Raw genomic sequence first — 284,454 nt, 5'->3', positions numbered from 1 at the left:
CCAGGCATGACACCCGGGGTGGACCCCACACCCCACATCCCCCTTGCTACCAATCATGGAGACAAACCATCGCCATCATGGCTAGGAGTCCTTGTTAAAGCGTAAGAGCCTTGGCAGTAAAAAGTGAAAACCACTATTAAACAACACACACACACACACACACACACACACACACACAGCCTTTGTCTAGAGCTCAAAAAGTAAGCCAGAAGTCCTGACTCATCTTCTCATTTTCATTTTGTCCACCCAGTTCACCCATCACATCCAATTTCTCACACTAGATTGGCATGCATCACGTATGTTCAGCCAACCACGTGGGGGAGTGCTGCGATGGTCTGTGTTTGCATGTGTTCTGGCATGTTCGGTATGTCACATGATGCTCCAAAGTCGTAGGTGGAGGCCAATGAATCAGGTTAGGTGCTCAATCAGATTAGGTGCTGAATCACAGTTCCTGACTGTGCTGAGTCACACGCAGTCAGCCCCATTCTTTCCATGATGCAGAATTATCCACACTAATCCTGGAGGTGGAGCAGGGACCACCTTAGCAACAAGGGACCACTCCTACACCTGAGTCACCTTGTTGCATTGTGGAGTTGCCAATTTTTCCTATGGTTTTTGCTGCACCTCTAAAAAAACTGTTTCATTTACAGGCATTAGCAGAAGACAAACTTTTCTCTTTATACTACAAAAAGCTCCACTAGGCAGCTTCTGCAGATAAAGCTGTTCCTAAATCAGAACTATACCTTTCCAACATTATCTCCCTCCCTCCTTTTTATCACTTAAATTCAGAATGAGCAGGGGAGCAGCTGAGGAGAGTTGATTCCTGGATTTTCAGAAGCTGTCACAGTTTCTAATTTGATCCCAGAATGTCCTGCTTTTTCTTGGGACATCCCTATTTTCATCGGAGAAATGGTGGAGAGTATGGAGTTATGCAACCCGCAAGCCAAGGAGATAAGTAACTAGGCAGAAAACCAGGCAGAGGGCCTTCGCAGTAATGACACCCGCCCTGTGGAACACCCTCCCATCAGATGTCAAGGAAATAAACAACTATCTAACTTTTAGAAGACATCTGAAGGCAGCCCTGTTTAGGGAAGTTTTTAATGTTTGATGTTTTATTGTGTTTTTAATATTCTGTTGGGAGCTGCTCAGATTGGCTGGAGAAACCTAGCCAGATGGGCGGGGTATATATAATAAAATAATAAAATAGTAATACAACCTTTAGAAGATATCTGAAGGCAGTCCTGTATAGGGAAGTATTTTTTCAATGTTTAATGTTTTATTATGTTTTTTATATAGGTTGGATGCCACCCAGAGTTACTGTGGCAACTCAGTCAGATGGGCAGGGTATATCAATATCATCATCATCATTAAATAAGATATCCATATTTTCATCTGAGAAATGTTGGAGGGTATGCTATAGCTGAAATACCAGTTTCTGGAAGCTGCAGTGTGGAGAGAGTGTGTTTTTGTGCTCGAATCCTGCTTGCAAGTTGGCCACTGTGAGAAAAGGATGCTGGACAAGACTGGCCATAGGCCTAATCCAGCAGGTTCTTATGTTCTTATCAGAAGCCCCTGCCACAAATGGAAGCAGACTGTGATGGCCTGGGACTCGGGTTCGGATTCGGAGCCAGAGGAGTCTCAGTCCGCACTGAATCCTTTGCCCATCTGAACCTATTCTGGGGCCTGATTCTAAAGAGCTCCAGTCTGCACAGGTTCCCCTGCAACAAGCACCAGCTGGGCCAAGTCAAGTGCCTGAGCTAGCCCTGGCTCCAGATGTGGGGATTACCTCGTTGCCTCCAGCTGGGCAATCACTTACAGCTGCTCCACTACCAGTTGAGTCAGGGGAGACTGAGGTGGCCTCTGGGCCTAGTAACCCACCAACATCTCCCAAGCTGCAGAGACTGAGGTCTGAGAGAAGGAGAGACCTGAGTACTCGCAGGAGGAGTGCTTGCCTTCGGGCAAGACATGGAGGTGAGTCACCGGGGGACCAGGACCAGCCGTTACCCCGACAGAGATAAAAGGCTGCTGGACCCCGCCCCAGGTTGCGGGAGCAATGTTGCTGTTTGCCAGAACCTGCCTGTGATCCTGTGCCTGACCTTGCCTGGTTTCCTGCCTCGTGTCCTACCTTGGCCCTGTCGGACTGACTCCTCGCGGAACCCTTGGATTTGGGACCGGACCTGGATCGCGTTACACGGGTTACCACCGGGCCCAGCACACAGACCTTCCAACCACCCCCCTCTCCCAATGCTGTACCACTCAAGGAAATCTGGGTAGCCTTACGACAGCATCTTCTGTAACCTCTGCAAGAGCGGTGCTTTCTCCAGGTCCCGCTCACTGCCCAGACTTGCCCACAATTATCTTCCCCTGCCTCGAAGCCCTGGGCTAACAGCATCAAAAGATATCCCACAACTGGCTCTTCAGGTTTCCCCGATGGAGACACCTTCCCAATAACCGGCCTTAAAATGCTGAGGAAGGGAAGTGATGGGCCTTGGGCCTGGAGAGGAAACATGAAGAAAGGAGGGCGGAGGGCGGGGTGGAGTGGAGATGCTTTGGGCCATCATCGAAATACTGAGCAACGCAGCTTAGAGGAGGTGTGTCTCATGGGGGAGCCTGAGACGCCCCGCCCAAGCTGTCTGCTCATATTTAATGTCTTAGCTTCATCTTTCAGACATTGACGGCAGCAAGACGCACCCAGCACAGGTGGGGAAGAGTTGAGGCCTGGAGGACTTACCGAGCAGAGCAATGGGCACTCACTTTCTCCTCCATGCATCTGTCTTTCTAGTGGCGGTGACGTTCTTCATGAAAGGTAGGGGTGATAGAAGACTCATTCGTTTGGCTGCGACAACAGGATCATGCCAACATGGAACCCCATAGAATCTGGGGTGGGCCTGGATGGGTGGCAATGCTGTAGAATGGGGGGCCCGGGATGATGAAGTCAGGTAGGGTCTCTCTTGTAGGATCTGTGAAAAGTATATGTTTCATCATGATCTCTGTGGAGGGAAACAGGAATTGAAAATGTCAATAGCAGAGTGTCTGGCATGAGAAGGAGAAAGAGCCTATCGCCTGTATTATGGAAGATGCGATTGAGGGACATGAATGTGCATTGCCTGCATTTGTACATCACATACGCCTATTTACATGCCTAAATCCTAGCAGAGGACTAAAGAAACCCTCCAGATTTCAGCTGAATAATCATATGACTCAGTTGATTCATTGATAAACACTGCATCAATAATATAAAAAGCCTGAGGGAATCAGGCCAATGGCCCATGTAGTCTAGCATCCTGGCCTCAGTGGCCACCCAGATACTTGTGAGAAACTGGCAAGCAGAAACTGAGCAGTTGCCCCTCCAGTAGCTTCCTGAAACTGGTAATCAGAGGAGGCAGCTAATAGTAATCATGGTATAGCATGTAGTAATCATGGCAATCTAAAGATAAAGCACACCTTGTGTTTAGATAACGCATACATGCGACACTGAAAGCTTTATCTTAGACGACGCATTTCCTGTTTAGGAAGATAATGCCTCCAGTAATGGCGGGGGGTGCAGGGAAGCACAGATCTGGGACTTTTTTCAGAGCAGGAGTGATGATGGCACCTGTCACCTGAGTACCAGAGTAACCTAGGGACTTTCCTTGCTCCAACAAGTGAATGAGGCGATAACAAGGCTTTCAAGTTGTTTGTGACAGATTAGAACAGAGGAAGTCAGAGAACGAGATTCAAACAGATATTTCTTTTATTTTCTGTGGGGTTCTTAAATCGTGCTAGCAGTTTCATTGCTTTGAGCATGAGCTAAACACTTCATTGCAGCTGAATAGAGGTCTTTTGTGGACGCTTATTGTGTTTTACAAGTCAAACCTATGTAGTCTTACTCTGTGAAGACTATGCATAATAATCCACTGGACATTATGCTGTTGCTGTGTATGCAACATGCACACACACATCTATACCAACCTATCTGTCATGGATCAAGACCTGCATCAGGGAAGGACTGTGGCTTAGTGGTAGAGCATCTGTTTTGCATGCAGGAGGTTCCTGGGTTCATTTTATGGCATCTCCAAGTAGGTCTGGGAGAGAAAATCTGGAGGGATGCTGCCAGCCTGTGTGGACAATGCTGAGCTAAATGGACCAATGGTCCCACTCTGTATAAAGCTTCTCTGCTCCATTTTTTTTACTCTGTCATGAAAACTTGATGAGAATAATAAGGTTGTTGCACTTCATCATTTAACACTACACCACTGAAGGACACACAAGATGGAGCTTGCAGCCCACAGCCACATTAACACAATTTACTTGTTAAAATAAAAGCATGTGGCCTTATGAACTGGGAGCACCTTTTTAACCTCTCAAAATGTTAGCCACCAATGAGTCTAACCACCTCACAGGAGAACTTGTATCCTTAATTATGGCTCTGGTCTGGGCCATAATTACCCTTGGCAAGTCTTATGCAACCTTTTCTTGATGTAGGAGAAGTTGTTGTCTGCTCTCAAGGATGGTATGTAAGTGGCTACTGAAGTTTGACTTGGTAGACCTGGGTTCAGATCTCTCCTAGCTCTTAAGCTTGTTGTGAGGCATTAGGCCAAGGGCAGGGAACCAGTCCCTTGCCCTCAAATGTTTTGGGACTCCCAGCTCCCATCAGCCTCAGCCATCTCAGTCAATCTCAGGGATGATGGGAGATAGAGTTCAACAACATCCACAAGTTCCTCGCCTTATCACAATTTCTCTGCCTAACCGACCTCACAGGGTTGCTGTGAGGATAAACTGGGAGGATTGCCTCATGTCTGTCACCATGAGCTTCTTAAAAGAAGGGTGGAACGTAAGGCTGGTAATTAAACAGCCCTGACCGAGGGCACAATATGGAGACGATTGGCTTAGGTTTCTTTTCCCAACCCATCACAAAGGCCCATCGGGGCTGGTTGTGAATCCATCCAAGGGTTTCATTTTATCCTCATCACATCTTTGGGAACGCCAAGAGGTGTGGCGAAAGCAGGAAGCCATGAAACAAGCGCAGACTTGTTCCAGTGTACGGTCTGAAGGCACCTAAGGCCACCACCTTGCTGGAACTATGCAGGTCTGCCTCTGGTCAGGGCCTGGATGGGAGCATAGCTGTCAACTTTCCCCCTTTCTTACGGGGAATCCTATTCAGAATAAGGAAACTTCCCTTTTAAAAAGAGAAACGTTGACAGCTATGGATAGGAGTCTGCCTCAGAAACAACATGTCTGCCACTTTGGGTTCCATGATGGAAGAAAAGCAGGATACAAATGAAAGGGAGGAAATACGTGAGCTTATCAGGCTGGACCTAACAATCCTAAAAGGGCGCTGAACATCTGTAGTGTCCATCCATGTGTGAGGAGAATTTTACCACAAAACATCTGGAGGAGCGAAAGCCTGCCAAGATTCTCCTCACCTCATGGGCAGACAGCAGAAGCTACAGCTCCCAACAAGGCATTGCACTACCTCTGTCTCTGCCCTATTCCCCTCCTTTTCCTCCCCTCCCCTGCTTTTGCCATCACAAAAGAACCAATGCTGCTTCTTCCCTCCCTCAAGAAGGGCCATGGGGGTCCTTCCACAGTGTGAGGCATTCTGGGCAAGGTGGCTGGGAGCCATTTTGTGCCCTTCCAATGTTTACATGGTACTTGAGGCTTTCCCCCTCCCTATGTTTAAAGAGTGTTTATAGCGACCATTGAAAAAAACCACAATGGCAGCACAGACACTGGTGGAGGGCAGGGGCACCAGTGCCCGGAAGTCAATGATGCAAGCAATTGGGAGGTCCTGGGGTGGGGTGCCAGTTCAGATACAGTGGTACGCTTCAGGTTACAGACGCTTCAGGTTACAGACTCCGCTAACCCAGAAATAGTACCTCAGGTTAAGAACTTTGCTTCAGGATGTGAACAACAAATGCACGGTGGTGGCGTGGTGGCAGTGGGAGGCCCCATTAGCTAAAGTGGTACCTCAGGTTAAGAACAGTTTCAGGTTAAGAATGGACCTCCAGAATGAATTAAGTTCTTAACCCGAGGTACCACTGTACTTGCCACCCGAGGCAACTGTTGCAGCTTCCCTCATGAAAGGACCTGCCCTGCCCCTCAATAAGTTACAGCTTGGCCATTTGTATTGAGTGCCACACAGAGAGAGACAGCTGAGGACAGCTTTCAGCTTAGGCCACTCATGGTCAAACCCAGCCTGTCCTCTTCTGTTTAAATGTCAAAGAGAAAAAGTCAAGGTCAAGAAGGAAGTCTATAATTACGCCTGTGGCCTGTTTGAATAGATTATTTGTAAATAAAAAATGAAAGCAGCATTTTTATTGATAGTTCCAGGGGTTTTGTCCCCAAGAGGCGGACTTGTAAAAGGAACCTTCCATGGGCCACACAGAGTTTGCATGTCTACAGACTCACTGTTGCCAGCTGCTGTGGCTTCTCTACCTCCTCACTGCTGCCAACTGTTTGCTTGCCAAGTAGAGCCAATGAGCCGCCAGGCAGTGGCAACTGCATCCCTTCTTCCTCACCCCTTGCTTGCTCTTGACCTCTGGGCCTGAGTGAGAGGCAGGTGACAAATCAGGTCACTATGGTGAGGAGGAAGAGGAGGAGGAGGGAGTCCAGAAGCATTTTGCCAGTGGCCTTCCTGCTGCAATGTGGGTTCTCAGCAGCTGCCCAATCTCACTGGCATTAAATGGGGCCAAACATGTATTTATCTGTTGCATTTATACCCCACCTTTCCTCCAAGGAGCTCCAGGTAGCATACATAGTTTTCTCCTCACAACAACCCTGTGGGGGTAGGCTAGGGTGGGAGGGAGTGATTGGCCCAAGGTCACCCAGTGAGCTTCATGGCTGAGGGGGGATTGGAACTCTGTTCTCTGAAGCCCCAGCACAACACTCTAACCACTTCTCTGCACTGGCTCTTCACTATCCATTACAAAGAAACCTGTCTGCATGCTCTCCCCCGGGGGCTTCCTACCTGGTGTCTAATCTGATGAGTTTCAGGCGCCAGCCTAAGAGTTTTATTTGACTGGGCATTTAATGAGCAGAAAGTTTGGTGTTGCCATTTGAGGCTAACTGTTTCTTCTCGCTCAATTTTTAATTTATTTGTTGTTTTACTAAGGGTCAATATCATTTGACTGATAGTTGATTTTGCTTGTTGTAAACAAAACCTGCTTCAGAAGGGGGAGTTTTTGCATGGAGAAGCAGTAAGAGGAGGAGTTGCTTAACCCACTCTTCCTCCAGCTCTTCTTCTTCTTCTTCTTCTTCTTCTTCTTCTTCTTCTTCTTCTTCTCCCCCCCCCCTCAAAAAAAAAGGGTGTCCCACAAAACTGGAAAGCTGCATGTTTAGCCTGGCTTTCAGAGAGAGAGGAAAACAGTGGCTTTTGCTCTCAGGGCTTAATTTGCCTCTGGGAGAATTACAGTGGTGGATTATTCAAGTCTCACTGGTATTATGCTTTGCAACACACACCCAGCTGCCCAGTAAACCAGGAGCTGGGGAATTTTTCCCAGCCCAACAGCTGCATTCCCTTCCAGGCAACCTTCTAGCCACATGCCAGGATGGGCGGGTCTGCAAGAAGCAGAAGTGGGCAGAGCAACAAATGATAATTTAACCTTTGGGCAGTGGACCAGTTTCTGCGGATGCTCTCAGCACATGCCTCTTTGTCCTCCATCCAGGCAACCAAAGAGTTCAAAAGCACCTTCCGGCCAGGCAAAAACACTAAAGGAGGATTCAAAGCCACAGCCAGTGAGGAGTGTCTCCTGAGGGGATAGTTGCAATTGGTTGGAGCTGTCAGTTTGGGAATGTGCCCCTTCAAAGACAAGCTACCCCATATTCATACCCTCCAACATTTCTCCTATGATAATAGAAAAAAATAACTGAATACACACACACACACACACACACACACACACACACACAATATCAGATTTCTTCTAAAGGTTGTATCTCCTTGGTTTGAGGGACTCATAACTCCATACCCTCCAAAAATTTTCTGATAAAAATAGGGATGTCTTAAGGAAAAGCGGGACATTCCAGGATCAAATTAGAAACCGGGGTGGCTTCTATAAATCTCAGATTGTCCCTGGAAAATGGGGATACTTGGAAGGCCTGCATATTTCATATCCTTCCAGAAGGCCTGGAGGTTTGGAGGAGCAGCCGTGGCTGCCATGGGGAGAACAGAGAGTGCAGTGGAACTTGTGACTGAAAGCTATCCGGGCAGGCCCTGGGGTGCTCTTACACAGCTGGGAGCGTCTCTATTAATATTAGCCCCACCCTAGGGTGGGGTCTTCTCAGAACCGGAGCAGACACGGCCCTGCAGGAAGAGGGATGGAGGAAAGACAAGGAAGAAGGAGCTGGGAGAAGGGAGTGGATAGGGAAGATGAGTGCAATGCAATGCAGGCAGGATCAATTTGCTGGTGGTCTTTGCAGGGTGGGCATGGTCAGGCAGAGCCGAGACTGACAAAGGGGCAAAAGCACAGGAGAATGAGGCATAAAGTGAAATGACACTTAAAAAAAAAAAAACCCTCCTCAGATTTTAGGTTGAGGAAGTATGCACACAAAGGCAGCACAGTGACACACTTTTGCGGGCCTGAGCATGTGCCTGACCTGGCAGACTGCTGGCGCCACCCATGACGTGGAACCGAAATCTGCACTTTGCTCAGCTGCACATTCCTTGCCTGGTGTTAGTGCCCTGTCCAGAGAGAGGGGTGGGGGGGAGAAAAGGAAAGTCCACACAGGGCACAAAGGTCAGCACAGGCTTGGTTTGTTTATCGGCCATTTTCCTTTCCCAGGGAAGTTTTTAATGTGTGACATTTTAGTGTTTTTTGGTTTCTATGGAAGCCGCCCAGAGTGGCTGGGTAAACCCAGCCAGATGGGCGGGGTACAAATAATAAATTATTATTATAATAATAATAATATTCCCAGGGAACTGTTGTTCCGCCGAAAGGCTTAGGGCAGGGCAAGCTGACCTGGGGCCCTCCTAGTGCCCCAGTTCCCATCAGCCCCAGCCGTCAACTCAGTGGGCAGGGATGGGGGGAATCGTAGTCCAAAACATCGGGATGACATTTGGCTACCTCTGAGCTAGCAGTATCAGAGAATCCTCTAGCAGAATTCTCAACATGGTTGCAGCTTGGTAAACAAACAGAGCTGCTATGCAGAAAATAATTCCCGATCTCTGTTTATTATCAGAGCCAATAAACTCAGTTTCCAGAGGCAGCTCATGAGAAGAAACCACAGAATAAACAAAAGAATGAGTACAATTTGTTATGCTGCCTCTTTATCATATTAGTGCATGTTCATCACTGCCCTAGCCTTCCCTGTGACACAGGGTGCTGCAGAAATCAAGTTGTTGTTGTTGTTCCTCACATGAGATAAAGCAAAGCAAAACAGTTCCAAGGGCAACATGTCTGCTCACAGGTAAATCCCATTGAGTACAATGGACCTTACCCCTGGGCCAGTGGGTATAGCAGGGAATACAGGAAATGTTGCTGGACTCCAACTCCCATCAGCCCCAGCCAGAATGGCCAGTGATCAGGGATGATGGCAGCTGTAGTCCAGCAACATCTGGAAGGCCACAGGTTCCTCATCCCTGGAGTATTGGATTGTGCCTTCCAATATATAAAATGAACAAAAGCAGCACAGGTTGTCAAAACCCTCACCAACGAAACAAAATAAGATATTTAAAACCATCTGCAAACCGTGCTAGATGAAATTCTCTATGATTAAAAAAAAAAAATCCATTAAGATTATTGTCAGTCCCCCTTTGGCCTCCCTATTACTGTCACTGGAATTTGCCCACTGGGAGAGACACGAGCTAGTTTATTTGTTCCGTAAAGTGGTAAGATGTTCCCTGTCCTGTACCACTTCAGACTGCAGAGGGCAGTGTGGTATGCTGAGGTTTGCAAGTTTGAAATCGACTCTTCCAGGACACAGAAAACAAGGCGTCAGGGAGAAAGGTTCAGGCTGGTGCCTTTTGGGCACATTGCGACCCAGTCACAGCAACAATGAAGTCCTGTTCCACCATGTGTGCATGTTCTAAGATGGCAGAGTTGCGCAGAGGACTGTGCTGCATGCTTCCCCACCCCCACCCCAAATGCTTTGTATCAGATCTTAAAAGCTCGGCTCCAGATGTTCCTTCAATCATTTGTATCAGTGTCCAATTCTGTTTGGTATTAAAACAGGAACAGATCGATTAATTATACACTTGGAGCTGTACTTTCCTCACTTCTTTATTACACAGAACTAATAAATAATAAATAATATTAGGGACAGTGGGTGGCACTGTGGTCTAAACCACAGAGCCTAGGGATCAGAAGGTCGCTGGTTCGAATCCCCACAACGGGGTGAGCTCTCGTTGTTCAGTCCCAGCTCCTGCCCACCTAGCAGGTCTAAAGCATGTCAAAGTGCAAGTAGATAAATAGGTACCGCTCCGGCGGGAAGGTAAACTGTGTTTCCGTGCACTGCTCTGGTTCGCCAGAAGTGGCTTAGTCATGCTTGGCCACATGACCAGACAAACGCCGGCTCCCTTGGCCTATAGAGCAAGATGAGCGCGCAACCCCAGAGTTGTTCATGACTGGACCTACGGGTCAGGGGTACCTTTACCTAATAAATAATATTGCTAAAGTACATAGTACGTCTTACAACTTACAACGTTTTGGGAGTACTTGAGTTTTATAGCTAGCCATATATCTGATCTGTTTCAGAGATTCTTGCCAAATGTCTTCCGGCAGAACATATGAAAGTTGTCAGATGTCAGCGTAAAGGGTCCCGCTCTTTTAACACCAGTCATTCTGCAAATTGTAAAAACATGTTTTTGTAGTGTGGGAAACCGATATCAACAGAGCTGGAGGTGTGTTTTTTAATATTAAAAAAATTAAGCATTACATTGGCCAAAGGAGGGATCGTTTTGTGCTTTTGCAATGTTATCTCACAACCATCTCTTTCATCAAACATCATTTCTTCAGAAATGCTTGATATCAATTACCGTATTTTTCGCTCTATAACACGCACCAGACCATAACACGCACGTAGTTTTTAGAGGAGGAAAACAAGAAAAAAAATATTCTAAACGAAATAGTGGATATATGATTTTTGTGGTTCATGCTGTGGCCACAGACATGTGATCTGACAGTGAGTTTGGAGTAGCCCAATGCAAAAATCCTGAGGATCCATGTGGATCCATGCTTTGTAACCACGGAGGAGGGAAGGAAGGGGAACCATGGATCCTCTGCTCACGACTGCAGCAAATTCCCCCTGCCACCCGAAGGCATTCGCTCCATAACATGCACAGACATTTCCCCTTGCTTTCTAGGAGGAAAAAAGTGAGTGTTATGGTGCAAAAAATGCGGTATTTTTGTTGTGGGGGCAGTAATGCCTCTGAATACAACTTGCTGGAAACCATAGGAGAAGGAGAGTGCTGTGTTTCTTGGGTCCTGCATGTGGTAGGCCACTGTGAAAACAGGATGCTGGACTTGATGGGCCAATGACCTGGGCCAATCTTGTTTTCCATTGAGAAAATCAAATGACACCTTTTTTTTTTTTTTTGCTTGTTAATCCTCTCAGTCTAAGAGACATACTAGTTCTGCTACAGGAGAATTGTAAATCTACTTTTCTTTTTGTGCATCTTCCCCCTCCCTGCCCTCTCCTTTACAGATGCCCTGGCACTGGAGTGCCACAGCTGCGTCGACTTGGGCGATGGTGGATGCAATGCAGAGAATATGAAGAAAGTGGAGTGCCCGGCATCTACCCACGTCTGCGTGGAAACGGTGGCAGCTGTGGAATGGAGTGAGTAGGCAGCCCATCATCTTCAGTCTCTAAACCAGGGTCGGGGAAATTTGTGACCTTCCTGCTGTTGGACCTCAGATCCCATCAACCCCAACAGCATGGCGATGGTCAAGGATGATATCTCTATCTTCCACAAAAGGAGAAGCGCCAGAAAAGTTCTGCACTCCAGTCCCTTTCCTCTGTTCCAAGTTGGACAGGAGGTGCTGGTTGTAATTGCTCCATGCTCAAAGGAACCGAGCTATTTCACACCTTCCAGGGAGAAGCTGTTGGAGTGAAATCTGAACTACTAACTACTGGCTCAGATTTGAGTAATTGGTTCAGCTGGACACCCAAGGTTGCAGAGTCCTGCCTTTTGCTCCCTTGAAATGTGCAGTTTAGCCCTCTGAGTAGATCAGCCTTTGGGAAGTGCCTCTTTGTTGTCTCCCTGTATAACCTCTGCTTGTCCCGTTTGCAGGCCATGGGAAGTTCTCGGTTGGTGAAAAAGGCTGTGGGTTGGGCATGCCAGGTACCAACGACAAAGCAGTAGATGTGCATGGCATTCTGGCCTTCTCTCAGCTGCACCAGTGCAACAGCAGCCACTGCAACACCAAACTGGACATCAAAAACCTGGAGCTGGAACCCATCGGTGAGAATCTGAGCCCCATGCAGGAATGAAGGTCCTCCTTTGGATGAGAAATGGAGCTTATACCTTCTCATCCTGTTGGGACAAGGAGTTGAGTCAGAATACTGTTGTGAGTTTGGGGAGGGGAGGTTAGGCAGTGGCGTAGGAAGGGAGGTGCGGTGGGTGCGGACCGCCCTTGGTGTCATCACTGAGGGGGTGACAAAATGGCTATGAGCTATGTGAGTCTGTGGCATTTTTAGCTGTCAGGTTAATTCAGAGAAGCAGTCAGCCCAAAATGAATGCAGAACAGAACAACAAACTATATTGCAGGACAGTGGCGTAGCGTGGGGGGGTGCAGGGGGGGCCGGCCACACCGGGGGTGCAAATCCACGGGTTAGGGGGCGCAAATCCACAGGTTAGGGGGCGCAAATTACTTGCCTTGCCCCGGGTGCTGACAACCCACGCTACACCACTGTTGCTGGAATCAAGAGCAAAGACACTGGGTGCCACACCACAGGGGGCAGCATTTACTGTGGGGCCTGCAGCGTGCCCAAGCCACGGATCTCTCGTGGGAGTGACACAGTGGCTCGGGCACCTGCAGGCTCCACGCTGCCCAAAATGGCAGCATGGGGCTTGCATCCACTCGCCTCCTCTCCCTCAGCCACCCTGCAGCTGGGGGCGGGGCGGGCAGTGGCGAGGCTCGATGCAGTGTGCCCTGCCTCAGCTCGCCCCACCCAATGGGTGGCTTGCCCCGCCCCCGGGCAGAGGGCACATGCAACACTATGGGCACCTGAGCGGCTAACTACACCGCTGGGGTTAGGCTGTATGCCTGATTCCTGATTCCTGGATCCAGCAAGGATTCAATTGTTGGAATAGCTAGGCCAGCGCTGGCTGGAGCAGATGGGAGTTGTAGTCCCAGGTTGGCAAAGTTTGATTTACAGTATGCAGCCAGGTGTTTCATCCATGCTAGTGCCTGTTGCTTTTAAAATATATGTATATGCATCCTTGGTTGCTTCTAGGTAACGAGAGTGCCAGGGTTGCGAATGGCGTGGAATGTTACAGCTGTTACGGCAATGAGTGTTCACTGGACAACTCTACCACAGTCAAATGTTATGACTCTTTCCGGGGCTGTTTCCATGGAAATGTCACAATGAAAGCAGGTAAGGGCTCCGTCGGGGATCTAATCTAGCTATCATTGAATCTGGGTCCTTTGTGCATTTGCATGGGCCTGGTGAAATTTGGCAGGTCAGATGCTGGAGCTTTGATCGATCAATCTCTTTGTGACAGTCAAGGACCAGCAGTATTCAAAAATGAAACTATAAAAATAGTACCTAACAAAACAAAACGGGACAATAACAATACAATTACTAGGAACTGCATCATGTAATAGAACACTAGGCATCAAAAGCAAAATTATGACTTTGCTAGAATTAGTCCCTGGCAAGTTTTACATGCAGCCGTACAATATCTAGCCACCCTGGAAGGAGTGGGTGCATTATTCCTATCTGAAATGAGTTTTTAAAAAGGGATAAAATGCATCTAGTAGCCTGGGAGTTTCTGTAAGAGGGTTTCCATAAAACTCTCAAGTGCTGGAGTTTCTTACCTGTAAGCAATCTTCTTGATTTTGCTGGTTTAAGGGGTATGTTGTACCCCAGAGCAAGGGAGGACTTGACTGATGCCTCTTGTTTTTGGGGTGAGAGAAAAACACTGGAGTAAGAGGGTCAGACCTCATGATGTGTTTGACACTGGACTGGATAGATTTGGGCTGAATCAAGCATGTGCAAAAGAGATCAGTTATCCCTCTTCATGCTGCCATTATTTTTATTTATTTATTGAGGTTCTATGCCACCCTTCATCTACGGAAAACAGGGTGGTTTACAATATTAAAAAAACTCCCAAAATGAATAACATAGTAACATAGCAATCTTTTCCAGGCAACTTCTCACTGACCAGGCCCCTCAAGGGCTGTGTCCAAGATGAGGACTGCACCAAGGTCACGAAAGGTAGCCCAGCTATCACCGTCATGGGTTCCTGTTGCTCTGGAAGCCTCTGCAATGTTGACCTCTCCAACAAAACTTACTTCGCTCCCAAGATCCCACGACTTGCAGTCATGCCCGGGCAAGGTACCAACGCCACTGTGGCTGCCACCACTGCCACCACCACCACCACAACTTTCGCATACACTCGCAACAGCGCGCCAGCCCCTTCCACGGTTGGCAAGCCAATCCGTTCCGTTGCTGTGAGCCCACCTTCAAGTAGTCGTGACGACCATGATCATGACCATGACCACGACCATGACCACGACCATGACCACGACCACGACCATGATCATGACCACAGTGAGAGCCCAGTGAAAGATGGGAACAGAGACACTGCTGTGAAAGTTGAAGGGCGTCAGAGCCAACATCCTACAAAGGGGGATGCTGCAGGCTTGGGGGGGTCAGTCTTCCTGTCCTTGTTGCTGGCTGGGTTGCTCCTTTGAATGAAAGGAGAAGAGATGGTGTTCAACCTCCTTCCTTTCCCCCTTGCTGTTTCAGTCCTGCCCAAATACATTTGGCCCTTGTCTTTTCATACAACTTCCCCCACTCGAATTAGGCTTCTGCCTACACATGCTTTGAAACCACCAGTTTTGCAGTTCACATGGTAAATGCTTTTGCATAACACACTTTGCTTATTGGAAGCATGCCCTTATTTGCACACTTCTCCTTCGTATTTTTTTTAACCTTGCTTTCCTGGCAGACGCCTTGTAGCACATGACTTGGGGTAGCTGGAACTTGCAGCCATTTTACAAGGCAAAGTTCTTCTGTGTTATGCTTAATGTGTATCCTAAGACAGTTCTGCACTGAGAAAGCAAAGTCGAGTTCCATTTGTGTGCGAGCCTTTTCGTGGGCTCATGACATTGTGTTTGGTGCCAATACAATGGCAGCCATTTTGTACCCATCTTTCTCGATGGTGTTTACCTTGAGTCATTCTTTAGCTCGCCAAATAAGTTTTCTCTCATGGTCAAGGGGCACTGCTCTCTCCTATGCTCCACCTGTATCAGTCTACAGTATCAGATTGTTTTCAGAGGGCTGTATTATCTCATATGGGCTTTGGGGGCTGACAGAGGGCTGCTAAGCTGGCCTCCAGTGTCCAGACAAATGCAAGTCTTAAGGCAAGATAGTCTGATGGACTGCCAGATTTCCTTGGAATCCATGAAGATAATTTGCCTTTTCCAGAGTGTGATATGAATAGTTCCTGGAGGTCTATATATAACCATTCTAGGGCTGGGCGATATATCAATATATAACCCAAAACCGGCTTGAAGTCCATATCATGATATCAGCTTCATAGTTTTTGATCTGGCAATATATTGCAAATCATGGTGTGTGTGTTATGCAAAAATCGCAATGGGGGGGGGGACCGTGAAGCCAGCCAACGCCTCTACATAGCTCCATCCTTATTTCAGACATTGGGATATATCCGTATATCGCAATGTCTACTTGGTGATGTATTGCAATGTTGAAAACCAGATATCGCCCAGCCCTAAACCATGATGAACTCTTCCAACTTTTAGCATTTGAGCATCAGTTGGGCTAGGAACCAGCCAGAGTGACTGCTTCCTTCCTCTCCCAATTCTGTGCATTGCTGAGTAACAATGCATCCCCATTCGCTCTCATGCATATGTTCTCCCTATCTCTAGTGAAGGCCACCAAGTTGGATGGCTTCCAAAGAGAATTGGACAACTTCATGGAGGGTAAGGTCATGTTCTACCTCCAGTGTTGGCCACTGTGAGAATAGGGTGCTGGAGTAGATGGACCTTTAGCCTGATCCTGCAGGGCTCTTCTTATGTTCAGCTAGATGCTATGGAAATCTTTCATAGTAGCAGTAATAATTTAGATCAAAGGGCCACTGTTTCCATTTCCTTTCCCTCCCAGTATTTTATCTTTTTAGCATTTGACAGAGGTCAGAAAAAATATGTTTTGGGTTAACAACAAAAACACAAAGCTATGAAAAAGACTGAGCTGTTGATATGGGACCCAGCGATTTAGCTATTATTATTATTAATGCTGGATTTCAAAATACATCTGCAATCCTGGATGCAGAGAGGATTGAGTCCAGTTTAGGGCTGAAACAATAAAGCTGCCTTTGCCAACCTGGTGCCCTCTAGATGTTTGGGGTAGAAATTCCCATGAGCCTCAGCCAGCACATATAATCCAAGCTGAAGGGCAACAAGTTGTCAAAGGTTGAGATAAATAAATGGCAAGATTTCAAAATTAGGAGCTCTTTCCCTTGGGGGTTTGATCCTGAAATATGACAAGTTCACAAATCATAATCTGAAATATATTGAGTTCAGCTTTTCACCTGTTCAAGGGAAACTTTCCTGGTTCAATTAATGACGCTAATCTAAATTTTGCTAAAGTGAAGTCAGGTGCTGTCAAATACTGACGGCGACCGAATTGAGTGCTGCTGCTACTTGTGTGGATATAAATTGAAATGATGAGGATAACAATGCAGAATTTTCAGAAACTCATACTATTAAATATTTTCACATCCAGAGAATATACATCATCTTTGGGGCAAGATTCCTGCATTGCAGGGGGTGGAGTAGATGACTCTTGGCGTCTAGTCCAACTCAACGATTTTATGATTTGCAGAGGGTCATTGTGAGGTGCTGAGGGGGAAAGTCCATTTAACTCCAGTTGTTGGATTCAAACATGAACCAACAAAAAACACATTTAAACCCAGACCAAGTCAGTGCAGCACCAGATCAATGGATCAGACCATCAGTTGCATTTGGAGAAGATTCAGATAGTTGCCTCACCCCCAACCTCACCTCACTCACATACACATACAGTAGCCCTTAATTTAGGAATTGTCTCTGCTAAAATGTTTGAGGCTCTCTTCCGGAACACTGTTTTATGCCATATTGCCATGGGAAACATATCAGATTTCCAGCAGTTCTTTAAAATGTAGCCAGTTTCATAGCTATAAGTCAGGGCTGGGGGACCTGTGACCTTCCAGGTGTTGTGGAGTTCCAACTCCCATCAGCCTCAGCCAGCACGGCTGGTGGTCAGAGGTGATGGGTGTTGTAGTCCGCCAACATCTGGACAGCCAAACGCTACCCAGCCCTGCTCCAAGTGGTAGGAAAGGTTGCTGCTCCTTTCTCCCACATGTAGAAAGCTTTTTATGTTTTTGTGGTGTTTTTTAATATATATAAATATTATTGCAAGTCTCACATTGTGTATTTGAAGGGTAGATTATAAACATAAATAGTAAATAGATAAATGCAGAGTAAGCCCATTAAGGGTGGTAGACCACACCCTCCAACATTTCATCAATGAAAACAGGGATGTCCTATTCCATAATAATAATTATGCTATTTATATACCAACCATTAGACTGGGTTGCTCCAGGCACTCTGGGCAGCTTCCAACATATATAAAAACATAATAAAACATTAAACTTTAAAAAGGACCTCCCCTATATAGGGCTGCCTTCAGATGGCTCGGAGGGCGGATAACATCATACCTTCCAAAATTTCTCTGATGAAAATAGGGAAACATGGGACATTCTGGGATCAAATCAGAAACTGGGATGGCTTCTGTAAATGCAGGATTGTCCCTGGAAAACAGGAACAATTGGAGGGTCTGGACTGGAAGGAATGTAGGCACACGGCACATCAGAAAGTTCTCTCAAGAAAACACCACAGAAATGGAAGAGAGAGGCACCAAACTGGGGCCAGGCAAGACACACAAGATGGTGGGAAAGCTGTGACTTTTGGACACTAGTTCCCATCAGCCCCAGCCAACATGGCCAATGCTCAAGGGTGATGGGAATTGGAGTCGAACAACAGCTGGGGGTCCAGAGGTTTCCCACTCCTACTGTTCTGTTTGCTATAAAGCCCTCAGACTCTTAAGATAACTTTCCTAAGGACTCCCAAGCTGCCTCTTCAAAAAGGGCTGCTCACATCCAAGAGAAATATTGTACTGAATAAGTATTTTAACCATAAGCTCCTGGATGATACTTTTTAAATAATACTTTCAACAGGTCATATCCGCCACTTGTTGAATCTCTCTGACAACCCTTTGCTGTATAACACAGTCCTTCCTGATCTCAGTTTCTTGGGATCCTCAGGGATCTAGACATGTAAATGAATCAGCAGCTTGTCTTCTATTGCAATTAGTTTCTGATTCCTCTCTTGTCAAGGCTGGGAATATCAAGGGAAGCATGAGCTGGAGAAGGTGGAACAAATAAAGATATTGCACTTTGGCTGATGGAAGTCTGCAGTCTACCATTTTTTTAAAAAATAAATTAAATGTGTGGGGAGCTGGGAGACCCATATCAAGCTACAAGGAAGGGCTGCCACTTGTGGCAGACTGAAGGCAGATCAGGTTGAGGGAGCAATTTTGGAAAGGAGCTGGGTAGAATCAACATCAGACTTCAAGGAAGGCCTGCACAGGCCACGGGGTGCTCACCTGTGCCCTAAAGAGTGGTTTTCACATGATGGGCTGGTGAAATGATGTTGAGAAGCTTGTTTGTATTGTTGCATGCACCCCAATCTCTGAGTGGTTAGAGACTCCAGGGGGGACCAGAACAAACCCAGGGTTTCCATGGAATGAAGGTCCATGGAGACTGTGATGCTTTTATACATACACACATACATACATACATACATACATACATACATACATACATACAGCCTGAGCATAGAATAGAGGGGAATCACAGTAGATCTTGGCTCCCCATGACTATACATTCCCAAGGAGATCTCCAAGCCACAACTGTGGGTCCAGGACTGAGGAAGACAAGCTTATGTGTCTCCAGCTTCCAACAACAGCTCAAACTCTCACACAGTGCCTCCCATCCTATTGTTCTCCATCCTAGGACGATGTGACAGGTGAGGTGGGAAAAGGCCCAGCCATTTGTCTCTATGGCAACAGGGCAACGCTTTTGGTCATGTAAATGGTGGTACTTAACTAGCCAGTTAGGGCCTTTATCTTACAGCTGGTTGGACTGGTTCAGTAGGTTTCCTCATAGATTCTAAACTCGCAGATACATGATCACAGGTTTCGAAGAAACTCATGGGAAGAAACTCCACCCGGAAATCTTATAACAATGTTATATGTCTTTCCTGACCTCTATGCTGTCAAGGACAATATACACACTCATTTTATACTGTAAGAGAGGTTAAGGTGATTGACAGAGAGAAGCCCAAGATATTATTATTACAGTGGTACCTCGGGTTACATACGCTTCAGGTTACATACGCTTCAGGTTACAGACTCCGCTAACCCAGAAATATTACCTCGGGTTAAGAACTTTGCTTCAGGATGAGAACAGAAATCATGCAGTGGTGGCGCAGCGGCAGCAGGAGGCCCCATTAACTAAAGTGGTGCTTCAGGTTAAAAACAGTTTCAGGTTAAGAACGGACCTCCAGACCGAATTAAGTTCTTAACCCAAGGTACCACTATATTATTATTGCCTTATTGGGAATTTGAATCTCGATTTCTGTGGTCATAGTCAGATACTCTAACCACGACACCACATTGGCTCAAAAGCTTATCAGGAACAGCCTAGTAAGAGGATCAGTGCTGGTGGGAAGTCACCTCTGAAAGTGCTCCTCATGACTTTTACCTGAAATGAACAGAAAGAGGGGAGTGCTGATTATGTTCTAGAACAGGGTGAGGAATCTTATGCCCAGGGCCTGGCCTCGATCTGGCCCAGGCTTCGTCCCCTCCTCAGCCACACCTCTTCACCAGCCCTGGAAGGTTGTCCAGAATGGAATAGAATGGAATGGCTTGAAAAAACTTCCCCACCATGATCGAAAAGGTGTTGTCAGTTCTCTCCTGAAACACACCAAAGCTTCAGGATGGGGGGGGGGCGGGTGGTTGAACAGTTCCTTGGCAAACGGCGCAATGCTGGATCCATTCCCTTGAGGTAGAAATTGCTGATATCCAGTCCCGGTGCAAACCTGCCTCCCCCACTCACGTTTCAGTTTCAAACCTTTTGCTTTTAATGTGGCCTGTGGTTGACAGATCCCTGCTGCGTCCTCACACTTCACACAAGCCAGCAGAGCTGAATAGAGAAGACTATTCAAACCACTTCCTGATCAAGTTTCAGGTCTCGACATGAGTTTAACTAGTATATGTATATAAATAAACAAAGAGACACAAACACAATCATCAAAAAAAGAAAAGTTTAGCTAGATCTCAGGTGCTGGGTGCTTTTTCAAAAGGGGTAGAAGCACACAGTGCTTTTTCTGGGGGGACGCAGGGGGATGCATACCCCTAAACATTTTGTGAATCTAAGTCTGGCCTCACTGAGGGGAAATATTTCAATATGAGTAGGAAAATGAGAAAACACAGGAAGCATACTTTTTTTTTTTTTTTAGCAAGCAGCTGATGTGGAAATGGGAACTGGTCGTTTTTTCCCATTGGATCAAGAGTAGCTTGGGGATGATTTGGAGCTGGCAGAGAGGAAAGGCTTAAAATAATGCCCCACCCACTTGTAATTCTCACACCAATCTCCTGGTGCGGGTTGGGGAAAAAGGAAACAAATAAAATTGACAGATTTGCCCATCCTTAGTTGTGGCACACATGTGTGGTGTCCTCCATTAACAGTTTCTACAGTTTGCAGGTGTGCCCATGGTCCACAAAGGGTTGGCAACCCCAGTGTGTCCCATTAGTGCTTCTAAAGTAAGGACCAGCAATTTCATTTTATTTACTATGCTTATATCTTCCTTTCCTTCCACCATGGAACTCAAGTTAACATAGACAGAGTTCCTGGCTGGTCTCCCAACCAGGCACTGATCAGACACCGGACCAGCTTACCTTGACCAAGGGTTGCTGCATTAAGGTCCCCAAAGACCCCACCTTGGTCACCAGTGGGATGGAACCTCCTCACTGGGAGGTGCCACCAGATCCCTCAATAGCCCAGTTTAATGACAGAAGGAGGGTATGGGTACATAAAAAGATCCATTCTCTACCATTCTACTCCCCACAGTAGCCAATGAGGTGCCTCCAGGGAGTCCACAAAAATAGCCCCCACCCCACCACATATTGTATCTGAAGTTAGAGGCTCCAATGAGCTCTCAAGGCTAATCATGAATCTGTCTAATCCCTTGAAAACTAATGGAACTAGTCACCATTGCATCTTGTGGCAGGGAGTTCCATAGGTTAAAGCCCACAAGACTCCTGCCTTCCTCATGGCGAAGGCTCCACAATCCCCTGATCATTTCATTTGCTCTTTTCAGCACCTTTCCAGCTTGGGACGGGGTGTTCCCAACAGTGCCCGCTATTCCAAATTTGGTCACAACAACCTTTCATTGGGTCAAATGCCGGTAAAGACAAACTAAACAAATCCCAGGGTGATTCTTCACAGGACAAGTGACCAGTGATTTATATGACTTTTACAAGGATTAAGGTGAGCAGGAGTTATTGGCAAGATTCAAATCCCAGAACAATCCCAGGCTCACATTAAGCCAGGAATGGAGATCAGCTAACATATTGGCTGCAATATCAAAAGAGCACTCAGCTAAGTAAGGGGGAAAAACAGGGTAAATACGAAAAGGGGGTAAAAATGAATGACATGCCCACAGCGTACCTGGAAACTGTGCCAGGGCCAACCATTCAGAGACTGTGCTGCTGCTGCTGCCGCCCAAATGCTGTCCACCAATGGAGGGAGCCCATGAGCTTACAATGACAGAGAAACACACCCGGCACACAACCCTTTATCAGAGGAGAGAGGATCCTATGATCCTCCAGGTGTTGTTGGACTCCAAGTCCCATCAGCCAATCGGGGATGATGGGAGTTGGAGTCGAACAAGATCTGGAGGGCCACAGGTTTCCACCCCAAAAAATAATATGGTGCATCACATCATCCCTCATGACATAGCCAACAATGCCCCTAGTACTGCCTGTCCCCAACTATCCCTAAAGCAGGGACTGGCAGAAAAAGGCAACCAAAATCCATTAATTTATGTGATATTTTTGTCATTATTCCACTGCATTAATTGTATGATTCCAGTTACCACAATCTGGTTCATCTGGGAAAGAAGCAAAGCATTGGAGCTGATTGACTGTATGGGACTGGCAGAAATGACTGGCAGAATTCGTGACCAGGGAGAAGAGTCGGCAGAAGAAGACTGGAAAAAATTTAAGGACTATCTACAAAAATATTGTAAAATTAAGGAATCTTGAATGATGTTGGATTGAACTTAAGGGGTTTCAAGTTGTAATTATGATAAAATGACTTTCTTTTTGTAAGTAAGAATTTAAAGCTACAACAATTTAAGAGGTTGAGATAAGGATTTGCTGTATAAACAACTCAAACTGGGTATACAAGAAGGGGAGGTACGAGGAGGTCGGGGAAATAAGTTACAAGAAAATAAGTTGCGAAATTTATGTGTTTTTAATATTTTTATGTTTGTTTTTTTCTTTTTGTTTGTTAAAAATTAGAAACTTTAATAAATATCTTTTTTAAAAAAAAAGAAGAAGCAAAGCATTGGAGGCTCTCTGATTGGCTTGATTTATGTATGACACCGGTTGTTAGAGGGCTGTCAGGAGGGCCCTGCTGGATCAGACCAAACGCCCATCTAGGTCAGCATCCTGGTCTCAGGGGCCAGCCTGTGGGAAAGGCCTGCAAGCAGGAGCTGAGCGAATTCCTCCCATTCTTTCATTTTATGGTAGTAGGACACCTCCTAGTTTAGGTGGAAAAGTTATAAAAGGAGAGCAGCGAAATGCGGGAAGAGTGTAATGAAGTCTAACAAAGCATACCCTCCAACATTTCTCCGATGAAAATAGGGATGCCCCAGGAAAAGGAGGAGATCCTGGGATCAAATCAGAAACTGTGACAGCTTTTCTAAATCCGGGAATCATTGGAGACAACTCCTAGGGGCTGTGGGGGCTTTGACACCCCCCCCCAAAGTAGATAGGTAAAGGTAAAGGGACCCCTGACCATTAGGTCCAGTCGTGACAGACTCTGGGGCTGCGGCGCTCATCTTGCTTTATTTTTTTTTAATATAATTTTTATTAGTTTTACAAGAATTTTTTATAAACACATACAAACAAACAAACAAACATGTATAATTTCATATCCTTTTTTTCATAAACCTTACTTCGTCGACTTCCCCAAGCCTCCCCTTTCTGCATCCTAATTTCCAAAATTATTTCAGCAAATCCTAAAACTTAATTTCATCAGATTTATCCCTTATTCTTTTCTTTTACTTAATCTTTTTCAGCTGTAAACCCATTTTTCCCCCTCAAATCTCGACATTTTAGCACTCATTAATTTTGCAATATTTCTTAAGGTACACTTTAAATTTTTTCCAATCTTCTTCCGCCGTCTCTTTCCCCTGATCACGGATTCTGCCAGTCATTTCGGCCAGTCCCATATAGTCTATCACCTTCGTCTGCCATTCTTCCAGAGTGGGTAGATCATGCGTCTTCCAATGCTTTGCGATGAGTATTCTTGCTGCTGTAGTAGCATACATAAAAAAAGTTCTATCTTTCTTTGGCACCAATTGGCCGACAATGCGCAAGAGAAAGGCCTCTGGTTTCTTGGGAAAAGTGCATTTAAGCACCTTTTTCATTTCATTATATATCATTTCCCAGAAAGCCTTAATCTTCGGGCACGTCCACCAAAGGTGATAGAAAGTACCTTCAGATTCTTTACATTTCCAACACTTATTGTCAGGCAAATGATAGATTTTTGCTAGCTTGGCTGGGGTCATGTACCACCTGTAAATCATTTTCATAATATTTTCTCTTAAGGCATGACATGCCGTAAATTTTATACTGGTGGTCCACAACTGCTCCCAGTCAGCAAACACAATATTATGACCAATGTCCTGTGCCCACTTAATCATAGCTGATTTAACCGTTTCATCTTGTGTATTCCATTTCAGCAACAAGTTGTACATTCTAGACAAATTCTTAGCATTGGGTTCTAACAATTCTGTTTCTAATTTCGATTTCTCCACCTGGAAGCCAATTTTCCTGTCTTGTTTGTAAACCTCCATTATTTGATAATAATGGAGCCAGTCTCGTACTTTAGTCTTCAATTTCTCATGGCTCTGTAGTTTCAATTTGTCACCCTCTTGTTCCAGAATTTCCCAATACTTTGGCCAATTGGCCTCCATATTGAGTTTTTTCACAGCTTTGGCCTCCAATGGTGACAACCATCTAGGAGTTTTGTTTTCCAGCAAATCTTTATATCTGATCCAGACATTATATAATGCTTTTCTAACAATGCGGTTTTTGAAAGCTTTATGTACTTTAACCTTGTCATACCATAGATATGCATGCCATCCAAATACATTATTAAAACCTTCTAAGTCCAAGATATCTTGCTTTATTGGCCGAGGAAGCCGGCGTACAGCTTCCGGGTCATGTGGCCAGCATGACTAAGCCACTTCTGGCGAACCAGAACAGCGCACAAAAACGCCGTTTACCTTCCCGCCAGAGCGGTACCTATTTATCTACTTGCACTGGCGTGCTTTCGAACTGCTAGGTGGGTAGGAGCTGGGACCAAACAATGGGAGCTCACCCCGTCCCGGGGATTCGAACCGCCGACCTTCTGATTGGCAAGCCCTAGGTTCTGTGGTTTAACCCACAGCGCCACCCGCATACCGCAAGTTGATAGGTATTCCCATTCAAATACTGTGTGCACACTGTGTCATGTGATCAATTATGTGGGGCAGGACTTACCTGCCCCCCCCCCACACACAATATTTTATTCAGGTTGGCACACCTGCCAGGAATGTCCTTGGAAAATAGGGAAACTTGGAACAACTGACAAAGTTCTGGCTTTTCCCATGAAAACCTTATTGTATAAGGTTTTCTTGTTGTTGTTGTTGTTTTGAAGTATCAAATTCTTCTTCTTCTTTAAGGCTGTGTGTGAATGTGCCCCTGCCTTTCTGGTGCCCTAAGCACTTGCTTAGCCTGCCTATTGGGTACCCCAACACGGGCTGCAGTCAGAACTGGTGGTGCCAATCACTTTGGCCACTGCTGAGATAGATGCGCCCTTGGCCTGATTGGGTAAAAGGAATCTTCCCATGTCCCTGTACTAACTGGGGTAGAAAGAGGAAGGAAGAGAAAAGGCCAGCAAAACAGAACAAAGCATGATGGGGCGGGGGGAGTTGCAATGCTGCCTTGGCTTGATCTAGAAGTGCTTCTCCATCCTATTTATAGGGATGTGTGTGGGCTGGCTGTTGTTACTCAAGCTCAAACTACACATGACTTCAGCAGGACTTCCAGTCATGTGCTGGGATTTTTCTTCTTCCCCCTAGTCTCTCTCTGTCTTTCTATCTCTTACTTGAAGCCGTCGCCTAGGCTGCAATCATGATTGAGAGACTAATCTGGGGATGAGGGTTGATAGAGAGGCATCTCAACCCTCTCCCTTCTGCCTCTTTTCTATCTCTGGCTGCTACACGGGGAGAACGATAATGGGTACCAGTCAGTTTCTCCCATTGACTCAAGAGTAGCTTAGGGGTGGTTTGGTGCTGGCAGAGAGAAAAGGGTTAAAACACCACCACCATCAACAGCACTTGTGGGTACCTTGCCTGAGATAAGAAAACGCTGATGGGGAGAAAAGGGAGGGGAATCTGATATGAATAATCTCATGTGTAGTTTGAGATTAATCGTCTCAGTAGGGATGAGGTGGAAAGGGCAATATTTATATCTTATGTCTCCCAGAGCAGAGCCCTGGCATTAGGAAAAGGTCCTAGGGTTAAGCCTTTGCCATAACAAAAGCCATTCTGTTCCTGTGAAAAGTCTACACCCAAGCAAGGAGAGAGAGTGTGTGAGAGCTAGGCAACATCCCTTGGTCACCATCCCCGTCACTCTCCAATTTGTAGAGGGCAAAGGTCAAGAAGGGCTGTAGGTTGGCTGAAGACCATCTGCTCTGCATGTACATCTCAGGTTCAGTCTTCAGAAATTTCAGGTATGCATGGGTGACTCCAACCATTTCTGTTTCTCTCAGTTTCTCATTTCCCCCATCTTAAGTCCAGTTCTCCACATTTCCACCTCAGATTGTGGCAACTCCAAAAAGGGGACTTTACAGTGATGGCTCCCTGCTTATGAAATGCTCTCTCCAGGGAGACACGCTTGGCTCCATCACTTCCAACTTTGAGTCACCAGGCAAAAACATTTCTATTCAGCCAAACATTTGGATAATTTTAGATAGTGCAGCCTCCTTTAATGGGTTGCATGTGTTAAATCGGCTTTTATGTACATGAATATTCTGAGATTATAGTTGTTTTAATTTTTGTATTGTTTACTGTTTGTAAAAAGAGAAAGAGACTAATAAGTGTAATAAATCAAAATCTATGACTTGGGCGGGCTCCCCCTTTTTATCAATTTACTCTTATGGGTGTAGGTTTTTCATGTGAGCAGAAAGCTCATGTAGGACTGAAGCCAGCAACCAAACCCACATGTCTGACTGACACCCCCCCCCCATCTCTGTTCTCCATTAGTAGAAAGAGCTGAGCAGTCTCCTTGCTATTTTGGGATGGGGCAGCCAAGGGAGGATGTCACGCTGAGTTCACAGCATCTCTCTGTGAGGCGCAACTGTAGGGTAGCTAGGAGCTTTCGTCTCAGGACATGAAAAAGGAAGTAACTACGGAACCGCTTCCTGGATGGTGAAGGTTTCACAGAGTGAGATGGAGCAACCAGACTTCCTTTTTCTTTACCTGGAAAGTTTGCGGAACCACAGAAAAAGATAGCAAAAATATGTTGGTATTGCATGAGTAGGGTATGAGAGGTAACCTTCCAGAAAAAAACCCAACCCTCAATCTTGGGATCAAGTTACAGGTAGGTAGCCGTGTTGGTCTGCCGTAGTCGAAACAAACAAACAATAATTCCTTCCAGTAGCACCTAAGAGACCAACTAAGTTTGTTATTGGTATGCGCTATCTGAAGAACTGTGCATGCACATGAAAGCTCATACCAGTAACAAACTTAGTGCTACTTAAGGTGCTACTGGAAGGATATTTTTATTTATTTATCTTGGGATCAAGCTTTGCATGCACACCAGTCTGGGGTTAATTCAAGCCAATGCTTGACCCTATGACCTGTTTTCCAGGCCAACAAAAGCCCTGTCCAATGAGAGTACTCCTGAGGACAAGCGGAGTGACTTTCTGTCTTCGCTGGCTGCCTCCAACCTGCCCCATCACTTCTGTGATGAGGGGCAAAGGATCTGCAGGTGAACTTAAACCCAGAGCGCTTCTTGCTTAGGTGTTTCATTTCCTACTGAGCTAGGAACACTGTGAGCCTAGAAGTGTGTATGAGAAAGAGCAATGCATGCTGGGAATCTTCTCTCCACAGGGCTGCCCTAGAGCAGGGCATGCTGGGAATTATCTTACTTAGCTCTGGCAGAGCAATACATTTTGGGTTCTCTCTCTGTACAAGTTCCAATGATCAGGCAGCCATTACCACTGCCTTCCGGTGAGGTGGAGCCATTTACAAATATTACCTGCTGCTGCCAAGTACCAGCAGTTTTGACCCCATTTTACTGCCCTGCTCTTTCCCCCTGCCAAGATGCACAAGCTGATGTTGTTTGGATGCCCACCAAATGAGACATCTCATTTCTTCTTGAGCATCTCTCTAAAGACCTGAGAGAACTTTCAGAGAGCGCCGCCACCTCCTTCCTTCCACATCACTGGAGGTTGTTTTGAGTTTCCAGGTCTGGTATTTATTGTCTATTCTGACTGGCAGCAGTCCCACACGGTCTCAGAAAGAGAAGGGTCTTTTCCAACAGCTACTATCTGATCCCTCCAACTGAAGGCAGAGCTGTCCTTAGGCAGAGGGAGGTGGCTGCCTCAGGTGGCAACTGTAAAGGGGCTGGGCAACAGAAGCAAAGCCTTGAAGGAGAGGGCTGTCACTCAGTCTGCCCAGCAACCTTCTAAACTAGCCTGTTGCCTTCAGGCACAATGAAGGATGTTTCCTCATTGCCAGTATTGAAGAAGTATTTAACTGTCAGTCGAGCCAGTTTCTGTACGTAAAAGTTGTTGTGCCCTTTCCTCGGGCAGCTAAATGTCTTGGGCTAGCCCTTTGGAGATTTTATCTCCAAAGTTTTAAAAGGCACATGCCTTTGTAGTTTGATGCTTTGCTCTGGATCATGAACAATAGGTTAAAAGGTAAGTAAAGGACCCCTGGATGGTTAAGTCCAGTCAAAAGCAACTATGGGGTTGCAGCGCTCATCTCACTTACAGGCCGAGGGAGCCGGCATTTGTCCACAGACAGCTTTCCGGGTCATGTGGCCAGCATGACTAAGCCACTTCTGGTGCAATGGGACACCGTGACAGAAACAAGAGCCCACAGAAACACCTTTTAGCTTCCCGTCGCAAAGGTACCTATTTATCTACTTGCACTGGCATGCTTTCAAACTGCTAGATTGGCAGGAGCTGGGACAGAGCAATGGGAACTCACCCTGTCATGGGGATTCAAACTGCCAACCTTCCGATTGGCAAGCCCAAGAGGCTCAGTGGTTTAGACCACAGTGCCACCCACATCCTCATGAACAATACAATCAAGGTGAATCACATATTCATGGCAAGTCTGCCTGTCAGTCACAAACACCTGCAAACACATGCCATTCAGCTCTAGCTCCAAAAGTTGGCATTTCATGGGAATGCTGGGCGGGGGACCTCTGAGTAATCTTGTTTTAATTTGCTTGTGGCGAAACATCCTAAAAGTAAACAGCTGCAGTTTTTTTGGGATCAGCCCTCTATGCAATGACACTTTATTATAAACAGTGAGAGACCCTAGGAAAGCTTTCTCTTCTGCACTAGCTGTCTTCCCCCTTCCCTTCCATAACAGCTGGATGGGGCTCCGAACTTTGCTCAGGCAGCTGCACCAAAGCTTTCCTAGCTTTAAATATCACCCTTATTTATCATTGCATTTACCGTATTTTTCACTCTATAAGACGCACCAGACCACAAGACGCACCTAGTTTTTGGAGGAGGAAAACAAGAAGAAAAATATTCTGAATCTCAGAAGCCAGAACGGCAAGAGGGATCGCTGCGCAGTGAAAGCAGCAATCCCTCTTGCTGTTCTGGCTTCTGGGATAGCTGCACATCCTGCATTCTCTCCATAAGACGCACACATGTTTCCCCTTACTTTTTAGGAGGGAAAAAGTGAGTCTTACAGAGCCAAAAATACGGGATATCCCACCAGGAGCTCAAAGTCACATGCACAGTTCTCCCTCCCTACTCTTTTTTTCCCTACACAACAACCCTGAGAGAGGTAGGTTAGGCTGAGAGACTGTGACAGGCCCAAGGTCTTCCAGTGAGCTTCATGCCACACTGAGGTGTCAGGGACTGTTCCCATGTCCTTCCATGTGCAAAATGTGTCGTGTGTTGTTCTAAGACCCCTTATTCCCCTCACAGAGCTACAATTTCCAGAGTGGTTTAATAGTCAATCCCTCTTTCCAGGGAACTCTAGCTCCATGAGGGTAATAGGACTCTCCTTATGACTCTCAGCACCATTAACAAATCACAGCTCCCAGAATTCTTTGGGGGGAAGCCCTGGCTGCTTAAAAGTGGTATCATAGTGCTTTATATGGATTGTGTGAATATGACCTTAGGCAATCTCCATTACCGTTTACTCCAGCTCCAGTGTGTTGCTGATTGTAATAATAAAACTAAGGTCTTATATATATAATAAATGTTCATAAATGTACCAACCAAGCACGTACATAGATCAGCACAGGAAGACCAACCTGAAACCATTTTGACTCCCAAACTGACCAAATGTTTTCTCTGCAAGGAGGGAGGGGGTCAGGGAGCCTTCCCATTGTCTCAGGAATTGGGAAATCACTATCTCAAAGGAATGGGCAGACTACCAGGAAAGGCAATCAGATAAGGCATTATCAGATAACCTGACAGACAGGAAAAACAACAACATTCAAATGTCTGTTGTAGACCACCATTTCTGTGATGTAGGTATGATGTTTTTGGGGGGTGGCCTTGAGCTCCAGGGCCGGGAATTTAAAATGTCCATATAAGGGCAAGCACACCTTTTTTCTGGGTCCTCCTCCCTTCCTGCGTGTGTGTGGGGGGGTACCCTGTTGCAACAGATCAATAAAGATCAGGCTTACTAGCTGCTTTGCTTCTCAATATTCTCTGGTTGGCCTCTGTTATTTTCTCCAACCAATGGAGAACCTACAAAGGACTCTATACGGGCTCTTGTGTCCCCCATAAGAAAATAAGGGCAGATTTTTGTTTATTACACTGGTGATGATGTCTGAACACACATGGCATTGACCCCAACCCATGTGCATCCTGTAGTTTGCTTAGAAATACTCTATATCACAGAATCATTGAGTTGGAAGGGACCCTGAGGATCATCTAAGTCTAACCCCCTGCAATGCAGGGATATGCAGTTGTCGCATACGGATGATCGAACCAGCAACCTTGGCGTTATAAGCACCACGCTCTAACCAACTGAGCTATCCAGGCTGACTCGTGTCTGATGTGTTTTCCCTCACACCAGCTTCCATCTGATTTGAAAATGTCAGCCACAGTTAAGCTAAGGTGTGAACATTTGAAACAGCCAATGAACAAGCGCCAAGGACAACTTCAATGAAGGAAGTTTAGCTCAGCAAAACAAATTAGGTAATGCACAGTGAGTGAAGACATCCTTGACTTTCTCTCCGGTGCATATTTTGTTGTTCTTTAGTCGTTTAGTCGTCTCCGACTCTTTGTGACCCCATGGACCAGAGCACGCCAGGCACTTCTGTCCTCTACTGCCTCCCACAGTTTGGCCAAACTCATGCTGGTAGCTTCAAGAACACTATCCAACCATCTCATCCTCTGTCATCCCCTTCTCCTTGTGCCCTCCATCTTTCCCAACATCAGGGTCTTTTCCAGGGAGTCTTCTCTTCTCATGAGGTGGCCAAAGTATTGGAGCCTCAGCTTCACGATCTGTCCTTCCAGTGAGCACTCAGGGCTGATTTCCTTCAGAATGGAGAGGTTTGATCTTCTTGCAGTCCATGGGACTCTCAAGAGTCTCCTCCAGCACCATAATTCAAAAGCATCAATTCTTCGGCGATCAGCCTTCTTTATGGTCCAGCTCTCACATCCATACATCACTACTGGGAAAACCATAGCTTTTACTATACGGACCTTTGTTGGCACTCCGGTGCATATAGCAACATTAAAAATAGTGTTACGGAAAAATCTGGGTGCGTGGCTGCACTACCACCCAGCTCGTCGGACCGAGTCCGCGGGTCCTTGCGGAGAAGGAAGGAGCTCAGCCGGACACAGGAGCAAAATACGAAGATCCGAGTTTATTGCGCAACAGGTTCAAAATGGCATTGAACCCCGAGAATGGGGTGACATAGGCTTTTAAAAGTTCCCTCCATAACCCAGAATACAGTGCAGGAAACGTCATGAATACATTATGGGAAGGTCATGTTTCGCGAATTACATCATGAATATATTTTGCACGTCATGAATAGATTAGGGAAAGGTGGGGTTACATTCATTAACATTTCAGATGAGGGAGGGGGAATATGCAGAGCAAGAAATGTACATAGATAAACATTTATTGAGTACCGGTGGTGTCAGGACAATGGGCTAGAGATATGCATCGTCTGCCACTTCGTATTGCCCGGAGGAAGGGTTTGGCGAAACGATCTGACAGGATTAAGAAGTTCCTGTGTACGTGACCTGCCGCTTCGGGGATTATGGAAGTAGGGGTAGCATCATGGAGTCCAAGGGGAGCTGAGTTGAATGACACCAAGAGTGAAGAAATCGGAGCTACGGTTGATTTTATATCAATTTTCAAAGTTTCCAATGCTTTCCAGCCTATTCCGTAGTATGAATCAAAAGCGGAAACAGAATGGATACATTTTAGCAAGAATGGATACATTGTAACAGGATTTTGACAGTTTTACGAGGTCCCTGGTTTCAGATCCATTGTTCTCGCAGTGGGGGGCCGTCAACAGCTTGTCAGGGGTGAAATGAGGCGTGCAGGAGCTCCCTGAGCTAGCTCCTGCAGGACGAATGCATGGCTGTGATTGGCCAAAGCGCGGCCATAGGAATCAGCGGAGAAACAGGAACACCAGGTCTACTCGTTCTAAGTATGGAGCGCAGATAGGCATAGCAAGAGATAGGGATATATACATGAGCTTATTTCGCTCGTAGAAAAAAGGGGGTTTCACTGGGGTTTGGGAGAAGTGTGGTGCTTATGCAACGGTGAGGGGGCTGTGGGTGGTTGTGTGGTGGGCACCCTCGAGGTCATCGCCTCGGATGTTCCTGGAAAGAGGGGAGGAGAGGAGGCCCCCCCCCATTCCGTTCCGTATCAATAGAAACTGGTGGGGCTAGAGTAGCTCTACCAGCGAATAACTATAAGTCTAAAAATTAAATACGCAATCATGGAATTTATTTGATACTTACCAAAAGGGTGAAGGGAAGTCAAAGGCTTGGCAGAGCCTAAAATAGTATGATTTTCTTTTTTATGATTTGTATGTTTATTTCTTGTTTATATAATATGGGGAATGGGAATTATAATTTAGGTAAATGTGTTTATTTTTGTATTTGTTTGTTTTCTACAAATTCTGAATAAAAATTTAATGAGAAAAAAAATAGAAACTCAAAAGGCAGTGAGGGGAAACAGAGAGTTATGTTTTAAGTTACAAATGTGTACATAGCCTCAGACTGCAAGCAGACCTCATGGCTCTAACATGCAGCCTAATCTTCAGCTATTACAGCAACAGGAAAGAGGAGCTGCTATCTAGTTTGACTGCCTATTCAATTTAGCTGCATTATCAGTCAAACTAGATAGCGGCTTCAGTTTCCTGTGAGAGCTGTCAAAGGAGGTGTTTGTTTGTTTTTAGGGTTGTCCTTATCTGTGTTGCATTACATCTGACAGTTTATACCTGTAAATCTGTAATGCTTGAAACAACAATGTGTTTGTGACACGCTCCTTGAAATAAATTTTAAAATTGAAATGTTAAAATGTTAAAATAAAAATAATAAGCACTCTAGCAGAGAGCCCAAGTCCGCTCTCTCCGATGCATTCATTATGTAATGGAACAGCAGCATGACCTCTTCCACGAAGTATCCCTAACAGTGGCTAAGGCTGAACAACCTCTGAACGGACAAAGGGGCTGCTGAATCAATGGGACATGCCAAACATTACTAACACAGAGACACTCATGTCCTGGTTGTTCATATGGTGTACGTTGCATTTGTTGAATCTACAACTGCCGCCTTGTGTTGGCACCATTGTTTTAGTAAAATTACCATGTGTTTCTTTGGCCCCATCTGCCCAACACACTGAAAACAGTGTCATAAAGAGTCATAGCTTCTCCTCAAAGAATCCTGGGAACTGTAATTTATTCTGGGAAGTATTATTATTATTATTATTATTATTATTATTATTATTATTATTATTATTAATATCCAGCCCATCTCACCGGGCCTCCCCAGCCACATTGGGCAGCTTCCAACAGGATATTAAACACACAATAAAACATCAAACATTTAAAACTTCCCTAATCAGGGCTGCCTTCAAATGCCTTCTAAAAGTCAGACAGTTGTTTATTTCCTTGACATCTGATGGGAGGGTGTTCCACAAAGTGGGCACCACTGCTGAGAAGGCCCTCTGCCTTGTTCCCTGTAGCTTCACTTCTCGCAGGGAGGGAACTGCCAGAAGGCCCTCGGAGCTGGACCTCAGTGTCCAGGCTGAACGATGGGGGTGGAGACTCTCCTTCAGATATACTGGTGTTGAGAGTTGCTAGGAAGCTCCTATTCAGAAAGCTGCAACCCCCAATGTTTTCCAGGGAACTGTTAAACTGTTCTGAGAACTGTAGCTCTGTGAGGGAAATAAAGTCTCCTAACATCTGTCAGCACCCTTAAGAAACTCCAGAACCCAAAATTCTTTGAGGGAAGCTAGGACTGTTTAGAATGATGCTGCTTTTAATGTATAGTGCAGAGGGGGGTTGTATTATTTCTTTCAGACAGCTTTACTTCCTTGGAGGCCTGATTGCCATAGAATCGTAGAGTTGAAAGGAACCCCAAGGGTCATCTAGTACAACCCCCTGCAAGTTTCCTTACAGGATAAGTGCAATGCAGACACATTCAGCAACATTTGCTATGTGGATGGGTGCTTACGGGGAGGGGTGAGCTAAAATGAAACATGCAAGAATTGTCTCTATATGTGTGATATCTGGAGGGTCAGACCTTCCCCAGCCCCGTAACTAAGAGCAGCTAGGGGGAAATTTAGCATAAATCTTTTTTGTTTTGTTTTTTTTAAAAACCGATTACAGAATAAATCAGGCAAATGTGCTTTCATTCAAGTTGCAGAATCCAGCTTTTCCTCGTTGCAGAAGGAAAAAGCCACACGAAATAAATAAGGCAAATGTGCTTGCATTCCGGTTGCAGAATTCAGCTGTTTCTTGTAGCAGAACTTGGTTGAACTTTTGCAAAGAGTGCACATCCAGCCCTGCCCACTGTCGACACTGCAAATCCGCTCTCTACTACAGAAGGAACAGCTCACTCCTGAGAGAAAGAATTCCTCTTCAAGACAAGCATCGGGTGAAATCTCTGTCTCCCATGAATCATTACACCCTGCAGCTTTAGGAGAGCAATTGGATTTTTTCTGTCTTTTTATTGATGCCTCGCCTTGCTTCCACAGAACTCTTCATTAGAGGGCTTCCTGCCTTTCCTGTTGCTTCAATTGGCCGCTGTTATCTCGGTCTACAAGCAGAGCTTCCCAAACACACACCAGCCTCTGTGTTCCCCCCTCTTCCACGCAAAATGAAGTAAACATATCACCGAGTTCCCCTTTTCATCAGGAGCTAATCTTTGTCTTGGCGAGAGACCAAGGTCTTAGCCAGGCGAGGAAGACAAGCAGCAACCAAGAAGTCTCCAGTTTCATGCACAAGGACACCAACAAAGGACCCTAGAAGATCAGAGTCCTGCAACCTCTGACAGGTAAGGGTTGGGTCCAAGATGCTTCATCTCCTTGGACATTGTCCTGCTAGAGCTTACCTTTTCAAATCAGATGGAAGCTGGTGTGAGGGAAAACACATCACAATGGTCTTTCTCGCCTCTGTTCCAGTTGCTTTGGTCTTTTGAAGCAAGGTAAATGTGCTTTTATCGTCCATCTGGCAAGATTGTTTCTTCCCTGCATAGATTGCGCTTCTGTTGTGGTCTGTGGCCACCAACATTGTGCTCTGTCTGCATTGTGGTTTGCATCGCAATGTGTGTCATAATGGCATCCCAATGTGATTTAGGTGTGTGGCCTCAGTGGCGTGCTTAGAATGGAGTGTTTGCCTCTCACTTTCCCTGTATGAGGTTCATACTTTTGTGTAGAGAAAGCTCAGCTGAGTGGAGGCAGCAACAAGGTCCGGGGTTCCAATCCTGCCATTCCCAATTAAAAACAACCTCATATGGCAGAACTGGGAAGGATCTGTGCCAGAGACAGTGGGGAGCAATAAGCTGAATGAACACCATACATTTAAAGCACCGCACCACCAAAGAATCCTGGGAATTGTAGTGTTTGAAGGGTGCTGAGAATTCCAGCTCTGTCAGGGTTAAACTACAGCTTCCAGGGCTATAGGGGAGGTGTTTTAAATGTACTTTAAATGTATGATGTGTATGCAGCCTATGTCAATCAAAGCAGATGGCTATTTCCCACTACTCTAGTAACAGAGGCACTCCCTTTTTCTGGGAAAAGAAAGATACCATTTGGCAAGGTGAGACAGCCACTTCAGGTGGCAGATTTTTTCCTCCACTTTTCTTCCTGAGGCCCCTCCCTCCCAGTCAGTTCCCCCTGTTATCATGAGTTCTCCACATTTCCACATCGGTATGTGATTCAAACAAAAAAATTGTAAAAATCCAACAGCATTTTAGTGTGAATTTCTCTCAATAGATCCTTTTCCCCCCTAACAAAGTCATTTTGCCTACTATAATGGATTTTGGTATTTGGTGTTCACTGATCTCTGCATTTGCACACACACCCTTATTCTAGCGTATGCATTTCTGTACGCATTACTTGCCTGAAAAACTGCATTGCAAAATTCAGATAAATTTCAAAGGATGGTAGTGTTTGGGTTTGTATGTTGTTTATGAAAATGCAGATTGGTAGACTCATCTTGAAATGTGACCTGAATTGGTTTTCTGGGTGAGGACGTAAGTTCAGTTCACATTTATAGGCAAATCGTATCAAATTTGCACATTCCGAAACAATACGAAAAACAAAATGCAGCTCTCCTTCTAGATATGCACTTATATGAATTTTGCAATGCAGTTTTTCAGCCAAGTAATGTGTACAGAAATCACCCGCTCTAGATCGCACAGCTAATTCTCCCCTGGTCTCCTCACTGGCCCAAATAGGGCTAATTTAGCCAAGTAGCCCTGGTGATCATCTAATGTTTATTGGATGAATTTTCCCCCTAAATTGATTTTTGAATTCTGAATTTATTGTTATTCACGTTTTATACTGTATTTTATGCTGTTTTTTGTTGCATCAATTAAGTGTTTTAAATTTGTTGTTAGCCGCTCTGAGCCCGGTTTTCTGAACTGGGAAGGGCGGGGTATAAATAAATAAATTTATTATTATTATTATTATTATTATTATTATTATTATTATTATTATTATTTTCATCCAACTTCCTTTTCTGGTCTCTGGGGTTTGCTGCTTTTTGGAGTATCAGACTGCATACAATCCCTGGGAAATGCAGAAGCCCTTTAGATGATAGACGGCAGGGGAGGGGAGACCTTCCTCCTTCTTGCCGTGATTTGTTCCTGCTCCTCAAAGTGCTTACCTAATGCAGAGAGGGGTTGAGGAATTGGCAAGTGGCGGGGGGGGGCAATTTTGAGAAATGAATCTGAGGCATGGGCTGCATTTTGATTGGCTTTCATAGCTTGACAGGCAGGCTTACTCCCAAGTCAATCCGGCTTGAATGCGTGAAGAGTTCACTCAGCATTCGTTTGCAAGGATAATTTTTTCTTTCTTTCTGCTTCTCTCTTCTTTTTCCATCATTTTTTTAAAATAATAAAAAACCCATTTTTAAAAAGTCTCTTCCTCAAGTCACCTACAGCAGGGGCAGCTAATCTGTGGCCCTGCAGATATTGCTGGGGCACAAGTCCTCTCCTTTCGAGGTTCACATACCTGCCTCAGGAACACCTGACTTCCCATTTCTCTCTCTTTTCAAAGGTTCCATCATGGACGTCAACGCCACTGCCCTGTGGCCTACCAGTGTCTCCTTGCAGCTGCCTTCCAAAGCTAGAAGCGAAGAGAGCAAAATAATGGACGCGATCCAGATCTTCTTCTACAGCGTGGTTTTCCTGCTTGGCTCCCTCGGCAACGGGACCGTGATCTGGATCACAGCGCGCCAGGTCTTACGTACTGTCAATTGTGTTTGGTTCTTCCACCTAGCCCTGGCCGACTTTCTGTTCTCGGTCAGCCGGATAGTGCCACTGCTGAAGAACGCCTTCTACGAGGGGTGGCCCTTTGGGAGCTTCCTGTGCCAAGCCAACAGCTTCATCAAGTACCTCAACATGTTCTGCAGTGTCTTCCTCCTGGCTGCTATCAGCTTGGACCGAGCAGTTTCCGTGTCCTACCCGGTGTGGTTCAAAAACCACCGGGGGCCCCGCATGGCGTGGCTTGCTGCTGCTGGGGCCTGGTTTGTGGCTACTGCCGCAAGTCTTCCTTTCTATCTTTACCGAAGAGTGGTAGCAGAGAACGGTAGCACCAAGTGTTCCCTCGCCCTGGGGGACCAGGTTTCAGTGAAGTGGGCCCTGTATCTTCTGAGGTTGGTCTGTGGGTTCCTGGCTCCCTTTGCCATCATTGTGGTCTGCTACGGGATCATCACGGTGAAATTGAGGAAGCGACAGACCACCTTTCGCTCCAACAAACCCTTCAAAGTCATCTTGGCTATTGTGGTCACCTTCTTTCTCTGCTGGGCACCGTACCACATATTCCTCATACTCAAGCTGGTGGGAGTGAAGGGTCAAGGGATGTCCATTGGCCTTCCGCTCACGTCCTCTCTGGCCTACCTCAACAGCTGTGCCAACCCCATCCTTTACTTCTTCCTGGGCCTGGACTTCCGCAGGAAGCTCAGCCGTTTCAACTTGGTTGGGGCTTTCAGGAGAACTTTGCTCGAAGAGAGTGGCTACTCCTTCAGAAGGCCTAGCAGATACCAGAAGGAAGCTGCTTCATCCGTCACTGAGCCGGTCCAATCAACTGTGGTTGATAGAGTGCTGTGAGCAAATTCAAGGTTCTGGAGACTTGTTGGCTTGTGAGGTCCATGTGTCATCGTTTGCTGAAACAGTATTAATCCATCACATTCCTTACCAAATCAAATTTTGGACTGCCCGTCTCTGCCCCCCAAATTGCGGAGTAGAATGAAATTTCACCTTGTGGTACACAGCAATGTTTTCTGAACATTTTCAACTGGGAATAGTGGGTGTAAGGTTCATGGCAGATCCATTTCTTTATCCAGGTCAGGTTTTTCATTATGCCCCGGACTAAGCACAGATAAGTCCACCCCAGGATTTATACTAGACTGACAGGGCAAGGGCAGTTCTGGAAAGAAGAATGAGAGTGCACCCTGGGGCAAGGAAGGAACTCTAGAATAAATCCCTATACCTACTAAGCTTAGTCTGAATGCTGATTCTTACAGTCTCAGGTCTCTGAACATAACTTGTGTGTGTGGTTGTTTGTGGTCTTTTGCCCTATCATTGGGTCTGAAAGCAAATGTAGAGTCACTTGAGGGACAGAGTTCTGCTTTTGAGAACCAGGCTCTGGAAATGGATCGAGGACAATTTTCCAAAGTTCAGCTTAGCAAAGCTGGAAAACCAAGACCCTTAAAAACCTAGAGAGAATGTTTGAATGATATTGCAGACTCCCCCCCCCTTCCCTGAGCAATGAGACTATCCAGGGAACCAGGGCTTCCAGGGTTTAGGTGAGTCAGCATTGGAGACTTAGAGTGTCTTTGCAATAGATGCCTGCAACAACAGCCCTGCAGAATCAAAAAAGTTGGAAGACCTGCTCTGGTTGACAGAAGCACGTGTGGTCTGAAGCTGCGCAGGGCGGTGTCTACCCACCCCTGAAGGATGCTTAGAACTTCTGCTGGCATCTGGGTTTTTTGAACAGCACCTCGCTCCTCTTCTCTCCTCCGTGCCATGTTGCTAAGCAGGTTTAAAGCACAGTTGCTTCAGAGGGGGGTGATTTAAAAAATGCACCTGTGATGGTGCAAAAATATATTAAATACAGTCATCAAACAGGCTTCCTAATCCTGGGATTGTAGAAGTTGCTCAAAAGAGACACACCTCTCCCGAGGATTAAGCGATGGCTTTGCTCAACGTTTCCTAGCGCACAAAACAACTTATTCATCCAGCTTCCCCAGCCCAAATAGGAGACAGGCAGTCTTAATCATGAAGGCTCTGTTTCTGAGCTGTTTTGTTGTAGGCGCTGCTGTCTCAAGGAGAGTCCTGCTGGGTCACATCTACTCCAGCATATTGTTCTCACAGTAGCCAGCCTGCAACAAGGATGCAAGGGCAGTATAACCTGGCTGTCATATAATATAACCACCATGTCTGGAAACCTATTTGACAGTCCTAATCGCCTAATTAAGCTACCCAGCTGGTGTCTGGGTACCCACCACACCTTGCGTCAGAAAATTCCATATTTTAACTATGTGCTATATATGAAGGAGCTTCCTTTAGTCTGTTCTGAATCTCCCAACATTCAGCTTCATTGGACAGGCCTGGGTTCAAGTCACACAGCAATGGGTTACTGGAGAGAAAAACCTAGTCGAGTGACCAGGGCCACCTTCACACCAAGCCAGATGATACCACCTTAAACAGTCATGGCTTCCCCCAAAGAATTATGGGAGCTGGAAATTGCTAAGGGTGCTGAGAGTTGCTAGGAGGAACCTAGTCCCCTCTCAGAATTACCAATCCTCAAGCGTGGCTTAACATTCAATCCCACTTCACAGGGAACTCTTGGGATCGAAGTTCTGTGAGAAGAGACTCGGGTACCTTAACAAACTACAGCTCCCATAATGCTTTGGGGAGTTCATAACTGCTTAAAGTTGTATCATGGTGCTTTAGCTTGGTGTGAATGCAGCCTAGGACTAAACCAGGCATAGGCAAACTCGGCCCTCCAGACGTTTTGGGACTACAATTCCCATTATCCCTGACCACTGGTCCTGCTAGCTAGGGTTCATGGGAGTTGTAGGCCAAAAACATCTGGAGGGCCGAGTTTGCCTATGCCTGGACTAAACCATCCCCATTTCTCGGCACTATATGTAGGTGGTGACATTTTATGTGCTGGGTATATGCATTTCACTGAATATTCTTCAGAGGTGGACGAAAATTCTTCGACAGTTCAGGGAAAAGACATTTTCCACCTCCCCCATCTTTCAGAATGTTGAAGGAAGCTCTTTTGCTGGCTCATATTGGGGGATGAAGGGAGTTGTGATCGAAGAGAGGGCAGGAAAGAGAAGGGGCAAAGTCCGTTGAGCAAAAGCAAATTGCCTATAAACGAGGCTGTTTGGGGTCAGTTAAAGATGTGACTGAGCCAAAGGGGGGTTGCAGGTCCTCTGTGTGGTGCTATGCAAGGGCCAACAATCAGCTGTTTGTCAGGGCTTGCGACATGCTATCTGTGGACCTTGCAAACAGTGACAATCAGCTGATTGCTGAGGCTTGCACAGTGACATGTGGCCTTTCACAAGCTGCATCATCATCCGCATGGGCAGGAAAAAGGCATCACTGAGACACCTGGCAATTGACAGGTATGAGAGGAGCCATGGGAGGCAGAGACACTCACAGGAATGTGGGAAGCTGCCTTATAAATTGCTTTGAGGTTCTTTTTCAAGAGGCATACTACTTTTATGAAATAAATGAATACTGAATGAGGTCGTTGGTCCATCCATCTCAGTACTGCTGCCACTCCAACACTTAGGTAGGCGTTTCTCTCACTCCTACCTGGAGATTGGACCTTGAACATGCAAAGTTGATGCTCTGCCACTGAGCTACGCTCCTTCCTCAGCTGCTGCTGCTGCTGCTCCTTCTTGTCACTGTGCTTGGAGAAAGCAGCTGACCAGGCACCAGAAAAGATTGAAGAGGAGCAAAACTAGCAGCCCACTGTTGGGAAGTGGGCCTGGGCAGGTGTCTCATGATTCACTTGTGCATGGCAGATATGTAGTCATGGGAACAACTGGATATTCCATATAAAGTAAAGGTAAAGGGACCCCTGACCATTAGGTCCAGTCATGACCGACTCTGGGGTTGCGGCGCTCATCTTGCTTTATTGGCTGAGGGAGCCGGCGTACAGCTTCCGGGTCATGTGGCCAGCATGACTAAGCCGCTTATGGCAAACCAGAGCAGCACACGGAAACGCCGTTTACCTTTCCGCCAGAGTGGTACCTATTTATCTACTTGCACTTTGACGTGCTTTTGAACTGCTAGGTTGGCAGGAGCAGGGACTGAGCAATGGGAGCTCACCCTGTCGCGGGGATTCAAACCACCAACCTTCTAATCGGCAAGTCCTAGGCCCTGTGGTTTAATCCACAGTGCCTAGTGGGTACTAAAATAGGCTCTAGCTAGTGCCTGGTGTACTTCCAGGCAGATGCAGGAGAAGAGCAGGATTCGACACAGAGAAGTTTGCAGGGAGAGGGATGCTGGGCAACTTAATTATCACGAGTGAAACCTTCTTACTGCAGGAGGGAATAATTTGAGTGACATTCCGATCTGTTTCCACTTTAAAGGTTGACACAATAAATAGCCCACAGTTTTATACATGGTTGCCCCTTTAAGCAGTGTCCCAGGTATTCCAACAAAAGAAAGAAAGACCAAAGCACACAATAAATACTAGGAGGTCTATACAGCGTGGGCAAGATGCCTTGCTTTTCCGCATAGGGGGTGCAGCAGAGTTTTACCCCCCAAAAACACATGTTAAGAACCTCTTCCACAATCCAGTCAAACCCACGTGAATGCAGTGTGACAAAAACACTACTGGCGAGGGGTGGAAATGCCACATGGTTGAGCGAGTCTAAACAAGTAGCAATGATGGAAATAAGATGTACTCCTAAGGGTTACAACCAGGACCAAATCTCAGCTGGTTGGGGCTAGAGCAAGCCATGACTTCTACAAAACCAGCAGGAGTCTACTTGTGACTCATGGAACGTCCAGCCAACTCATAAAATCCACATGAAGTCCAGATGATTCGCTTTGTTCGGCAGATGTCCAGGAGCTACAAGTTCCAGAGAAGTTGGTTTTTATCCTTCGGAATGGAAGTCACTTTTATTTATAGAAGAGTTTCCATCTGCCAAGACATCGCCCTAAGTCTTTTCTGATAGAGGGGATACTCAGAACTCTCTTTTGAGCTGGTCCATTAAAAAACAAACATCAGTATTCAGGCAATTTGTATGAACAAAACCAGGCATGGCCAACCATTCTTATTGACTGATTACCCTGTTATAAGGTACTTGGATTCCACCCTGTTGTTCCAAAGATCAGACAGGCCGTACGGCCTTCTGACCAAACATGAAAACACTTGGCCTCTCCCGTCTTGCCATCAGTCTCTGTCCTGGGGAGGAGCCATATTTTACAGCAGAGGAGTCCTCCTTGGAAAGAAGTGCCAGGCCCCATAGTCAAGCATGGGGAGCCACGTGTCCACAGCAATCGAGGCCCATCAGTAGCGAACGTTCTCCTCTGCCGCTGTGACAATCGCATCCATCCAGATACGCATCGCCTCCGGGCTGGGCGCCACCATGCAGAAAAGGCGGTCATAAGTCTTGACACAGAAGGTCATCTTGGGGCTGGGGCTCTGGCAGAGAGGAGAGTCGAAAGAACAATGGAAACACAAAACTTTCTCATGGTGCGCTTTTTAGAAATCCAACCCTTCCTCCTCCAAGGACCTCATGGCAGGGCACGTGGTGCTCTTTCAACACCTCCCCCCCTGCTTTCTTTTTATCCTTATTGCCATTTTGTGGGGTGGCTGTAGGTTCAGTAACAGCAGAGCTGCTTTGCAAAGCAACCACATCTCAATGGTTGGAGCAGGTGCTTTGCACAAACCCAATTTCTGCAGACTCCATGAAAAAATGGATCTAATATATTTGCATTTTTTAATATCATTCACTCTTTAAGTCATACTAGGCATGCTGCCTCATAATACAATTTGAAGACTGGTAGTGCAAACCCTCCTCTTTCTTTTATTTCTGTTAGCAGTTTGTACTTTATCCTTGGTTTTTTGCCCTGCCGTATAAATCTTGCCAAATCTCTCTGCCATTCTTTAAAGCAATCTAGTCCACTTATTATTGGGATTGTTTGAAAAAGAAACAACATTTTCAGTAGCACAGTCATCTTTATTGCAGCTATCCTTCCCCACAGTGATAAATTTAGCCTACTCTAGATTACACTGGTGTAGCTAAGGGGCAAGGAACTGAAAGCAGCTCACCTAGCCTCTCTTATTTCACCCCGGGATTCTCCCTAGGTCACCCACACCCCCCATTTGCCCAGCTTCACACTGTCCTTGGGTGGTTTTTGCTTAGCTGGAATGTGTCCATTTGTTTGTTTATTATCCTACCCAAAGGAACCCAGGAACTCTTCCCAGTTTACAAACCCTTCACCCCCAGATCTACACTCCTCAATGACCCCTGCTCCATGGCTTCCTGGCGTGCTTTTGTGTGGCTGGAATGGTGTCCTTGAATTGTGTCTTTAAATGGTGATATTTGGCTGCCGTTTGCCTGGATGGAGAGATGCCACCTGCTACAGTATGCAAAGGTTAAGGGTCACACCTGTGGCTCCACCCACTCCCCCCCCGGTCCTGCCCAATGCTGGCATGTGGGCCCCAGAATTTTGCCCGTGATGGAACTTAGTAACATAAGAATCTGCAGCCCACGTGATCCAGCGTCCTATTCTCACAGGGGCCAGCCAGAGTCCCCCAAGCACAAAAACACTCTCCCCTCTGCTGTTTCCAGAAGAGTTACTGCCTCCAAATGGCTATTAAAGCCACTGATAGCCCTCTCCTCCACGAATTTGTCTCATCCCCTTTTAAAACCATAGGAGCTGGTGGCTATCGCTGCTTCCTGTGGCAGCTAGTTCCAACTATGCTCTGCATCAGGGGATTTCACGGTGAAGAGAGTTTTAAGGGGTGGTCTGTGCTTTTTGGTACCTTGAAAGCACTGCGGAGGTGGTCGTAGTATACCTCTTCGATGGCCTGGAAGTAAATGACACCCTTAAGCTTGGTCTCCTCTTTGTCTGCAATGAGAAAGAAGCAGAGGGGCACATTAGGAAGCTGAGAGCAGCAGGAGAAATACCAAACAGAGGACAGGCATGAATTTCTCAGGCACATCACATTGACCCCTCCACATTGACCCCAACACAAGCATAGAGGCATTCTCTAAGGGAATCTCAGACATTCCAGGATTGAGTGACAGCTGCAATTCCTTGGGGAAAATAGTACTGGGTTGCAGACTGCAAAACTTTAATTTCTTCATTTTTATTTTTTTATTTTAAAGAGAGAGTTTCTAGTCCTTATGTGAAACAAGTGAATTGCTATGGCTTAAGAGAGGAAGCCTGGTGAAATTCAAGAGCCTGAGAGGGAGATGAATATGCTTTCCAGTATATTTCATTTTTGTTAGCAACTTGCTTTCCCCATGGATGATGATTTTCATTTTTTATACTTATATGCAAATTCTCACACGCAAATAAGAAATATGCAAACAGACTTGATTTGTATGTTCTACACATACCAGCGGTTTGAGCTTCAATCAGCCTGGGGAGATTAATGTTGTGTACAGACTTTCGAGATCAAAGGAAGGTGCTTTGTTGCAATAAATGGATGCTTCTGCCACCCCACCCCACGACACAAATTGTGCAGGATCTGGATCAGTGCTGTGGCAGAGTCAAAGGGATAATGCCCACCCCAAGGTCCTGATCCAGATTGGAGCCATGCACTGTCAATTTCTGAAAGAAGAAAAGGCTGCTCATATGACTAACACCACATACAGTTTGGCGCTAAGTCTGCCCATTGAGCCTTAAACTTGCTGAACTGGCTGGCAACAGCTCTCTTTCCTATTTCTGCTGCATGAGACCCCTTTGACTGGAAATGCAAGGGAGAAATTAAACCAGGGACCTTCTGCAGGCAGAGCAACTGTACTCCAACAGTACATAGCTTTCAGAACTGGGGGAGCCAAGAGCCATTCCAAGCAGCAGGTTCTGATAACAGGTGAGCACCCCCCACCCAAGTAGCTAATCAGGGCATAAGCAGGCTCACCCCATCCTCTAAAAGGTGCCAGTCTTTTAAATCTCTGCATTCAAATGAAATAAAGGTAAAGGTACCCCTGACCGTTAGGTCCAATAGCGGACGACTCTGGGGTTGCACGCTCATCTCGCTCTATAGGCTGAGGGAGCCGGCATTTGTCCCCAGACAGCTTCCGGGTCATGTGGCCAGCATGACTGAGCCACTTCTGGCAAACCAGAGCGGCACACGGAAACGCCGTTTACCTTCCCGCCAGAGTGGTACCTATTTATCTATTTGCACTTTGACATGCTTTCGAACTGCTAGGTTGGCAAGAGCAGGGACCGAACAACGGGAGCTCACCCCATTGCGGGGATTCGAACCGCTGACCTTCCAATCAGCAAACCCTAGGCTTTAGACCACAGCGCCACCCGCGTCCCATTGCAAATGAAATAAATACATCCAGTTTTATTTTTGCTTTTCATTTCTCCAGAGAACATTTATTTCAAGTTGGACAGCTCTGTAAATGCAGCATAAGACTCTTAATGTCAGGGTCATGGGTTCAAGTCCCACATTAGGCAAAAGATTCCTGTATTGCAGGGGGCAGACTAGATGAACCCTCATGGCCCCTTCCAGCTCTACAATTCTGACTCTATGGACATTTTTGCATGCACTTCATGCATGCTTGGGAGTTTTGCTCCCAGGTGAGAAAGCCTTTCTTCCACCCCACCCCCAAGCCATAAAAAATGGGAGCAACCTCCCAGGACCAGCCTGTTGGATCAGGCCACTGTGAGAACAGGATGCTGATCCAGGTGGGATTCTGGCGTGATCCAGCAGCGCTTCCCTTGCATTTTGTACATGGCGGTCGGTCGTGGACTCTCCTTCTCACCTGCATAGTAGGCCAGGACACGTTTCTGACGGTCAAAGGTGAACCAGCGCTTCTTCCAGGTCTTGATCCTGCCACCCATCTTGACCAGGTAGCCTTTGCAGGACTTGTTGGTCACCCGCACCTGGGAGCAGGTGTCCACGCTGTGCCCCGATGCCTCCAGGTGTTTGCGCAGGTCGAATGTGGCTGGTTTTTGCTCCTGGATCTCAGCTGGGTTAGGATCCTGCAGGACAGCAAGCATGGCAAGGGTTAAATTTGGAAGTGGGTTTTTTTTGGGGGGGGGTGCCTTCGGAGCAGCCTATACTCTGCGACTGCACCATGTAAGCACAAGAAGCCAAACCGGGCACAGAATTCAGTTTCCTAAGGTTCCCGGCTTTATGCTTTCGCCAAAGCAAGTTTCTAGTCCTTATGGAGGCAAAGAGAAGCTTGAAATGCATGTGAGCAAAGGTTGACTGTAAGTATCTGATTTGGTCACTGCGGGAAACCGGCTAGACGGACTTTTGGCAGAGCTGTTCTTGCAATCTTATAATGAAGCCTCACGTTCTCAGGCTAGTGGGTGGGAGCTGAGCAGAATTTGTATTTGAAGCTTGACTGCCTTGTAGAAAACATCTCTCCCCACTTCCTATATGCAAACGGCGTTTCTGGTGCGGAATGGGGATGTTGCTTTGGGTATGAAATTCTGGCCTTAAGTGAAACATTACAGATATATCCACCAGCTTTCTTTTGGAGTTAGCCTACCTGACCTAGCATTGCCTACCTTGATTGGCAGCACCTTTCAAAGCAGAGATACATACTTAACAACGAGCGAGCCTAAGAAGAGCGTGGCTGCCGGATCAGGGCCATCTAGGCCAGCATCCTGCTCTCACAACAGCCAACCAGATGCCTGTGACAGACCCGGAAGCTGGACCAAAGGAAAAGAGCACTCTCCCCTCTAGCATCTGGTGGTTCCCTCGCTGCGAGAAGCCAAGTTACAGGGAACCAGGCAGAGGGCCTTCTCAGTAGTGGCACCCGCCCTGCAGAACGCCCTCCCATCAGATGTCAAAGAGAAAAACAACTACCAGACGTTTAGAAGACATCTGAAGGCAGCCCTCTTTACGGAAGCTTTTAATGTTTAACAGACCATTGTATTTTAATATTTTGTTGGAAGCCACCCAGAGTCGCTGTGGAAACCCAGCCAGATGGGTAGGGTATAAATAAATTATTATTATTATTATTATTATTATTATCATCATCATCATCATTATTATTTTCAGAAGCATTATTGCCTCCAACCAGGGAGGCAGAGCACAGCCATCATGGCTAGCAGCCACTGATAGCCTTCTCCTTCAAGAATTTGTATAATTCTCTTTTAAAGCCATCCAAGTTGTTGGTCATTACTGCCTCCTGTGGAAGAGAGTTCCCCAGGTTAACTATGTGCTGCATGAAGAAGTACTTTTGTTTATCTCTCTATAATAAAATTCAAACTGTAATACAATAAAAGAAACAAAGGGAGCAATATAATTACTATCGTTAATTCTTATTATTTATTGATTTACATACCACTTACATGCCAAATGCCTTCAAAGTGATATTTAACTACATAACCATTAGAAGACGTCTGGAGACAACCTTGCGTAGGGAAGCATTCTATAGTTTTATTATGATTTTATGTATGTTGGAAGCCACCCAGAGTGGCTGGGGCAACTATTATTATTATTATTATTATTATTATTATTATTATTATTATACTATAAAATCAATAAATAATTAAAATACACAGTCATAGTTCCATCGGGGCATTAAAACATCCTTAATTAAAATATCCCTGCTTCTGGCATCTTCAGGCAGGACTGGGAAACAGACTCTCATCTAAACCTCTGGACAGGAGCTACTTAAATAAAAAGCCAATTAAGATATTTTTAAAAAATAAAATAAAGCGTCTGCCACAGAAACATTGATTTCACAGAATTCAAATTGCAATCCCATGATATACAATGTAAGAAATGAAAGAAGCAATAGTGAAAAATCAATATCAGCGTTTAATGAGGGCATGCCACGGACCACTTGAAGGATGCTTGTGGGTCACTCATGGTCCACGGACCACAGTTTGGGAACCCCTGACGTAAACTAAGGCTATCCATGGCTACGACCCCATGATCTCTATTTGCTAACTCCAGCTCGGCTCTGAATACCAGCTGCAAAGCAGCAAGAATGAAAGTGTGTTATTTACACTCCTGTCCTCCTTGTGAGTTTCCCATAAGCGCCTGATTGGGCACTGAAGGAAACAGAATGCCAAAGAGCAGATCAGCCTTTGGTTTGACCCAGCTCTTAGGAAGAAGCACGGGCTTGCTCACATGTTCACAGAAGCTACCTCCTCTGATCAAAAAGCTGAATTGTTGTGCGGCAATCATACAGAGTGCAATGAGATTGAGTGTTTGCGGGAGGGAGGCTTGATTAATTTCATTGTACACAGGTTGTACATTGACAATAAAGGTATTATTATTCTTGAATCATTTCCCCATCCCCCTGATGTGTAGGATAGCTGTCTGGAATGCACTCTGTGCATGCTCAAAGTCCTTCCCAGTTTACAAAATGCATACCAGAAGCAAATTTGCAACAGGCTCCAGGCTTAGTCCTGGCAAAGCCCGTTTGAGCTCAAGCCACCTTCCCGCTGGGATCCAAAGACGAAAGGGATTGTAAAAGCTCGTTTTGATTTTGCAGAAGTTCTCCTACCTTGGTGGACGGGGGCACCTCCATGCGTTTTGCCTCCCCAGCTGCTTTCTTGGCCTCCTGCAAGGGAAGAGGGTTGAGCGGGCGATAGGCAGCGAAGCGCCAGCAGCCACAGGCATACCCCAAAAAAGACAAACATCACACGGGCACATGCACACAACCCCAAACCGCAAAAGATAAAAACCAAACGGACTCCCAGACTCCTCCCCTCACGCTCTCTCTCTGTGAAGACCAGGCGAGCAGAGAGCTGACATAGTGAAACCTGCAACTTCCTTGTCCTTGGAGGCACATGGCAGGCAACTGAGGTTACTCTGATTTATGTTCGCTTCCCCCCACTGCCTGCCCACCGGCTAGACCTCACTACTGACAAGATGTTGTCGTGTTCCGTCTCAAGAAAAGAAAAGGGAGTTGAGCAGAGCAATGATGCTGTTAGTTAATGTTAGATTCTGGACTTGACGGTCTATCGCCAAGGCTTCCTGCAGCTGTTACTGGGGAGTTTTGTGTTATGTTTGTTTTGTTTTCATGGCACAATATATTTATAGTCCTATTCTTCTTCTTTTTTAATGTGCTGCAAGTTGCATGGAGCCCTTCCAGTAACAAGTGGCTAAGAGGCCTATTCATTAGCTAATGAATAGCAACCAATATGCAACTCCTAGTTATTTTTTAAACAATGCTTTGACATTCCTGCGTTCCAGGGGGTTGGGCTAGATGACCCTTGGCAGTCCCTTCCAACTCTGCAATTCTATGATTTTCTCTACATTGAAACGAATAGCAGAGAAAGCATTACGTCATTAATTATGTTAAATTTGTAAAGTTGCATAGCTTAGCATAAATAATTCCTCAGATTACATGAAACAGCAGGCTATGAGAGCAGCATTTGGCGCAAACCGAACTGCAGCAGAACAGAAATGGCGCCTCTTGCGACAGAGACAGGTCAGAAGGAAAACTGCTACCTTCAACACCCATGAGCACACCCAAATATAGTGGTAGTCAGGCAGTCTGAATCCCCCTGAGCCTCATGGCTAAGTGAGGATTTGAACCCTGATCTCCCCAACCCTGGCCTGACGTTCTGCCACTGTACAACTCTGAATTGCATTTAGGTGCTTTAGCATTTATGGCCTCATATGCAAAGAGTATATGGGTGATATTGTGCAGCGGAACCCCATAATGCTGCTAGTAGGGGGAGTCAGGTCCATTAGATTTCCTGGACCTGGGAATGCATGTCAGTTCATTAACTGCCTTGGCCCCTACCAAATTCTGTCTCACCCCCAAGCTCTTTTTACATCAGAGAAAAATGCAGGCGATGCACATAATGTTTAGCTTGGTCCTCATGCTCTTACACTTTGGGGAATGTGTGTCTGTGTTTGTGTTTGTGTTTGTGTTGGGAGAACTGGAGAGACTTGTGGTATGTATACATGGGTGACATCTTCCCACCCACCCCAAATACCAGGGATTATTCTGAAACCAGAGGAAGCCCAACAATCTTGGCCTGGAATTTGTTGATCTGACTTCTTACCCTTTCCTGCAGCAGCCGCTCTCTCTCGGCCATGGCCTCCCGCACCCTCCGTTCCATCTCGGCCAACTGGGTGACACAGTTCCCAAGGCTGTCGGGAGACATTTCTGGTTAGTGACGGTGGAAGTGAACAAGCATATATGTCAGGGTGTCAGCCTGTGCCTGTAGTTCAGGACTGGCTGACATGCTTAGTCCCTCCAGATGTCGCTAGACCACAATTCCGATGAGCCCTAGAGAGCACTGCCAATGTTGTAGCTGTAGTCAGAAACATCTGGAGGGGACCACATTGGCTGCCCTGCGGTGGTGCATCAACATCTGGAGGGCCACACACAGTTCTAAGTATTTCAAGAAACACAGCGCCTCTCTCCACCTCTCTCTCTTCCACAGGAGGGAAAGTGGGAGATCTCATGAGTCCTGCTGGATCTGGTCAAAGGACCGTCTAATCCAGCATTCTGTCCTCACAGTGAGCAACCAAAGGAGAAACCCAGAAGCAGGACATGAGTGTGACAGCTCTTTCCCCTCCTGCGATTCTCAACAATTGGTATTAGAGGCATACTGCCTCAAAGGATGGAGGGAAGAACATATTAACTGATCAAGCCAAGTAGACTTGCTAAGATGTGTAAGACTGAATCAGATTAAGTGTTGGAGATGCAATGAGGTTAAGGGTACGTTCTTTCATATGTGTTGGACCTGTAAAAGGGTAAAAGAGGATTGGGAAATAATTCATAATTAATTGAAAAAAAATGTTGAAAAGCACTTTTCCAAAAAAAACAACAACAACCCCAGTGTCCTTTGCATTGGGGATAATTCAGATGGAATTTCCCAGGTGTCCAAAAAAGTTGTTTATGTATGCCACCACTGCAGCCCATATTTTGTCAGCCCCCAAGTGGAAAACGAGCGAGGTCCCAACTAAAGAAGAATGGCAACTTAAACTGATGGAATATGCACAGCTTGCAGACCTAATAAATAGAATAAGAGAACAAAAAGAATGTACGTTTAAAGAAGATTGGAAAATGCTTATTGAATATATTGGGGGGGGGGAATTGTATACACTTGAAAATGTTGGCAGCAGGACTTCCAGTCAGCGCCGTCGATTAATGGCGGATTTCCCTCTGAGCTCCGGAGGGAGTCTGCTCCACAGGTTCGGGTCTGGCCGCTACGGCGAAGCGGGGACCCTCAAAAATCACAGGCGCGGAAGCCTGTGAGCAGGAGACTCGGCGGGCACCTTTGCGCCCCCCAAAACCGAGAAGGAGCCTTTTTAAAGGCTCCGGAATGGCAGCGGGTGTGTGGCGCGGTGCTGAGAGTCGTTACCCAAGTCCGTGGAGCGAAGCCGCATCGCCATTGTCAGAGAGCGCTGATTCTTTCCTGAAATTTGGACTCAAAGTATCTACCCGTGAGTAGGATTAAAGATTTGTTTGGATTCGGAGCAAATATTAAAGCAATTTGGCCGGAAACGGGAAAGGCATAAAAAAGGAAGTCTGCCTTTCTGGACTGCAGAAAGATCAAAAGCAAAGAGAGTACAAAGCTGTAACTTGAGAAGGATAAATTTTGAAACGAGTAATTTGAACATTAGAACTGAAACCCCCCTCTGGCATGCAGGAGCAGAGGGGGAGGAATGTGTATTTTATAAACCTGCATGAGAAGGAACTTTGAAAAATTTATCTGCTGTCTTAAACCCTGGGAACGGACTGCCTTGACAGGGAAGCCAAATAGAGAGCTGTCACTTTGTTAAAGGAAATCTTTTTGAACTGATACTTAATTCAACTCTGTGAAAGATACAGAATTACTGGACTGTTATAACTTTGGAATAACTTTGGGAATTGCTACAGTAGCCTTCTTTGAGGCATTGGGGATTTTTAAAAGAGACATCTTGTTGCTAAAATTTTGGAGATTTCTCCCCCTAGAGGATTTTGTTGTAACAGTAGCAAATTGGACCTTAATAGCTAAGCCACTGGAAACTTCCACTTAAAAACAATCTACAGGTGTGGGAACGACCTTGGCTGAGTGTGAGAGTGTTATGGCAGATGATAGAACTACTAGATCCGGTAAACATTACAAGATGGACACTTCACACCAGCGAAGGGCTTCGGTTTCAGGCACAGTAACAGCTGCAGCTGGGCAGACTAAATCAAAAGCTATGTCATCTGACGCAGTGGCACAAGCTCTTTGCAAAATAAATGAATCCTTGGAATTTTTGACAAAACAGGGGGCTGAAACAATTAAACAAGGTGCGGAAACTAGTAAACAAGTGGCTGAGATTTCAGCAAAACTTGATTTGAACACGAAAAGCATCAATGAACTGGGCAAGAAGGTAAATTCAAACACACAGTCTATTGAAAGTCTTTTAGAAGAATCGGCCACAACTCGAAAGATTGCAGAGGAAGCTAAGGATATTGCAACTGCTACTCAGGAAAAGATACCACCAGTCTATAAAAAATTAGAAGACCACGAGTTGGCTTTGTCTATGCTTGAATTGCAAAGAAAAGAGAGAAACTTGAGGATTAGAGCGGTTCCTGAAAGTGAGAAGGACAACTTGGTGGACTTTCTTACAAAAGAATTTTCGGACTTTTGGCAACAGGAGTTAGAGAAGGAAGAATTTAAGATAGTGGCTGCTTTTAGACTTGGCATAAGACAAAACAGAAAGAAGCCAAGGGACTGTTTGATAACCTTAAGATCAAAAGAAGAAAGAGATAAAATATTGAACCTGCGTTATCAAAGAACCTTGGAAATTGAAAATTCCTTTGTGGAGATCTTCAAAGATATTCTGAAGAATATTTTGGACGTAAGATCCAATTATAAAGATCTGGTGGACCTACTGAGAAGGAATAAAATACCTTTCAGGTGGGAATTCCCTCAAGGTCTATCCTTCAAGTACAAAGGAAGGAAAATAAGAATAAAAACAGTGAACGATAAAGACAAGTTTTTGAGAGACAACGAAGAAGATCTTCAGAAAGAAGTGGTGAAAATTGGCTTCCAGGTGGAAAAATCCAAATTAGAGAAAGAACTGTTAGAGCCCAATACTAAGAACTTGTCAAGAATGTATAACTTGCTGTTGAAATGGAATACACAAGATGAAACAGTGAAATCAGCTATGATAAAGTGGGCACAAGATATTGGTCATAACATTATGTTTGCTGACTGGGAACAGTTGTGGACCACCGGTATGAAATTCACGGCATGTAATGCCTTAAAGGAAAATATTATGAAAATGATTTATAGGTGGTACATGACCCCAGTCAAGCTTGCAAAAATAAACCACTTGTCTGATAATAAATGTTGGAAATGTAAAGAAACTGAAGGTACTTTCTTTCACCTTTGGTGGACGTGCCCAAAGATTAAGGACTTCTGGGAAATGATATATAATGAAATGAAAAAGGTACTTAAATGTACCTTCTCTAAGTAACCAGAGGCCTTTCTCTTGGGCATTGTTGGCCAATTGGTGTCAAAGAAAGATAGAACATTTTTTATGTATGCTACAACAGCAGCAAGAATACTCATAGCAAAGTATTGGAAGACACAAGATCTACCCACTCTGGAAGAATGGCAGATGAAGGTGATAGACTACATGGGACTGGCTGAAATGACTGGCAGAATCCGAGACCAGAGGAAAGAGACGGCGGAAGAAGATTGGAAGAAATTTAAAATCTATCTTAAGAAATACTGTAAAATTAATGAGTGTTAAAATGTTATGATTATAGAAAGTAAATGGATTACAGCTGTAAAGATTAAGTTAAAAGAAAAGAAAAGAATACAACTAGATATAATTAAGGGTGAGGATTTGCTGAATTAAATTTGAAACTGGAATGCAGAAAGGGGAGGTATGAGGAGGTCGGTGAAGTAAGTTTTAAGAAAATAAGGTTTTGAAATTATACTTGTTTGTTTATTTTTGTGTTTGTTTGTGTGTATTTTATACTTTGTGAAAACTTAATAAATATATTTAAAAAAAGAAAAGAAAATGTTGGCAGCATTAAGATAAATTCTACAGTTTAAATATGGATGTAATAATGGAATACTGAAAGGTTAGGTTTATGTAAAATATGCAGGGATTTATGTTATGCAAAATGAACCATAGAAAAAGAAGAAAGGAAGTAATTGATATTTTAAGGTTGTTTAAATGAATATTCTAAATTGTAAAACAGAAAATTTAATAAAAAATATTTTTAAAAAAGAACATAGCCGCTGACATTCTCCACAAATTTATTCAATCCTCTTTTAAAGCCATCTAAGTCTGGGGCCATCACTGCCTCATGTGGACTCCCATGGTTTAATGTACTAATGGAATGGCGCCTACCGAGTGGAGAAGGCCGGCATGCCAAGGAAAATGCAGCTGTCAACTGGGGAGGTGTTTGTTGGGACAGGCTGAGATTAAGAAAAAACGGATGTGCTCACCTATAGGCTCCTTGGCTGGACCCTCCTAGCTGCCCCACAGCTCCTTGGCCGGCCAGCAGCTGGTAGAGGGGGTTGTTGAGTCGTGAATATTGCAGGTTTGGGCTACCTAGGTAGGGCCTGTTGCCCCCACCTGAGAGCTGTGCTGCCAGCATGCTGGGATCCAGAGCACCTGGAGGGAGAGAGGGGGAAATCCAAGGAAAGTGATTGCTTCAGCATCTCCCAAAAGACACAGGGCACATGGTCCTCATCAGAAGACAGTGAAACGGACCGTTGGTCCTCTAGCTCAGTACACTGATTGGCAACGACTTGAACCTGGGAAATTCTGCATGCAGGGTGGATGCTCTCTCTCTCTGAGCTATGGCCCAATAACCCCCCCAACCCCTCCCCCTCTGGAAATCCTAATTTTGGATATAATTGGCAACAACATAGGGTTCAAATCCCCACCCAGCCAGGATGCTCCCTGGAGAGCCTTGGACCAGTCACTATCTCTCAACCTGACCTACCTCACAGGGTTGTTGTGAGGTTAAAATGAGAGGGGAGAACCATGCACACACCACATTGAGCTGCTTGGAGGAACAGTGGAGTATAAATGTACTAAACAAATAACAGGTCCATTTGTTTTCCTGCCGCACCATTTAGATCAAAGAGACCGAGTTCCTGTAAAACATCTTATTTCAAACCTCTTGGTTCACTGCTTAGTTGTGGTTTGTCTGTTTTTTTGCCAGCCACCATGAAGTTCAAACCATGCCATCAGCGAAAGAATGGCTGACGAAAGGCTAAGAGTTGCCTCCCCCTGGAAAAATTGTGGCTTTAGGTTGTTTTGGACTACAATTCCCATCATCCCTGCCAAGGGTCATGCTGGCTGGGGCTGATGGGAGTTGTATTCTAAAATGCCTAGAGGGCACCAGGTTGGGGAAAGCTGTCTTAGAGATTGCAGAGATGGGTTTACCACTGGCTCATACTTTTTGGAGGCGAAAGGGGCTTTTCGCATCAATGGGTAAGGTGAATAGCATTCACTGTTTACTGGAATGGGTGTTGTACTTTTCGTTTCACTGGATAGAAGTCAGTTTTTGTGCTAAAGTGATAACAACAACCTCTGCAAGCAAAATGTCATGTATATGAACCTTACCCACCCACCTCCAAAAATAGTATTCCTTGAATTTTCCCCTTTTCCTTGTCTCATGCTTTCTGCCCACTCCAAATAACTGGTTGCTAGCTCATTTCATATTCATGTTTAAAGCTGTAATTGACTTAGGCCCCAAATACCTGAAAGACCACCTCCTTCTTTGATTGTTGTAACCCACCCTAGAACCTTAGGGTGGAGGGTAGGTAATTAATAATAATAATCCATACCATGCATGGAGAGGGGGCGCTGTGCAGTCCTGGCCGTGAGGCGTTCTCCTCTCCTACGGGGGAGACTTGCGGTCCTCTGCAATCCAATTGATCCCTGGACAGAGAAAGCAGGAAGGTAAGAATTAGGGTCAAAGCTCGCACTCCACTTCTCCCCTCATGCTTTGAAAAGAGCCAGGTTTTCGCTTGTTTGTTTGTTTGTTCGTCTGTCTGTCTGTCTAGTAATTTCTTAGGCAACTTTATGAGAATTACATCCAGTAAAATCCATCACACGTAAGCAACAGCACTTACCTCTTGAGCACCAAAAATAGAGGGAATGACTCAACAACATGGAAGAAGGGTCTATTAGCCACGCTGGCTATCTAGAACCTCACAAGTGGCATCTAACTTCACTTGTTCCTTCAATGCAAGGATTTGGAGCAAAATATACATCAGGAGGCTTGGTTTGGTCAGAATCGAGTATACACTTCCAGAGTTAATGCTAAAGACATCACTTCTGGTAAATGAGCCACCACAGCTGCTAGAAGGCTGCCCACATACTACCTGAAACCAAGGGGACACATTGGGTGCCAGATGGGAAATATATTGGCATTATTTTCAGCTCTCCTACCCCACTGGGTGCCCTTGCTCCAAATCCTTTACAGTGTGCAGGGGCTTCCACAGCAGCTAAACCAATGTTTACAAATTGTTTCCCCAAGGCAGGGCCTTCAAAAATCACTGCTTTGAAAAGAACCCCTTGTTTCTATTTTTCTCCTTGTTTGGTTAATGATTCCTTGCCAGAGAGAGGTGCTGGAACTTAGTGTGTGAAGTACCCCCATAGAATGATCCATTAAAACCCCAGGGGACAGCTTTGCAGTGAAGATGCCTTCAGGTTTTGACTCCACCTACCCTGATTGGCCACTGGATTCCTCTGGCCAGGGAGAGAGTTTCCTGTGCCGGCTGAGACTCGCAACAAGAGCTCCTCAGGGCCTGAGCAATAGCATACTCCTGAATTATGGGTTATTTGTTGATCCTAGCTTGCTCCTCGCACCTGACTCTGGTTCGCCCTCTGGCTGCGACTTGCTCTTTGGTCGTGACTGACTGACTGTGATCTCATGGCTCCTGGTTCACCTCCTCCTGCTTTGTAAGGCTCAGCCCCAATATTCCCCTAGCAAAGGGCAATCTCATATTCCTAAGTCTCTGTCCTTTTGCCCCATGAGTCACTGCCATGTCTACTAGCCACGATCACTATGCACTACCCCCACAGTAGGAGACAGTAATGTTTCTGAACATCAGCAGCTGGAAACCACAGGAGGGGAGAGTGCTTTTGTGCTCGGTTCCTGTTTGCAGGTTTTGTTCCACTGCAAGAACAGGAAGCTGGGCTGGATCCAGCCTGATCCAGCAGGTTCTACTTGTGTTCTTATGCCATCTTTGTTCCAGAATCTACCTTGCAGTGGTGGCTGGTGCCCATTGGAACTGGTAGGGCAGGAGGCCAACAGGAAGCGGAACCACAGCCAGAGTCAGAAGGCAGGCATGTGAGGACTGGATGAGGGCAGGCTGATGTTGCTGAATGTGTCCCATTTGCCCTAACAGACCACCCTCCACTGCAGCAGTTAAACCATCTGATATCTGCTGCCTCCACTGCTGGTCCATGCTCCCACACCACCCTGAAAGGATGCAGATGCCCCAGCCTCTCCCATCAAAGACAATGCAGATCCAAAGGACCTATAGCAAACATCTCACATAACCTGGTGCCCTATGGAATGTTTGGGAGTTGTAGTCTGCTAACATCCAGAGGGCGCTAGGTTGGGTGGGGTGGGGGAAGCACAGCTGCAGAATCATGTCTGTACATATAAAAGGAAGATAAGACACTGAAAATCAACACAGACCAACAGGACAAGACAGACCTTGACAGAACTGCGGACGGAGAAGACACAGGAGGAGGAGTCTGATTGGTCGGAACCCAACACAATGACCTTCCGGTCCGTCTTTTGGGTGAAAGTGAGCTGCAGGGAGAGACAGGCGCAGATAAAAGGATGGAAGTGGTGTTTCTCTCCCCCCCCCAAAAAAAATCACACCCCTGAAATACTAAATCAATCCTCTGTTGCTTTTATCACCAGAACCAATCAAAAAGGTGTGAGATTTTTCAGCACAGTCCCAGCAAGCTTTTCACATGTGGTCTGGCAGCATACACAGTAGCTTACATGCTTCCCCTGCCCTCCTCCCCTGCAAGGTTGGAGAGGCTGAGTTGACTCGCACAAATTTAACCTGGTTAAACTTCCCTAAACAGGGCTGCCTTCAGATGTCTTCTAAAAGTCAGGTAGTTGTTTATCTCTTTGACATCTGATGGGAGGGCATTCCACAGGGCGGGCGCCACTACCCAGAAGGCCCTCTGCCTGGTTCCCTGTAACCTCACTTCTCGCAGGGAGGGAACCACCAGAAGACCCTCAGCGCTGGACCTCCTCAGTGTCCGGGATGGACAATGGAGACGCTCCTTCAGGTATACTGGGTGAGGCCGTTTAGGGCTTTAAAGGTCAGCACCAACACTTTGAATTGTGCTCAGAAACGTACTGGGAGCCAATGTAGGTCTTTCAGGACTGGTGTTATCTGGTCTCGGCAGCCACTCCCAGTCACCAGTCTAGCTGCCACATTCTGGATTAGTTGTAGTTTCTGGGTCACCTCTAGCCCTTGAATATAGGTTTTGCTTGGTGCCCACACAACAGACTCCATTGTGTATTCCTGTTTAACAGGGATTTACCATTTCTGCAGAAAATCAGATCAGCACATGGAAATGGTGAGTCCAGATTGAACAGGGAATAAGAATATAAGGATGGCATTTTGGGGAGTACTAAAAAAAATGAGCATGCTGGAGCTCACCAAGTCTTAAATTTCAGAAGGCTGCCCCCCTCTCCATGACACTTGTGTTTGGTTCAAGCACTAAAGGGGCTAACTAGGAGTGGCACCTTCTCTCTTGCCCTGGTTTCTCTGTTGCATGCAACAGGCAGAAATTCAACAGGCACAGCCTCCCTTAGATTTGCACCATTCATTTATTCAAGTTATTTATACGCCACTCCTTTCAAAATGTTTTCAGATTGTTTTAAATACATTTTATTTTATTCTATTTTATTCTATTCTATTTTACGCTGCATTGTTTTACTGCATGGTTACTTGCAGCCCTGGGCTTCTTTGAGAATGTCAGGTGCACAGATAGATAATGAATAAATAAGTAACTTTGAATAAATAATAATATTCATCCCGGAGTAGTTTAAAGAGAGCAACAACTACCAGGCTTTTAGAAGACATCTGAAGGCAGCCCTGTTTCACGAATCTTTTAATGTTTGATGTATTATAGTATTTTAATATTCTTTTGGAAGCCGCCCAGAGTGGCTGGGGAGGCCCAGCCAGATGGGCGGGGTATAAATAATAAATTGTTGTTGTTATTATTATTATTATTATTATTATTATTATTATTATGCAATCTAAAACACAGCAATAATAAAAACGTAAGATCAGATCAATTAAAAGAAATACATTAACACAATGCACAGATTAAAGCAGGAATTAAAACAGCTATGCAAATACTTCAATGGCAATGTTTTAAAATGTGAGATCGCTAGGCTGGAGGAATGTTGAATTTCTGCCTGTTATACAGCAGCAACAAAAACACACACACAATCCTGGTTGATGGGAAACTTGGGTCACTCTCATACTGTCACTAATTTGCAGGTGGGATCCCATCACCAGTCGCACTATTAAAATAGATCTGGAGCTCTTGTAAAACAAACCCTTTTCCAAAAACAACTGGACTTTTTACAGTAAGGAAAATGATGAAGAAATGCACCAGAATAACATTTGCTCAAGGTAATGTTGCAAAACATCCCTGTAAAATAAATCAGAACAAATGCTCAAGAAACCCTATAACCTCCCCACAAAACTTTATGCACACAAATCAGGATGACAACTCAATAAGCAGGCCATCTGGAAGCGGATTTGGTCTTGGATGGACACTGGTGGATGGAGAGACAAAAGGGAGCACCTGAAAAGGCTTACCTGAGTGACACCCTGCTTACTTTCAGAGGAGTCCTCTCCCCCATCCTCCGAATACTCCGGGTCCATGTCCATTAGGCGATTTTTCTCCTACACCGAGAACGACAAGTCATATATAAGGGTCTGGTGACTTCTGTTTCAGTGTATTTGAAGAAGTGTGCATGCACACAAAAGCTCATACAATAACAAACTTAGTTGGTCTCTAAGGTGCTACTGGATGGAATTTTTTTATTTTGTTTCGACAACAAGTCAGTTTTGTAGACAGGCAAAGTCCAGTTGCAAATGTTGCTTCAGGTCAGCTTGACCCATAAACGGATCTGGTGCCGCATTCATTTCCCCTCCTCCCACCACCCCACGTCTTCCTACTGTCTGTTCACCCACAAAGAATAGGTACTCTTCAACTGTCCCAGTAAAACTGGAATACCCCCAAAATTTTGTGTGAGAACACAGCACTTGTTTTGGGTGCCATAATCTTGCAACGCTTTTGGGGGGCCGTGATCTCACTCAGCACCCCAAAATATGCAGGAGGACAGCCCTGGAAAAACTGTGTCTTTCAGGGACCCAATCTCATGCACGTAACGTGACTTCACATAGACACACACCCTGGTTTTTCACCTTGACGTGTTGGAAGGTATGAGAATAGCTTCACGGTGTATTTAGTGCCCTCCCTCCTCACAATAAAACCCCTGGTCTCTTCCATTGCCATTGGGTCTAGCGCCACCTGCTGTTGGGTTTCCTTGTCTTCTGCCCCACTGAGTCCCAATGGGAACCAGCCACCACTGAAGCCTAGGAGCCAAAACCTCTGGTTTGCATGCCCAGTAAGAAGCTTAGTGGCAGGGAACTGAAAGCAAGACTTTGCATTAGTTGTTATCGTTGGGCATGAGAAGTGGACTGGTGTGGGAGAACAGGGAACCTGGGATCCTGGGTGTTTTCCTGGCTTTCAGCCAGAAATTCCTTGCTGCACCAAGATTCCTGGGAATTCCTTACTGCGTTGAGATTCCTGACGGCCTCGCCTTTCTCTTGCGCAAATCGCTGGCTCTCGCCCACCATTTGCTCCTGTGTCAAACGGGCCTGCCCTTCCAGCCTCTGCACCGTCCTCTGGATACGGGGGAGAGAACCTGGTTAGAATCCTCAGACTTCAGGCCAACACAGAGCTCTATTGCACCTAGGATAATTATACACAGGGAGCCCCTCTTGTGTCGTGGTCAGGTGCAGTAGAAGCAAAAACACAACCCCAAGGTTATTGACTAATTAAATAACGCTTAGCTGATGACTCATCTGCTTTTTCACAGATTTAACTATCACGTGTGCAGAATACCCCAAGCTAAACATGGATCTTTTTTAGAAAACAAATGGTGGACAGGTGAATTGCGTGCCCACCTACAGTTTAACAATGCTCCTTTATTGAAAGGAAGGGCCATCTTCTTTTTCATCCTTTATTTTATACATATCACAGCAGGAAAAGAAAGACAAATAACACCCTTCAAAAATATACTTAAGAGCCTCTAAGTCTTGATCACTCTGATTAAAAGTTGGCACCACTAGTTCAAAGGTGACTCCTGCATCAATTGAGCAACTAAAATTTCAGTTGGTTGATCTACTCATTGGACCAGATTTAAGTGTGCAGTCAAAAGAAAACAAAAGGAAAACAGAAGTACCAGATCCGTTTGTCGTTGCCTTGGCAAAGCAGCCTGGAGCACACAAAAAACCACCCATGCTACTTTTTAAAGAATAAATGTGTAAGAAATAAATGCTGCGCACATGAAAATGGCAGGATAGGAATGTCCCTCCTCATCCTGAAAAGAAAAACACTACAGCACTGTCAGGGCCCCAGGTCAGAGAAGGCTACTACAGAGTGAGACAAACCCTGGAACTGTATTTATGGGTCATCAGGACTGCCACTTACCTTCCTTTGGTTGATGCTGTTCTGCAGCTGAGTGATTTCTTGGGCCAGAGCCTGGCAGATGGCCTCCTTCTCCTCTTCCAACCGGCTTTCCCGCTCCAATTGCTGGAACTCCAGATCTTCATAGCATCTCAGGGCTCCATCTAGCATCTCAGAGGTCTGGATAGAGAACCAGAGTCAAGATAGACTTCTGGGTCCCATCGCTTATTGCCAGAAGGACCCAGTGGTCAGGGAACTTATGCTACCTGCCAGATTCCCACAATTTGCAAGCCAGTAGAAGTTTCTTCCTGGCTTGGATTTTTTTAGGCCTGCATTGTGGAGTCCACCCTTCCCCAACCTCCTGGTGCCTTCCAGATGTTTTGGACCACAACTCCCACCCAACCCAGCTGTGGTATTGGGGGCTGATAGCAATTCAAAGCCCCCTAATTAGGGGAGCCTGTCCTAGATTTCACCACTTGAGATCGTAGGTTGGGAGAAACCACATTTTTAAATGCACATGGCACAGAGAACCCTATTAGAAACATGCAAACACAAGGAGCTGCTGCCTTATGCATCAAGCTCAGCACGACCCACACTGACTGGCAGCAGCTCCCCAAGGCAGGAGGTGTCTCCCAACTGTACCTGGAGACACCGGGGGCTGAACCCGTGATCTTTTGCACGCATGTGTTCTGCCAGTGAACCACTGCCCTTCCTTAAAAGTCTAGGCTACAGCCCTTCTCTCCCTGATGCCTATCTTCCTATAAGCAGAGTGTTTGATGCATGCCTTCAAATCGCACCATCTGCCCCACTTGCAATCTGAAGTGGTAGCAACCAAAGAGAGAAATCACATGATCTGACCTGCTTTTCGCACGCCGCCATACCAGACCTGCTTCTGGCAGCTCCTTGCTGCACACTCACCTCCTGAAGCTGCTTCTGCATCCGTTCCCGCATGGATTCAGGCTGGTTGTCCAGGTGGATCTGTGATTCAGCGTGCTGCCGCTGCAGCTCCTCTACCTTGTGACGCTCTCTTTGCAGCCGCACCTTCTCCTGCCGAAAAAGAGGGCAGGGAGAGCATTACTACATCTCCATGGGCAGCAAATATCCAGCCGCTTTTGCTCCACCTAGCAAGTTAACAGATTAGGCGTTCCTTTCCCAACTGTGATCGGCGCTGCGATAAGTGCCGCTTGGGAGGCCAAGTTCTCACTGATGAAATAAAGGCGAAGTCCAGGCTGCAACACTTCAGAGTGCAGGCAGGAGTGCAGTTCAGGGTAGGGTCACCTGGATTCAGTCTACCCATCACTTTTGCCAGCATGGGAAGTTTGGAAACTGCCTTGTGCTAAGTCAGACACATTGGTCCATCACATTGGTGACACCACCCAGCAGTGGTTTTCCAGGTGTCCTCCCAGTCCTACCTGAAGATGCTGGAATTCGAACCTGAGACCTTCTGCATACAAAGCAGATGCTTTACCGCTGAGCTATGGCCCTTCCTCTTCTCCCACTGGGGAATGGAAAGATATATCTAGTTGCTAAGTAATCGACATTTTCCTCCTTCCCTGTGTTCTCTTCCTTCTTGTTGTGCTGTTATTCCTCACTGTTTCAGGCACTTTGACCTCCCAGCCCATCACCAAGGTGTTGTGCTCTGCTAGGAGCAGACTTTGGACATCAAGGTGAAGATTTAGCGCCCTCCTGTGTCTCAGCTACCCGTTAAGTTCCTTGCACTATTTAATTACAGGTACTTTTGAAGATTTCGGAAGGACAGCTTTTTACGCATATATATTCCTGGCGACAGCTTGTTGTTGTTATGCAGAAGTCCTGTGATGTGGGCTACTTGATGACAGCATTATGTTTTTATTTATATAGGAAGAAAATATCTATTGCACCTGTCATCATAAATGATCTCAGGGCAGGACGCAACCATTTGCCATTTCTCCCCCCTACCACACACACAAAAAGCTGAGAGACCTAAGACAAGCAGGGAGACAATGGGGGTGGCATCTGCATTGCAGATGACCCCTGGGTTCCCTTCCTACTTTAAATTCTCTGAGTCTAGGACAAGAAAAAACATAAGTAGGAATATAGACAGCTGCCTTACACTGGTTTTTCTAGCCCAGTATTGTCTTGTATTGTATTGTATTGATCGGCAGTGGCTCTCTAGGCTTTCAGGCAGGAGTTTTGCCAGCCCTACCTGGAGATGCCAGGAATTGAACCCGGGACCTTGTGCATGTAAGGCAAATGTTCTACCAATGGGCTACAGTCCTTCCTCCATTCTGTGTGTAGGTGTGGTGGGGTTTTGTTTTCGTTTGGCCAAACACTGCTTTTCTGTCTCCTTAAGCTTTGCTTTATTATATAACACTAAAAGGCCAAAGTGGAGAATAACAAAAGAGATGATGAGAAAGCCTTTGAATTTCAGTTTCAATCTCAAAATACAAAGAGCCTCGTGGCACTTTAAAGGCCAACAAATTTATTATGGCATAAGCTTTCCTGGACGACAGTGCACTTCATCAGACGTATAAACTGTTACCTTGAGTGGAAGGTATATATATCCATAACGTGTGTGTGTGTGTGTGTGTGTGTGTGTGTGTGTGTTTTAAAGGGAATGTGCACTGAGAGGTTAATGTGCATAGCAACTGGCCATTGTGCACATTCACCAGGCCTCATGGGGAATGTGTATATAATCTTTCCAAGAAGAGGCAGTAATGTACATTTCCCATCAACAGACATACTCGCCAACTGCCCTTGGGGAATGTGCATATGCCAACTACATTTTGCACATTCTCTGGTCAGAGGTGTGCAATTGGTCTGCTGCCCAGGCTGCTTCTGGACCACTGCTTGATCTTACATGACTCACAACATATCCTCCCACTGATCAGCAGAGCAGTAAGAAGGACAGGAGGCTCCAGATACAGATTAATTTTTTTTCTGCAGTCCATCCTGCACCACCTTTTTTCACCTGTTCACCAATCAACTGAGCAGCAGAAGGGGGGTTGCAGGGAGATGAAGAATGCAAAACTTCCCTTACCTTCCCACAGTCCTGATGGACCTTCACACCATCACACAGGAGGGAAGATTCATCCAACTGGAAGAGTTACCAAGCAGGGAAAACAGAGCTGGCAGAGAAAGGGTGTGATTCTACCCATCCTACCTGTGCCATTCATCATCAGGTCAGGATGATGCTATCTGGGCAACCACACATGATCTGACTTTCAATGCTGTTTACACTCGCAAAAGTTTCAGGGAGGTCACACTGTTTCGCTTCCAATCGGTGCATATCCTGCAACTTTCTACTAAAATCACATAACAAATCTTCCTGCATTGCATGGGGCAGGTTGGGCTAGATGACCCTTGGGGTCCCTTCCAACTCTGCAACCCTATGTCCTGGCTGATTTTTGCCCCACTTTTGTTGCACTTCCATCCTTCCGGACAGCAATCATGCAGATGCATCCAAGGAGCAGCTCTGAATAAATGAAAGCGTGTTGCAAAACACACCCGCCAGCCTGAAGAGGCCCCTGGAGGCTGACGAGAGAAAGACTTAAGAGAGGAGGGCCTCACCTTCTCTCTTTCGGCGTGGCACCTGCGCTCTGTCTCCACGAGGCGCTTCTGCAGCTCCAGCAGCCGCTCCTCTTCCCTTCTCAGCTCCTGCCTCTCCTCCTTCAGTTCTCCTTGCAGCAATGCTCCTTCTAGGTCCATCTGCTGGGGAAGGGGGCCATGTCAGAGGCGAGGTGCCCAAACATCCTGACTGGCGGCCGGCCAACCTCTACACAACCACCAGGGGGCAGACGGGCAAGCGGAATCATGGGATAAGAGCAATCGAGGAATGCAGGGGAAGTTCTAACTTCCAGGCTCCCCTGATCTGATCTGACCATTAGAGAACGCTCCTGAGAGCACCTTGGGAACTAAACACCGTGCGGCGAGGGATGCCCCGTTCTGTAGAACCAGCAGGTCCTGCTCTCTATGTATCTGTGACGTGCCTCAAGCATTTCCCCACCTGCCTGGGTGTGGCGCCTCCACCATACCGGTTTTACAGGTGCCAATTGTCACCCATCAGACACCCCTTTCCTCGCGAAACAGGGAGGGGATTGTAGGAGACTGAGGCGTACCTCAATGTTCACCTCCTTCTTCCGGTGGTGCAGCTCCTTGATCCGATTCTCAAGAGCCGAGATCTTGCTCACAGCATGAGTTGGCCGCAGCTGCTTCTCCTTCGTGCTGCAGCCAATTCTTCCTGTTTGGGGACTCTCGTACTGGGAAGGGAAACATGATATATAAATCAGGGTTTGCGTGTGCACGTGCAGGCTGCGCTCACACAAACAAAACCCTGTGGGTGGTTCTGAACCCCTTGCCGTAAGAGCTTAAGAAGAGCCTATATCTAGCTGCTGAAGATGTGTCAGCTAAAACATACATTTGTACAATGTCCTACTTTGAAAAAAGTCTGGCAGGAGGTAATAGAGCCAATCAACATGACTGTATGGAGCAATCTTAAAATTGCAGAGGAAAAATATCCTTTTGAATTATATACGCAACACGTGGAATCTACGTGCCCTTACTACGGCAAGAAGACTGGTCTTGATGAACTGGAATAAATTAAAATGCAGCTCCCTTTAATGATTGGATTGAAGATATGTACAAACTTGCTGCACAGGAGCAAGTTGTGTACAAACAGAGATTTGCCATGGACAAATTTAATGATATTTGTTATAAATGCCATATTAGATGAAGGTCTGGTTAACTACAGTAACAACCCCCCCTTTTTTGTAATGTACCTAATATCTTTTGTTTGTTGTTGTTCTGTTTTGTTTCCTACATGGTTACTATTTCTTGTTTCTTCTTTTTGTGTTTTCTTTTTCTTTGAGCACTTGTAAGTTTGTACTTTTTTATTTTTCAGTAAAGAATATGAAATAAATAAAGAACTTAAGAAGAAGTTGGGAAGCCTGCAATCGGGATCTGAGCACAACAGCATCTTTCCCTTCCTGTGTTTCCCAGCAACTGGTATTCAAAGCACTGCTGCTGCGTCTAACCATGGACTTCCTTTTCACTGGAGGTACCAGGTGCAAATCAAAAGAGTGATCATCTTTGTTCAAATGAGGTGCTCCAGCACTGAGCTACGGTGTGTCCCAATAACTGTGTCAAAAGGTGTGGCTGAGTTTCCCTACCAGGGTTGCAAAACTGAAACTGAAAATTTCAGCTTGGAAGGCAAGAGATTAACACTAGTCCCTTCGGGAGAGGAGAGATTTTGTTCTTTCTGAACTCTTCCTCCCAGCCCTGCTCCCATCCTTTACCCCTTTGTCCAATTGGTACTTAACTAAGAGCTATGAAGACCTAAGCGCACCTGAAAACCAAAACTTCTGTCTTGGGAATCCTTCCAGTGACTACATACAGCCGTACCTTGGTTCTCGAACACCTTGAGACTCGAATGTTTTGGTTCCCAAAGGCCGCAAACCCAAACGTGAGTGTTCCAGTTTGCAAACATTTTTTGGAAGCCAAACATCCAATGCGGTTTCCGTGACTTCCGACTGAGTGCAGAAAGTTCCTTGGTTTTCAAACGTTTTTGGAATTTGAACAGACCTCCGGAACGGATTCCGTTCGAGAACCAAGGTACGACTATAGTAGGAAACTAAGAGGAGGTGTTGACCATTCTCCACACAGATGAGCTTCATAGAGGGAGGAGGAAAAACCTGCTCACTTCCCTCTCTATAGCAACGCCCAGGTTAATGGTTTTAGGCACCAGTGGCAAAAGGGCTTGTGGTTAGCTGCCACATAAGAACTTACAAGAGTCCTGCTGGATCTGGCCAAGTGCCCACCAAGTCCAGCATTCTGTCCTCACAGCAGCCATGCAAAGCTGATGCTCTACCATTGAGCTCCCAAACTATATAACTCTAATGCTCAAAAATTTGCACTGGCAGCCCCAATCTCTGCCCAAACACTGAGTCTTCTGGGTCACTGTTTGTGGCCCCTATGGCTTGGATGCATGGTTTGTATTCATTGGGAGCTGTGCAGTTAATATTGTGGGCCCAACTCCCTTCTAGTTGGGGTTAGCAGGCCTCATCCCTGTTGATCTTCCAGTGTCTACTGAAGACTCCTCCCCCCCCCCATTAGCTGAAGTCTGATTGAGTCATTTTAGCAAAAGGCGAAATATTTGTACGATCTGAAGAGAAACCAGAGTATCTGATTGTGTGGTTTTAACTCCCTTTTCTGTAATGCATTTCTTGTGCACCGCCTAGAGATGATTGCACTTCTCTACCCGTTGTTTGATTAAAAGAAAAACCTTGGGAGCTGCCTTGTCCCAAGGAGGACCATTGGTCCGTCTATAGCTCAGTATTGTCAACAATGACTGGCAGCAGCTGTCCAAGGTTTTGGGCAGGGCACATTCCCAGCCCTGCCTGGGGATATCAGGGATTGAACCTGGGACCTTCCACTTGCAAAGCATATGGGGCTGGCGAGCAGAGAAAGCAGAGGAGGCAGCCCCTAGCAAAAACATATGCATATTTACTCCTGTCATTTCTGTTAAAAACACCCTTCTCCCACTTGATGAAGGAAAAGGCTCAAAAGCCAATTAAGCCTCAGATGAGAAACAAGACCCTAGACATTTGCTGCCACTCACCCCATTCTGGGCACTCTCTGTGCTGCTGGCTTCATCCTCCTCCATCCCGTCACTGGAGTTTCCGCCTGGACTGGAGCCGCCTTCCAAAGAAAGGGCATCTTCTATGCTACACTGAGCTGGGGACCCCTCCTTGTCTGGTGACTGGCACTTGGGCATATCCTCCAGGCGATCCTTCTCCGATTTGGTTGAAAAGGGGCACAGTTCCGCTTGGCTCAGCACCCCCATGGCATCCGAGTTCTGGAGCACCATTGCTCAACAAGGCATGATATCCGCTGCGAGGATAAACGATAATAACAAAGACCCCTTGTTATTTAGTCACCAGCATCGTCTATTTCTTTACTGACTTGTGATTCTGTTTGGGAATCATTTCCCGTGGTTTCGTAGCAGGAAAGAGGCACGCTAAAAATAATCCCGAATGCGAAAAGCAATGGAGAAACAGTTCCATGTATATAAAAAGAACAACTCGAAACGCTTTCATGCATGAAAACAATTTCAAATCCAACACAGATACAGACAGGGATAAAGATCTCCGCTTGAAATGATCTTCAGCAGGTGCCAGAAAGACCACAGAGGTGGTTTTTGCTTGATATATAACTGCCAAAGGATTGGTGTCACCAAGGGCTGCATTTAATGTAGAGCGGGTGGCGCTGTGGGTAAAAGCCTCAGCGCCTAGGGCTTGCCGATCGAAAGGTCGGCGGTTCGAATCCCCGCGGCGGGGTGCGCTCCCGCTGCTCGGTCCCAGCACCTGCCAACCTAGCAGTTCGAAAGCACCTCTGGGTGCAAGTAGATAAATAGGTACCGCTTACCAGCGGGAAGGTAAACGGCGTTCCGTGTGCTGCGCTGGCTCGCCAGATGCAGCTTTGTCACGCTGGCCACGTGACCCGGAAGTGTCTCCGGACAGCGCTGGCCCCCGGCCCATAGATGTGAGATGGGCGCACAAACCCCAGAGTCTGTCAAGACTGGCCCGTTCGGGCAGGGGTACCTTTACCTTTACCTTAAGATGCGCTTTGCATGAGCAGAACGATTTCTACTGCATGGTAGGGGCGGTGTTCCTGTCCTGAGTTTTCCCCCAAGCCCAAAGCCCAAAGCGGATTCGGCAACAGTGAGGGGGTGCCTTTTGTTGCAGTGTGGTTTTAGCTTGCTTTGTTCATTCTTTTTGGTATTTTTTTTAATAAAGCATTATCTGTCATTTAGTACATTCTTGACCCCAAAGGTGTGGTACAAATATTTTAAGTCATGAATAGATAAAAACAGGTGTAATGCCCTGAACGTCTGAAACACACCCCATGAATGCTAAGTATTTTTCCCCTCCCTGTCTTACGCAAAGGTAGAAGGCCAGCCCTGTTTATTGCAACTCATTACCATAATTTGGGGCCAAGCCCTCAGGGACTTCATATGTCAAAGTCAGCATCCCATAATGGACTACCTGCAATTCATTCTTTTTAGGGGAAAGAAGAAGAAAAGCTTACCAGGAGCCTGGAAGCGGAAAGGAAAGGAAATTCCCATTGCACCAAAGGCCAAGGGAATCCCAACTGCTTCTCAGCCTGCTGTCGCCTTTCCTTTGCCCGAGATAATCTAGTGGCAGGGCTGGGCATCATTTTACCTTGAATGCACCAATGCCAAATTGCCCCTAAGGGGCCCAGCATGCACATGTGATGCCACATGTCACCTGTGACTGGAGTTAGTGGTTTCTAACAGACATGTTATAATAAGAAAAATAATTTATTATTTATACCCTGCCCATCTGGCTGGCCTGCCACTCTGGGCAGGTCTCAATCGAGTGTTAAAAACAACACAGCATTAAATATTAAAAACTTCCCTAAACAGATGTCTTTTAATTCAGATGTCTTTTAAAAATAGGATAGCTGCTTATTTCCTTGACATATGATGGGAGGGCGTTCCACAGCGTGGGTGCCACTACTGAGAAGACCCTCTGTCTGGTTCCCTGTAACCTCACTTCTCACAATGAGAGAACCGGCAGAAGGCCCTTGGAGCTGGACCTCAGTGTCCGGGCAGAACGATGGGGGTGGAGACACTCCTTCAGGTATACAGGACTGAGGCCGTTTAGGGCTTTACAGGTCAGCACCAACACTTTGAATTGTGCTCAGAAACGTACTGGGAGCCAATACAGATCTCTCAGGACCGGTGTTATGTGGTCCCGGCAGCCACTCCCAGTCACCAGTCTACCTGCTGCATTCTGGATTAATTGCAGTTTCCGGGTCACCTTCAAAGGTGGCCCCATGTAGAGCACATTACAGTAGTCTAAGCGGGAGATAACTAGAGCATGCACCACTCTGGTGAGACAGTCCGTGGGCAGGTAGTGTCTCAGCCTGCATACCAGGTGGAGTTGGTAGACAGCTGCCCTGGACACAGAATTAACCTGCGCGTCCATGGACAGCTGTGAGTCCAAAATGACTCCCAGGCTGCGCACCTGGTCCTTCAGGGGCACGGTTACCCCATTCAGGACCAGGGAATCCTCCACACCTGCCCGCCTCCTCTCCCCCAGAAACAGTACTTCTGTCTTGTCAGGATTTAGCCTCAATCTGTTAGCCGCCCTCCATCCTCCAACCGCCTCCAGACACTCACACAGGACCTTCACCGCCTTCACTGGTTCTGATTTGAAAGAGACGTAGAAATGGGTATCATTCGCATACTGGTGGACACCCAGCCCAAATCCCCTGATGATCTTTCCCAGCAGCTTCATATAGATATTAAAAAGCATGGGGGAGAGGACGGAACCCTGAAGCACCCCACAAGTGAGAGCCCAGGGGTCTGAACACTCATCCCCCATCACCACTTTCTGGAAGCAGGGTCACTGAGGGATGTGGTTTGAGGAAAGGAGGTGTGGCCTAGATTGAGCTGCGGGGGCCATAGAGAGAGTCCTGCAGGGCCACATTTGCACCCCAGATTATGGGACACCCTATCCCTGACGGGTATATTGTGCTCATGTTCGCAGGGCAGCACATTACACACCACATTGGCGACAGGACTGGCTTAAGATATTTCATTGCCTGAGGCAGAAAATGCAATTAATTCTGTTCGTTAGAGTATATTAAATATTTCTAGATTTGCATCCATACATAAACAGCAGCACGCACACATTCCATGCAAATCTGCATCCTCTTTTGGCCTCTTCTTTGGTGACGCCTTTCCGATTTTTTGGTGACACATGAGCAGCCGCTTTCGTTGAAAAGAGTGGCTGGGAAAGGGTCACGGCCTCAGACTTCTCAGGAGCTGCTGTTGCCAGTCAGAGTAGTCAGCATTGGGCCAGACAGTCTGGCCTAGTCTGAAGCAGCTTGCTGTGTAATAGCAGAGGAACTCTGGTTGCCCAAGTCTTCATTGGTGTGAAAATAACAAAGATGTTTCCTCTGCAAGATGTGTGGGGTTGGGGGAGGGGGGGGAAGGTATGAACCTCTTAGATAACTGTAGACCCTCCAAGTGTCCCTATTTTCCAGGGACAGTCCTGGATTTACAGAAGCCATTCTGGTTTCTGATTTGATCCCGGAATGTCCCACTTTCACTTAGGATGTCCCTATTTTCATCAGAGGGTATGGAGTTATGAGACCCCCAAGCTAAGGAGATAAGTAACGATACAACCTTTAGAAGACACCTGAAGGCAGCCCTATATAGGGAAGTTTTTTAAATGTTTAATGTTTCATTATGGTTTTATCTAAAAGGGACGCGGGTGGCGCTGTGGGTAAAACCTCAGTGCCTAGGACTTGCTGATTGCAAGGTCGGCGGTTCGAATCCCTGTGGCGGGGTGAGCTCCCGTCGTTCGGTCCCAGCTCCTGCCCACTTAGCAGTTCGAAAGCACCCCTAAGTGCAAGTAGATAAATAGGTACCACTTTCTAGTGGGTAGGTAAACGGCATTTCCGTGTGCGGTGCTGGTGCTGGCTTGCCAGATGCCACTTAGTCATGCTGGCCATGTGACCTGGAAGTGTCTCCGGACAGCGCTGGCTCCCGGCCTCTTGAGCGAGATGAGCGCACAACCCTAGACTTGGACACGACTGGCCCGTATGGGCAGGGGTACCTTTACATTTACCTTTTATGGTTTTATATATGTTGGAAGCCACCCAGAGTGCCTAGGCCAACCCAGTCATATGGACGGGGTATAATGATGATGACAACCAGTGCTTTTTTCTTTAAAAATGTTTAAGGGTACTCTCATTTTCCTACTCATATTGAAATACCGTCCCTCAATGAGGCCAAACTTAGATTCACAAAATGTTTAGGTGTATGAGTCCCCTCAGAAAAAAGCGGTGGTGGTGATGATGATGATTGAATAGGACGTCCATATTTTCATCAGAGAAATGTTGGCGGGTATGCAACTGATGACCTAATAGCAACATCAAGTTTGCTTTAAATGTCTGGTGAGAGAATTTAAGACAGGCATCCCCAAACTCGGCCCTCCAGATGTTTTGGGACTACAATTCCCATCATCCCTGACCACTGGGCCTGCTAGCTAGGGATGATGGGAGCTGTAGTCCCAAAACATCTGGAGGGCCAAGTTTTGGGGATGCCTGAAGAGTCGGGCTGCTGGATAAGGCCGCAGACCCATCCAGTCCAGCATCCTGTTCTCACAACAGCCAACCAGATGCCCACAAGAAGCCCCCCAGCACAGCTGCATCCTCCTTCAAATGCCCAGTGCCACATTCAGTGGAGGTGGAGAGCATTTCCATTGTGGCTGGTAGTCATCCAATAGCTTTCTCCTCCATGAATTTGTCCGGTCCCCTTTGAAAGCCTTCCAAGCTGGGAGCTGTTGCTACCTCAAGTAGGAATGCGGAGGCAGAGACCCACCACTTCAGCAGCCCGCTTATCTCTCCTAGTTCTCCCTCCCAGCTTGTTTTCGTCTTCGCTAAGAGACGCTTTCACATCGGACCAAAATAACAGCAAGGTCAGGTTTTTCCACAGAAGCGGGTAAGATGCCAATGAAAAGGAACTGAACACAGCCAGGAGGTCTGCTGAGGCAGCACAAGGGCTTGCCGACAGCCAGAGCGTGCCTTCAGAGACGCTTCGTTTCTCATCGCTCCAGCTCACAAATGAAGAAGGGCACCGTGGAAGAACATCTCCTTTGCATGCAGAAAATCCTGGGTTCAGTCACCCAGGAGACCGGCAGTGGGGAAGGGCAAGGAGGTCAACAGCAGATGGAGACAGGACCAATAATAAGCAGAGCCAACTAACTGTAGATTGACCCCAGCTCTCCTGCCTGCTGAGTTCTGCAAAAGCAACACTGAGGTTAAGGAGGAAGAAGCTGAAAGACAAAGCCACCCCTTGGACTGGTTGTAAATAAGAAGGCAGGTGGATGAGGCAGAATGAGACTGGTGAGGAAGAGCTCCATTTGTCCTAATGGACGAGGCTCCCTTGCTACGCTACCTGAGGGAAACTTCTATTTTTCAGGAAGTTAGTTGCAAGGCTGGCTGCATATCCTGTGACCACACAGCAAACAAGTTCCGTGGTCCTTAACAGCTACAGGTCTCTTCCCAGCCTTTGGAATGACACGTCTTTCTGCTTGCATTTGGTCAGAGAGGGCCTGAAAGCGGGATTTGAGCTGGAGTTTGGGAAATTGGGAATAATCTTGGGCCAGGCCTGCAGCCGTTACACCCCACCCCCTCACCCCAAAAACCTGCTGCAGAGTTAATGATTGTGCTATCTGTATTATTATTATTATTATTATTATTATTATTATTATTATCATCATCATCATCATCATTATTTGTATTCATCTGAAAATCACACGGTGGTTCACTGCATGGAAATACAACATGAGAACACAAGATACATAATACATAATAAAACAAAAATCCAATAATCCCCACCTCTCACAAACTCATTAAAAAAGAATGCCTGGTTGAAGAGAAATGTTTTTGCCTGGTGCCTAAAGATATGGAACAAAGAAGCCTGCAGCCTGTTTCCAATACACTCTGCCTGGGTTGATATTAAAAGGGCACCACAGCTTTGCTCAGGCATTTTAAAGTGTGTGATGTGGATTTTAATATTATATTCTGAAAACGGGATTTCATCTGGAGCTCACTAGATCTCAGCTCTGGCACCTCTCAGGTGGGCACTACAGTGGTACCTCTACTTATGGTCACCTCCGGTTAAGTATCCTTCGGGATACGTATACGGCAAACCCAGAAGTATTTTTCCAGGTTTCGCCCTGCACGCATGCACAGAAGCGATCCCTCCGGTTGCGGAAACCTTGGGATCTGAATGGAGGTCTGGAACGGATCCCACCTGCAACCAGAAGTCCACTGTACTGCCATTCTAGGAGAACAAGGGGAAAGTTCATGGTGAGCTCCGGCACCTCTTTTTCTAGAAAAATAGCATGGGGATTTTAGCTGGGCAAAACTGAGATTAAGGCAGAGGAGGCAGACAGGCAGAGCCAGGTGGGTGAGAGCTGGCGGAGGGCACAGTCTTAGCAGACTAGTCCATACATATGTAGCAAGCTGCTAACCCTTCCCAAACATGCCTCCTCCACGGCTTCTTTTATATGGTAAGAAACGTAAATTGTTTTATGTAAGTTCTTCTGTCAGCAATCTCGCTCAGTGCCTCACCCACAATTAGGTGGGGCCCGCCTTATTAAGTCCTGTTTTTCCAGAAGGAAGAAGTGGAATCAAACAGAGAGGAAGGAGACTGGACTCGGCAGAAACTACATGAAAATGGGGCAGAAGCCTGGAGTTGCCTCCAACATTAGTCATACTCAGAGAAGACCCATTGGAATCAATGGGCATGGCCAATTTAGCTCCAGTAATTTTTTAGCAGCTCCGCTTAATTGAATACAATCCCTGGGTGCCAGAAACCCTTGCAGGGTATTCACACATTACAATCTGTTCACCTTGATACATAAATAGTTATTGCTATTAATAATAATAATTATTATTTATTTATAGTTTTCTAAACCACCATCTCAATATGATTTACATACGAGACAATTAAAAGTACTTAGAAACACTGGTTTAATTGAGATCCGTGCATTGTAAGGGTTTGGGCTGGATGACTGTCGGGATTCCTTCAATTCTACGATTCTATTAAATACATTTAAAACAAGACTACAGCCCTAACAAATGGGCAATCATGGTAAGGACCCATTTATCCAGTTGAGAAAGCCTGTCTTAGCAAAACTGTTTTAATAGTTTCTGGAAAGTGCAGATAGCAGCCACCTGTTGTATCTCAGCAGGAACGCTGTACAGGGGAACATTCGTTTTTGAACATAATCCATTCCGGAAGAACTTTCGACTTTCGAAACGTTTGAAAACCAAGGATCAAAGGACTGTTGGCAAATTCAATTGAAAAAAATTGAGAAACGCGCCTTGGAAGCCGTTCAACTTCCAAAGCATGTTCGAAAAAGGAAGCATTCAATTCCGGGATTTTGACGTTTGGCTTCTAAAATGTTTGACAGCCAAGACGTTTGAAAACCGAGGTCCCACTGTACCACAGAACAGGGGCAGCCACAGTAAAAGCCCTGCTCTGAGTCACTGTGGAGCGGCCTTGCAATTTCCAATTTGCAGGGTGTATAAGGCAGTCTTTCAAGCAACCTGGTCCTGAGCTGAATAGGAACTTGTATGTCAGCTGAACTAGACACACTTGTACAGTTTTCCACATGTGTTCCTCCACATGCTCCTTCTTAGCTCATCTTTCTCCTCCCTCTCTTTCCTCAGTGGCAAGATACCACAACTCTAAAGCTGCAACAGTATCCTTTGCATGTGACTATGGCTCAGAAGCATCTTTGGCCAACTCTGATTCGATCTACATGCTGACAGAGCGTTTTGTTATGAAGGATTAAAACTGGCCTCGTGTTGTTTGCATGCGTGGCAAAGGTATAAATCCCTCTGCTTAAGAAACAAGGGGAGGAGGTGTTTGTAGGTGAATGTTTAATCTGTGCCAATGGCTTGAGTATAATTATTATTATGGGATATTGATTTATCCTTTTCTTCACCTCGTTTTTCCGAACAAAGGGCCCTCAAGGCAGCTTAGAAAGGTAGCAACATCATACATACTGTAAACCCGTTTACAAAAGCACAGACACCAAAATGAAAACAAAGAACGTTTGGCAATGCAGGCTATGTGCACGCCATAAGTTCAAATTGCATTTAAGGCACATTTTTCCATCCGAGTAACCTGGGAGATGAAGTTTGTCAAGGCTGCTGGGAATTACAGTTCTTTGAGGTGGAGCTACAGTTCCCAGGCTTCTTGGCGGAGGGGGAATGTGCTTTAAATGTGCAGTGTTGTGCGCAGCCTCAGATAAGGTGGGTTGGCAACTAAACAGGAGGGGGGAAACCAGATTATCTTGCTCCTGAGCCTTGAGTGGCAGGTTGAATTGCAGAAAGAAGGCAAGGCTTTCACAGGATGAAGATTTAGCATTATCGCCTGCTAATGCCTGCAAATTAAGGCTGCAATTCCAACCCCAGTTACCTGGGAGTAATTCAGTTGGTCTTACTTCTGAGTTTACAAACAATTGCCGCCTTACTGCCTCTAGGCTGTCTGAAGCAGCAAATGACTTGCGTACGGACAGTGCAGAGAAAATAAAAGTAATGAGGCATCTGTCGGGACAGCAAAAATTACACATCAATAAATAAGGAATACTGTCAGGATGGTGCTGTAAACTGCTGAAGAAGGCACAGGAGCAGGGCTCAGTTGGAAATCTGGCAATTCTAAGTGTTCTGGTGCAAAAGAGCTTGTGCTAAGCTCTCAAAACCCAGAGGAGGAGTAATAATAATTTTTAAAGATTTGTTTGTTCATAGTCCATAAGGAAATTGCTTTGCAGACTCTTTAAGAAGAGAAAAGGGGTCCATAACAAAAACAGAGCCCTTATCCTGCTAGGTTTCTGCCTCATATCTGACAAAGAAGAAGCCTAGAGACAGACCCTCTAGGTCAGCGTTTCCCAAACTTGGGTCTCCAGCTGTTTTTGGACTACAATTCCCATCATCCCTGACCACTGATCTTGCTAACTAGGGATGATGGTAGTCCAAAAACAGCTGGAGACCCGAGTTTGGGAAATACTGCTGTAGGTGAATATCTCAAAATCTAGAAGGGTTCAAATAAAAAAAGAAAGAAATCCTAACAAATACTCTTAAAACACACACAAACACACACTCTTCGTCATAACTGCAATAAAAACTGCTTCGCCCCCTTCCCTCTCCAACCCATTTTCCTTTCGTCTCTTATCTTTCATATGGCAAGCTTGTGAGCAGGCACCATGTTATTTTAAGCAGTCACATGCAACCCATTCTGGAAGGCTTTTAAAACTGAAGAGCAGGTTTAAAATAAAATAATAATAATAATACTCTAAATAAATAAACATAACCCAAAAGGGGCCTTTAAATCTCACTGGAATTTGGCTCATTGCCTTCTCCTGGAGTCTTAAATGGCATCCCTTGGACTCCCTTAGCCCTTGGAAGAAGGAAAACCCACCATCCAACTTCCCAGTTTATTCTGCCAAACCCGCAGAGAACGAGTGTTACGTGTGCTTGCTTTTGCTTTGGCTGTTGCTCGACAGAAGGCAGCTTGGTCAATTAATCATGCGTCTTGTTGAATGGGGTCCTCACTCATTAAATCTGCATGCATTTGCATATCAACTAACACAGCCGTCCGGATTTTCCTTTTTTTAACACATCCCAGTTTACCAGCGGTGCATCCATCTATCTGTGTGTCACGGCACATCAAGCGTCAGAAAGAATTTCCTTCTGTGTAAGAGAGAAACTTGCCTGCAATGCATGGAAGTGTGGAACTAAAAGGGACCTGTCTGTGGTGTTCTCATTGGCATCTGGCTGGTGACTGTGAAAATAGGTTGCTGGACTAAATGGGCCACTGACCTGATCCAGCAAACTCTTCTTACGTTCTTTTGTAGGTCCAACTAGGGAGATCCTAGCTGATTAAGAACATAAGAATAGCCCTGGCTTGGGTGGCCAATGGCCCCTGTATCTAGCTTCCTCTTCTCACAGCGGCTACTCAGATGCCTGTACCAAACCCTCAAGCAGGACTTGAGCACAACAGCATCTCTCCCCTCTTGTGGTTTCCAGCAGCTAGCATTGAGAAGCACGACTGCCTTCGGTTGTGGAGGCATAGCACCGTCATCGTGGCTAGCAGCCACTGATAAGCCTTCTCTTCCATGAATCCATCTAATCTTCTTTCAGGCCATAAGAGCAATTTCCATGTTTAATTGTGCACCATGTGCTTTTGCCATTGCAAGGCCCCCCACTCCTGGGGAAAATGGGACATTGCTTTCTCCCACTTGCCATTTCTAGCAATTGGCATTCAGTGCCATGTTGCAGAGGTGGGTCAGAGCCGATGACCGCATTCCGAGACCCTCCAAGCATCCCTATTTTACAGGGACATTCCCGGATTTACAGAAGCCATCCTGGTTTCTGTTTGATTCTGGAATGTCCCGCTTTTCCTTAGAATATCCCTGTTTTCATCAGAGAAAAGCTGGAGGGTATGGAGTTATGAGACCCTCCCAAGTCCAGGAGATAACTAACTATACAACCTTTAGAAGACAGCTGAAGGCAGCCCTGCTATAGGGAGGTTTTCCGATGTTTAATATTTTATTATGTTTTTATATATGTTGGAAGCCGCCCAGAGTGGCTAGGGCAACCCAGTCAGATGAGCAGGGTATAAAATAATAAAGTTGTTGTTGTTGTTGAATAGGACGTCCCTATTTTCATCGGAGAAATGTTGGAGGCTGTGCATTCCCCTTGTAGGGGGTTGCATGTCAACCGTGGACAGGGCCAAAGCCAGTGGAGGCAGGGGTACCCCTTTTGCCATGATGTAGTTACTTTACTTTTCCCCCAACTGCACCAAGTGCCTGCTCCTGCTCTGTCGGTGGTATCACCTTCTCTAGGCAGTCTTTTAATCCAAAAGGTAGTTTTGCTATTGAGCTGACCACTTGCAAAGAAGCTTCCAAAATCAGACTGAGGGCCATATAACATTTGGGCATGGGCTGCCCACGCCTGCCATAAACTAACAGTGGAGCACAACATAAGGGTTTGGCTGCACTGACCTGATTTTTGCTGTGTATTTAAAGTACATCCCCCCACCCCATTAAAGAATCCTGGAAACTGTAGTTTGTTGTGGGTGCTGGGAATTATAGCACTGCAGAGAGTACACTACAGCTCCCAGGACTCTCTGCCAAGTGCAGGAAGTGGTGCAAGCAGTGCAGGGGTCAGCAAACTTTTTCAGCAGGGAGGCAGTCCACTGTCCCTCAGACCTAGTGGGGGGCTGGACTATATTTTGGGGGAGGGAAATGAACGAATTCCTATGCCCCACAAATAACCCAGAGATGCATTTTAAATAAAAGCACACATTCTACTCATATAAAAACACGCTGATTCCCGGACCATCTGCAGGCCAGATTTAGAAGGCGATTGGGCCGGATCCAGCCTTAGTTTGCCTACCCATGGTATAGTGTGTACACTGCACCAGACAAGCAGGAAAGATCCTATTCTGGTTCACGTCCAACCCCACTTCCTTATGGCGCAACACCGGTGACCTTTTCCCTGTACCTGGCACGCTCTTGATCTTCAACCCCTCCAAAATTAACCCCTTTCCGCACCACCCAAGTGATACCAACACACACCAGGTCCTAAGGTTTCCGGGAAAAGCACTCCCACTTGCTTCTAAAAACAATCCCTTTCCACAACCCATATTTTGAGACCCTTCTTGCGTACCATAGAACTGACACTCTTAACCTCTGCACACACACACACACCCCAATTCCTATATGGAATTCCCCCCCCCATAGTGTTTGCAAATCCCACAAACAATCCGTGCACCAATGGAAAGTTTTATCACAGTTCAAAAAGAAAGAAAAAAGTTGGCTTCCACCAGCTTCCCACCATTTCAGATTCTTTCAGTCTGTCCTGAAAGTCATTTTAGCCTTTATTTTATAAGATTCCAAACATTGGGGGGGGGGTAAAGCCCCCTATTGCTTGCCCTTTCCTGCCCCTCTCCCCAAATTTAAACTTGACTGCAGGGGAGCAGGAAAAATGCCCCCCATTTGGAGAGAAAACAAACCCAGAAAAACGACAATAATAAGCACATTTGCTCCCTATTCCTCCCCTCCCCGGGGGGGAGCCACAACCTTCCCCACTAATCCAAGGTCAACACTTCTTGACACTCACTTTCCTCTGGGCCTTGTCACTCCGGGGGTGTAGGGAGGGGGGAGCTGTCCCAAAGCAAAACCTTCAGTTTCTTGGGGTGGAGGGCAGGGGCAGGGGGTGACCCCGGCGCCTGGGTCTTCAGTCGATCCCAGGAGAGACCACAGATAAGTGAAAAACAAACTCCCAAATTTGAGGGCGCCTCCAGTCCAAGCAGATGTTGTCCCTTGTGATCCCAGATAGGGAAAAATGATGGTGGCGATGATGATGATGGGTGTCTCTCCCAGGTTGTCCTAATGTCCTTCCTGGTTCCCTGAGTGTCCCTCCCTTGCTCCGCCCCCATCCTGGATCGTTCCCTTGCCTATGTCACCCAGCTCCTGGCTTCCTCTCTGCACCACCCTGGCTCCTTGCTTAACTCTAACAGCTAGCTGTCTGTCACTCACCTGGATTGACGGGGAGGCTTTCCCCCGGTGCTCTCGGGCTATTGGACAGAGAGGACCCCCTCCGGCTCCAAGGCGCGCGCGGGCGCGCAGACCCCTCGTGCGCTGAACTGCCGGAACGGCTTCTTCTGCTGACTTTCCGCTTGCAATGTCGAGCCTGCAAGCGGTTCGCGCTCCTGCCTTCCTGGTGTTCAAACAAGTTTAACAACCCTGCTCGCTGGCTTTGGTTTTTGCTTTGGAAAAACAAAAGCTGTGACATCAGAGGCCGAAAGAAACGGGGCGGTGGGGGGGGCACACGGTCTGCAGGAAACCAGCTTTGAGATAGTGAAACCAGGAAAATCCCACGAGTGCAGAAGTTTGAAGCTTTCCCAGCTGAGAACAGCTGTCCCTTTTATTATTACTAATGTCAGTGGGGTTTTTTTTCTGGGAGAAATGGTGGGGGAACTCACCAGAAATTACGGTAGTTAGTTTGCTTGCTTGTTTGCTTGTTTGTTTGTTGTGGGGGGGGCACACACCCCCATTGTGGCTACATGTAAGATGTGATTAATAAACTCAAGCAGACAATGATCTGGATTAGAAATGGCGCAACTTTATTGTTAACAGATAGAGGTGGGTTTTTGGTTCAGGCATTGGGTTCCAGCCTCAACAGACAAAAGATAATTATTATTTAAATTTTAAAAGGTAAGGGAACTCAGTTCCCCTGAGTTCTGCTAAAAGCAACAACTCATGACTATTATTATTAACAGCAGCGGAACTTTAATAAAATCTACCATTCTTTTGTTCCTTCCCAGCTGTGCCAAAACCTTTTTATTTCTTGGGTGTTTTCTTTTTTATATATGATCGGTTTTTAATTAAAAGTTTCAGAATACAATAAAAGCAAAACAGAGAGTAAGAATTGGAAAGAAAGAGCATGGAAAAGAAAATGAAGAAGAACAAGAACAAGAAGAAAAGTAAAATACAAAACCCTCTATGAAGATTGTATCTTTAATCTTCATCCACACAAAGGGAGGCAGGCCATCCCAGCTCACATCTGGGCACTTCCCTCCTCTTACCACAGCCTCCCACCCTGGAAGATCCTCTCTGCCCTGCTTCTCACATTCTGATTCTATAACTTGTTTGGCAGGCAGACGTTCAGCAGGTGAAGCTTCTCTTGTAGTGCAGGTGGAACATGTCATTGGTATGTCCAAGCCTCGCAGGTTTATCTCCAGGATCTCCAGCACAAAGATTTAGCAGCAGTTGTCCGTTAATAAACTGCTTGGCAGGAAGACGTTCAACAGGTTAAGCGGGTTTGTTTTGTTTTTGCAGGAAGAGACTGTAGTTCAGTGGCAGTGCGAGTCTTTTGTAGGCCCAGGTCTCCCAAATTCAATCCCTGGCATTTCCAGTTTAAAGATCATTACTTCATAGAGTTGAGGGTTAGATTGCAGGGACAGATGATGTAATGCACTCTGGACGTTGATAGACTCCCAACTCCCATCAGCCCCAGCCAGGATGGTCAATAATCAGGGGTAACGGGAGTTGTAGTCCAACAAAAGTCTGGAGGGCACTGGGTTGGGTGGGTTGGAGAGTTCCCAGCTGTCTGCTAGAGGCAGAGACCAACAGTCTGCCTGACGCTATGGCAGCTTCATAAGTTCAAAACCTTTGAAGTACCTCTCAGTCTCGCCATTCCCTTCGCTCCACAGTGGTTAATTTCCTAATGAGACAGATGCCAATTATGCCAGGGCAGAAGGTGGTTTGAAAGCAACACCCTCTCATTTACTCACCTGTCCCTCCCCTTCAGATTGCTGCTGGCAGTTTTGCACAGTGATGCACCGGGGAAAGGCACTCTGTCTGTGCTCAGAGACATGTTTTCAGTCATTATGTCTTACTGATCATTTACACCCATGAAAGCCTGCTTTGGTGTGATGCTAGCACAGTCCTTAAAATACACAACAACTCATAACCAGCGTAGTGTAGCAGACTGAGTGTTGGACTAGGACCTGGGAGACCAGGGTTCAAATTCCAGCTCAGACATGAAACTCACTGGGTGACTATGGCCCAGGCACTTTTGTCTCTCAGCTTAACCTACTTCACAGGCTTGTGGGGAGGATAAAAGCAGGTCTCTTTTTCAGCTAGAACTCGCCGGAACTCGGTTCCCGCACCTCTCAGGTAGGTGCTATTGCCATTCTAAAAGAACAAAGAAAGTGTTCGTAGTGAATTCTGGCATCCCTTTTTCTAGAAAAATAGCACCGGAACCCAGTCTGCCGTCTTGAGCTCCATGGAGGAAAGGCAGGGATGCAAATGTAATAAACAAGCAAGCAAACGTTTTGGAGAGGCAGTGTGGTGTAGTGGTTAGAGTGTGACCTTGAGCCAGTCACAATGTCTCAGCCTAACCTTCCTCATTGGGCTGTTGCAAGGATATAGCAGGAGGGGAGAAAGAGCTTTGTTCATCACCTTGAGCTCCTTGGAGGAAAGGTGGCATATAAATGCATTAATAAAAAGAACATTAAAAATTCATCCTGATTTCTTTGCAAGGCGATTGGACAATGTGGTCTGTTTAATGAGCTGGCTGGTTTGTTTGCAAATGGCAGAACCACGCATAGCCCATCTAATTCAGCCAGTGTAAGCAGGACTTTCCCCCTCTGTGCTTCCTGGCAACTAGTATTGAGAAGCATTACAGCCTCCCACTGTTTGAAAACCTTGCCTGGACTCTACCACTTCAGATTAGATCATATGGCGGGGGAGTGGCATGTTGGAATTGCTCATCCATGGGGTGGAGGGCAGAAAATATATGTAGAAAACTTGCATGCTGTTAGGCTTGTCCTTGACATTTTGGTTTTCCAGATGGACGAGTTATTGGTTGTTGTTTTTTTAAAAAAAGAGAGAATAATAATTTAAAAAATGAGGGAGTATTCAAATATGCAACTCCCCGCCCCCCAAAGTAGCACAGTCCAGGAAGTACTGAACCACTTGATTCTGTTGATGGCAGAATTGGTAGCTTATTGGCTGAGTCTTGCAGCCTGTGGGAAATCGAGTTGTTAAACCTCAGGAGCCATAAATGTCTGTCAGTTTCCGGAAGTGGGTTTTGCTTGTGTGTACATTTTCAAGCTGTCTTTCTTTCATTATATAACTCTTCTGCCAGAAGCTATATAGGCTGAAATAATATTTGTTCTTAGGCTTGGCACTTGGAAAGATTGACATGCAAGGATGGGAAATCTGCAGTCCTCCATACATTTGCTGGACTACAGCTCCCATCATCCCTGGCCATTGGCCATGATGCCTGGGGGCTGATGGGAATGGGAGTCCAGCAGCTGCTGTAGGGTAACAGGTTCCCCTATTCTGGGGGAGAGGACAAAGCAGAGTTTATTGGCACCCCGCATTTAAAGCGCTATGTTCCACTTAAAACAGTCACGGGTTTTCCTCAAATAATTCTGGCAGCTGTCGTTTGTAAAGGCTGCTGAGACTTCTTCGGAGGCTCCTATATTCCCCTTGCAGAGCTACAATTCCCAGAGTGCTTTAACAATGAATCCCTCTTTCCAGGAAATCTGCTAACTGTACCTCTGTCTGGGGAGTAGGGACCTTTAGAGCAAATCTGTGGACAGTGATGCAGGTAGCTTAGTGGTAGAGTGCATGTTTTTGCACACAGAAGGTCCCATGTTTGATCCCTGGCATCTCCAGTTAGATGGATTCAGTAAAAACAGGGAACAAAGGCACTGTGGCTCTCCAGATCTTAGAATCAGAATTGTAGAATTGGAAGGGACCCCAAGGGTCATCTAGATTCTAGCCCAACTCCCTGCAATGCAGGAATCTCAGCTAAAGCATCCATGACAGATGGCCATCCAACCTCTGCCTAAAAACCCCTGAACCTCAGAGTTCTGTAGTGATTTCATGCTCTTTACTGCAGCTTATAAAACAGTGATTGAATAGCCCCCGAACCTCAGGCTTTTATATACATTATTTACACAATGAGTCCCGTACGATTGGCTGATTCTGCTTCCCTCCTGGAGCCTGACTGGTCTTTTCCTGCAAGCCAATCAGTTGTTGCATTCTAGGATCCTACTTGCCTATTGTTCTAGGATCCAAGCTTAGTACATAACAGCCTCCAAGGAAGGAGAGTCCACCACCTCCCGAGGGAGACTGTTCCACTGCTGAACAGATCTTACCTGTCAGAGCTGCTACCAGGTCCCAGCTCACATAGGACCACGCCACACAGCGTCCACTTTAAAAGAGTCTTTATTGAGTTACAGGTTTCATTTCCGAACTGCAGCGTGCAGCTCTACACCTTCTGCCCTAGGTCGGCGAAGACCCATCTGAGTCCCCGCCTCTTGCACACCAGCTTAATACCCTAGCCTTGCTCCACCTCCTTCGCCTCTCCCTACGTCTCTGGGTCCTTCTGCCCCCCTGGGACTCCTCCCTTCTACTCTCCTCTGACGCTGACCCCCCTGATCCTTCCGCTTCCTTTCGGCGGGCTTTGGGACCTGGCTCACTCTCCGGGCTGCTTACTGCTCCAGCTTCCGCTGCATTTGAACTTGGCGCGCGCGCCCAACTCTCTACTTTCCTCTTGACCGTTGCCTCGCTCTCTGAGGAGGGCGTGACCACCCCTGACTCGTGCCCTCCCTCCTGCTGACGGCCTCCGGAACCCGATGCCTGGCTGCCTTCCTCCCTGCTGCTCTCAGTCTTGAGCGTGGGTCCCGACTTCCAGCTGCTGCTCTCTGAATCTCCTCTGTTCCCTTCCTCCTGGGGTGTCCCCCCGGATCCCCCCCTTGCTCTGCTCACTGGGGCTCCCTTTTGGGAGTCCTCTGACTCACTGCTTAGGCTTGGAGATCTCGGGTCGTCATCATCACTCATTCTCCCTTCGGCTTCCTCCCCCTCGCTCTCTGTTTCCACCCTTCTCTGCGTCTCTGCTTCTGAACCCCTGACATTACCTGTTAGATCTTGTTGGACTGCAGCTTTCATTATCCCTTACTTTTGGTCATGCACACTGAAGCTGATGGGAATTGGGACTCCAGAGACACCTGCAGAGTCACAGGTTCCCCAACCGTGTGGTACAGGCAGGTGATGAGAAAGACCTCTATTGAAGAGTCACTGCCTGTCAGTGTGTTAGGCAGTCCTGGACCAGATGAACAAGTCATCTGACTTAGTGCTTCCTGTGTTCTTTGCAGACTCATTGGGATAATATCAGAGTCTTGTTTGTTGTCCTTTCATGTTCGGTTATCTTTGTTCTCACAGCACGGTCCACAGCTAAAACCAAAACACTGGCTGGTCAGAAAAACAGATCTGGGGCCTAAGGGCCATCGCACCTGAGAAAATGTCAATAAAAGCAGGTCTTCTGCTGATACAGAGAGATCACCCTGTGGGACACACACAAACACACAAAGAGGGAGAGCACTCCGCCCTGTCTGCCTCCAACCCAGAAATAATACCTGAACAAAAACAGCCACTCCCCTCTGTCACAACAATGGATTGCACCTCTCCGAGAAGCACGATGTCTTTGCAGACAGAGAAATCCTTCCGGCAGAGATGGAATGCTGGGTGGCACTCCCAGCAGTCAGGGAAACCGGAATTGTCACAGCACCCGTGAATAGCTCTAGGTCCCTGTGTTGTTTTGGGGAGCATGTTGGTGCTTGCAAACTGTGCTGCGGGGAACCCTAGAGAGGTTCCTTAGAGTTTTATCTGATAGTTCCTCAGTCACTGGGTGGGACATGGCAAACAATCTTCTCTGGAAAAGCATTCACATGCCCCCCAACACCCACCCTATTAGCCAGCATAACGTAGAGGTTAGGGCATCAAGCTAGGAATGAAGAGGTGTGAGAAACAGCAAGCCAGCCCATGCAAATTGTTTAATGGAGGGAGGGGAGGCGCTTCACACAGCAGTTTAGCAAACTGCTCTGTCAAGTGTCTCCTCCTTTAAAGGGGGCAGGGCTACAGATGAAAGGGGAGGGGCTTGGGGAAAGTTGTGGGGAGAGAGGCAAGGGGTAGGTGGGGTGTAAAGGGGGGTAAGTGGGGCAGACAGCAATGGGGTAAATGCAGTTATCGAGCAGGAGTAGAAGCCCCAAGTTATTAAAAAGAAATATGATGGGTTGTTTGCATTTTTTAACGCTTTTTCTGCTTGTGTGTTGTAGCGTTTCTGTACTGACTCTTCCCTCAGTGGTTCCTTAAGCTCTTCATTGCCCACTCCTCCAAAAATTTCTAGCTGTAATACAGTGGTACCTCAGGTTACATACGCTTCAGGTTACATACGCTTCAGGTTACAGACTCCGCTAACCCAGAAATAGTGCTTCAGGTTAAGAACTTTGCTTCAGGGTGAGAACAGAAATCGTGCTCTGGCGGCACGGCGGCAGCAGGAGGAAGAACAGTTTCAGGTTAAGAATGGACCTCCGGAATGAATTAAGTACTTAACCCGAGGTACCACTGTAATAATAATAATAATTTCTTTCTTTCTTATACCCCACCCATCTGGCTGGGTTTCCCCAGCCACTCTGCGTGGCTCCCAACAGAACTAATGAAAAAACATCAGCCATTAAAAACTTCCCTGAACAGGGCTGCCTTCAGATGTCTTCTAAAAGTCAGATAGTTGTTTGTTTCCTTGACATCTGATGGGAGGGTGTTCCACACGGCGGGCACCACTACCGATAAGGCCCTCTGCCTAGTTCCCTGTAACCTCAATTCTCGCAGTGAGGGAACCGCCAGAAGGCCCTCAGAGCTGGACCTCAATGTCTGGACTGAATGATGGGGGGTGGAGACGCTCCTTCAGGTATACAGGACCGAGGCCGTTTAAGGCTTTAAAGGTGAGCACCAACACTTTGAATTGTGCTTGGAAACGTACTCGGAGCCAATGTAGGTTTCTCAGGACCGGTGTTATATGGTCTCGGCGACCACTCCCAGTCACCAGTCTAGCTGCCACATTCTGGATTAATTGCAGTTTCTGGGTCACTTTCAAAGGTAGCCCCACGTAGAGTACATTGCAGTAAGTGTGCTGGTGAACAGGATCAGCCAGGACATGAAAACAAGTGCTCAAAATGACAACAGGTACATGCAGGCGGAGACTTGCTTCCTTTTCCTCTCCATCCCACCCAAAAGCCTCACTGTGGGTTATCTCAACTCCACCATTTCCTGTCTCCTTGGAATATTTTGTCAGGAAGTTTGAATTTTAATTCCCTGCTGGGGCTGACCCCCAAAGAGCGGATCAGCCCAGACATTCCCTGCCCTTCTAAACTAACTCTGTCCCCAGCCATGGTGCATTACAGTCAATGTTTCTCAAACTACTCTTCCTTGGGTCATCCCTGTGGTCCCTCCTTACCCGGGAAGTCCCAGGATATAATAATTCCATCTGAAGATGGTGAGAGCAGTTTGACAATGGGACTCATTAGCTACAGGGCTGATGGGCTCTCCCTTGCTGGAAGCCTACAGATACAGGGAGGGCAGCCATCCATTGTGGGTTCCCTAGCTCAGGATCTCGTACATCGAGCATGGAAATTCTAAGAGAGAGAAGAATAACAGAGACCTCATTGTAGGAGTTTACTATAGATCCCCAAGCCAAACGGAGGACATAGATGATGCCTTCCTGGAACAGATGGCCCAGCATGCAAAAGGAAGGGAGATAGTAGTAATGGGGGACTTCAATTACCCAGATATTTGTTGGATGTCAAACTCAGCCAAGAGCTTAAGGTCAAACAGATTCCTCACTGGCCTTGCAGACAACTTCATTGTCCAGAAAGTGGGAGAAGCAACAAGAGGAACAGCCATTTTAGATCTGGTCCTAACCAATGTTGATAATAATAATAATAATAATAATAATAATAATAATAATAATAAATTATTATTTGTACCCCACCCATCTGGCTGGGTTTCCCCAGCCACTCTGGGCGGCTTCCAACAAAGATTAAAAATACACTAAAATGTCACATATTAAAAACTTCCCTGAACAGGGCTGCCTTCAGATGTCTTCTGAATGTCAGGAAGTTGTTTATCGCTTTGACATCTGATGGGAGGGCGCCACTACCGAGAAGGCCCTCTGCCTGGTTCCCTGTAACTTGGCTCTCACAGTGAGGGAACCGCCAGAAGGCCCTCGGAGCTGGACCTCAGTGTCCGGGCCGAACAATGGGGGTGGAGACGCTCCTTCAGATAAACTGGTTGACCTGGTTAGTGGGGTAGAAGTGGAAGGATCATTAGGCGCAAGTGATCATGCTCTTCTGAAGTTTACTATACAGTGGAAAGGAGCAGCCAAGCATACTAGGACTCAATTTCTTGACTTTAAGAAAGCCGACTTCATAAAACTTAGGGAAGTGCTGGGTGAGATCCCATGGACAGTAATATTAAAAGGAAAGGGAGTTCATGATGGCTGGGAGTTTGTTAAGAGGGAGATAGTAAAAACACAACTTCAGGCAATACCAATGAGACGGAAACATGGAAGGTGCCTAAAGAAGCCAGGGTGGCTATCTAAAGAACTTTTAACTGAGTTAAGATTAAAAAAGGATGTGTACAAAAAATGGGAAAGGGGGGAAACCACCAAAGAGGAATTCAAACAAATAGCCAGCACATGTAGACACAAAGCCAGAAAAGCTAAAGCACAGAATGAACTCAGGCTTGCTAGAGAGGTTAAAAGCAACAAAAAAAGGATTTTATGGGTATGTCCGTAGCAAAAGAAAGAACAAAGAAACAGTGGGGTCACTCAGAGGAGAAGATGGTGAAATGCAAACAGGGGACACAGAAAGGGCTGAACTACTCAATGCCTTCTTTGCCTCAGTCTTCTCCGATAAAGAAAACAATGCCCGACCTGAAGAATTTGGAGCAAATGATTCAGCAGAGGAAACACAGCCCAGAATAACTAAGGAGATACTACAAGAATACTTGGCTAGTTTAGATGTATTCAAGTCTCCAGGGCCAGATGAACTGCATCCAAGAGTATTAAAAGAACTGGCAGATGTGATCTCAGAACCACTGGCAGTTATCTTTGAGAATTCCTGGAGAACAGGCGAAGTCCCGGCAGACTGGAGGAAGGCAAATGATGTCCCTATTTTCAAAAGGGGGGAAAGAGAGGACCCAAATAATTATCGCCCAGTCAGTCTGACATCAATACCAGGGAAGGTTCTGGAGCAGATCATTAAGCAAACAGTCTGTGAGCACCTAGAAAGGAATGCTGTGATCACCAATAGTCAGCATGGATTTCTGAAAAATAAGTCATGTCAGACTAACCTGATCTCGTTTTTTGACAGAATTACAAGCCTGGTAGATGAAGGGAACGCAGTGGATGTAGCCTACCTTGATTTCAGCAAGGCATTTGACAAGGTGCCCCATGATATTCTTATAAAGAAGCTGGTAAAATGCGGTCTTGACTATGCTACCACTCAGTGGATTTGTAACTGGCTGACTGACCGAATCCAAAGGGTGCTCATCAATGGTTCCTCTTCATCCTGGAGAAGAGTGACTAGTGGGGTGCCACAGGGTTCTGTCTTGGGCCCAGTCTTATTCAACATCTTTATCAACGACTTGGATGATGGACTCAAGGGCATCCTGATCAAATTTGCAGATGACACCAAACTGGGAGGGGTGGCTAACACCCCAGAGGACAGGATCACACTTCAAAACGACCTTGACAGATTAGAGAACTGGGCCAAAACAAACAAGATGAACTTTAACAGGGAGAAATGTAAAGTATTGCACTTGGGCAAAAAAAAATGAGAGGCACAAATACAAGATGGGGGACACCTGGCTTGAGAGCAGTACATATGAAAAGGATCTAGGAGTCTTGGTTGACCACAAACTTGACATGAGCCAACAGTGTGACACGGCAGCTAAAAAAGCCAATGCAATTCTGGGCTGCATCAATAGGAGTATAGCATCTAGATAAAGGGAAGTAATAGTGCCACTGTATTCTGCTCTGGTCAGACCTCACCTGGAGTACTGTGTCCAGTTCTGGGCACCACAGTTCAAGAAGGACACTGACAAACTGGAACGTGTCCAGAGGAGGGCAACCCAAATGGTCAAAGGCCTGGAAACGATGCCTTATGAGGAACGGCTAAGGGAGCTGGGCATGTTTAGCCTGGAGAAGAGGAGGTTAAGGGGTGATATGATAGCCATGTTCAAATATATAAAAGGATGTCACATAGAGGAGGGAGAAACGTTGTTTTCTGCTGCTCCAGAGAAGCGGACACGGAGCAATGGATCCAAACTACAAGAAAGAAGATTCCACCTAAACATTAGGAAGAACTTCCTGACAGTAAGAGCTGTTCGACAGTGGAATTTGCTGCCAAGGAGTGTGGTGGAGTCTCCTACTTTGGAGGTCTTTAAGCAGAGGCTTGACAACCATATGTCAGGAGTGCTCTGATGGTGTTTCCTGCTTGGCAGGGGGTTGGACTCGATGGCCCTTGTGGTCTATTCCAACTCTATGATTCTATGATTCTATGAAATTGGACCAGAGAGTCTACAAGATCTCCTCCAAGCCCATGACTCTGTGATTCATGTAACATTGGCAGCTGCATTTATTAATAATATCAATATTTTATTAAGATAGTTTCAGTTTTAGAAAATAAAGTGGCGAAAGAAAAAAGGAAAAAGAGGGAGAAAAAAGTGAAAAAAGAAATGTACTGTATGAAGCAATAACTATAATCAGTTGCATTTCCATAGAGAATTATATAGATAGATGAATAATATTAGTGTCCTAATACACATATGATTATTAATAATCTAGTATATTCTGTATAAACATATTCCAAATGTCAATATATTTATCCGGAAAAGCCTATAAGCGGGCTGCATGGATGTTACTGACCCAGAGATGCAAAGTCCCTACCAAATATACAAGAGATAAAGTCCCTACTAGAGAAGAATGGCAGATGAAACTAATGGACTATGCTGAAATGGCTAAAATGACCGGAAGAGTTAGAAATCAGGAAGACCAAAATTTTAATAAGGAATGAGGAAAATTTATGACTTATCTTAAATACCATTGTAAATGGATAAAATTGTTAGTAGGATTGGAATCTCACTTGTAGTTTAAGGTTGAATTCAGGACATAATGGAAGAGGCAAAGGATTTGGAGTATCATAAAAGACACAGGAGGAAATGTTTAATAATAGGACCCACAAAGGGGAGGATGGGAGTCCAGGAGATTCCTTGGAATCTTGTTTTTATGATTTATGTTTGATATACCTCTGTAAAATTTCAATTTGAAAAACCAAATAAATAAATTTTCAGAAAAGTCTATAAGTCTATAAGCGATCCATTTACATGGTGCAGGTGTTGTCATGCCGTCAGTTCATTGATTAATGGGGATCAAATATTTATTCTTCCAATTCATCAATACCAGTCTCTTGGCCACAGTTTGGGCATGTCTTATACTGAGTCAGACTGTTGGGTCCATCTAGTGATGCCTACAGTGACTGGCAGCAACTCTGCAGGGTTCCAGGCTGGGACTCTCTCCCAGTCCTGCTTCCAAGATGCCATCGGGGATTGAGCCCAGGATCTCCGAATGCAAAGCAGATGCCTTTCTGCTGAGCGACGGCCCTTTCCCAATTCCTGGAAGTCCTGGAGGCAACACGGCAATCAGGGTCGTGACCCTGCTGCTCCTGTTCACCCATCTCAGTGGCAATGTGACTCACAGTCTGCAGAGCCCTGAGCCGCCCTTCGACTGAATGTTTGTGAGCCGATTGCCAATACGATACCCAGTAATGCTTTCAAATGCTTACCGCACCCCAGAAAGTTCACCGAGGGCATGATGGTGACATGTGTCTCCTGCGATCTCTCTCCACAAAGCATGAGAAAGAGGAAAATGTCTGGTCTTCTGTGGTATACTACCTCTGAACATAGAAGCTCCATTCCTAGCTGAAATATACTCAGAGTCAAGAGTGGATTTCATGCTCTTTATTCAGCTCATAGTGGTGGTGAGGAATGGAAGTTCCCCCACAATATCTGCTTTATATACATTATTTACACAATAGGCTGCACGTGATTGGCTAATTCTGGGATTCTCCTGTAGGCCAATCAGGTTGTGGATTCACTTCCACCTGGAGCGGGATTGGGTGGCTCCTGTGGACCAATCATACTGCTGCATTGTTCTAGGACCAATCAGACTGCTGAATTTTGGATCCTATTGTTCTAGGACCAATCAGACTGCTGCATTTTGGATCCTATTCAACTCAGTACATAACACTAGCCATCACAGTAAAAGGACTGCTGGAGGGGGAGAGAGAGCTAAATTTCTCTAACCTGGGGGTAGAGGAACTGTGGCCCTCCAGACTATCAACTAGCCATGATGAACATGTTCCACAGTGTCAGAAGTATTATGCCTCGCCATACCAGTTGCAGGGACTCACCGATGGGCAGAGTGCTGTTGCTCTCAAGTTCAGCCTGCAGGCTTCCCACAGGCACCTGGTTGGCCAAGGTGAGAACAGGATCCTGGACCAGGTGGGCCATTGGCCTGATCCAGCAAGTCCATCTTATATTCTTACGTTGTTGGACTTCATCAGCTGCAGGCAGCATAACTATTCCTTTAAAGCAGTAGCATGCCTTTTCAAACAGTCATGGCTTCCCCCAAAGAATCCTGGGTTGATGTACAGACCCCCCAACTGACTCTATTTTCCAGGGACAGTCCTGGACTTAGAAGAAGCCATTCCGGTTTCTGATTCGATCGCAGAAGAACGTCCTGCTTTTCCTTAAAGGTCAAGGGACCCCTGACCATTAGGTCCAGTCGTGGCCGACTCTGGGGTTGCGGCGCTCATCTCACTTTATTGGCCGAGGGAGCTGGTGTACAGCTTCCAGGTCATGTGGCCAGCATGACTAAGCCGCTTCTGGCAAACCAGAGGAGTGCACGGAAACGGCATTCACCTTCCCCCTGGAGCAGCACCTATTTATCTACTTGCACTTTGATGTGCTTTCGAACTGCTAGGTTGGCAGGAGCTGGGATCGAGCAGCGGGAGCTCACCCTGTCGTGGGGATTCGAACCGCTGACCTTCTGATTGGCAAGTCCTAGGCTCTGTGGTTTAACCCACACTGCCACCCGCTTCCCTTTTTTTCCTTAGGACGTCCCTATTTTCATTGGACAAAAGTGGGAGGGTATAGAGTTATCCTGTGTAGGGAAGGCTTTTTAAATGTTTAATGATGTTTTCATATGTGTTGGAAGCCACCCAGAGTGGCTGGGACTACCTAGGGTGGGGTAAAATTGTTGTTGTTGTTAAATAGGACGTCCCTATTTTCACTGGAGAAATGTTGGAGGGTATGGATTTAGTTTGTTAAGGATGCTGCGAGTTGGTAGGAGGCCCCTATTCTCCTCACACAGCAGCATTTCCCAGAATTCCCTGGGAAGACAGATGAACTGTTAAACCACTCAGATTTCTTTAGCTTCAGCAACAAACAAATCCAGTGATGGAGAGCCTGTGGCGCTCCGGATGTCATTGGACTCCAACTCCCATCAGCCCCAGCCAGCATGGCAATGGCCCATAGTCCCAGGGTTGATGGGGGTTGTAGTCCAACATTAACTGGGGGGGTGGGGTGAGTGGGTGGGCACAGATTCCTCATCCCTGTCCCAGGCCAACTGGTGCAGATCAAAGGTGGGAACCTTCATCCCAGGTTCTCGTTCCAGCCCCTGGGGAAATGAGACCCTGAAACAATTTCGCAAGGCATTGCAGGATCTCACTGCCTGGGCTGTGGGAAAAAACCAAAACATAACAGAAAACTCGCGTCCTTCTCAAGCCAGCTACGCTGAGTTGATGGCAGATCGAAACATGCCAGATCTTGCCTGGTTTTGCTCTTGTTTCGCTGCCTTTTGGTTTCCCTAGGGAAATGGCTGGGAAACTCGGGCCTGTCTAGGGAAAGTTGTGCAGGTGGGGAAGAAGGCGGGGAGAGAATCAGCTTCCCACCAGCTTCTAATATATATATATTTATATAAAACCAGGCAAGGAGGCAAGGAGAACAGCCCACTCGCTTTCAGTACTCAGACAAACAAATTGCCACCAATCACAAAAGCAAACCTTGTTGATTTTATCTTCAGTTCCTTCATCACTTCCCCTGCACTTAATCTGGGTTTTGAGCATAAGAACATAAAAGCCTTCTGGATGAGGCCAATGACCCACCTAAACTAGCATAAATTTCCAGTGTGGCCAGCCTGTGGGAATCCCACGAGCAGGATTCAAGCACAATAGCCCTCTCATTTAACTGGTATTTTAGAAGCATAGCTGCCCCCCATTGTGGATGCAGAACATAGCCATCATAGACAAGACAGGCACTGTTTACAATTGCATTCTAATGGATTATTGTATATTGCTTTTTTGATATAAGTTGTTTATTTTAAAGTTATGTTTTTATTATGGCTTTTTTGTATTGGATCAGATTGTGATTAGGTGTGTGATCTTTGCTGTCTACAGTGGTACCTGGGGTTACATACGCTTCAGGTTACAGACTCCGCTAACCCAGAAATAGTACCTTGAGTTAAGAACTTTGCTTCTTAGCTAAAGTGGTGCTTCAGGTTAAGAACAGTTTCAGGTTAAGAACGGACCTCCGTAATGAATTAAGTACTTAACCTGAGGTACCACTGTATTTTGTTGTTTCTCTGACTTGAAAAACGCCTTGTGTATAGTAATATAGAAAGGTGGTGGTATACAATTTAAAAGTGAAATGAAACGTAATCTTCCATGCATTTGTCCAAACCTCCTTTAACAGCCATCCGAGTTGGTGGTCATCTCTGCCTGTCCTCCCATGGGAATGAATGGGAGCCATGCTGGCAGGACACACTTCTCTGCATGTTCAAAACAATCCATTTATGAGATACAATCGGGACATCCGTCGGCATGCAGAAACACAACTCTCCCCAATTGCCCCATGGGTGACAACGCTGGGTGTTCCTGTTGGAATTATGGAGGGAGAAGCTGGCAGACAAATTCGTCTCCACGGCCAAAGTGGTAAAGTGGAGAGGGAAATACTGTAAAGTTAGAGAACAGAAAAAGCACTCCAAAGGATGCCGCGCTGTTTAAAGGGAGCACAGTGGGTGCACAGTGCAAAACCTTGCTCAGATGTAAATCTCACACTGTTTAATGGAGCTTTGTTTGGGGTATGGATGAGTGAAATATACTCAGAGTCGCAAAGTGATTTCATGCTCTTTATTCAGCTCATAGTGGTGAGGAGGAATGAATGAAAGTCCCCTCACAGTATCTGCTTTATATACATTATTTACACAATGGGCTGCACATGATTGGCTAATTCCGGAATTCTACTGTAAGCCAATCAGGTTGTGGATTCACTTCTATCTGGAGCAGGATTGGGTGGTTCCTGCCAACCAATCAAACTGCTGCATTGTTCCAGGACCAATCAGACTGCTGCATTCTGAATCCTATTGTTCTAGGACTAATCAGACTGCAGCAATTTGGATCCTATTGTTCTAGGACCAATCAGACTGCTTCAGTTTGGATCCTATTGTTCTCAGTACATAACAGTGGTGTGGAATAGGGTTTGCATTTTCATGTGAGATGGCCTAATTCTTCACTGTAACACACCCGTCCTTCGAAAATTGCAGTTCTCAGAATTTTGTGATGCTGTTCTCCAACCAAGAACCACAGTGTATAAAGATGCATACATTGGGGGGAAGAGTGCAGAAAAATGCACGTGCTAATGAACAGAAAACATGAATTGGGGGAGATTGCTTGATTGAACAAATGGGCAAAATTGCTTGCAAAAATGTGAATATTGGGATGAATGCGCAGTTTACCTTTCACAGAGCTACAATGCCCAGCAGCCTTAACCAGCTTAATTCCTAGGATTCTTTTAAGGAAGCCATGTGCTTGAAATGTTTGGTGTATATGTGACCAGGGCTGGTTTATTAAAGTACAACCGATCCCTTTAAAAAATGACAGTCCATTTCTTTATTATGGTCTATTCTATGACTGATATTCAGAAAGAAACTTTGTATAAATATATAAAATAAAACCAAACCAAACAAAGCAGATACCCAGCAAAATAAACGGATTGGTAATTGTATTGCCGGGCATAGAGAGCAAAATTGTGAATTTGCTAAAACTATTCCCTGGTAATATTTGTACCACAATATTTAGCAGTCCTGGAAGATGTTGACGTGTTCTGATTTGAAACAAGTAAGCAAACACAGAAAGTATCCGATCAGCCTGGGAATCTCTGTAGAAAGGGTTAGATAAAAATGTTACATACATCACAGCAAAAATAGAAATTTGTAAGAATTCTGCCTCTCCAGATTGACAGAGACATTTATGTTGACAATAGGGGATTTTTTGGAAACTCCCCTCCAGAACTAATAATGGAAGAATATTTAAATACACTAGAGTAAACACAATAAAAAAACAACAACCCAGACTTTTTGTGATTTGGAAAGTAATGAGGAAATGCACTGATGAGTGTGGAATGACCAAATGTTTCATGGGAAGATATGTAAACACGCCACAAGCAAACCCAAACGAATGAACATTGTCACAAAACTGCCCTGTAATCTATTGAGCATTTGTTCTGACATAGTCTACTCACTGTGTAAGCTTTGTGCAAACAAATCAGGATGGGTGCTGAGTAAACAGGTCAGTGGTGGAACTGACTTGTTCCACCTCTAGAAACTGGAGGTGCCTGGAAACTGGAGAAGTTTCTTTAGGTCTTAGCTGGGCTGGCCTCTAAGTGCAATTCCGGCTATTATATCAATGATGTGGCACCTAGGAATATGGATTATTTCCCCTAGCCCTGCCCACATCTGTCATGCAGGAAACTAAGCCTGTTTTGCTTTGTATTCTTGCATTCTGGCATGTTCTTGGACTCGGCCCCAGAACCTCTTTTCCATGGCAGGAACCACCATTAAACGCATGAAGTAAAGAACATTGTGTTTCTGAGCATACACAGAGTGTGACCCCCCCCCCTTACTACTGAGTAACCAAGAGCCCCTGAATGGTTAAATATCAGGGGATTAAGGGATTCACGGAAGAGATTGGAACTCGCAGGCAGGCTTGGGCTGGGCCTCATTACATCACCATTTAAATTCTTAACAGCAGCTGTTGACTTAATGCTCCTCTCTTAACCAACAAGATATCTGGAGAGAGAGAATGGTTTAGCAGTGGTGGAGTGTCAGTGGCCCTCCAGATGTGACTAGACTCCAACTCCCATCATTCCTGGTTATTGGCTCTGCTGGCTGGAGCTGATGCGAGTTGGAGTCCATGCAGTTCTGTTGCTTGAAGCTACAGCAGCAGCATAGATGGGACTTTTACTCTCTCTGGTGAGCCCCTGAGCAGTCCAGCAACCACATCACTCTGTACAGCTGGAAGATCAAGGGGCAAAGTATCCAGCTGCTGATAACAGGAACTAAGGGCAGTGGGGCACCCTGGGACACAGGAGGGTGCGGGGAGAACAGAGCAGAATCAGATCCAGTCAAAACACCGCAACTTTAGGGTTCATTAGGTCAGGCCTGGTTGTACAGGACAGTCTGCAACAGGGCTGGGAGGACTTGAGGGATAGGAATAATAGAATTGTAGAGTTGGAAGAAACCTGTGGATCTAGTCCAACCCCCTGAAATGCAGGAATATGCAGCTAGCCTGTATAAAGATTGAACCCACAACCTTGGCATTATCAGCACCACAGTCTAACCAGCTGAGTAACTGGATACTACTTTGTTGTTTTGTTGTTGGTTTCTTGTTTGTTTTACTAGTGCCCAGAATGGGTTTATTTTACCCAGTTTTTGTTCTATTGCCGTCTTGTGCTTCCCTCCAACACCTTGGTCCTTGGAATCACTTTAGATCAAAGCCATGGAAAGCTAGTTGTGATGCTTTTGGGGAGCTCATCCTGCTGAGAGGGGCCCAGGATCTCTGCCACAATGACCTGCTCAAACCGTTTAGGTGCCCCGAGAGAGAGAACTCTGAACACAACATAGTGAAAAAGTTAGAAGGTCTCCCTCTGTGCCCCACCCCTTTAAACACTTCAAACACAACATCTAGCAGCAAGCAATACGTTTCACATTCTATCCACAACTTCTGGAAAACCCCAAGGCTGCAAGGAAACCCAAGCTGGAAAACCCCAAACAGCACAATAGCATTTTAAAATGAAACAGTCAAGCCAGGGTCAAGTTGTGATCTGGCAGCTTTCCACCCCAACAGTTCCTTTCAAGAGCCCCAAACACAGAGATGCTACAGCTGCTACATCCCCTCCTCTGCTTGTTCATCCTCTGGTTCCCTTAACCCAGGCTTCCTCAACCTCGGCCCTCCAGATGTTTTGAGACTACAATTCCCATCAACCCTGACCACTGGTCCTGCGAGCCAGGGATCATGGGAGTTGTAGGCCAAAAACACCTGGAGGGCCGAGGTTGAGGAAGCCTGCCTTAACCCACCCACCCACTTCCCCTGCATACTGGGACCGCAGCAAGGTGTTTGATCCAGACATTGATGCTTTTTTGTAGATTTTCTGTTTCTGGAAGCTCCCAAGTCAATATTTGAGAAAGGAAAGGAACAATATTCATGCAAAACTCAGTCCCGGATGAGGAAGCAAAGAGTGCACATTCCCAGAACCATGTCTCCACTCGTATTTGTAGACAATCACCTGCCCCCATAGCAATTTCATCTTTAAAATGCTAAATAAATAAATAACTAAAATCAATCAACAGAAGATCCAAGAAATGCCCTGCAAAGTGTGGTTTGGGCCTTTCAGACAAGCTAACTGTTATTGTTAACAGTTGCTGGCAAGTCACCCCAGTGAGCAAACAGTACTATCTAGTGGTTAGAACTTGCAACTACAAGCCAGCACAAGTCTCTGAGCTTGTAATGGCCAAAGATTATTATTTCAGCCCCTTCAGTATGAACAAGGGTGCATCAAAAAAAGAGAGGTCTCTTCTTCCAAGGAGCTTACAGTTACAACAGAGATGGCCACCAACTTGGGTCAGCTTTAAGAGGGTTGAATAAATTCATGGAGGACTATGAATGCCCACTAGCGATGATAGCTATTGCTGTGCCAGTTGGAGGCAATAATGCTTTTGAACACCACTTGCTGGGAACCACAGGAGGGGAGAGGGCTCTTGTGTTTGCAGGTTTCCCAGAGGCATCTGGTTGGCCAGTGTGAGAAGATGTTGGACTAGGTGAGCTGCCGGCCTGATTTAAATTATTGGACAATGATTCCCATCCCTCTCCGCCAACATGACCAATGGTCAGGGATGATGGGAGTTGTAGGCCACATCCACTGGAAGAAGCAAAGATCACCAGTGTCGAAGCAATGATTCTTCAACACCAACTTTGTTGGACTGGTCAGGTTGTTTGGATGCCTGATTATTGTCTTCTAAAGAAACTACTCTATTTTGAACTTTAAGAAGAAGAAGAAGAAGAGTTTGGATTTGATATCCCGCCTTTCACTCCCCTTCAGGAGTCTCAAAGCGGCTAACATTCTCCTTTCCCTTCCTCCCCCACAACAAACACTCTGTGAGGTGAGTGGGGCTGAGAGACTTCACAGAAGTGTGACTGGCCCAAGGTCACCCAGCAGCTGCATGTGGAGGAGCGGAGACACGAACCCGGTTTCCCAGATTACGTGACTACCGCTCTTAACCACTACACCACACTGGCTCAAATGGCTTAAAATGGAAAGCGCATTGCTGGTGGTTAACAAAAGAGGTTCAAAGATGCTCAAACTCAGGATGAAAGGGAGAAATGCGCTAAGAGGTAGGCTCGCTTGGCAAACCCTCACCGTGGTCAACTCCCGCCCGGAAACCAATGTCCCCATTGTGGAAGGATGTGTGGATTCTGAATTGGCCTCCACAGGCACTTACGGACTCACTGTTAAAACCGTGTTCATGGAAGACAATCTTACTTGGCTACGAGTGATTGCCAAAGAAGAAGTAGTAATTAAATTGTGTAGTGTAGTGCTTAGAGTGCAGGATTAAGGACTCTTGAGATCAGGGCTCAAATCCCTACTTCAGTACATGATTGCCAATGGGGTGATCTTGGGCCAGTCACTGTCTATCAGGCGAACAGAGTTGTTGTGAGTGTAAAACAAAAAGCGGGGCAGGAAGTGCTTATGCCACCATGAGGTTTTTGGAGGAAAGGTGAGATAGAAATGTGATGATGATAATAATAAATTAAAGCACACTGATTCCACCAAATGCTTCTGGGAAGTGTAGCTTAACTGTCCCAGAACTACAATTCCCAGCACCATTTGCAAACTACAACTCCCAGGTTTCCTGTGTGTTTTAAATGCATGGGGTGGATGTGACCATTGGCTAACACCATCCGCAAGGACAAGATTTCCCATTGCTGCTCCAGAAAAATCCTATTCAGAAGTGAAGCCGACTAACAACAAATGCATTTTATTTTTTCTCAGCAACAAGAGTTTCTCAGACACAAAACCTGAGTTTTCAGAACATTCACAGTGCAAGGGACTCTGTCTTCTGGCAAGGAATTTCGAGGCCCAGCAGAAATCTTGACACAGTGCATACTTGGAAAACAAAAACATCACGTGGGTCCTGGTTGAGCTGGGAATGTCCAGCCAGTGCAAATCAACAAAGAAAAGTGGGCCACTGAGGTCATGGAGCTGGAATTAAGAGGTTGATGATCACAATAGGCAGGATGATCAGGAACCAAACCAAGTTAGGGTTTATCTGAAGACACACACATCTTTCCAAATAAATCACTGTCATCTTCCTTCAGAGTGTAATAAGGAGATTGTTTGTACGCCATGAAACCATCCCATTGCTGCAAGGGATGCCTTAGGTCATCTTTGGGAAGTCAGAAGGTGCATCTAGGCAGCTACATCTTGGACCCCACACTTGAGGTTAGCAGGAACCGCGAAATCTGCAGGAGATGAGGGGTAACAGAAAGATTATTTCCCCTGAGTTCCTATAGGAATCACCCTCCCTCTGTGCCTGGGCACAGAACCCAAGAAGTCATGGCTGTCCACCCCTCAGACCAACCACCAAGCACGCCGGGAGCCCAGCCTAATTCTGGTTTACTCTGAAGCAAGTCCTACAGAGAGCAACATAACTTGCTCTCAAGTTAAAGTGCCAAAGGAATTGAGCCAGACAAAACTTATGGGCCTTCAGATTCTGAGGGTCTCCAACACCCATCACACCCAACAGAAGAAGAAGAAGAAGAGTTTGGATTTGATATCCCGCCTTTCACTCCCCTTCAGGAGTCTCAAAGCGGCTAACATTCTCCTTTCCCTTCCTCCCCCACAACAAACACTCTGTGAGGTGAGTGGGGCTGAGAGACTTCACAGAAGTGTGACTGGCCCAAGGTCACCCAGCAGCTGCATGTGGAGGAGCGGAGACGCGAACCCGGTTACCCAGATTACGTGACTACCGCTCTTAACCACTACACCACACTGGCTCAGGGCACAGTCAGGGATGATGTGAGTTGCAACCCAGCCAGTGTGGTACAGTGGTTAGAATGCCAGACAAAGACATGGGAGACCAGGGTTCAACTCCCCACTTTTCCAGGAAGATCGCCAGGTGACCTTGGGGGCCAGTCGCAGCCTCTCAGCCTCGCCTATGTCACAGGGTTGTTGTGTGGGTTAATTGAGGAGGGGGAGAACCACGTATACCCCTTTGAGGAAAAAGGTGGGATATAAATGCAAACAAACGCACATCTGGAGGGACACCATACTCAATTCTATATATACTCTGTTTCCTCATACGTAAGTCCAACTGTGTTCTATGAGACTTACGCCCTAGGAAGTGTTTGGAGGGTGTTATGTACTGAGAACAATAGGATCCAAACTGAAGCAGTCTGATTGGTCCTAGAACAATAGGATCCAAATTGCAGCAGTCTGATTAGTCCTAGAACAATAGGATTCAGAATGCAGCAGTCTGATTGGTCCTGGAACAATGCAGCAGTTTGATTGGTTGGCAGGAACCACCCAATCCTGCTCCAGATAGAAGTGAATCCACAACCTGATTGGCTTACAGTAGAATTCCGGAATTAGCCAATCATGTGCAGCCCATTGTGTAAATAATGTATATAAAGCAGATACTGTGAGGGGACTTTCATTCATTCCTCCTCACCACTATGAGCTGAATAAAGAGCATGAAATCACTTTGCGACTCTGAGTATATTTCACTGGCGACGAGGATGGGATCCCGCTGAGCTGACTGCCACACACAGCACCGCAGCACCGCCACCTGCCGCACTGCTGCCTCGCACCGTGTATCCAGGCTTCAGCTCCGGGACACAAGGAACTCAGAATGGCAGCCAACAGCAGCTTCTCGCCATTCAACCCAGCATCTGGAGACTGGGAAGCGTACGCCTCCCGTTTCACCTTCCTCCTAGAAGCCAAAGGGGTCACCGACGAAGAAGATGCCAAGAAGAGGGCGATATTCTTCAGCGTCTGCGGAGAGGAGACGTTTGAAATCGCCCGGGCTCTCCTTGCGCCTGAAGACGTCGCTACTGTTCCATACAAAACAATAATGGAACAGCTGAAGGGGCACTTTTCGCCGCAGCCCTCAGTGGTGGCTCGTCGAAATGCCTTCTACGCAAAGCGACAAGCCCCTGGGGAAACCATAACTGGGTTTGTGACCTCTCTCCGCCAAGCCGCCCGGTTCTGCAACTTCTCAGAGCTGGAGAACATGCTTCGTGACCGTCTCGTCGGTGGCCTGAAGGATGAGAAGCTGCAACGACGCCTCTACGCTAAGAAGGACCTAACGTTCCACGTCGCTCTGGAGGAGGCCCTGGCAACGGAAGCTGCCGAGAGGTCGACGCAAGAGGCACGGCCGAGCCTGCCATCCCAACCGAGGGTCCACCATGAAGACCTCACCGACGACTCAGGATCTGACAGGGAGGAGGTGCACCGAGTACAGCAGCGCACTCAAGCAGCGCACAGACCACAGCTGCCTCGACGAGAAGGAGGAAACTGCGCAAGCTGCGGGGAGAGTCACAAGAGGAGGACCTGCCGTTTCCGCAACGCAGAGTGCAGGCAGTGCAGAAAATCGGGACACATCGCCCGGGTGTGTCGGGCTCGGCCCACCCGACACCAGGCATCAGATGACCAACCCAAGAGCCCCAGGTCCCGGGGCCCAACGCACCAAGGCAACTCGACGGAGCTCACGGACTGCCAGGTATACCAGTTGCCCCACCCCAACGTAGAGAAAATTTATGTAGAGGTACAGATAGAGGGGGCCCCATGCCGCATGGAGCTTGACACGGGTTCAACTCTATCCATAATCTCGGCAAAGACCTTAAGGAAACTGTGTCCTACTGGGGGTCCCAAACTCAGGCCGGCCCCATTCACCCTACGGGACTTCCAGAAACGTAAGGTCCCCACAATGGGGGTGGGGACCTTCAGGGTGCAATACCGAGGGCGGACGCGACAACTGGACTTGCTTGTGGTCAAGGGCCCCTACATTAGCTTACTGGGATTGGCATGGTTTGGACCACTGGGGCTAGCTGTCACCGGGGTGAACCACACTAGCTTACAAGTGGACGTGGACGCCATATGCAAGGAATTTCCAGGGGTTTTCGACGGAAAATTGGGACAGTATACGGGCCCCCCCATTGCGCTACAGCTTGACCCCGCAGTACGACCGGTCAGGCTCAAGGCCCGCCGGGTCCCGTTCGCCTTGAAACCCCGTATAGACGAGGAATTGGACCGACTCGTGGAGCAAGGAGTGCTGGAGCCGGTGCCTAATGCCCCCTGGGAAACGCCAATCGTCACACCCGTCAAGCCTAATGGTTCGGTCCGCATCTGCGCAGACTACAAATGTACCATAAACAAGGCCCTCACGGCCCACGCATACCCAGTGCCAGTGGTCAGCCATGTCCTTGCCACCCTGGCTGGGTCGAAAATTTTTGGCAAGCTGGACTTGGCCCAAGCATATCAACAGCTGCCAGTAGATGAGGCCACAGCAGAGGCACAGACGATTGTGACGCACAGAGGAGCGTTCAGGGTAAAGCGGCTGCAATTCGGGGTCAGCGTGGCACCAGGCATATTCCAGAATCTAATGGACTCTCTCCTTAAAGGGATTCCTGGCGTCACCCCCTTCTTCGATGATGTGTTGATTGCCGGGCCCACACCAGAGGAGTTTGAGGACCGCCTCCGCACCGTTCTGCACCGTTTCCAGACGGCGGGTCTCAAGGTGAAGCGAGAAAAATGTCTACTAGGAGTGCCTCAGGTGGACTTTCTGGGATTTATGGTGGACGCAGAAGGGGTCCACCCGACGGGGGACAAGGTACGGGCCATTTGTGATGCCCCAGCGCCCAAGAGCAAGACTGAACTTCAGGCCTTCTTGGGACTATTGAACTTTTACCATTCCTTCCTTCCCCACAAGGCGGCGGTAGCGGAGCCCCTACACAGACTCCTGGACAAGCGGGCCCCTTGGGTGTGGGGCCAGCGCCAGGAGGCTGCATTCCAGGCAGTCAAGGACTTGCTTGTCTCAAACTCTGTCTTGGCACACTTCGACGAGAGGCTGCCAGTGGTGCTAGCATGCGATGCCTCACCCTATGGCATTGGCGCTGTCCTGGGGCACCAACTCCCGGATGGAAGAGAGGTACCGGTGGCGTACTTTTCCCAGACACTCAACGCAACCGAGCGGAACTACTCGCAAATTGACAAGGAGGGTCTGGCAATCGTGAAGGGAGTAAAAAAATTCCATGATTTCTTGTACGGGCGGCCCTTCACCGTGGTGACTGACCACAAGCCGTTGCTTGGCTTGTTTGCCCCCGAAAAGCAGACCCCCCAAGTGCTGTCTCCTCGCGTCCTCAGGTGGTCAATTTTCCTTGCCAGCTACCAGTATGCACTGATTCACCGCCCGGGGAAGGCAATGGGCCATGCGGACGCCCTCAGCAGGCTACCACTACCGGAAACAGGCCCTGACCCAGCACCTGCACAAGAGGTTATGAGCCTGGAGCTGCTTCCTGACCGCCCCATTCAGGCACAAGAAGTTGCACACCATTCCAAGAAAGATAGGGTCATCTCCCGGGTCCTGGACTGGGTGTGGAGGGGATGGCCCAGCAGCAGCCCCGGGCCAGAATTCGCCGGCTACACAACCCGCAAACATGAACTGTCGGCCCACAAGGGGTGCCTGTTATGGGGAAGCAGAGTCGTTGTTCCCCAGCCCCTCCGCAAAAGGGTCCTCACAGCCCTACACGAGACACACCCAGGGGTAGTAAGAATGAAGGCCCTTGCCAGGAGTTATGTGTGGTGGCCGGGGATCGATGGAGAGATAGAGGCTTGGGTCAAACACTGCCAGGCCTGCCAAGAATCCCGCCCAGATCCCCCAAGGGCCCCAGTCCAGTCCTGGGAGTCCGCCCGAGCACCATGGTCACGCCTGCATGTGGATTTCGCTGGCCCCTTTCAGGGGAAAACATTCTTCATAGTGGTGGACTCCTACACCAAATGGCTGGAGGTCGCACTGGTACCGTCCACTTCCACGTCCGCAGCCATCCGGGTACTACGCAGGCTGTTTGCAACCCACGGGCTCCCTGACACTCTCGTCTCAGACAACGGGACTGCATTTACGTCAGGAGAATTCCAAACCTTCACAGCACAGAACGCCATCCGCCACATCCGTTCAGCGCCGTTCCACCCTGCCACCAATGGCCAAGCAGAACGCATGGTGCGGACCACCAAGGACACCCTCCGCCGCATGACGCAAGGGGACTGGGAGTACCGCCTTGCCACATTCCTTCTAGCACAGCACAGCACCCCCAGCTCAACGACTGGCCGGAGCCCCGCTGAACTACTAATGGGTCGGCGCCTTGCAATCAGATTGGACCGCCTTCACCCCGATAGAGCTCAGGATGAGGTAGTCGTGGGGGAAGCCAGGAACCCCCGGACCTTCGAGGCCCAGGACCCAGTGTACGCAAAGAATTTTGGGGCAGGCCCGGCATGGGTACCCGCCACAGTCACCAGGGTCACTGGCCCAGTGTCGTACGAGGTGCTAACGGATGGGGGGCAATGCTGGCGCCGCCACTGCGACCAGATACGGCGACGATTCCCGGGAGAAAACCAGGAGGAGGAAAGGTCAGAGGAGTCCCAAGGGAACAGAGGGGCAGTGAGGCCCATAGAGCAGGAGGGGCCAGCAGGAGAGGCAGAATCAGTAAATACAGAGAGGACCCGTGAGGCCGAAAGGACACCGGAACCAGAACCACGACTGAGCGAGCCGGTTGCGCCAGACCAAACAGCCCCATCACAGCCAGCATCCTTGGAACACGAGCCAGAACCTGGAGCCCGGACCAGGGAACACCACAGGCCGCAACGCACACGTAGGCCGCCGGCATACCTTGAGGACTATGAATGCGACCTCCCGGGCAGGACTGGAACTTAGAGGGGAGGGGTGTTATGTACTGAGAACAATAGGATCCAAACTGAAGCAGTCTGATTGGTCCTAGAACAATAGGATCCAAATTGCAGCAGTCTGATTAGTCCTAGAACAATAGGATTCAGAATGCAGCAGTCTGATTGGTCCTGGAACAATGCAGCAGTTTGATTGGTTGGCAGGAACCACCCAATCCTGCTCCAGATAGAAGTGAATCCACAACCTGATTGGCTTACAGTAGAATTCCGGAATTAGCCAATCATGTGCAGCCCATTGTGTAAATAATGTATATAAAGCAGATACTGTGAGGGGACTTTCATTCATTCCTCCTCACCACTATGAGCTGAATAAAGAGCATGAAATCACTTTGCGACTCTGAGTATATTTCAGAGGGATTGTGCTTTAAGATGTCTAACACAAGAAAAGCCAGTCCCTTGGATATTCCTTAAGGGAAGTGCTGTGGCTCAGATTCCATCTTTGGCATCTCTAGGCAAGGCTGAGAGTGTTACTCCTGCCTTAAATCCCGAAAAGCTGCAGTTGGCCAGTGTAGACAATGCTCAGCTAGGTGGAACAACCATCTGGCTCAAGATAGGGCAAGCTACCTACATTTCTTGGTCCAGCAAGCGGAGGAGGCTAGGAAAACGAGATAATTTTCTGCACCGTTTCCAAACCACAGTCCCCAGGATCCTTCTGAGGAAGACACAATTGCGGAGCAGATACTGGCTTGCAGCTGAGAGAAGGCAGCCTCCAGATAAATGCTGCTGTGCTGTACCAGAAACCAGCCTCACCTATTTGTTTTGGCTTGGGCAGATTCAGGTTGTTCATCAGTTCAACGAAGGCCTCTCGGGGCAAGGTGAGGCGAGGATTCAGGGTCTTTTCTTCCTCTACTGTGGACACTGTCTGGCCTGCAAGGGAGGAGGAGATGCATCAAGGGGGGCCAGGACAGAAAAAAGAGTCTTGCGGCACCCAAAAGGCTCACATAGATTTATCAAGGCAAAGTTATTTGGGCCTACCAATGTGGGAATTATCTTCCTCAGTTGGCAGGCGGATATTTGTTCAAATGCCTGAACAGAGCTACTGCCTCTCACATTTCATGACCCCTTGACTCCACTTTTACAAATGTTTCCTTCTACACCTATGTTTATGTGTCCCTGTGAGTATACTGTAACTTTTTGACTTTCCCCCTCAACCCCGCCCCCCAATGATTTCCTGCATCATAAAGGGATAAACTTTATGGTGCCTGCAGCAAAAGGAAAGACAAACCACAATCTCGATTTATGACAGCCAATAAGAAGTGATGTGCATTGTACAATGTACAAAACATTGTACAAGTAATTTGCAAGCTCTATTTTTTTCCTGTATTATAATAAATGCTATGGATATTACATGACACATTATAGTTACATATGCAAAAAATTGACATTTATTTCGGGGAGACCTGTTTTCAAAAGATTTGGAAATGAAAGTTCATTCTTTTTGTTTTTAACCAAAGGTTCATCTAACTACACAACAGGAACATGAGGTTGTAAAAAAGTTGAAGCCCTAATGTGTATATTCATTCTCTCTCTCTCTCTGTGTGTGTGTGTATGTCAGGTGTGCACACCCCGCCCCGATCTGAGAAACACCCAGATCAACCTGAGCCCAAATCAAGTCAGGGTGTGGGGTTAATGTATAAATAGGGTTCTTTTAAAACCCTAATTAAGCATACATGTCAGGGGTTCAGGAGCAGAGGCAAGGGCAAGGGAGGAAACAGAGAGCGAGGGGGAGGAGGCAGAAGAAAGGATGAGTGATGACGACGACCCGAGATCTCCGAGTCTTTCCAGTGAATCGGAAGATTCACAGAAAGGAGCACCAGTGGCCAGGGCAAGGGGGGAGCCTAGGGGGACACCCCAGGAGGAAAGGGCCAGAGGGAGCTCAGAGGGGAGCAGTTGGAAATCGGGACCAGCGTCACCAACAGAGAGCAGGGGAGAGGAAGGGAGTCACAACAGGAGGGAGGGCACGAGTCAGGAGTGGCCACACCTCCATCAGGGAGCGAAGAAACGGTCAGACGGAAAGTGGAAGGTTGGGCGCGCGCGCCAAGTTCAAATGCACAGGAAGGTGGCGCAGTAAGCAGCCCGGAAAGGGAGCCAGGTCCTAAAGCCCGGCGCAAGGAGACAGAAGGGTCCGGGGGGTCAGCGTCAGAAGAGTCCCAGAAGGAAGAGACCCCGGGGGGCAGAGGGACCCAGAGAAGAACAGTCAGGCGGAAAAGGTGGAGTAAGGCTAGGATATTAAGTTGGTGTACAGGAGGCGGGGACCCAGACAGAGCTTCGCCGATCTAACCATAAGACGTAGAGTTGCACGCAGCAGCTTGAGAATGGGAACTGTAACTCAATAAAGACTTTTACTAAATGATCGCTGGCTAGCGTGATCCTCTGTGAGCTAGGATCGGGGAGCAACTCTGACAATACAGTTAACCCTAAATAAGCATATGGCCTACCCTCACTTCCGACTGCACTGAAGAGAGGAGGGTTCAGTTCTGCTGAGTGCTGCTTCGCTCTCATGTACGAAACACACTAGTGAAGCAGTCCTTAGTCTGGAGACGTTTATTTAAAGAAGCCTTCCTATGAGTTGATTCCAGCCATGCACACTGTGAACCATAGAACAATCTGCCTTCCTTTCTATCTATATACTGCTCAGTTGCATTTAATGTTTTAAATCCTCGTACATAACTTTTTTTGGGGTATGAAGTGGTTGATAAAATTTCATTCAAAAAACCAACACCACAATACTCTGTGCATCTGTTGAAGGGGGTCTTCAGTTTCTAGCACAGTAAATCTATCGGTCTCTAAGAGAACCACAAGGCACTGTGTTGATTGCAACAGAGATATTTAAGGATATTTAAGGAAAATGAGGAACTGAGCGAGGAACTGCATTGTCATCCAGTGTCCGTTGTACCACAGTGCTGCCCGCCCCCCAGCAGCAAATCTGAGACCCCAACTTACCGGTATAGTCATGGGCAGGGTAGATTAGGCAGTGGCCAGGGAGTGTGAAGATTTTTTCGTGGACCGACTGATACAGGGTCTCTGGGTTGCCTTGGATAAGACAGAGAGTCTTACTGAGCTAAGTTTCCTTCAACATCAGCTATTTTTGCCAACCTGATTCTCTAGGACAGCTGCTTTAGACAAGGGTCTTCAACACATTCCTCCCATTTGTTCAGCGAACACACAGTTAGGCAGGGGGACGGAGAAGCACTATGCATATGGGCCCTGCCTCCAACAGTATGCCCTCTGGCCATGCCCCTGACACCTATGCGTTAAGCATTAGTGCAAAGAAAGCATCTATGGAGCATATACTGGGGCACCGGCTGCCCACCCTGTTTACCTATTTGCCCACTGACCTTTCCCCATTTCTGACCAACCACCTTTACACCCACCCCCTTGTCACCCATTTTTAACAGTGGGAGGGGGGCCTTTAGAGGAGCTGACTAAAACACTCTGTGAAGCACCTCCCCCTCTGTTAAATGTCTGCCATCAGTGCTGCTTCCTCGCTCTCCTGCCTGCTGTTTGTCATGCAGTTGGTGTGGCTACCTGAACTGCACAGCGTGACGACAGCATTAGATTTTTATGTATATAGGAAGAAATGTGTAGTATATAGGAAGAAATGTGTAAGGCTCTTTCATGCATCCGGAACCCTAGGCAATCTGCATTTCTGGATGCATGGAAGTTGCATAAAAGCCTATTTCACATTAATGGGATGTGTGTGGACATTAGGGGGTGACCAGTGAGGTCCACTCCGGGCATTAAGTGTTCATTTGAAGTGGGGAGGAAGAAAACACATATACCCCCTTACAGGCTTGTTTTTTTGCAGAGGTGGCTGCACATTTCTACACAACAGTTTGTTGTCAATCTTATCCACAACACTCACATGGTGTTGTCTTCATTGAAACACCATCCCATATTTTTCCCCTTCAAAGAGACTTGCTCCGGAGAGCTACAATAAACAGAGTGGTCTAACAATCAATCCCTTTTCCTCAGGGACTCTGGGAATTGTAGCTCTGTGTGAGAGAAGCAAAGGGCTCCCAAAAATTCTCAGCACCTTTAACAAACTACTGCTCCCAGAATTCTATGGGGAAAACCATGGCTGTTTAAAGTGGTACCATGGTACTTCACATGTATGGTCTGAATGTGGCCAGGGAGAAATACAGTGCTATTGTAGGTAGACACATTCAGATTAAGGCAAAAAAATAAATAAATGGGTATAATTTGTCAAATGGAACACGACAGCCCATGTCTCCCCATAAATCTTGAAGCTACCCTCTAATACTGATGGTAGCCATTAAGACTGACCCAGATCTCATAGCTCCCTCCCCCTTGCAACAGATCAGAGTCCACCCTGATATGACCACCCTCCCTGGTTATAACTGGATCCACAAGGCCTCTGTACCTTGCTGGAAGTCTGTCCGTCCACAGCCCCGGATCAGCAAGGCATCACCAGTGAAAGCCATGCCTTTGTCATTCAGCACATACGTCAGGCATCCGTCTGTGTGCCCAGGGGTGGAACGAGCTTCCAGGGCCTGCAACAACAGCAGGGTGACATGCCATGAGATTCAAGCCTTGGAACTGCCAGTGTGATATAGTGCTTAGAGTGGGAGACCAGGGTTCAAATCCGCACTCAGCTGTGAAACTCGCTGAGCGGCTTTGAGCCAGCTGCAGTCTCTCAGCCTAACCAACATCGCAGGGTTGTTGTGGGGGTTAAATGAGGCGGGGGAGAGCCGTGTGTACACCACCTTAGAATCATAGAATCATAGAATCATAGAGTTGGAAGAGACCACAAGGGCCATCGAGTCCAACCCCCTGCCAAGCAGGAAACACCATCAGAGCACTCCTGACATATGGTTGTCAAGCCTCTGCTTAAAGACCTCCAAAGTAGGAGACTCCACCACACTCCTTGGCAGCAAATTCCACTGTCGAACAGCTCTTACTGTCAGGAAGTTCTTCCTAATGTTTAGGTGGAATCTTCTTTCTTGTAGTTTGGATCCATTGCTCCGTGTCCGCTTCTCTGGAGCAGCAGAAAACAACCTTTCTCCCTCCGCTATGTGACATCCTTTTATATATTTGAACATGGCTATCATATCACCCCTTAACCTCCTCTTCTCCAGGCTAAACATGCCCAGTTCCCTTAGCCGTTCCTCATAAGGCATCGTTTCCAGGCCTTTGACCATTTTGGTTGCCCTCCTCTGGACACGTTCCAGTTTGTCAGTGTCCTTCTTGAATTGTGGTGCCCAGAACTGGACACAGTACTCCAGGTGTGGTCTGACCAGAGCAGAATACAGTGGCACTATTACTTCCCTTGATCTAGATGCTATACTCCTATTGATGCAGCCCAGAATTGCATTGGCTTTTTTAGCTGCCGCGTCACACTGTTGGCTCATGTCAAGTTTGTGGTCAACCAAGACTCCTAGATCCTTTTCACATGTACTGCTCTCAAGCCAGGTGTCACCCATCTTGTATGTGTGCCTCTCATTTTTTTTGCCCAAGTGCAATACTTTACATTTCTCCCTGTTAAAATTCATCTTGTTTATTTTTGCCCAGTTCTCTAATCTGTCAAGGTCGTTTTGAAGTGTGATCCTGTCCTCTGGGGTGTTAGCCACCCCTCCCAGTTTGGTGTCATCTGCAAATTTGATCAGGATGCCCTTGAGTCCATCATCCAAGTCGTTGATAAAGATGTTGAATAAGACCGGGCCCAAGACAGAACCCTGTGGCACCCCACTAGTCACTCTTCTCCAGGATGAAGAGGAACCATTGATGAGCACCCTTTGGGTTCGGTCAGTCAGCCAGTTACAAATCCACTGAGTGGTAGCATAGTCAAGACCGCATTTTACCAGCTTCTTTACAAGAATATCATGGGGCACCTTGTCAAATGCCTTGCTGAAATCAAGGTAGGCTACATCCACTGCGTTCCCTTCATCTACCAGGCTTGTAATTCTGTCAAAAAACGAGATCAGGTTAGTCTGACATGACTTATTTTTCAGAAATCCATGCTGACTATTGGTGATCACAGCATTCCTTTCTAGGTGCTCACAGACTGTTTGCTTAATGATCTGCTCCAGAATCTTCCCTGCTATTGATGTCAGACTGACTGGGCGGTAATTATTTGGGTCCTCTCTTTTCCCCTTTTTGAAAATAGGGACAACATTTGCCCTCCTCCAGTCTGCCGGGACTTCGCCTGTTCTCCAGGAATTCTCAAAGATGACTGCCAGTGGTTCTGAGATCACATCTGCCAGTTCTTTTAATACTCTTGGATGCAGTTCATCTGGCCCTGGAGACTTGAATACATCTAAACTAGCCAAATATTCTTGTACTATCTCCTTAGTTATTCTGGGCTGTGTTTCCTTTGCTGAATCATTTGCTCCAAATTCTTCAGGTCGGGCATTGTTTTCTTTATCGGAGAAGACTGAGGCAAAGAAGGCATTGAGTAGTTGAGCCCTTTCTGTGTCCCCTGTTTGCATTTCACCATCTTCTCCTCTGAGTGACCCCATTGTTTCTTTGTTCTTCCTTTTGCTACGAACATACCCATAAAAGCCTTTTTTGTTGCTTTTAACCTCTCTAGCAAGCCTGAGTTCATTCTGTGCTTTAGTTTTTCTGACTTTGTGTCTACACGTGCTGGCTATTTGTTTGAATTCCTCTTTGGTGGTTTCCCCCCTTTTCCATTTTTTGTACACATCCTTTTTTAATCTTAATTCAGTTAAAAGTTCTTTAGATAGCCACCCTGGCTTCTTTAGGCACCTTCCATGTTTCCGTCTCATTGGTATTGCCTGACGTTGTGCTTTTAGTATCTCCCTCTTAACAAACTCCCAGCCATCATGAACTCCCTTTCCTTTTAGTATTGTTGTCCATGGGATCTCACCCAGCACTTCCCTAAGTTTTATGAAGTCGGCTTTCTTAAAGTCAAGAAATTGAGTCCTAGTATGCTTGGCTGCTCCTTTCCGCTGTATAGTAAACTTCAGAAGAGCATGATCACTCGCGCCTAATGATCCTTCCACTTCTACCCCACTAATCAGGTCATCAACATTGGTTAGGACCAGATCTAAAATGGCGGTTCCTCTTGTTGCTTCTCCCACTTTCTGGACAATGAAGTTGTCTGCAAGGCCAGTGAGGAATCTGTTTGACCTTATGCTCTTGGCTGAGTTTGACGTCCAACAAATATCCGGGTAATTGAAGTCCCCCATTACTACTATCTCCCTTCCTTTTGCATGCTTGGCCATCTGTTCCAGGAAGGCATCATCTATGTCCTCCGTTTGGCTTGGGGATCTATAGTAAACTCCCACAATGAGGTCTCTGTTATTCTTCTCTCCCTTAATTTTGATCCAAATGCTCTCACTTTGGCTTTGAGGATCTAAATCTTGGATCTCTTCACAGGTATACACATCCCTGACATATAACGCCACTCCTCCTCCTTTCTTGTCTGGTCTGTTTCTCTGAAATAGATTGTATCCCCCCATTATTACATTCCAATCGTGGGACTTATCCCACCAGGTTTCAGTGATGCCTATTATGTCATATTTAGTTTGCTGTACCAAGAGCTCAAGCTCATCTTGTTTATTTCCCATGCTTTGCGCATTAGTGTACAGACATTGAAGTCCATTAATCATTCCCCCGTGTCTCTTATTTAAGGATTTTTTCCTCCCACCACTAGGTCCGCGTGCTGTTTGCTCCATTTGGTCTATGACCTTGACCTTGAGCTCCCTGGAGGAAAAGGTGGGGTGTAAAATCAATCAAACAAACAAACAAACTCACAAAATCCCCAAATTTGAGGGTGTGCCCTTCCTGGATTAAGAGGTCAGCAGAGGCACCACTATGTTTGGAGATGACACTCCGGCAGCCTGGGAGAAGCTTCTTCAGCAATCCGGTGCCTGTGATGTGGTCTGCATGGCAGTGAGTGTTGACTGAGAAAGAGGAAAAGAAGCTTGGGGTTATTATTGCAAGACACAAAAATCAAAGCATTTAACAAAGAAGTGGGGAGCCTGTGCCCTGCCTCAGATGTCATTGGGACTCCAACTCCCCGTTGGTCTCAGCCAACATTGCCAACATTGAGGGATGATGGGATTGGTCCTCTAAATGTTTCTGGAGAACCACAGATCTAACGCCACAGTCAGGCCAGGCCGTTTTGCCACCTCAGGTGCCAAAATGCCTTGGGCCAGTGTGGGTTACCATCTCCTTCCTGATTCAAAGGTACGATTCTATTATTCTACTCTTCCGCTACCTAGTGGTAGAAAGTGGAATATGCCATTTCTTTTCTGTTCCATTTTAACCTAGCAATACCCATGAAGGCCAGGTTTTACTAACCTGCTCTTGGGAGCTGGAAAAAAAATCCACTTTTATTTTTGCAATTTCATTATATGTACAGTCGTACCTCAGAAGTCGAACAGAATCTGTTGCGGAAGTCTGTTTGACTTCTGAAAGTTTGGAAACTGAAACGCGGCTTCTGATTGGCTGTAGGAAGCTCCTGCAGCCAATCGGAAGCCGCGGAAGGCCCACAGGACGTTCGGCTTCCAAAAGAACGTTCAAAAACCGGAACACTCACTTCCGGTTTTCGTTTGTTTAACAAGCTGGAACGCTCGACTCCCAAGGCAATTGGGAGCCGAGGTTTGACTGTATTAAAAATTAGTTTTTATTAAAGATGTTATTGTCTTAAAAAACAAATAAACAAGTACATATAGCATCTCTATATTCATTTTCACGCTTTTCACACTTTTTCACACTTCAGTTACATTCCATACAAGATCCTATTCTCATAGATGTTGTACGGTTGAGGGGGGAAAGAAGGAAGGGAGAGAGGGAGGGACGGAGTGAGGAGGGAATAATAAGGTTTTGTTCTACTTCAAAAAAAGGGGGAAAAATTTAAGTGATTTACAGCAATGTACACACACATGCAATAAAAACCAAGTAAAAAATTAAAACCACAGATCATTCACTAACCATTACAGGGGATGCTTTCTTAATTGTCTGCATAAGCCTAGCAGCATAGCTGAGTTTTCATCAAACATTTAAAGGTGGAAAAAGAGGATGCTGTGCTGAATCTCTCTCGGAGGAGCATCCCATGGCACTGGGCCAAGCCATGTTTTCACACTGATGTCAAATGAGGGTGACCATCATGGCGGGTGACCAGCAATGCTCCTACAGGTGATCTGAGTGATGAGGCTGAACCGTAAGGGTCCAGGTGGTACCTAGATTAGCCAGGAACTAAGTTGCTCAGGGCTCTGTAAACAAATGCAAGGACTCTGAACCTGTGGGCTTCCTTGGGAGCATGTTACACTACTCCAACTGCCTTGATCCATCCAGGACTGAAGAAAAACCTCCTCCTCTCACCTGCATATACCAAATTCAGACCAAGCTGCTTCACCAGGGTCGAATCCCTCTTGGCTGTCTCCAGAACTGGGTCTATCAGAACTGCCTCCTTGGTCTTCAAATCTGCCAGCAAGTAGGTATATGTGGAACTCTCTGATTCAAAGAGCTGGGGAGGGGAATGCAGAGATATATCTGGTTAGTCCATGAAAGGTGATAGGTGGGAGCGTCTGAGGATCCCTTTCCCCAAAGCAGCCCCCTCCTCCAGTGGCCCTTGTGCTTAGGAAGAAAAGGACCCCTGCCCCTAATAACAGCAACAACCGGGGTATGGGTGCGCAGTCACATGGAGAGGAAGCTGGAGGTCATAAGCCAAAGGCAACATGAAGTGCATCAGCGCATAGGCCAGAGTGCCTCCACACCAGGCCTAGTGGCTAAAGCAGGAAGCGGGCTTCTAATCCCTCGCCCTGGGGAATCTCTTGATTTATATTCTTTCCAAATTAACGTCCACAAATATACTCCCGCTACAGAAAAATATTTTACGTGCCTTTGTATGTAAGGAGTTGGATCTTTTAGCGTTGGTTCTTTTATGCTCTGGGTCTATTTTATTTTCTTTATTTCGCAACATTTATATATACAACTTGATTGTAAGACTAAACTAAACCGCAAAGCGGTTTACAAAAGGAAAAACAAACAAACAATGAAATAAACCAGTTTAAAACAACTATTTAAAAGATTTGAAAAAAATATTTACAATCAATGATAAACTAAAATCCAGATTAAAACACCCACCAAGCTTTGCCTAAGCAAGCATGTTTTTAGCAGGAGCTGTAAAGAATACAGTGAAGGCGCCTGCCTGGTGTCAGGGTAGTATTAGGGAGGTGCCTTCGTTGTACTGCTTTAAAAAGGTAAAGGTAAAGGGACCCCTGACCATTAGGTCCAGTCGTGACCGACTCTGGGGTTGCGGCGCTCATCTCGCTTTATTGGCCGAGGGAGCCGGCATACAGCTTCCGGGTCATGTGGCCAGCATGACTAAGCTGCTTCTGGCTAACCAGAGCAGCGCACGAAAATGCCGTTTACCTTCCCGCTGGAGCGGTACCTAATTTATCTACTTGCACTTTGATGTGCTTTCGAACTGCTAGGTTGGTAGGAGCAGAGCCTGAGCAACGGGAGCTCACCCCGTCGCAGGGATTCAAACTGCCAACCTTCTGATCGGCAGGTCCTAGGCTTTGTGGTTTAACCCACAGTGCCACCCGCTTTAGGCACTAAAAACAAACAAACAAATCTTTTGTTTTGGCCAGCCTATCCAGACATGTGATTTTTATTCCATATACTTGCTTTAAAACAAAAACAAACAAAAAAATCTCTTCTGGTCTTTCTGCAGTTTTAAGAAGTTACATACATACACCCATTTAAATTTTTTGACTGCGTCTGACTTTCTTATTAAATATTTGCACCATTTTATGTAAGCTGCTTAAAGATTCTTCCTTCTTTCTTAGATTAAATAGTCTATAAATTGTGTTAACCGACTAAATAAAAATACCCACATTACATTTGGTATTGTATTATTTAGGAAAGTTGCTTGCCTGCCCATTCTCTATGCATTGAGACACCTCATGATGTATTGCAGCCAAATTCTGCACGACGGCACCTGAGATGAGGGAGCTGGTTTTTGACTATGCTTGAATATGCCATTTTGAATCAAGATGTTGGACCGAAATTCTCAAAGGTGTGCTGCTTTCTTTGAGTTCTTACAATCCCAGAGATGCACTGGGTTTGAGGCTCTTCATATAAAATGAAGAAATGGCCATGTTCTTTTAAATGTGCCTAACTGCTCCCTGCTCCCACATCGCTCAAGTGTAACAGTTTTCCACTTTTGCCCAATTTGGCTACTCTCCAGATCTTAGCAAGGCTTTCCTCCAATGGCACAGTACTTTATATTCCTACCACTGACTTCTCTATCGGTATTCTTGATGCAGGTCATAAGTTCCAGACCTACTCACAGAAGAACTTGCTTCCTAACATTGCTTATATCCAAGCAGGCTGGACCCAGGGGTCAAGAAGGTGCAGTTAATCATCAAACCGATTACAGCCCCAAGAATCTAGCAGACACACCAGTACTGTGTTCCATTTAGAACATGGCTTGCTTGTTTTATCATTCTGAAAGTTTTAAAAGTCTGCATAACTATAGATAAAGTTCAATCTGAAATTAAGATAAGATGTTGGTATCTCTGGTATCTTTTACAGCATGGATGCATGTTCTGTATTATTTTATTGGTATTAGTGTTACAAGGCCTTCAGCTAGAACAATAAAATAATTGTGTATTATGTTGTTGTAAACCAACCTGGGACCTTATGAGGAAGGGCAGGTAAAAAAATTAAAAAGGAGGGGAGAATCAGGGATTTGGAGTCCAGCTTTGCTGTTGTTTTAAAAAATGTCAAGATGGTCAACAATACAAGTGAGAGAATAATATGATAACCTAAAAAAGGGACCATACACATCAAAAAAATTAATTTATGGTAATTATTTCAAGTGAAATATATAACAATTGCGTTTAAGAAAGCACAGTAAATTGAAAGACAATGAATTACAACTTAGCAAAATAAATGATAAGTAAATAAACATTTGTATTATACCTGATTATGCAGGATTCTATCCAATGCTAGTCCAGTCTGGACTCTGCATTTAAAGCAGAATAGCACTATAGACAGTACTGGCTTCCCAGTCCTGGGAGCTATAGCTTGTTAAGGGTGCTGAGAGTATTTGGGAGACTCCCGTTCCTCTCCCAGAGCTCTGGTTTCGAACTTGGTTTAACAATCAGTCCCTCTTCCTTTGGGAGCTCTGAGAGTTGCAACTCTGTTAGGGAAATAGGGAGGTCTCCCAGCGATTCTCATGACCCTTAACAAACTACAGCTCCCATTATTCTGTTGAAGGAAACTGTGACTGTGGTATCATGGTGATTTAACTGAGTCTTACTTCAATGTGGTACACACAGCCCTGTCTCCCAATATCCCTCAGCATCTGAAACCTTGACTGCGGCCGAAGCTGGCCCTAAAATTAAGCACATATATTTTGGGTGCAGAGGGAAGAAAGAGAAAACTAGGATGCATTCCTATATGCTGTTACTTATTTATTATGGGAAGCCTCTTATGACCTTGGGCCGCTCACTGCCTCTCAGCCACGAGTGCCAACTTGAATCTTTGGCAATCACTCGTAGCTGAGTAAGATTGTCTTCCATAAACATGGTTTTAATAGTGAGTCCGTAAGTGACTGTCGAGGCCAATTCTGGATCCACACGTCCTTCTACAGTGGGGCATAGGTTTCCGGGTGGGTGTTGATCACAGTGTGGATTTGCCAAGTGTGCCTTCCCTAAGCACGTTTCTCCCTTGCGTCATGAGTTTGAGCATCTTCAAAGCCCATGACATCTTTGGTAAAGGCTGTTCTCCAAGTGGAGTGCTCGCAGGCCAGTGTTTCCCAGTTGTCAGTGTTTATACTACATTTTTAAAGATTTGCCTTGAGAAAGTCTTTAAACCTCTTGTTGACCACTGGCATTACACTTTCCATTTTTAAGTTCAGAATAGAGTAGCTGCCAACTTGAATGAAATATGGGTGGCAGGTAAGGCCCACCCAACATAATCTATCATAAGGCATGCATATTATTTGAATGGCAATGCTTATCAACTTTCGGGGGGGGGGCTGGAGTCCTCAAATATTTTATTGGGAGGGTCAAGGGGACCTCGGTCCCTAGGAGATGGCTTGTATGCGCTCGCCTCGGCCTAACAGGGTTGCTGTGAGGGTTATATGGGGAAGAGGAGAATGATGCACACCACTTGGAAGAAAAGATTGCCTGCAAATGTACAGTGGTACCTCAGGTTATATACACTTCAGGTTACAGACCCCGCTAACCCAGAAATAGTACCTCGGGTTAAGAACTTTGCTTCAGGATGAGAACAGAAACCGTGCTCCGGCGGCAGCGGGAGGCCCCATTAGCTAAAGTGGTGCTTCAGGTTAAGAACAGTTTCAGGTTAAGAACAGACCTCCGGAATGAATTAAGTACTTAACCCGAGGTACCACTGTACTTCTTGTTGTTAGCTTTGAAAAGCAGGGTAGATGTTACTCAGAAGGAAGCTCTGTGGAACTCAACTGACTTTGAAGCCTAGGTGCCCAGGAACAAGTGGCGAAAAGGAAGATAAGGCATCCAGGAAATGGAACACAAAATCCCAGCTCCTCTGCCTCCACAATGTAGCAGCCAAGAGAAACATGCATGCATGCTGATCCCATAACAACAAACAGCACCCCCTTGGAAGTACTCTAGGCTTCCAGTAATCTGGAACAGCAAACAAAAATCCAGCAAGTGGAGCTTTTCAGCAGAGCTTTCCAGCTGCATACAGGCTGTGCATTCAAAGTGCACTGCCCCCTCCCTTTCCTTAAAAGAAAGAACGAACCCTGGGAACTGTAGTTTGGCCCTCACAGAGCTGCACTTCCAAGGACCCTTAACACAACTACACTTCCCAGAATCCGTACGTGTGTGTTTATGTGCTTTAAACGTAAGGAGAGGGCAGCTTCGCAACTATAAAAGTTCTGCTTGCCTTGCAGTCGTGCACAGAGGCAGAGGAGCCCTATGGGATGGGAAACGTTGGCAACCTACAGAAGCACAAACACACACGCATCCAAACCAACAGTACTGCCAAATAAATTCAATGGAAGGTTGCTGCTGCTGCTATTGTTTCAAGAGCGGGGTAGAAGGGTCCCGATCCTGCCTGCCACCCTTCGGGGTGGAGGACGGGGCGCCTCGGATCAGCTCACCTGTCGGAAGAGCAGCCCCTGGCGCTGCGCGGTGCGGACGCAGTAGCATCGCCGGGGAAGGCTGGCCCGGGCCGGAGCGGCGCCCAGGACCCGCAGAGCAGCCGCGGCTGCAGCAGGGCATCTGCGGGACAGAGACATCGGGCGCGCCACACTTGGTGGAAATGAAAGGAGAGGAGCGACGCCCTTTAAAAGTTCAGAGGCTGGGTCAGGAGCGGCGGCGGAAAAGTGGGCGGGCTGCGAGCCTCCTTAAAGCGCCACGCAGCGGCAGGAGCCCTCTCCTTGTTTTGGCTTTTCCTGCCAACTGACGAACCTTTTTTATGAATGCAGGAGCAAGAGCTGGCGTGCCAAAAAGTCCTGTTTAGTGCTACTGTAATCACAAGATTTACTGGCAACAAACTCTTAACCTGGGCTTTGGTCCCAAGGGCAAAGCACAGAACCCTTGCCACAAGTCGCGATAAGAGCTAGAGAGCCAACTTGCCCAGATAAACACATTCTAGGAATGAGAGTTCTTATGGACTCCACCAGATTGACTCCACCAGATGATTGATTGCTCAGATAATACATTCCAGAGAAACCCATTTGGCGGAGTTCACCCCCTTCAACACACATTCATGCACACAGTCTATTCATGCACACATGGGTAAGAATGAAGAACCTTCAGCGTTTTGCCTTGCAGTATATTATATCTTCCTTTGGCTAGGATTTATTCAATCCTCTTCCTACCTGAGGTTCCTACCTTTCCCACCTTCTGCAGTCACTGATCAGTACTGTCTTAGGGACTGGCCACTGTGAAGTATTTAATTGAATCAGAGCACCAGGCTAAGATGAATGCTATTTGCATGTGTGTGATTATTTGCAAAGGTGTATGTTTAAGTCCCTGGCTGGCTGGGACATCACTAGCACTGCACTTTGCAGCATGCATTACCATCCTCTAAGCAAATTAAAATAAATTAAAAAATAAGGTTTTTAAAAGGGGGGGGGGGGGAAGCCAGGAGATCCGGGGCCCAGTGCAAAAAATCTGGGACTTGGGCCTCCCACCCCTGAAATGCAATGCACCTGTTCCAGCAGCATAACTATAGCTAAGACTATATATGCTTCCACTCACAAAGTAGGGTAGTCTAATCCACATTCAAAAAGTGGTTATATCATTCATATCAATGAACTACCATCACTATAACACTTTTAAAATCAAAGGTAGGCAAAGGCACCTGGCTAGCTCAAAGTAGAGCTGAACCGGCAGGTGTAAAGTCTACGTGCAGGGAGGTTCTCGTAAACAAGAAGCCTGCAACGATTACATGCTATCGTTCTTTGTGCAAAGGGCAGCCTCGTTTTTCTGTTTTACAACGCTAAAATGTGTGTACTTAAGCTACATGGATATTATTGCAGTTTGCTGTGTGACTTGGGGGACGCTGTGCGAGCACTAGAGGGTAGGGCATGTTTGTGTGTAAAAGGTGAGGCAGTGGGATTTGTTGGTGCAATACAATATGGAGGGACATGGATATACATAGCCAGAGCACACAGTCGAGGTGTATATATCCATTATCGTTAGGGTGGGGAGCTGGAAATCTTTAACTAGTGCAATTACGCTTCAATTTCAATGTTTTACATTGCCGTTTTCTATAGCCCAAAGGGCAAGAGATGTACAGTATTCTTGCATGAGATGGGGAAATACATTTTAATTTATTTTATTTTATTTTTTGCATTGTGTGGGTGGGTACTTTTGATACAGAGAGAGAATGGGGAAAGAGGTTTTACCCGCAACACAGCAGATCATGGTAGAAAAAGTGGTCTCTTATTGGGCTTCCTTCCTTATTTATTCCATTCATATCCCACTTTTGTATCCAAGGAGTTCAAGGGGCATACATGGCTCTCCGCCTCCCTCCTCATTTAATCCTCACAACTACCCTTTGAGGTAGGTTAGGGTGAGAGGAAGTGACTGGCCCGAGGTCACCCAGTGAACTTTGTGGCCGAGTGAGAATTTGAACCCCCTTCTCCTAGGTCCTTTTTGGACCAACTAAGCACTACACCACCACTGACTTACACACAGCCTTCTTTTTTTGCAGATAGAAATGCCCCTATTCTTTACTTACTTATTAAAAAGGCTGCAAACTGACATTCCCTGTTTTATCTAGGGGGCGGGGCAGGGATGTCTGTATAGGAGGCAGAACAGGTTCTGGCAAATTTCAGCACCAAGTCTAAATGCCTAGCTTTCATCCCTAGTAAAAACGGCCTTGATCTAATGTGAGAATATTCTGGAACACAAAGAGATTTTCCAAAGGCGATTGTATATAATAATGCTCACACATCCATCCATCCTAATACAGCATCAGTAAATAGCTCCCACCCTTTTAAAACGTTGACCCGCTCCTGGAGTATGACTAACCCTAGCTTGAAACACAGACATTAACGAGGGGAAAGAGCTGCTGCTCAGTGACTGAGCAACTGCTTTGCATGCAAAAGGTCCCGGGGTTCAATCTCTAGGCTGGGTTGGGGGGAAAACCCTAGTCTGAAATCCTAGATGGCTTGCTGCCAAGGCAGTGTGGACAATACTGAGCTAGCTGGACCAGTGAAAAGCAGCTTAGATGTTTGCCTGCCAGGAAAATGCTGCATTTACTACACGTCCAGAAGGCTTTTCTACCCTGGACAGCATAGAACTCAGAACAGCAGCTCATTGGCCAAAAAAATTAAAAAAAATAAAAAAGGCGATTAGGTTTGTCCGTCTCCAGCCACCGTTAAACGTCGTTTATCCGCGCTCCTCTGTGGGCGAAACCATTCGGCGGAGGGGTGAATATGAAATCATCCCTGGATGTGGTTCTGCCCGGGCGTGCTCATTTTGCCAGCAAGGCTTGCTCAGTTGATTCTGCTGCAGGTAGTTCCTCTTCTGTTCCGTATAGATTGCTTCTGGTTTTTGTATAATCGCGCTTCCTTTGACTGCTTGTGATTTAGACTTTTTAAAAAAATATATTTTTATTTTCGCATTTTCCCGTCTGTTTGCGCGCGCGCGCACTTCTAGGCAGCGCGGAGTTTTGCATTTCAATGTACGGTTCTTTCCAAAACTAAACCAAATTGAAGAGCTCCTTGCTACTCCCGTTGCCTGTGCTTCCTCAGCTTCATTCGCCTACTGTGCATTCTACGAAGCAGCTTAATAATAATAATAATAATAATAATAATAATAATAATAAATTTATTACTTGCATGCCCAAAGCATAAAAATCTATGTGTAAAAGAAAAGCGGGAGAATAATACAGTTCTTTAGAAGTTTTTTTTTAAGCCAATGCAAGAAACACTCTTAAAATTGCACCCACCCCCTTGATGCAATATGAGCTTCCAAAGTGGGTCTCTCTGAAACTTTGGCTTCTTGATACTTGAAATCCTGTCTGTTTTTAAGGGTCCTGGGACATCATGGCCTAAAGGCATCTTGTTCCAACAGTCTCGGCTCAAGTTACGCAGGTTCTGGTCTGGTCAGTGTCCAGATCATGAGGAATGTTTGGGAAACGTCTCCCCTGGACTTCCATGGAAGAAAGGCGGGGTAGAGGTGTAATAACATTTCCTTCCTTCCAACACCACCTTGCCTTAAAGTCTGTATCCGTCTGCAGGGCTGCAGCCTTAATAGTAAGCAATAATAATGCAGAGAAAAGGTGGGCTCCTCTCTTCCCTGAAAATTAGCACCACCGTCCCTGTCTTTCTCGAGTTAAGGAGCAGGCATTAAAGGAGTAAAATTCTGCAGCCCCAGGGCAGACTTAAGGACCAGCTTCCTCTCTTTAGGAACAGAGGCTGTAAAATTAAACACCCACGCAGCCTTCTCATATCCAGGTTCGTTCTCAAGGCAAGTACATTGCTGAATTCAATGAGCTTCCTACTTTCTTGGAAGGAAGGAAGCCACGTTGAAATCAATGGGCCCTTAAGCGCAACCTGGCCGGCAGTGCCACATCATGGAGGAACTGAAGCCACACACATTTCCATCCTGAAGGAGATGCGTGTAAGAGGTTAAGCCCAGAGTCTCCCTACTGCTAGGTAAGCCTGGTTAGGATATAAAAAAAATCCTTGCATGCATGCACACGAAAGCTCACACCAATAACAAACTTAGCTGGTCTCCAAGGTGCTACTGGAAGGAATTTTTTTATTTTGTTTTGACTATGGCAGACCAACAGGGCTACCTACCATAACTGTCAATGTTTCCCTTTTTTTAAGGGAAATTCCCTTATTCCGAATAGGATTCCTCACAAGAAAAGGAAAAAGTTGACAGCTATGCTACCTACCTGTAACAGGTTAGGACATGGCCTTGAACGGAGAGGTGGTGGTGCATCATTCTATAGTGCTGGAGTCCTAAGGACATTTATTGGGCAGTAAGATCTAGCGGGTCTTCTTTCCGAAATAAGTCTGCATGGAAGCACCTGGCCACATGTATATAATTGCTTAAGCTATAAGTGGCCCTGAACTCAGCGGGGCTTACTTCCAAGTAGCCCTACTGCATAGGCTGGTAGCAGCATCCTCTGACGTCCAGAGGGGTTTTGTTATGTATATTTATTTAGTAGGTCTTAACTAACCAGTAACCATGCATGCGTAAGATTTTGCAAGAGTTTGCTTTCAAGTAAACATTGCTAACAAGAGCATTTTTTAAAATAATAATAATAATAATACTTATCCAGCTCCCCACTCACCTTCGCCCAGCTCAGAGCAGACCCATTGGAATGAATTATTTCTGTTCTAAACAGAATTTAGTTGCATGCACGATGGTGGGGGTCTAGGTCTGCAAATCGAAGAGCTCCCAGGGACGGCCGTTTCCGTCATCGCGACCTCATCACGTTTATTAAATCCACACCCCCCCCCCTTCCCCAACACACACATACCCCTACTTTGCAAAATAAATAAATAAATACCGGGGAAGGCGCGGATTGGCCGAGGAAGCTGCGAGTAAGGAAAGACCCCTCCTCGCCAGCCAGTCAGCCGGATTGGTGCTGCTGCTGCGCCCGCCCGTCGCTGGGGACCGGCCTGGGAAGGGATGCGGTGGGGCGCACGACCTGGCCCCCCGCGGGGACAGCATGACCCGGCGCGATCGGCTCATGAAGGGGAGACCCCAGAGGCAGCCTGAGGCCGGGGGAGGCTCCCGGGCCGGTGAGTGGCGTCTGGGGGGAGCGAGGGGGCGGGCGGGCAGCAGGAGGAAGGCCCAGCTGCTCAGCTGCATACATAGATGCGGTGAAAAGGCGAGGGATGCCCAGCGGTGGGGTGCCAGAAAATGGGGAGTCCCCGCTAGATTCGTATTTGATGGCGCTTTTGCATTTGCTCCAGGCCTTGGTGCGTCAGGGTGAAGAAGGGGGCAGTTTTTATTTTCCTCTCCGCCCCTCCCCCCAAAAAAAGACTAAACCGGTTTGAAAGCACACACCCCAATATGGTGTGAAGCCGGGTGCATTGCACCAAATCCAGATTTCCCTCGGTGGTAATACGAATCACATTTGAAGCTCCTGGTCTCCTGTCCACTGACTGGTTTTGGGGAAGGAGGGCCAGCTGTAAGGGAAGGGGGCTGCCCCATAGCAGCAAGAGCTGTTGTCTGTGTTACTGGGAAGTAAGTGCCACTCTGCTTCATGGGGCTTACTCCCAGGTAAGTGTGCAGAGGATGGCTGCCTTGGTTGCATTTTTTAAAAGAAAATTGCTTTGATGAGAACATTGTGGTTCGTGGCTGGTGCAAACTCTACATCCTGAACACCCTTTTCTTAAGGAACTAGGTCAGGGGCTCACGCTCAAATGATTTGGGCCCAGCACCAAACAACTCCGTTCCACCACAATCCTATGTGTGCTTACTCAAAAGTAACACCCACGGTGTCCAGTGGTGCTTGCATGTGGATAAGTGTGTCTGGGATTTCAGACTGCGAAACTGAACTTCCCTGGAAAGCCAACAGCTTGCTCTTTAAACATACTGTATATATAAGCTATTTATATATAATAGTTTATATAAGCTGTTTTGCTTGTAATTGTTGCATATACAAACATTTGCCTTGCTAGGTCCTGAGGCATCACTCCCCCATCTAAAAATAAAAAGGACTGTGCTTGAAAGAGGTACCTGCCCAAGTCAGAGCTCTTCTGAAGCGACTTACTCAACTGAGTAAACATGCAGTGATGTGATTTCTGTGAATTACTGTTGTTATTATTATTATTAGTAGTAATTGAATTTCTATCCCGCCCTTCACCCGGGGATTGTGTGGCAGTTTACAATATAAAAACACAAAAAATGCGCAACAGAACAAACAAAACATAAGTCCCTTTTTGCAAGGAGCTCTGGGAACTGTAGTGCTGTGAGGGGAATGCATTGCCAACAACTCTGAGCAACCTGAACAAACTACATTTCCCAGAATTCCTTGGGGGAAAGCCATGACTGTGTGAAGGGGCATCTCGGTGCTTTAAATGTGTGGACGTGGGCTCAATTTGTTGCTGGCCTCCCGACTGTCTCCAGCGCCAGCCAACACGGCCAATGGTCTGTTTCCGGCAGATATTGTTTCTGCAGCTTCCTGCCATCAGGGAGCTACTGGAAGGGAGGATATTGGGGTCTGGTCCTCTTTTGCATAGGGCACTATCTGTTCTGAAAGCTTTTCCCTGTAATACTTGGTTTGCAAATGCTGTTAGTTTTCTTTCTCCTCTCTGCCTTATCCACCAACTCCTCCTCTCTGGCCTGTATTCCAAGCGAGTTTCCATAGCAACTCCACACTTAGGCCAAGAGCAGAATCGAGCAGTAATTGGATCCCAGGGCCTTTCGGGAGACATGAAACCATGAGGGAACCCTGCGATTGAAGTACCATTAGTTAACACAGTTCTGATCCATACGCTGCCCGCCTGACCCTGGCAAAACCGAGGCCAAGCCTGTAAATGAGGGTGCAGGAATAACCAGCCCGTTTGCCCACGCATCCTCATAAAGGTTGTGTGAGGCTTGGAAACGGGGGGAAAGGCCTATTTGCACAGATCTGGCCTCCCTAGTCACCTTGAGCTGCTTCTCGCTCGCCATAGGCGACCAGGCATGGGGGTGTTTACAAGCCTGTGAGGGGACTGGATTTCTGCATTTTATTTTATTTTTTAAATTAAACGTCATTGTGAGTGATGGGAGCGGGGTGGCGATACATTTTCCCGTTGCTATATATTTCCCTGTTAAATCTCTATCTACGATGCATTGCTTCATTAAGATGAATTAGCAACATAATGAATGGGATGCCAGTGTTATATCGAGTCCAGTTGGCAGCTTCCAAGGCATGCTGAAATGAGTGTATTAACAGATTTTCATTTGAAAAGAGCAGTGTGTGCGATTGAGCTATGTGTAAGTATTTCGATAAGAAATAATCTGGAAGAAACTCTAAATTGGTTTGATTGTAACATTCTCCCATGCTGAGCGTGCTTTGTTGTGTTTCCCCCACCCCCGACAATCAAATATGTCAGTTCAAATTTAATTTATCATTGTTATTTATTAAATTTGTATACCTCCCTATACCCGTAGATCTCAGGGTAGTTACCATTCTCTCCCCCCCCCTCCACTAAATACAAGCTATTAGGGGGGAAAACACTTTTGAGCTACTTATACAACATGCAAAATGAACATAGGGTGCATATTTTTAGAAATGTTGACTAAATGTAAGTCAGGCGTGCTCAATCGAATCCCAATCGCTTTGGGGCATCAGGACATAAAATGTCCCCGAAAGCCCACATCACTGTCAGGAGAGCGAGCGAGCAGTTTTTATTCGATTTGCAGTGCCAGGGGGTCGCTGGCAGTTGTTTAATTTTTTTCGTCCCTGCCCTCTTTTCCCCAGTCAAAATCCCCATTACCACTGCTACTGGTATTAAAAAATGCATTCCTTTATTCTACCCTCCATTCCTTTCAAACAGGGCTAATAACTTCTGGAGGCAAAATCTCCAGTGAGGGTGGGAGCCTTCAGCTCTGCTCCTCCAATCAAAATCGGAGCCACTTAAGTTGGTTTTTGAATTTTTTTATTTATTTAGGGAATCTAACGACTCCTGTTTTGCACACAGATGCCTTGTGCCTAGGGCCAAGTGTCCAGCGGCAGCACCAGGAATCTCTTACTGGGTGCCAAATCAAGGTTCTTAGTGAGGAAATAAATATATAAATACATTTTTTGTGTTTTGTTTTGTTTCAAAAAGCCCCACCAAGTTCCTAGTCCTTAGGCCTAGATAAGTAGGCTTGAAAGTGCACGACCAATCTCCCAGGCCAGAGAGTGAGTGGCTCTGTAGGATTTCTAGCAGCCAAGGACAAGGTTTCAGTCTCCCTCTGCCCCCCACAATGAGCAGAAACGGAACGAACAATGTAAAAGGAACATCTGACTGGATGTAAGGCAGTTTCCTGTGTTCTGTCTTGCGCTTCTCAGAACATTGATTCCCAAGTTTCTCTTTATATATTCTATCTTCACGATGGATGACCGTGCCATGGTGATAAAACCATTTCCCTCTGTTTGTGCAGGTTACATTCTCGCCCGACCAAGCCTTGTCCTGATGCTGGAAAGGGGGGAACAGCCTTGCATGAGCAACAGCAAGATCAGCGTGGGCACCAACCCTCTGAGCAGCAGTGTTGCGGGTAAGGGGGTGTATGGAAAGCCAACCTGGAGCATCCTGACCTGATCTCCTAGGACTTAAGTCATGTGCGCACCATAAATCTAAAGCCCTGTGATAACGCTTTAAACAGCTATGGCTTTCCCTCCAAAAGGAAATGAATGAAGTTGAGACACTTGGATTTAAAAGAAATATTGTTTAGCAGAAAGTGGAGAAGATGGGTGTTAACCATGGAAGGATGCCTTAAATAAATATTTTAATGTAACTGGAAGATGGAAAATGGGAATTTTTTTCTTTTTCTTTATTACTTCTTTTTTCTTTCGTTTTCTCTCTTTTCCCTGCTTCTTTCTTTTTCTTTTCTTCTTTGGTGTTTTCTGTTTGGAAATTTTATTAGGGTCCAGGGATTGTACACTCTTGAGGGTTGTAGATTGTTGATGGAGGGGCCCTGGGTGGGAGGCCGGGAAATATTGGTTGACAGGGAGGATAAAGATCCCAGGTGAGAGCTGGGAGGGCCTACGACCATCTGCAGTAAGGGTTAAGAACTACTTTTCAGAGAAGACTTTGTATGCTATTACAGTGATACCTTGGTCCTCGAACTTAATACATTCTGGGAGTCCGTTCGACTCCCAAAATGGTTCAAAAACCAAGGCATGGCTTCTGACTGGCTGCAGAAGCTTCCTGCACTCAATTGGACACCGCGTAAGCTGTGTCGCATGTTTGGCTTCCGAAAAACGTTTGCAAACCGGAACACTTACTTCCGGGTTTGCGGCGTTTGGGAGCCAAAATGTGCAAGTACCAAGGCGTTCGAGAACTAAGGTATGGCTGTATTACATTTTGTAGCTGTTTTTGTTTTTTATTTACCTTAGCGTTTTTCCTTTACCCTGGTAGCTTAGTGTTTCTCTTATTGTGTCATGAAAAAAACTTCAATAAAAGTATTAACAACAACAACTAGAGCTCCCCCCCCCCCGGCAAAGAATCCTGGGAATTATAGCTTGTTCAGGGTGCTGAGAGTTCTTAGGAGGTCTCGTTCCCTTCCAAGAGCTACAGTTCCTAGAGGGAATTAGCGATCAGTTCTCTTCCACAGGGAACTACAGGGATTGTGCTGACTTTGGGAGGTGAGTGGCAGCAGGGTGCATCAGTCCCCATTTAGTGAGTGGACTGATGAGAAGTTTAGAGAGGTGGGGCAGAGAAATGGCTAGGAGATGTGGGAATGGTCCCCTGGTTGATGAAGATGCCCAACTTCTGACACTCCTTTCCCCTCCCTTTCCAGACTCGCAGGCCCTGAAAGAGAACGCCAAGTCACCTTCGCCCGCGGCTCTGTCTTTGCCACCCGCCACGGAGTCACCCAAGCCTGCCCGGCCCCGCCGCCCCCGCCCCCCGGCCGTGCTGCCCTCCGAGCGCCCCTACCAGTGCAAAGACTGCGGCAAGCGCTTCGTGTACCGCTCCAAGCTGGCTACGCACCAGTGGACCCATTGCGCCGAGCGCCCGTACAAATGCCCCGACTGCCCCAAGAGTTTCAGCTACCCGTCCAAGCTGGCGGCCCACCGCCGCACACACACCGGCGAGCGGCCCTACCCCTGCACGCTCTGCCCCAAGCGCTTCGGACACCGCTCCAAGCTGGCCGCCCACCAGTGGATCCACACGCCCGAGCGCCCCTACAAATGCGCCGACTGCCCCAAGAGCTTCTGCTACCCTTCCAAGCTGGCCGCCCACCGCCGCACGCACACGGGGCAGCGGCCCTACCCCTGCAACCGCTGTGGGAAGAGCTTCTGCTACCCGTCCAAGCTGGCCGCCCACCAGCAGATCCACGCGGCTGCTGCGGCGGGGCGGCCCTACCCGTGCATGCGCTGCAGCAAGAGCTTCCGGCAGCTGCGCAACCTCACGCTCCACCAGCGGGTACACGAGGACGGAGAAGTGGGGGATGACTTGTCCCAAAGCAAAGGCCACAGCAACGGAGAGAGGCCGTAGAGCGGAGATCTGAAGCGACTGGACAACGTGGGGGTGCGGGGAGGAAATTGGCTAACTTCGATGCTTGGTGGGTGCGGGGGGGGGGGATCATTGTAAATAACGGCAAGGGAGAGGGGGTTTGGGGTTTACACAGATGCGCTTTGAGGACCCATAGCAGCTCAGCTCTTTTGTTGCGGGTCTTGCCGCTGTTTCCCCCCCTACAGTGCCAAGTCGATGTGCGTGTACTCTCCGCCTCCCCATAGCCCAAGCTGTGTATACCATGCTGAAAAAAAAGCCAAAGTGTGTGTGGTCAGAGAACCCCGGTTCAGCCCTCAGAAACGGCATATTCTGCAACCTAACTTGTGCATTGCTGAGATGTGCGCCTAGGAGGGGCAGAGCGCCACAGCCTGCAACCTCAGCACCCCACTGATTCTGCAAAACAAGCCCAGCCACCTTTGAATCCCAATTTCACAAGAAGCTTGCATAAATTCATAGAAAATGGATGGATATGCACAAATCTTCCGGAGAGCAGAATTCTGCCATTGTTTTGTACGATCTCCGACCATTGCCCAGGCTGTCTCTTGTCTGTGTTCAGTTGGCGCATGCTTACATTGGAATGCAGAGATCAGCATCTTCACAGTCCTAGGCTTTGCTGAGTTAGGCCTGTCAAACTTGGCATTTTCTGGGTTGTACAACATCTGCCTCCTGTGGCTTATCAAACCCTGTTTGTGCCTCCGGCCTGTGGCTAAAGAAAAGGGGCAGTTTCAACAACATGGCATGCCACGCACACACTGGTGTCACACAGTGTGTGCAATAGAAGTTGCCAGTCTTTATGAAGGCACAGACAAGTCTGAAAATGTGGTTGTGGCATCTGCAAAATTGCCAGGGGTAGCTTAAGCCGAAATGCCAAGAATCCATGAATTTTTTGGGGTGTGCTCGCACACTACATTCTGTACAGTGGTGGGCCTTCCCAGCAAGTAGCAGTAGAATAATTTTGCAAATGTTATGTGTTGTGTTCATCTGCCATTTTTAAATTTTTGCTTCAGTTGGCATGGAATCTTACCTCTGAGCCAGCTGCTGTAAAAACTGGTGGCTCTGGGCTTCTGTCCCTGATCGCATCAAAATATGTCCCTAGCCATTTACAACATGTACTGAAAACTGCTTAAGCACACAGATTTCTAGTGCTGGATTTGGATGGCTGGATTCCCCCCCCCACCCTCCATCACTTGGTTTACACAACTTTTACTGCCCAGTTCCTTTCGCTTCTTCCGTGTGACCCTTTCACCACATGCCTAGAGAGGCAGTCCCACAAACCTGCCTTCCTTTGTTACGCCTCCCCCCTCCACAAATTCCCCACTTTTGGGGGTTACTGTCTTGCCTCTTGGTTCAAATGTTGGATTTCTAAGACACAGTGTGTTCCAATCTCCCACTTTTTAGACACATGTCCACCTTTCCACCCCCCCCCCCTTTCTTGGATGGATGAATTCTACACACACACTCCTTGTCCTTGTACCCTTTGCCAAAGCATCTTTTGCCTTCTCACCCCACCCCAAAGGCATTTGTTCAGATTGTTGCAAGGGAGGCGGGGAGGGGGTGTTGATTGATCCATGGTATGTTTGTAGTTGATACTAAAAAAAATGGGACTCCCCTGGGAGCCTGGAGTTTTTTTGTCTTATTTTTCTTGGAAAAAAATAATAAAACCTATAAAAGTTTAGTTAACCGGGTTAAGTTGAGCTTGGCGCATATGACAAATGCAGAATTTTGGGGAGCAACGCAGTAAACAGGTGTAGCATCATTGGCCAAAAGAGGGATGTGCCCACTTTCAAAGCATTTTGATACGAGAAACAGGTAGCTAGATTAAATTGGATGTCCATTAGAGCCAAAAAGGCAGTTACTTAACTGTTGTTGCTGGTACAGATCAAAGCACTTGTGCCTAAATATTCCAGTTTTTGTAAGCGTTTTAAAAAAGCACAGATCCAAGTCAGATATTTCTTCCACACATTAAGTTAGACAGAGGAAGGTGGAGGGAGACAAATAGTAATGTCAATCCTAGGGGTAATTGCCTTGGCTTGAACTTTTAAATGGTTTATACAAATAGTTTGTGGGTTTCTAAGTAATGCAATTATGTCAGAAAGAAGAGAAGCATTTGGGGCTGTATGAGCAGGACAGAAGGAAGGCAGGGAATGGAGACCTCAGGGGGAAGGAGCCAGTCGTTTTACTGTGTGTTCAAGCAATTCCACACCACCCTCAATTGCCACATTATGAGCCGAAACTGCCGCTATGAGCATCAAGAGCCTTTTTAAAAGCTTAAATGCATGACTTCCTGTCCAGAACTGTTGAGACCCTGTTAGAAATCATCATGTGAATATTCTGACACCTGTTTCTTCTGAGTAAGATTTTAGGAGGTTGTTACAATCTCTCTGTTCTGTGGCACAGAAGAGCAGCTCGAGACAGATTTTATTTTCATTTCATTTATTTTTTATTTAAAAAAAACCCCCACAACAAACCAGATTGGAGGGGGAAAGAAGACATGAATACATCCCTGGAGGAGATTCGTCACAACTTTTGGAACCTCATGCAAACTGTAATGAACCATAGGTATAATTCATTTTTTTAAACCAAGAAGCCCTTAATCTTGGGACATGTGAGCTGTGATGCAAACTTGATACAGTTTAAATGCTACGCCTCCCCCACCCCCATAGCAACCCTGAACGTGGCAGATTTTAGAAGGGGTGTGTGTGAATTCTCATTGCACTCCCAAAGCTAGTTCCCCTCTGGTGAGTAGTCAAGATAGCTTATTAAAAAAACGCCATTGCCCTTTACTGTCACCTGAAAGCCATCACCAGCTTCTTGGGAATCATAGCTGAGCAAACACTCCAGAGCATCCCATGCTTTTCAACAATTTCTGGCTAACACTATAATGCCCCCTACCTGGGGACAAGCTAATCCTCCCTGCCAAAGAGACATTGGAGTAAACAGGAGGCCAACATGGTACTGCCATCTTTTGTTGTTATAGCTCCTATCAATGCTATCCGTTGGTCATGCTGATTGAAGCACCTCATTGGTAGGCTTCTGCTTCTTACCCACGCCTGTGATCTCTGGGCTTCCACATAGTAGAAGCTAGAGGAAAATGGAAGGTGGTAGCTGACTTCCCATTTAAGCATCAAAGCTAAGGGTTCAAGTGGAGAACCTCTGTATTGGAGATGTTATATACACTGGGGCCAAAGAGTAGAGTCCATAGAAATGGGCCATTTGCAGCCCTTTCCTGAAGCTGGGAAGCTCCTGTGAGCAATCAGCTTATTTACTGTAGTTTATCCATGAACGTAAGGACAGAGAAGAGTTGCTGGCTTGATCCCCAGCACTGAGGGCAGCACCAATGATGTGGGGGAAGAGATGGGCTGTAAAAACGAGGTAGATTATTCAAGGCCTCTCAGTCCAGTTCACAGCCAGGGAAAAGCAGGAAGGAACATGCAATTTTGGGGGGGTCTGGGGCTGAACACCACTCCCCCCCCCGAAAAAAGCTCACCAGGAAGCTGAACTAAAGGGTGGGTTTTTCTGCTGTTTCCCTTCCAGCGAAATCTGAAAAGAGTTCTTTGCCCAGGGTAAAAAGTAAAGAGTGGAACTGACAACTCCCTGCTGAAATGAATCAAATTATAAGACAATTCACTCCAGCTGCTTTTTTTGCTTCCTATAAGAGAAATCTGAGGCTTGGGCCATAAGAGCTGCAATATAAAACTTAGTATGATTTTAACAGTCATAGTTTCTCCCAATAGCAACCCTGAACACTGTTTAAAGCGGTTGTGTGTGAGAACGCTTAGCATTAAAACATCTCTGTACCTGGGCCAAGCATGCCACTTAGGATTCTATGCTCGGTCACCGTAGGGCATCTACTCCAAATACCACATGCTTATAACGGAGCTGTGTAAGACAGCGCAAGTACACTGAGCTTAAAAACGAATGTGAACTCAGGGACTGGATATTACCCTGCGGGCCTCATTTGAACATGATTTTCCAGAGGTGGTCGTAGAAATGCAGGTGAGCAGAATGTCAACCAACATGGTAATGCACACTTGTGAGTGGTTAATTCCTGAATTCTAAAAACGGGCTTGGATTTGCCCCATGGTCAGGCCAGCATACCACTGATTGTTCATACGCTCAGGTTTGCTGAATCTGCAGATGGAGGAACAAATTTCGTCTGCAAAAAATGGAAGCTTGTGATGGGGTGGCCTTAGTCACAAAATGAAAAGGGGTCAAGGAGCAGGAGGCAAACATCAACTCCTGTAAAACTGGGAGCAAGGCAGAGCTTGTATAGAGGGACAGGTGCCTCCGTTCTAAGGACCACGTTTGTGTCAGAATATCCACCTTGAAATGACCAGTGTCCTCAGGTATATACATATAAAGATAGAGAGATAGAGTAAAGTTAACTGACTGGCAAGAACACACAGAGCCTCCTAGGAAGTGATGGGGGGGGGGAGGGAAAAAGAGAGAAAGAAAAAGAAGGAAATGAGAACCAGGGTCAGGAGAGGGTCCCAAAAAATAAAAGGATTGTTTGGAGGATGCATCTTGCTTTCCCAGTTGCACCCTTGCCCCTTATTAGTCCAAACTAAGTTCCCACTCCACTTATTAAGCCCTTGAGAGAGTTGACACTAGACCCAACCCAGAGCAGCTCACCACTGCCACTGTGCACCATGGAGGCTTTCTACACTGATTTCTCCAGACCAGCTTGAGTTATTTCTGAAAATAAAATCGTGTCCCATGTGAGCTGGGGTAGCTACTGCTGGAGCAAGCAATAGTAGAAAAAAAGGCCCTCAAAATCCCAGCTGCGTCTGTGTGTGAGTGTAGAAACAGGGCTGCTGGACAAGGCCCTTGAGAGGAAGGAACGTCCCAGTGGAAAACGAGAGAGAGAGAGCATGGTGTCAAGTGGCCCCAAGGGGAAGGAGAGCTGTTTGCTCCAGAGGGAGTATACAGGACCCACAGGGACATGCCTGCAGGGAGGAGACCGGCCTACACTCGTGGTACCACAACATAGGGCTGGTGGGGGATCAGCTTCTGCCGCTGGTTGCAGATGTAGATCCAGCGGGGGCGCACGAAGGAGAGGTTGGCATTCTCGTTCAGAGCCTGCAACAGAAAGGAGAAAACGCTGGCACTTGGAAGTCCCTGGCCCCGCCCCAAAAGGTGGAGCCAGTCCATCCTGACATGATGCCTACCTGTTGTGAACTAGCATAAGCATTTAAATGAGGTTGCCCCGGTTCACATTTTATCTTGGTCACAAAGTGAGAGACAGCGGGGTGCTGTGGTTAGAACCAGGTTTCCCCACTCCTGTCTGACACTCTAATCCCCTACTGAAGCAGAGCTTGCTGGTTACTTTGGGCTAGTCACAGATGGGCAGGGTATAAGTAAGATTAAAACAACACCAACAAACACCAACAAGGAGTATTATTCTTCAACCTCAGCCCCCACCTCTACAGCAATGTAACATTAAACATGTGGGACTACCTTACTGGGTCATCATAAGGATGCTGAAAAGCTCTTGAAGCATTTCGAAAGCATAAAATGCTAAAAAGTGCTACTATGATCCTCTGTTTCTGCCACAGTTGCCTTTTGAACCGGCCTCCTGTGTTTATCTCCATCCGTTATCTACGGGGCCATCTGAAAAGTGTGTCATGGCTTACGGAGGATGGGGCTAGACCAGTGCAGTCCTACACAGCTGGCAGGATGAGCTCACCTCCTCAAACGTGTCGTCCCACTCTTGAGCTGTGATCACATAATTCACTCGCTCATTCATATAGTCCTCCACTTGCCTGCAAGCAGAAGAGAAGCATTCCCCTCACAATAATTTACAGCCACCTTTTCCTCCTCCCCTAAGAGCAGAAAGAAGTGATCTTGAAATACACTTGAGATTGCAGAATTGGCACAAATGGCTGGTTCGCATGACATACTAAGCCAACCTGGCTCACCATCCAGATGTTTTGGTGAGTTGGCTGAAGGGAGTTGTGGTCCAAAACCTCTGGGGCGGGGGGTGCCAGGTTGGCAAAGGTTGTACTAAGCCAAACTTGAACATATGGGTTCCTAGGGAGGACCTTGCACCCACTTGGCTCCTTCTCCCTGGTCACCTTTGCTGCCACACCAGACTAGGCAAGGTTTGGCTTAGCATGGCCTCTGAACCAGGACTTGTGGCTAAACTCTCCCTCAATTAGCCACAAGCTGTAGCCAAGGTTTGCTCTAAATCCGACATCTCATGGGCGTCCTCTCACCAAAAAAGGAAAAGGAAAGAGGTAGATTGTATCCAGACCCACAGAAATTAATGGATATGACTAACTCAATTTCAATGGGTCTACTCTGAGCAGTATTTTTAAATGGGTTGATAAGTTTGTGTGCAAGTATACTGTGCTAAATGTTACAGTATATTGTTTGAATTGTGCTTTTTAAAATTTAGCCAGCCCTGACAAAATGAGTATGATATATTCAAAGGATGTTAGGCATGAAGGAGTGGACAGTCAAAACTCTACATAGTTTCTGGTTTCTCTCTTCCTAGAGAAGCATCCTTACAGAAAAATATGGAATTGTGTTTCAAAATTTGGCTGATAAACTCAGCTTACACTCTTTTGGGGGCTACCTCTGATGACAGCATGCATTCAGCACGCCACTTGGGCCACAGCAGGCACCTACTGCAATGCCACCGCAGCAAAACTCACCCGTTAAAAGCCACAATGTACCGGTTCAAGAGGCGTCGCTCTTGAGAAGGGAATTCGCCATAAAGGAAGAAGTGTTTGCCCACAAATAAATCTGGCAAAGACAGAGAAGAAGCCGAATGAAGACTTGAAACCCCAAACTCGCCCCATAAATGAACCACATAATTTCCAAGCATTATGTCTATTGATGCAGTTCAAGACTAGAGGGTTGCATCTAATTAATTGATTTCAATGGGTCTACTCTGAGTATACTAACATTGGATGCAAACCAGGAACTCTCAGGTCCTAGTCTCATCTATACCAGCAAGGGAAGAAACAGCATGGTTGCATCTCATCTCCTGACTTCATTTTCCCAGTCTCTCCTTGCCTTTAGAAGTCATGAGGCCTCCTTAGCAGAGAAGGGAGAAAGCTGGGGCTGCCCACCAGTAACTTGCTACTAAAAAACTTATAATTAAATAATTTGCACTAAATAAGTCTCAATATATCTCCGAGATACTGGCGGCGGTGGGTGGGGGGGATAATCCACAGCTTTAAAAAGCTACCACTCTGGTGAAAAGAAAAGGTAATCTTTAATATTTTCTTCTTCACTTCCTTTTATAGGAATACTCAAAAGTGTAAGAAGAGCCCTGCTGGATCAGGGTAAGTCAAGCACCCTGTTCCCAAAGTGTGCTGCCCAGATGCCTGTGGGAAACCCACAAAGCACAGGACCAAAGCGTGGGAAAACTCTCCCCTCTTGTAGTTTCTAGCAACTGGTATTCAGAAGCATTTCTGCCTTTGACTGGGGTTAGTGGCCACTGATAGTCTTCTCCTCCACAAATTGGTCCAATTCTTTTTAAAGCCATCCAAGCTGGTGGCCTCCTGTGGCTGCGAGTTCCATAGTTTTAACTACGCACTGCATAAAGAGGAAACAAAATAGCTGCAAAAGTCTTTCACTCTCAGCCCCAATGAATAATTCATCTCCGTGGGTTAAACAACAAAAGCTAAGCTCACAGTCCTGACATACCTGGTAGCTCTGGGATGGGCTGATCTGGTTCCTCTTTTTCTTCGACATCCGTATTCTCATCTGTGGAGCCACCGTACGGATCGTCATCTGGCTCCGGGAACGCCCTCCGCCCCCCTTGTTGCTTTTTGCGGTGCTCCTCTTCCACTCTAAAGCCGAGGGCAAATGGGAATATGTTGGCACAAAGGACCTGATATCCCCGCTCTACATTCAGCGTCATGCTCCTAGTCCTCAAGGACAAAACTGCACACTGGCCATTACAATCGAAGGCTTAGAAATCAGGGAACATCTGCACAAAGGACTTCCACTGATGGGGTAGAGCCTCTCCCCTTTACACCACAGCTTCAAGTCCTGTTCCACCAATCTCTAACCATCTTCTCTTATATTTGCTTACCCGCTGGCATCACAGGTACCCAGCCACTATTCCAACCCCTTGAAAACACAAAATCCTTATTCCATCCTTGAAGGCACGGCTTACAAAAGAACCATTCACTTGACCAACCTCCTCAGCTCATCATCGGTGTCACCAGAGCCCTCATCTCCATTGTCTCGAGTACCTGAGGGTAGAGGAGAGAGAAAATTAGTACAAAGGGCCACTACTGTGCCATTACATTTGAATTCCTTCGTAGCTGCCAGGAATACAGGGTTTCTTTACAGCATTGCACAAAAACCTGAAAGACGGGTGAGCAAGTGGCAATGGGAAACAAAGAATCAGAGGCTCAGTGGCTCAGGAAGGGAACACTCAAAAGGCCTGCTGGGGTCCAGAGATAAGACCCGCAGCTTGCACAGCTCATTGGTGCTGATAACGCCTAGGTTGCGGTTTGATCTCTGGATGGAACAACTAAATGTCCCTGCATTGCCTTGCAGTGTGTTGGGCTCAGTTTGGCAGATATGGGAAGAGGTGACCCTTCAGCTGTCTGGGCCCAAAGTAATTAGGGATTTATATGCTCAAGTCAGTACCTTGAATCGGGCCTGGTATAAAATGGTTTATAAAACTGCCTAGTAACTTGAGCTTCATGTAGTGGAATTTATCAGCAGAAGGTTCAAGATTGCTCCTTTAATCATAATCATTTCATGGATTTCATTACCCATGGGTGTGAGGGTGGGGAGGGTGGCCATCACATTTGTGCCCCATTTGTGAGCTTTCCAAGAGGCACCTCTCTGGCTGCTGGTGGAAATAGGATGCTCAACGAGAAGGACCTTTAGCCTGACCCTGCAAGGTGGTTCTTACAGGAAGATGAAGCAGGAGGGGGAGTCTGAAAGTGAGCTCTCTTGCTCCAACATACAGATAGAACCAGGGCTTCTCAGACCTACCTCTGGGATCCTCGTCGCTGCTGGATGCTCCAGAGTCGGCTGCTGGGGCCTGCGAGTTGTTATGGATGCCAGTGTTCCGAGAGGTAGTGGGCTCCTCTTCTTCTTCAGAGGATGCCCTCTTTGGTGCCCTGGGTACAGCTTTGGGGCTGGCAAGGGTCTTGGGCTTGTGGTTGGAGCTGGGCACATCAGCTCTCTGTCAAATAAAAGCAGTGCTCACGTCAGAGCAGTTCTCCCCTTCAATCTCATGAAGGAGAGGATGCCTCTAAGATGGCACCTGCAATCTTATCCTTTAGTAAAAAGGTATACAGCACAGAGAATTTTAAACCAGGGAACATTGTCTTCTCAGTTAATTTAAAAAACCTTTTGAACAACAGAAACAACTGACCTGCTTCAACTCAAAGTAACCAACACCACACTTGGGGGGGGGGGTTATTCTCTAAAGCAGTGCCACAGTTCAGTTTTGTTTCAAAAACCACATAAGGTGTCGTCGTCCCCCCGCCCGCCCCCCCCCGTATGTTAACACTGGCAGGGACACACCCAAATACCCTTCTAAAGGCAAAAAATCAAGAGACTTCCGGGGATATATTTTTTGTCTGATGCAGACAGAAAATTGTAAATGTAAAGTGGCTCAAATATCAGGATACTGTTTACTACCATGCAGGTAATATCCTAGGCAGATGGCAGTGTAGTGGGTTTACTTCTGTGTAAATTATGCAATGAGAAGTAAACACAGGGTTTGATTCCCCCCCCCTTTCATTGGAAGAACCTTATAGGAAGAACCCTACTTTTCAATCAGAATGTTTATGCAGACATACAGCCCTGATCTATTAGTGCCAGTGGGGCGACAGCAACTCCTCTCAGGACAAAAGAAGTCTGCCAGAGCTGTGCCTACTCCATATGAACCGAGGTGCTCTATTACCTGCGGATGTGCAAGGGGTTTGTGGTGTCGGGCAGGGGTGTCTTCGTCGCTCTCCTCCTCCTTCTCACTGCTGGAAGATTCTGGGCTTACCATCAGGTAGCTGGCAAAAGGAACACACCCGTTGCAAACCCAGATGTAGCTGAAACCAAACCTTCCATCCCAAAGCAGTGGGGAGAGGGAGACTTTCTCGATTTTGTTGGACTCCAAATCCCATCAGCCGCAGCTACCAGTGGATGACAGGAGACTCGAGTTTTACCACCGCAGGTTCCCCATCTCTGCAATGCTGCAAGGATCCTTGACAGAGTGGCCCTTTAGGCTCAGCCCCCACCCGCCAACTCACCGCTTGCAGGGAAGGCACCGCTTTGTGCGGTAACAGTCCAGGATCCACTCCTTGCGCACAATCGTGCCCCCGAGCCCTTTCACTTGGCTGTACTTGGGCGTGTTGGCAAAGGCACAGCTGGAAGAGAAGAGAGCACAGCAGGGCACTCAGGGCACAGCAACATGTTTCTCGCTACTAACCAGTGCTAAGAGCAGAAGAACTGGCAGAAAGCACAACTGGTCGCTTCAAAAGGCAGATTGTTGTGGTGGAAATTGGAATTAGTTCTAATGCACTCAGCTGCAACTTCAACCCTTGAGCAGACCTGCACAGGATCAGGCTGTACATTTACATAGTTCCCTGTTGGTTAGCAGCCCTAGTTTACTGGAGCTACCCTGCAACTGCCTATAGCAGCCAGCATTAACCTGATGCCTGGAGATGTGTTGGACAGCAACTCCCATCACTCCCAGCCATGGCTGTGAGGCCTGGAGGCTGATGGGAGTTGTAGTAAAAAACATATAGGTTACCAGGTTGATGAAGGCTGCTATCTAGCATCTTTACCATGTGCACAGAAGGTAGAGTAATACTTTTATTAAAAAAAATCTGGGATTAATATTATTGTGCTACTTATTTTAATGGGCCTGTGTTAAAAATCACATGTGCAATGCTGATTTGCAAATTGTTTAGCTTGTTGCTATTGCATTTTTATGGTAAGATCCCTAAGCTTCCTTTTGTAGGCTATATTAAAAAAGGCGACAGCCTGTGAGAATTATAAGCAGCAGCAACAGCAGCATCAGCAGCAGAGGAACTCTCTCCTGCTACCCCATTTCCAAGACCTGGCAAAACCTGATCTTTTTTGGGGAGATGAGGTACAGGGAAAGAAGTAGTTGCACGTTTTTATGTACTTCTCGTACCAAAGACTTGTTATGTTTCTGGTAAAGCAGCAAGTCGACAAGATACAAACTAATGTCTGGTTGAAGCCTTTGGGACTGTACAGTCTTAAAAACCTAGGGGTTGGGTAGAGAGAAACAAAGTTTCAGAAGGCACAGGGAGATCCAGTGGTTTGCAGGACACCTACATGAGGTGAGTGCTGTCAGGGGTCCAGTCTGGCCGGTACTTTGCACCCATCTCTAGGGCTTTGTCCCGCAGCTCAGAGCGGAATGGATTCTGGAAGCCGCTCAACACGAACACAGTTCCCTGCAGGAGACGCTGGAAAGACACGTTTGCTGTCCCCTCTGAAGACTGAGTTTGCGGAGGCTTTTTGGAAGGTGGCGTCTTTGGGGAAGGAAGTGCTGAAGGAGAAGCTGGTAAAGGGGGAAAAAGAGCAAATCAAAGTCATTGAGGAGGAGGAGGAGGAGGAGGGGATGCACAGATCTGTAGCTATCCTTCCGTACGAATCAATCAAAATGTGATGCTGGACAAGCTGTGTCCTAATCCCTGTGCAAAGAGTTGCTGGAAGTGGGTGATTCTGCATGAATATTGAACTAGGAGCAGCACATGACATCCTGCTATCTCAACATTCTTTTTTTAAGGAACTAAGTTTCTAGTCCTCATGGCTGTGAAAGCATATGGGCAACAGCTGGTATTGCTGGATGTCAGAAAAGCATTTGGGAGGGGGTGGGGAACGAAAAGGGATTTCCAGCAGTTAAGAACTTCAGTCTCTTCCATAGTATCAAGATCATCTGCAGAGGTCAATGTGCCCTCAAGGTGTGTGGTTGTCAGGGACCAGCCATGTAAAACCTTGATAGAACTATCTTCCAAAAGCCTGAACAAATAGAAAAATCCTTAACATTTCTCAAGAATGCAGCTAAAAAGGCAGACTATCTGATTTCTGTAGGGAGGGACTTCCATAGCTGGAATACTACCACTAAGAACAAGCATGGGTATATTAAAGACTCAGGATACAACCCCATGCACACTTAATAAGAAGCAATGTGGAAGGATTTAACTGCTGAGTAAATGTGTTAAGATCTGCACTGCAAAGTTACTTATCAATGCAAGCAACTTACAGTAACCCCAAGTTTAACCTCCAACTTCTCCCAGCGTACAAGAGGACTCCCAAGGCCCATTTTCAAAATGCAGCCCCCGCATACACACCTTTGAGTTTCTTGGAGGCTGGCTGTGCAGGGCGGGGAGTATCGGGGTGGGGTTTATTGGCTGCAGATGAGAGACCAGAATTTTCCTTGCTGAATTCAAACTTCCTCTTGACCGGCGTGGGCTCCTGTGAGCAGAAGGAAACATGCAGTGCAAAACTATGCAGGCCTGCTAAAAGGTAAGATGCCCGGAGGCCACGGGGACTTACTCATGGTGTAAGAAGGCAACCTGTGGCTTTCCACATGTTGTTGGGTTCGCAACTCCCATTAACCTCAGGCAGAATGACCAGTGGCCAGGGATGATGAGAGGAGTAGTCTAACAACCACATAGAGAGGAAATGCAGTGGATCATGGGATGGGACAAACCTACAGTAAATATTTGTATACTTCAGGGGTTGACTTGCTCCTGGTTTGTTTGTTTTTAAATTACATTAGGAAAACAACAAACCTATGGTTATGTGAAACATACTCAATAAACACACAAGATGTAACCGGCTGTACTTTTAAATAAATAAGGTATACTTCATTGTATCGAATAGTAGATTTCAACGGAAGTCTCATAAAATTCAACGGAAAAAGCAAAAGACCCAGTGGATCAGTTCATTCTCTAGTCTGTTCATGCATAAGGTCCACACGTCTATAAGTGTCTATTCCACCTGTCTGTTCATAGAGTCCAATAATCCACATGAAGGGTTGTTACAGTTCCACTGGGTCTTCTGCTTTTTCCGTTGAACTTTGTGAGACTTCTGTTGAAATCTACTATTTGATACAATGAAGAATACCTTATTTATGTAAAAGTACAGCCAGGAGTAGCTAAGCATTTTCAGACAGATGGTTGCACTGACCCACCCATGGCAAACCGTCTGGCAACAGGGCAACGTGTAAAAGTGAGCTTGGCTAATCCTCCATCCAAGCACACATATTGGCGGCCTTAAAATGGGGTCATAAAAAAACTTCTGGCATCACAGCTGGGGACATGCAGGAGATGCCAGTAAAAACAATATTGGTTTTTGATGGATAAATTTGAGGGTACCCAAAAATAAAACAAAAAGCCTTTTTGGCATCACAATAAGCAATCTATGGGAGCAGACAGTAATAAGTTTTTAAAACATTTTCATTTTTAAAAATGGGGAAAATTGGAATCGTGGAGGAGAATTAAAAAACCCTCTTGGAGGGTCTGTACACAGCTCTTAGCCTTAAGTCTTAGTGTCTCAACTGCTGTGTAGGGGATAATAATAATAATATCAGTTTTCCTTAAAGCAAGGATGGGGAGCCTGTTGCCCACCTCATGTTCCTGAACTCCAACTCCCATCCAACCATGTTGGCTGAAGGTGAGGGAAGCTGTAGTCTGACAAACATTCCCCACATCTGCTTTAAAGGGTTGCTGTAAAGATTACAACTAGATAATGAATGTGAAGCAGTTTGAACACACAAAAGTACTATAGAACTATTAATCAGAGCATAGGTAGTTAAAACAATAAAGGAACAACTGGCAGTGCTACTTTAGGCTAACACGCAAGGATAAAGTTTGGCACCCAACTATTCACCCAGAAATCAGATTTTAACCTTGGGAGAGGCTTTGGTGGTGGGTTTTTCGGCGGCTGATGGCGAAGGATCGGGGGAACTGGACACGCTGGTTTGCAACGAGGCAGCGGCGTAACTGGGTGAGGGCTGGTTGTTCTGAGAGGCTGCAACAACAGTAATGAATAATCATTCTCAATGTGTTATGAAATGCAGTGCTGATGCTATGAAGTGTGCAGGGCAGAAGAGCCAATTTGGGTTTTCTGTTTGTTAAGGAATGCTTTTTCAGGGATGGCACGAAAAACCTTTTGTCGTCACAGCATTACAGTGGGAGCACACAGAACTTTGCATGTGAATGTCTCCGGTTCAACCCAGAGCCAACAGAAAAGCCACCTCTCTGCCCCACCGACACAAACTCGCTTAACTCTCCTTGCTAATGGCTATTAGTAACAATGGTAAATGGAACCTCTATGTTCGGTGGCAGTATAACAAGAACAACAACAACAATAATAATAATAATGATACCCCACCCATCTTCTAAAAGTCAGATAGTTGTTTATTTCCTTGACATCTGATGGGAGGGTGTTCCACAGGGTGGGTGCCACTACCGAGAAGACCCTCTGCCTGGTTCCCTGTTACCTCACTTCTCACACTGAGGGAACCACCAGAAGGCCCTCAGCACTGAACAATGGGGGTGGAGACGCTCCTTGAGGTAGACTGGGCCGAGGCCGTTTAGGGCTTTCAGATACCATTCAATACGAGATCCCAAGGAGCAATGGTGAGAGAGTGCTGTAGCTTTCATGCCCTTCTTGCGAGCATCTCAAAGGCAGCTGGTTGGCCACTGAGGGAAACAGAAAACTGGATGCAATGGACCCATGGCTTGACCTAGTAACCCTCATTATTAGCCAGCTGGAAGCAATATACCAAGCGTAGGGCCTCTCAGGTCTGTGGCCTTCTCTGGCCTCAGAACCCTCCCCTGGCCACCAAGTCATTTCCCCAGACCGCACCCCTCACTGACCCTGAGTAGTTTTGAGCAATTGACCTCTGATAATGTGTATTCCTTATCTAGATGGAGGCTAGAGAGGAGTGTGTGCAGAAACTAGCCTACTGTACAAAGATAAGACTTATACTCTGGGCCCCATCCTCTTTTGCACCTCTGCCCCCATAATGGCATATGGGCCTCGAACATCTGCCCAGAAGGGAAACGCATCCCTTGAGTTGGAAATCATTCCCCACCTATGCTGTAGGTACTGTGGCTACCTTTAGGTGGAGAGACGAGGGGTTTGCTGGCACGGCTGAAGAAAAGTGCGCCGGGCTTCAGGGAGTCGTTCTCGTCTTCCTTGACCTTGAACTGCCCCAGCTTGGTGAGCTTCTGAATACACAGAGCAGGAAGGAGAGAGCAAGGGTTTCAAATCAGCCAAGGAATGGCAGCAAAAGAGCGGACAACATTCCGGTCATTGGAGCACTTACTGGCGAAGCGGTTTTGGAATGAACCTCGTCATTTTCTGGAGGAGAGTGGAATCTCACAAAGGAGAGGCCGTAAGTCAAGGACTAAGAAGGAAAGCAAGAAACTCAAGTAAAGGCGTCAGGTTTATCAATCAGGCAGTCCCAAGCACTTGTCGGCCCCTCCTCCCAGGCGGCACCTCTCTCTTATCATCATCACACACTCCTCAGAGTCCAAAGGCATCTCAGTTAACAGAACCTGCTTACTGGTATGTTAGGCATACATCAGACTGACACCACCTACCAGGAATTGCTCCCCTTGTAAACAATCACCCTGATAAACAGTTGATACTATATTTTTCATGCCAAGAATATGCACAACTCTGGAGTTTACATGTTCTTTTGCTGGAGGTTAGCTCAGTTAATGCTGTTACGCACTTACTTGGAAGTAAGTTCCACAACTCATTGGAATTTCAGAGTAAACATAAATAGGAATTTGCTCAAAATAATATCCCTATACAAGAATTTAGTTATTTCCATCCCACATTAATGTTCTCTGATTTCACCTCATCTCTAGATGGGGAACCCATAGTTTAACTACCTAAAGCAGTTAAAAATTTGCATCCTCTGTTCACCAGAATGGTAGAGATGCTAGCCATCAGCCTTTTCATGCTGCTGTTGCTGTTATGATTTTTGGCATTTGTACAGCGCTCCATAAAATAAATGTTCTTTGGGCAATTACGACAACCATTTCTATTGCAGAATGCAAAGTACTTTACCCTTTTCTCAGCTTCAAACCACTGCTGTAATACCAGCCAGAATGAAACCCATTTCACAGATGGGCAATGGAGAGAGATGGTAACTAACCCATGACTGGCTAGCACAGCCTTCAAGAACCTGGTATTCTCCAGGCATTTCATACTTTATGTCCTGTCAGCTCCGGTCAACATGGCTGTGCTGGCTAGAACTGATGAGGGCATGTTGTCATCCTAAGTAGCTGGAGAGTATCAGGCTAATGAAGGCAAGCCTAGTAAGTTTCTTACCGAACTGAGAAACGAATGCAGGAACTCAAGCCTGACACTTATATCCTGTATCATTTGTACTTCCACACAAACCTTGGTATAGGGCTGGGTACAGATGATTTTCACCCGGTCCCACTTTCTCTCAGCTGTGGCCTTCACAAGCTTATCTGGTCCAAACATACGAACCCTGTTGAGGTTGGTGCCGCTCTTGCTCTCCGAGGGGGACATGAAGGAGGATGTGACCAGCAGCACCTGAGATGAGAGGGAAAGGACTGGGGTGGAGGTCAGGGTGCACTGCCGGCTTAAAGGGATTACATTTTAGCCTCTAGCTTGACAGATGCCAGCCTAATGGGATTAAAATATGGGTTCACAGAGGTAGGAGGTGGTGGTGGTGGGGAACTAGAGAGGAACATTGAGTCATATTTATGGCTTCTGATGAAAACTGCCAAATGCACAATATACAGGGTGCTCCTCTTTACTCACATGCCGCTCCATGTCTCTATGGCACTTTCTTTGACTTGTCTAGCATTGTTTTGCATGTGGCTGCATTCAAGTGGCAGCTAGCCTATGCTGCTGGACTGCCACTCATGTGTGACTCTGGTCCCCACTCCCACTATCTCTAAGTTTGGCCTTTCTTTAACTAGGTTTAAGTACCACTTCCAGCCTCTGTGACATGGACCCCCATTAATAGACTGCTTCAACCCCACAGACTAGTAAAACAGTGGTGGTGGTGGGGGGGAATGTTCTACAGTAAATGAGACAGCCCAAACAAATTGCAAGGAGGACACAACTCTGATCCTGCAAAGCCCCAAACCACCAGCCTTTTGTTTAAAAACAGCTTGCTTTCAGGTCGGATGCGGAACGAGGCCCTTCCACAGTCTCTCTCACACACAGGCATTTGCTCACCTCATAGTTCTGCTCACTGGAGGAGGCAGAGCTGCCAGCCAATACTTCAACAAATGCGGAGCCTTCATTGCCAATGTCGATGCTGTGAATCTGCTCCTCTTTCTCAAACTGTGGGGAGACATGACAGCCTCAGCCAAGGGTTAGGGAACACCCAGAAATGTTGTCTTTCAGCCCAAGCTTCTAAAGTTTCTGACAAATTGAACACAGTGTCTCATTCATGCACGATTGCCGATATGTATGTATGCATGCACATACACTCACCTCATACGAAATCAAATATTATATCAGCCTTCCCCAACCCGGTGCCCTTCGGATGTTTTGGGATTGCAACTCCCATTAATTTCAGCCAGCAGAGCTGTGCTAGCTAGGGCTGATGGGAGTTGTAGTCCAAAGCATCTGGAAGACACAGGGTTGGGGGGAGGCTGTCTTATACCAGAGAACTGTCTACTCTAACTGGCAGTGACTCTCTAAGCTCTCACACAGAATCCTTCCCTTCCCAGCCCTGGTGCCCAAGATCCTTCTAACCACAGAGAATAGGGATTGAACTTGGAACCTTCAGCATGCAAACAATGTGCCCTACCAAAGGGCTATGGCTTTCTCACTGAAGGCCTGTCACACTTCCTATTTTTGTTGTGGGAAATATGGCAGTAGGGGTGTCAACCACTGGTGGTCACAATGCACAGCTGCTGGGCTGCATTCCAACTGCAAGTGATCCACCAAGCTATGACATAAAGATGAGATGCTAATCTGTTGCCTGGTTTTGAAGTTGACCTCTCAAGAGGTCATGCTTGCATGACTTCCCAAAACAGGGCTTCTACTCCCCCCCCCACCAAAGGGACAGATGGGTGGCAAAAGCAGCTCAATGGGAAGTGTGGACATGAGGACCTGGCAACCCACTGAGCACACCCAAGCCAACATAGTACCATTTTTGAAGCAATGCAACCACAGTAAGCCAAATGCCAATAGCAAACCTAAGTCAAGTTGCAACTAAACACACGCATGAGGTTTGTTATTTGCCAATGCTACAAATATTGCCAGTTCCCACAGTACGTTTCCTCCTCCACAGCCACTAATAATAATAATACCTTTATTGTCAATATTCAACCTGTGTACAATGAAATTAACCGAGCCTCCCCCACCCACAAACACTCAATCTCATTGCACTCTCTGTGCTTGTCGCACAACACACCAACCCCGAAAGTCAGTTGCACTATATTATTTTCCGTTCAACAGCCCATGGATAGAAACTGTTTTTTAGCTTGCTGGTACGACTGATTATACTTCTATATCTCCTGCCCGAGGGTAGAAGATTAAAGAGGTGCTGACCAGGGTGTGAATCATCCATGAGAATTTTTCTTACTCTCCTAAGGCAACAATCCCTTGCAATGTCATCTAGTAGGCTCAGGGGACAGGCCCATGATATCATGTGCTGTGTTTACCACCCTCTGTAAATACTTTTTGTCCGTGGCTGTCAAGCCAACGTACCACACTGTGATACAATATGAGAGGACACTTTCTATTGTGGACCGGTAGAAGGAGGTCATCAATTGTTGTTTAACATTGTTCTTTCACAAGACCCTGAGGAAGTGGGCCTTCCTAACCACCCGAGTTATATTGTTTTTCCAAGTGAGGTCTTCACTAAGGTAAACTCCCAGGAATTTAAAGGAAGAGACTCTCTCCACACAATGCCCCCTGATATAGAATCATAGAATCATAGAGTTGGAAGAGACCACAAGGGCCATCGAGTCCAACCCCCTGCCAAGCAGGAAACACCATCAGAGCACTCCTGACATATTGTTGTCAAGCCTCTGCTTAAAGACCTCCAAAGTAGGAGACTCCACCACACTCCTTGGCAGCAAATTCCACTGTCGAACAGCTCTTACTGTCAGGAAGTTCTTCCTAATGTTTAGGTGGAATCTTCTTTCTTGTAGTTTGGATCCATTGCTCCGTGTCCGCTTCTCCGGAGCAGCAGAAAACAACCTTTCTCCCTCCTCTATGTGACATCCTTTTATATATTTGAACATGGCTATCATATCACCCCTTAACCTCCTCTTCTCCAGGCTAAACATGCCCAGCTCCCTTAGCCGTTCCTCATAAGGCATCGTTTCCAGGCCTTTGACCATTTTGGTTGCCCTCCTCTGGACACGTTCCAGTTTGTCAGTGTCCTTCTTGAATTGTGGTGCCCAGAACTGGACACAGTACTCCAGGTGTGGTCTGACCAGAGCAGAATACAGTGGCACTATTACTTCCCTTGATCTAGATGCTATACTCCTATTGATGCAGCCCAGAATTGCATTGGCTTTTTTAGCTGCCGCGTCACACTGTTGGCTCATGTCAAGTTTGTGGTCAACCAAGACTCCTAGATCCTTTTCACATGTACTGCTCTCAAGCCAGGTGTCACCCATCTTGTATTTGTGCCTCTCATTTTTTTTGCCCAAGTGCAATACTTTACATTTCTCCCTGTTAAAATTCATCTTGTTTATTTTTGCCCAGTTCTCTAATCTGTCAAGGTCGTTTTGAAGTGTGATCCTGTCCTCTGGGGTGTTAGCCACCCCTCCCAGTTTGGTGTCATCTGCAAATTTGATCAGGATGCCCTTGAGTCCATCATCCAAGTCGTTGATAAAGATGTTAAATAAGACCGGGCCCAAGACAGAACCCTGTGGCACCCCACTAGTCACTCTTCTCCAGGATGAAGAGGAACCATTGATGAGCACCCTTTGGGTTCGGTCAGTCAGCCAGTTACAAATCCACTGAGTGGTAGCATAGTCAAGACCACATTTTACCAGCTTCTTTACAAGAATATCATGGGGCACCTTGTCAAATGCCTTGCTGAAATCAAGGTAGGCTACATCCACTGCGTTCCCTTCATCTACCAGGCTTGTAATTCTGTCAAAAAACGAGATCAGGTTAGTCTGACATGACTTATTATTCAGAAATCCATGCTGACTATTGGTGATCACAGCATTCCTTTCTAGGTGCTCACAGACTGTTTGCTTAATGATCTGCTCCAGAATCTTCCCTGCTATTGATGTCAGACTGACTGGGCGGTAATTATTTGGGTCCTCTCTTTTCCCCTTTTTGAAAATAGGGACAACATTTGCCCTCCTCCAGTCTGCCGGGACTTCGCCTGTTCTCCAGGAATTCTCAAAGATGACTGCCAGTGGTTCTGAGATCACATCTGCCAGTTCTTTTAATACTCTTGGATGCAGTTCATCTGGCCCTGGAGACTTGAATACATCTAAACTAGCCAAATATTCTTGTACTATCTCCTTAGTTATTCTGGGCTGTGTTTCCTTTGCTGAATCATTTGCTCCAAATTCTTCAGGTCGGGCATTGTTTTCTTTATCGGAGAAGACTGAGGCAAAGAAGGGATTGAGTAGTTCAGCCCTTTCTGTGTCCCCTGTTTGCATTTCACCATCTTCTCCTCTGAGTGACCCCACTGTTTCTTTGTTCTTCCTTTTGCTACAAACATACCCATAAAAGCCTTTTTTGTTGCTTTTAACCTCTCTAGCAAGCCTGAGTTCATTCTGTGCTTTAGCTTTTCTGACTTTGTGTCTACACGTGCTGGCTATTTGTTTGAATTCCTCTTTGGTGGTTTCCCCCCTTTTCCATTTTTTGTACACATCCTTTTTTTAATCTTAATTCAGTTAAAAGTTCTTTAGATAGCCACCCTGGCTTCTTTAGGCACCTTCCATGTTTCCGTCTCATTGGTATTGCCTGACGTTGTGCTTTTAGTATCTCCCTCTTAACAAACTCCCAGCCATTATGAACTCCCTTTCCTTTTAGTATTGTTGTCCATGGGATCTCACCCAGCACTTCCCTAAGTTTTATGAAGTCGGCTTTCTTAAAGTCAAGAAATTGAGTCCTAGTATGCTTGGCTGCTCCTTTCCGCTGTATAGTAAACTTCAGAAGAGCATGATCACTCGCGCCTAATGATCCTTCCACTTCTACCCCACTAACCAGGTCATCAACATTGGTTAGGACCAGATCTAAAATGGCTGTTCCTCTTGTTGCTTCTCCCACTTTCTGGACAATGAAGTTGTCTGCAAGGCCAGTGAGAAATCTGTTTGACCTTATGCTCTTGGCTGAGTTTGACGTCCAACAAATATCCGGGTAATTGAAGTCCCCCATTACTACTATCTCCCTTCCTTTTGCATGCTTGCATGATATACAACGTGGCTAGTTCCCCTCTCTTCCTCCGAAAGTCCAACACCATCTCCTTTGTCTTGCTAATATTTAGGTGCAAGTTATTCTCTAGGCACCATGTAGATACTTTGCCTGCAATCACTTGGAGACACAATAGCATAAATCAGGGTGTATGAACATATTTCCACCAGCAAGCTCCATCACCATGCCGACATCCTGTCCAGCTGTCACTCTCTACAAAATCAAGACAGCTGTTATCTAAGCCTACAACCTGATTCAGTTTAGCTTCCTTCCAAGTAAGGTATTTGCGTAGCTAAGAAAGAAGTTCAGCTGTTTAAGTATGCAAGAAACTAATTGTGCAAGCCAATCCCAGGTATTTTAGCCCCAAAGAAATTGCATCACACGCTTCTTGCCCCGTTTACACTCCTAACAATCCTACAAAGTGCAGGTGGGGGAGTCGAGGCAGATTTCAAATGCTCAGGTTAACAAAAACTCACCTGTAGTATGGCAGAGATGTGCTTCTCCCCAGCCTGTGCGGCCTTCCACTTGCGATAGGTGTCGGCCTTAAGCAGGTTCTCAGCACAGTGCGTCTGGGGCGAGAAGAGAGATGAGATGAGAAGGGTAAAAAAGAAGGGGCAGGAAAGAATCTCTCATCTAGAGCAGGAATGACTTGCCCACATCATCCGCACTGTGATTTCTTCAGCTGCACACACACCATACATTTAAAACACAATCCGCTCCTCTCACTCCCAAGAATCCTACAAACTGTATAGTCTGCCCCATAAAAAGCTACAATTTGCAGGACCAACTACAGTTCCCAGGACCCTTGGATGTCCATATGTGTGCTTTAAAATGTATGGTGTGTACACAGCTGTTCTCCCCATCACTCCCCACCCCCTATACTGGAACTGTAGTTTGCCTCACACAGAGCTACAATTCCCAGCACCCTGCACAAGCAACAGTTCCCAGGACTCTTGGGTCTGCGCTTTAAATGTATGGTGTGTTGTCCTCTCCACCACTCCCCACCCTATCACTTCACCCTACATATGGCCTCACTCAAAAATCTCCTCTGGTCTCCTATCCCTTAATTTATCACCCACCTCTCTCCCCGCCCTCCAGAATGGGCTCTTCCAGGCTCCACCAATCAAAACCCAACTCCTCCCGACCACCCCCATCCTAGATATGAATGGTTGCGCCCAACCGCCGAGAGGAAATAACGGAACCTCCCTCCCCTCCCTCGGCCACGGAGCGTCCTTTTTAGAAAGGCGGCCTCGCCCTCACCGGGTCGGAGCTGCTGGCAGACACCACATGTCGGATTGCGATCTCCGGCATCTCCCCGCCACTTTCTGTCACCACCGTGACCCGGTAGCAAAACTCCCCTGGCCGGCCGGAAGCGCCGGATCCCGACGACGCTCAGCTCTATGGTATGTTCTCGCCCGCCCGCCGCTCATAGACTCCTCCTACCTGGATGAGTCCGCCAGGAGCTTTTGCGCAGGCGCCTAAGGGCAAGGCCGCGTTGGCTCGGAGGCACGAGCGCCCCCTGCCGTCGTTTCTTTTCTTTTTTTTCTGTTCAAGTCAGGTTTTGCTTCCCGACGGGCGAGTCCCACCTGCTCCTTTAAGCGCATGCGCTCTCGCTCGCTCTCAGAGCGTGCATTAAACTGGCGGGAAATTTCTTATTAATTGCAAGCAAGCAAGCAATAAATGAATACCAAGAGCAACCCTGCGAAATAAATGATATAACATGCAGTTACTAATGTATTCAGTACTTATTTAGATGTATTAATTCAGTTGTTACTGCCACATGCTTAGAAAGTTAAGGAGATAGCAATCTGCTTTAACTTTAAAGTGTTGTAGATTTTTCTCATTCCCCCCTGCTTTTTTGCTTTTTTTTTTGCAAACCATGCTGTCGCTACAGTCAAGCAGCGTGCAAATTTTACGAGATGAGAAGGAAAAAAAACTTCCTATTTGAAATGTGTTTGTTTGATTCATTATTAACACTATTATTAACAAACCATCAAAAAAGCAGGTGACAGGAACTGGCGTCATGAGGTGTGAAAGCAAAGCCATTGCTTTCTGTTGCTTCCTCTTTGACGTTTTATGATTAATCTGAGCCTTCAGAAGCGAGTAGAGCTGCTTTTCCATGGATAGAAGGGAAAGCACTTTTGCCAACTCATGACCCAGGGGGCATTGAGGCAGGTGGACTCAGGGGGGAAGATGTGTGGGGCACCATGTTGGAGACCCCTGCCCCAACTGAATACACTTGAGACCTGCTTCCTAGTGCTGTACAGTGAGGCGAGCGGGCAGTGCTGGATTTACATATAAGCTAAACAAGCTATAGCTTAGGGCCCCACTCTCTTGGGGGCCCCCAAAAAAATTAAAGCAAAAACAGAACAAAACAAAACTGGATGTACATTTCCAAAATTGTATTTCAGTTCAACAATTACTTTGATAAAAGTAATTGTTATGTGCAAATGGCTTTAGATACCTATTAGGTCCATCAATTACCATATAGCATATATTCAACGCAAAAAAACAGCAACAATTTGTTGTTGACAAAGGACAGCTGGACATATAAAGGGCCCCATTACCTTCAGTAGCTTAGGGCCTCATCAAACCTAAATCCGGCCCTGGGAGCGGGTGGCGCTGTGGTCTAAACCACTGAGCCTCCTGGTCTTGCGGCGGTTCAAATCCCCGCAATGGAGTGAGCTCCCGTTGCTCTGCCCCAGCTCCCGCCAACCTAGCAGTTCGAAAGCATACCAGTGCAAGATGAGTACTGCACCCCATAGTCAATTTTAACTGGACTTAACCATCCAGGGGTCTTTTACCTTTACATATTCAGTATTGCCTAAATGGGCAGCTGGATGTCGGAGTAGATGATCCAGTAGCATGAAAGCATTTTTTGGGGGGTGGCAGGTAATTTGTCCAGGTACCAGATAGATCAGACCACTGTTTGTCTCCTGCCCCAAACGTGCGTGCCAACAGAAACAACTCTATCAGCCCTCAATCTGAGCTTGTTTCTCTTGACTCATCCACTTTTACTGTTACCCGATTCCTTTTGGAACAAGCTTCAGCTCAATTCCTCCCTCAGAGTCTCTGCCCAAGCACTCGGCCCCTTTCAGAATCTGGCAACAGGCTTGGCTCCTAGAAATAGCATCCCATTGTGTGCCTCTTTGGGGCCATTACGTCCCTCCAAGATTCATTTACGAACATAAATGCTGAGCCATCCTTCTGCAACCCAATGCCCTCCAGAAATTTTGGGCTACAGAGCCCTTCAGCCCCAGCAATGCAGGCTAGAAAATTGGGGAAGGCTGTAATAAGCACTCTCGTTCAAATAATTTCATAAAAGAAACAGTTGCTTCCAGAGCAGGTGCTCAGATGCAAAGGAGGTCGGGAGACTTGTAGACAAATTCCACCAACATGGTTGCTCATGCTTCATTTGTGAGCAGGTCTGAAAACCTGAGTCTAGTGGAAATACGACCCTCAATGTTTTTTGGGGGGTTTTTTGAATGCACATGCTCAACCTAGCTGCCATGGGAGGAGGGGAAAACAACCAGAAAAGCAGACTAAAAAAATGAACGCAAATAAAACCCATATAAAATCTGAGGCCAAAAGGTTGAAAATTAGAACACCAGACAAAATTAAAAATGGAACAACTAAGCCTGGACTCAAGGTGGATGAGCCCCAAGAGATGGGAAGGTAAATGAGGATTTATTGTGCAGCGTGCAAATACATAAAAGCATGACTGTGTTGTTGTTTAGTCGTTTAGTCGTGTCCGACTCTTCATGACCCCATGGACCAGAGCACGCCAGGCACTTCTGTCTTCCACTGCCTCCTGCAGTTTGGTCAAACTCTTTTTTTAAAAAAAATAATATCTATTAAAAGTTTAAGAATTAAAGAAAAAAGTAAAAAAGGAAGAGAGAAGATAGACAATACAAATCAATACATTACAATACATATAAAAAAGCAAAAGACACGATACATCAAAACAAAAACAAAAGCAAAAACAGTTAAAAACACATCCAATATTTCCATATCATTATCTTTCATTAACTTGTTTCATCGACCTCCTCACACCTCGCTTTTTGTGTTATAGTTATTAATTATTTCAGCAAATCCTTTCCATCTTTCACTGTTTTCTGTCATTTAATTATCTTAATTTATTTTAACCTTATCTTACCATTGAAACCCTAAAACTTATTTATACTTAACTCCTTATAACATTTCTACTAAAGCCATATAATTTCATTCCAACATTTTTCTAACACTCATTAATTTTGCAACATTTCTCTAAATAATTTTTTTTTTAAAAAACTTTTTTCCCAATCTTCTTCCACCGTCTCTTCGCCCTGGTCCCGGATTCTGTCAGTCCTTTCTATCAATACCATATGGTCCATCAACCTGGTGACCTTCTGTCCAAGGCTCTTAACTCTCTTCCATGTCCCTTCTGCAGATCTTCTTCATATTTATACATGCACTTTACTTTATCTTCTGCTGATCTTGTTCTTAATTTCCTTCCTTTGTCACTGAGGAGTAGATCTCGGGGAAACTCCAACCTAACAATGTCTTTATTCCTTCTCGACGGGTCAGCCCATTCTCCATAGTCAGAACTAAAGTCCAATAGATATTTCAGAGCGCCACTCTCCCTCTGACCCAAATCCAGATCCCAAAGGCCAGAGCACCCCTGCATTGGAGGATCTATCCAACTTTCCTTCTCCAATCCAAGCAGAGCTCCATCCCACCAAATCTGACTTTCTCTAGATTCGATCATAAAGGGCAACAGCTTATGATCATCAAATTGCCTCTGTGAGGCCGGGGCTCTATCCACTTGAATTACTTGAGGTTCAACAACAACTTTCTCCTTCGTCTTCTCCACAGTTTGCCATGTCAAAACAGATTCCTGGGTCAATTCCTGAGTAATTTCTATATAGATATTCCCTTTTTGTCCCAACTCAGTCATTTTTTGTCCCAAATTGTCAATTTTATTAATCCACACATCAGTCTTCTCATGAAGATGTTCCAATAAAGCACTTGTCTTGCAAAATGCAATCACTTAGGCTTCTTCTGTCAACATTCTTGTCCAAGGTCAGACTCTGATTCTCACGCTCTTTAATCTCTGCAGCTGGAAAATCCCCCAGCTCCACTCCTGCAACAGTTTCAAAAGCTCTCTCTAGGGGAATCAATTTCTATTTTTATCCATCAAACGCAGATCCAGCGACAGAATTGGTTTCGATTTTCAGTTACTTTTTTTTACTCCTTTTTAAGTGCAAAAGGAGACAATGGAAACAATATATTTCTCTTATTTAACTATTTGTCAACATACATTTTATTCACAGTCAATGAACTTTCCCAAAACGTCAATCTTACTGGCAGCCCGTTCCCAGGTTCGAAACGGTGGTGATTTATCTTTCTTCACTCTCTCTCCTGCAGGCTTAAATGATCTAGAATTTTCCCCCTCTTCTCCTGCTTCCAAGGGGGGTTTAGTAATTTTAGCCGAAGGAGATTTAATCCTTTACAAAAGACATTCCAGGCTTTAGCTTGCGACGTCTTTGCTTCAATCTATTTACAAAAGAGGAAAATGGACTTCCTGTTTGAAACCTTCCCATTTCGATGCCAAATTAAGAAGTTTAAAGATCCAATTTTCCATTCTACTCACGGGTAGTTGTTTAGAGTCCAATTGTCCACAGGAAAAAGTCAGCGCTCTCCGGCAACAGCAATGCGGCTTCACTCTGTGAAAGAAGCAGTTGATTCGAAGCACCGCGCCGCTCACCCCACGTCGCTCCGGATCCCCGAAACTGGGTTTCCCAAGTAGGGGAGGCGCAAAAGGTGCCAGCTGAATCCCACGTCCACAGGCTTCTCCCACCTGTGGTTTTTAATGGGTCTCCGCCTCGTCGTGGCGGTCCAGACCCTGATTTCCACGGAGCGGATTCCTCCCGATGAGAGGAAATCCGCCATTGCCGGAGGCGCTAACCCGGAAGTCCCCAGTTTGGTCAAACTCATGCTGGTAGCTTCGAGAACACTATCCAACCATCTCGTCCTCTGTTGTCCCCTTCTCCTTGTGCCCTCCATCTTTCCCAACATCAGTCTTCTCTTCTCATGAGGCGGCCAAAGTATTGGAGCCTCAGCTTCAGGATCTGTCCTTCCAGTGAGCACTCAGGGCTGATTTCCTTAAGAATGAAGAGGTGTGATCTTCTTGCAGTCCATGGGACTCTCAAGAGTCTCCTCCAGCACCATAATTCAAAAGCATCAATTCTTCGGCGATCAGCCTAAAGCATGACTAAATGAATACAATTCCCAAATTAAATAAAAACACAGCAGAGGGCAACAATCTTTCTGCATCCTCAGCTGCTAATGTGTATACAGCCTTATTTGTCAATTGTAGGCTTAGTTGCCAATTGGAATCTCTTAAGGGGGATGGATTTGAAGTAGGGGCCTTTCGTTTCTGATCCCACTGCCAGTCTGGACTGGGTTTGAGGGTCCCTTACCCAGCAAAATGCTCTCTGGTGGGACCCCATCTATATGCATGTCTGCTGCAGCAGGCTTATGGCTCCACAGTTTGAGATAGGCAGCTGCAAGCAAACCACCATGGCAATAATCCACAAAATGCCTCTGCTGTAGTGTTGCCCCAGGGCATTGTGGCCGATTTAAATGTCGGACTTGCTTACAGATGCAGCTGACTGGAGTCGGCGGTGGGCCCAGTTGAAGGGTGTTGTGTGCTGATTCCATCATGGCCCCATTTTCAGTAAGGCGCTTCCTAACCTCAAGTATTTGGGGTCTCCTTCAAGGATTTTTACATCAAGGTCATGTTAATACTTGACTGACATCCATCTTTGAAAAAGAAAAACACCCAATCTTGTTTGAAAAAACTCCTCCTTCTCTTGGGGACAGCCAACACTAATGGATCACCTTCATTATTCTTTTTTAAAAAAGTGACCCTGGACCATTGAACCACTGAAATTGCAAGCAAGTAACTGGAATCCCTCCAATCTCAGTGCCTAACAATTGGTTCTGTGTTCTTTTACTTGAGTGTTCATATTTTTTGTTCCTGAGCAGTCTCGAGGTCAATCAACATTTCAAGGTTTTATCATCAGGGATGAGGACTCTGTGATGCCTGCTGGACTGCAACTTCCAACATTCTTGACCATTGGCTAAACCACTGGCTGGGGCTGATGGGAGTGGGAGCCCAGCAACATGCCAAGGGTCCATCCTTGTTTTACATCAACGGCAAGGAACTTACTGTATTTTTTGCTCCATAAGATGCACCTGACCATAAGATGCACCTTGTTTTTAGAGGAGGAAAGCAAGAAAAAAGCTCTCTGTCCCAATTTGACAGAGCACGCGAGGTCGAAAGATCCCCCTTCGTGCTGGCTCCTGGCTGCTCTCATGCAAGTCACAGAGCACCTCAGACGAAGGGAACTCTAAAAAGTGTTCTAAGGCCCTCTTCCCCCGCCTCGCCTTTCCCCACCCCCTCGTGTGGGTGGGGGACGTTTGCATGGGCGCTGCCATTAGGACACTCGCACAGGCCACACCCCCGCTGCTCCAGGAACCAAAGTCCCCAGCTCTGTTGCTGCCAGGGACCACATATACCTCCATAAGACACACAGACATTTCCCCTTGCTTTTTAGGAAGAAAAAAGCAGTGGCGTAGCGTGGGGGGTGCCAGGGGTGCCGGCCGCACCGGGCGCAACATCTGGGGGGGGGCGCGAGTCCAGAGGGAAGGGACAAGCAATCGAGGCTTGTTTGGGGTGGGGGGTCGTCATCTCCATTTGGCCGGCCCCCCTTGAGGAAGCGGGAACCTCTCCAAGGCGCAGCGCACCGTCGGTGGAGGGAAAAGAGCCGTGCAGCAGTAGCAGCAAAGCCGGGAGGAGGAGGAGGTGGAGGCGCCGCCTGCTGCAGGATCCGATCCGAGCCTGCTAATCGCTTGCTGGGAATTAAGCGGCTCAAAGAGGCAAAGGAAGACGTGGAGCTGCTGGCCCGGCTGGGAGGAAGCTGGAGAGAGCAGCGCGCCTGGGCACGGCGAGGTTGGGTAGGTGCGCCCTGGCTGGCTACCCGCCTCCCGGGCTCAGTGCCTCCATGAACCCTCCGGCGGCGATGGGAGAGATCGGGGGGGGGGGTGTGTGTCTGGAGCAGCCCCGGCTGGCCTGCTCCTGCTTCTCCTCCGCCTCCTTCCCGTTGCCGGCGCCTTGATCTCATCCGGATCAGGGACGAAACACGCCCATCCTTCGCTACTCCTTGTCGGGTCACTGCTTCATTTCTCCAGGGAGAGAGAAAGGAGAGGAGAGGTGCCAGGGATTGCCAAGCGCGCGTGACGCAAAGGGCCTGCCCACGTGTAGGCTGAGCTCCGCGTGGCGGGGGCGGAGGGAGGCGCTCTGCACATGCTTAGGAGGCGCTCGTCAGTGGCGTAGCGTGGGGGGTGCAGGGGGGCCCGGCTGCACCGGGCACAACATCTGGGGGTTAGGGGGCGCAAATCCACGGGTTAGGGGGCACAAATTACTTGCCTTGCCCCGGGTGCTGACAACCCACGCTACGCCACTGGAAAAAAGTGTGTCTTATGGAGCAAAAAATACAGTATGTTTGCAAGCTTCACTAGGCACTTGGCTGGCCTCTGTGAGAACAGGATGCTCTAACAGATAGTCTGTTTTGGTCTGATCCAGCAGGGCTTTTGCATACTGTAATCTGACCTGAATCCATGGGATAAGGATTCTGTGAGACAGAATTTAAAATAAGCCAATTACAGAGTTGACTTTTCCTTGTCATGAAGCTTTCTTGTGAATGGAACTCAGCACTGAAACCACGACTCAACATCCTGGGAGTGGGGGTAGGAGAAACAACCCAACAACAACAACAAAGTTAGTTACATTTTTTATTGTGTATGTGTCTATCTATCTATCTATCTATCTATCTATCTATCTATCATCTATCATCTATCACCATCGTTACCAAGGCACCCAAGATGGTTCACAAGTTTAAAACACTAAAGCAAGTACTTTATATAAAACAAAGATTGACAGAGTCCTCTTATGCCAACTGGGAGCTGATGGTATGTGTGCTGCCTTGCTGGGGTGAATAGCAGAGCTGAGCCAGAATTTCTCAGAAGTGATGTTACTGAGGGAAATCAGTGAGAATTTTCTCTTTTCTTCACCCTTTTTGTCAACTCTCGGGCAGTAGAGCATGAAACGCTTACTTTCAGGGTTGTGGGATCAAGCCCCACATTTTGGGGTTTTTTTAATCAAATATTTATTCAGATTTTACACAAAACATACAAAAAAGAAAAAAGAAAGAAGAGGAACAGCTAACAAGAAAATTACCAAAAAAAAAAAAATCTTAAAAAACCCGATAGTTGAAAAAATAAAAAAGAGAAAAAAGAAAGAACAATATCTTAAAAAGAAATAATCCATTTTTCAATATCTTAAGTTCATTTGCTTATTTCCTTGACCTCCTCACACCTCCCCTTTTGTATTCCCGTTTACAAAGTCCTTTCAGCAAATCCTTACCCTCTTTCATTTATCTTTACTCTATAATCTTAACCTATTATAACTATATATTTTCATCCAAATAACTATCTATATTTACATATTCTTATTAGCCTTGATACCAAAACCACTTATTTTCAGTCCAACATCATTTTAACATTCATTAATTTTACAGTATTTCTGTAGATAATCTTTAAATTTCTTCCAGTCTTCTTCCACCATTTCTTCTCCCTGGTCTCGGATTCTGCCAGTCATTTCTGCCAGTTCCATATAGTCCAAGCCCCACATTTTGAAAAAGATTCCCGCATTCCAGGGGCTTGCACTAGATGACCCTTGTGGTCCCAGTTCTACAAATCCATGATTCTATGAACAATTTCTCTCTTTCATCGCCCAGGAAAAGGGTGGAGAATCTTGGGAGAGGTCCTTTTCCCTTTACAGCTCTTTCTGTAGGCAGAGACTATGCCTTGTGAGGAAGAGCTGTAGCTCAGAAGAAAAGTATCTTCTTCATATGCAGAAGTTCCCTATTTTAATCTCCAGCGTCTCCACATGGAGCTGAAGGAGACACCATTCCTGAAACATGGAGAACAGCTGCCAGTTTGTGTAGGCAGTATTGAGCCAGATGGACCAGGGCATCTTGCTATGTTCCTAATCAAAGGGCTGTGTCACCGTTCCAAAAACTGGAGTGAAAGCTCAGCTCACTGGGACTCAATCCCAGCGGTGTTAGAAAACCCTTTCTATTTAAAAGAAAAAGGAGTGCAATGCGCTTTTAGATAGGGAAGCATTCCTCTTTCCACCAACTCTCTTTGTATCCCACAAGTTGAAACTCAAAGCTCCCAACTTCATTGCCAGGAGTGGGAAAGGTCGGGGTGGAATGAAGGTGGCTGTGTGCTCCCTTGGCTATGGGAGAGCGAGCGAGACCCAGCTGGCTCACAAAAGGACTCCTTGAGGCAGTCAATAGACAAAGAGGATCAGCTGTCAAGGGAGCTTGGGGGCTGCCCAAGGGTTTTAAGTGCCTCTCATCAAAAGCAACAAGCCGGACGCCAAGCTTATATTTACCCGTTCACTCCCTTATGTAACTGCTGCGGCTTATATACTTCCACTTGGACTCTTCATTGATAGAGGCAACAGCTCGGCAGAGATCTTGCGTCCCATCACGATGAAGACTCTGGTCAACCTTGGCCTCCTCCTGGCTTCTCTCCTGGGTAAAGGTGAGTCCATGTCATGGGGGAAATGCTGTTCCCTGATCTGCCTATTTGGTGTAATAATAATAGTAATAATAATTAATTTGTACCCTGCCCATCTGACTGGGATGCCCCAGCCACTCTGGGAGGCTAGAATTAAGTACAGTGGAACCTCGGAAGCCGAAAGCTGTAAACTCAAACGTTTCAGCTCCTGAATGATCAAAAACTGGAAGTGATTGTTCTGGTTTCTGAATGAATTTCAGAAGCCGAACGTCCGGCATGGCTTCCGATTGGCTGCAGGATGCTTCTGCAGCCAATTGGAAGCTGTGCCTTGGAAGTCAAATGTTTTGGAAGCTGAACAGATTCCGTTCAGCTTCCAAGGTACAGCTGTTTGTTGTAATTTGGATCCAAAGACCCATCCATGCTACTTTGTGGTTTGGAGGTGTATGGTCAGGGTCCCTAAGAAGTGCCTGCTGGATCAGGCCAATGGCCCATCTAGTCCATTATCCTGTTCTCACAGTGGGCAACGAGATGCTTGTAGGAAGCCTACAATCAAGACCCAAGAACAAGAGTCCTCTCCCCTCCTGTGGTTCCCAGCAACTGATTCAGAAGCATTGCTGCTTCCAACTGTGAAGGCAGAGCCGAGCCCTCACGACTAGTAGCTATTGATAACCTTCCCCTCCATGAATTGGCCCAGTACTCTTTGAAAGCTATCGCTGCCTCTTGTGGGAGCAAATAAACAAACGCTGTGAACAGAAAACGTAATGCAGAACAGTGACGTCCAACGCAGTGGCGTAGCGTGGGGGGTGCAGGGGGGGCCGGCCGCACTGGGCGCAACATCTGGGGGTTAGGGGGCGCAAATCCACGGGTTAGGGGGCAAAAATTACTTGCCTTGCCCCGGGTGCTGACAACCCACGCTACGCCACTGGTCCAACGCAATATAAAAGCAGCAAGAAGAGTTAAGAGCAGTGGGCTGGATCCATGCAGAGGGTGCAGTGAGAGGCATGCCCTACTCAAGGAGTAAGTCTCATTGAATTCAGGGAGGCTTACTTCCCTTAAGTGGGTATAGGATTCCACCTTGGCAGAGCATTCTGAAATAGCTGCAGGAGAGAGAACAAGCTTGTTTTCTCCTGCTCTGGAGGGTAGGACTCGAACCAATGGCTTCAAGTTACAAGAAAGGAGATTCTCCCAAGGGAGACTGTCAGAAAGCTCCTAGCATCGGAAAGTTTCTCCCCTGATGTTTAGTCAGAAACATCAGGGGAGAAACTTTCCGATGTTAGGAGCTTTTTGACAGTCTCCCTTGAGAGGTTGTCAACTCTTCTTCTCTAGAAGTTTTTAAGCAGAGGTTGGACGGCCATCTGTCACGAATGCTTTAGCTGAGATTCCTGCATTGTAGGGCGTCGGATTTAGTTGACCATTGGGGTCCCTTCCAACTCTACAATTCTATGACAAGGAATCCAAGGCAAAGGATCTGCCAATTCTAAAGCTGGACTTGTATCAGTGGAGTAAAAGTGTGTGTGTTCGGGGCGGGGGGGGTATTTCCCCTCTTCCACAAGTTTTTTTATTTTAATTTTTTCCTATTGATCACCACAGGAGGCAAATAAGCACAACAGCTCCAGAGGATTGCAACCCTCCTTTGATCTGCCCCCCAAATCCCCCCTTTTGCCCTCTCTGCCATCAGAGCCCCGTGGTCAGGAGGAGGGGCAGCCCCAGAATGCAGAGGCCTCTGGGGGCAGATGTTCTGCTGCAACCATGGATGACACAGAAGGATACTCACAAAGCCCTACAACCCTTGTAACACCCTCCTAGAGTTTGGATTTTGGATTTGATATCCTGCTGTATCACTACCCTAAGGAGTCTCAAAGCGGCTAACATTCTCCTTTCCCTTTCTCCCCCACAACAAACACTCTGTGAGGTGAGTGGGGCTGAGAGACTTCAAAGAAGTGTGACTGGCCCAAGCTGCATGTGGAGGAGCGGAGACGCGAACCTGGTTTACCAGATTACAAGTCTACCGCTCTTAACCACTACACCACACTGACTCTCTAGGGACCACAGGATTACGTCCCAAGTTAGTTCAACTTAGTTTGCATTAAACGCAATGGGAAAGAATGCCACACTTTTGATTTCAGTGGCCCCTGAGCCCAGCTATCTCAGTCTGGAGGACCTCACCCAGTGCATCCACTGTGAATGCAAATATTCTGTTGAGTGTCCTCATTTCTAATCAGCTTGCTTCATTCATACAAGCTTGTCTCTTTCCTCTTCCTCTGCTCCTTTCCGCAGGCTCCTGCCTAATCTGCGAGACCTGCATCAGCCCCGGTGAAAGCTGCACTGGCCTGGCTCATCCCTGCAGAATGAATGAAGACACCTGCCTAACCATCGTGGGAATGAACTCTTTGGGTGAGTGATGCAAAGAGGGACACACAAGTCCTGCCTTGGTCCAATAGAGGGAGAAGGGGGGTCTCTGATTCCCGCAGATTTTAGGCTTCAATGAACATCAGTTTCCTTTTCCTGTGTGCTATGCATAAATCTTCCTTTAAGCTTTCAAGCTTGCAGGCATATCTCTTTCGGAAGTCTGCAAGGAGGATGTGAGGATGACAGCGATCTCCTGCTGTTGTTCCCCACAGACTTAAGGCAACACCTGCACCTTCACTGCATTCTTTTCAGCACTTGCTGAAGCCATTATTATTTAGACAAGCCTACTCAGATGTTTAATAACTTTATATGAGTTTTAATTGGTTTTAGGCTGTTCTGTTGTGGTTTAAATTTCTTGTATGCTGTATTTTTTTTTAGTCGTTTTATTGTTTTATCTTTTTTGTAAACTGCTTTCAAGTTTCCCTCCCCCTACAATCAAGCGATATATAAATTTTATGAAAGAAATAAAATATTCATTTAAAGCAGTATCATAACGCTTTTAACAGGCATGGCTTCCCCCAAAGAATCCTGGGAGCTGTAGTTTATTAAGGGTTCTGAGATCTCTTAGGAGAACCCCTATTCCCTTCACAGAGCTACCAGTGTTCCTTGGGATGGGAAAACCATACAATCACAGAATTGTAGAGTTGGAAGGGACCATGGGGGTCATCTAGTCCAACCCCCTGCAATGCAGGAATCTTTTGCTCAAGGTGGTGCTCAAACCTACAACCCTGAGATTAAGAGTCTCATGCTGTACAAACTGAGCTATTGATGGTTAAAGCTGAATTGTAGCTTTGTGAAGGGAATAGGGGTCTCTCCTAACAATTCTCAGCACCCTTAGTGCAGATGGGGTCTAATATTCAGTGGCATGATCCTCTGTATTGCTCCCACCAAGGTCCTCTGAGGCAAGAGGGCAAAGCTGAGCAACTGGTACATGCACACGTTGTGATGGGATGGGAGCAAGCTTTTCTTGCTGATATTTTTTTCAAATGTTCTCAAATCCTCAGCCTTTGTGCAAAAAAGAGAAAAATCTACAATGAACCAGCTCTCTTAATGGCTGTTTTTCATTTTCCAGGTGGTGATGATACCACAGAGACCCTCAAGACCTGCATTGCTGCTGAAGATTGCTATTCTGGTTCCATCAGTGTCACCACCAATGCCGGGCTCCACCTTCAGAGCATCTCTAGCTGCTGCCAGGATGACCTCTGCAACCGTTGGGAACTGACCTGTATGGAACTCTCTGCTTCTCTCCTCTAAGCGGTTTTTCCTTGACCCGTGCTTTCTAGGCATGAGTCCCAGCAACTTTCTCCTTTTCCCACTCCTTTCTCAGGGAAAATCTGCTCTTTCACTTTAAATTGGAGCAAACAACAATCTGGAGAATACCCAAACTGCTGTTTGCTCCAGTTCAGCACTAAAGAGTCATTTTACGACTTCCTTGTGGAATGTCCTCACATCAGATGTCAAGGAAATAAAGAACTACACAACTTTTAGAAGGCATCTAAAGGCTGAGGAAACCCAGCCAGATGGACGGGGGTATAAATAGTTGTTGTTGTTGTTGCTGCTGCTGCTGCTGCTGCTGTTATTATTATTATTATTATATACCCCGGGGGTAAGCAGCCTTCACAGTACCTCATTTCCAAACCCTGCATAGTCCAAGGACCTCTGGTATCTTGCACTGCTGAGAGATTGGGGTGGCATGAAACAATATGTTGTGCCTCACAGTTTGAGAGTGACTGGGCTTTGCATGGGTTTTTCTTCGCAGTGCCGCCTACGAACCTCACCTCCAATGGACTGCAGTGTTCAGCTTGTTCGGTCTTTGGTTCCAGCCACTGCAAGGGGACTGAGATGCTGAATTGCACCGGAACAGACAATCGCTGCATCATGGTATCTGGGACGCTAAATGCCGGTATGAGTAAAAAAGCATATACTGTAGTACTCTGTCCTCTGTCAATTGATTTCAGTCACATAATCCACAATAAGAAGCAACAGACACTAAAACTATGATCTCCAGCAGAGTGGCCAGCCCTATTTGCCTTTCACAGCAAAAGCAACCACGAATCAGCACAGAGGAGAATCAGGCAACATATCCCAAAAGGCTTGGATGTGCAGAAAAGTCTCAGCCAAAAGGGAAACATTTGCTGAATGAAAACTTCTGCCATCCCCCCCCCATCATGTTCCCTAGGAAAAGAGAATTAGTATTTAAACCAGGGTTAGCCAATATGGCGTCCTGCAGATTCGGCTGAACCACAGCTCCCATCACCCCTGCTCATTGGCCGTGCTGGTTGGGGCTGATTGGAGGTGGAGTCCAGCAACGTCTAGAGGACTCCAGGTTCCTCATCACTGGATAGATGTGAATCCCAGTGTTCAGGGGAGAATGCTGCTGCATAGGTTGCCAAAACTGCACCTCCTACACACACGTACGACAGAGCTACCAGCAGATTCAGTCTAATGTTAGATGGTAAAAATAAATAAAAATAGAAGACCCCACACCCCCAGCCCTGGAGATAGTCCTAGTGCTACCTAGAGATTGAGTCTGGGGCCTTCTGCATGTGAAGAAGATGTGCATTTGCCACTGAGCAAAACCCTTCCTCTTTGTGTTGCTAACCAACGTCATCCTCTGCCCGCAGGTGGTTTTCCTTCTACGTTCACGGCAAGAGGATGCAGCACAGAGACGGCCTGCTCATTGCCCCTGGGGACGGCCCTTTACTCAGCAGGAGTGATCTTCAACCTTGACAAGGTGTCATGCAGCCCGGCCCCGAAAGCCACAGAAAGCCACTAAGGGGGAAGAAGGTGGTTCAGGAACAACGAGCTCTGTGAAATGCCCAAGGTGGCATCCAAGCCATTCATCTCAAGCCCTCTTAGGCCAATTTAAGTGTCACGACTTCCCCCAGGGAATCCTGGGAACTGTCATTTGTTGAGGATCTCCTAACAACTCCCAGCACCCTTAACAGCTCCCAGGATTCTTTGAGGCAAGCCATGACTCTTTTTTTTAAAAAAAAATACTTTTATTGAAAAATATTAGCAACATAAATTATCAATCAACATAACCAATTACATTTCCCCCCTTTTTATTCCCTCCCCTCTCTCAATCTCCCACCCCCCAGAGACTTTCCTCAGCTCCCCTCTCTGATTTGTTTATACATATTTTTCTCTGCATATTATAGAATTGTACATATCATTACCTTATCCATCATATGTTCTACTAATAATTTTTTGGATGTTTATTCAAAGCCTGCCAAGGAGTTCAAATCGTTTTGTTGTCTTTTTAAATAGTTTGTAAAAAAATCCCCATTCTTCCTTGAAGTCACTGTTGTCCTTCTCACATAGTTTATATGTCAACTTTGTCAATTCCGCATAGCTCATCAGTTTTTCTTGCCATTGTTCTTTCGTTGGGATTTCCTCATTCTTCCATCTTTGTGCTAACAGGACTCTTGCCGCTGTTGTAGAATACATAAACAGGTTCTTTCTTTTTCTTGTCAGATCTCGTCCTAAAATCCCTAACAAAAATGCTTCTGGTTTTTTTTTTACAAATGTCGTTTTAAACATAAGAGCCATGACTCTTAAAGTGGTATGAAAGTGTTTGAAAGGTATGGCATGGATATGATCTGAGGATTCCATTGCCCTATTGGCTTTCCACCACAGTTGGATGGAACCAATGCTTCTGAATACCAGTAACTGGATGCCACAGGAGAGGGGTCTTGTGTTCGAGTTCTGCTTGCTGGTTTCCCACAGGCATCTGGTTGGTCACTGTGATAAATGGGTGCTGGACTAGATGGGCTACTGGCCTGATTCAACAGGCTCTTCTTACGCTCTTACGCTTCTCTTCCTCCCACTGTGTTTGGGGTGTGATTTTCCTCCCTCACATCCTTCTGCATTGTCCTTCAATAAACTGCCATGGAAAGTAGCTAAAATAACACACATCATTTTTACCTCCGCCTCTCAAGGCCTGGTTGGGGCCAGGGGAGACTGGGATTCGACCTGATCCAGGAAGCTGAAATCTAAAGATATCTCTGTAAATGTTCTTGTGTTGCCTGGAGAAAAGCAGTCACATACCAGTAATAAAAAGTGAGAGCTGGAGGCAGGGAAAGAGGAAGAAAACTTCTTAGGTTTTAGGTCAGTTCTGCTATCAAAGCAAGGGTGAAAGAAAACAGAGCCACCCTTTGCTTTCTTTGTTATTTTAAAAAATGTCTTAATCATTTATTTATTTTAATAATAATAATAATAATAATAATAATAATAATAATAATAATAATAATACCAATTTTACTATTTATACCCTGCCCATCTGACTGGGTTTCCCCAGCCATTCTGGGCAGCTTCCAGCACATATAAAAACATCAAACATAAAAAACTTCCCAATGCCTTCAGATGTCTTCTAAAAGTTGTGTAGCTCTTTATCTCCTAGACAGCTGATGGAAGGACATTCCAAAGGGAGGGTGCCACGCTGTTTATAGAGGTTCTTAAGGTTTATAGAGAAAAAATACAAAACTTAATATCTTTTCCCTTTTTAAAAAACAAAACACAAAAGGGGGAGGAGATAGAAATAGAAAAAGGAAAAGAAATAAATAATAAAGAGTAAAAAAATTGGTTAAAAGAGAAAGATAGAAAAAAATAAGATTAAGAAAATATGTGCTGGACCTGTAAAAGGGTAAAAGAGTTTTGGGAAATGATGAGGTTGTGATGTGATGATGCAGGAGGACGGTGATAGAGATGTCACCACTGAAATGTCACCACTCACATAATCAACTCCCTGCCCCCTCCCTCAAATGTGCAAACAAACTTTCACACTAGCAGTGACTGTGGATAGATAAACTTTTTCTTTTCTTTTTTTTAAAAAACGTACTGGATTTGTTGCAAAACAGGAAACCTGAATTAGATGGGAAAATATGGGGACGCCAAGGGGACACTAGAAAAAGCTCATATGGAAGCAGTCCATATGATCACAGAGCCAAAGGTCTAGTCTAAAGGCCAGGGACTCCAGATGGAGAGCAGGCAACAGCCAGGTAGGGCCAGGAGCTACAGGTGCTGTTTCCAGCATTTAAGAAGACCAGTGACAGCTGGTTCTCATCGGTGCCTTCTGCTCTGTGACCTTGAAGGCTGGTCAGGTACAGGTGGAGTTGCCTTTGCCTTCTCCCCCTTCAGCCTGCTGCTCAGAAGGTGAAGCTGACTCCTGGTCCATGACACTTTATTGGATATTTTCTTTGGCTGCAAATCATTTCAGCCCTTCTTTTATATATATAACAATTCTTAAACTTTCTGTTTTATAATTTAGAATACTCATTTAAACATCCTTAAAATATCCCTTCTTCTCTTTCTATGGTTCATTTTGCATATCATAAATCCCTGCATATTTTACATAAACCAAACCATTCTGTATTCCATTATTACATCCATCAGAACTTATTTACACTGTTGGGTTTATCTTAATGCTGCCAACGTTTTCAAGTGTACACAATTCCCTCCATTTATTCAATAAACATTTTCCAGGCTTCTCTAAACGTGTGTTCTTCTTGTTCTCTTATTCTATACGTTAAAGTCTTCAGGCTGCACATATTCCATCAGCTTAAGTTGCCATTCTTCTTTAGTTGGGACCTTGCTCGTTTTCCATTTTGGGGCTAACAAAACAGGGGCCGCAGTTATGGCATACATGCATAACCTTTTTTGACACCTGTGAATTTCCATCTGAATTATCCCCAACAAAAAGGACTCTAGGTTTTTTTGGGTTTTTTTTGAAAAGTACTTTTTAAACATTTTTTTTCAATTCATTATGAATTATTTCCCAAAACTCTTTTACCCTTTTACAGGTTCACCACATATGAAAGAATGTTCCTTCAACCTCATTGCATCTCCATCTTTTATCTGATTCATTCTTATGCATCTTAGTAAGCCTACTCAGATTTAAATACCATCTGGAAACCATTTTCAAGTAGTTCTCCTATTTGGCCCTTCTTTTAGTGGGAGGCAATGTAGAAATTGAGTAACAGCAGTAGGGGATTGAACCTGCCTCAGGTCCGTTTTGAATCGTGACTAATTTGCAGCAGCAGGTCCAACTGCTGTGGGGATGGTGGTGTAATATGGACTCCCCACAACAAGTCCATGAAGGCACTGATGACGCAGGAGGCTAAAGCCCCAGGCTACAGGTCAGAGTTGGGGGACCCTGTTTCAGTACATCAGCCTCAGCCAGAATGGCCATTAGGCAGGGATATTGCTGTTGTTGGTGTGTATCTGTTTCAAGAGACAATGACGTGTGCAGGGCCGTCTTACCCATAGGCGCTAGGAGTGCGGGGCACCCGGGCGTCGGGCTCTCAGGGGCACCTGGCCGAGAGTCCGGGGCCCAAGAGTTGAGTCTGGGGAAGAGCCCACCCGTCTGTCAGAGTGCTGTGGCAGGCTCTTCTGCTGCGGGCATCTCTGTGCCGCGAGTTCGGGGGCGACCGAGCCAGTGAGACACTGAGGCGGCCGGCTGGCTCCACCCTCCTGCACGCCTGGGACTGGGCAACCTGGGGAGGGGGGGCACCAGGTGGATCTTTGCACCTTGGCGCCACATATGCTTAAGACACCCCTGGGCATGTGCCTCCAGGGGTGAAGACAGACCACTGCTTTAGCAGCACCGAAGTAGCCTCCCTGGGGCGCAAGCCTGGGCAACATGTAGGGAAGTCCTGGGCTGCCCAGACAACAAGACCCCCCCTCACAGCCTCGTTCCAAAGGAAAACAGAGCAATACTTTGGCCTTTCTTCAATGCTTTTTTCTTTTAGATGTACCAAAAACAAAAAACCGCCCACGCCTATTCAACATAACATCTATTAGCAAACAAAATCGAGGTCTCCAGTGTTTATTTTTGGAGGGAACATGAGTGGGAGTCAGGGGTGGGAACAGGGTGACCAAATGGCGGATGTTGCCTAAAAGGTCTCTCCAAAAACTGGCATGAGATCAACTGATAACAACATCTCTCACAAACCGCAGCCTCTAGTTTCTTATTTCCTTGTTCCACTGAATCGGAATGTCCCGTTCCCCTTTCTCATCGTTACTGCCACCCCATCCCCCACCACCTAGGCACCCCTCTGCTTCCTGTATCTCCTCCCTTCCCACAGAGAGCTGGTACTTACCCTTTCCTGAACAGTGCATGCATCTATAAATACAGGCAGCATCAGCCTCACACTTTGCAGCTGAGCCCTTCAGCAATAGGCATCAGTTCAACAAGGAACTTGAAGATCTAGGAAGGGGAGAAAAACAGGTAAAAGATGAATCCTTAGCAGATAAAATACTTGTGAGCTTCCCAGTTAAGGCTGGTTGGTGTTTGAACAGGGTTTGGGGTAAGGCAAATGTGACCTTAACAAAAGAAGGAAGGAAGGAAGGAAAGAAAGAAAGAAATTTTGATTGATAGTTGAAGGATTTAGTCATTCCACCCTACCTTACAAACAGTCATCCTTAATCTTACCAGTGTTGTTTGATTTTACAACACATAAAGTTGTTGAAGTGCATGAGCAGTCCCCTCAGCCAGCATACAGTTGGATCTGGCCAAGTTAGGTTTCGTTTATCCCTTCATCCCTTCCACCTGTGAATAAACAGAACAGCTATTGATTAATAAATGTTTTGTAGATTTTTTTAAAAAAATTATTGCTGGAACACTTGCTGTTTGATTTGCTGCTTGAACTTACCTGGTGCGCACTGAACAATAATACATGATGCTGATCCTATTCTCATTGTAGTTATTTGTTTTGGGATAAACGTTCTGATTTTCTACAGAAAAGTTATTTTATTTTTCTTTTGAACAATAATTGCATTTTTTTGCATTTATTGCTTGCAATTTATGTTGTTCTTTTTTATCTTGCATATCTGGAATTCACACACACAGAGAGACACACACTTAAATATTCATGCTTACACATAAACATTTCCCAGCTCAGTTTGTGTTTCCCAGATTTCTCTTACAGCTAACTCTTTCCATACTAACCTATGTTCTGAGGGATACAAAGTTTCTGGAACTTATTTTAGAAGAATGGGGAACCTTTGATATTCCGAAAGTTGCTAGACTCCACCACCAACATGGCCCATGGTTAAAAAATGATGGGAGTTGTAGTCCAACAATGTCTAGATGGTTGTATGCCTGCTCTAGGTTGTAGGCCATATACTCAGTGTATGCAAACCAGCTGGTGCATTTGCTTACTTATTAAATTTGTATACTGCCCTTCATCCGAAGATCACAGGGTGGATCACAACATGACAAAACAAAATTAGAACACAAAATACAGGATAAACCAACGAAAACCATAGCAAAGTGATTCTGAACCTGGGTGGGTATGCCAGTTCCATTTTTATTGAACAGCCATTGCATAAATCTTAGTGTAATAAATTAAAACCCCAGATTCAAAAATCAGTTGGGTTATAACCAACAATGGCTCAGAGTAGGCCCATAGAACCAAGTCCAGTCATGATTATTAAGCCCAACACTTCTTCTCTGAGTAGGAGTTGGTTGGATGCAGCTGGCTCTCTTCAGAGAGATCTGTGGCATGAACAGTTACATCTTAGCTTAATGCATTCTGCTTTGTGCCTTTGCCAAGTAATACAAGAGCTGGCATTCTGAAGTGTGGGCAGCTGCCCAAGCTGACCAGTCGATTCCTGGCAGAGCACTCTGATCTGAATTGCAAAATTGAGGAACTCGGTCAATGCTCTTGGTCTCAATTTACAGCTTGGAATCACCAAAGTGGAGAGAAAGAGAGATGATTTCCAGGTGGAGAAATCTAAACTAGAAACAGAATTGTTAGAACCCAATGCTAAGAACTTGTCAAGAATGTATAATTTGTTGCTGAAATGGAATACACAAGATGAAACAGTTAAATCAGCTATGATTAAGTGGGCACAGGACATTGGTCATAACATTATGTTTGCTGACTGGGAACAGTTGTGGACCACCGGTTTGAAATTTACGGCATGTAATGCCTTAAAGGAAAATATTATGAAAATGATTTATAGGTGGTACATGACTCCAGTCAAGCTTGCAAAAATCTAAGATTTGCCTGATAATAAGTGTTGGAAATGCAAAGAAACTAAAGGGACTTTTTACCACCTTTGGTGGACGTGCCCGAAGATTAAGGCTTTCTGGGAAATGATATATAATGAAATGAAAAAAGTACTTAAATGTACCTTCCTTAAGAAACCAGAGGCCTTTCTCTTGGGCATTGTCGGCCAATTGGTGCCAAAGAAAGATAGAACTTTTTTTATGTATGCCACCACAGCAGCAAGAGTACTCATCGCAAAGCATTGGAAGACCCAAGATCTACCCACTCTGGAAGAATGGCAGATGAAGGTGATAGACTATATGGGACTGGCTGAAATGACCGGCAGAATCTGTGATCAGGGGAAAGAGTTGGCGGAAGAAGATTGGAAGAAATTTAAAGTTTATCTTAAGAAATATTGCAATATTAATGAGTGCTAAAATGTCGAGATTTTTGGGAAAAAAAGGGGACTACCGCTGTAAAAGATTAAGTAAAAGAAAAGAATAAGGGGAAAATTTGATAAAACTAAGTATTAGGATTTGCTGAAATAATTTTGGAAATTGGGATGTAGAAAGGGGAGGTATGGGGAAGTCAGCGAAGTAAGGTTTAAGAAAGAGGGATATGAAATTATACATGTTTGTTTGTGTGTCTGTTTGTTTGTATTTTGTATTGTTTGTGTTATAAAAACTGTGAAAAACCAATAAAAAATAAAAAAAAGAGAAAGAAAGATGATTGCTTAAGCCAGTCAGTGCGACCAGCATAGCAGAAAACACAGACAAACTCACAGTGAGGGTGAAAGAAAAACACACAAGAGACAGACAGTAAGCAGGCAGAGGGTTCAAGGGGAAGCTGCATGGACACCAACCATTTAAAACACATTCATTCCTCAGAAGAATTCTCATAGTTACAAATCCCAAGCACCCTTAACAAACCACAAGGTGTGTACATAGCCAAAGAAGGGACAGGCTTCTGAGAGCACATGTCACAGGTGAAGGGAACAGTAGGCATGTGAGACACAGAATAAACTTCCATTTGCATCCATATTAGGAAAATGGTAATAATAATAATAATAATAATAATAATAATAATAATAATACTTTCATTATTTATACCCCACCCATCTGTCTGGGTTTCCCCAACCACTCTGAGCAGCTCCCAACAGAACACTAAAAACAGAATAAAACTTCAAACATTAAAAACTTCCCTAAACAGGGAATGCCAAAAAGCCATATCAATTGTTTTTTCTTTTTTCTTTTTTCAATTGGGTTTTATAAACAAGAATATTGTTATGCAAACAAGTATACCAAGTTTTCTCAGAACAATTGTTGATGTTTCCTATGCACACTGAACAGGCAAGCCACCTTCCAGATTAAACGTTAATCAGCTATGTTAATGAATATGCTGAGTGGGCTCATATCATTCCACAGGATTTGAGCCGCAAGGTGGTGGAAACCTCCAAGGTATTAGAATGAGGTTTTCCCAGTCTCGCCTGACATCCCTTTGGACACCATTGTCCTTCTGTGCTGGGCTGATTCTCTCTTGCTGGCTTAACCTGTCCCTTACCTTTTCAGTCCTGCGGCTGCAGAAACCACCCGACCTTGGTGTTTGGCCATTGTTGAAGCCGGACCTTTCCGGTTCCCAGAGAGATGAAGCTGTTTCTCCTCCACCTTTCTGCTGCCCTTGTAGCTACAGGTGAGGCCAACACGAAGCTCGTCGTTAAACTATGGAACTTGCTCCCACAGGAGCAAGTTTAGTTTAGTCATTTAGCCAACACGAAGCTCGTCGTTAAACTATGGAACTTGCTCCCACAGGAGCAAGTTTAGTCATTTAGTCATGTCTGACTCTTTGTGACCCCGTGGACCAGAGCACGCCAGGCACTTCTGTCTTCCACTGCCTCCTGCAGTTTGGTCATGCTGGTAGCTTCGAGAACAATATCCAACCATCTCATCCTCTGTCGTCCCCTTCTCCTTGTGCCCTCCATCTTTCCCAACATCAGGGTCTTTTCCAGGGAGTCTTCTCTTCTCATGAGGTGGCCAAAGTATTGGAGCCTCAGCTTCAGGATCTGTCCTTCCAGTGAGCACTCAGGGCTGATTTCCTTCAGAATGGAGAGGTTTGATCTTCTTGCAGTCCATGGGACTCTCAAGAGTCTCCTTCAGCACCATAATTCAAAAGCATCAATTCTTCAGCGATCAGCCTTCTTTATGGTCCAGCTCTCACTTCCATACATCACTACTGGGAAAACCATAGCTTTAACTATACGGACCTTTGTTGGCAAAAACTCCATGGATGGCCACTTAGATGGCTTTAAAAAAGGATTAGACAAAATAACAGAGGACAAGACTATCAATGGCCACTGCCCACGATGGCTTTGCCCTGCTCTTGTGGTCAGACGCAGTAATACTTCCGAATGCTGGCTGCTGGAAGCCACAGGGAGGGGTGGTGGGGAGCGCTTGCCAGTTTCCCACAGCAACTGAGAAGTTCTGTGAGGAGGATGTAAGCAGGAACGAATCCATGCATCTCACCTGGAATTATTTGAATGCAGCAGCTAGACTGGTGACTGGGAGTGGCCGCCGAGACCATATAACACCGGTCCTGAAAGACCTACATTGGCTCCCAGTACGTTTCCGAACACAATTCAAAGTGTTGGTGCTGATCTTTAATGCCCTAAACGGCCTTGGTCCAGTATACCTGAAGGAGCATCTCCACCTCCGTCGTTCAGCCCGGACTCTGAGGTCTAACTCTGAGGGCCTTTTGGCAGTTTCCTCCCTGCAAGAAGTGAGGTTACAGGGAACCAGGCAGAGGGCCTTCTTGGTAGTGGCACCTGCCCTGTGGAACACCCTCCCTTCGGATATCAAGGAAATAAACAACTATCTGACTTTTAGAAGAGATCAGAAGGCAGCCCTGCTTAGAGAAATTTTTAATGTTTGATGTTTTAGTGTATTTTTGATATGTTGGGAGCCGCCCAGAGTGGCTGAGGAAACCAGCTAGATGGGCGGGGTATAAATAATAAATTATTATTATTATTATTATTATTATTATTATTATTCAATTTTAAAAGCATACTTTAAAATTTATGAAATGAAATAATGAAACAATGTTGCTTTCTCTCCTCCTCTTCATCCCTATTTTCTTTTTCTGCTAGCAAACTCCCTAAACTGTGTCTGTACTGAAAGCCCAGCATGCAGTACTGGTACCTGTTCAATTCCAGAGTCAGAAGCCATCTGCATAACAGTAGCCCAGGAAAATAACATGGGTAGGTATATGCCTTGTGCTTGCACCTGTAGCCCGCTCACTTATGGGCTACATTTGCAGGAGAAGCTTCCAGGACCAGTCTGATCCATTGAAAACTGAACTACCAGGCCCGGTCCTGCTGTTGGGCACATGAGGCTTTTAAAGGAGGCTCTGTTTCATGCTCTCTTACCTCCTGAAGTCAGGCAGGCACTCACAAAGAACAGGGGTGGGTGAATCAGCCTGTTTTCACTAATGCGTTTACAGAAGTCTGTTCTGTCTCATTTCTGTGTCACTCTGCAAATAATAATAATAATAATAATAATAATAATAATAATAATAATAATAATTATTATTATTATTATTATTATTATTATTTTAAAGAAACCCTAATGTGTGCAATTCTGCTCCATCCAAATTGTCTTTAGCAATGGGTGGCAGCAGTGACATCTTGTCCTTTTCCTCAGGCAGGTACAACCTTGTAGGCTCATTCCCCAACTCCATTATGATTCCCCTCTGTTTTGTTTTGTTTTTTAAAACAGGAGGAATCGCTGCCACAGGAATATTCAGGGGCTGCCAGCAGGATTCTCAGCTTTGCAATGAAGCCGTCTCTGTTACTGTGGCTGGAGGGTATTTTACGAGGACCATTTCCAAATGCTGCACGACAGAAAACTGCAATAATACTCCCCTTGAATGTATGTGAAGGGAGGTCCAGACCTTGATAAGTTTGCTTTGGGAGCGGGGACAGTTAGCCAAGGACATTAGGACTGTGGCACCTGCCATTGTGTGAACAAGGTCTGAGGTTCATCCCCAGGATGCCCAGGCAAGACTGGGAAAGGCCTCTGTCTGAGACCTTGGAGAGCTGCTGCCAGTAGTGTAGACAGTACTGGCCTAGATGGCCCCATGGTCTGACATGCTTCTCTGTTTGCTCTCACAGCATCACCCTTTGCCACAGCCCACAACAAAAGGACCTGTTGCTAGTTTTCCATTGAGTGGCTCTCAGTGGCAAAGGGGGTTAATGATCCCTGAGAGCCAGTGTGGTGTAGTGGTTAAGAGCGGTAGTCTCGTAATCTGGGGAACCGGGTTCGCGTCTCCGCTCCTCCACATGCAGCTGCTGGGTGACCTTGGGCCAGTCACACTTCTTTGAAGTCTCTCAGCCCCACTCACCTCACAGAGTGTTTGTTGTGGGGGAGGAAGGGAAAGGAGAATGTTAGCCGCTTTGAGACTCCTGAAGGGGAGTGAAAGGCGGGATATCAAATCCAAACTACTACTACTCTTCTTCTTCTTCTTCTTCTTCTTCTTCTTCTTCTTCTTCTTCTTCTTCTTCTTCTTCTTCTGATTTATTTCAACAGCTTCTCCCCTGCCTTTGGATGCCAAGTGCCTGTTCGCTGGCTCAAGACCAAGCCAAAACTATCAAAGGCTTGATGTCGCTCTCTGACCCTTACAATGTCACAAACTTAAGCTAATGGCCTGGGTATCAGGCAGCAGAGGAACCAGCCCCCACAGCAGGTTGCCAGGAATGGACAAGACAAGGGAAAGTTCTTACCAACTGCGTTTTATTCAATAGTCACAGAGAGATGCTTAGAAATGCTGCCTCTAGGAATAATGGCATTTCTGCCAGTAAATCTCCCCTTCCCTTCTCTTCCACTTCCTCATTCGTCATTCCTTCCATGGGTGGCACTGAGGGCCCTTTGCTTCTGAGCCCTTTGCTCTCCTAATTTGAAGGCTCGCCAGGTTCTGGGAGAAGAGGGGGGTCCGGAATGCTTTCTAGTGATAATGTAGACACACACACACACACACACACACACACACGGGGGGGGGGGGTCCAGTACAGTGGTACCTTGGGTTACATATGCTTCAGGTTACATACGCTTCAGGTTACACACTCCACTAAGCCAGAAATAGTGCTTCAGGTTAAGAACTTTGCTTCAGGATAAGAACAGAAATCAGGCTCCAGCAGTGTGGCGGCAGCAGGAGGCCCCATTAGCTAAAGTGGTGCTTCAGGTTAAGAACAGTTTCAGGTTAAGTACGGACCTCCGGAACAAATTAAGTACTTAACCCGAGGTACCACTGTAGATCGAGAAATGTTGGGCATATGGATGAGGTTACTACTGAATATGGGATTTGAAGTGTGCCACAATTGGCTGGCAGGCCAGAGGTTTCCCCCACCCCTTGGCATCCACAGCTGCTTCTGTTTGAGTGCTTTGGGCTCCCAGGAGCTTGGGATTCTTTTATTTATTTATTCTCAATTGTACCCGCTTTGACAATTGCTGTTTTTTTAACGCGGTCTGCTTTCTCTCTTTCCTGCGTCCCTCCAGTACCACCCAAGAACCTCACCAAGAATGGAGTGAATTGTCCCACTAGTTTTGCACTTGGCTCTAACCGCTTAGAAGAACCCGGGACTCTGAGTTGCACAGGAGATGAAAATAATTGCATCTCTGCGGCCGGGGAGCTAACTGCAGGTAGGTCTCAATTTAAGCTCCTGTTGGGTCCCAGAGCACCAGTGTTCTCTAGTATTGCAAAAGACGGATGTCTTGCATGTATTGAATTTTATTATTATGGTTACAGACCAGTTCCGGGTCACTTACAATATTAGGAAAATCCTAAAACACAACAGGGATACATTGAATTGCAATTGGGTTTAACATAGACAATTCAGATATAGCGGCAGTTAAAAATATATATCAAATCTTGATCACTAAAATATAACCTAAAATTGTCTTGCATGTACTTCCCTGGAGAATTCAAACACAAAGTCTCATAACTGAGGTGCTCCCTACCTTTGGAGAAGCAAATTTCTTTCACCTATTTTGTCAGCCAAGAGAATCAAAGGACCACCCCTTCCTAACGGCTGCTGCAGGAAAGTCCACCCCTCTCAGTTTAGCCTGTCTGGAATAATACTAATAATACTAATATTCCTTTTTCCTAGTCCAGGACTCAAGACGGCTTTCACAGACAAAGTAGAACAAGCTAAAAACATTAAAAGTCAATTAAACACTAATAGAATTCATATTGTTACAAGCTGCAGAAAGATTCCAAGGGGTTCCAGGCACTCACCAAGGGTCCATGCTCCTTTGGAGAACTGAGACTGCATAGACTGTCGTAGCTTTAAAAAAGATGCCTTGTTCACCTATTTACAGTCTGCATGGAACAACAACATCAACAACAACATATTTATACCCCACCCATCTGGCTGGGTCTCCCCAGCCACTCTGGGCAGCTTCCAACAAAGTATTAAAAATACAATAAAACATAAAACATTAAAAACTTCCCTAAGCAGGAAGTCCAGAGCATGGTTATTTCAATAGTGGCTTGCCCCCCACACCCAGTGCAGCAGCCTGCCCAAGATGGACCCCAGTCATTCTTCTTCCTTCTCCTTCCCAGAACACATTCTTCTAAAGGGACCCAGGCAAAGGGCCTTCTTGGTAGTGGTGGCTGCCCTGTGGAATGCCCTCCCATCAGATGTCAAACAGATAAACAACTTAAAAAAATTCCTTCCAGTAGCACCTTAAAGACCAACTAAGTTAGTTCTTGGTATGAGCTTTCATGTGCATGCACAGTTCTTCAGATACACTGAAGAAGTGTGCATGCACACGAAGGTGTATCTGAAGAAGTGTGCATGCACACGAAAGCTCATACCAAGAACTAACTTAGTTGGTCTTTAAGGTGCTACTGGAAGGAATTTTTTTATTTTGACTATGGCAGACCAACACGGCTACCTATCTGTAAGATAAACAACTATTTGCCTAAAATTGTGTTGGAAGCCGCCCAGAGTGGCTGGGGTGGCATACAACAACAACAACAACAACACACCCCTTTGTTTTGGAAGGTATGTGTAAGGGCTGACCTTTTAATGGGAACTGAATAAACTTTTGTCTCCATCTCTATTCTCTGCTTCAGGAGATGCTGCCGCCCTTCCCTTTATAGCATCAGGCTGTGCCTCAGCAACTGCCTGCAATTTGCCTGTGCAGACGTACCTCGTTACTGGAGCCATGGACTTCCTCCTGAAGAAAATCAAGTGCAGCCCATCCCCAGCCACCAACAGTGGCTGAAAGGAGCAAGCGGGAGAAACCTTCTCCACTTTTTGCAGGGTCACTGTGATTCTTTGTCATTCCCTGCTGTGAATTCTTTGAATAAACTAGCATGAAAAAGAATGCCCCCCTCAAATCGCTACCCCAGTTTACATTGCTTTAAAGCAGGCATGGAGAACCTTTGGCTCCGAACTACAATTCCCATCAGCTCCATCCAGTAAGAATGGCCAGTGTCCAGGGATGATCAGAGATGTAGTTCAGCAACAATCTGAATGGCCAGAGCTTCCTCACACCTGCTTTACAGTTAGGAAGCTACACCTGATCTGCTACTCAAGACTTTCCCATAATTATCAGGGCCGTCTTACCCATATGCACTAGGGGTGCGGGGCACCCAGGCGCCAGGTTCTCAGGGACGCCAGGCCAAGAGTTCGGGGCTGAGAGTTGAGTCCGGGGAAGAGCCCGCCCGGCAGTTGGAGTGCCGTGGTGGTCTCTTTTGCTGTGGGCGGCTCTCCACCCCAACCCCCCGCTCTCTTGCCCAGCGTCTGCTGGCAGAGTCGTCGTCAAAAACTTAAGGTGCGCGCCACCAGGGGACCAAAGCGAGCGGGCGTTTCAGGTCCCTGGACAGGCTTTCACGAGCCACCCACAGAGGCTTGCCACTTGGATGCCCGGTGGCTGCCAGTCTTAACTTTCCTCCATCCCTTTCTCTGCCTCCCAAGTTTTAGGCGCCTTGTTGGAGGTGGAGGGCAACATATGAGCAGGGAGGGCAACACAGGCGACAAAGAAATTGGTTCAGCAGAGTCCCTGGCCATTTTATTTGATTTGTAACCCCCTCCCTGTTGCCAACACCTGGCATCAATCGAGCTCTGGCTGCAGCAGCTCTGTGCAGAAGGCGGCGGTGACAGGGTGTGTGTCCCAGGCGGATTTTTGCACCCCGGGGCCACATATGCTTAAGACAGCCCTGATGATAATATAGTCATGGTCCTTCCCTTCCTTCCTTCCTTCCTTCCTTCCTTCCTTCCTTCCTTCCTTCCTTCCTTTCTTTCTGAAAATAAGTTTCACTTTTCATGATTAAGTTTAGGTAAGCCTAAATGCTTAATCCTGTTACATCTTTACTTAAATTGTTGTTGTTGTTTACTCGTTTAGTCATGTCCGACTGTTCGTGACCCCATGGACCAGAGCATGCCAGGCATTCCTGTCTTCCACTGCCTCCCGCAGTTTGGTCAAACTCATGCTGGTAGCTTCGAGAACACTATCCAACCATCTCATCCTCTGTCGTCCCCTTCTCCTTGTGCCCTCCATCTTTCCAAACATCAGGGTCTTTTCCAGGTAGTCTTCTCTTCTCATGAGGTGGCCAAAGTATTGGAGCCTCAGCTTCAGGATCTGTTCTTCCAGTGAGCACTCAGAGCTGATTTCCTTCAGAATGGAGAGGTTTGATCTTCTTGCAGTCCATGGGACTCTCAAGAGTCTCCTCCAGCACCATAATTCAAAAGCATCAATTCTTCAGCGATCAGCCTTCTTTATGGTCCAGCTTTCACTTCCATACATCACTACTGGGAAAACCATAGCTTTAACTATACGGACCTTTGTTGGCAAGGTGATGTCTCTACTTTTTAAGATGCTATCTAGGTTTGTCATTGCTTTTCTCCCAAGAAGCAAGCGTCTTTTAATTTCGTGGCTGCTGTCACCATCTGCAGTGATCATGGAGCCCAATAAATTGTTGTAGAACGTACAATTTACTTGTGGGTTAAGACTTGCTTGTCATCTGATCTAGCTCAGCTTTCTGTACCCTTTTATTATTTCATTTGTAATTCTGAGGATTGATTTCAAAGATTAAGATGAAACCCACAAAACGTGGCCGCTTGCTGCTCCATGTTTCTTTTGACTGAAGCTTTGCTCTTCTGCTTGGTCTGTTTTAAGGGTCATTGTTTTTGGCCCTGAATTTTCTTGGAAGTTGCTTAGAAACATTTTTTGCAGTGAGTGGCTTAAATACGTCAAATTATAATGACAATAAGCATCAGAGATGTGCACCATTTCACCTGTGCCTTTTGAGAGCAAGCTGCAGCCCTGAGTGGCCACTGTGCCCAAATCTAGTTTGCGAAGCTCTGATGGATAGAGCTTGAATGTCCAGGGGGTGGGGAACCTCAGGCCTGGGGTCCAAATGTGGCCTTCTGAAGCCTCTTAGGTTACTTTTGCCTAGCTGGCATGCGTCCTTGAACTGTGGCTCATGTCTGTGTGGATGGAGGACAGGGAAGGATATGTACAATACTGCTGGGCAGAGGTAAAATTTACAGGGTTGTCCTCGGATGCACTTTCACTCAGCTTGTGCATTAGGCCTGACATCTCAGGTGCATGAGGCAATAGCTTTGCCAAACAAGAATAACTCTTGATTGCAACTCATGGTTTCTCTGGAGTGAGACAAACCACAAGGCCAGGTCCGGATGTACTGTTAAGCCAAATCATGGCTTTCCCCAGGGAAGGACACCAGTAGGAACAGGGGAGAAGTACAGCAGTCTTGATCCTCTGTCCAGGAACCTGCTTACTTCCTCATCTGATTAAAACCCTGGTTTGAATGCATGATGTGCAAAAGTTGGCCATTGCCATTCGGAGACAGGAAGTTTCTACGTATGGCGTGTGCTACAGAAATACTGAGTACTAGGGGTTGTCACCACTGCTTGCGTGGTTCGTCAACACTGCCTTTTCCTACCTACTTTGCCAATCTGTTGTGCAAATGTGGAGAATTTGATTGGGGGAAATGAGAAACAGAAAGAAACCAAAACGGACTGATTCACCTGCACTTACTTCATGCCCATACTTAGAAACACTTCTTGTCAGGGCAGCCATTTGCTTCCTTCTGGTGACTGGAGGAAAACAGTCCTGAATAAACAAACAAACAAAAGTTCCATGGCACAATTGGATCCACAGATTCCCCCACAAGACACACCTGCACATGTTGGCCCTCTTTCCTTCTTTGTCACACCTCCCTGTTTCCTTCTTTATCACATATTTCTCTCCACCTTAAAACGCCCTCCTCGAAACTGCCTTTTCTTTTCATATCTTCTCCCTGCCCAGTGATAGGGCTACTTACTCACCTTTTGCTGGAGAGTATATATATCTCACACCACCAACCTAACGCCTCTCAGCTGGTGCCTCTGCATAAAGATATCCTGCCAACAAAGCAAGGGAAAGAAAACCAGGTAAGGGAGGGATGCTTTGCTAGGGATATTAGTTCGCCTTACATCCAGGACATGCTGGTTCTTGGGAAGGGGTGATTGCATAAGGCTTCAATGACAAAGAGGAGATATTTGGGAAGGTCAGCATGAAGCTGTTCTGTGGCATGCCTGAATAGCTTGGCATTTCTGCTTACAGCAGATTCCAGGGAACATTCTAGGGTGCACATGCCATTTCTGTGGTTTGTTGCCAGGCGTAGAGTGATCCTGCCACAAGTGCATCCTAGAATGTACACAGCACATACCTAGAGCCTTGCATGGCCGGGGATGATCAGGAGTGGTAGGCAAGCTGTCTTTATGGGCACAGTGGAAAAACAACAGCACTGGCCCACTCACTCTAAATGCTGCTGGTCCACTGACTCCAAATGTGTTTTCTTCATACGCAATCAGTTGTTTTGTCAACTTTTTGAAAGGGGGAGGGGTAAGACATCATAGGGAACAGCCCCATCCTCTTCTTTCAGATCCTGAAAAATGTGCAAGGTGGTGAAACCACAGGGAGAGACTTGTGTTTGTGTATACCTCAAGGACACCGCTCCTTTTTACATTTAGCATGCCATGCCATATACCTGCAGTTTGCTCTGTTTGAAAGGGATATAGGAAGTTGCCTTAGACTCCTCCATCTAGCTCCAGCCAATATTCCATCTAGTTCACTCGCCTACTCGTGATCCCCAGGAACTGGTCTTGAGAAGACCTGCACAGAATCAGAGAATTTGTAGAGTTGGAAGGGACCACAAGGGTCATCCAGTACAACCCCCTACAATGCAGGAATATTTTGCCCAGTTTGGGGCTCGAATCAATGATCCTGAAATTAAGAGTCTCATGCTCTGCCAACTGAGCTATCCCAGGAACCTGTGGCTTCAGATATTGGAGGCAATGTAGCCTTCATGAATAGTAGCCATTGATGGTCATCAGTCATTGGTTTATCTATCCATTTTAAAGCTTTCCAAGTTGGTGGTCTCCCCTGGCACTCACAGGGCCCCCTCCACACTGAAGTAATAATAATAATAATAATAATAATAATAATAATAATAATAATAATAATAATAATAAATGTTATTGGTTTTCATAGAGATATAACAAAATATAACTAGACAGCTAAGCATAATCATAACACCCCTGACCTAATCACCTGCAAATCAATCAATCAATCAATCAATCAATCAATCAATCAGCTTAGTATTGTTTTTATGGGGGAGCACCAGGGCTAGGAGAGCCAACCAGAACTTAGTTTCATCACCTCTCAGGTGTGTGCCATTGCCATTATAAGAGAACAAGGGATGTGTTCATAGTTAGTTCCAGCACCGCTTTTTCTAGAAAAAACAGCACTGGGGAACACCAAAATCTTTTTGGTGCTTCAGGCCTCTAAAGGTCTTAATCTGGCCCTGATTCTGTCCTCACAACAGTGAACAACCTATAAAAATGTACTCTCACACTCAGGATCCCCAGTGGCTGGTACTGAGAGATGTGTTGTCTCAGATCATGGGGATAACGTAGCCATCACGATGAGCAACCATTGAAAGTCACCCTCCATTCATTTATCTAATCGTCCTTTAAAACAACTAAAGTTGGATGCCTTCTCTGGTGCTACAGGGCCCCCTCCCCAGTGAAATTATCATTATTTTATTATTTTGTAAGTATTTGCGTTGGTTTTAATAGCTGCACATCAAAATACAACTAGCAAACTAAGCATAACCCTGCCACCCCCTTCCCTCTGCCCCCAACACCACCGGTGTTTATAATATCTTTTATCAGGGTTGTACGGAAGCATCCCTCCACTGGTCACAACATCCAGATATGTAGCGATGCAGCCGAAAACCTGTTTCACAGATCCTTTCCCCTAGCATAGGAAATAAACTGCCAGCAGGTGGCATAAAAGGCATTTGCTTTCTTTTGCTTTCCTTTCAGCACCATTACATTGCATGCTCCATTACAGGTATAGCCAAACTGCACACATTTTTACATCATAGGTCTACTCTCTGACACATCTGGGCAACGAATAGCGTTGTTGCAGCAAGCACAAATATCAGGAGATCGCTTGTCTATACAGACTTATCAGATCCTTCAAAAAGTGAAAGTAAATGCAACTGTGATGTAAAATATTAGAGTTATTTTTTCTTTGCATGCATAAGGTCCCAGATCCAGCTGAGAAGGCCTTCTTTCTAAAACGTTCAAGAGCAGCTGCCAGTCCATGTAGTTGATCCTGAGCTAGATAGATGATCTGATGTGGTGTGAAAAAACCTGCCCATAGTAACCCAGAACTTAACCACTCCAGAATGAAAGCTGCAGGTGCGGCGAACCTTTGGCCCTCCAGATGTGCTGAAGTACAACTCCTACCAGCCCCAGCAAGCATGACCAATGGCCACAGATGATGGGGAGTTAGCAACATCTGGAAGGCCAGAGATTCCCCACACCCACAACACTGAAACATTTTGGCGAAGGCTCCACTGATCTTTTAAAATGCAAAACATCTGATAAACATTAGGTGCTGTGATGCCCCAACGTGGCAGAAGGTGTTTTGCAAAACTTGGGGGATTTCAGGGGTGGAGTGCAAAGCATCATCATGGACATGAGCTAAATATCTGGGGTGCACAGCTGTCCCTGCAGCCACCCTGTGAGTCTGAAAATTCTTTTGTTTGGACAACCTCCTCTTTCTTGTTGAAGTTTCTGAAATGCAGCAAACTGGTTTCCATGAAAGTGAGCTCTGTGTCAATTTATCAGCATGGCAGAGATGTAAATCCCAATAAAGGCTGAAATGCCAAAATTGCAGTACCATTTGCTACCTCACTCCACTCACTTTCTCCCCTCCAACCTCACTTCTCTCCCTCAATTCAGATGACCAGCTATGGCAGCCTTGAATGTCTTCCTTCCTCCTTGGCCCGCTGCCCCATCCATTCCTGTCATCTCCGTTACATGGTTTTCAGCCAAAATGTTCCCCAAACCACCCTCTCCCAGAGAGATGTGTTTGCTATGAGGGTGTGACCCTCCTCTTGCTCTCAGGTGCTGTGTGTTCACACAAGGCACATTCTCCTTGCATACACACTCCTCACAGCACACACCATGGGGTCCTGCCCCAAATTGTTTAACTAAGAGGGCAGGACAGCCCTTTGTCTACTGACCTTGCCCAGATATTCTTTTGGGTGGGAGCAAATGGGATTGCTACCTGAGCTATTGTCATGCAAACTGCAGAGAGCAGGTAATTTGGGACGGGCAAATCTGTCAATTTCAGTTTCAGTTTCTCATTTCCAACTTTTCTCTCCTGAAGAGTTATCAGCATTTGGGTGTGACTTTTGCCTGATACACACGTTTCTATGCAATTTTGTGTGACATACACAATTCTGCAAAGCATTTCCCCATAATACAGGCAACTCCCAATGTACATATGGGTTGCATTCCAAGTCACTGTTTGTTTAAGTGAAATCATGTATATTTGAAACACCACTGAAAAAAGCCTGCTCCCCCCCACCTCATTCCATCCCTTTTTGTGACATTTCTGGGTTCTGTGCAATGTGCACACTTATTGAACTTCTGTAAATGGGGATTTGTCTAAAATTCATTTTTGTATGTTATTTTCATGAATAGGTGCATTTTCACACACTCTTTACCCTAGTATATGCATTTATGTGCAAAATATTTGGCTGGAGAATTGCATCGCAAAATTCAGACAAGTTCGAATTTCAAAGGATGGTTGTGTTTTGGGTGGCTGATTGCTTTTCAAAGTGCAAATCAGGCAAGCTTGCCTGGAAATGCAGACTAAAGCAAATTTCTCCCCAATCCCTAGAGGTAACCCAAGGTAGGCTTGGCTACTCTTACTCCAGGACTTAGGAAGCTACTTTTCCTCATGTCAGACCACTGACCCATCTAGCTCATTGCTGAACAGTATCCTGTCTCCTTACACACTTAGTATTCACCAGCTGGTTGCCCCATAGCCATGTTTAGGCAAGATTTTCACCATTATTGCTGAGCCCACAAACCTCTCCCTCTCTCCACACACACGCAGATCCACGCAGATCCACTTCTGGTTTTCTTCTTGTCCCACTTCATTTGAGAGTGTTTGTTTAAGGAGCACAATGACGTTGCTTTGCTTAACACTTTCCTCTTGAAGTTTATCGAATAAGGTGTGGCTGTGGAAGGCTGAAGGAGCCTCAAAATTCCCTTTAAAATTCCCTGAACCCTTGAAGCCTCATTGCTTGTCTGTAAGCAATATAGAGATCATAGAATCATAGAATCATAGAATCACAGAGTTGGAAGAGACCACAAGGGCCATCGAGTCCAACACCCTGCCAAGCAGGAAACACCATCAGAGCACTCCTGACATATGGTTGTCAAGCCTCTGCTTAAAGACCTCCAAAGTAGGAGACTCCACCACACTCCTTGGCAGCAAATTCCACTGTCGAACAGCTCTTACTGTCAGGAAGTTCTTCCTAATGTTTAGGTAGAATCTTCTTTCTTGTAGTTTGGATCCATTGCTCCGTGTCCGCTTCTCTGGAGCAGCAGAAAACAACCTTTCTCCCTCCTCTATGTGACATCCTTTTATATATTTGAACATGGCTATCATATCACCCCTTAACCTCCTCTTCTCCAGGCTAAACATGCCCAGCTCCCTTAGCCGTTCCTCATAAGGCATCGTTTCCAGGCCTTTGACCATTTTGGTTGCCCTCCTCTGGACACGTTCCAGTTTGTCAGTGTCCTTCTTGAATTGTGGTGCCCAGAACTGGACACAGTACTCCAGGTGTGGTCTGACCAGAGCAGAATACAGTGGCACTATTACTTCCCTTGATCTAGATGCTATACTCCTATTGATGCAGCCCAGAATTGCATTGGCTTTTTTAGCTGCCGCGTCACACTCTTGGCTCATGTCAAGTTTGTGGTCAACCAAGACTCCTAGATCCTTTTCACATGTACTGCTCTCAAGCCAGGTGTCACCCATCTTGTATTTGTGCCTCTCATTTTTTTTGCCCAAGTGCAATACTTTACATTTCTCCCTGTTAAAATTCATCTTGTTTGTTTTGGCCCAGTTCTCAAACAAGATGAATTGAGATTGAGATTGGTGGGCTTGGCATAATGCAAGTATTAATGTTACTAGGGCTCTTGCAATCCATGGGTAGCTGCTTTCACGCAGTGGGTGGGGGAACAGAAGACAGATCAGAGAGGGTGTTCCTCTAAGAGATGTCCAGCTCAACCAGCATACATGAAAAGAAGGCTTATTTGTTCAGGTGTTAAGGTTTCACAGGCATCCTCTGTTATGGGGATAACGTTGGTCCGTTTCTTCGTCACATTGATGGGACTTTGCAACGGAAGCCTAGAGCAGCAGAATTGGGAATGCTCTAATCTGCACATCCCCAGCAGGTGCGGGGAAGGTTTGGCCGAGCAGATGTTGCTGAACTACAAATCTCATCAATGCTGAACACTGGCCATGCTTGCTGGGGCTGGTGGGAGTTGCAGTTCAGCAACATTTGCAGGACCAGAGGTCCCCCACCTGTGTAGTTGACCTTTAAAGTGGAGAGATCAAGGGGGTGGAAAACAAATTCTGCCCCAAATAGAGAGGCTTAATCTGCAGCTCTCCAGATATTGCTGGGCTCCAACTCCCAGCAGCTCCAACCATTGGCACTCCCTGCTACATGACACACTACAGCTCCATTTGCCTGGCTGTACCTCCAAACTCTGTTTTGTTAGGTTGTCCTCATATTGTTTCCAGCTTGCTGTTTTAATCACTCATCATTTTGGTCCTTCAGCCACAGAAATCGCCTCACTGGAACGTTTCCCCTCCATTCAAACCAGACCTCCTCAGTTCCCAGAACCATGAAGCTATTTCTTCTCTACCTTTTTGCTGCCCTGATAGCTTCAGGTGAGTTGAGTTGTATAACTAGGGGTATAACTAGCCTCTGTCAGAGCAGGCAGCTCAGAGTCCTCTCACCCCAGCTCTCCCCCAGATGAAATTAGGAATGAAATTAGGAATGAAAGCAGGATTCTACTCTAATCAATCGGTGGGGGTAGGAGAGCTGGGGCGGGGGACACCTGGCAACCAATGAGCCTTTTTGGTTTCAGACAGCACATGGAGAGATGAGTCCAAAAGGCCTGGAACACAAATTTTCATGGCTATAGTGGCTCATTTACCAGGAGTAATGTATTTAGTATTAACTCTGGAAATATATGCTCGATTCTAATGAAACTAAGCCTCCTAGAGCAAAATATATATTAGGAGGCTTCGTTTGGTCAGAACCGAGTAAACACTTCCAGAGTTAACACTAAATATATCACATCTAGTAAATGAGCCACCATAGTTGCTAGGGGGCTGTGAAAATGTGTGCCCTGGTCTTTTTAGACTCATCTACCCATGTATTATCTGATACCAAAGGGGTGCATTGGTTGCCAGATGTGAAGAATATTGGCTTTATTTACAGCTCTCCTACCCCACTAATCATTACCTTGCCAACAAAGGTCCGTATAGTTAAAGCTATGGTTTTCCCAGTAGTGATGTATGGAAGTGAGAGCTGGACCATAAAGAAGGCTGATCGCTGAAGAATTGATGCTTTTGAATGCTGGAGGAGACTCTTGAGAGTCCCGTGGACTGCAAGAAGATCAAACCTCTCCATTCTTAAGGAAATCAGCCCTGAGTGCTCACTGGAAGGACAGATCGTGAAGCTGAGGCTCCAATACTTTGCCCACCTCATGAGAAGAGAAGACTCCCTGGAAAAGACCCTGATGTTGGGAAAGATGGAGGGCACAAGGAGAAGGGGACGACAGAGGACGAGATGGTTGGACAGTGTTCTCGAAGCTACCAGCATGATTTTGACCAAACTGCAGGAGGCAGTGGTAGACAGATGTGCGTGGCGTGCTCTGGTCCATGTGGTCACAAAGAATCAGACATGACTAAATGACTAAACAACAACAACCCTACTAATAGACTGGCATACCTCACAGAGCTGTTGTGAGAATAAAAGTAACTGGAGAGGGGGAACCCACGTACACCAAGGGTGATAATCCTGTAGTGCTGTGGAGCTGCAGGTCATGGCTTCTCCCAAAGGATTGTGGGAGCTGTAGTTCATGAAGGTTACTGAGAGGTTTTAGAAGGCCCCTATTCCCCTCATAGAGCTCCAATTCCCAGAGCTAGATGGCTGCTATTCATACAGTAGTTTAACAATCAATCCCAGGGGAACAAGGGCCTGCTAACAACTCTCAACACCCTTGTTGTTGTTGTTTAGTCATTTAGTCGTGTCTGACTCTTTCTGACCCCATGGACCACAGCATGCCAGGCACTCCTGTCTTTCACTGCCTCCTGCAGTTTGGTCAAACTCATGCTGGTAGCTTCAAGAACACTGTCCAACCATCTCGTCCTCTGTCATACCCTACTCCTTGCGCCCTCAATCTTTCAGCACCCTTAACAAACCGCAACTCCCAGAATTCTTTGGGGGAAGCCATGACTGCTTAAAGTGGCATCACAATGTTTTAAATGTGTGGAGCAATTGTGGCCTAGGTTATGCTGGTGTGAAACAGCAGTTTCTCCAGCACATCACCCTGAATTCCTTGGAGGAAAGGTCGAGTTCAGAAAGTAAAACATAAACAAAAGAAATAACAGATCAGGTTGTTGCTACCGCCATAATTGCAGTGGTTGTTGTCACATACTGTTATTGATATTATTATTTCCCCCTCAGCAAAATCCCTGAGTTGCGAATGTACAAACTGCACAAGTGGAACAACTTGCACAGCCGACAGAGAAGGAGCATGCATCGCTGTGATAGGGAACATTAAAACTGGTAGGTGAATGCACCTCTGAGGGCATTTCCAGATAACACTAACAGAAAGCTTTCTGGAAACGTAGGTTTTAAAAAATGTGTGTGTTATGTACTGAGTTGAATAGGATCCAAACTGCAGCAGTCTGATTGGTCCTAGAACAATAGGATCCAAATTGCAGCAGTCTGATTGGTCCTAGAACAATAGGATTCAGAATGCAGCAGTCTGATTGGTCCTAGAACAATGCAGCAGTATGATTGGTTGGCAGGAACCACTCAATCATGCTCCAGATATAAGTGAATCCACAACCTGATTGGCTTACAGTAGAATTCCAGAATTAGCCAATCATGTGCGGCCCATTGTGTAAATAATGTATATAAAGCAGATACTTTGAGGGGACTTTCATTCATTCCTCCTCACCACTATGAGCTGAATAAAGAGCATGAAATCACTTTGCGACTATATATTTCAGTGTGTGTGTGTGTGTGTGGGGGAGAATACAGCCAAGAGTTTCATGATATTGAATCACATGTCCAATACGAAGCTCTCCATTTGAATGGTGCAAACTTGACAGCGTATTACAGATTGTAACAGGATATCAGGCCCTGGCTGGATGAGGAATATTGGTGGGAGCCGCCCACTCAAGAGCCTCCCACCGAGTGCACAGAAGAGGCCAACTTAAGATTCTGGATCCTGGTGGTGGGTAACAGAAAAGCAGTATTCAGAAGGGTCGAGATGGGAGGTGCTGGGAGAAGGGTGTCTGAGTGACCAAGAGGGGTCAGGAGAAGGAGGGATAGATGCTGAGCGTCACAGACTCAGACAGAGAGGAGTCAAAGATTGGCTAATTGCCTTCTGTGTCTGCTGTGTGTGTGCCTGCTCTGTGGTTGACCTGGCTCCTTGACAGCTCCTTGACAATTAATTTTCCAATAAGAACATCCAATTAACATTCAATTTAGAATCCAATAAAAAAAACCCCTAAAATTAAAAAAAATCCAATTGTCTTCCAAATTTGATTCTTGTTTTACGGCTTCCCATGGCCTGAACTTCAAAGCAACTCTGAATTCTTAGTTCTGCCTCTCACGATCTTTCCATATTTCCATATCCGACATTATCTCTACAAACTTCTTTCTACAAACTCTTTCTACAAACTCTACAACCTTCTTTCTACAAACTCTACAAACTCTTTCTACAAACTCTAAAACTTCTTTCTACAAACTCTACAAACTTCTTCTACAAACTCTGCGATCTTCAACACATCAAAAAACAAGAAAAAACTTTCCACCTCCAAGTGCAGACTTGTTTATATTATGTTCCCCTCCACTGCTCCCCCCCTCGCACCACTTCAGCTGACCCCATCCAGTCCAGGCTTTTGTCCAGTTCTTTGACTTTGATATCTTGGGAGCTCTCAAATCATTAATCTTTCCTGTCCAGCTGTTATCAAGTGTTGAATTGTTCTTAAGCAGTCTGTTCATTTTGTTGTATATGTATATATAAATCATTTGGCAATCGATCAGCCTTCCTGGAAACCACTCAACCCCCCCCCTCCGGGTCCTAGAGGGGGGGCCGCTAGACATCCATTTAGCCTTTTCTTCAACTCAAACTGAAAAAAAAATCCTTCAGAAACAGCTGCATTGTATGTTGTCCAAAATGTTATTGTCAGCTGGCAATTAATTTCTGTTTATCTTAATCGGAGACGAATTCCGAATTTTCTAGAACTGCGTAGTAAGTGAGCGCCATCTTATCCTTTGTTCTCCTTTCAAGTCTTAAAAAGAGCTGTGTGTGTGTCCCAATTATAAATAAAAGTCCATCTGCACTCATATTTTTTTTAAAGCAATTTAAGTTCCTAATGAGGGTTGGCATGAAAAACCAATTGTTGATCTTAAAGAGGAAAAAGAAAGCATACCAATAGCCTCCAGGTTCCACACAGCGTGATGAAGATCTTTTTGAAGTCCGAGCTCATACGCCAGAGACTGTATTTTCTGCAGGTTTTTTCCTTCAGCTTTTCCGAATCAGACCGTGTCTGTTTGTTTTCCAAATATATATACTATCCCAAACAGATGTGACCGGCTGGATGGGAGTGGCATCGGAGAGTGCCAACCGTTGTCATGCTCGTTGACCCAGTGTCCTGCCGGGTGCATCTTAATGCACGCCAGCAATCTTGGACAAACAGTGGGTCTTTGAGACAGTCCTCCCCTGCCCTGGGGAGGCTGCCAGGGCTAATTACCCCCATATCAGCCCTGAATTATCAGCACGGTCAGGGTCCGGTCTCATGGGAGTCAACCATTTCCCACCGCTGGAAACAGGAAGCCTGACCATGGGCTTCTTGAAAGTATGCTTTATTGCAGACGTGGGGAAACCTCAGGTCCAGGGCTCCAGTGCACCCACCCCTGCCCCCGCCTGCACGCCACCCCTGCCCCCGCCTGTTCTCCAGCCTTTTTTACCCACCCCTTGGGGCTCTCACTAGGCTCAGCTGCCCTTTCCCAGGTCCCCCTCTTTCCATAGGCCCCACTCTTCACTGGCTGTGCTCCAATTTTGAGCAGTGGCTGAGCTTCATGCTCCGGCACTGGGGGGTGGAGAGCAGGCGGGGGCCAGGGGTGGCACGTGTCCTGGGGGCGGGGTGTGCCACCTGTGGGGGGTGTGGTGCCCAGCGTAGGTGGGGGGCAGCCGTAATGGCACCCTGCCAGGATTGCACTGCCGGGGGTGGTGCGCTTCCCTTGGACTCCTCTTCCTCCGCCAGTGTCTTTGAGTGCTTTTGCCCACTTGGAAGTGTCCTTGGCCAGCGATAATACCTCTTTGTTTGCCCGGAGGCAGCGAGGTCTGTGTAGAAACCCCTGACTTTTGCAAGACTGGAATGCAGTTGAGTGTACAAAGGGAAGAATGCTGTAGCTTCACCCACTTTTGCCCCTGCCCCACTGGCCACTGGAAACTAGCCCATGATGCAATGCGGCTCTCAGGCTGAAAAATGTTTTCCTTCTCTGTTTTAATGGAAAGGTGATATTGCTTACCCATTGGTTTTAACACATGTTGTTGTTATTCTGATGTCTCTAACTCCTTCTGATTTCTATTTTTTTGAAGCTGAAGACTCCAGTGCAGCACCAGGTATATTCAGTAGCTGTTGGAGCAGCCAGACCCCTTTGGCATGCAAAGAGGAGGAGATGTTCTTCACAGCAGGGAAACAATTTTCCTGGAACACTAGAACCATATGCTGCCACGAGGACAACTGCAATGCTGTCACCCCTGAAGGTATGTGGGGTCCAGGACTCATTACGGCTAAGGAGGACTCTCAGAAATGGATAGGTGTATTTTCATGCAAAATACCCTGGGAATTTTTATTGAAGGGCATTATGAAAATTATTAACAATGTATATAAAAAGTCAGGAAAATGAAGGGTATAGCACAGTAGCTTTTTTGTCTTGTTGATTGTGAATAGAGCTATTGCCCTGGCTTTGCACAAGCTGCCAAAAGGGCTTAGGGCTCTTTACTGGTTGGAAGCCTCTCTCCAAACTTTGCAATGTTCAGGTAGCATGGGAGGCAGTATACAGTGGTACCTCGGGTTACAGACCCTTCAGGTTACAGACGCTTCAGGTTACAGACTCTGCTAACCCAGAAATAGTACCTTGGGTTAAGAACTTTCCTTCAGGATGAGAACAGAAATTGCGCAGCTGTGGCACAGCAGCAGCAGGAAGCCCCATTAGCTAAAGTGGTACCTCAGGTTAAGAACAGTTTCAGGTTAAGAACGGACCTCCAGAACAAATTAAGTTCTTAACCTGAGGTACCACTGTATGTTTTAAGCTGGTCCAAAATTGGGGAGTATATCTGGAGAAATGTCTGCAATGCGCACAGTTGGAGAAGGCTACAACTTGCACTTTGGAGATCTGAAGCAAGTCAGCTTGCCAACTGCTGAGCTGGCCACTGCAGATGTTCTTTCTGTTTACTTACTCATTTCATCACTCCTGCAGTGCTAAAGGAAGACACCACTCCCAGTGAACTGATGTGCCCAACATGCTTTGTTTTCGGCTCTGAGTCCTGCAATGCCACCACGATGAAATGCGCCAAATCCCAGGACCATTGCCTTACCATTACTGGGGTTATCACAACAGGTAAATCAGAATGTAGAATCATAGAATCATAGAGTTAGAAGGGACCGCAAGGGATATCTTGTCCAACCCCCTGCAATGCAGGAATCTCAGCTAAAGCATCCATGAGTTGGCCAGTATGATGACTGCAGATTATTACTATTCATTTCATTTTAATCCAGCTCTTCTTCCAAGGAGTTCAGACTCTCCCTTGCTCTCTCATAAACCTTATGTGGTGGGTTAGGCTAAGGGATAATAACTGGCCCAAATCCAGTTATTTCAGCCCAGAATCTAAGTGGATACTCTAACCACTGCACTGAACTGGCTCTACAATGGGTGAGTCTGGGTTTATTTCCCCTAAAATAATGCATTTTGATTGTTATTTTCATTTGTTATGCACACTTTCCCCTAAGATAAGGAGTTTAAAAATATATATTAAGAACTGCATTGCAAAATTCAGAGAAGTGAAAATTTCAAAGAACAGCTGTGGTTCACAAAAGAGACCCAAATAACTGGCTTGGCAAGAACTCACTGTTAGCCTGGCTCAAAATGGTCACATTTTTTTGAGGTGTTGCTTATATCTGTTTGCAGCATGCCCCAGACCCCCACTGAAAAGACCTCAAGGTAGCATAGAACTTGGCATGCAGGTATATAGGGTGGCACGTTAAGGTAGACGACAAAGGTTTTGTGAAGCTAGATTAAAAGTTGACCAAAAGGATTAAAAAGGTTGTTCTCAGGGAAAAGGTTTAAAAATACGAATGGTTACAAGCATGCAAAGCAAACCCCTAAAATGTAGTAAAAGTACAGAAAGAATCGGAGGATGTTTGCAGCTTTCCCTCTAGACACAGTTCCTATAGTGAAAGAATGGTTGGTTTCTTGCACCCACCAGCCCTTGGCATTATGACACCTGCCTTGACCTCTTTCTTTCACCTGGTTCCCCAACATGCCCTCTGGCTATGTGATGCCCTTGGTTCCCAGTTGACAAAACGCAAGGAAGTATAAGCTCCTTAGTCCCAACTGCCGGTATTGCCTATGTGAAATCCCACCCTGCACCTTCCTCAAAGATTTTACCATCTTCTAATTTGATTCCTGGACAGGTGAGGTTTAACAGGTTAACCTCATAATCCCCAAATCAACCTAGATGCAAGGCTTTTCTTCATCAGAATGGTCCATTTCGTTTACAGCAGGGATGATATAATTTCTTTTTCCTATTGTCCTTTTGCAGGTACTACAATTGAGCCCTTTTTTGGAGAAGGGTGTGCTACCCCTACAGCAAGCAACCTTGTCAGCGGCACGAAGCTGACCTTTGGAGAGATCACTTACATGATTACCAGCAGCCACATAGAGAAAGCTAAAGATATCCCCACATCCTCCTCTAAACCCTCCACCACCTTGTCTTCCTCCAACTCTTCCACCACCCCAACCTCCTCTAAAACACCCACCACCTTGTCTTCCTCCAACTCTTCCACCACCCCAACCTCCTCTAAAACACCCACCACCTTGTCTTCCTCCAACTCTTCCACCACCCCAACCTCCTCTAAAACACCCACCACCTTGTCTTCCTCCAACTCTTCCACCACCCCAACCTCCTCTAAAACACCCACCACCTTGTCTTCCTCCAACTCTTCCACCATCCCAACCGCCTCTAAAACACCCACCACCCTGTCTTCCTCCAACTCTTCCACCACCCCAACCTCCTCTAAAACACCCACCACCTTGTCTTCCTCCAACTCTTCCATCACCTCATCCTCCTCTAAAACCTCTACCAACCGATCCTCCGACAAGTCCCTGAGCAAGTCTACTAAACCTGCAACCACCTCCACCTCTGCCACCTCTACTAGTTCTGTTTTCACCATCCTACTGCCAAGTCTCCTTGGGCTCCTGCTGGACAAATTTCTTTACTGATCTCATTTGGCCCAGGACACCTTCTCTACCCAAGTTAAGAAGAGCATCTTCAACACGATACAAGAACAGAGGGCACCAATCCCAGAAGTTTAATGTACATTTCCCCCCAATATACCTTTTTGTAATTTTTTGGTGGGTGAACTGCATCACAAAGTGAGGAAAAGTGTGAATTTAAAAGGACAGGTGCATTTTGATTCACGTATTGGTGGATTTGATGGGTTCTCATTAAAATGAGAATCAAAGCAATTTTTTTTTTTGCCTTCATCCCCTGGTGGAAGTTGCACCAAACCCAATGAGACTTACTTCAGAATTGATGTGCATAGGCTTGCACTCTTAGTCTCCTTACAATCACCTCTGAATGCGGAACTATTATTATTTTCCCCAGGGATTGTGAAAGAAACGAACCAAAATTTGTAGTTCATTTTATTTTGGGGTGTGTATGTTTAATTAATTCAATTGTGCTGTTGTTGTTTTTTAAGTCTTTATTTGTCAATGTCATTAAATTATACATTCTTGATTAAATAAAAATAAATATTTTTAAACCACAAAATACCTCTGAACGTGGAGCAACAACTGGAGAGTGTGTGACCATTTTTGGTCAAATGCAAATATAAATTCTATAAGATGGACTCACAAACATAAAGAGGGAAGTATTCCTCATCCTTTAATAGTTGCATTTCTCTCTTTAACACGACTATTAAAGATACATGGGCCTTGCCCCCCCCCCCCGCTTCTAACCACCCTAACATGCTGACGTGGCTCTTTTCATCAATAAGTAAATATCCCTTCGGTAAACAACATCCTTTGCCTGGTCCAGCTTTCTCGAGTTCTGCACAAGTCCAAAGTACGAGGGGAAAGGAGACGGGTCTGCAGTGGAAAATGTTTACATTTCCAAGGGAACACAGAGCTGATTTGCATCCTCCCCAGGAGACCTACTCAATATCCGCAGACACAGAGAACTGGTAGTCCAGGATCTCGGTTTGGCTTTCAAGGGCTTCCCAAACATAGAGCCTGTGGCCCTCTAGATGTCACAGAATCACAGATTTGTAGAGTTGGAAGGGACCATGGGCCTCATCTAGTCCAATCCCTGCAGTAGAGGAACTGCAGCTCCCATCATTTCTGATGGGAGAAGGAGTCCAGCAGCATTTTGAGGACCACAGGCTCCAAATCCCTGCTCTTAAAGATACAAATTTATACATGTGAAGAATGCTATGGAATACTAAGTATTTTAAAATATGCCTAACAGAACCAAGCTTTGTAACCCCCTTTCTTTTTGCTTCTTGGATTTTATTTATACATTGCTTTGAGGCATATGTGGATGGCGATAAATAAATAACCATGTTAAAAGCAAACTCTTGTTAATGAACTAGACCCCTGATTTTTGACTCTCTCTCTCTCTCTGTGTGTATCTTCCTATATGCATAAAATGTAAGGCTGTCTTCATGCAGCTCGTGTTGGAGATTTTGTAGTGCCACATCACAATCCTGGAATTACATGAAGTCAAGGTGGGGCATGGGAGCAAAGGAGAAAGCAGACTGCTTTTTGGGTGGTCTTTGGCTGAGGGTCTGGGCAATTTCTAAAGTCTTTAAAAGCTCTTACACACCTTTGCCCTGGGTCCTCACTTCCTTGCAAAGGTGTGGGGGTGGGGGACTCAGTTGCCACAGGAAAATAAAGATCTTCCTTGCTTTCCTTCTACTGGTTCCTGTTTCCAATTTAGAAGATATACTTTATAAACAAGCAAACACCCATATATGTATAAAATTCAGCAACTGAACTTAACCTTCGCTAATTGAACAAGATAACTGACAGCCTCGCTTTTAAGATTGCCTCTGCTAAAACAGCCCTTTAGGACTGCAGCCAACCAGAATGACAATAGAGTTTTGCTAAGTTTCTATTTCCCGTAACAACTTAGGTTTCAGTTTCCTGTTGAACTTCCTGGCAAGGACTGCCTCTAGCCTCCTAGGCCACTGTCTCCAGCTGAAAACAAAATGGTTGAACAGTTTCATTCATTCACCAGGGGATTAGAAAAAGTCATAGAGAATATGTCTATCAATACCCACCAGCCATAGTGGCTATTCGTCTGTTTGTTGGACATGCCTCTGAATACCTGAGGAAGAATAGCAAGGGAGAAATACTTACAGCATTTATAGTCCACCATTCATCTAAAAAGCATGGCTTACAAAACTAGCTCCTTAATGTTCTGATTGTGGGCTTTCCCTTGCTTCCTGTAGGAAACAGGAAATAGGACTAGACAGGCTTGTGGCATGATCCAGGAGGACTCTCCTTATTAGTTATTAAGTTTCTACCCCACTCTTCCTTCCCAAAGAGCCCAGGGAGACAAACACCAACATGTTAAAACAGTACAGTGGAACCTCAGTTTTCAAGTGTCTGGGAAGCTGAACGATTTGGAACCCGAACATTTTTGAATGTGCCTCAGAAGTCGAATGGCTTCCAAGGTGTGTTTCTCCATTTTATCAATGGAGTTTGCTGACCGCCCATTGATCCTCGGTTTTCGAACGTTTCGGAAGTTGAACGGTCTTCCGGAACAGATTACGTTCGAAAACCAAGGTTCCACTGTACAATATAAATATATCTGAAACACTCAGGCCCAATCAGTGCTATACAGTTGAGCTACCGTGGTACCATTTTATATAATAATAATAATAATAATAATAATAATAATAATAATAATAATGTTATTTATATCCTACTCAACAGAATATTAAAAACACATTAAAGCATTAAACATTAAAAACTTCCCTAAACAGGACTGCAAGTCAGATAGTTGTTTATTTCCTTGACATCTGATGGGAGGGCGTTTCACAGGGCGGGCACCACCACTGAGAAGGCCCTCTGCCTGGTTCCCTGTAACCTCACTTCTCGAAGGGAGAGAATCGCCAGAAGGCCCTCGGAGCTCAACTCTCCTTGGTAATGGCTATTACAGTGGCACCTCAGGTTAAAAACTTAATTCGTTCTGGAAGTCTGTTCTTAACCTGAAACTTTTCTTAACCTGAAGTACCACTTTAGCTAATGGGGCCTCCCACTGCCGCTGCACCGCCGCTGCCACGCGATTTCTGTTTTCATCCTGAAACAAAGTTCTTAACCCGAGGTACTATTTCTGGGTTAGCGGAGTCTGTAACCTGAAGCGTCTGTAACCCGAGGTACCAGTGTAGTAACAATGGGTAAATGGAACCTCCATGTTCAGAGGCATAACAACAACAACAACAACAACAACAACAACAACAACAACATTTATACCCCACCCATCTGGCTGGGTTTCCCCAGCCACTCTGGGTGGCTTACAGCACACACACAAAATGTAAAACATTAGACATTAAAAACTTCCTGATACAAGGCTGTCTTCAGATGTCTTCTAAAAGTCAGATAGTTGTTTATTTCCTTGACATCTGATGGGAGGGTGTTCCACAGGGCAGGTGCCACTACTAAGAAGACCCTCTGCATGGTTTAAACAGTCATTTTTAACAATCATTGCTTCCTACCACAAGAGTACTAGAAACTGTAGCTTCTTAAAGGTGATGAGAGTTTTTAGAAGATCCTTAGACCCCTCACAGTTGGAAGTCAGCTAGGGTCAGGAAGGATGAGACTAATTCCTTCAGCTTATTCTCCCCCCTTTTTTTTAAAAAAAAAAGAGCTTGCAGGCATGGCTTGCTGCAAAATGAAGGGACTTCTTTAGTCAGAAGGGCTACCTTACACTTACATTCCTCTTGCAGGCACTGCCCTGTCCTGGAAACACTTTCTCATAATAAGGATGGGGGAGAAATTCATTTCAGTTTGCATTTTGATGCGAACCTCCCTAAGCTGCATTTTCCGGTGCAATATGCAAACCATTGAAATTCACAGTTCTCCAAATTTTGCAGCATGGTTCTCCATTCAAGGAACATTTACAGAAATGTGTATAGTAAAGTATGCACCTTTGCTGTGTGAAAGGTGTGTGTCTTAGGCACAATTCCATCCAATATGTGTATATTTAGAAACACTTGCATTAAAATGCTGCTGAATGTTTATGAGAACTTAAAAAAATAAAATAAAATAAAAATCTGCACACTGATGTAGAATTGTGAAAACTGAACTTCAGGAAAAAATTAGAAACTGGGAGAAACCAAAATTTTCAGATTTTCCTGTCCCTATCTCATGTGCTCCACCTTAAAACCTCTTCAAGTCAGGGCAGCCCCTCACTTCCTTCTGGTGTTTGGAGGAATACAGTCCTAAACAAACCAAGAGTTATTTTCCATGGCAGAATTGGTTTCTCAGATTTCCCGTCAAGTTTGCCCAGCTATTTTAACCTTGTTTCCTTCTTTACCACACCTCACAATGAATCACAATGTCTCTCCTCCACCTTAAAAGTCTCTCACTGAAGCTGCCCTTTCTTCTCATATCTACTCTCTGCCCACTGATAGCGGGCACTTACTCACCTTTCCCTAGAGAGTATATATACACACACAACCAACCTAATGCCTCTCAGCTGGTCTCTCTGCATAAAGATATCACATCAACAAAGAAGGGGGAAAACCAGGTAAGAGAGGAATTCTTTGCTATGGATATTAGTCAACTTTACAACCAGGACTTGCTGGTGCTTGGGAAAGGATGCTTGCCTAGGACCTGAACAGAAACAGAGAGATATTTAGGAGGGTCTGCATGAAGCTGTTCTATGACATCCCAGCACAACTTGATGCATTCACCTACAGGGGACTCTTCCAGGGTGCGCAACCCATTTCTGTGGTTTGCTGCTAGGAGCGTTGAGCTACACAGTCTTCTTACACAGACATCCTAGAACATGCCCGGCACCCACCTGGTAGCTCTGCATGGCCAGAGGTGATCAGGAGAGGAAGGCAAGCTGTCTTTGCAACATCCTCCCTCCTCCAGGCCATGATGGGCATAACGTGGAACCACGGAGCTGCCCCATTCACTCACAATACCACTGGTTCGCTGTGTACAGTCACACTTTTCTTCAGTGTTAGCTTGTTTTCTCCCGCTCCGGAAGGTAGGACTTGAACCAATCACTTCAAGTTATAAGAAAGGAGATTCTGACTAAACATCAGAATGAACTTTTAAGAGCTGTTCTACCATGGAATGGACTCCCTTGGAAGGTGGTGGACTTTCCTTCCTTGGAGGTTTTTTTAAGCAGAGGTTGGGTGGGCCTCTGTAATGCATACTTTAATGGAGATTCCTGCATTGTAGGGGGTTAGACTGGATGATGATTCTATGAACTGATCATCCTGATTGGTATTTTATTTACCATGGACATTGCCACCTTAGATTTCCAAGGATGGATGGAAGGAAGGAAGGAAGGAAGGAAGGAAGGAAGGAAGGAAGGAAGGAGTGGGGTGTGTGTGTTGTACTTCTGCAAACCTTACAGTTCCCACGAGCATTCTGATATTTGCCTGTTGTTTCTCAGTGGACTTGTTTTGGTCAACATAGCTTTCAGCCCCCACCAGTTGAGTTTGCTATTAGAGGAGGTCACCAAGCTTTTAGCGCCTGTAGGTGGACTTGCAAATCAGGGAAACTGTTGTGTGCAGCACACACACGCAGCAGCCTATTGGCTACTCGATAGCCACCTCCAAAACTGAAAAATCAGTGGAATTTTGATATCCGTTGTTGAAATCAGTGCAGTTTTGAAAGGTTCAGTCTTCTATCTTGATTCAAAATGGCATCCAGTCGTATTCAAATATAGTTCAAAACTTGCCTCTTGATCTCAGGTACCATTTTGTAAAATTGAGTTAAAGTCAATGCGATTTGGATAAGCTTCAGTCCACCCTCTCGATTCAAAATGGTCTCCAATTGCATCCAAATGAAAACTTGATTTCTGTTCTTGGGCACCATCATGAAAGAAAAATGTTTACAATATCTTAAGAGGTGTCCAAATGCACAGTGAACAGGGAAACAACTTCCCCTTTAAAAAATGTTTCTTTCAAGTCTAATTTCAGTGGGGAGGGGGAGGTGAATTTGTGGGAACCAGGAAAGGTCTCCAATCTGAATAGCTTTAAAAGGTGAGGGGTAGATAAACCAATGGTGGATGACTATCAGTGGCTACTAGTCATGATGACTACATTATCACCAGTATCTGAGGTAGCATGCCTCTCAATTCCAGCATTTGGTGATTCTGAGCAGGAGAAACAACAACAACAACAACTTATTATTTATACCCTGCCCATCTGGCTGGGTTTCCCCAGCCACTCTGGGTGGCTCCCAACAGAATATTAAAAACACGATAAAACATCAAACATTAAAAACTTCCCTAAACAGGACTGACTTCAGATGTCTTCTAAAAGTCAGATAGTTGTTTATTTCCTTGACATCTGATGGGAGGATGTTCCACATGGCGGGTGCCACCACCAAGAAGGCCCTCTGTCTGGTTCCTTGTAACCTCACCTCTCGCAGTGAGGGAACCACCAGAAGGCCCTCAGAACTGGACCTCAGTATCCAGGCTGAACAATGGGGGTGGAGATGCTCTTTCAGGTATACTGGGCAAGACCGTGCTGTTGCAGTCATGTTCTGTTTATCTGGGATTCCCACAGGTACCTTGCCAGCCACTGTGAGGACAAAATGTTGGACTAGATGGGCTTTTGGTCTATCAGGGGTCTATACATTTTCTGAATGGCAACCCTTCATCAAGACACTATCCTGTTCTTCCAGTTCTTCTAACACTTCCTCATAGGACTTGGGGTTGTAGCTGGTGTTACTTCTTCTCCAAGTGTGCCCATTGAAATCTATGGACATGGCTTTCTTCCATTACTTTCAATGGGTATACTCTGAGTAGAACTTAGTTGGATGCAACCCTTGGTTTCCAGACCTCTCAACCACCCTGGTCACCCTCCTTTAGACACACTTTATTTTGTTAGTCCTCCTTAGAATGTGAACCACTGTTAAAGACCCAACACACTTATGTATAAATGCATGTGGATGAATACCAAGGTACCATGCAGTGCGCACTCCACTTTCTCATGCTCTGCGGTTGCCCATGCACTGCTGATAACACTATTGATAGCCATATGTTTGCCTAATGTATCTAAAAAGAACAAACGCCTTCCTTGTTTTAAATGACATCAGGGTAACCTACGGCACAGTAAATGATGTTAGTAGCTCACAGCAGTGAGTGGAGAACTCTCACTGGTCAGTCATGGGTTTTGGCAATGACATCACTGAGAGTGTTAGAGCACTGAGGTGGGCTCAGTTTCCACTGAAACCATCCCAGTGGGAAGATGTCAGGGGGAACAAGGCAAAAAATATTTTTTGGGGCCCCATCCTCAATTGGGGTGTAGTGCTGCAAGGCAGCAGCAGTGCTCCAATTACAGGTGAAAGGAATCTTCGGCGCTCCAGATGCTACTGAACTACAACTCCCATCAGCCTCAGGAAGGTTGGCCAATGGTCAGGGCTGACTGGCATTCAGCAACATCCGGAGGCCAAAAGTCCCCCATACCTGATGCAATACAACCTTTTGTTGAAGACTCCAATTAGCTTTTAAAATACAGTGCATCTGACAAACACAGGGACTGTGAAACCCAAGGTTGGCAGTAGGTGTTTGTTTGAGAAATCTTGGGAGGATTCATTGGTGCTGCACAAAACAGCGTTATGGGCTTGACATCAAGCCCAAGCCTTATGAGTAACAGTTGAAGGAGGTTGAAGGTAGAACTTTCTGACAGTAAAAGCTGTTCAAGAGTGGAATGGACTCCCTTGGAAGGTTGTGGACTCTCCTTCCTTGGAAGTTTTAAGCAGAGGTTGGATGGCCATCTGTCATGGCTGCTTTAGTTGAGATTCCTTCATTGCAGGGAATTGGACTAGATGATCTAATGTATCCTTCCAACTCTACAGTTCTATGATTCAACATTTGTCCTCAGAGGGGTGCAAATCCCTTTGTTTGGACACCCTCCTCTTTCTTATCAAAGGTTTCTTATCCACGACCCACCCTGAAATCCAGCGACCTGGTTTCCCTGAAAGAGAGTTCCATATCAGCTTATGAGTACGGTAGACACGCCAGTCCTGATAAAGGATAAAATGTCAACATCACAGTACCATTCACTGCCTCTCTCCAGTCTCTGCTTCTCTTATAAGAACATAAAAAGTGTCTGCTACATCAGGCCAATGGCCCATCAAGCCCACCATCTAATTCTCACAGAGCTACGCAGGTGCCAATGAGAAGCCTGCAAGCAGGACAATAACACTCTCCCCTCCTGGGGCTTCCAGAACCTGATATCCAGAAGCATTACTGTCTTAGACCATGGAGGCAGAGCATAGCCCTATACTCCATGAACTTGTCCAATCCTCTTTGAAGGTCACCCAAGTTGGTGGCTATCATTACCTCCCAGGGAAGTAAATTCCATAGAATGTGCTTTCACCTGTCCCGAATCTTCCAACTTTCCATTGGATGTCTATGAATTCTAGTGTTATAAGAGAGTCATAAAAGGTTTCCTCTATCCACTCTCTCCATGGTATCTACCTCCAGCTTCATTGCTACCCCTCAATTCAGATGACCATCATACCCAGCTATGGCAGCTTTGAATGTCTTCCTTTTCCTTTGGCCTGCTTGCCATCCATTCTTGCCATCTCCGTTACATGGTTTTCAGCTGAAATGTTCTCCCCCCCCCCCAGAGATATGTGTTTGCTATGAGGGTGTGACCCTCCTCTTGCTCTCAGGTGCTGTGTGTCCACACAAGGCACATTCTCCTTGCATACACACTCCTCGCAGCACACGCCCTGGGGTCCTGCCCCAAATTGTTTAGCAAAGAGGGCAGGATAGCCCTTTGTCTACTGGCCTTGCCCAGATATTCCCTTGGGTGGGAGCAAATGGGATTGCTATCTGAAATATTGTCACACAAACTGCAGGGAGCAGTTAACTATTAGTGACGGAAATTCACCTGCATTTTAAGGTGACTTTCTTCTAATATGCACATATTTCAATGCAACTTTGTCCAATACACCTATTTGTGCTAATGCATTTTCGATCGTTATTTTCACTAATATGTACATTTTAATGCGCATTTTGCCATAGTACCCTAGCAGTGTCTAGGCTAAGGTCCAAGGTATCTCAAAGACTCTATTCTGTCATATGAACATGCCTGGGTTTGAGGTCTTCAGGGGAGGCCCTTTTCTCAGTCCTGCTACTCTCACAGCAGTCTTGGTGGGGACACAGAATATTAGTAATAACATCTGGAGGTCACACCTGCAGTAAAGCTTTAATATGGAGAGACCAAGCTTTAATATGGAGAGACCAAAACAATACATTTTTGCAAATTTATTGGGGACCCTGTGGGCCTTCAAATGCTGTTAGACTCCAGCTGGCATGCCCCAAAGCCAGGGATGATGGGAGTTGTTGTCCTGCCTGGGAGACCAGGGTTCAAATCCCCCTATGGTCATGAAGCTGACTGGATAACTTTGAGCCAGCCACTGTCTTTCAAACTATCCTACCTCAAAGTGTTGTTGTGGGGATGAAACATGAAGAGGGAGAACAATCTGTGTCACTTTGAGCTTCCTTGAAGGAAATGTGGAATAGAAATGCAACAATAAAATTAAACAAATAAATATCTGGAGAGCCAGAGCTGTCCTCCATCCCTGATGTATATTATCATGGATTATTTTGGAGGCAGGTCAAGATTGGAAAGAAAAAAGAAAAAAAAGAAAAAAGGAGAATGTCATCCTCATTAGTGCATCAGGTGGCAAAATGCTTTGACCCAGGTCTGCTAGGGAGAGACTTCAAAAATAGAAAAACAAGACCATTGGAACTCACAACCACATGACACACTAGAGTGCCATTTGCCCAGCTGTAACCACCACATCATTTGCCTTCATGTTGATTCTTGCTTGCTTTTTTAAAAAATAAAAAATAAAATCTCCCATAATTTTGGTATTGCAGTTGCAGAAACCTCCTCTGTGGGATATTTTTCTTCCATTGACACCGGACCACTTCAGTTCCCAGAATCATGAAGTTGTTTCTTCTTTATCTTTTTGCTGCCTTGATAGCTGCAGGTGAGTTGAGTCATATTACTGAAACCTGGTGGATGAAACTCATGACTGGAAGGTAGCAACTGAGAAGTATAACTTGTTCAAAATGCTTAGACCAAACAGGAGGAGGAGTAGCATTATATGTAAAGGATATGTACACTTGTGAAGAAATCCATGACCTGGAGCCAGTGGGGTAGCGTGGGGGGTGCAGGGGGGGGCCGGCCACACCGGGCGCAACATCTGGGGGTTAGGGTTAGGGGGCGCAAATCCACGGGTTAGGGGGCGCAAATTACTTGCCTTGCCCCGGGTGCTGACAACCCACGCTACGCCACTGCCTGGAGCATGGAAAGCTGATAGAGAGTATAGGAGTAAAAACTGTAGCAGAGAGAAATAGTGACCTTACTGTGAAGGGTCTGCTATAGACTGCCAAGCCAGACATGGACAATGTCTTCCTAGAGCCGATTACCAAACATTCACAAAGGAGAGATATAGTGTTGCAAAAGTACCTGGATACCTGTTCAAGGTGCGCTCAAAGACCACAGATGCAGCAGTTGGAGAAATAGAAAGTAATTTTTTTTGCTGACAGCAACAGGTCTAGTGGAGTTCTCTCCCAAAGACTGGACGCTGATCAACAGTTCCATGGGGTTATGTACCTTTTTCAGACATTACATATTCATGCACTGCAGCAAAATTAAACCAATAAGCATGAACATCACCCTTCCTAAATCCTCCTATGTCCTTATAAAGATTACTTCTTCTTTCCATATATTTGCTCATTATATTGGCAATTACTCATATACTATTATCAGCAAGTAAAGCTAAAAATCCCCTCTTTGGCAGGCAAAGCAAAACCCCCTTCCTTATCAGACATCCTGTGTCCTATATGGAAAGCACCCAACTCAGACATCCTGTGTTCCAGAACATGTGGTGATAGTGCCTCACCTTGTGACTATGAAGGATGCTTTCCCCTTTCTCCTATATTCTGCAAGCACAGCTAAAAATATGTTTCTGCTAATCCAGCAATAAAGCAGAGAGAGAGAGAGAGAGAGAGAGAGAGAGAGAGAGAGAGACAGCATTTGATTCTCAGAATTAGGCGCTTTTAGCATTAGGCACTACAATGTAAAATGAGGTACAGCTAAGGTGAGGTACTGCAGTATATTTTCTTCAGGTGGCCTTGCCACAATAGTAGTCATGGGAAGAGACAGCCTGGAGATAGAGGCTCAAAAGGCTTCAGCCTGCAACCAGCCTTTGTCAGAAGAAGCTGCTCATTGGGATCTGTCCATGGTCCTGACGCTGCATTCTCTGTGGAGTCTGTCATTGGACCAGAACACAACAGTAGAGTCCTGTTGCAGCCAATAGACAATGGTAACACATCTAAACTGTTATGGCAAAACTTTAAACAGCCACGGCTTCGCCCCAAGAATCTTGGGAACTGTAGTTTGGTAAGGGTGCAGAGTGTTTTTAGGAGAGGCCCCCATTCCCCTTCCAGAGTGATTTAACAATCAATCCAGCATAGCTGTGTGAGGGCAACAGGAGCCTCCTAACAACTTTCAGCACCCTTTGCAAACTGCAGAATTCTTCAAGGGGAAATCGTATCACAACACTATAAATGCATGGAGTTAATGAGGTCTAAAGGGACGCGGGTGGCGCTGTGGGCTAAAGCCTCAGCGCCTAGGGCTTGCCGATCGAAAGGTCGGCGGTTCAAATCCCTGCGGCGGGGTGCGCTCCCGCTGCTCGGTCCCAGCGCCTGCCAACCTAGCAGTTCGAAAGCACCTCCGGGGGCAAGTAGATAAATAGGTACCGCTTACTAGCGGGAAGGTAAACGGCGTTCCGTGTGCGGCTCTGGCTCGCCAGAGCAGCGTTGTCACGCTGGCCACGTGACCCGGAAGTGTCTCCGGACAGCGCTGGCCCCCGGCCTCTAGATGTGAGATGGGCGCACAAACCCCAGAGTCTGTCAAGACTGGCCCGTTCGGGCAGGGGTACCTTTACCTTTAATGAGGTCTAAGTTGTGCTGTTGTGATTGGGTGTGGCGACTGCAGCAGTGCCTCTGGCACATAATCCTGAATTCCTCAGAGGAAGGTTGGAATTAGAAAATAAAGCAGAAACAAAAGAAATAAGAACCAGTGTTGCTCATCATCATGGTAGTTGCGATTGTTTACTGTTTTCAATGTTATTATTTCCCCCCCAGCAAACTCCCTGGACTGTGACTGTAATGGTGATGCAAAAGAGTGTCCAGACAAAGTTTGTACAGTTGATGATGCTGGAGGATCCTGCATTTCAGCAGCATGGAATTATACAAAGAGTAGGTAGATGTGTCCCTAGGGATATTTCCAGAAAACACTAACAGAAGCCTTTCTAGAAACCTAATTAAAAGGTGTGTGCGGGGGGCGGAGAAGAGGAATGTAGCCATGATCATTATGAATCTGAAGAACACATCAAATGCCAATTGCACTGTCTGAATAGTGCAAACCCACCAGCATATTACAGATGGAATCAGTTACACTATCCAGAACTTGGTTGCGTTTACACAAAAGATCACTGCTGACCACAAGTGTGAATACACCAGTGCTTGATTATGTGCATTTGTGGTACATTTTAATGAAGGGGTGGGTAAATCTCAGGTCTAGGGGCCAAGGGCAGCCCTCTTTTTCTGGCCTTCCACTCTCTTCCCAGGCCCCACTCATCCTGCCCAGGCAACACCCCTCATGCCCTCTTCAGTTTGGAAGCACCCTTGAACTTGTTTGCCCGGAGGTAGAACAATGTGTGTAGAACCCCCTGACTTTTGCATGGCTGGAATCTAGCCTAGGGCACAAAGATACGAGTCACATTTGCAGCTCTGCCCACTTTTACCCCTGGCCCCTCCCACCCCTAGCACTTGTCAGTGATAGACTGCGACCCCCAGGCTGAAAAGGTTTTTCCTCCCCTGCTTTAATGGATGAGTGATATTGTTTTGGTCATTGGTTTTAACACGTTATTTTTTATCTCCCTAACTCCCTTCTATTTCCTTCCCCTTTTTTTGAAACACAAGATTCCAAAGCAATCCCTGTTAACTTCCAAGGCTGTGAAAGCAACAAGACCAGTTTTGATGTATGCAAAGAGGGGGACTTATTCTTCACAGCTGGGAAAAATTTTACCTGGAACTCTGTATGCTGCAATACGACAAAATGCAATAGTCATCTACCAGAAGGTATGTGGGGTCCAGAACTGATTAAGGCTGAGTAGGAGTCTCAGAAATGAGTATATAATTTTTTTTTTCATATCCCAGGAATCCTAACTGAAGGGCAATAGGGAAGTTATTTACACTGCATACTAAGTAAGTGAAATTGAGGATGAAGCACCCATAAGAAAAATTTAAGAGCTTTCTTGTATTGATGATTGTGAATAGACCTATTGCCCTGGCTTTGCACAACCTGATGAAAGGACATGCTGTTCTTTAATAGCTGCAAGTCTCTCTCCAGATTTTGGAATGTCACATCATTCAGGTAGTGTGAGAGGCAGAGGAAAAGTCTGTTGCTGTTTTAAGTTGGCCAGAGAGTGGGGAGTTTATCTGGAGGATATTTGCGATGCACCCAAGGCCGTCTTTAGCATATGCGCCGCCAGGGTGCAAAGATCCACCCAGCGCCCCTAAAATTAGTTTAGGCACCCCAAATTAACTTTTATTGAGTTTTTTGGGGAGGGGGAAAGCCAAAGTTGTTGACCTTTCTTTTTTTTGGGGGGGGGGGATCGCTCACCTATAACAACAATGCAGCAGAAAAAAATGCTTCTGGTAATAGAGTGATGGGGGTGGGGGGTGGGGACTTCCGCTCCATTGCTTTTCACTGCTGCTGATCGAGAGGGACCAATATATAGTAGGTATACATTTGGCAATTCCTAGAATTCAGCGCCTGGGTGCACTGCCCCCATTGCACCCCCAGGTAAAGACGGCCATGGATGCACCAAGCTGGACTGGGCTACGCCTTGTGCTTTGGCGATCTGATGCAAGTAGGCTTGCCGACTGCTTTGTTGGCCAATGTAGATGTTATTTCTCAAGCAGTTTTATCTGCAGGAGTGAGCAGGTGACCAGGGGATGGCTCTGTACCATGAAAACCTTCACCTGATGATTCAGTACCCCAAATCAGTGCAAGGAAGAGAGAGGGAGAGGGAAAGAGGGGGTTGGGGAAGGGATGGGGAAAGGTTTCTGGCTGGTTGGTATTTCTTGGGTGCAGGATGAGCTTCTGTGCTGCCTGTGTTAGGAATGTACATGCTTTCAACATTACATTACTCTAGCACTCCTACTAAGGCACTAACATTACTCTAGCACTCCTACTCATCACCAAGAAACAGAAGGTTACCGTATTTTTCACTCTATAAGACGCACCAGACCACAAGACGCACCTAGTTTTTGGAGGAGGAAAACAAGAAAAAAAAATATTCTGAATCTCAGAAGCCCGAACAGCAAGAGGGATCGCTGCGCAGTGAAAGCAGCAATCCCTCTTGCTGTTCTGGCTTCTGGGATAGCTGCGCAGCCTGCATTCGCTCCATAAGACGCACACACATTTCCCCTTACTTTTTAGGAGGGAAAAAGTGAGTCTTATAGAGCAAAAAATATGGTATATCTAGCCATAGGAGACAACTTTGGACTCCTCAATAAAATATTTGAGGGGGCCAGGGTCCCCAAAGTTAATGAGCATTGCCATTCAAATGGCCTTATGGTTAATTATGCATGGCAAGGCTTACCTGCCCCCTATCCAGCACCCCTGTATCCAGCTAACTCCTACTCGCAGTAGACCTGTTGAAATTAATGACCAAGCCTAACTTAATCCCATTGATTTCTATGAGGATACTCTGAGTATGACTTACAACAAACCAGAGCTTGTAAAGACCCCCCTCCCCCCATTTGGGAAGGGGATTTTCAATAGGAAAATTCCATGGGATGGAAGTTTGACCCCTGCATCCAAATCATTATCTCATTTATTCTTCCTAACAGCTAGTTTTGGTTAAATGAAAATAAACCTGGAAAATCACAAGCATTAGATTTAAAGAGACATTTGGACTGCAATCCTATATCCATCTTTGCCTGGACATAAATTGAATTGAACTCAGCAAGGATTATACTGAGGAGACAGTATTTTGCTGTTGAAGAAGTTTTAGGCTATGGTTGCAGCAGGCAAAATAAAGATGCAAGTTTCTATAAAGCCAGCAGAGGGAGCATGTTGCAAATACATTGTGTCTAAGACATCAATACAATTGCATGTTTTTGTTTTTTTTTAATTTTTATTTTATTCAGGATTTTCTTGTTTTACAGAAGTGTAGTGCCTCGTATTTTTTTTTTCATGTAACATTTTTACAAATCCATTTCATTTGTTGAGGCATTAGGGGGAAAAAGAAAGGGGGGTGGAGAGGGGGAAGATGGATAGGGTGAAACACAAGAGGCCTCACCTGGATCGGCAGCATAGAGCAAATTAGCCTCTGGGGGGGGGAATCACTCAGAACATCTGTGTGGCAAAAAGGGAAGAAAGCTTCATGTACAGCTGATTGGTGCAGTGTCATTGTTTATAGGAACAATAACAAAACAAAAATTGTTTATAGGAGTGAGAATAATGGAAGAGTTATTTAGATTTACAGATTGACAAATTTTGGATGTACCTTATTTTTTGGTCACTTTGAAATCTTATTCCCTCCTCCTTTGAGATTCCTGAAAGGTGGGGGAAGTTATTACACAACACTGTGTAGGGAATGATTTGTATGGGATGCACAATCTCTGCTGTTCTATATGTCACAGTGTTGCATCTTTGCTGCTTTTGGGACAAATTTAGAAAACAAAATTAATTCTAACAATGATAAACAATGGTAATGATAATGATATACTGCGGACACACTTATTTATGCAGGCATCCCCTTGACTTTAGCCTTCTGTGTTGAGTGTATATTTCTTTAATGTCATTAATGGGATTGCCAAATTGTATATTTTGATCGAGGATGTTAACATTTTAATGCTTTGCATGACTGGCTTCCATTCTCCGTGCACTATTATGACATTAAGCAGTATGTAAATTAATAAATTGCCACAAGAAGAAGAACGGAAAAGGAAAAGGAAGCAAGGCGGAGTAGGACTGAATCAAAACTGCTGTTTGGGGAGAGAAAGTTCATCTGGCCACCAACTTTTCTCCTCTAGAGTGCACGGATAATGATTCTGTAGTGTGATGGACCTAGGAGGCTGGCTTAAGCTGTAGGGTTCATCTAGCTCAGTGTTGTCTACTGGGGTGGTAAGCATCAACTCCTAGTGCCCAGCTCTTTTGAGCCCTCCAAATTATTATTTTGGGGGGAGGAGGGCAGCCTCCCAATGTTTAGAACCATTAGGAGGGAGGAGGCCAAGTATGGAGCTGTGTAAATTCAGTGGTCGGCTCCTCCTGCTGCTGTGCAGGGGAAGGAGCGGGAAAGCAGCCCCCGGCCGGTGGTGGTGGCAGGAGGAGGAAGACGAGGCTGATTGTGGAGCCGAGCATGGCACAGCTTCAGTGGCTGCTCCCCCTCCTGCCACTGCCACGCAAAGGAAAGATGTGGCTGCTCCCCCTCCTGCCACTGCCACGCAAAGGAAAGATGTGCAGCTCCCAACCTGTGGCATCAGCAAGAGACGGAGGAGACTGGGTGCGAGAGAGGAGGAGATGCGGGCCTTCTCGGTAGTGGCACCTGCCCTGTGAAACGCTCTCCCATTAGATGTCAAGGAAATAAACAACTTTTAGAAGACATCTGAAGGCTCTTTAGGGAAGTTTTTAATGTTTGAAGTCGTATTATGTTTTTACTGGAAGCTGCCCAGAGTGGCTGGGAAGATCCAGCCAAATGGGCGGGGTATAAATAAATTATTATTATTATTATTGCTGCACCGCTGCCACATTTGGCTCCGGCTGCTGCTGCTGCCACCCTGTCTCCTCCTGACATCCTGATGTCATGCGGTGTCCCAACACTGTGCGGGCATCATCACCCCCCCCCGCCAATCTTCTCTGCAAGTTGGCACCTCTGGGTGGGGCTTTGGCTGGCAGAAACTCCCCAAGGTTTCAGAGTAGGGACACCTCCAGCTCTGCTTGGAGAGGTTGGGACCTTCTGCATACAAAACTGGTGCTCTACCATTCAGTTTGCCCACAAAACAATGGAGGGTCCTGTGGCACCATAATATAGGAACATAGAACATAGGAAGATGCATTTTACTGCCTCAGATTACTGGTCCATCATGATCTTGCTCAGTATTGTCTACACTGACCGGCAATGGATCCCCAGGATTTCAGACAAGGCTGTCTCCCTGCCCCATCTTGAGGTGCTAGAGATCAAATGCAGCACAGATGTTCTACCACTGAGCTCTGGCTCTTAGTAGCATCGGGCAGGACTGGCTCAAGGCAATTTACTAAGGGGTGATATGATAGCCATGTTCAAATATATAAAAGGATGTCACATAGAGGAGGGAGAAAGGTTGTTTTCTGCTGCTCCGGAGAAGCGGACACGGAGCAATGGATCCAAACTACAAGAAAGAAGATTCCACCTGAACATTAGGAAGAACTTCCTGACAGTAAGAGCTGTTTGACAGTGGAATTTGCTGCCAAGGAGTGTGGTGGAGTCTCCTACTTTGGAGGTCTTTAAGCAGAGGCTTGACAACCATATGTCAGGAGTGCTCTGATGGTGTTTCCTGCTTGGCAGGGGGTTGGACTCGGTGGCCCTTGTGGTCTCTTCCAACTCTAGGATTCTATGATTCTATACTGCCTGCCCTGAGGGACAATATTGTCCCCCGCCCCCCTCATTCCAAATAGGCACACAAGAAGAGCCTGTTGGATCAGGCCAATGACACAGCTAGTCTAGCATCCTATTCTCACAGTAGCCAACCAGATGCATGTGAAAAGCCAACAAGCAGGACCAAAGTGCCACACTTGTGATTCGCAGCACCAGTGGAGATAGAATGATCTCACTTCAACCCTGCAGACCAGGTAGCATCCTCCACTGCAACTGAGGGCAGCACCCTAGATGAGGGAGCACAGGGCTGGCGAAATGGTATACACAGCTCCTCAGCATCTCCTGGCCACTCACTGCAGCTCCTGCCTGAGGCAATTGTCTTTCTCTGTCTCATGGGAAGGCTGCCCACCAGTAGGGGAACCATATGCATTGCTTAAAATAGTTCTTGTTTATTAAAAGGACCAACCACAACCCAAGGAAATGGAAGGCCTGGACCGTTCAGAAAATATTTGATGCTCACCCCACATCAAATTGAGAAATTCCATGCCTTTTCCATTTCCCCCAACTACAAAAGGGGAGGGTTGTTGTTGTGGTTTTTGTTTTTGCAGAGTGTTTCCCCCTCCAGTTCAGCAGTATGTTTCATCACTCATTTCATCACTGTTGCAGTAAACACCAACGTCACCAGGAAGGTGTGCCCCACATGCTTCGTTTTCAGCTCTAAGCCCTGCCATGGTAACAAGATAAACTGTACTGGATCCCAAGACTACTGCCTGACCATTTCTGGGACTTACCAAGGTAAATGAGAATGCGGTATGCTGACTGAGGATTATTCATCTTCTTTCCATATTAATCCCAAGGAGTTTAGCTTCTCCCCTATTCTCTTGGCAGTTCTATGGTGAGGGGCTGGAAGAGAATAACTGACCCAAGTCCAGTTCTTTCAACCCAGACCTTAAGCAGGTCCTCATAAGTACTGCACCAAACTGACTCTACAGTGGAGGAGTTTAGGCTTATCCACGGGTAAACTCTGTGCTAAACCCCAACCCTTGTTCTGCAAGCCCTCCTGGTTAGGGATGGACAAGCCCATGAATTGCAGTTTCTCTCAGTTTTCAGTTTTACCCTTCTTAAGTTCAGTCACATTCTGCATCAGTTTGTGATTGGAAAAAATAATACTCATTGAAATGGATGTGAGAAACTTAGACCCAGTAGTTTCAGTGAGCTCATTCCAAGCGGAACTTGGCTGGAGACAACCCTTTGCTCCTAGAGCGCGTAGAAGCAAAGGAGACCCAATTGCTCAAATGCAGCCACCCATCATTTTAGCTTCCCAGACGTAGCCCTTAAATGGAGCAAAAATACAGAAAGAAATGTCAGTTTAAAACACTTGTAGCTTTCCATCTAGAGACAGTCCCTAAAGCTAAAGACTTATGCTAGAATTTGCTGTTTCCTCAGCCCAATGTGTCTTTCTTTTGTATCCTGAGACCCAGCATGATCTCCTCAAGTTTCATTTGGTTCCCAAACATATCCTTCAACTCCCTTGGTTCCAAATCGACAAAACTACTTGGGTCTGAGTCCCAACTGCAGACTTTGCCCATGCACAATTTGACCACCTATTCCTTCCCTGTACAGGCTGGGTTTAAACAAGTTAACCCCACAATTTTTATTTTTCACAACTGTCAATTTCCTTCACAGCAGGGATGATACTATTTCTTTCCTACACTGTCCTTTTGCAGATTCTACAGTTTCATCTCAGGACTTCTTTGGGCAAGGCTGTGCTACTCAATCAGCAAAAATCCTTGTCAAGGGCACCAACATGACCTTTGGAGAGGTGAAAATCTCGATCGCCACCAGTCACATAAAGAAAGCAACTGATGGAGCCAGCCTGATACATGGGAGCATTGCTTTCACCGTTCTCCTGCCCTATCTCCTTGGGCTCCTGCTGGACAAATTCCTTTACTGATTTCATTTGGTTCAAGGTGTCTTCCTCAGCAAAGCTGGGAAAAGCATCTCCAATGCACCGTTCCCAGAAGTTCAGGCTCCAGCATCTGCTAATGTCTGTTTGCAGGCTTGCATGTGATTTCAAAGAGCAAATTAGTTAAATAAAGGGGGATCCTAATGCATTCGTCTTTGTGTGTATGTTTGTGTATGTGTGGTGTGCATGCACCCCTGTGTGCATAATAATGTGTAAGTTGGGAAACTATTTGCCTGAGGGATGATGGATGTGTCATTGGCCCTCCAGATGCTTTTGGATGTCCATCAGACCCAGCCAGTATAGTCAGTGATCATGAATGATGTGAACTGTGTCTAACCACATCTGGAGGGCTGAAGGCACCTCATCCCTGCATTACAGAAACATTATGCCTCTCTATTCAGAAGAGAGTCTCATTGGGTTGCTTGGGATTTGCTCCCAGGTAAGTGTGCACAGGATTGCCGTGTTAGCTGTTTAGGTAAATACACTTTAACTGATTTTAACTGATCAACTCAAAGTTGCATAGATTTGCATGTACAGTGGTACCTTGGGTTAAGAATTTAATTTGTTCTGGAGGTCCGTTCTTAAACTGAAACTGTTCTTAAGCTGAGGTATCACTTTAGCTAATGGGGCCTCCTGCTGCCACCGTGCCACCGCTCCATGATTTCTGTTCTCATCCTGGAGCAAAGTTCTTAACCCGAGGTACTATTTCTGAGTTAGCGGAGTCTGTAACCCGATTCATCTGTAACCTGAAGCATCTGTAACCTGAGGTACCACTGTAGCTAGAACAACAGTTTCAAAAGGTGAATCATATTTTAGTTGTTTTTTATTTTTATTTTTTATATATGATATTTATTGAAAATTTTTGAAATTACAAAGAAAAAACAAAACAGAAAAAGAAAAAAGAAAAAACAAAGAAAAAACAAACCGCATCAAACAATACAAATTCAAAAAACAAAAATACACTGCAAACAGACAAAAATAAATCCATCATTCTCAAATCCTCAACTCTCATTACCTTCTTTCTTTGACTTCCTCCTCCTCCCTTTTTTTGTATCCTGGTTAATAATTATGCAGCAAATCCTTTCCATATTTCATAGTATTCTGTCATTACATTACCTTAATCTATTTTCATTTTATCTTATAGAAAACCTTAAAAACTTAAAACTTAGATCTTATTTTTACCGACTTCTCACAACCATAATATTCTTACCTAATTCTTTAAACATTTTTGCTAGAGCCAAGTAATTTAGTTCCAACATTTTTCTAACATTCATCAATTTTCTAAAACAATCCTGGTAATAAAAAGAGAAATAAAAACAATCCAATCTTCATCCAGCATCCCTTCCTCCTGGTCCCAGGTTTTGTCAGTCCTTTTTATCCCATCGATCTAGCGCATTAACCTGGTAGCCTTATATCCGAGGCCCTTAAATCTCTTCCATGTCCCTTCTGCAGCTCTTCTTCATATTCTCCTTTCACTCGTGGGAACTCCAGCTTGGTGATGTTTTTGACCCTTTTCAACAAATCAGCCCCTTTTCCATAGTCCAGACTCAACTGCTATTTAAGAAGATGTTTCAGAATCCCTCCAAAATTGAGAGCCCCCACAGCTCCAAATATCTCACGGCCCATTGCCAGACTCGGAAAGTCCAAACATCCCTGCACAGGGGGGTCTATCCAACCCCCCATTTCCAAACCAATCCAAACTTTATCTTTCCAAATCTGGCTTTTTCCAAGTTCATTTGTCAAGTCCAAAAGCTCTTGTTCCTGCAAGGCCGCAGCTCCCTCCATCTCTGGCGCCCAAGATTTAGCAACACCCTCTTCTCTCATCTGCTCTGTCAGGACACACTCCTGATCTAAGTCCTGGGTGGGCTCCACATAGTTTCCTACTGCCTGTTCAAAAATTCTGGCCGCATTAGTCATCAAATCCATCTTCTCACTTAACTGTTCCAGTAGGACACTTGTTTTACAGAGAGCACACAACAGAGCCTCTGAATACATTGTCCTACAAGGTCACGTCCATTCCCACGATTGTAATCTGAGACAGCTGCAAGCTCCCTGGAATTAGTTACAGTTTCACAGTCTCCCTCTAGGGGGAGAACTTCTATTTGTTCTTGCAACAAAGTATCATTTTTGAGATATTTTGTCAATATTTGTTTCTTTAAAGTGCGAAAGGAAACAGTGGAATCACTATGTTTCTCTTCCTTTAACTATCTGTCAAAAACATTTGTCTCTGGTCAATGAGCTTCAAAACGTCAGTCCTGACACCCCGCTCCAGGATCAGGAGGGTGGAAAGTTACTTTACTTTAAACTCACTTCTGCAGGTTTAAACAGTCAAAAAAAGATCCCCCTTCTTCTCCTGCTGCCGAAGGGGGGTTCAACAATTTTAAATGATGAAAGCCAATCCTTTAGAAGTGATTTTCTGAGCTCTAGTTTACGTTGTCTTTGCTTTATTCTGTCTACAAAGAAACGGAAGGCTGACTTCCTGTTTAGACCTTCCCGTTTCAGTACCAAATTAAAATAAATTTTTAAGTCCAATTCCTTTCTGCTCGCAAGTCCTTGTTTAAAGTCCGATTGTTCAAAGTTTAAGTACTCACGGGTGCTTATTTTAGAAGCCAAATTGTCCCAGGAAAAAGGCAGCGCTCTCCGGCAACGGCTGTGCGGCTTCGCTCCATGGAAATAGCAGTTGACTCACAGCACCGCGCCACTTCCCCCTCTTCACTTTGGAGCCCGTTAGTGGGTTCCTTTGCGGGTTGGGGGGGGCGCTAAGGGTGCCCGCCGAGTCCCATGGTCACAGGCTTCATCCGCCTGTGATTTTTAGCAGGGTCCCCACTTCGCCGTAGCGGAAAAGACCCGTTTCACGCAGAGCTAGTCCCTCCAGTTCAGAGGGAGTCCACCATTAGCGATGGTGCCACCCCGGAAGTCCGATATTTTAGTTGTTTTTTTAGATGGCATGCTTCAGGAGTCACCAGCTTGAAGCACTTGGGCTCACAGGCCTTCCCTGGCTCCCACAGAGCTCCCTCCCGCTTCTGAAATTTTGCTTGCTTTTTTTTTTTTTGCTGTTGTAGCAAATGTTGCAGGTGCCCACAGCACTTTCTCCAATTTGCAAATGTGCCCATTGACCCCCCAAATGATGGTGATGTTTAATGTGCATGTGCACGCACACACACACACACACACACACACACACATACCAGTTGCAGCATTTGTCAACTTAGAAGAGGCATCCCTCCCAAATGAAGCAAAGGGAAGATGCTTCTTCTAAGACGCTGGCTGCCAGATGCAGTTTTTATAATTACTTCTATCAAAAATAATTCTTTTAAATAAATGAATGAATGCATCCTTAGATTAACTGGGCAGGCTTTTTTTTAAAAAAAAGGCAATTTAAAAGGTATTTTAATCAGTTAATGTAGTGAATTGGTCAATGAAATGAAATGTATTGTGATTTCTTCTGAACTCTGTGGCAGAAAACATGCTTCGCAGATGGAAGGTTTCATGCTCAACCTGCAGCTAACAGACCCTGCGTACCAAGATCCATGGTACCGCTGTGGTGGGAAGGTAAACGGCATTTCTGTGCACTCTGGCTTCCATCACAGTGTTCTGCTGTGCCAGAAGCGGTTTAGTCATGCTGGCCACATGACCCGGAAAGCTTCTGTGGACAAATGTGGGCTCCCTCGGCCTGAAAGCCAGATGAGCACCGCAACCCCATAGTCACTTTTGACTGGACTTAATCGTCCAGGGGTCCTTTACCTTACCTTTACCAGGACCAGGAATGAATCTCTGCTTTGAGACCTCAGAGAGGACCTGTCAATCAAAAAAGCACATGGAGAGAAGGACTAATGATCTGACTTGACATATATGACAGTTTTGCATGTGTGCTTTTTAGAATTAAATAAATCTCACTTGAATGTTTCCCTTTTTAAAAACTACTTAGAATCACAGAATCATAGTGTTGGGAGGGACCCGAAGGGTTCATTTACCCCAACCCTTGCTGTGCAAACAATAATCATGGTTGTGCAATTTTATGGATGCTTGCTTTTTAAGGGAAGTCCTGTTGAAACAGAGACAGCATAGGAACAGTCACCAGAAAATACAGACTTGGCTTGCTAATATGGGGAAAACAGAGTCTATAAAGAAGATGGGTTCTGAAGGCTGTGGCTCACATGGAGGTGGAGGAGAAAGCCAAAGTGGCTTTGTGAAAATTCAGGGAGGCATAGCCAGGGGCAAGCACTGGCAGTTTGAACACGTGCTCTTCCCAGCAATGTGGTGAAATCGGGTAGCAGTGAAACAGAGAGGGGCAGAGTTCCAGAACAATATTTCCTCAACTGCCAAGAATGAGCACAAAGTCCTAGTAAATAATTCCACCCACCTACTCCACTGTGTATCCCTGGCACTTGCAGTTCTACAATGCAAGCACTGATGTGGCCCATGTCGGTAACATCACCAGCTGAGCAGTACTTCTGTACTTCAATCAGGCAGGTTACTAGGGTTGTGCATCAGATTTTGCCAAGGCCTGGGCCAAATCAAGCATATTCAGAGGGCCTTGAATGAGGCGTGGACCGCTACAGGTCAGGGTGGATGGCCCAGAGCAATCTGTGGCTGTCTGGGGCTTCAGGTAGGAAGGCAGACTCTCCAAGTGTTCCTATTTCCCAGAGACCACCCTAGATTTACTGAAGCTGTCCCAGTTTCTGATTTGATCCCAGAATGTCCTGCCTTTCCTTAGGACGTTCCTGTTTTTGCTGGATAAATGTTGGAGGGTATGGAGTTATGTGACCCCTGAGCCAAGGTGATAAGTAACTATACAACCTTTAGAAGACACCTGAAGGTATAGGGAATTTTTTTTAATGTTTAATGTTTTATTATGTTTTTATATATGTTGGGAGCCACCCAGAGGAGCTGGGGCAACCCAGTCAGATGGGTGGGGTATAATAATAATAATAATAATAATAATAATAATAATAATAATTTTCATTGGAGAAATGTTGGAGGGAATGGGAAGGATAGGCAGGCATTGGGCCAAGACCTACCCTGATCACCAGCTGTGTGAAGGCAGGAGCCAGCCGCTTGACTCTCCTTCCTGCCTGTTGCATAGCGTTCCTCTGAAAGCAGTTTCTCTGAAGATGTACGGCTTGCAAACGAGCAGAAATTGTGGCTCTGCTGAGCTGCTCTTCAGCATAATCACAGATCCTTCCTTGTGCAGATTGGTCTCTTGCAAGTGCCTTCTGCCTTCTATATTTCAGGCTTCCTAACACAACAAGCCGGTTTGCACAAGAAATAAGCTCAGGAACCATAGGTGACCCAGGGGGTCATTTGGGTGCTCGGGAAAGGATCATCAACATTTTGGGGACCTGTAGCCTCGTATTAAATTTTGAAAGTGGGCAACACCTGATCTGCCTTTCAGACGGACAGAGAGAAAGCACAACCCCACTTTGTTCTGTATAAGAATCTGATTCAGTAGAATAAAAGATCCTCTGAAATTTGCATGGTTTTATATGGGGGTCCCTTCAAAAGCAAGCATTAGAGAGAGAGGCTTCTCCTTCAAAGGCAAACCAGAGGCAGAACGGAAACAATAACCAGAAAACAGGGCACATAAGGCTGGTTCTGAAGAGTGTTTGAAGTGAATGTTGAGAGGGAGCAGAAATAGGTTGGTGACATTCAGGAAGACACGGCTAGGGGGAGGGGCAAACATTTTCAGTGACATCACATGCAACACACTCGTATGTGCTCTTCCCAGAAATCTGGCAAAATAGGGGCAGTGGAAGAATCAGGGAAGAGCAGAGTTCCAGGGAAACAGTTATAAACAATGGACTAGAAGTCTTAGTAAAAAAACCAAAACCCAGTTTGGCGAACATTTGTGCCCGGCAAGCATGGCTAATGCCCAGGGGTCATGGGAGTTGCAGTTTGGCAACATCTGGGGGCCCAAAGATTCCGCATAACTGGTGTACACCGTCATCATGGTGTCTCTCGTTTACTTCTGTGTCTCCTCCTGTGAGTGATCCTGACTTGGGTCCTGTCTAGCATCATTAGTTGAGCAGTATTGTCAAACAACCAGTTTCTTATCAGTTTGCCAGCTACATTCCCCTGTGCCTCAAATCATGGTGCTGTTTTGTCAATGATTTGAGCACCCCAAATTATTTAGAAGTGCACTAGTTTGCAAATAATCCTAATGGTAATCATAATCAACATGAACCAACATGGTCTCGCATTCTTTCATTTTCAGAGGGGCTGTCCTGCTAATCTAGCCAAATCCTGAACTGAATCGGGCCATTTTTTTGTAAATTTGTGCTAATAATAATAATAATAATAATAATAATAATAATACAGTGGTGCCTCGCAAGACGAAATTAATCCGTTCCGCGAGTCTCTTCGTCTAGCGGTTTTTTCGTCTTGCGAAGCAACCCTATTAGCGGCTTAGCGGATTAGCGCTATTAGCGGTTTAGCGGCTATTAAAGGCTTAGCGGCTATTAAAGGATTAGCGGATTAGCGGCTAAAAGGCTATTAGCTGCTTAGCGGCTTAGAAAGAGGGGGGGAGCGAAAAAAAAATCGGAACACTTGCAAGACGTTTTCGTCTTGCAAAGCAAGCCCATAGGGAAAATCGTCTTGCGAAGCAGCTCAAAAACGGAAAACCCTTTCGTCTAGCGGGTTTTCCGTCTTGCGAGGCATTCGTCTTGCGGGGCACCACTGTAATAGCAGTACACTTCAAAGCAAGCTAAGATGGAGAATTGGATCAACAAAAATAGCTACATCAGTGATGCCACTTCCCCATTGGCTAGAGGAGATGGTCATGTCACCTGGTTTGTCATTAGAATGATTCCCATTAAAATATATTAAAAAAAAACTGCATTTAATAATTAGACTGTAGAAGAGTTTGGCATAATCATTAATCATATTATCTTTTGATTCCCTATCTGCCTTTAAAGGGGAGAAGTCTTGAACCAGTTCTTTCTGGGTATTCCAGTATCTGTTAATAACATCTATTAGGCAACTATCTGGGAACATCCTCACTCTAATTTAAAGTCCTTTCCAGAAAATGAATCAATGCCCAGCTCTTTCCAGCTATTGCCACATACCTCCTCTCCTTGGCTTACAAAATACTCCAGCTAAGAGTAGTCCTTGCATTGGTATCACTCTGCTCCAGTTTTGGCCCTTCAACTATCTGACAACCTGAGCTCATGCCTCATTTTGGTTCTGCTTCCTCTAGGTGAGTAGAAACCAGAAGTCCTGGGTTTTTATTCTTTTATTATTTCTTGAAAGGGAACGGGTAGTGGACGTGAAACAGGAGCAGGAGGCTTGTGCCAGGAACTGGGGCAAAATTCAGTTTTGCTCATATGTGAAGGCAAATCGACATAACCCACACTTTCTGGAACAATACTTGGACCAAGGCACAGCCGCTCTTCAAAATTAACCAACTGTTCTCCAAATTTCTTAAAGCATTTATTTAGCCAAGAAATGTGTACAAGAATGCATGTATTTCAGTAAAGTGTGCACGAAAATGCACGTGTTAGAATGTGAATTACCTGTGGCCAAATCTTGGGTCCCCCAATTATTAGCTGAGGCAATCAGAATAAGATCCACTATTTGACTGCTGATTCAGGACCCTAAACTGTGTTTTATATAATCGTGTTTTATACAATCGATATATTCTGTGTATATCACAATGTTCTTTTTTTGCTAGGCTGATGGCTGACGCAAATAAAGTTTCATTCATTCATTCATTCATTCATTCATTCTTGGGTCCCCAATCAAATCAGGATGCAGACAGCATGGATTTAGGTAGCCCTCAGTTGCTCCAGATTGGATTGTGCACACCCAGAGTGAGCATGGGCTGTGATTCAGTTCAGGCTTTGAATCATCCTAGGTGGGACTGTGGCCACTCCTATGTACTGCTTCGGACTTTTAATCTGATTGGGGTGGGGATGGCCGTAGAAGCTCTGCACAGCCCTATATATTGGTAAAAATAGCAGACAAACAATCATTTCATTAAGGAACATTGCTTTACAAAAACATGTATATTAGGCAAAATTGCATAAAAACATGTGTAAATCAGGAGAAATTAGGACATTAAAAAAAAATCAACGAATTGTTGGAAATGTGGAGAACTGAATTTGAGATTGGGAAAAATGTGAAACTAAAAGAAACAAAACTTGAGAGAACTGCCCATCCCACTTGTGGCCCACCCTATTCTGTGGGACTCTAAATCCCACCAGCCCCAGCCAATATGGCGAATGGTCAGGGATGACAGGAGCAGTAGTCCAATAACATCTGAAGGGCTGTGGGATCTCCAGCCCTCAGCTATAGCAAGAAGGTCAAGAATCTTTGAGGGTCGTTAAAGGGAAAAGGTGAAGGCAAAGAAAAAGTCTGCATTAGAGACTGCCAGTTGCTTTAGTAATGAGGATCAGTGCATAGCCCTTGCTGGCTCTACAGATCTATGTGAGTAGAACTGCCAATCAACCAAGAAAAAAAAGGAGAAACAGCTTGCTAGGTTTCTATGTCTCTCCTTCTGGCAAGATCAGAGAAAAACAATGGGGAATGCTGGTATTTTCTTTGAAAACATTAAAGTTTTCTTTTAAAAAATGGTATTCTATTCATTAAACATTACAGAATTAAAAAGAACCACACCTAATTTATTTCAATTGCAAGCTTGTACAAAACAAAACATAGCACAGAAGTAAGGGAAATATCCATCAATAATAGTATGAGCTCTCTCCTCTTGTGCATTTTCTTGCTTTGTATGTAAGAACACAAGACTAGCCTGCTGGATCACACCCAATGGCCCATCTTTTTTTAAAAAAAAAAATTAGTTGGTTTTTCAGAATAAAATTTTACAATCACATATCCAACATACAACATAAAAACAAGATTCCAAAGAATCTCCTGGACTTCCCTCCTCCCCTTTGTGGGTCCTATTGTTAATCATTTCCTCCTGCATCTTTGATGATAATCCAAATCTTTTACATTTCCATGTCCATTTCCATTACACTTTTACATGTCCAAAATTCAGCATTAAACTACAAGTGTTATTCCAATCCTACTAACAATTTTAGCTGTTTGCAATGGTTTTAAGATAAATTATACATTTTCCCCATCCAATGACCCATCTAGTCCAACATCCTGTTCTCACAGTGGTCAGTCATATGCCTATGGGAAACCAAGAAGCAGAACACGAGCACAGATAACTCTCCCCTCCTGTGGTTTCTAATCAATCCCTGTGAATATGATTGAAAATGGTTTCCCATATACAGCATGAAGAAGACTGGGGATAACTTGTCGCTTGGCAAAATTCCGTGGTGTTCCTGAAAAAGATCGCATCCAGTTTCAAAACTGCAGTGTGTTCCAATATCACATCACAGGCTCTCTGGGAAAACATACAGATTCCATTTGTGCCAGTTTCCACATCTCACTAAACCGGTTGTTCTCAAGTGTTGTCTGAGGCTCCAATCCCTGACTTATAAAATCCCTTTGAATAAGCTCATAGCTGTATCCTTTGTCTTTTTCGGAGCAGATCTTCTTGAAGTCCTCCTTAGCTTTTGATCATCGCAACACCATGAAGGCTCTCCTGTGCACAGGCCTCCTCTTGGCCTTGTTTTCACTAGGTGAGTACAAACCAGACATCCTGGGTTCCAGTAATTTACTCTAAAATAGGGAGTGGTTGGTGGAGCTACAGCAAGGAGACCGAAAAGCTAAGGTGCTCTTAGCAGTGAAGAGCAGGAGGATTTGGGAAGCAGGGCTAGCATCTTGGAGTAGGGAGAAAAAATAAATTACTATGCAGACAACTAGGGTTGCCATATGTCTGGAATTTCCTGTAAATAGGCGGAAAATGGCAGCAGAAAACAGTGTCAGGACAGAAACCTCTGAAATGTCCGGGAAAATCTGGACGTATGGCAACCCATCTCGAAAGTCTAGATAAAAAAGCTTAATAACTTTTGTGTCCAGATTTTCACTTTTTGAAATATGGTAACCCTAAGATGACTATGTTTGGAATTGTGGCTTCTGGGTTACAGTGTCACAAAACTGCTTGTTTCTAGAGCCTTGGAAGCTGCTGTTCTCTGAGGGAAGAGGCCCTTGTTCCTAGGCTGCAGCTCTGTGCATGGTTTCCTTAACCCCACTGAAGCTGCAGGGAAATGGAAGAGAGAACACCTCCTTAGGGGCAAGATGAGAAAAGGAAACAAGGAGAAAACATGAAAGGAACGAAGCGAGAGGTGGTTTCTCCAGCCAAGCCAGCAATGCCTTCCCTGTAGTAGTGGGAGCGGCTATTTGGAGATGATTCTTACTTGGCAGACACACACACACACACACACACACATCCAGAATGCACAGAGCAGAAATACAGGAAATACAGGGCAAACTGTGTCCTGTATTCAATCAACACAAAGCATTTTACATTGAAATCTGGGATGATCCTGTATTTTAAAGTGAGTCTATTTAATAACCCTATTCCAAAGTGACTCTATTTAATAAATGATAGTAATATTTGCATTCTCGTTTTGTATTTTTATGTTGTGAAGCACCCTGTTATCTCCTGATGAAAACTGGTATACAAATTTAATAAACATAAACGACAACAACAAGCAGGGATAGCTCAGTTGGTAGAGCACAAGACTCTTAATCTCAGAGTTGTGGGTTCAAGTCCCACATTGAGCAAAAGATTTGGGAAGACCTTTCTGACAGTAAGAGTTGTTTGGCAGTGGAACTGACCATCCTTCAGAAGGTTGTGGCTTCTCTTTCACTGGAGGTTTTTAAGCAGAGGTTGGATGGTCATCTGTCATGGATGCTTTGGTTAAGATTCCTGCATTGCAGGGAGTTTGGACTAAGGGACTGTTGTGGTCCCTTCCAACTCTACAATTCTGTGGTTCTAATAGCATCTGCCAGCACTGGCTATACTGTTTGTCTGTAGCTGTAGGGTAGGTGTCAGCCCTAGATTACTCTGCTGGGGCACATGAGCTGGGGCAGGTTCCCAAGCATCCTAAAAACTGATTCCAGACCTAAATGAGTTGGCCTGGAGTTGTGTATTTGTGGATATCCCAGTACCTCTCCCCTGGATGTTTTACTTTTGTTTTAAGAGCGAATAAAGGAACCTTCCATCCTCTTTACTTAATGAAATATAAGGTAACTTTACTGGCATAATTGTACCCAGCTTCTGAGAAAGAAGGAAAGCCTACCAGGAGATAGGATGATTGAAATGAACTTGGTGCTCATTTATTAAACATAATTTCAATTTTCAAATTCTTTATTAAACTGAATTGCCTTAATTCAAAATAGGTTAACGTGGTTTCCAAAGTCGAGGGAATCTGTCGTTGTCTCCCATCTTAAGCCCAAGACCCTCTGGCTCCAAGGCTCAAAAGAAGATGTGTTGTGGTGTATGTGAATGACACTGAGCCTTCTTGATCCCCTTTCCTGTTTGTAGGGGCACCGCTACAATGTACAACTTGTCAGTATGGGCTGAAAAACTATTGTGAAAACCGAGAGGCACATAGCTGCCCAGCTGATACGTGCCTCAAAGGTGTTCTGGATAACAATATATGTGAGTAAGAAAGGTTTCATTCTTTCTACTGAATGTGCACACAGCCCTTTCCAAAAGACACTTCCACACGTAGTAACTGCATGCTGGGAAATCAAAGAACTAAAGTGAGGTCCATGCGTGAATCAGCCCTAAAATACACAGAGCTGTCATTCTTCATCCTGTAACCTTTCATCACAGAAGGAATTGTGGGGACTGCCATTTTGCCAGTCTATAGCTTTTTTAATGTGTTTGTGGGAGGTGCTATTGGTTTTCATTGTTATTATTATTATATGTATTTTGTATTTTCATTTTGCATTTTAATGCTGTAAACTGCCCTGTGATCTTTGGGTGAACAGTGGCATATAATTTTAAATAGAAAGAAAGAAAGATAGATAGATGATAGATAGATGATAGATAGATGATAGATAGATAGATAGATGATAGATAGATAGATAGATAGATCCTAGCTAGCTAGCTAGTTAGCTAGATAATAGTGCCAGTTCCAGGTTGGGGTGGTGGCTTGGACAATGTGCCCCCAGCAAGTGACACTGTCATGTTTTGTCTCCACCTCCATTATTTTCCAACATCCCTAGCTAGGAGTGCCTTTTATCACCTTTGGATGGAGCAACAGCTGTGGTCACTTCTGTATTTAAAATCCCTCCTTTGGCAACCCTACAGCTTTGAGAGTGCCACAGTTAATGCCAGGGCAAAGATGATTGACTTGAACCTCCTTCCTAATTCTCGCCCACAGTTTCTCAGTACAGAGAGCAATTTAATTACAGCGACTGCGTTGACTCCCAGGAATGCCACCCAGGCTATTTTGGCTTTGCTACAGCAATGAGGAAATATTTTCGGGTGAAGTTCACCTGCTGCCATTCTGCTGCATGCATTGAGGATGGATTCAGAAGTAAGTATTGTTGGGGGAATATCGGGGTTGAAGCCAGATATCCTGGGCTGCCTGAAATGTCCAATAGAATCCAATTGCCAGTAAAATGGGGCATTTAGGTGAGAATGTCAGCACAATCTCATCCAGCAAGTAGTGAGGGGTGTTGCACCAAGCATGAAAACAGCACAATCATTTATACGCTTATAAGCAAAGGGGCAGCTAAGTCCATATATAGCAATACTTCCACATTCTACTAACTTCCGCTGGCTTCTAACTTATTCCGGGGAAATTTGTTGTCAATTAACCTTGGAGCAGGGAAGAGATAACGGCAAATTTCAGCATGGGCAAATATAGCAGCATTTTTATTTCATTGCCTACAACAACCCAGTAGCATCATTCCTAACAAATGAAATTGTTAATGGTATTGATCGCAATGAAGATGATCAGAGTTGATTGCCAGTCATAATTTACCCAAGAATGAACTCAAAAATGGTGTTCCTGGCCACAATTTCAAATAGATGGAAGGTTGGCAGGGTCTGCCCCCCCCATTGTTGTCATATTGTAATCACAAGTTCCCCTTGAAACTTTTATATTAGATTTTCCCAGCTGGCACATTTGACTGCAGTTGTAGAACACCCTGGTGGGTGTCATAATCCTTTATACAAGCCGGAAACTAAGGGCCAGAATGGACTTGGCATGCCAAAGAAAACAGAAATCTAACCAGATTTCATTTTGACAGTGCATCCTGGGAGATATGGTCCTCTGGAGTGCCCAGCCTGCTTCTCTAACAGCACCACTGATTGTGAGAGCATGACAGCCCGCAGGTGTCCTTATAAAGCGACTAAATGTATAACCTTTGGTGGTATTATGAAGCAAGGTGAGTAGAACTTCCGGTCAGTACAGGGGAAAACAAGCAGCTGTCAGCCATCAACTACCCATCCCCTTTTTGGCCAAATATGAAGAAAGCAAAGGGAGGAGGGAGATCATAGAATCATAGAGTTGGAAGAGACCACAAGGGCCATCGAGTCCAACCCCCTGCCAAGTAGGAAACACCATCAGAGCACTCCTGACATATGGTTGTCAAGCCTCTGCTTAAAGACCTCCAAAGTAGGAGACTCCACCACACTCCTTGGCAGCAAATTCCACTGTCGAGCAGCTCTTACTGTCAGGAAGTTCTTTCTAATGTTAGGTGGAATCTTCTTTGTTGTAGTTTGGATCCATTATTCCGTGTCCGCTTCTCTGGAGCAGCAGAAAACAACCTTTCTCCCTCCTCTATGTGACATCCTTTTATATATTTGAACATGGCTATCATATCACCCCTTAACCTCCTCTTCTCCAGGCTAAACATGCCCAGCTCCCTTAACTGTTCCTCATAAGGCATTGTTTCCAGGCCTTTGACCATTTTGGTTGCCCTCCTCTGGACACGTTCCAGTTTGTCAGTGTCCTTCTTGAATTGTGGTGCCCAGAACTGGACACAGTACACCAGGTGAGGTCTGACCAGAGCAGAATACAGTGGCACTATTACTTCCCTTGATCTAGATGCTATACTCCTATTGATGAGGCCCAGAATTGCATTGGCTTTTTTAGCTGCCGCGTCACACCGTTGGCTCATGTCAAGTTTGTGGTCAACCAAGACTCCTAGATCCTTTTCACATGTACTGCTCTCAAGCCAGGTGTCACCCATCTTGTATTTGTGCCTCTCATTTTTTTTTTACCAAGTGCAATACTTTACATTTCTCCCTGTTAAAATTCATCTTGTTTGTTTTGGCCCAGTTCTCTAATCTGTCAAGATGTGTTTTATTTGAGGGAAATATTTAATGTTTTCATCAACATGAGATTTCCTTGCTAGAAACGAGTTTTGGGGAAATATATCTGTCCCTGATTTCTGTATGTGAGAAAGAGAAATAAAGGGATAAAAGAAGGACCCTAGGAAGGTGGGATCTCCTGATTATTGGGGAGGTACACAATGTTGGCCCCAGTCCTCAGTCACTGGCATGCTATTGGCCTCACTCACAGATCACCCTGATCACATGCAAGCAGGCATGCAAACAACTGTCGTTCCCATTTTGAGTTTCCCGGGGCCTGGAACGATGCTATATTGTGGGCCTTATGGAAGATTCAATTGTTGGCTAAATTCATATGTGTGAGCTTCACCCAGTAGCCTTGATCTGGTCAGAATACCAATAGACAAGGAAGAAAGGTGAAGCAGGGCTTGTGGAAGACATCAGATGCAGACTGTTCTCAGGTGCACTGACCCTGACATTTGTCCAAAGATGCCTGACCCTGATGCCAAGCCTGACTCATATTATCCTGCTGCACCTTTCATTTCAGTGTCTTTTTTTGAGTGAAAAGATATCTTCTGAATATTCAGAGAACATAACTGGGTTGGGGGTAAAGGGGGACACATGATTCCAATGGCCCTGCAAATTGCATGAGTGTGCTGGGTCCTGAAATCAACCCTGACTCATATTATTATCATTCCTCTTTTTTCAGTGGGTAAAAGTGAAGTGGCAGCTGCTTTCAAAGGATGTGCAACCCCAGATTTTTGTAATTACATAACAACAGTCCCCAAAGGAGTAATGCAAAGTTTAAATAACTGGGTTTCATTCAATGTCAACCGAGCAGTATGTTTTGATGCCCAGTCTTCATCCTATACTTCTGGCCTGTAGATGGGCCCTTCGTGGGACTTAAGAGGAAACTGCACCAAGCAGCGGGGGAGTGGAAGATCTCTGAAGATGCTAAAGAGTGAGTGTTTTTCTAGAAGGCAGGTGCAAGAGAGCAGGAAATTGGGGTTTCAGAGCTCTAGTTATAGAAAATATGACACAGGAGTTATATTTCCATTGAATTGTGATCTGAATAAATTCATAAAGCAGACAAATACTGTGTCTTTGTATTGAGGATTTTCCAGCAATTTTCTGTGCAGATATGGCATGATGAATGTTAATTTCTGAAGGTGAAGAAGGAGTAGGAAACTGAAAATTGTAATCTGGGATATCAATATGTATTTCCTAATGGCACGTGTGTGTGTTTTTAGTAGGGGAACTATTTCCACCAGGAAAGCTGGAAGGAGAGAAAAGCATTACTCTGTACTCAGTTCAGATTGCTTGTTTTTCCATTGCACCATTGCAAATATGTAAAGGAACCAGAGATCAGAGCAAAGATCTCAGTTGTCCTGTCCAGTTACATCCTGATGTCAAAATGGTCCTGTCCTACTGGTGGAAAAAAAAGTATAATAATAATAAAATAAATAATTGGCAATTCACCATCATTTCATGTAACTACAGAATCTGTAATATGCATTGAACTATCCACCTAGTCTTGGTTCTGCTACTGCTTGGTCAGAACTAGCAGAAGTAACAGTCAGATACATTGGTTGAAATATGAGGACCTGAGTAGTGGCTACCATATTTTTCGTCCCATAGGACGCTCCGTCCCATAGGACGCACCTAGGTTTTTTTGGGGAAAATTTATTTCCTCCCCAAAAGCAGGTTGGGGAAACCGAACCAGGTCGAGGAACAGCGGGATGGCGGTGCTGCGCCTCCCTGCTGTCCCCCGAGCTCGTGGGGCTGGCCCTTGTCTGCCCGGCGCGAGGGGCGCTCTGCATCAGGGCGCCCCACCTGCCGGGCGGCAGGCGTGGGGAGCCCTGCGGGGAACTCCTGCAAGGGTCCCCACGCTGCGGATTTCTGCCAGGCACGGGGGGCGCTCTGCATTCGCCCCATACGATGCACCCAGATTACCCCTTCATTTTTGGAGGGGGAAAAGTGAGTCCTATAGGGCGAAAAATACGGTAATTTTTTTGGCTCCCCCTCCTCCTGCCCCCCTCAAATGTTTCCAGAAACTCAGATTCTGTGCAAGCTTCAAGTTGATTATAAATTAACTAGCAGCCTTGTACCTGATAGTGTCCAGAAATTCTGTACTGTCTGGAAAGGTGCATAGGTTGAAACTTGCTCCTTGATCTCAGAAATTGTCCCAAGACCATTCACTGGAGCAATCAAAAAAAAAAAAAAAAGAACCAACTGGTCTAACACTGAAACACAGGTGCAACTTGAAAGGCAATGTCCAGAAACCATCCAAGGTCAAGAAACAGTAAGTGCAGTGTTTGTCAGAGGTAAAGGCATAATCCCTATTGACAGAACCCTTTGAAAGGCTGTTGGCATCAAGTCCAGTTCTCCATTAATCCCCACAGACAACATGAATGAAGGCCATGGAGCACCAGTGTTTGGGAATTGTTGCATGTGACAATGTCCACAGATGTGCTGTAGAGGGAAGTGAGGGGTGGATGGGGCTCATCAACCTGGGTAGGTAGTCCATCTAGAAGAAGGAAAACTCTGATCCTAAAGCTATGCTGCCTTGCGGGACATCTTTGGGAGAAGATAAGGCTAAGGAGTAAACCCTACACAAATCTGGACTGGAGTCCTTAAGATTTTCAGATGATGTCTTGTACACCTCCTTCCAGCAACATTGGCAGCTGCTCTGCTTTCTTTTGGACTACATCAGTGAGGCCAAGAGAGGTGCCTTATCCTCTGGGCAGCCCAGGACCTCCATACACACTGCTGAGGATTGCACCCCAGAGGCGTCACTTTTGTTGCTGTTAATGCAATGGTTTGACTTCACCCCTCTAGGTGCACTCCATTGTCTCGCAAGATGGATGGATGCATGCAGTAAGGGGTGGGAAATAAACAACTGTGATCCCTGCTGTGTCATGGGCATGTTGACACACTCCATTGCTGCTTTTCCAAAACATCTTATGCTTTCCCTTTTGTATTGGTAGCCTAGATATTTTTCTACTGCTCTTATCATGATGCTAAGGTTTCCATTAGTCATATCTAAAACAGCAAAAATGTGATCAAAGGTCCACACAGCTTCTACAGAAGAGACACAGATATGGCATAATTTCATCCATTTTAATCCATCATGGATGCTCTATTATGTGCATGAAACATACTCTAACTGCTGTGTGTGATGGATATATATATAAAGCCTAGGAGGGTCCAGATTAGCAATGAAATTGGGTAGCAATAAAACAGGCAGGTTGGAACAGTGTTCCGGAACAAGCATTTCATCACACGACACCAGTGAGCTTACAATCCCAGTAAAAGAGTCTGATGACCATCATCACTATATTGCAGACACTGGTCTCCACCCCATCTAGTTATGCCAGCTGATAATTGTCTCCCAACATCAGTTTACTCTTGGTTAAGGGCCTCAGGAAACCATAGAAAGACTGGACCCCCATGCCAAGTGCCAATAAAGACAGTGGGATTTGAGTGAGGCCATAAACTGATCCTGGGTGAGGGAACTATCTGATAGGACAAATTTTTCACATTAAACATGCCATGTGAAAAGTAATGATTTTGCCCCAGAAAACACATTATTGGCTTCTCTATGGGAATGCTCCAACCTGTTCTAAGGAAGGTACTTTGGAATATATTCAGAATGTGCTGGTGATTCCAGTTAGGGGTGGACGTGGGTGCTATTGACAGATCCTAACCCTAACCCCAAACCACCAGTATAGGCTTGCTTTGTAATAATAAGCATATTAACTGGGGTGAGTTTCCTTAAGCAATCAGGCTTCAAAATTAGAATGTCCTGGTACTTTCACATATACACTTTCCCACAGATGAAACTGCTTCCAAGTTTTCAGGACTCATCCCTGGCCTCAAAGACAGAAAACCTAGATGAAACAGCTGCCTCAGAATACCAGTAATTGTCAGCTTTTGGCCAGGGCCCTAAAGCCATTTCCGAGCTTGGGAGGAGATGGGGTTGCGGGCTACCCCCTCCCACACACGCGGGGGCTGGCCTTTTGCCCCCGCGAGACCCCGGGCGTGCCTGTGACCCTGCCTGCCAATCGGCGGGCTGGGGAGGCGTGGCCTAGCCTACTTAAGGCCAGGTACGCCCGGGGACCGCCCTCCTTCCCCTTGCCAGCTGAGCGGTTTTCCCATCCCACCCACCCTTAGGCTTAGCTAGCTATGACCTTGCTATGGACTCTGGTTGGTCGCTGCAAGGGTAGGAATTTTTCCAATTTTCCAATTTTCCAATTTGGCGCACTGTCAGCCTTTTGGTTTTTTCGCCTACCTCGTAGCAATCATCACAACTTCCGCGGTATTGGTGGTTAGGCATTGGCAGGGATTTATTGTTAGGCAAATGAATGGGGGGGAAGGAAGCGCCATCACCTTCCCCCAAGGAAAGGGTAGTCTGGTAGAGGACTCCGGGGGGCGTTGCCTTGTCCAAAACCTAGGGAGGTAAGGGCCTCCGGCACGCCCCCGAGCGGTGACACCCGTGGGATCCTAGTTGGCGTACTTCAACAGGTCTCCCACGGCTTGTGGACAACCCTTCCTGGTCTCCATGCCGGGTAGTCGATAGGAGCCAATGCCTAAGGCCAATACCTTTCAATTCTGTAATCAATAAAGTTGTGGCCTTTTTATGCCCATTAACCTTAAATAACGTGTCCAGTGTCTTCATTTCACATGGGGGAGGGGTCTTGACACTCTGTACATGTTCGCTGCAGCTCACAGATGCCAGCAGCCAAAGAACATTAATTTTGGTGGCTCCTTGAGTTCTGAAACGAGATGAAATATGGAACAGCACAACCCACCCTTAACCCAAGCCAAAGTTCAACTCATTTTCATTAACTTCTGAAAAGCCTCCAAACTGGGATTTCACAGAGATGTAAAAAAGCTATAAGGCCATCTAATGGCTCAAATATATATGCTCGAGAATTTGTAAAGGAAGCCTTGTGTACATGAAATACATGAAAACTTTCTCCATCACTCACCTGGGACAGGACGCTCTGTGGGGCCTCTGAGGAGTCTGTCTGCCTCCTCCCACTCAGCTGCCCTACAGCTGAGGGGGAGGCGGTAGATGGACTGTTTGGGCAGCACGGAGTCTGTGGGTGCCCAAGCCACCATGTCTCTCCCAGGAGAGACGCATGGCTTGAGTGCACTGCAGGCCCCGCGGTGAGTGTTACAAAGCATTTTGTGACTCCCCTCAGTGGTGACACCTGGGGCGGCCTGCCTGTACCACGCACCCCTTCCTCCGCCCCTGCCATCACTGCGATAGAGGAAGGATGCATAGAGTAAATGCCAAGGATGATTTGGCAGAAGCACCTAAAAATACAGGGATGGTGGCATTAAGCTAGACTGGCCGCTACTTTCACCTCAGCTTTTCCCAGCAATTTCCAGCAAAACAAAATAAAAAATCCTGAAGAGTGGGCCAAGAGATAACAAAGCTTTTGCCACTTTGAGGGGGCCCTGGGAGGGAAGACTAAGCTTAGAGAGAAGAGAAACATAGTTGTTATTAACAAACAGAGAGAAAAAGGGAGGAAATGCAGTTTAAGCCAAAGGAGAGAAAGCAATTTATTCACCTTGCTCCCTATCAGCACCATTCACAGTGTATTAATGGTTATGCAGATTTTGGCCTGCATTAAAACCAAAGTCTGAAGTAGTAGGGAAACACCCCAACCTTTTTTAAACACACACACACACACACACACACACACACACACACACCAAACACAGAGATAGATACAGACTAAAAAAAACACTATGATCTTCCATGTGGGACTCCTGTAGTGAGCACTGTGTGGGATGGTTTTTTCAATATTCTTCAAAATTTGCTCCTGCTTGGGGCACAAAATTAGAGTGGCCACAACAATTCCTATTTGCAGAGTTCTGGTCTATGTTGAAAAGACTGGTAGTCCAACATCCATGGCAAAGCTCTTATTGCTTAAGAATGGAGAATATTTTTTAAATAAATGAATTCTGGAATTCTAAATAATTGACCATCCAAAGTAGCTTGGCTGAAAGGGTAAAGTCCAAGAGATACCAAACTGCCTGGATGAGAAGCTTGTGTGATGTACAAATTGACCCCATACCTTCCAACATTTTGGGAGGGCAGTTCGGGGCCCACAACCACCACATCCCGTTCTTTGCTCGTGCCCCTTCTCCCAGTGCTCCCCCCTAAAAATGTTTAGGGGTACTCTCATTTCCTACTCATATTGAAATACTGCTCCTCAATGTGGCAAAACTTAGATTCACAACAGGTTTAGGAGTATGTATGCCCCTGTGTCCCCCCAGAAAAAAAGCACTGCACCTACCTTTGAGCACTCTTCCTCCTTCTCAGGAGTGTGGGGAGATGTGGTGGAGTCTGGTGTAGCATGCAGCGGAGGCCAGCACAGCCTTCCAGCAGGCTGCACCAAACCACCCTCTTTTCTGGAGGCAGCAGATTCCAGGCTGGACTTCTGGTAGGCCACATCAAACTGCCCACTTCTCTGGAGATGTGAGCGGCCTGGTGCAGCCCACCAGAAGGCCTGCCAGCCTACACTGCACCTCCTGATGCAGCGCAGACTGTTTCCTGTTGCAGCGCAGCTATCTTCACCTCCTCCTCTGGTGTTGGAGATGAACCGCCACAAAAGGAGGTCAAGGTAAGTTTTCCTTCCATTTTTTAGTCTTGTTTGTGGACTCACACCACAGCGGAACCCTAAAACACCTGGCGCGACCAGTGCGAGGGATCAAAATTGGGGCATTCGGGATTGGGAACAGAAGCCGGGGTAGCTTATGCCAATCCGTGAAGTCCCAAATAAATCAGGATACTTGAGGGGTCTCTGACCCCTGTGAATATGTTTGTGAAAATGCTTTCCCATATCCACTGTGAAGAACACTGGGGATAACGTGGATTCTCATTTGCCAAAATTTCGTGGTGTTCCTGGAAAAGATTGCATGCAATTTCAAAATTGCTTTGTGTTCCAAGATCACATCAGAGGCTCTCTGGGAAAACATGCTGCCTCCATTTGTGCCAGTTTCCACGTCTCATTAAACCAGTCGTTCGCAAGTGCTGCTTGAGGCTCCCATCCCTGACTATAAATTCCTCTGTAAGCTCATAGCTGTATCCATTGCCTTTGTGGGACCAGGTCTTCTTGAAGTCCTTCTCAGCTCTTGATTATCCCAACACCATGAGAATTCTTCTGTGCACAGGCCTCCTCTTGAGCTTGTTTTCAGTAGGTGAGTAGAAACCAGAGATTCAGTGTTCCATTAATTTCTTCTAGAATAGGGAGGGGGTCAGTAGAGCTAGAGAAAGGAGGTCAAGAACTTCATGTGCTCCTGGATGGGGTATTGAATAGATGGATATTGGGATGAAGAGCAGGAGAATATGGGAATCTTGGTGCGATGAGAAAGTGAATCATACAAGTTACCAAAGTCCCCTAACACTATTATAGTTATCTCTACACCAAAGGAGTGCAATCTAGGAATGTTGATGCCAAGCAGGCTCCCCCTGCTGCAAAGATCTCCTTCCTGTCAAGGAAAAGTCCCTAAATGGAGTGTTCTGATGTCATGGAGGGGTTGAACTGCCCCAGCCTCCATTGGACCCTGTTCTTGGCTGCTGTGGCCCCCTACCTCCACCTGCTGCACTTGCCAGCATGCTATGCTAGGGCTTGGATTGCTCCATTAGGGAGCAAATTGGGCATGCAGGCAAGGGGGTGGGGGGAATAAAACTTCTCATCACATATTATTTTGCTTTTAATGAGCTATTGTTCCAGAACTGCAGTGGCATGTTAAGAGTAGAGATCTAAGCAAACAGCAGCTAGCTTAATTCCAGCTGTGTCATTATCTGCCAAGCCAGGGAAAATGGCGGAGGAGGATTCTTATACAAACTTGTTGAAGGAAATCCTGGTTCAGATTCAAGCCTTGAAGTCGATTCAGCAAGATGTGGCAGAACTTTAAAAAATACTTTCAACAGATGAAAGAGGAAACGTCTCATTATGAAGATTGCTTGACTGTCCACAAAACACTTATGCAAGGAAGTTGTAATATTTTCAGTAAACAAATTACTTATTTAGAGTCACAACTGCAGGGAATCTTGGGGAGTTTGTACGGATAATTTTTTTTAAAAAAAACTGTGGAATGGTCTCCCTTTGGAAGTTATGGACTCTCCTTCTTGGAGGATTTTAAGCAGAGGCTGGATGGCCATCCATCATGGATGCTTTGGTTGAGATTCCTGCATCACAGGGGGTTGGAGCAGATGTCCTGTGGGGTCCCTTCCAAGTTTAAAATCCTATGATATTATGTGTGGTCTTTCTCTATGCAATTAAAAGAGAACTTTGGAAAGAACTTAGAAAGCTATATATTAAGGGTTTATTTTGCTGTCTATTTTGTGATTTTAAGTTGCTACTGGGGTTCTCCCTTGGCACCCAAGAATTGTCTTTTTATACCTTTTTCCCTTGAGTCACCAAAATGGAGATGCCTTGTGGCATATGATCATGACACTGAGCTTTTGTGATCTTCCTTTCTCTCTGTAGGGGCATCACTACAATGTATGACATGTCTATATCTGTACAACAACAAGTGTCTCATGCGACAGGCACGTAAATGTTCAGAGGAAACTTGCCGTGAAGTTGCTCTACAAAGCTATATATGTGAGTAAGGTTTCTTTCCCCCCGCACCCATGTACAAAGAACCCTTCTCAACGGAGGCCTTCCACACACTCAGAAATTACCATGCTCTCTGCGATCAAAGAATTACAGTAAAACCCATACACATGTGACTCAGCCCAAAAGTCTTCTGTAAAATATACAGAAGAGTCTGCCTGCGTTCAACATCTTCTCCTCACAGAAGGAATTATGTGGACTACAACTTTATTAACGGGGATGAAGAATTCTCCAGAAAGATTTATGAGTTCTATGATGATATTACAAGGGGAACAACTGACATATTTAGTGATTCATCTCTTAACCAGGACTTTCCCCCTCCAAATGTTCTGTCTTCAGTGAAAAAGCTAAAAGATTGATTTAGGTTTTTTAACACTTCAAGGCTGAGTATGTGGGAGTCCATTTTTCAGGAGCCTCCTAAATATGATACAGTCAGATATTGTAAACCAGCAATTCTATATCTGATTTTCTTCGATGTTCTGCTGAAATTGAGAATGCTGAGGTCGGCTGTTGGGATCAGGCACGATCCCTGGCATGAACCAGGCCTAGAAAAGATTCTAGTGTATAGTCTTTCTGGCCCCCATCATCTTCCTGCATGGGATGTTGTAGGAATCCACTGACAATGGACAATCAATCAAATGTCCTTCCATCCACCCACTCAATCAAAACATGGCACAGATTCTATAATGAACTACTTTTTAAACGTGTACCCACGATACATTAATAGGTACATACTTTTTAAATGTATATAATTTCCTACTCATTGATGTATAGAGGCGCTCTTTGCTTTTCTTCTTTCTGAATTGTTGTTTCTGACCAAATTCATGCTATATGCACTAAAATTCAAATCCTAACTATGTGAACTCAGAAGCAAATCCCAATGAATTCAGTGAGCCTTACTCTCAGATGTGTGGGGGTTCAGATTTCAGCCTTAAATAGCTTCCTGCTGTAAAATTTAAAAGCCAAGGGGACACATAAATCATTATTGTTCTTTTCAGATGGAAAAAAGATATCTCTTTGGTTACTTCTGAATTTTATCCATGCTCCTCAGTCGTAGCCTCTTTGTCCAATTTGGGAGAGCCACCAGGGTATGACTGCCCATCACCCCAATCTCCATTTTAAAAGTGGCATTACATTTAAAATGATTTTCCTTGCTCCCCCTAGGTCCTGCTATCATTTTTACATTTTTACAATGTTAAAATTCACTTATCTGAATGTAATACATTTTGCCCAAACCTTGCTATATTCTCTGCAGATTTATATATTCGAACAGCCAAAGTTTGCCCCCTTCCTTCCTTCCTTCCTTCCTTCCTTCCTTCCTTCCTTCCTTATGCTTTGCAGGTTGGCAGCAGCTATTTTTGGACAGAAGTCATGCAGGGAGGGAGGGAGGGAGGGAGATCAAACATATCAGAGAGCAGGAGAGATCGGCCAATTCAGGGAGCAGGAGAGATCAGAGAAATCAGTTTCTCCTCTGTTTCCCTTTTACTGGTTGGCTGCAGCCATTTCAGGAATAAATAACTGAAAAGGGGTTGGGGAGATCAGAGAAACCCTGGATTAAAAATGTTCCCATAGGAATTAATGGAAATAATGAACTCATAAAGCCAATGCTTGACTAAGGAATGACCAGGGAACACATTGAGGGACCTGCATGTATTGGCACAAGTCAGCTAACTTTCATCTTGCCCAACTTTCCCCCACCATCTTCTTACCTCTCCAGATTCTGGGAGACTGGGGGGAAGGGGAGCTGCCTGGCGCAGGAAAGAGAGACAGCTTGGCTTCCTCGCTAGCCTGACTCATTGCTGCCTCTTGGACCCCATTCTCTTCCGCCTCTGGTTCTCGACTGCTCTCTCCCTCAGATTCTTCCTGCTCACTAAAACCTGTTATCTTTTCAGTTTCTGACACCTCCATCTCCCTCTTATCCCTCTGACCACTCATTGTAGTCCCACAACAAAGCCCCTGGCTCTGAGCCTTCTTCCCTTGGGGGTTCCCCACCTGGTGCTTCCTGCTTTGCCTCTGCATCCAGTCAGCCCATGACACCACACTTATAGCACCAGTGCACAGCATCAAACTAAACACATTCCATTTTATGTATCTATTAAATCTCCCAATAAAAAAATCTGGGGCAAAAATGATTGACTTGCTATTCCTCTCTAATTCTTCTTCACAGTTTCTGAATACCTCCTCTGCCTTACTTACAGTGACTGCGCTAACACTCAGGATTGTATCCCAGGCACCTTTTCTATTTCTGGAGGAACCCCCCAATTCTTTCGGATGCAAGCTGAATGCTGCAATACTGACGAATGCAACGAAAACCCTATTCAATGTAAGGGCCCTAGTATTTTGGGCACTTTCTGTATCAACAGTTCTTGCCCAGAGGCAAAATATAGAACTTCCCAAAGACAAAATGTAATATTAAGACACTTATATTCCACCAAGTGTCCATTCCTTTAAATATAGCCTTTCCATAATATATGCATAATATACTTCAGCCCTTACAGAATGTGTATGGAGCTGACTTACCTACTTGAACAAATGTTTTGCTGTCTTATCATTCCATTGTGGACTGGCTGAAAGAAGACGTTTGAAACAGAGATTTGCATCCAGTGATCTTGTCGTCGGAATCCCACTTGGGATTTCACACAGCCGAGGCTCTATCACAGTGGTTTGAGCGATTGAGAGTAAGGCTACAGCACTCACTGGAAAATGGGTTGTTTTCATCCAGTGTGTGGATTATCCTTTGTGTGTCGAGGTCCCCAAGCCACCCCAAATAAACTCACACTTCACACATCAATTTTGTTTCAGGCTTTTTGGCATGATTTTGGCCATAACTTTATTTAAATACACACATGTGAGTGGTTGCTTAGGCATTGGTTACGTCTATCTGTCCTTGCCCCAGGGACAAAACTGACTTCTGGATTCCAGCTGAAGCCAGTCAGGGAAAACAATACTGGGGAGAAATGAAGCTGGGCAACAGACCCTCACTTCTCACCCGCATGCTCCCGGGGCTTGCACGGCCCAAGCCCAATGCCAGGGACTTGGATGAAAAGGATGGCAAGCCCTTTTAACGGAATTCCCTTGCAGCACCACCATTGGAGGGGTAGGCACTTACCCCTCCACCCACCAATTTTAACCAATGCCTAACCGCAAACCTTACAAGTTGTGACGATTTGCTGCGCAGTAGGCAAAAACCAAATGGCACCAGCCAATCAGCCAAATGGACAAAATTCCTACCAGGCCCCTGCCCCAACAGCAGGCAACCCCATGACAGGCATAGCAAGGTCAAAGCAAACACACCCCCCCAATTCAGGGAGGGTGCCCGGGTGATCCAGTGCACGCAGCCCAAGAGGATGCCGAAGGCTGTGTGCCCAGTATTTAAAACCTTTGACCCCACCTCCAATTTGGCAACATCGAAGTCTCCCCAGAGACTCAAATTACCCAATCACTGCCCGTGGACATCCAAACGGGTCTGGCCAGCAACAGTGGGGTGGCCTGCTGGCCCCCACCGCAACACGTCCTCTCTGTTGGGGAGGACACATTTTAGCAACAAGTATATTTCTAGAGGTTCTATTCTCTTGATTGAATGAAGGTACATTTAGCTGGAACTTTGGTTTTGAGACATCCCATATTGTACTTGAACATGATTTTGGTTTTGCAGTTCTCCCGCAAAAATGCTCACCAACTCTGGTCGCTCTTCCCTTTAAAAAAACTCAACAACTCTGGGGAATCCTCCTCCCTCCAACGACAATGGGTAGATCACTGCCGTTTTTTTTATATATACTGGGAGTAGATCACAGTCTCTTGGGAGTTGGACGTGCCTGGTATATATTATGTAAAGGTTATATTTAAAGAAACAGACACTTGGTGGAGTATAAATGTCTTGTTTTTACATTTTGTCTTTGAGAAGTTCTGTGTAATTGCATACTGAGTTATGTGAGCTGTGTTTCTTTATTTCTCTGTATTCCTTTGTGTTGTGTTTTGCTTACTTTGTTGCAGAGGCAAAATATAACTGGGTGAAAGGTTTGTCTTCCTAGTGTCTCTGGAAAGCAATTGGACTCCTCTTCACGAGTCCCATAAAATCTGATGTGGGGATCTTGTGCTTTTCTATTTGGTCATCAAATTTCCCAGATCAAAAGCAAGTAATAGTTTTTGCATGTCTGGGAAAATCAAGAGATGTGCACACATTTATCAATTTATATATGAGGGTGAGGGGAATTGACATATTTATTAGTGTGACTTTATTTATAACTGGGTGTGTTACTATTGTCACATTCCGTGAAGTTTAATGAAAGAAGCAACAACCCTTCTAAAATGTCAAAACTAGATCCTATTTAAGATTTGACTGAATGTTGTAGCATTTTCATTTCATTGTTGGGGGCAGGGCGGCTGTTGCCCACAGCAAACCAGTATGTACACAGTAGCATCATTCCCAACAAATGATCTTGTTAATGGTGATAATCACAATGATCACTCCAAGACTGAACCTGAAACCACTATAAATGCCTATCATGGATAGTAGAAAAGTATCATCTTCCATTCAAAAGAGTAAGCCTGGATCCTAGAATCTGTGGGGAAGCCTTCTTTCATCTCATAGGCTGGTAAGGATCAATGCCAATCTGCTTTTGTCCCGGCTGGCAGAATTGTCAATCTCATTTCACACAATTCAGATCACTCTCATGCAGAAGCAGGTAGACACCAAGATCACCAAGTGGGGTAGAAGTGGGGTAGAAGTGGAAGGATCATTAGGCGCGAGTGATCATGTTCTTCTGAAGTTTACTATACAGCGGAAAGGAGCAGCCAAGCATACTAGGACTCAATTTCTTGACTTTAAGAAAGCCGACTTCATAAAACTTAGGGAAGTGCTGGGTGAGATCCCATGGACAGTAATACTAAAAGGAAAGGGAGTTCATGATGGCTGGGAGTTTGTTAAGAGGGAGATAGTAAAAGCACAACCTCAGGCAATACCAATGAGACGGAAACATGGAAGGTGCCTAAAGAAGCCAGGGTGGCTATCTAAAGAACTTTTAACTGAGTTAAGATTAAAAAAGGATGTGTACAAAAAATGGAAAAGGGGGGAAACCACCAAAGAGAAATTCAAACAAATAGCCAGCACGTGTAGACACAAAGTCAGAAAAGCTAAAGCACAGAATGAACTCAGGCTTGCTAGAGAGGTTAAAAGCAACAAAAAAGGCTTTTATGGGTATGTTCGTAGCAAAAGGAAGAACAAAGAAACAGTGGGATCACTCAGAGGAGAAGATGGTGAAATGCAAACAGGGGACACAGAAAGGGCTGAACTCCTCAATGCCTTCTTTGCCTCAGTCTTCTCCGATAAAGAAAACAATGCCCGACCTGAAGAATCTGGAGCAAATGATTCAGCAAAGGAAACACAGCCCAGAATAACTAAGGAGATAGTACAATAATACTTGGCTAGTTTAGATAATAATAATAATAATAATAATAATAATAATAATAATAATAATAATAATAATTTATTTGTACCCCGCCCATCTGGCTGGGTTTCCCCAGCCACTCTGGGCGGCTTCCATAGAAACAAAAAATACAGTAAAATATCACAGATTAAAAGCTTCCCTGAACAGGGCTGCCTTAAGATGTCTTCTAAATGTCAGGTAGTTATTCATCGCTTTGACATCTGATGGGAGGGCGTTCCACAGGGCGGGCGCCACTACCGAGAAGGCCCTCTGTCTGGTTCCCTGTAGCTTTGCTTCTCGCAATGAGGGAACCGCCAGAAGGCCGTTTAGGGCTTTAAAGGTCAGCACCAACACTTTGAATTGTGCTCGGAAACATACTGGGAGCCAATGTAGGTCTTTCAAGACCGGTGTTATGTGGTCCCGGTAGCCACTCCCAGTCACCAGTCTACCTGCTGCATTCTGGATTAATTGCAGTTTCCGGGTCACCTTCAAAGGTAGCACCACGTAGAGCGCATTGCAGTAGTCCAAGCGGGAGATAACTAGAGCTTGCACCACTCTGGTGAGACAGTCCGCGGGCAGGTAGGGTCTCAGCCTGCGTACCAGGTGGAGTTGGTAGACAGCTGCCCTGGATACAAAATTGACCTGCGCCTCCATGGACAGCTGTGAGTCCAAAATGACTGCCAGGCTGCGCATCTGGTGCTTCAAGGGCCCTATTCAGGACCAGGGACTCCTCCACACCAGCCCACCCCCTGTCCCCCAAAAATAATACTTCTGTCTTGTCAGGATTCAACTTCAATCCATTAGCCGCCATCCATCCTCCAACCGCCTCCAGGCACTCACACATGACCTTCACCACCTTCACTGGTTCTGATTTGAAAGAGAGGTAGAGCTGGGTATCATCTGCATATTGATGGACACCCAGCCCAAACCCCCTGATGATCTCTCCCAGCGGCTTCATGTATTCAAGTCTCCAGGGCCAGATGAACTGCATCCAAGAGTATTAAAAGAACTGGCAGATGTGATCTCAGAACCACTGGCAGTCATCTTTGAGAATTCCTGGAGAACAGGCGAAGTCCCGGCAGACTGGAGGAGGGCAAATGTTGTCCCTATTTTCAAAAAGGGGAAAAGAGAGGACCCAAATAATTACCACCCTGTCAGTCTGACATCAATACCAGGGAAGATTCTGGAGCAGATCATTAAGCAAACAGTCTGTGAGCACCTAGAAAGGAATGCTGTGATCACCAATAGTCAGCATGGATTTCTGAAAAATAAGTCATGTCAGACTAACCTGATCTCGTTTTTTGACAGAATTACAAGCCTGGTAGATGAAGGGAATGCAGTGGATGTAGCCTACCTTGATTTCAGCAAGGCATTTGAAAAGGTGCCTCATGATATTCTTGTAAAGAAGCTGGTAAAATGCGGTCTTGACTATGCTACCACTCAGTGGATTTGTAACTGGCTGACTGACCGAACCCAAAGGGTGCTCATCAATGGTTCCTCTTCATCCTGGAGAAGAGTGACTAGTGGGGTGCCACAGGGTTCTGTCTTGGGCCCGGTCTTATTCAACATCTTTATCAACGACTTGGATGATGGACTCAAGGGCATCCTGATCAAATTTGCAGATGACACCAAACTGGGAGGGGTGGCTAACACCCCAGAGGACAGGATCACACTTCAAAACGACCTTGACAGATTAGAGAACTGGGCAAAAACAAACAAGATGAATTTTAACAGGGAGAAATGTAAAGTATTGCACTTGGGCAAAAAAAATGAGAGGCACAAATACAAGATGGGTGACACCTGGCTTGAGAGCAGTACATGTGAAAAGGATCTAGGAGTCTTGGTTGATCACAAACTTGACATGAGCCAACAGTGTGACGCGACAGCTAAAAAAGCCAATGCAATTCTGGGCTGCATCAATAGGAGTATAGCATCTAGATCAAGGGAAGTAATAGTGCCACTGTATTCTGCTCTGGTCAGACCTCACCTGGAGTACTGTGTCCAGTTCTGGGCACCACAATTCAAGAAGCACACTGACAAACTGGAACGTGTCCAGAGGAGGGCAACCAAAATGGTCAAAGGCCTGGAAGCGGGCGACTTCCGGGTTGGTGCGAACAGCTAATGGCGGATTCCCTCCGAGCTCCGGAGGGAATCGGCTCCTCTGGGGACGGGTCCTGCCGCGACGGCGATGCGGAGACCCTTAAAAACTGCAGGCACGGATGCCTGCAGACCTGGTGACTCAGTGGGCACCTTAAGCGCCCCCGACTCACGAAGAGCCTTTTTAAAGGCTTCAGAGAGAGTACGGAGAGTGGCGTGGTGCTTGGAGTAGACCGCTATCCCAGAGGAGCGAAGCCGTATGCCATGGCTGAAGAGCGCTGACTTTTTTCCTTAAATTCGGACCCGAAAAAGAAGCAACCCGTGAGTAGATTGGATTTCGGACTTTAAAATATCGATCTGCGAATTCGGTACGACCGGGGGATGTGTCAAAGGGAAGTCCGCACCCCCCGTCCTGCAGACGATTTAAAGCAATAGCAGGAGAACTAAGTTGGATAGCCTACCCTTTTGGGGTGAGTTAAAAATACATTAACTTTCACGATTTGACAAAAGAAGTGTGGAGCTGGAGTGTAAGAGTGGATTTTTAGAAGTTTTTTTTTCTTGTTCTATGTAACCCCCCCCCCCTCCCGGGCCTGGGAGCGTCCTGTCTTTGAGCCTGTTGAAGAGGAAAGGAATTTGACAGCTGTCAAAAGCTGCCAAACGGGTAATTTAAAGTGAAAAAGCTTGTTATTTAAGACCTCTCTGGACTAAATGTAATACAATTGAACTAAAGTGGTTGGAAACAAAGAAATAACGAGGTAAAGGACTGTTGGGAAACGATTACTAAGTAACTAGATTCCCCCTGGGGGAAATTCTGAGACATTACAATGGCTGTGGATGGAAATTTACTAGCTGAGATAGAAAGAACGTTTTACCTTGTGGGAATTCTACAAGAGCAGAGTCTGGCTATGAATAAACAACTTATGACCTTGACTTCTGGAATAAGCAGCTCTGCTGAATGTATTGAGGATTTGAATGAGAAAAAATCTACGGCTGAACTGGAAGAGATATCGCAAGAAGTGAAGGAGACTAAACAAGTAAAGGAGAAAGCACAGATGGAAAGTACCAACCAGAAGCCTACACAAGTGGATTATAAACAAGAAGACCCTTGGATTACATGGATTACAAATCTGCAAAAGATGCGAAAGATGAAGGAGGAGGCCCCTGGAATACTTGGAACTCAAGAACTTAAAAGAAAGAAGGAATATGATTGGGGCCTCCATTCTGATTCTGAATATGAAGGATTGGTGGAACTTTTGCAGCAGTTGTCTTTAAGTTCTTTTGTGGGAAGAAAACTTGGCTTGAGTGGGACAGAACTCCTTCGAGATTTGATGACCAACACAAAGGACTACCAACAAAACCGGCGGAGAGGGACTGAAAGAGACTTGAAGGCCTCGGATGTGAGGAATCCAGGCTAAGAACTGTTATTTTGGACATATATTTGGGAAGGGACGGAAACCGGGGATGGGAGGGGGGGGACAGAATTTTAAAAACACTTATGACCTCTGGGTTTAGTCAATATGATTTATGTTTCATAAAAAATGGGAAATCGATGGAAGGGAATCTGAGTCCAACTTAGGAAAGAATTTAATTTTCTATAAAAGATGTAATATTAACATGGTAAAGAGGGAAAATAATAACTTGCTGACATAATCATGGGAATTGGGATGTATGAAGGGGGGGGGGTGGGGGGAAGTCAAGGACCAAAGTTAAGAAAGTAAGATGTTTAAAGTTATACATGTTTTTGTCGTTGTCTTTTATGTGTGTGTTATGTTTTTATAAAATGTGAATAACCAATAAAAATTTCATTAAAAAACAACAAAGGCCTGGAAGCGATGCCTTATGAGGAACGGCTAAGGGAGCTGGGCATGTTTAGCCTGGAGAAGAGGAGATTAAGGGGTGATATGATAGCCATGTTCAAATATATAAAATGATGTCACATAGAGGAGGGAGAAAGGTTGTTTTCTGCTGCTCCAGAGAAGCGGACACGGAGCAATGGATCCAAACTACAAGAAAGAAGATTCCACCTAAACATTAGGAAGAACTTCCTGACAGTAAGAGCTGTTCGACAGTGGAATTTGCTGCCAAGGAGTGTGGTGGAGTCTCCTACTTTGGAGGTCTTTAAGCAGAGGCTTGACAACCATATGTCAGGAGTGCTCTGATGGTGTTTCCTGCTTGGCAGGGGGTTGGACTCGATGGCCCTTGTGGTCTCTTCCAACTCTATGATTCTATGATTCTATGCATGTTCTGAGAAAGACCTGCATATGTTACATACAGAAGCCATACTCATGAGCAACACTCAACAATATTTATATTAGATTTTCCCAGCTGGATGGCACTTTTAGAACACCTTGCCGGGGGGGGGGATAGTTATAACCCTTTGTACAAACTGCAAAATAAGGGCCAGAATGGACCAGTCATGTCAGAATAAATGGAATCCATCTGCTAACCATAAATTTCATTTTGCCAGTGCAACCTGAGAGTTTTGGTCCACTGCAGTGCCCATTCTGTTTTACGAAGAATGCATATGATTGTGTGGTCATCGGCACCCATAACTGCCCTATTGGAGAGACTAAGTGCATAACATTTGCTGGTACCATGCAGCAAGGTGAGTAGAACGGCCAAACAGCAGAGGGTGGGGGGGGTGAGAGAAAGCAGCTTTCAGCCATCAGCTACCTGACCCTTTTCTGACCAAATGTGATAAAAGCAAAGGATGGGTTGGGGACCTGTGTTTTCTTTGAGGGGATGAATTTAAAGTTTTCTTTACACTGCTTGCCCCATTCCTCAGTCAATGGCATGGTGTTGACCCACCCCCAGACAGTGCTGGGAAATCCCTGATCACATGGAAGCAAACATGTATAAAGCTGTCATTCCCATTTTGAGTTTCCACATGCCTTGGAGGGATGTTGTCTTGTGGGCTTTGGGGGAAATTAAATTGGTGGCTAAATTTGCAAATGTGGGCTTCACCCAATAGCCTTGGTCTGGTCAGAGTACAAGTAGACAGGGAAGAAAGGGAAAGCAGGGCTTGTGGAAGACATCAGAAGTGGGCTGTTCTCAGGTGCCATGGTCTTGAAATTTGCCCAAGAATCCCACGCCCTGATGCCAAACCTGACTCATATTACTCTGCTTCATCTTTCATTTCAGTGTCTTTTGGGGGGGGGATGAAAATACATCTTGTGAATTTTCAGGGAACATAACAGGGGTGGGGGTAAAAGGGTCCTGCAGGTTGCCCAAGTGTGCTGGGTCCTTAAGTCAACCCTGACTCATATTAACATTCTTCTCTTTCTAGTGGGTACAACTCTACGGTTGGCTGCTTTCAAAGGATGTGCAACACCAGATTTCTGTAATTTCATAACAACAATCCCAACAGGAGTAAAGCAAAGTCTGAATGGCTTGCTGAGGTTCAATGTCACCCAAGCGACATGTGTTGATGCCCAGCCATCGTCCTATACTTCTGACCTATAGATGTGCCCTTCGTGGGACTTGGGAGGAAACTGTGCTATCAGCGGCAGGGTGTGGAAGATCTCTGGAGAAGCTGGAGGCAGGTGCAAGAGGGCAGGAAATTGAGGTTTGGGAGATGTAGTTAGAGAAAATATGGCACAGGGATTTCCATTTGAATTGTTATCTGAATAAATTGATAAAGCAGAGAAATTCTGTTTCTTGCATTGGGGCTTTTCAAGTGAATAATTTATATGCAGTAATGGCACAATCAATGTTAACTTCTGAAGGCCAAGAACGAGAAGAAAACTGAAAATTGTAATCTGGGATATTAATAGTTTTCCCCTAATGGCACAGGTTTTAGTTTTGGTTTTTCTTTAGTAGGGGGAACTAGTTCCACTAGGAAAGCTGAATGAAGAGAAAAGCATTACAATTTCTGGCTTTGTTATGTGCTCAGTCTAGAAGGCTCATTTTTCCATTACACCACTATTATCTGCAAATATGTAAAGAAACTAGAGATCAGATAAAAGATCTCAGTTGTCTGTCCAGTTACATCCTGACTTAACTAGTGACTGATTTCTTTGGCTCACCCACCCCCACCATTCAAATGTTTCCAGAAGCTTTGATTCTGAGGAATATTCAATTAAAAATTCACTAGCAGCTTGTACCTGGTGGTTCTCAGGAATTCCAAGGAACCAAAAATCTGTATGGTTGGGAAAGGTCTATAGACTGAAACTTCCTCCTTGATGTCAGGAACCCTCAAGACAAATTGTCCCAAAACGATTCACATTCTAAAGCCAAAACACAGGTGTAGCATGAAAGGCAAGGTCCAGACATAATCCAAGGTCAAAACGCAGTAAGTCCTTTGTTTCTTAGGTGTAAAGGCATAATGCAAAGTCAGATCCCTTAAGGGTGTCCTGAACCCAATCATGTTTGTGTATACTTAATGTGGGGTGCATGAGTTGTTAGGGGAGAGGTTTTACCTCTGGTGGAGGACATGTTGTGCTCATTCTGGGGTAGTTTGTTCACCTTTGCCCCCCCCCTTGCATCTGTGGCTGCTGGAAGCAAGTGACAGCATCCACACCCCAGGAAATTGCTTTGAATGGCTAGCTAAACCAGGTGAGGGATAAACCAGCTGACCCTAAACCTCCACTGCTTTGTGGGATACCTTCAGGAGAAGAAAAGGCTTAGGAGTCAATCCTACACCAGTGGTTTTCAACTTTTTTCAGCCTACAGCACCCATGACCAACCGCATTCCTTCGGTGGGAGCCACTTACAATGGGGTTCCATTACAGGGCATCACCCTGTTCCACTCCTGTCCCATTCCACCCCACCCCCTTTCAGTGCAGTTTTTGTTATTTTCCCCTCTAAAATGATATTTATTAAAGTTTCAAAGAAAAGATTACATAGATAAAAAGAAAAGAAAAAGAAATAAAAAAGAAAAAATACAAAATATAGGAAAAAGATAAAAAACACTTAAAAAAAACACATTGATCCTTCCATAACTTACATTTCTTTTCCTTACTTCCCTGACTTCCTCACGCCTCCCTTTTTTGTATTCCAGTTCTATTAGTTAATTCAGCAATTCCTTTCCCTCTTTGTTTTTGTCTTAATCCTTTAACTTAATATATTATAACTTTGGATTCTCATCTGTTAACAATCCATTTTTACATACACCTTTATAACATTGCTGCTAAGACCACTTAATTTCATTCTGACATCATTCTAACATTCATTAATTTTGCAGTATTTCTGTAAATAGTCTTTAAATTTCTTCCAATCTTCTTCCACCGACTCTTCTCCCTGGTATCGGATTCTGCCAGTCATTTCCGCCAGTTCCATATAGTCCATCACCTTCACCTGCCATTCTTCCAGAGTGGGTAAATCTTGTGTCTTCCAATAATTTGTATTTTTGCTGCTGTTGTGGCATACATAAAGAAAGTTCTGTCCTTCTTTGGCACCAATTGGCCGACCATGCCCAGGAGAAAGGCCTCTGGTTTCTTCAAGAAGGTATATTTATATAACTTTTTCATTTCATTATAGATCATCTCCCAGAAAGCCTTAATCCTTGGGCAAGTCCACCAAAGGTGAAAGAATGTACCTTCAGTCTCTTTACATTTCCAACATTTATTATTGGGCAAGTGATAGATTTTTGCAAGCTTGACTGGTGTCATGTACCACCTGTATATCATTTTCATAATATTCTCTCTTAAGGCATTACATGCTGTAAACTTCATACCTGTGGTCCATAACTGTTCCCAGTCAGCCATCATAATGTTATGTCCAACGTCTTGTGCCCACTTAATCATAGCAGATTTCACCGTTTCATCCTGAGTATTCCATTTCAACAGCAAGTTATACATCTTTGACAAAATCGTAGTTTTGGGTTCTAACAGTTCTGTTTCTAATTTTGATTTTTCCACCTGGAAGCCTATTTTCTTGTCCAAATTGTATGCCTCCATTATCTGATAATAATGAAGCCAATCTCGCACTTTGTTTTTTAGTTTCTCAAAACTCTGCAGTTTCAATCTATCTCCCTCTTGTTCCAGAATTTCCCAATATTTCGGCCATTTGGCCTCCATATTGAGCTTTTTCTGAGCTTTCGCTTCCATCGGTGACAGCCACCTTGGGGTTTTATTTTCCAGTAGGTCTTTATATCTTATCCAGACATTAAACAATGCTTTCCTGACAATATGATTTTTAAATGCTTTATGTGCTTTGACCTTATCATACCACAAATATGCATGCCATCCAAATACATTATTAAAACCTTCTAAGTCCAAAATGTCTGTGTTTTCAAGAAGCAGCCATTCTTTCAGCCAGCAAAAAGCTGCTGATTCATAAAAAAGTTTAAGGTCTGGCAGGGCAAATCCACCTCTTTCCTTTGCATCCGTTAGTATTTTAAATTTTATTCTAGGCTTCTTGCCCTGCCAGACAAATCTAGAGATATCTCTCTGCCACTGCTTGAAGCAATCCATTTTGTCCAAAATTTGCAATGTTTGAAAGAGAAATAACATTCTAGGCAATACATTCATTTTTTATCGCAGCAATACGGCCTAGCAGTGAAAGCTTCAAATTTGACCAAATTTCTAAGTCTTTTTTCACTTCAGCCCAGCATTTTTCATAATTGTCTTTAAATAGATTCCCATTTTTAGCTGTCATGTTAATCCCCAGGTATTTCACTTTCTTAACCACTGTTAAACCTGTTTCATTCTGAAACCTCTCTCTCTCAATCGCAGTTAAGTTTTTCTCTAAGACCTTTGTTTTTAACTTATTCAATTTAAATCCTGCAACCTGACCAAATTCTTGAATCAGTTCCAAAACCCTTTTAGTACTAGATTCTGGCTCCTGTAATGTCAATACTAAGTCATCTGCAAATGCTGTCAATTTGTACTGTTTAGCTCCGACTTGTATACCTTTAACCAGTTGGTCCCTTCTAATCATATTCAGCAGGACCTCCAGGACCGATATAAAAAGCAATGGGGAGATTGGGCAACCTTGTTGTGTCCCTTTTTCTTTTTTTTTTATAATAATTTTTATTACATTTTTTCCAAATTACAGAGAAAACAAAAAGAAAGACAGAGCTAAGGAAAAAAAGAAAGAAAAAACAGAAAATCTCAACCATTTCGACAACTTATTTCAAATTCCCATTGGACTTCCCCACATCTCCCATATGAATGCATTCTTGATAATAAAATTTGCCAGCAAATTATACCCTTATTTCATGTGTTTCTTTACATTTTCAGTTGCAATTTAAGTTTAAATCTCTTATTCTCCAATTACTCTAAAAATGTAACATAATATCCTTTTTACCCGTTTAAACTTTGATTCTTTCATGAATATTGTCAGTTTCATAAATAATTAAATTTCATTGCTGGGGCTAACGTTCCCAATCATACGACGTCTTATGTTTCATACAACTTATAATACTTCTGCAAATAGTCTTTAAATTTTTTCCAGTCCTCCTCCATTGCCTCTTCTCCCAAGTCTCGGATCCTTGCAGTCATCTCGGCCAGTTCCATGTAGTTCATCAATTGCGTCTGCCAGTCCTCCAGTGTGGGCAAATCTTGGGTCTTCCAATGCTTAGCAATAAGGATTCTTGCTGCTGTTGTAGCATACATAAAAAAAGTTCTATCCTTTTTTAACACCTTCTGGCCGACAATGCCCAGAAGGAAGGCCTCTGGTTTCTTGGGGAAGGTGTACTTAAACACCTTTTTTAACTCGTTATAAATCATTTCCCAAAAGGCCTTCAATCTTGGACAAGTCCACCAGAGGTGAAAGAATGTCCCTTCAGCCTCCTTACATTTCCAACATTTATTGTCAGACAAATGGTATATCTTAGCAAGTTTGACTGGGGTCATGTACCACCGGTATACCATTTTCATAATGTTTTCTTTCAAGGCATTACATGCCGTAAATTTCATACCGGTGGTCCATAACCTTTCCCAGTCTTCGGACATAATATTGTAACCAATGTCTTGAGCCCATTTTATCATGGCTGACTTAACTGTCTCATCCTGAGTGTTCCATTTAAGCAGCAAGTTGTACATTCTCGATAATACCTTGGTCTTTGGTTCTAGCAACTCTGTCTCAAGTTTCGATCTTTCCACCTGGAATCCTACCTTTTTATCTAACTTAAAAACCTCATTAATTTGGGCATAGTGTAGCCAATTTTGCACCTTATCCTTTAGTTTTTCAAAGCTCTGCAACCTCCAATTACCTCCGATGTTTTCTATTATTTCCCAATATTTCGGCCAATGTGCCTCCATATTGGCTGTTTTCCGAGCTTTGGCCTCTATTGGTGAGATCCACCTCGGAGTTTTGCTTTCCAATAAGTCTTTGTATTTTTTCCAGACCATATATATTGCTTTCCTGACAATATGGTTTTTGAACATTCCATATGTTTTCCCCTTGTCATACCACAAATACGCATGCCAACCTAACGAATTGTTAAAGCCTTCCAGATCTAGGACATCAGTGTTTTCCAATAAGATCCAATCCTTCATCCAGCAGAAGGCCGCAGCTTCATAGTATAACCTTAAGTCCGGCAGGGCAAACCCCCCTCTCTCCTTTGCATCAGTTAGTATTTTAAACTTTATTCGGGGCTTTTTGCCCTGCCAGACGAACCTAGAAATATCCCTCTGCCACTTTCCAAAACATTCCACTCTGTCCACGACCTGCAAGGCTTGAAACAGAAACAACATTTTTGGCAAAACGTTCATTTTTATAACTGCAATTCGGCCTAACAAGGATAATTTCAGTCTTGACCAAATTTCCAAATCTTTTTTAACCTCTGACCAGCATTTTTCATAATTATCTTTGAATAGATTCAAATTCTTAGAAGACAGATTAACCCCCAGGTATTTCACTTTTTTAACAATGTTTAGTTCTGTTTCCCTCTGGAACCCCTCTGTTTCAATAGCCGTCAAATTTTTCCCTAACACCTTAGTTTTTTGTTTGTTCAACTTAAAACCCGCCACCCGACCAAATTTCTGAATCAATTCCAAAACTCTTTTTGTACTAGGTTCTGGCTCCTGTAATGTTAAAACCAAGTCATCTGCAAATGCTTTCAGTTTATATTGTTTCGCTCCGACCCGTATTCCTTGTACCTGCCGATCCTCCCTTATCATATTCAGCAAAACCTCCAGAACCGAAATAAACAACAGAGGGGATAGGGGGCACCCCTGGCGTGTTCCTTTTTCAATATGAAGTTCTTCTGTCACCACATTGTTCACTATCAACTTAGCTTTTTGTTCCGAATAGATTGCCTCTATTCCATTCTCAAACCCCCTTCCCACTCCCATCCCTTCCAAGTTTTTCTTCATAAATTTCCAAGAAATGTTGTCAAAGGCCTTCTCCGCATCAATAAAAATTAACACTGCTTTGGTGTTAATGTTTGTTTGTAAAAGTTCCAGAATATCGATAATGTTCCTGGTGTTGTCAAACAAATGTCTGCCTGGGAGAAAGCCTGCTTGGTCCTTATGAATTACTTCATTTAATACTTTTTTAAATCTATTAGCTAGAACATCCGCAAATATTTTGTAATCCACATTTAGGAGTGAGATGGGTCGGTAGTTCTTAAGTTGAGTCTTTTCAGTTTCCACTTTAGGTATCAGTGTGATGAATGCTTCTTTCCACGTATCTGGTGCCCTCCCTCCCCCCATAATCTGGTTACAAACCTCCATTAATGGTTGTATCAAGTAGTCTTTTAAAGTCTTATAGTATTTGGAGGTGAGTCCATCAGGGCCTGGAGATTTGCCTAGCTGCATATTCTGAATGGCATCCTCAATTTCCTGTTGTGTTATTTTACAGTTCAAGATTGATCTCTTTTCTTGTGATAATTCTGGAAGGCCGTTTTCTTTCAAAAATTGTTCTATCTCAGTCGCATCCTCGGATCCTTGTGTATACAATTTTTTAAAATATTTCTGGAAACACTTTCTAATTTCTCCCGGTTTCTGAATGTTCTTTCCTTCAACTTCTAGATTGGTAACATAATTTAATTTTTGTCTCTTTTTCAACTGCCAAGCTAGCAGTTTCCCACATTTATTCGCCGACTCAAAAGATCTTTGTTTCATTTGTTTAATCTTCCATTCCACTTCTTGATTAATCAGTTTCGCATATTGTGACTGGTGGAATTTAATTTCTCTTAAAGTCTCCTTTGATTTTGGGTTTAATCTTAATTTTTTCTCACCATCTCTTATCTTCTCCAATATCTTATCCTTTTTACCATTCCAAAACTTTTTCTTGATCGTATTCTGTTGTATCAGAAACCCTCTCATAACAGCTTTACTCGCGTCCCAGATTATTCTTTTTTCCACCGAGGTATTCAAATTAATTTCAAAATAGTCCTTTAAAGCTTTTTGAGCCTTCTTTACAATCTCTTGATCTCTTAGCAGGTTGTCATTCATTTTCCATCTGAAGGAATCGGCAGTAGTTAGTCTCATTTCCATTTTCAAAGCGTTATGGTCGGAGCATGTCTTTGGGCAGATTTCTATTTTTATAGTCTTAGGTGCCAGCCCTCTAGTTGTCCAAATTTGGTCGATTCTTGTCCATGACAGATGGGCCTCAGAAAAGAAAGTTCCTTCTTTACCAAGGGGGTTTCTCGTCCTCCATAAATCAATTAAATCCATATTGTCAGTTAATTCAAAAAAGGTTTTTGGTAGTCTTCCATCTTTGGTCAAATTCTGGTTCTGTGACTTATCCATAAAAGTAGAGACAACCCCATTCATATCTCCCATCATAATGATGTTAGAATAGTCCAGATAGTCCAATAATGTCTCATGCAGCTTCTTATAAAATTCTGATTTCCCCTCATTTGGTGCGTAGATTCCTAATATCAATATTTTCTCTCCTTGGGTCGATATTTCAATAGCCAGGATTCTTCCTTGTTCATCTTTGAACAAGAATTTTGGTGAGAGGTTCTCCTTGGCGTAGATCACCACGCCTCTCTTTTTAACTCTGTCTGATGAAATAAATTCTTGGCCTAATCTTTTATTTATTAACACCTTCTTGTGTAACCTGGTCACATGAGTTTCTTGCAAACAAATTATATCTAAATTTTCTTTCTTTAGAATATGGAAGATCCTTTTGCGTTTTTCTGGGGAATTCGCGCCATTAATATTCCAACTATACAGCTGCAGAGACATCCTGTATCGATCTGTTGTTACTCTTTATTGGGTGTCTTCTTTTTTGTCCGGGTCCGAAGGTGGTAGCTCTTTCCCGGACTCTGGTGGTGGCCAAATAGCTGCTGCTCCTTTCTGCAAGTCTTCTCCGTTGTCGTGTAGGAACTTCTGGCTATCCTCTTTCGTTTTGATTTTTATCTTCTTTCCTTTGTATTTGAATGAAAGGCCTTGTGGAAACTCCCACCTGTATGGTATTCCGTTACCTCTCAAAAGTCCAGCTAGGTCAGTATAGTTAGATCTGAGATCCAGTAATTGCTTAGGGATGTCCTTGTAGATTTGTGCTCTTCTGTCCTGTATCACAAGTGCTTTGTTAAAATGTAGGTCAAGTAGCTTGTCTCTCTCCTGTTTAGTCCTTAAGATGATCAAACAGTCTCTAGGCCTGTCTTTTCCAACGACTCTTCCCAATCTAAATGCAGTTGTTATTTTAAAGTCTGTGTCTTCATTAATACCCCAGAATTTAGAGAATTCTGCTGTTAGAAAACCTATCAAGTCCTCTTTCTCAATCTCTGGGATAGAGCGTAATCTCAGATTATTTTCCTTATTTCGCAGTTCCACCAAAGACAGGTAGGCCTGCTGGTCTGTAATATGTTTGTGGAGCGGTCTTACCTCTCCTTTCAGTTCCTCCACTCCTTTTGCTGCGGCCTCTGCTTTTTGGTTCGCAGCCTCCGCCAATTTTCGATTTTCAGATGTTGCGTCGTTTAGATTTCCAATGTCTTGTGAGTGCTTAGCCACCTGTTCTGAAAGTTTGGTAATTGAGGATGTGGCTAAATCAATTTTTGCAGTTTGGTCATCCACTTTTTTGTTCAAAATTGCAAATTGTTGTAACATTTCCTCTAACAAAGTGTTAGACCCTCCAGATGCCATATCCTCACCTGTTAATTGTTCAGCTTCTTCAGCTAGAGTTGTTGGCGAGGGTGCAGTCTGCAAGACGGCAGGGACTGAAGATCTGCGTCCCTGAGAAAATAGGGTTGTTTGTGTCAGTTTGCCTTTCCCTGCCTTCGACGCAGCTCTTGTTTTTACTCTGTCGCTCATTCCCCACCTGTCTTTGGATTCAAGGTCAGGCTGTCAAAAATTTCCTGGGAAAGGCAGGCCTTGGAGTAAACAACCAAACCACAGAGAGACAAAGCAAAGTTGGTTCCCAGAAAATTGTAAATCCCAAACTCCACTAGAGGGAGTACTGTTGCAGTTCAGGAAGGAAGAGACAAAGTTTCAGTCGCCATTAAAGTTCCTACAATTAAGTAAATTAACAATAGTCTTTGGAGAAGACCTTTTCCCTCAAGCAGAGCTCTCACAATGTTGCCACAAGTCTCTTAAAAGGTGCAAAGTACAGTTGTTAAATTGTATCCAACAGTGATGCCTCTAAATATCCATTTCAAATTTGTAAGTGTATCTGCAAAACATCCTTTTGTCCCGCTGCAAGTCCGGGGCTTGGGTTTTTAAAGTCTTTAAAATTTTTTAGTAAGTTTAGCAGAGGAGGAAGTCCCCATAGAAAAAGATAGAGCCAGTCCCAAAGAAATAAAAGTAACTTGCCTTTCAGTTTCCAGCTTCTCTAAGCGTATGGTTTCTCTTGTTTTAAAGCCCTTCTGTGCTGCTTCCAGCCTGTCAAATCCTTTGCCTTTGATCACTAAGCACCATCGGGAGACGGACTTCCTTTTTCTCGTCTCCCGCTTTCAGCCAAATTCATAGATTTTGTAATCCAATCTCAGGTGAATCTTACTCACGAGTAGTTGGTCTGTAATCCAATGTAGAAGGAAGAAAGGTCGGCGCTCATCCGTAACAGCCGCGCGGCTTCACTCCCGCAGAAAGAGCGATGAATCCACAGCACCGCTTCCCCTCCGCGCTTCCGGAGCCCCTTACGGGGTCCCTTCTTCGTTTTGGGGGTTGCTCTAGGTGCCCGCCGGATCCCACGGCCACGAGCTCACTCTGCTCGTGGTTTTTCTTAGTGGGTCGTCGCTTTGCCGCAGCGAACGACCCTTTTCTGCGGAGCCCCTCTTCGCAGCGCGAAGAGGACCGCCATTACTTGTTTCGCGCCGCCTCCGGAACCGTTGTGTCCCTTTTTCTATCTTAAATTCCTCCGTCACCACGTTATTTACAATTAATTTAGCCTTTTGTTCTGAATAAATTGCACTTATACCATTTTCAAAGCCTTGGCCTACCCCCATCCCCTGTAGGTTCTTCTTCATGAAACTCCAAGAAATATTGTCAAAGGCTTTCTCCACGTCCACAAATATCAAAACTGCCTTGGTATATATATATATATATATATATATATATATATATATATATATATATATACACACTTGTAATTTTTCTAAAATATTGATTATTTTTGTCACATTATCAGACAAATGTCTACCCAGGAGAAAGCCTGCTTGATCTTTATGTATCTCTTCCAATAGGACTCTTTTTAGTCTTTTAGCCAAAATGTCTGCAAAGATTTTATAATCCACATTGAGCAGTGATATGGGGCGGTAGTTCTTAAGCTGGGTCTTTTCTGTCTCTATTTTCGGTACAAGTGTAATATACGCTTCTTTCCACGACTCTGGTGCCCTTTTCCCACCCATTATTTCGTTACAGACTTCCTTTAAAGGTTGTACAAGCCATTCTTTCAAGGATCTGTAGTATCTAGAAGTCAGTCCATCCGGTCCTGGAGATCCTTTCAGTGCAGTTTTTGGTGCAGGTGTAAGTGTTAACCGCACGTGCCAATTGAACACAAGTGGTGATCCCCATGTACCTGGTGAAAACTTGTGTTGTTTTGTCAATTAGCAGTTTTAAGGCTTAAAATTTAAGCAGTAGAGCTTTGAAAAAGCTTTTTTTAAAAAATGATGAGTCATCCATTTCTTTGCAAAATATTGTATTTGTAAGCTTGGGGGGAATGGAAACAAACTTCAATAATGAAAAAAATATTAAGATACTCTGGGGAAAATTATACCAATTATACCAGAAAATAAAGACACAAACAAATGTACTTTGAAAAACTGATACAGTGGTGCCCCGCAAGACGAATGCCTCGCAAGACGGAAAACTCACTAGACGAAAGGGTTTTCCGTTTTGGAGGTGCTTCGCAAAACAAATTTCCTATGGGCTTGCTTCTCAGTCTAAATATGTGGCTGTGCAATCAAAGAGAGAGATCTGGTTGCCCCCTTTGGAAGAGCTGGATAAAGCTGAAGTATTTCTTCTTCACCAAACCTTTATTGTTGTTGTTGTTTAGTCGTGTCCGACTCTTCGTGACCCCATTGACCAGAGCACGCCAAGCACTCCTGTCTTCCACTGCCTCCCGCAGTTTGGTCAAAAAACTTTATTAGGCATTACAAATATAGGCCATCGAAAAACATCCATATATAAAATTATAAAATATAAAGAAATAAACAGCCATGTAAAAATATGTAATAATGAGGATTTTCACTGGAGTTTCTTCCCAGTAAATAGTGCCATTCACCACTCTTGGAGATACTATTGATAAAAACTCAGCCACCTAACTTCCTGTTTGGCTGCCATGGCGAGAGGCAACCCATTACATGGGAGCCTTTTTGTATGGAATTTTTGAGGATGAGATGGGAGTAATCATCCTCACCCCCCCCCAGCTTCATCCACAGATTGCCCAAGACCTGCTCCCAGTCAGGAAGGTATGATGGGGGAGGGGGCGCTGGGTGTAAAGCGCCGTGTGGTTTTTTGGGAACTCTCCATAGCCGTCACCACAAGCAGCAAACACCTGCTTTTTAAGATGAAGTTCAGACTTAATTAACAGGTGTGCTCTGGACTAGAGGAGATAAAGTATTCTGTCAATTGATTCAGCCACTGGGTGCCAAGGAGAACAAAAGAGAACAAAAAGGATTACCATCACAATTGGACTGGTATGTCAGAATCGAAGGGGGTGTGTGAGTCTCCATAATTTCTTTTTGATATACTTTGCATTTGCTGATTTGGCAAATCTCCCCTGGAAAGACTGACTGCCTGACTGCAAAGTACACAAGCAGGATTGAGAGAACAGTTTCTTATCATTATGATTATGGGTTTACTATAGAACTGATTATGTGAAACTGGACAACATTTATAATCACCTTAAATGGGATGATAAAAAGAATTGATGACAGGATTTATGGGTTTTCACTGAAGCACCGGTTCATTATTCAGTTGGAAGGAGATAAAAAAAGAATTTTGGATATATTTGTTGTTGGTGTTTAGTTGTTTAGTCGTGTCCGACTCTTTGTGACTCCATGGACCAGAGCACGCCAGGCACTCCTGTCTTCCACTGTCTCCCGTAGTTTGGTCAGACTCATGTTTGTAGCTTCGAGAACACTGTCCAACCATCTAGTCCTCTGTCGTCCCCTTCTTCTTGTGCCCTCAATCTTTCCCAACATCAGGGTCTTTTCCAGGGAGTCTTCTCTTCTCATCAGGTGGCCAAAGTATTGGAGCCTCAGCTTCACGATCTGTCCTTCCAGTGACCACTCTGGGCTGATTTCCTTAAGCATGGATATATATCCGGTGCAAATGGCTGAGATCCAGATTCCTTTCAGTTCTGAGTTGTGTCACATCAAGAATTGCCTCCGAGAGAAAACAAAAGTGAATGATGAGCATAGATTGTTTGGATTATAAAAAGGGAAACAAAGGGGAAAACCAGCAAGAAATCTTTTACATAGAACTTTATAGGACTGAGCTGCTTGTTGGACGAATTCAGAGGCTGTTAAAAATAACTGAGGGATTAACTTCAGATTGTTTTACTGGAATTACCACCTAAATAAGGAATGCAGCACTATGTGAGAGCATTGCTCCTCGACCCCCAGAGCATGGGAATCCACCCAAAGACTTATAATTTGGCGTAAAATCTGGACTGTTTGATTGGATTATAATTTGGAATGGTTTTAATGTGGTTTAATTTGGATTGTTAAAATTGAAAATTTAATAAATATTATATAAACAAGATAAAAGATAAAAACTCAGCCATCCTTGCAGTTACATCCGGGTTAATGTCAGACATATAGAATCTGATATTTTCATTGTGCCATGATGTTAGACTACCCAAAAAGGGGGATAGCACATTTTTGCATAGCTGGTTGTACAATGGACAGTAGAAAAGAGTATGTTCTACTGTGTCTGGAACATTCAGAAAACATCTGCAATGTCTATCGTTTCTGGGGGTGTTTAAATATCTGCCCTTGACAAAAGCTGAGGGGAAAACGTTCAGTTGGGCTAACGTAAAGGTCTTGTCTTGGACTGGAATTATTAATTTTTGAAATATAAGTGACCCTGTTATCTGTTACATTTAAACCTTAAAATTTGAGGGAGCAAACTTGATGTATACAGCTGACTTGATGTTTTGTTTTTCAATGTCCCTTAATCTGATTTGAATATTATGATAAATATATTGCTCACTTGAATTATACAAGCGTTCCAAGTCAGTACAAATCAACCTGGTTTTGCTATGTACAACTTGGAGCAATCTGGATTTATAAGAGTCCTTAAGCAAGTCGGAAAGCAGACTCCAAGATTGGCAACGGATATGGCAACACAGCTATATTTTAAAGTTTTTAAAGTGCTAGCCTACACCTAGTTCTGCACACATTGTCTCACGATTGGTTGAACTAGGGAGCCCCAGGATACGTCTCAAGAAACTTGAGTGTATCTTATCTAAATCGCGGTTATATCCTTGTATCCATACTGGGATCCCAAGTAGCTGGGATGACACTTTAGCTTGAAAATTTTGAATAGCAGCTAGTACAAATTGGTTACTTTTCTCAAAATAAAGAGAAGCTACTGCTGAGGAGGTACACTTTGCCTGTTCTATAGCACTAGTATGGTTTGACCAACCTAAGTTGCTCTGGAATAATATTTCTGTGCATCTTTACTTGCTGGATTTCTTGTCCTCTTAAAAACTGAAGTAAAGAAATAGTGATCAAAACCACCAGGGGGCCTGGGGCAACTTCAGGGCTTCAAAACTTCCACTTAGCTAGGAATTTCACAGTGTGGGTGGGACCTTGGGGGCCAGTCATTGCCTCTCAGCCACGCCTACTTCACAGGGTTGTTGTGCTGATAGAAAGGGGAGGTGGGAGGGGAAAGAACCACACACCCCACCTTGAGCTCTGGGTAGAAAAGATGGGATATCATTGTGATGACACACACACAATAGTCCTACACACACAAGAAGCAACCGAGTAGGAAGTTCTTTTGCACAAGGCCCTTTCAAATCAGTGGGAAGTCAAGCAACATCACAGCTGTGCAGGGCTGAGCTGACACTCTACATGGGTAGCCCCAGCCATCCAGGTGCCACAGTCTACAGTTTGGGAACTCCTGATTCACCCAAAGCCATTGAACACCCAACTACATGGAAGCACACCAGATGAATAAAATGCACCATGTTGACATAGCAAATAAACCTTCCCCTCATCTTTGTTAAGTTGCAACTTTTTTTTGAATTAAAAACAGAGGTCAGGTAGCCCAACATCTAGTTACCTTTGTCCCAGCAATTTGCTGAAATTGGGTAAGAGTAGAGCACTTTGGGAGGTACAGTGTTTCCATCAAATTGCTTCCATTAGTTTGGAGTCTTAATAAAACAAGGTGGAAACAGTCCTCATGATGTTCTGGACACCTGGTCACAACCCTGTGTCTAGTTTTGTCAGCTGAGAAGTTTCTTCTAACATCAGCTGTTATTTAGCCATATCCCTGGGAAAGCGGAGAACACCTGTCCTGTTTCTGATTATGCAGGAACCCACACAAAGTTCAAATAAAAACAGAGGCAGTGATCTGTGTGAGAGACAGGTCCCCCAAACCCAAGGGCTCAGATCCTTGTGTTGCAGCTGGGTCTCACACCCCAACCCTGCCAGCTCCACCCCCCCCCATTCCTTCTGTCAACTAGACTGGGACAGGAGAGTGTAAGATTTTGAAGAAGCAAGAACTGAAAACTGGGATCTCTGCTCTCTGATCCTCACAGTTGTAAACTTGCTCAATAGCAAGCAAGAACTGGATTTAGTGTCAAGGCTGTACCCAAATCAACACAACAAATTTGATGTGAAGTAGGTTTATTCAGAAAGAAGTGATTGCAGTCTAAAATGGGACAAAATGGCCCATAAAACTACAATGAGAAAAACTGTTTGAAAATGTACAAACCAGAGTAAACTAACAAAGCCAATTTATCAATCTGCCATGGATACTTAAGTTGAGATCCCTGCATTGCAGGCAGTTGGACCAAAGCACTCTCTACTGAACATTGATTCTATCAGTTAAAATCCAGAGAGAGGAAGTCACAGCATCCCAGGTGCGGCAAAGTACTACAGTGACAAGGACCAACTCCAAACAGTAAGTAGAGGCTTCCTTTGTAGTAATAAGCACAGTAACTGGAGTGAGTCTCCTCAATCGATCACATTTCAAAATTGGAATCTTCTGGTACTTTTGCATATACACTTTCCCATAGCTGAAAGTACTTCCCAGTTTTCAGGCCTCATCCCTGGCCTTAAAGACAGAAAACCCAGATAAAACAGCTGACACAGTTCAGAAAAGCCAGCCCTGCCAAAAGTTCACAGATGCCCTCCCAGCCATGAGACTTTTTGCAAAACGGCAGAAAAAGGATTTTTTTTAAAAAAAAGAAAGGAAACTCCAACCACCTTCAATAGTTAAAGGTTTATTCAGATTGCAAGATCAAGTAGGACCACCTGGTCCAGAAAAACTACAGTTAGAAATGCCAATGGAACACATACAAACCAGACCATATTGACAAAGTTATCTTATCCATCTATCATGGCTCTTTTAGTAGATATTCCTGAATTGTAGGCAGTTGGAGTAGATGACCCTGGGGACTCATGTCAACTCTACAATTCTTTGATATGCATAGCATAGAACATTGAATCTACCAGTTAAAATCCATAGCAAGGAAGTCACAGCATCCCAGGTGTGGCAAAGCAGTGCAGTGAGAAAGACGGACTCCAAACTACCAGTGTAGGCTTGTTATGTAGTAATAAGCAGAGCAATTGGGGTGGGTTTCCTCAACCAATCACGTTTCAAAATTAGAATTTCTGGTACTTTTGCCTATATGCTTTCCTAGAGCTGAAAGTACTTCCCAATTTTCTGGCCTCATCCCTGGCCTTCAAGACAAAAAACCCATGCAAAACATCTGGCTCAGAATGATTGCAACACAATATCAGCTTTTAGCCAGAGGCGTAAGTGGGGTAACAATTTTCTTGACACTCTGTACATGCTCACTGCAGCATAAAGAAGCCAGTAGACAATATTTCATTTATTCTCACCTACACCAATGAATCTTTCTTCCCCTTCCTGGACTAGCTGACACAGTTGAGAAAAGGCTGCCCTGCCAAAAGTCCACCGGGGCCCTGCCAACTGTTACAACCAGCCATGAGACTTTTTGCAAAAGTGCAGAAACAGGATTTTATCTATGGAAAGAAAAGAAAACCCCAACTATTTTAAATAAGTAAAGAAAGTAAGCCAACTCCTCTCTGTCAAAAGGTTTTGTGATAGTTTGCCACAAAAAGAATCCTAAAATCCTCTCTCCACCATTCACAGTGGATTAACACCAAAGTCTGTAGGAGTGGAAGAGAATTCTCACTTTTTAAAACAGATAGATGTGTAAACAATAAAACATGGTTATCTTCCCTGTGAGATTCTTCCAGTAAGCTCTGTGTGGAATCCCCACCCACCCATTCTTCAGAAATTGCTGCTGCCAGGGACACAAATTAAGAATTGCCACCACAGGCCCCATTTACATTGTTCAGTTCTCTGTTTTAAAGGTTGGCTGTTTGAAGTACATCTTAAAGAAGAAGAGAATCAGATTCATACTAAACTGTATGATTTAAAGAATAGCAACAATGTCCTTGCCAAGCTTAAGAATGAAAAAATATTTTTTAAATAAATGAATTCTGGAAGGCTAACTAGTTGACCATCCAACATAGCTTGACTGAATGGGGAAAGTCCACTTGCTGGTCATTGACCATATTAAAGATACTTGATTTGGGGAAAGTCCAAGAGATACCCACTTGCCTGGACAAGAAGGACCCATGATATACACGTGGACCCTGGGAATATGATTGTGCAAATGCTTTCCCATAGCAAGTGCGAAGAACACAGACATAACTTGGATTCTCATTTGCCAAATTTCATGGTGTTTCTGAAAAAAGATTGCACTGAGTTTCAAAAGTGATTTGTGTTCCAATATAATATTGTGTGTTTTCTGGGGGAACTTCTTTTGGGCTAGTTTCCACATCTCACTAAACCAGTTGTTTAGAAGAGGTGCCTGAGGCTCCCATCCCTGACTTATTAATTCCTCTGTCTAAGCTCATAGTTGCATACGTTGCCTTTTTGGGGACCAGATCGTCTTGAAGTCCTCCTTAGATTTTGATCATCCCAACACCATGAAGACTCTCTTGTGCATTAGCCTCCTCTTGGCCTTGTTTTCACTAGGTGAGTAGAAACCAGACATCCTGGGTTCCTTGAATTTCTTCTAGAGTACGGAATGGCCAGTGGGGCTAGAACAACGGAGGTCAATAATTTCAAGTGCTCTTAGACAGAATAATGAATATATGAATATTGTGATAAAGAGCAGGAGGATCTGGGAGCCATGACTATAATCTTGGAAGAAATCTATGAGATAAAGATTTGGAAGCTCCCAGAGATTTCTAATTTCCTTCCTTTGATTGTCCTATTTAGTGGGCTGGAACTGGCTGGAATGCGCCATGGGAACTTGGTCCTTTGGAAGATTAGGAATGGGAGAGAGGATGAGTGATCCATTTAATATGTAGTAAGGAATCCTGGATTACCTAGAGAAAGCAATGTATAAACCTCACTTTCAGCTGTGAAAGTCTTCTTCCTCTAGATGAAAAGCCCCCAACTGGAGTGTTCTGGCTGCAGGGAGGGGCTGAACTGCCCCAGCAACAATTGGACCCTGTTCTTGACTGCTGTAAGCCCTGCCTCCTACACTTGCTGCACTTGCCAGAATGTTCTGCTGGGGCTTAGATTGCTCCATTAAGGAGAAAATTGGGTATGCAGGCAAGGGGTTGTGGAAGCTTCCATGATTTACCATGCCATGACTTCATGCCTCTGGGATTCTTTCCCAACACAGACCTATTTCTGATCTGAGAGTCCAGCAGGAGGGTGGGGGAAAGAGCTTGAGTGACAGACAGAGAGCAGAAATATGAGGAATGGGAGGAGGGTCTAGCACTCCTTTTGTGCTAGTTTTGCTGTTTAAACCACAGACCTCACACACAGCACAGGAATATGTAAAAAGGCCTCATTACTTACTTGCAAATTACTTACAAAAATAAACATTAAGATTCTTGGTAAAAACAAAGTTAAGGGATGTGGAAAGGGTGTGAAGGCTGCAGTATGAAATGTTCTGCCCGGGAAGGAATCCCTATTGAATTCATTTGGGTGTATTTCTTTGTAGACATGTCTAGCATTGTGCTAAGAGGGATTTCAGATGGCCTCTGCGTGCAGTGCTGACACCAAGGAGGTGGTGGTGCTTAAAGGCTCATTGGCACCAATACATGACACGCACTGCAACCAGAGGACAATTGATCAGTGCCCAACAAAGCATGCCTTGCATTTAAATATGCTTGTAATGATCAGAGCAAACTACTCCCTCAGCTTATTTTTGGGAGGTGGAACTCCCATGACTGGACATTTACCCAGCAGCTTTGAGGCAGAGAGGGGCAAGTGGTAGAGTCTGGCAGTGCTGGCTATACTGCTTGGGGACAGCAACTGGCTAAGGGCCAGCCCTAGATGGCTCTGCTGGAGTGTATAGGTAATGGCCCATTCTGAGGATCCTAAAAACTGACTCTGTTCCTCAATGAATGGGCCAGGGTGGCCTTCTGGTGGATATTCCTGGCCCTCTGAATATTCTAATTTGGTTTCAAGGGGGTATGAAGAAAATTCCCTTTCTTTTTACGCAATGAAATGTGAAATTAACCATGCAGGCAGAATAATACCTACCATATTTTTTGCTCTATAAGACTCACTTTTTTCCTCCTAGAAAGTAACGGGAAATGTGTGTGCATCTTATGGAGTGAATTCAGGCTGCACAGCTATCATAGAAACCAGAACTGCAAGAGGGATTGCTGCTTTCACTGCGCAGCGATTCCTCTTGCTGTTCTGGCTTCTAAGATTCAGAATTTTTTCCCTTGTTTCCCTCCTCCAAAAACTAGGTGCATCTTGTGGTCTGGTGCATCTTATAGAGCAAAAAATACAGTAACTTCTCAGACGAAATAAAGCCTGTCAAGAATTGGGATGACATGAACACTTGGAACTAATCTATTAAATATAATGCAAGGCTCAGGAATTTGCCATCGCCTTCCTCTTCCTCTTCAATCACAGCACCATTTAAATGTCTCTGGCCTCATATAACCAACATAAAGGTAAGGGTACCCCTGCCTGTACGGGCCAGTCGTGTCCGACTCTAGGGTTGTGCGCCCATCTCTCTTAAGAGGCCAGTGGCCAGCGCTGTCCGGAGACACTTCCGGGTCACGTGGCCAGCGTGACGAAGCTGCTCTGGCGAGCCAGCACAGCACACGGAAACGCCGTTTACCTTCCCGCTATAAAGTGGTACCTATTTATCTACTTGCACTTAGGGGTGCTTTCGAACTGCTAGGTGGGCAGGAGCTGGGACCGAAAGACGGGAGCTCACCCACATACTTAAGTCACCAACATACTTAAGTTTAAATGCATGAAGGGGTTAATGCCATAGAGTAAGTTCTCCTGCCAATCTTAGCTAGGTCAAAAATGAGGTTTCTTTTTGCTTAAGATAGTGACACTGAGGTCTTGTTATATTCTTTCCTCTCTGTAGGGGCGCCACTACAATGTATGACCTGTCAATATGATGCCTACAATAAATGCATCTCACGAGAGCCACGGTTTTGCCCAGGCAATGCTTGTCGTGAAGTTGTTATGGAAGATGAAATATGTGAGTTAGGTTTCTTTCTTTCTTTCTTTTGTAATATAGAGTTGCCATACATCCAGTTTTCCTCAGATGTGTCTGGGATTCCAGGGGCGTAAGTAGTGTCGGGGGGTTTTTGCAATCAGAACCTGGGATTATTTTGGGGTGATTTTGTCGCGAATTCCTCGTGGTGCTTTTAGCAGAACACTCAGAGTCCCAGGTTCTTTAGTGCAGTATTGTTTAATGTGAGCTCAATATATATACAAATATTTACAGAAGCAGTTCAGACAGAGTACCTCTACACCACTCCACACCACAGCACCACAGCAGTACCATTGTTGAACAGGCTCTACCTTTAAACCAGTGACAGCCAATCACATTACTGCTGAGTCATTCCACAGAGAGTATTGCATCAGCCTGTTGCAAACTGAAGCCTGCAGACTTACTTACACAGCATCCTGTGAATCCCAACAGATTTTTTTTAAAAAAAGGGGGGGGGACCCTGTCATATTTCTGCATGAACCTGGGATGTTGTAGGAATCCACTGACAATGGAGAATCAATCAAATGTCCTTCCATCCACACATTCAGTCAACAAATGGTGCAGATTCTATAATGAACTTCTTTTGAAACATATACACACAATGCATTAAGAGGTAGATAAATTATTTTTTATGTACCGGTATATCATTTTCATATTCATTTATGTATAGAGGCGCCTCTTTGCTTTTCTTCTTTCTGAAGTGTTGTTTCTGGCCAAATGGAAGCTATATGTACTAAAATTCCAATCCTGACTATATGAATTCAGCAGCAAATGCCACTGAATCAAGTGAGTCTTACTCCCAGGTATGTGGGGGTTTGGATTTCAGCCTTAAATAGCTTTCTGATGTGAATTCCTGATGTGAGGAAATAGTTCCTCAGTGCTAACCTCTTTATCCAGTTTAGGAGAACCATCTGGATTTCACTCCCTACCTTTGACCCAGGAACAGGTATCAGATGTGCCATACGATATTCAGAAAGAACTACCAGACAGAATGCTTGTAATAGGCATGAGTTACTCGTGCGTAAGCTGGTGCCTTTCTCGGTTAGTTTGCCTTGCTAAACCTTTCTGACTGCACAGCCCCTTCTCATCGTGGTTGCCTCAATCACTGGCAGAATCCGTCAGTGGGCGTTTCTTGAACCTCTTCCAACATAAAAGTTGTTTGACACCCAGTCTCCTCTTCCTCTCACTGCGCGGGGGTCTTCTGCGCAGGGAAGGCGTGGGTAGAGGATGACCTGGGCTCTCCTCACTGATGTCCAGTGAAGAGTCCTGGAGCCCTCTCTCCAATTCCCCCATCTGCCCCTCTTTATCCCCGGTGTTGCGCTGATTGGCTTCCCCCTCTACTGAGCTGTTTCTCCCCCTGCTGCTGGGTCCTTCGCCAGCATCATCTGGGAGCCTCCCCTTCGCCTCTCCCTCCGATGTCAGTTCCCTGACAATGCTGAAGCAGCAAAGACATTTCACATACACTTAAAAACTGAATGCCTTTCCCAAATGTCAATACGTTTAGTTGAAATATCACATTAAAGAAAGAAAGAAAAACAACCTGTGTCATAAGTGCTGGATACTCTTACAGCATCAATGTACAGCTTTAAATTAAAGACTTTCCAAATTGTGTATTTAAAATTCTGATTTTGCCACTCTACTTTGTGGCAAAATTTATTGACTTGCTATTTCTTTCTAATTCTTCATCATAGTTGAAGACCACCCCACAACAAAGCATTACAGTGACTGTGTTAACACTGAGGATTGTACCCCAGGCTTTTTTGGTTTTCGTGGAATATGGGAGGAATCTTTTCTGATGAAAACAGAGTGCTGCTATACTGACCTATGCAATGAAAAAACTATCAAAAGTAAGAATCCTTTTATTTTGGACACTTTTTGTATCAATAATTCTTTAACCACAAGCTAAATATAACTAGGCCCAAGATTTGTCTTCCTAGTGCCCCAGGAAAGCAATTGGGCACCTCTTCATAATTCCCAAAAAATCTGAGGTGGGAGTTTGGTGCTTTTCCATTTGGTAGTCAAATTTGTAACCCAATAAGCATGTAAGAGGTTTTGCATGTCTTGAAAAATCAAGAGATGTGCACACATTTATCAGTTTATATATGAGAAGAAAATGACACCTTCATTACGGTGACTGTATTTATAATTGGGTATGTTATTATTGTCACGTCCCTTGAAGTTTAATGAAATAAGCAATATTCCTATCAAATCCCAAGACTAGAACCTCTACACACTGGATCCTATTTAGGGCTTGGTTGAAACCCTCCTGCCAGTGTCCCGCCCCCCAAATGCACAGGAGACGTTGTTCTAGTAACCTTTGGTGGGAGGAGTGAGATAAAGACAAAATCCAACATAGACAAACATTGCAGCATTTTCATTGCATTGTTAGGGGCAGGGAAAGTATGAACCCAGTAGCCTCATGCTCAGCAAATAATGTTGTTAAAGGTGAATGTCCTCAGGGAATGTGCAGGCGACCTTGGAACAGACAGCTCATGGAAGAACCCCGACCAAACCTAAGAGGAGGCGTGTAGTGGTGATAAGGGATTCCCTACTGAGGGGAACAGAAGCAGTGATTTGTGGGCCTGACAAGATGTCTCGGGAAGTGTGCTGTCTCCCCGGGGCTAAGATCCAAGATGTAACTGAACGACTGCAAGGAATCATAAAACCCACTGACAAATACCCCTTCCTCTTGGTTCATGTGGGAACCAATGACACTGCAAGCAATAGCCTCCAGAAGATCAAAAGAGACTACGAGGCTCTCGGCAGGAAATTGAAGCAACTAAATGCACAAATTGTCATCTCATCTCTCCTCCCAGTTGAACGCCGTGGCCCAGGGAGAGAGGGAAAAATAGTGGAAGTGAACAGCTGGCTTCGCAGATGGTGTAAACAGGAACGGTTTGGATTCTTAGATCACGGACTGCAGTTTCTTGAAGATGGACTTCTGGCAAGCGATGGGCTGCACCTCACAACTGTTGGGAGAAATGTTTTCACCAAAAATCTCAGAAACCTCATCAGGAGGGCTTTAAACTGACTAATGTGGGGGAGGGAGACAGTGCTCCTGAAGGTAGGAGCCTATCAATTGATGAAGATGATCATCCAAATGTCATAGACCAAATGGAGCAAACAGCACGCAGACCTAGTGGTGGGAGGAAAAAATCCTTAAATAAGAGACACGGGGGAATGATTAATGGACTTCAATGTCTGTACACTAATGCGCAAAGCATGGGAAATAAACAAGATGAGCTTGAGCTCTTGGTACAGCAAACTAAATATGACATAATAGGCATAACTGAAACCTGGTGGGATAAGTCCCACGATTGGAATGTAATAATGGAGAGATACAATCTATTTCAGAGAAACAGACCAGACAAGAAAGGAGGAGGAGTGGCGTTATATGTCAGGGATGTGTATACCTGTGAAGAGATCCAAGATTTAGAACCTCAAAGCCAAAGTGAGAGCATTTGGGTCAAAATTAAGGGAGAGAAGAATAACAGGGACCTCATTGTGGGAGTTTACTATAGATCCCCAAGCCAAACGGAGGACATAGATGATGCCTTCCTGGAACAGATGGCCAAGCATGCAAAAGGAAGGGAGATAGTAGTAATGGGGGACTTCAATTACCCGGATATTTGTTGGATGTCAAACTCAGCCAAGCGCATAAGGTCAAACAGGTCAAACAGATTCCTCACTGGCCTTGCAGACAACTTCATTGTCCAGAAAGTGGGAGAAGCAACAAGAGGAACAGCCATTTTAGATCTGGTCCTAACCAATGTTGATGACCTGGTTAGTGGGGTAGAAGTGGAAGGATCATTAGGTGCGAGTGATCATGCTCTTCTGAAGTTTACTATACAGCGGAAAGGAGCAGCCAAGCATACTAGGACTCAATTTCTTGACTTTAAGAAAGCCGACTTCATAAAACTTAGGGAAGTGCTGGGTGAGATCCCATGGACAGTAATACTAAAAGGAAAGGGAGTTCATGATGGCTGGGAGTTTGTTAAGAGGGAGATACTAAAAGCACAACGTCAGGCAATACCAATGAGACAGAAACATGGAAGGTGCCTAAAGAAGCCAGGGTGGCTATCTAAAGAACTTTTAACTGAGTTAAGATAAAAAAGGATGTGTACATAAAATGGAAAAGGGGGGAAACCACCAAAGAGGAATTCAAACAAATAGCCAGCACGTGTAGACACAAAGTCAGAAAAGCTAAAGCACAGAATGAACTCAGGCTTGTTAGAGAGGTTAAAAGCAACAAAAAAGGCTTCTATGGGTATGTTCGTAGCAAAAGGAAGAACAAAGAAACAGTGGGGTCACTCAGAGGAGAAGATAGTGAAATGCAAACAGGGGACACAGAAAGGGCTGAACTCCTCAATGCCTTCTTTGCCTCAGTCTTCTCCGATAAGGAAAACAATGCCCGACCTGAAGAATTTGGAGCAAATGATTCAGCAAAGGAAACACAGCCCAGAATAACTAAGGAGATAGTAAAAGAATACTTGGCCAGTTTAGATGTATTCAAGTCTCCAGGGCCAGATGAACTGCATCCAAGAGTATTAAAAGAACTGGCAGATGTGATCTCAGAACCACTGGCAGTCATCTTTGAGAATTCCTGGAAAACAGGCGAAGTCCCGGCAGACTGGAGGAGGGCAAATGTTGTCCCTATTTTCAAAAAGGGGAAAAGAGAGGACCCAAATAATTACCACCCAGTCAGTCTGACATCAATACCAGGGAAGATTCTGGAGCAGATCATTAAGCAAACAGTCTGTGCGCACCTAGAAAGGAATGCTGTGATCACCAATAGTCAGCATGGATTTCTGAAAAATAAGTCATGTCAGACTAACCTGATCTCGTTTTTTGACAGAATTACAAGCCTGGTAGATGAAGGGAATGCAGTGGATGTAGCCTACCTTGATTTCAGCAAGGCATTTGACAAGGTGCCCCATGATATTCTTGTAAAGAAACTGGTAAAATGCGGTCTTGACTATGCTACCACTCAGTGGATTTGTAACTGGCTGACTGACCGAACCCAAAGGGTGCTCATCAATGGTTCCTCTTCATCCTGGAGAAGAGTGACTAGTGGGGTGCCACAGGGTTCTGTCTTGGGCCCGGTCTTATTCAACATCTTTATCAACGACTTGGATGATGGACTCAAGGGCATCCTGATCAAATTTGCAGATGACACCAAACTGGGAGGGGTGGCTATCACCCCAGAGGACAGGATCACACTTCAAAACGACCTTGACAGATTAGATAACTGGGCCAAAACAAACAAGATGAATTTTAACAGGGAGAAATGTAAAGTATTGCACTTGGGCAAAAAAAATGATAGGCACAAATACAAGATGGGTGACACCTGGCTTGAGAGCAGTACGTGTGAAAAGGATCTAGGAGTCTTGGTTGACCACAAACTTGACATGAGCCAACAGTGTGACGTGGCAGCTAAAAAAGCCAATGCAATTCTGGGCTGCATCAATAGGAGTATAGCATCTAGATCAATGGAAGTAATAATGCCACTGTATTCTGCTCTGGTCAGACCTCACCTGGAGTACTGTGTCCAGTTCTGGGCACCACAATTCAAGAAGGACACTGACAAACTGGAACGTGTCCAGAGGAGGGCAACCAAAATGGTCAAAGGCCTGGAAACGATGCCTTATGAGGAACGGCTAAGGGAGCTGGGCATGTTTAGCCTGGAGAAGAGGAGGTTAAGGGGTGATATGATAGCCATGTTCAAATATATAAAAGGATGTCACATAGAGGAGGGAGAAATGTTGTTTTCTGCTGCTCCAGAGAAGCGGACACGGAGCAATGGATCCAAACTACAAGAAAGAAGATTCCACCTAAACATTAGGAAGAACTTCCTGACAGTAAGAGCTGTTCGACAGTGGGATTTGCTGCCAAGGAGTGTGGTGGAGTCTCCTGCTTTGGAGGTCTTTATGCAGAGGCTTGACAACCATATGTCAGGAGTGCTCTGATGGTGTTTCCTGCTTGGCAGGGGGTTGGACTCGATGGCCCTTGTGGTCTCTTCCAACTCTATGATTCTATGATTCTATGATTCTAAGTTAATCATAGCTGATAATCCCTTCGGGTGGCCTCCAACATATTAAAACCACAACAAACATCATCAACAACCTAGTATGTACCCAATAGCATCCTTCCCGAAAAATTAGCTTGCTGGTGATGATGATCACAATAATTATTATAGTTGATTGCCAGACTAGTTTACGCCTAGAATGATCCTGAGAATCATTCAGAAGCAGCTAAACAGCAACATGCATGTTCTGAGAATGATCTGAATGTGATACACATAGAAGTTATACTGAGGACAAAATATGCAAAACTAAAAAAATATTTATATGAGATTTTCACAGCAAGCCCATTTTATTACAGGTGTGTGTGTGTGTGTGTGTGTGTGTGTGTTTGTCTGTTTGAAATGGAAACTAAGGGCTAACCATTTGCTCCATTTTTCCAGTTCCACATAATTACCATAGGATGCCGTGGTGCGTTTTCCCAATTGCAGAGAATTCAACTTCTTGCATGGCAAACCTCCTGTTCCCTCTTAAATCTCTTAAGTGTATGAGACTTGTTGCTATTATAAAGAATGGTGAGTAATCTGCCAATCAACTGCCAGCCATCAACTACCTTTTCTGGCCTAATGTGATAAAAGCAAAGAGGGGAGGCAGGGGCGTAAGAAGGAGGGCAGAGGCGGTTCACCCTGGGTGCCATCTCTGGGGGGAGGGTGAGAAAAAGGCACACCATAGGTGGCTCACCCCACCACCCCAGGGTGCAAAGGTGTGAGCCGCCGCCACGTGGAGGATCCCACTGCCGCCTCTGCGCACAGAGGATCACCTTGCCACTGACGTACACGGATCACTACGCCCCATGGGTGCATGGCAAGGCTGCTGCTCTGGACGCTCTTGGGTTGATTTATTGCTCAGATAAATCCTGGCATCCATCCCACTTCGGCTGTGCAGCCTCTTGCCAGGCCTCCGCACTTCAAAGGTCACCTTCCGATGCTCTGAGCAAAAGCAGAGTTCAGCAGCGGTAAGAGAAAGCTGAAAACTCCAGTGCTTTCTTCAGTGTGCTTAAATAAAGCCCAGACAGGATCTTAGCTAAAAGCAGTTTATTTACAGCAGAAAACTATTCATTATCTATCATAGCGGACATCGTGAAAAACACGTCCACTCTCTTCAAAAGCAAAAGTAAAAAACAACAACAAAGGGTTGAGACTCTCGGATATGACACAGAATCTCCCCCATCCCCACAGTAGGCAGGGCGTACACTCTGAGCTGTTTAACCCTGTAAGCTCAGGTTCTCCTCACAGGCGCCCATGCAGCTAACTCCACCACTGGGGGCGGGGGGGAGCTGTACTATATGTTTTCTTTGAAGGGAAATATTCAAGTTTTCTTTAAAGTGGTATTTCCTTGTTTTGAAAGTACTTTGGGGAAATATATCTGTCCCTGATTTCAGTAAGTGAGAAAGAGAAATAAAAGGATATAAATGCACCCTAGGGAGGTGAGGTTTCCTGGTTATCAGGGAGGAACACACTCTTTCCCCCCCATTTTTTTAAAATTGATTTCCCAAAAATGTTTTTAGACAAACAAACAAACAAACAAACAAATAAATAAACAAACAAACATAAATCTCAACCTTATTTAAACCTAACTTAATAACATTGTTAAGTGACTTCCTCGTACCCCCCTGGTTAGAGTCCATCGTATATCATTTTAACGGTTTGCCAAAACCAATATTCTTATAAAATTAACTTCGTCACTTAACATCTTTCTTTCTTTACAATTCAACATTCAACATTTTAATTCATCACATTACATGTTTAAATCCTAGGCCTATCTGGTATTTGCAAGTTTTTCCAATTAATTTAACTTAACATATTTAACTAAATAGTCTTTGAATTTCCTCCATTTCTCCTGATACTCCTCCTCCTTCTGGTCGCAGACTCTTCCAGTCAGGTCAGCTAGCTCTGAAAAGTCCATCATCTTCATCTGTCAGTCTTCCACTGTTGGCACTTCTTGTGTTTTCCAATTCTTAGCCAGTAAAATTTGAGCAGCAGTTGTGGCATACAAAAATAATTTAGCATCTTTCTTGGGCAGTTCCAAACCTGTTATTCCAAGAAGAAAGGCCTCTGTTTTCTTAATAAATGTGTATTTCAACATTTTTTTCAATTCATAAATCTTCTCCCAGAAGTCTTTCACCTTGGGGCAGGTCCACCACATATGATAGAAGGTACCCTCTTTTTCTTTACATTTCCAACATAGATTATCACTGTTATGGTAAATCTTTGCTAATTTTACTGGAGTCAAATACCATCTGTACATCATTTTTATTATATTTTCCTTTAGCACTGTACATGCAGTGAACCTGGCCCCTTTCTTGCACAGTCTTTCCCAGTCTTCAAACATTATGTTATGTCCCACATCTCTTGCCCAATCTATCATCACTGATTTCACTTGTTCATCCTTTGTATGCCACTCCAACAATAAATTATACATTTTAGTTAAATTTTTAACTTTAGAATCCAACAACTCCATTTTCAACTTAGATTTTTCTGAAGCAAAATCATTTTTCTTATCTAATTTATACAATTCATTAATCTGGTGATAATGTAACCAATTTATCTTCTATTTAACTTGGTCAAATGGTTTTAGTTTATAACCTTCTTTATCCTCCAATAATAAATCTGAATATCTCAACCATTTACTATCCATGTTTAACTTTTTCTGGGCCTTCGCCTCCACTGGTGAAAGCCATCTGGGTGTCTTCCTTTCTTAGAGATCTTTATATTTTGTCCATACATTATAGAGAGATTTCCTAGTTACATGATTTTTAAAAGCATTATGGGCCTTTACTTTATCATACCATAAATATGCATGCAATCCAAACAAATTATAAAATCCCTCTAAATCTAGAACATCAGTGTCTTCTAATTGTATCCATTCTTTAATCCAGCAGAATGCAGCTGCATCAAAGTAGATTTTCTTTTCTTTTCTTTAATATTTTTTATTAAGTACAAATTAGAAAACATACATATTTACAACAAAAGAAAATACAAAAGAAAAAGAAAATACATATAACCAAGGGGAAAAATTAGAGAATACTTTGTCTCTTTTCATATTTACAGTTATTTATACCTCCTTAAAATGCCATTCACAATAAAGGAGTGAAATGAAAGATAAGATATCAGAAAAAACAAAAAAAGAACAAAGAAAAAATAAAGAAGTAAAAGAAAAAGATCATAGGTGAAAATTTTTAAAAGTAGATAAGTATTCACTATACATAGCCATTTCCCTTCTATATTTATATTCAATTGTATAATTTCGTCTTGTCCTTATCTACCTTAATTAAAGTGTTGTTTTTTTTTAAAAAAGACTTCCACCGTTTGCCTCACGCGTTTTTAATAATCCGTTCGTCAGATCCTCTGTTCTTCATATTTTCCCTTTGGATTTCCTTAATGTCTCACTTTGTATTTTTTATATTACGCACAAGATTATTCTAAACACAACCAGATTTTTGTAGTCGAGCCCTGGTTTTGTAAATAATGATTTAAGAACCCCCATTGCTTCATAACCATAGTTTTGGATTTTCAAATCTGGAAGGGAGAATCTCCCTCTTTCTTTAGATTAGTAGGGCCCAATTAATATTTAATTCTAAGTCTCCCCCCCCTGCCAGATAAATCTAGATAGAGCTTTCTGCCATTCTTTATAGCATTTCACATTGTCTATGATTGGGAGGGCTTGGAACAGAAATAACATGTTTGGCAATGCATTCATCTTGACCACTGAAATCTGGCCCATTAATGACAATTGTAGGTTTGACTATATCTCTAAATCTCTCTTAATTTCATTCCATAATTTCTCATAATTATCTTTATATAAATTTAAATTTTTCCCAGACAGATTCACACCCAAATACTTAATGTTTTTCACAAAATCCAGGCCCGTCTTTTCTTGTGTGGCCTTGACATTCATTGTGACTCTTTTGGGTGAAAATGCATCTTCTGAATTTTCAGAGAAGCTATCAGGATGTGGGGTAAAGGGGAACATGTAGACTTAATGTTCCTGCAAGCTGCCCAAGTGTACTGGGTCCTAAAGTCAACCCTCACTCATATTATCATTCCTCTCTTTTCAGTGAATGAAACGATACAGTTTCTTGATGTCAAAGGATGTGCAACACCAGATTTTTGCAATTTTGTAACAACAGCCCCAAAAGATGTGATGCAAATTCTTAACGGTTGGATCTATTTCAATGTCAGCAAAGCAACATGCATTGAGCCCCTTAATTATGAAGGTCAGACCTTAAAGGTTATAGAAGAAATCAATTCCCATCCTGAGACTTACAAGATCTCTGAAGGCTTGGAAGATGTCTGAAGATGCTGCAGAGTGAATGTGTTTCAAGGAGGCAGACGCAAGAGGGCATGAAATTGTGGGTTGGGAGCTCTAGTTACAGAACATTTGGTACAGGTGTTACATTTCCCCTGTACATTTATTCTGAATCATGATGAGAATAAAATGGATAAAGTAGATGAATACTGTGTCTTGTGTTGGCTCTTTTCAAGTGAATAATATCTATGCAATGATGGTGCAATGAATGTCAGTTCTTGAAGGCCAAGAAAGAGAAGAAAACTGAAAATCATGATATGGCCATTGGGTTGCCATATTTTTAGAAGGAAAAATCTGGACAGTTGTTGAGCCGGTAAGTTATTGAGCTTTATTTGGTATAGAAAATGAAAACAAAACCTGAATGGCCTAGTTCCCCCCCAAAAGGGGTACGTCTAGATTTCCCAGACATATGGCAGCCCTAAGTTACATCTGATGTCAAAATGCCCCCATCTTCCTGATGGAAAAAGTATAATAATGAAATAAATAATTGCCAATACCATTTTATGGTAAAAGGAATAAATTTATAAAGATAAAAGGAATAGATTTATGAATCAATCCTCACCATTTGAAAGAGAACTTAGCAAGAGCAATGAAAAAGTAATTTCCAAAATGTATAAATTGTCATTTGAATAGCAAAGAAAAGATGGACTAGTAAAATCAGCAATGGGATATAGGTCATAATATAGAAATGGCAGCATGGGAGAAATGGTGGAATACAGATTTGAAATTTACAGCATGCTATACATTAAAAGAGCATTATATGAAAATGATATACAGCTGGTGTTTGACTCCCAGTAAACTGGCCAGGAAGGATAAATCTGCATCAGAAACATGCTGAAAACGTAAAGGAAAAGAGGGTAATAGCGCTGGGCGATATCTGGTCTTCAACATCACAATATATCACCAGCTAAATATTACAATATCTCGATATATATCGAGGCCTTGCTGGACCTCCCTGCTGCAGCAGAGGGTCCTGCCATACCTCCCCCAAAGCAGCTGAGGGCCTTTAGAAGGCTCCCTGCGGCGGTGCAAGGCCTTAAAATGTAAGGAAGTAGTCGCTTTAATAAAAAAAATAAAATACAATAAACTTCCATATACAGTGGTACCTTGGGTTACAAACACCACGGGTTACAAACACTTGGGGTTACAGACTCCCCTAACCCGGAATTAGTACCTCGGGTTAAGAACTCTACCTCAGGATGAGAACAGAAATTGTTCATAGAATCATAGAATCATAGAATCATA

General features: G+C 45.2%; 11 protein-coding genes and 1 pseudogene across 24 annotated transcripts; 9 read left to right on the top strand and 3 right to left on the bottom strand.

The window, feature by feature from the left end:
• Positions 1–2,631: 2,631 nt before the first annotated feature.
• On the top strand, positions 2,632–18,613 carry LOC309537921 (ly6/PLAUR domain-containing protein 3-like). Its single transcript, XM_082233065.1, has 5 exons — positions 2,632–2,806; positions 11,623–11,754; positions 12,209–12,379; positions 13,375–13,515; positions 14,290–18,613. Exons 1-5 carry the CDS (start codon positions 2,743–2,745, stop codon positions 14,835–14,837), a joined length of 1,056 nt encoding a protein of 351 aa, XP_082089191.1. The 5' UTR covers positions 2,632–2,742; the 3' UTR covers positions 14,838–18,613.
• Positions 18,614–34,743: 16,130 nt separating this feature from the next.
• On the top strand, positions 34,744–38,943 carry LOC309538113 (chemerin-like receptor 1 pseudogene; annotated as a pseudogene). Its single transcript, XR_014224734.1, has 2 exons — positions 34,744–35,275; positions 37,503–38,943. The product of XR_014224734.1 is annotated as a chemerin-like receptor 1 pseudogene (transcript).
• Positions 38,944–42,036: 3,093 nt separating this feature from the next.
• PHLDB3 (pleckstrin homology like domain family B member 3) lies at positions 42,037–81,598 on the bottom strand. Of its 4 annotated transcripts, none has more exons than XM_082233101.1 (16): positions 81,422–81,596; positions 68,887–69,158; positions 66,389–66,529; positions 65,841–65,981; positions 63,210–63,338; positions 62,316–62,471; positions 61,397–61,507; positions 60,413–60,499; positions 58,270–58,368; positions 56,387–56,480; positions 55,034–55,202; positions 50,648–50,735; positions 49,135–49,191; positions 46,426–46,645; positions 44,469–44,554; positions 42,037–43,121 (listed from the first exon to the last, which is right to left on the bottom strand). In XM_082233101.1, exons 2-16 carry the CDS (start codon positions 69,133–69,135, stop codon positions 42,987–42,989), a joined length of 1,962 nt encoding a protein of 653 aa, XP_082089227.1. In that variant the 5' UTR covers positions 69,136–69,158; positions 81,422–81,596; the 3' UTR covers positions 42,037–42,986. The 4 variants fall into 4 exon arrangements, with proteins under 4 accessions (XP_082089227.1, XP_082089229.1, XP_082089228.1 ...); XM_082233103.1 differs by having other exon boundaries at positions 65,841–65,978; XM_082233102.1 differs by lacking the exon at positions 81,422–81,596 and adding an exon at positions 81,003–81,292.
• A 20,055-nt stretch (positions 81,599–101,653) lies between these two features.
• ETHE1 (ETHE1 persulfide dioxygenase) lies at positions 101,654–124,155 on the bottom strand. Of its 2 annotated transcripts, none has more exons than XM_082233115.1 (7): positions 124,120–124,155; positions 116,957–117,101; positions 115,385–115,533; positions 112,032–112,161; positions 110,591–110,680; positions 108,398–108,514; positions 101,654–102,153 (listed from the first exon to the last, which is right to left on the bottom strand). In XM_082233115.1, the coding sequence occupies exons 1-7, from the start codon at positions 124,138–124,140 to the stop codon at positions 102,101–102,103; spliced, it is 705 nt and encodes a 234-aa protein (XP_082089241.1). In that variant the 5' UTR covers positions 124,141–124,155; the 3' UTR covers positions 101,654–102,100. The 2 variants fall into 2 exon arrangements, with proteins under 2 accessions (XP_082089241.1, XP_082089240.1); XM_082233114.1 differs by lacking the exon at positions 124,120–124,155 and adding an exon at positions 121,737–121,948.
• Positions 124,156–124,485: 330 nt separating this feature from the next.
• On the top strand, positions 124,486–133,938 carry ZNF575 (zinc finger protein 575). Of its 5 annotated transcripts, none has more exons than XM_082233109.1 (3): positions 124,486–124,605; positions 130,189–130,302; positions 131,548–133,938. In XM_082233109.1, the coding sequence occupies exons 1-3, from the start codon at positions 124,527–124,529 to the stop codon at positions 132,243–132,245; spliced, it is 891 nt and encodes a 296-aa protein (XP_082089235.1). In that variant the 5' UTR covers positions 124,486–124,526; the 3' UTR covers positions 132,246–133,938. The 5 variants fall into 5 exon arrangements, with proteins under 5 accessions (XP_082089235.1, XP_082089236.1, XP_082089237.1 ...); XM_082233110.1 differs by lacking the exon at positions 124,486–124,605 and adding an exon at positions 126,639–126,851; XM_082233111.1 differs by lacking the exon at positions 124,486–124,605 and adding an exon at positions 127,963–128,205.
• A 741-nt stretch (positions 133,939–134,679) lies between these two features.
• On the bottom strand, positions 134,680–155,007 carry XRCC1 (X-ray repair cross complementing 1). 2 transcript variants are annotated; one of them, XR_014222072.1, is made up of 18 exons: positions 154,878–155,007; positions 154,094–154,186; positions 149,451–149,558; positions 148,638–148,796; positions 147,550–147,630; positions 147,340–147,451; positions 146,125–146,246; positions 144,563–144,686; positions 143,544–143,769; positions 142,490–142,606; positions 142,150–142,249; positions 141,231–141,423; positions 140,419–140,473; positions 139,920–140,065; positions 138,920–139,010; positions 137,950–138,025; positions 135,885–137,342; positions 134,680–135,846 (listed from the first exon to the last, which is right to left on the bottom strand). XR_014222072.1 is itself a non-coding variant. In XM_082233100.1 (17 exons), exons 1-17 carry the CDS (start codon positions 154,926–154,928, stop codon positions 137,229–137,231), a joined length of 1,968 nt encoding a protein of 655 aa, XP_082089226.1. In that variant the 5' UTR covers positions 154,929–155,007; the 3' UTR covers positions 134,680–137,228. The 2 variants fall into 2 exon arrangements, 1 of the variants encoding a protein (XP_082089226.1); XM_082233100.1 differs by having other exon boundaries at positions 134,680–137,342.
• LOC309537959 (phospholipase A2 inhibitor and Ly6/PLAUR domain-containing protein-like) lies at positions 154,913–169,897 on the top strand. 2 transcript variants are annotated; one of them, XM_082233121.1, is made up of 6 exons: positions 154,913–155,020; positions 164,185–164,273; positions 166,527–166,643; positions 167,731–167,883; positions 168,418–168,561; positions 169,283–169,897. In XM_082233121.1, the coding sequence occupies exons 2-6, from the start codon at positions 164,222–164,224 to the stop codon at positions 169,432–169,434; spliced, it is 618 nt and encodes a 205-aa protein (XP_082089247.1). In that variant the 5' UTR covers positions 154,913–155,020; positions 164,185–164,221; the 3' UTR covers positions 169,435–169,897. The 2 variants fall into 2 exon arrangements, with proteins under 2 accessions (XP_082089247.1, XP_082089246.1); XM_082233120.1 differs by lacking the exon at positions 154,913–155,020 and adding an exon at positions 156,975–157,292.
• A 3,837-nt stretch (positions 169,898–173,734) lies between these two features.
• On the top strand, positions 173,735–183,043 carry LOC309537972 (phospholipase A2 inhibitor and Ly6/PLAUR domain-containing protein-like). Its single transcript, XM_082233148.1, has 6 exons — positions 173,735–173,886; positions 177,220–177,340; positions 178,791–178,901; positions 179,419–179,571; positions 181,195–181,338; positions 182,777–183,043. Exons 2-6 carry the CDS (start codon positions 177,295–177,297, stop codon positions 182,926–182,928), a joined length of 606 nt encoding a protein of 201 aa, XP_082089274.1. The 5' UTR covers positions 173,735–173,886; positions 177,220–177,294; the 3' UTR covers positions 182,929–183,043.
• A 2,992-nt stretch (positions 183,044–186,035) lies between these two features.
• LOC309537952 (uncharacterized protein) lies at positions 186,036–200,396 on the top strand. Its single transcript, XM_082233105.1, has 6 exons — positions 186,036–186,101; positions 191,867–191,979; positions 193,787–193,888; positions 196,941–197,108; positions 197,825–197,965; positions 199,167–200,396. The coding sequence occupies exons 2-6, from the start codon at positions 191,934–191,936 to the stop codon at positions 199,844–199,846; spliced, it is 1,137 nt and encodes a 378-aa protein (XP_082089231.1). The 5' UTR covers positions 186,036–186,101; positions 191,867–191,933; the 3' UTR covers positions 199,847–200,396.
• Positions 200,397–204,245: 3,849 nt separating this feature from the next.
• On the top strand, positions 204,246–219,612 carry LOC309537960 (phospholipase A2 inhibitor and Ly6/PLAUR domain-containing protein-like). The gene is made up of 6 exons (XM_082233122.1): positions 204,246–204,380; positions 209,715–209,827; positions 211,992–212,105; positions 212,832–212,990; positions 218,165–218,293; positions 219,226–219,612. Exons 2-6 carry the CDS (start codon positions 209,782–209,784, stop codon positions 219,450–219,452), a joined length of 675 nt encoding a protein of 224 aa, XP_082089248.1. The 5' UTR covers positions 204,246–204,380; positions 209,715–209,781; the 3' UTR covers positions 219,453–219,612.
• Positions 219,613–226,126: 6,514 nt separating this feature from the next.
• Positions 226,127–234,722, top strand: LOC309537966 (uncharacterized protein). 3 transcript variants are annotated; one of them, XM_082233138.1, is made up of 6 exons: positions 226,127–226,659; positions 228,961–229,051; positions 230,863–230,979; positions 231,710–231,865; positions 232,584–232,721; positions 234,338–234,722. In XM_082233138.1, exons 2-6 carry the CDS (start codon positions 229,003–229,005, stop codon positions 234,511–234,513), a joined length of 636 nt encoding a protein of 211 aa, XP_082089264.1. In that variant the 5' UTR covers positions 226,127–226,659; positions 228,961–229,002; the 3' UTR covers positions 234,514–234,722. The 3 variants fall into 3 exon arrangements, 2 of the variants coding, with proteins under 2 accessions (XP_082089264.1, XP_082089265.1); XM_082233139.1 differs by lacking the exon at positions 226,127–226,659 and adding an exon at positions 228,810–228,935 and having other exon boundaries at positions 228,983–229,051; XR_014222075.1 differs by lacking the exon at positions 228,961–229,051.
• Positions 234,723–240,649: 5,927 nt separating this feature from the next.
• Positions 240,650–253,530, top strand: LOC309537967 (phospholipase A2 inhibitor and Ly6/PLAUR domain-containing protein-like). The gene is made up of 5 exons (XM_082233140.1): positions 240,650–240,843; positions 242,139–242,255; positions 244,435–244,590; positions 252,258–252,395; positions 253,077–253,530. Exons 1-5 carry the CDS (start codon positions 240,795–240,797, stop codon positions 253,250–253,252), a joined length of 636 nt encoding a protein of 211 aa, XP_082089266.1. The 5' UTR covers positions 240,650–240,794; the 3' UTR covers positions 253,253–253,530.
• The last annotated feature ends 30,924 nt before the right edge of the window (positions 253,531–284,454 follow it).

The sequence above is a fragment of the Podarcis vaucheri genome (assembly GCF_965113315.1).
Source record: "Podarcis vaucheri genome assembly, chromosome: 7".
Classification (NCBI taxonomy): domain Eukaryota; kingdom Metazoa; phylum Chordata; class Lepidosauria; order Squamata; family Lacertidae; genus Podarcis; species Podarcis vaucheri.
The sequence above is the reverse complement of the archived record's forward strand: the minus strand, read 5'-3'. Positions and strand labels throughout refer to the sequence as shown.

Bases quoted from the DNA above. Each gene is read 5' to 3' on its own strand.
- LOC309537921 (XM_082233065.1), top strand. From the start codon at position 2,743: ATGGGCACTCACTTTCTCCTCCATGCATCTGTCTTTCTAGTGGCGGTG. The intron at 12,380-13,374 runs GTGAGAATCTGA...GGTTGCTTCTAG, and splicing joins CCTGGAGCTGGAACCCATCG to GTAACGAGAGTGCCAGGGTT. The intron at 13,516-14,289 runs GTAAGGGCTCCG...AATCTTTTCCAG, and splicing joins AAATGTCACAATGAAAGCAG to GCAACTTCTCACTGACCAGG.
- PHLDB3 (XM_082233101.1), bottom strand. From the start codon at position 69,135: ATGGTGCTCCAGAACTCGGATGCCATGGGGGTGCTGAGCCAAGCGGAA. The intron at 55,203-56,386 runs GTATGGATTATT...CTCTCCCTCCAG, and splicing joins GCGCCCCCTCTCCATGCATG to GTGCTCTGGATCCCAGCATG. The intron at 50,736-55,033 runs GTGAGCACATCC...GTCTCCCGACAG, and splicing joins TCCAGCCAAGGAGCCTATAG to CCTTGGGAACTGTGTCACCC.
- ETHE1 (XM_082233114.1), bottom strand. From the start codon at position 121,874: ATGTCTCTGTCCCGCAGATGCCCTGCTGCAGCCGCGGCTGCTCTGCGG. The intron at 110,681-112,031 runs GTACAGAGGCCT...GTCTTATCCAAG, and splicing joins ACGGACAGACTTCCAGCAAG to GCAACCCAGAGACCCTGTAT. The intron at 108,515-110,590 runs GTAAGTTGGGGT...CCTCCCTTGCAG, and splicing joins CCCTGCCCATGACTATACCG to GCCAGACAGTGTCCACAGTA.
- ZNF575 (XM_082233109.1), top strand. From the start codon at position 124,527: ATGAAATCATCCCTGGATGTGGTTCTGCCCGGGCGTGCTCATTTTGCC. The intron at 124,606-130,188 runs GTAGTTCCTCTT...CTGTTTGTGCAG, and splicing joins CTCAGTTGATTCTGCTGCAG to GTTACATTCTCGCCCGACCA. The intron at 130,303-131,547 runs GTAAGGGGGTGT...CTCCCTTTCCAG, and splicing joins TCTGAGCAGCAGTGTTGCGG to ACTCGCAGGCCCTGAAAGAG.
- XRCC1 (XM_082233100.1), bottom strand. From the start codon at position 154,928: ATGCCGGAGATCGCAATCCGACATGTGGTGTCTGCCAGCAGCTCCGAC. The intron at 146,247-147,339 runs GTAGCCACAGTA...CTGTTGTTGCAG, and splicing joins CCTCGTCTCTCCACCTAAAG to CCTCTCAGAACAACCAGCCC. The intron at 143,770-144,562 runs GTGTGTATGCGG...CCCCTTTACCAG, and splicing joins AGCCTCCAAGAAACTCAAAG to CTTCTCCTTCAGCACTTCCT.
- LOC309537959 (XM_082233120.1), top strand. From the start codon at position 157,168: ATGAACGCAAATAAAACCCATATAAAATCTGAGGCCAAAAGGTTGAAA. The intron at 167,884-168,417 runs GTATGGAACTCT...TTTTCTTCGCAG, and splicing joins CAACCGTTGGGAACTGACCT to TGCCGCCTACGAACCTCACC. The intron at 168,562-169,282 runs GTATGAGTAAAA...CTCTGCCCGCAG, and splicing joins ATCTGGGACGCTAAATGCCG to GTGGTTTTCCTTCTACGTTC.
- LOC309537972 (XM_082233148.1), top strand. From the start codon at position 177,295: ATGAAGCTGTTTCTCCTCCACCTTTCTGCTGCCCTTGTAGCTACAG. The intron at 179,572-181,194 runs GTATGTGAAGGG...GCGTCCCTCCAG, and splicing joins CAATAATACTCCCCTTGAAT to TACCACCCAAGAACCTCACC. The intron at 181,339-182,776 runs GTAGGTCTCAAT...TCTCTGCTTCAG, and splicing joins GGCCGGGGAGCTAACTGCAG to GAGATGCTGCCGCCCTTCCC.
- LOC309537952 (XM_082233105.1), top strand. From the start codon at position 191,934: ATGAAGCTATTTCTTCTCTACCTTTTTGCTGCCCTGATAGCTTCAG. The intron at 191,980-193,786 runs GTGAGTTGAGTT...TTTCCCCCTCAG, and splicing joins TGCTGCCCTGATAGCTTCAG to CAAAATCCCTGAGTTGCGAA. The intron at 193,889-196,940 runs GTAGGTGAATGC...ATTTTTTTGAAG, and splicing joins GATAGGGAACATTAAAACTG to CTGAAGACTCCAGTGCAGCA.
- LOC309537960 (XM_082233122.1), top strand. From the start codon at position 209,782: ATGAAGTTGTTTCTTCTTTATCTTTTTGCTGCCTTGATAGCTGCAG. The intron at 209,828-211,991 runs GTGAGTTGAGTC...TTTCCCCCCCAG, and splicing joins TGCTGCCTTGATAGCTGCAG to CAAACTCCCTGGACTGTGAC. The intron at 212,991-218,164 runs GTATGTGGGGTC...TCACTGTTGCAG, and splicing joins CAATAGTCATCTACCAGAAG to TAAACACCAACGTCACCAGG.
- LOC309537966 (XM_082233138.1), top strand. From the start codon at position 229,003: ATGAAGGCTCTCCTGTGCACAGGCCTCCTCTTGGCCTTGTTTTCACTA. The intron at 231,866-232,583 runs GTAAGTATTGTT...TCATTTTGACAG, and splicing joins CATTGAGGATGGATTCAGAA to TGCATCCTGGGAGATATGGT. The intron at 232,722-234,337 runs GTGAGTAGAACT...CTCTTTTTTCAG, and splicing joins TGGTGGTATTATGAAGCAAG to TGGGTAAAAGTGAAGTGGCA.
- LOC309537967 (XM_082233140.1), top strand. From the start codon at position 240,795: ATGAGAATTCTTCTGTGCACAGGCCTCCTCTTGAGCTTGTTTTCAGTA. The intron at 242,256-244,434 runs GTGAGTAAGGTT...TCTTCTTCACAG, and splicing joins TGCTCTACAAAGCTATATAT to TTTCTGAATACCTCCTCTGC. The intron at 252,396-253,076 runs GTGAGTAGAACG...TTCTCTTTCTAG, and splicing joins TGCTGGTACCATGCAGCAAG to TGGGTACAACTCTACGGTTG.